The sequence below is a fragment of the Notolepis coatsorum genome, assembly GCF_963971535.1.
Source record: "Notolepis coatsorum genome assembly, chromosome: 3".
In the NCBI taxonomy this organism is placed as follows: Eukaryota; Metazoa; Chordata; class Actinopteri; order Aulopiformes; family Paralepididae; genus Notolepis; species Notolepis coatsorum.
In genome coordinates this window covers 172,696,137-172,984,494 of record NC_140167.1, presented here as the reverse complement: position 1 = coordinate 172,984,494, position 288,358 = coordinate 172,696,137, and the positions used below count along the sequence as shown (strand labels likewise).

General features: G+C 43.3%; 5 protein-coding genes and 1 pseudogene across 8 annotated transcripts in view; 1 reads left to right on the top strand and 5 right to left on the bottom strand.

Moving 5' to 3' along the window:
• Window positions 1-13,737: 13,737 nt before the first annotated feature.
• LOC311226059 (meiotic recombination protein DMC1/LIM15 homolog) lies at window positions 13,738-29,745 on the bottom strand (annotated as a pseudogene). Its single transcript has 8 exons — window positions 29,623-29,745; window positions 28,367-28,443; window positions 28,128-28,183; window positions 27,036-27,126; window positions 26,027-26,118; window positions 24,542-24,615; window positions 15,417-15,531; window positions 13,738-13,796 (listed from the first exon to the last, which is right to left on the bottom strand). The product of its transcript is annotated as a meiotic recombination protein DMC1/LIM15 homolog (transcript).
• Window positions 29,746-38,319: 8,574 nt separating this feature from the next.
• Window positions 38,320-39,912, bottom strand: LOC311226057 (E3 ubiquitin-protein ligase TRIM39-like; the record flags this gene model as incomplete). The annotated part of the gene is made up of 1 exon (XM_084311436.1): window positions 38,320-39,912. The coding sequence occupies one exon, from the start codon at window positions 39,910-39,912 to the stop codon at window positions 38,320-38,322; it is 1,593 nt and encodes a 530-aa protein (XP_084167562.1).
• Window positions 39,913-73,967: 34,055 nt separating this feature from the next.
• Window positions 73,968-88,092, bottom strand: LOC311224440 (lariat debranching enzyme-like). 2 transcript variants are annotated; one of them, XM_084309429.1, is made up of 9 exons: window positions 88,055-88,092; window positions 86,392-86,753; window positions 86,174-86,298; window positions 85,706-85,786; window positions 85,516-85,601; window positions 81,893-82,117; window positions 78,211-78,288; window positions 77,583-77,728; window positions 73,968-76,171 (listed from the first exon to the last, which is right to left on the bottom strand). In XM_084309429.1, the coding sequence occupies exons 2-9, from the start codon at window positions 86,586-86,588 to the stop codon at window positions 75,364-75,366; spliced, it is 1,746 nt and encodes a 581-aa protein (XP_084165555.1). In that variant the 5' UTR covers window positions 86,589-86,753; window positions 88,055-88,092; the 3' UTR covers window positions 73,968-75,363. The 2 variants fall into 2 exon arrangements, with proteins under 2 accessions (XP_084165555.1, XP_084165554.1); XM_084309428.1 differs by lacking the exon at window positions 88,055-88,092 and adding an exon at window positions 87,911-88,050.
• Window positions 88,093-129,199: 41,107 nt separating this feature from the next.
• On the top strand, window positions 129,200-273,257 carry armc8 (armadillo repeat containing 8). Of its 2 annotated transcripts, none has more exons than XM_084310008.1 (22): window positions 129,200-129,322; window positions 131,429-131,505; window positions 151,539-151,610; window positions 182,544-182,686; window positions 185,411-185,508; window positions 185,743-185,835; window positions 185,970-186,050; window positions 186,167-186,242; window positions 187,147-187,237; window positions 187,758-187,818; window positions 187,977-188,177; window positions 231,971-232,066; window positions 232,879-232,961; window positions 233,642-233,723; window positions 233,826-233,912; window positions 237,512-237,604; window positions 253,559-253,708; window positions 256,130-256,225; window positions 256,795-256,890; window positions 267,853-267,925; window positions 272,329-272,422; window positions 272,874-273,257. In XM_084310008.1, the coding sequence occupies exons 1-22, from the start codon at window positions 129,278-129,280 to the stop codon at window positions 272,905-272,907; spliced, it is 2,022 nt and encodes a 673-aa protein (XP_084166134.1). In that variant the 5' UTR covers window positions 129,200-129,277; the 3' UTR covers window positions 272,908-273,257. The 2 variants fall into 2 exon arrangements, with proteins under 2 accessions (XP_084166134.1, XP_084166133.1); XM_084310007.1 differs by having other exon boundaries at window positions 267,853-267,946.
• Window positions 216,178-218,261, bottom strand: LOC311225092 (uncharacterized protein; the record flags this gene model as incomplete). Its single annotated transcript, XM_084310297.1, has 4 exons — window positions 218,203-218,261; window positions 217,404-217,569; window positions 217,103-217,218; window positions 216,178-216,984 (listed from the first exon to the last, which is right to left on the bottom strand). The coding sequence occupies exons 1-4, from the start codon at window positions 218,227-218,229 to the stop codon at window positions 216,178-216,180; spliced, it is 1,116 nt and encodes a 371-aa protein (XP_084166423.1). The 5' UTR covers window positions 218,230-218,261.
• Window positions 273,258-280,382: 7,125 nt separating the features above from the next.
• Window positions 280,383-288,358, bottom strand: part of kcnh3 (potassium voltage-gated channel, subfamily H (eag-related), member 3) — a gene marked incomplete at both ends in the record, with an annotated part of 760,365 nt that continues 752,389 nt past the window's right edge. Inside the window, 4 exons of the mRNA XM_084311435.1 lie at window positions 280,383-281,375; window positions 284,031-284,083; window positions 284,606-284,706; window positions 287,160-287,419. Of these exons, the coding sequence (XP_084167561.1) occupies window positions 280,383-281,375; window positions 284,031-284,083; window positions 284,606-284,706; window positions 287,160-287,419 (1,407 nt within the window). The remainder of the gene's footprint in view (window positions 281,376-284,030; window positions 284,084-284,605; window positions 284,707-287,159; window positions 287,420-288,358) is intronic.

Genomic DNA, 288,358 nt, shown 5'->3' with positions numbered 1-288,358 from the left:
TTTATTTACATGTGGAGTCAGCCAGCCGCTTCTTTTCACCTGACAGCAAGGACTCTCACTGGGGGAATGTAACGCATGCGGAGGTTCACCCTATTTCCCCGATCCCCTCCCTGCTGAACAGGCGCCCCGACCGACCAGTAGGAACCGCAGTTTACAACGACCAGGACACATACCCTGCCGGCTTCCCACCCGCTAACACTGCCAATTGTGTTAGTAGGGACGACTGACCAAGCCGGAGGTACCGCTGACAGCTGGATTCGATCCCAGAGTCTCTGCGGTGGTAGGCGAGTGCATTCTCCACTGCGCTACCCAGCCGCCCAAACTTTTTTTTTTTTTTACTTGACCTCACTGTATACAATTACCTATTGTGATCTCTAGGATAATCATAGCCTTGTGAAACTGTACAGCCACAAACTAGAGGCATAGGGCATTCAGAATGAATGAATGAATGAATGAATGAATGAATGAATGAATGAATGAATGAATGAATGAATGAATGAATGAAAACTTTATTTAACAGATTACAGAATGGGTACAAAGACCAGGCTGCAGAAACAAATTAGTGGGGGGGCATAAAATGTTCTCGGGGGGGCACAATGGTTTTTCAACACAGGTTCCCTTTTATACATTTCAGCTGGGACAGCGGCGCTGTGGCTTGCTTGGCGCTGCCCACGGTGCTGAACTAAACAGCAGAGAGGCAATTGAAAAATCTAATTTCTCTCTATCTTAAGAACTTTCACTTATACAAAAACAGACTGAACGGATATATATAACAGACCTGCTGGGGCAGCGGACTGAGAGCAGGGGACACAAACAGGCTGGATAAGATGGTCAAGAAGGCCAGTAGCGTGGGTTGGGGTGGAGGAACCTTGCTAAGCTCCAGGCCATCAGGGAAAACCCCTCCCACCCACTATACACAGACTTGGCTGACAGGAGGAGCATGTTATAGGCTCACACTACCTAAATGCAGCACTGAACGGCACAGGAAGTCCTTCATTCCGACAGCCATCAGACTATACAATGCATCACTGTGCCTCACTGCATCACTGAGCACAGAGTGACAATTACCATCTTCCTGGACTCTTACTTTTTAAACAGCACTGTGCATTATTACACCTACTGTAGACTTCAGTATATTTTTACTGTATTTATTTACTGTATCTTTTATTCAATTTTTATTCTATTTCATTTTATTCTATTCTTAGGCCATTTGTTTTGTTATTCTTATTTGTGACTTGTTCTGTCTAAATGTTTAATGTTGAGTGATTTGCAGTGTCAAATTTCCCTCAGGATAATACATTTCTATTCTATTCTATATCTATGAAAAGTCTCCATTTATTCAACACTTCTGAATTCACTGACAAACTGAACTGAACTGACAAAAATAAGGTGCATAAAAAAGCAAACAAAATTCCTCCACAGGCTACTCACCATCATAAGTAGAGAGGCAAGCGGTGTTTGGGGCAGGCATGCGTTGCTCTTGGGACGGGGTTGCACTCCGTGCAGGGTAAGATTTGAGCCAAAGCGCGTGCATGCACACAGGAATGCGCGGCACTCGCCAACTCGCTATAAGTACCCACCTGGGCTATTTTGCATATCAATAGTGCCGGTCGTCAGGTGTGTTAAATACATTCTCAGATGCATTCACACGTAACTTGTTGTGAATGATATGTGTTACATTCCATTCGTAGAGGCAATTAGGCACTGTCTGTAGTCTGTGCTCAAGCGAGGCGACATTTATGCGCATGCGTGGGAGCGCGCGAGCACGTGGCGCCATTAGGTGCGTGCAACCCCAGTTGATATCAGGAACGCACGCCTGGTTTGGGGACAGAGTGAAATCTTCTTAAAACACTGCCCCTCCACTCATTTGAACTTTTTTGTTAAGTCCTTCTCAAATGCCAACTGAATTAAATTGGCCTTAGTTGCGTCGATGAAGCATACTAAGGCGATGTTCTGTAAAGACGTTCTTGAGGGTAGAAAACGAATTCTCACAGAGTGCCGTGCTAGCTTCAGTAGTGTTGTTGTTGACATCAGTGCCCACTAGGGCTGTCCCCGACTAAGGATTTGGATAGTTGACTTTGATTGACAAAAAAAATAAATAAAAAATAATTTCTTTTTTTCTTTTTTACCAGGGTAGGCACAGCTGACTCAGTGGGCGGGCCCGGCCCCCTAATGCCTGCCCATGGCGCCGGGACTGGGTACAATACAGTACGGCTCAATACACACAATTGTTAAGGGGATGCAGCCCAGAGAAAGACGTTTGTCTTGTTTACATCAGGGTCCCCCATTTTCAATTCATAGTGACATTTATGACATACACAACATACATGACATCATGACATTTATGGCATAGGGACATACATGACATACAGGTATATAGTACTTTTACATTTGCGACATATATGATATGCAAATATACAGTACTGTTACCCATATATCCTGACAGAGAGTATATACATATGATGGGGAGGAGACTGTACATTAACAGGGGGTGGGTAGGTGGGAGAGAAATATACATACGGTGGGGAGAGAATATATACATACGGCGGGGAGGAGACTGTACATTAGGAGGGGGTGGGTGGGTGGGAGAGAAATATACATACGGTGGGGAGAGAATATATACATACGGTGGGGAGGAGACTGTCTATTAGGAGGGGGTGGGGGGGTTTGGACATTTACGGTGGCCAGTTTCGAATTGCAGCCTCCCGTAAGTGCTCTTTTAGAGCGGTTTTGAATGTGGGTAGGGATTCACATTCCTTTACAGCTTTGGGTAGGGCATTCCACATTGATGTGGCATAATTGCGAAACGTGTTTAGTCCCTTGTTTGAGCCGAATCTGGGTTTAACATGATTTGTTGAGCTTCCTCTGGTGTTGTGGTTGTGGTATTCACTGACCTTTGGGAAGTATTTTGACATGTACATGGGTACCTTAGTCGTATAGTGTATCTTGTAGACCAGGCCCATTGCAAGTTGCTGTACTCTGTCGTCTACTCTAAGCCATCCTAGGTAGTCAAAGTGGGCAGGGGTGAGGTGGGTTCTAGGAGTAAGGTCAAGTAGTAGTCTGACCAGTTTGTTTTGTGATGTTTGTAATCTTGTTTTTAGCGCCTTTGAGGTGCTTTGGTACCATGAGGTGCAAGCATAGTCGTAGTATTGAATGAGTGCTCCTGCCAGAGTCTTCAGGGTATTCTTGTTTACCAGAGAGGAGATCCGGTACAAGAATCTAGTTCGTTGGTTGACTTTTTTTTATTACCTTGGATGCCATTTTGTCACAGGAAAGATTTGCCTCTAGGATGGAACCTAGGTATGTAATTTCATCTTTCCTTTCCTTCCTATTGTCACCCACTGTAACTGAGAAGCCGTCGGTCTTGCTGAGTTTGTTATTTGATCCGAAGAGAATGGACTCTGTTTTACCCAGGTGTAATGATAGTTTGTTATCAGCGAGCCAGGTGCAGATTCTGCCGAGTTCTGAGCTGAGGGTTTTTTCAACCTGTAACTTGTTCTTGTCAGAGACCAGCAGGGCTGAGTCGTTCGCGAACAAGAACAAGTTGCAGTCACAAGCTGACGACATATCATTTGCATAAATTAGGAACAGTAGCGGTCCTAGTATGCTTCCTTGTGGAACACCACAGCTCACTGTGAGGGGGGGGGGGGGGGGTAGAGTACCGTTTACCTCCACCATCTGTTCTCTCCCCTCAAGGTAGGATTGCATCCAGCTCACTGATCAAAACCAATTGCTTTTAGCTTGTCAATCAGAATGGAGTGATTAACAGTGTCGAATGCCTTTTGTAGGTCCAGCATAGCCCCAGAGGATATATGGCTTTCCTATTGTGGTAACATTGACTGTGTATTTCATAATCCATATGTCTGAAAATAGAAAATATATGCAAAAAAGCCAGGTGTACCTTTTCAACAGCAGAGTGGTTTTGCAGTGCTAAATAGAGAACCATTCTAGAAGACAGTTGCATCAGCAGACAGTTGCATCAGATAAACAGCAGAACAAAGGAACTGAAAAGTCACACTCAACTGTTAGAAACAGTCATTTCGGCGGTTAGGTGGCCGAGCGGAGATTGCGTTCGTCACCAGCCCCGGAGCTGAGCTGGATTTGCCTGTTCGAATCCAGCTCACAGCTCCGGGGTTGTCACCAGCTTGGCTGGCCGTCTGCACTGATACAATTGGCTGTATCAGAGGGTGGGAGAAGCTGGCGGGGTGGGTCCGGGTCGTTGTAAACAGCGACTCCTACAGTTCGGTCGGGGCGCCTGCTAAGCGCGGATTGGACGTGAGGGGGATAGTGTGGTCCTCCCACACGCTACGCCCTCTCAATGAGAATCCGCGCTGCCAGGTGAAAAGAAGCGGTGATTGGCTGGACGTGTGTCGGAGGAAGCACGTGGTAGCCTCCACTCTCCCAGATGATCTGACTGTGGGGGGTAAGTGCGCAGCGACCAGGAAGGGACTGGGAATTGGCATACGACTAACATTGGGATGGGAGAAAAATCGGAGGAAAAATGGAGGGGGAAAAAGACCAAAAAAAAAAAAAAAAAAAACCCACTAACAGACGTACTCAACACTAGCAGATTTCAGCAGCGATAGCAGAGACCAGATAACTGGCTCTGACAGAATGTTAGACTGAAACTAATTCAAAACAATATCATATTAAAAGGTAACTGACTTATTGAATAAAATAATATTTGAATGTCATTTAGAATGTCATCTGATTATGAAAGTAATAGTGTTATTTCACTCTTGTTGTAAACCATGTATAGAAAATAAGTCTCAATTACAAAGGTTTAGTCTGGTGAAATACACGTATCAAGTTATTCTTAATCACTGTTTGGTATCAAAATGTAAGCAAATAATGCTGAATGTATATGTAACTCATTACATTAAAGGTACAAATTTAGAAAAGGTTTTAGTGTTACTCATCAAGAAGCCACAGATCCCCTGGACTGAGAAGACCACAGCCCAAAGGAGGGGGCCATGGCCCCCCTCGGTTGCTGTAGGAGACCACACGAGGAGGAAGACAGGGGGCGGACCGCCCCCCAGAAGACAAACCTGATTGGATCAAACATAATATTAGACTGTGATATTATTGGTTGAGGCGAGAGTATAAAGATGAGAACGCATTGTTAAGGCCGGAGGCCAGACAGATACCCAAACCACAGGGGTTCTGGCCTCCCTGCTCCCCCAGAGAATGCTGTTTGCCGTTTCATGTGAGTAAAATCATGGATCATGGCCTCCTTCACGGTCTTCTTCCAGCTCTGCCAAAGAATGTGAGGTGTGCATAATGGGGTAGTTCACTCAATTGAGAAACAGAAGTCCCACAGAAAAAGTAAAGGTACCACTTGCGCTAGTTAACACAGATCTAGCCGGTCCAGTAAGCAACAAGTCCATAGGTGGCTTTAGATATGTACAGTCTTTTACAGATGTGTGTACAGGGGCAGTGTTTGTTTACTTTCTCAAAGCAAAGAGTGACAACTCCAGGCCACGGAGAAATTCCTGGCAGACGTAGCCCCTTATGGTAACGTAAGATGCTTGAGGTCCGACAACGGAACCGAGTTCACAAATAGAGAGTTCCAATCACTGTTGAGAAAGAACAAGATAAGACACGAGACGTCATGTCCGTACTCCCCACACCAGAACGGGGTGGCAGAGAGGGAAGGACGTACTCTTTTCAAAATGGCTCGGTGTAAGCTAATAGCTGGTAACTTACCTAAGAGTCTATGGCATTATGCGGTACAAGAAGCCGCTTACACCAGAAACAGGTGTTTTAATAAGCAAGTTTCAAGTTTCAAGTTTCTTTAATAGTTGTCATACAGAAGTACAGAATACTTTTATACAAAATGCTTCTTACTGTTACGCTCCAGAGACTGTGCTAGACAAGATAAGTATGAAATAAAATAGTATAGCATGTAAAATAGAAGTAAAAATAGAAGTCACAGTGTTCAGTATAGACATATGTACAATGTTCGATGCAGAATAGAGGTAACTGAGTTACCATACAATATACAATATACTATGCAATGTACTAATATACAATACTATATAGTGCAAAACAGAAATGGGATGAGGTACAATTTAGGTACAATTTACAGTAAGGTGTACAAGTTGTAGTGCAAATCCTTTACCAATAAATATAAAGTGTGTTTAGGTGTTCTAAAGTGTGGAGAGTGGGTGCTGCAGTGTGTTGTTTGTTTAAAGTGAGTGTGTGCGTGTGGATGTGTGTGCTGTGTGCATTTGATGGTTGTTGCATAGTGTTTATTGTTCGTTGAGCAGCCTGATGGCCTGGGGATAGGCACCACCCTGTATACAGCACTGACAGGAAAGAAATGTAATCTAGCTAGAATGCATGAATTTGGGTCAGTGTGTTATGCTTACCAGCGGGACAGAGGGGAAAAAAAACTCGAGTCCAGATGTGAAAAAGGACTCTTTGTATGGCACGACAAAGGAAGCCCCGCTTTCCTAGTCTATTATCCCGGAAAGGGAAAGTGCAAAAACACAGGCTAGTCAAATTTGTCACAAAGACAACATGTGAGAACGAGACTCAGACAGAGGAGCCAGAGCTGGACTCCAGAGAAAGGTGTGAAGAAACAGAGACACCTCAGCCTAGTGTACTTAGCACAGTCGTGCAGACAGTCAGCAACCCCCAGAGGACGATGACGAGGAGCACCCGAGGGTGACGTCACGTGCCCCATGCAGTGAAAGGTATCCCACACGGGAACACAAACCCCCAAAGTATTTGAAAGACTATGCCCGGAGAGAAAGTGACGAGGATGACAGTACACTTACCAGCATTGATTACTGCTACAGGGTAGTGAGTGGAGTACCTCAGACCTTTAAAGAGGCCATAGTGTCCCCTGAATCAAGTAAATGGGAGAGAGCAATGGATGAGGAGATGAGGTCCCTAGAGGACAACCACACCTTTACTCTAACCAAGTTACCAGAGGGCAGACAGACAGTGGGAGGAAAATGGGTGTACTCAATCAAGGAGGGTATTGAAGGCCAAGACAAGTACAAAGCCAGGTTTGTAGCTAAATGTTTAAATACAGGAGGGTACTCCATGTTTAAATACAGAAGGAGGGTAGCTACATGTTTAAATACAGAAGGAGGGTACTCCATGTTTAAATACAGAAGGAGTGGATTCCATGTTTAAATACAGGAGTGGATTCCATGTTTAAATACAGAAGTGGATGATTTGATCATCGCAGGAGACAACACTAGAAACCTAGAGCAGGAGAAAAGTATGCTCTCCACCAGATTCAAAATGAAAGACCTAGGCAGGTTAAAGCATTTTCTAGACATGGACTTCGAACAGTCTGCCAGTTGTGTAAAAATATCCCAGAAGAGATATGTGGAAAAGATCCTGAAACGTTTTGACATGCAAGAATGTAGAACAAGGGAAACACCATGTGATCAAAAGCTAGACTACCAAGAGGATGCTCAGAAATTGACAGATGTAAAAATTTACAGAGAAGCTGTAGGTAGCCTCATTTATTTGACAACATGTACTCGCCCTGACCTATGTTTTGTAGTGAGTCAATTGTCACAGCATTTTGCTGATCCCACAGAGGAGCACTGGATTACAGCAAAACATGTTTTTCGTTATCTCAAAGGTACAGCAGATAAACAGCTTTGTTTCAGAAAGAGCAGCGAGGGCTTAGGGCTTAATGCCTACAGTGATGCAGATTGGGCGGCAGACACCACAGACAGAAGAAGTACCACAGGGTATTGTGTGAGTTTGAACACAAACAGCTCACTGGTTTCGTGGAAAACAAAGAAGCAGCCCACAGTGGCACTATCAACTTGTGAAGCCGAATACATGGCTCTAGCTATGACAATACAGGAATGTATTTATCTAGAACAACTGCTCGAAGGAATGGATACCTATGTATATAAGAAAACTGTTGTTTATGAAGACAACCAGGGAACCATTGCAATTGCGAGAAACCCTGTGTGCCGACAGAGGTGTAAACATGTGGATATAAAATATAATTTCATTGACATGACATCATTATAGTCATCAGGGAAGAAAGAATGACACTTGTTTATTGTCCAACAGACGACATGGTTGCAGACGCTATGACGAAGCCTGTTTCCAAACTTAAATTGAGAAGATTTGCAGAGGTCATGTTTGGTGTGTAAATATTGCCTGTTATGTAGTATTGACTGCCATATTCTTTTTGATGCTCTGAGCTGTACTATTTTCTTTGAAGATTGTTTTTGAAAAAGTTGTACAGTATACAAGACAGCCGTAAGTGGGAGTGTTAAAGTTATGTGATGTATACGATTGCAGGGCTGACGAGGAGGACTGGAGCTGGGGAGGATGGAGGGTAGAGGCGATGGCTCCGGAGTGGGACCTGGGGCTGGGGTCTCCTCGGTGGCGAGACCCACCGCCGAACCCCGAACCGGAGGCTCCCTGACGGCAGGACCTGGTGCAGGACCCCCGACTGGGGGCCCTCCGGCAGTGGAATCCGGCGTCGTTCTCCAGGTCTGCCATGGTGGCGGCTCGTCCTCCGGAACCTCCCAGAGATGAGGAGACCTCGACCCTGGCAGAATACTTTGGACACGACAATAGTAGTAGTTATAAGGTGTTTGAGCAGGATGGACGCTGATGTTGATACGATAGCCCCTTTAGCTGCACTAACGCTGTTGTTAGCTTACATGCTAACGTGAATGGGATCGACCATAGCATTGCGGCTAGGCTAGCTACCTAGTACCGCTAGTTGAATGGATAAACGTTATTTAACATTGCAGAATGTTATTACTTATTACTATTGTCGTGTCCATAAGTTCCCTGCCAGAATACTTGTGAGGACAAAGGTATACAAAGAAGAGAGAACCAGTTTAGATCGGGCATTGTTAGGTTTCAGAACGGCGGCTATCGCGCTAACAGCTGTTCGATTTCAGCGTCCGTCCTCCTGCTACGCTCATAGCGAGGGGGGCGTACTAGCGTAGGTCAGCGGCCAATCAGAGCGCAAAACGGGAACCCGGAAACACGGACTCGTTGGAAAAAGGCTACACGCGGCCCGGCACTCCCTCCCCGGGGGAAGAGGATTCAGAAGCCTCCCCGAACCTCCAAACCTCTTTGAGTAATGGAACATTCTCCCCCTCCCTCCAGGACCAGCCTCCCCTGGCCTCCCACTCTCCCTCTCTCTCCTACCTCCTCTCTCTCTCCTCCTCCCCCTCCCTCTCTCCCTGCCAGGGCCCTCGCTGTGCGGGAGCTTAGAGGACTGTATATACATTTCACCTTAGGGGGTTTGGTAGGATGCCTTAACTAGTTAAACTAATTGTACCAAATTACACAACTGAGTGAATAACTTAAAATGGAGTCACCTAAACTAGAAAGAGTGAGGAAACTGTTTGAATCATAATGCCATTTTTATATAGGCAAAAGGGGGAAAAAACATACATACAAATATTATTATCACTTTACACAATGCCTAATTAAATACTATAACTAAATTTAGATGGGCGCCCAAATGGTTCTATTAAAGTGTTCTGGCCAAACGTTGCCGCGGTTACCACTGCAGCAGAGAAACAATTCCCTCTGCAGTACGAGAGAGGTGGAGAGAGTTAGTAATCCTGGTGGTGAGAAAGAACCCGGATGGGTTCTGTAACGAGGAGTAGTCGACCGCTGCGCGGTGATGAGGGCGGGAAGACGCTGCCCGGTCCGATTGGCGCCACCAGTCTGCTCCTGCAGACCAGATGCTCCGCTGTGGTGGATCCAAATGTCTCGCTCCGCTCCGTAGTGCTGCACGCCGACAGCTACTGAAGACATGCTGGTCCCTCTGTACAACAGGCTACTGCTAGTGGCTACTACTTAGGACTGGTTGTGTCCCTTTTCAGAGTCCCTTCGGCACAGACCTAAATGTCTGTGCTATATATCGACTGATATGTCCAGTATAGAGCAGCTATCACCGCATGAGCTGGAGCTACGTTAGGTATTAGCTCCGAGCTAGCTAGCTTCGGCTAACTGCTAACGATAAATGGGGAATACTATAGTCCGCTGTAATGTGCTAATCCCAGACGTTTACTAAACATCGAATTAGTTGGTTACTAAAAACTCACTCTCTCTTGGTGGAATAATGTCCGCTTGGTAAGCAACTTTACATCCTTGGTCACCATCAAACTATAACGTTACGTGACCAACGCTGGATGCATTTCTCCCGTCTGGTTCTCTAACAAGTCTGGGCAAGTTCAACGTCAGTTCAACGTCTCCTAGAGGAAGTGACGCACTTGCGCTAAACACTACCACCTCTGGCCCTCTAGATGGCAGCACTGTCATATAACCTGAGATGCCAGCAGTAGGCAGACAGTGTAACATTATGTGGTAAATAATAACTTAACTCCCACATATTAAACAGGTTGGTGAACTTAAAGGGGGATAATCTTAGGTCTAATTTTACCTAATTGCAGACCCTTCAGCACACTCGCCACTCGCGCTCCGTCAGTCACGCCAGCAGACCTCCCTGGCCTATACAGAAGGAGAGCGTGTGGTACTTTTTCTTCCCGTCTTGTGATTCATGTGTCCCACCTCATCTGTCCAGTGTCTTAAGACAAAAATGATAACATTGCAATCTTGAATGCTTTTAACGATAATTACGATGATGACAAACAGCATTCATGCTCTGGAAGCGGAGATGCGCGAGGCTTTGCCGAAAAAGAAAATATGGAAAGGTTTGATGAAAATACAAAAAAAACAGAAGTGCCTATTCCCTGTTTGTTTTCCTCTCCTGTGAACCTTGTTTTGGGCTTTCTTTTGGTGTCTGTGTTTTAATAGGCAGAGCGTGAGAAAAGCTTTTCCCTCGACGTTGACCATATTCACACTGATGTCACGCTCCGGTTGGGTACGAAGCGATCCCAACCTGAGCGTGACCTAAGAGCAAAATGGCCGCCGTGTGAATATGCCCAATTGGTTTATACCATTAACCAGTAACTCGGCACCCTTGTCATCAGGCTACATTTGGCTCTTTGTATGACTGTATGGAGCTCTTGTCAAATACACTGTATGTTATGTATTATGTCTAATTTTAATGAAAATGTAACCTACGTTGATTTTACAAGAGCACACCTGTAAACCTGGAATGACTTCTTTTAAGGACTCTCATCTGATCTATCTGAATACATTTTAAACAAATACTTGGTGTCCTGGTGAACCCTTCATCACAACCATCATTCGCTCTCATTTGGTTAATTTTCAAACTCACAGCCCTGAACACTGGGACATTATACAATGTTATAAATGTGTTTGATTGACTTCCGGTTTAGCACCAGTATGTGACGGTCGCATTGGTTACAGCTCCTCACCCGTTTTTTTTTTTTTTTTGCTTCAAATACCACTTTTTACTACACCAATGTGTTTAAACCTCGACGTATATATAAACTGAGATCTTCAACTAACTATATCGACTGAAAGAATCTGAAAGAATCAAGATGGCAACAAGGAATCAAGGAAAGAAACGCGCAGCCGAACTCTCTCCAGAGGATCCGCCGTTGGATACGAGCTCCGTGCGGGAAAGGGCTGGAGAGATTGAGAGAAAAACAGCTGATATTGCCACTTCTTCCGTCGTCCCAGCCACCTCATCCGATATAGAGTCTCTTGCTAAGCTAATAAAGATCTTAACCGATAAGGTTGATATGATCGGCGCTAAGGTTGAGAAGGTGGATGCTAAGGTTGAGAAGGTGGATGCTAAGGTTGATGCTATCAAAGAATCTATCGAATCCAAAATCGAAGATTTGAAAACGGCAGCTGCAGTACAAACCGAACGTATTACTGTAGTTGAAACCACCTTGATCGAACACACACAGAGATTCATTACGGGCGATGAGGCTTTACATGACAGCGTCGGGGAACTAACAGAGAAGATAGATGAGGTCAACGAGAAGCTAACAGCTAAGATACTTGAAATGGAACGGCATTCCCGTAGATTTAATATCCGTATAGTAGGTCTGGATGAATCAGTTGACTACACATACGATTCGTTCGCGACAGTGTTAGCTCAAATTCTAGGACCAGATATCCTCTCTACATTACCGATAGTGGATCAACGCTACAGAATTGGCACCCGAGACAACATCAACAATAAAGCGAGAGTGATTATTGTTAGCCTACGTCAAACTGGAATAAGAGATACGATGATCCGGGCGTCACGAAAGAAGAGGGGAAATCTGCAATACAACGAGAAACCAGTGTACTTCTACGAGGATCTCTGCCGCGAGGTTGTGTCCCTACGAGCCAGATACAAGAAAGTGATGTCTAGTCTTTTTGAGAAGGGGTTCCCACCTACACTACGTTACCCTGCGATTCTTACCATCATGGATAAAAATGGAATAAGGGTAAAGCTTTCCTCGCCTGAAGAAGCGGAGGACTACATGAGGGACCCGCTATGTGGAGGAGGCTAAGTCTTATTCTTCTTTTAAATTTTTTGATTACTTCGTTATAACTTAGACACCAAAAGTGGCATCAAACAAGCTTTGATAGGTTCATATGTGACGCTAGATTCTATATTATTGTAAAGGTTCGCTGTTTGGGCCAGCTAGATTTATGGGTTTTATGCAAGTCATGCTATGTTGTTGACATTTTGGAATATTCTGGACTTTTTCAACGCTCGGTGTCATATCGGAATATTCTGGAATATTATTACCCTATCAGATGGATATGGATATTAATATATGCAGTACTGTAAATATAAATGTCTGTGTATATACAGCATTATTGTACATGCTATCATACAGATTTATATGGGTAGACTAGTATGAGGTAGGTAGTTATGATTATTATGGAAGAGCGACACACAAGATTTTGGCAACATCTCTAACGTGTTAGGGTGTGTAAAGAGTTAATAATGTGCCACACCTAAAAACTCCAGTGATGCATTTCAAGGAACAGAGTCATTGTATGTAGAAGTAGATGAAAGTCTTATTGAGGTCTCACACACACACGCGCACACACACGCACACACGCACACACACACACACACACACACACACACACACACACACACACACACACACACACACACACACACACACACACACACACACACACAAACTAATTACCTGTAAATCTTGACACTTATCAAATCTCCCCGCCTCAGGGCTCTCAAGCTGACTCTGGTGTAGACGTAGTCCACTGCGTTCGGGGGGCTAGGATCAGCTCGACCCCTGAAAGGTAAAGGGGGGGGGGCATCCAATCAAAGATCAGCACTATACTATATCACCATATAACTCTGTATGATAGCATGTACAATAGTGCTGTACATACCGTATATATACATTTACCGCATTATCTGTCTGAATATACCTGCATATATACCTACTTATACACCTGCACATAACTCTGTATGATGTACAATAATGCTGTATATATATATATATATCCATCTCTACATAATCCTTTTTACATATCTGTAGATACTATATCTACATCTGTACATATAACTTACCTACTCTTACTAGTTACACCGCTGGCCACTATAGTGTATTTATACCTGTATCACTGTACATATTAATACAACTCTGTACATGCATCTGATTAGCACTATACTCTGTAGTATTAATTTATATATTGTATACCCAGTTTAATCACATGTACATTGTATATTGCTATTGGGCTTTGCTGTTACATTTTCACTCCGGTTGGATGCCAAACGTCTTTGCGTTGTACTGTACTTGTGCTGTATAATGACAATATATTTTCTTCTAATCTAATGTCGAGTAGAAATGACCCCCTCAACTCTTCTACTTACGTCATTTCTACACCATGGTTACGATGGGTGGTGATGAACACAGCCACGTTGTAATCTAGGAGCAAAACACATGAGTCAATGAGATATGCCAGACTTTGTGTATCTAAGGGGGTCGTATGATTAAAGACAGATATCTATGATAATATCTGTAGCTCTGAAGGATCACACACATACAGTACATGGTCATCATCAACATACTGTTCCGATTCATCAATATCGGAGATAAATGCAGAATCAGTCCAGTTTGAATGACACAAGCCGTCCATTCAGAGCAGCAGGGTTCATTGAGTGACTCAGACTTCAGAGGAACAATGTTTTCAAACTTTATTATCTAAAAATAATATTGTGTATACCGTTTACTTTTACTCTTACTCATAGTATATATTCAGATTCAAATTTCTTTATTGCCTATATTTATTGTTAACATAATATAAACGATGGGGCATCTGCATCTTTGTTTACACTGTTTATTTTTTTCATATTTTTATATTCAGATCTAATTGTATTGCCTATACTGCATTTATGTCTTTCTACTATTACCCTGCCCATACCTGTACTCCCCCTCCCCCCATGCTGCTATGACACCAGAATTTCCCCCAAGGGGATCAATAAAGAAATATCTTAAAAATGTTAGTGTTGTGTTGAGAGCTCTTTCACATATAGTTTTGGTGGACTCTGTGCGGTTCTGGTGGTGAAGTTGCAACATTGTTGCATTCGTCATTTGGTTCGTCTGCGTTCACACAGCAATTTGTCAGGCGCACCGAACTTTCTGAACATTGTCACGCGGTCGAAAAGGGCGCTCGTCTATTGGACACAACGGAGAGTGGAAATCCCTCCCCTTCAGGAAGTGAAATCCGAGAAAACACAAACAGCCGCAAGAAGCGTGATAGTAGAAGAGACGTGGCATTGTGATACATCGTTCGATTATAACCCATTACCGCCATCCTCTCGCTAAACAACTTGTACACCTCGTTGTTTTTGTGAGTGCTCACAAGCAGCTGTTTTATTTGGTCTTCTGCCCGCATATGTCGATCAGGGCTTTCACTTCATCATTCGCCCAAGTCTGTCCACGAGACATGTTTACACTACAGTGTGCTTGTTTTGCAGTGAATGCCGGGCGCTGCAGTGTTTTTTTCTTCCTTCTACAGTATCGGTGTATCGGCGCACAGCAGCAGCGTCTTGGCTGGTCGGTAGTTCTACCCAAGATGCACAGTTTATCAGACTTCCTATATTTGGTCCGCGTTTGGTCCGATGAAGCGAACCGAGACCTATGTTTTTTGGCGAACCAGAGTTTGCGTGTTTTGGTCCGCACCAGAGTTCAACTGCGCATTCACACCACCCCAAAAAAAGCGGACTATCGAATTCTGGTCCGATAGTCCGGACCAAACAGCTCTGGTGTGAAAGCACCCTTAGTTATTCGTTGAAGACAGTCAAGATTGAGTAGTTTTCTTGTGATATCTCACATTCACATAAATTATTTAGATTAACTTCACAGTAACAAATACATGGGCCGTCCAAAAGGTTTCAAAACACACTACCGTATGTAGTGTGATAGTAAAGGGTTAACCTTCTGTAGTGTGGTAGTGAAAGGGTTAAGGGACCTCAAAGACTTATATTAACTTGTTAAAAATTACAAAAAATATGTGCTCTTTAAAAACCAAGTTGTGGCTCAGACCTTGGGAGATCTTATGTAGCCTGGAGAGCATCTGGGCCAGTTTCAGCCGCCTCTCGTCCAGCTCGCCTCGGCCAGGGAAGTCCACTTAAAACAGAGCCATGATGGAGTCAATGATCTGACGGAGAACAGAGGTGGTGAACAGCGACGTCTGGGCTGGATCCCTTTTTTATATGTAGAAAATATTACCTTAATGCCAAGAGAGACCATTAGTGAATATAAGGAGGTGGACCCAGAGCAGTTTCAGTATTTTTTTTGCCATATATGTATACAGTATAAAAAATGGTTGTACTCATCTAGCAGGCTGTATTCTTATATTTTGTAATAAAACAAATGTTATAACATTGAACTTGCAGCGCAAAATGTGTAGTAGTTAGTTAGTAGTATTCGTTTTATTCAGTCATCACACACAATACAATATTCACAATCATTCAAGACTGTCTTTGATTTTGGCAGTGACTGAAAAGGTACAGGCTGAAGCATAATGCTTATACGTGCCTATCCTATATTCTTATCAAATTAAGCCTCCAAAACGGAAACGGTGTGTGCTTTTGTGTTCAACGTCAAACAATTGTGCAACTTTATACACAATTTCTTTTAAATAAATCACTTATTTGGAACTTACCCTTGTGTTTGCTATTGTATTGCAATTATGTTTTTAAGTTGCAGGAAATGACAGCAAATGGCTTTCTTTTCTTTATTGCAAATTCTTTGGACCACCCCCTTGCTCCTCGGCGCCACCTTGTTTGAAAGCCCTGTGACTACAACCATTTCAAGCATCTTTATTATTTATTTTTCCAAACTACGTCTAAATGTCATTGGACTGAGACTGGTCCACGTGCTGATATTCAGTCTCTATCACACTTTTACAAGAAACATATAGGAATGTAAATTTAAATCGTATTTTGACTGAGTGATTCTAATAATTGTGGGAGATTTTGCATTTCAAAATTACTGTGATAAGCGTCAACTAACATGTCCCTTAGTCAATTAACGTTAGGTTATGACTATAACCAAGTTCTGTTAATTAGGGGTGACGCTTGGCATCACTCTGCACTCTCTCGCGTACGTGCACGCGCACTGAATAAATTCCACAAATGTACCTTTAATACCAGTATTAGTCTGACCACACCCCTCATCAGCTTAGCTTCATAAGCAGGTGTGTGGTCACCTGCTCTCCTCCTTCCCAAGCTTTCACCACAAGGTGAGGTCAAGGGCTGCAGCGGCCGTCGGATGCCAAGCGCCACCCCTAATTAACAGAACTTGGTTATAGTCATAACCTAACGTTCTGTATCATTAGGGGCTCTGCTTGGCATCACTCTGCACAAAGGGAGGCCAAGCGGAGCCACTGGCCGACAAATACACCCCGCTGAAGGCCCCCCACAACCAACAGAACAGGGAGGGCCGAGCCCCCCCGACCCCCCCTAATGGAGGGCACCCCCCCTATTAGAGGTTTACCGGGAGGGCGACGGACCCGACCGTGCGAAGAGGCACTCAAGCAACTCAACGCACAGGGTGAGCAGACCGTGGCTTGACCCCACGACTACACACACGCACAACCCGCATGCCACCCGGGAACGAACGGAGGGAAACAACCTCGTTACTGCCCCCAGAATCACGGGATCAAGGGCAAACCCAACCCCGTGGCAAGGCCGTAGCAGCGGAGCGCGAAGGAAGACCCAGACCCACCAAAAGGACTGGACTCCCTGGAATGGGGGCCCGGAGAAGTCCATGATGCCAGCATCAAGACCCCACCAGGCGGGCACTTAGTGACCCCGCCCCCCACATCGCCATCGTATTCGGACAAAGGCCCCTCAGCCGAGCGGGCCCTGTCCTCCCCAATAGTACACCGTCTGGCACACTGGCCCTGCAACAGGCAGACAGCATGGCCGTAAACACACAAGAGTTAACCAACGGAAGCAGGCAGTGCACCGGGAAAAAAGACCAGGCAACAGGCTGTTAACCCTAGCCTGGAGACTGCGGACGAGACAGGCGCCAGAAAGGACAGCTGAACACAACCGCCCCGGCGGAAGGGGCGTATGCTGGCGTTGTCGCATAACCAAGCCTCCACAGAGAAGGCTGACACGATTGGCAGACGTCATGAACGTGCAGGGGCACCCTCAACCGGTGAACCCGGGAGTTGACACTGCAGCAACACACCAGAGAACCAACCACCCAGGCGTTACCCTATGCAATGGTTGGTCCCATAACCCCTCAGGAAAAAAAACCCAAAACACACCTGCGGCACTGCCGCAGCCCGTGTTCCAGTTTCCAACAGGGTTATCCCGGGCCTACGGGTCAACGAAACATTACCCCGGACCGGGCCCGGTGATACGGGGAGCACAGGGTCCCCCGATGAGGCCAAAACCACCCCAACAGGCCCCTCTTCGCCATGCGTAAGAGAAGAGCGTAAAAAATGGAAGACCAGCCCCAGCACCCCGCACTCGGTAGTCCCAGGAGGTACCAACCAAGTACCAACCAAGACCAACCTGCATGGCGGCCGAGATCCGACGAGATCGGGCGCGTACAGGTTGGCACGGCCGTAAGCCATTACGACAGTGTAGAATACAACGTACCCAACAAGGGTTCCATAACGCTCAACCCTGTGACACCCGGACCGACCTAGCATTTTTTCCCCCTGAAAAAAGCCCAAGTCCCTCAGGGTACCAGAACAGCAGATCTGCATCCCCGGCGGACAACGGGTGTAACTGATCTGGACCAGCGCGACCAGAACCAGTCCCGTGCCCTAACCACGCCGACCTGCCAACCCCAGGAGAAGGGGCAGATATGCGTGTTGATCCTAAAACATAAAAAGAAGGCGCCACCCAGACGTTTCGGTACGAACCGCGCCTGGCAGCCCACCCCCAGGGCGTGAGACCCTTCCCCATATGTTCAGATCCATTCCGTTATCATCCCCTGATATGAACGGGAACCCATCGACAACCACACAGGGTGTCGGAAGAGGAAAAAAACCCCATCCCAATTGCTTCATAAAAACGCTGTTTTAACCCCAAGCAATCAAGGCGTGCCAGTCAGCCAATGTCCAACAGAACATCCTGAGCTAGCACTATGTGTGCGTTTTGACATACCCACATCAACAATAGGCTGTTTAGACCATCTTATTGAATCCCCAAGACGCCCAGGGGAACGACAAGAGGGGCGAGATGCAATCAACTCCATGAATGAATGAATGAAAACTTTACCCAACAGATTGCAGAAAGGGTACAACCCAGTACGGCGCAATACACATAATTGGTTAAGGGGAGGCAGACCTGAGAAAGACGTTAGTCTTGTTTCCATCAGGGACCCTCATTTCCAATCCATATAGACACATCCAACTCTTTATAATAATAAAGAAAAAGCATCACCCGTATGAACCAACTGCACAGCTGGGAGTAAAAAACCTGTTTTCACATGATTTTAATCCAGTCACTCTTTTTAATCAGAGTGTAAGACCAGACCCTCCCAGAAAACACCTTCCCACATGAGTTTATAGTCATGAAAAAGATATGCCAACTGTGAGTCACGTGACCAACCGACTCAAGTTTACACATAAATCGGGCGCAGCAGAACTGTGAGCCCTACGCCCTAACTCGACACCTTTAAGACACCGTAACTCATGGAAGGCGTCGCCATAGCAACACCGCTACAACGGGCGGGGAATCCTGCCGGCTCCTGTCTTGTAAATAGGAGTTGGCAGAATAACCCTCCCCCCCCCCCCCCCCCCCCCTGCCAAGACGTCCCACCGGCTTGGCCCTGACTGGCTCAGCAGAAGAGATCAAAAATCCCCTAAACCAATCAAGTGGGAAAGGAGGGGTTTATTCGACACCCCCTCACGAAAACACACTTCGTTCCCTACACACAGAAAAAACAACCATAGCCATTTTGAAAACCTCCGGTAGAATGCAATGCATAGCATAAGCTAATACAATGCCCGCTACCCACAAAATGTGAACAGGATTTTACAACAAAACACAAGTAGCATGTGTGTGAATCCTACACCCGTTGACTATGTCGTGCAAAAAACGCTGACCGAGAGTAACGGCTAGGCCGTGGAATGTGCGTGTACGAGTATTACTGCAACTAAACAACACAGCATTGTGAGACACATATACTTAGTTCAAGCAATGGAATAACACCAGTTTCTACCTGCATGTGGAGCATCAAGCTAATAGAACCTATTACTGAGTGTATGTTGCAGACCTTGCTTAACCTCGTAACACAACACGACTCATCTCACAACGTAAAAGTGCAGATTCATATATACACAACCCCACCATATGAATTGTTGAAGAAACACACAGTTTGTTCGGCCAAAACACAGTCCCCCTTATATCGGGGAACTTTTTTATTTATAATGTGTTCTAAGGCACAAAAACATAGAGGGGCCGGGGAGGGTGTAAAAGAGAGGGGATACAGAGGGGAAAAGTTACTCAGCGGCGTCTGCCACCTCGCGCCGCTCGAGTCTTGCCACCCCGAGGAGCCCCGGAGGGACGGTAGGTTACTGTCTGCTGGACACGACGTTCCCTACCGTCTCCTCCGGTCATGGATGGGCCGGCGGTGGCAGAAGCGCTGTCTCTTCCCCTGGCCCTCTTGGAAGGGCCAGCAGCGGCGGCGGAGGCAGTGGTAGCGGCGACGGAGACAGCTCGACGTCGCGGAAGCCTTCTGACTCCACCGGCAAAGACGGGAGGCGGAAAATGGGGTTGGAGGATGGATCTCTCCTCTGCCATCTCTCTGCATGTTGAGGTCATCAACCGCAGGGCCTTCCCGAACAGACCAGCGTCGGAGAGGGCGGCCGTCAGAAGAGGAGCTCTCTTCTTCTCTGGCACACGGACCTGCTCCAGCCAAAGATGACGCTGGCCCAGGGTGGCCAGGGCGCGCACTTTCCCCATGGCTATGGCCAGCACCTGGGAAAGGTGCAGGACAGCTCCCGCAGCCTGGGTGATCTGATCGCATTTTACCTCGTTCAGATCCGTGCCGCCCGTCATGATCCCCGATACAAATCTAGCCAGGTGGGCGATGTTAGACGCCGCAGCCAGCGATTGTGTACCAGCGATGAATGACTGGTCACCCCAATAAGCCAATCGCCTAGCCGATTTCCCCTGGAGGACCGGCTTGCATAGGGGTTCCCACACCATATCCGGACAGAGGAGAGCGGCCATCGGACTGTCAAGCCGAGGCACGCCCTCCCCCATACCTTTGACTAACCCCGACACCCGCGTAACTGGTACGTAGGCGGGAGTTAGTCCCATGATGTTGGACACCGCCTGACCCCGACGAACATAGGCCCCCATCGAGGGGAAAAATGGGTAGACAGCGTCCACCCCTCTCACTGGGGGACGCTGCCAGGGATGACCTATGAGATCATCAGGGACAGGTGCAGGCAATGGCAGCGGCAGCGGCACGCCGTTTGCGGCGGCGGCTACCGCCATGAGCTCGGGAAACAAAGCCCGCAGTTCCCCCTGCGGACCTTCCTCCACCGACCCCGCATCCCTCACATGCAGCAGGCTGCGACTGGTTAAGGAGCCACAGTCTGATGTGGCCGACAGTAGGGCATCCTGCTGATGAGGCCAAGGTGGTTCCTCGACATCCTCGAACAGGGAGCCCCATGGAGCCATTTCCCCCCCCTCCGGGGTCTCCTGAGGAGGGATACTCTCCTCCACGGGACCATCATACAAGAATCCGTCCGCCTCTTCCATGAAGTCCTCAGTTTCCATCGGAAATCCAGAGCCGGACGCATCCTCGCTGGTCTCCAGCAGTTCCCCAAACCCAGGCCGTTCGCGTCTGCACGCTACCATCTTGCGACGTGAACGGGCAGACGCGAAAAGTTTGCGTCGCAAATCCTCTGGCTCCAAGACAACCCCCCGTTCACCAACGGGCGATTCCCCGGAACCAGAAGAACCAGAGTCGAGATCAGGCCATCGCCGGAGCGACGGCACCGACTCCTCTGCTCTTCGGAGAGGCAAACTATCCATCGGCTGTCTCCTGGGCTGGGTCGGCAACCACGAAAGTGGCAACAGCCCAGCACCAAGGCGCACGACGGAGGCGGGAATGGAGAACCGCTGGTGAAGAGTAGGTCTAGCGGGTCTACTCTCCGCGGAATACATTATGACCCAAACTTTTTCTTTACAACAGATGTGAGAGAAGAAAAAATTAAGCACAATGTAAACTCGTCACAACTCTTTTCAACTAACAACACGTCAAGTGGGGTACTACCAGGCACTTCCTTGTGGTGAAAGCGAGAAGGAGGAGAGCAGGTGACCACACACCTGCTTATGAAGGTAAGCTGATGAGGGGTGTGGTCAGACTAATACTGGTATTAAAGGTACATTTGTGGAATTTATTCAGTGCGCGTGCACGTACGCGAGAGAGTGCAGAGTGATGCCAAGCAGAGCCCCTAATGATACAGAACTTGGCGTACCCTGGGAAGCAACCGTTGTGATTGGAGGATCAAGAAAAGAGAGCAGGTTTGAGATGGGTCAATTTAGCTGTTTTGGGGCTATACTTTAAATTGAGTCCTAGAGCCAAATACTACATGGCTTTTCTTTTAATGAAATAATAGATATTATCGTAGCATGCCTATAAATTACACCACTGCTTCAACAACTCTCTTCCTACTATCATATACACTTAACAAAAATATAAACGCAACACTTTTGTTTTTGCTCCGATTTTTCATGAGTTGAAATCACTTCTCCTTTGCTGAGATAATCCATCCACCTGACAGGTGTGGCATATCAAGATGCTGATTAGACAGCATGATTATTGCACAGGTGTGCCTTAGGCTGGTCACAATAAAAGGCCACTCTAAAATGTGCAGTTTTCCTCCCTCAAAACTTGCAACATCTGTGGCATTGTGCTGTGTGATAAAACTGCACATCTTTTTTTTTATCCACTTTTTCTCCTCTTTTTCTATTTTTCTCCCCTCCCAATTTAGCCGTGCCAATTCTCCCCTCCCCTGTCAAGTCAAGAGTTTTATTTGTCACGGCATACGAGTATACAATGAAATGCGGGTGGTCTTGCCCGCAACGATGTGCAATACAGTGGTACAACATATAATAGAATCCAATACAAAAAACATTGTGCAATAACAGGTAACAGGTAACATGGTGTGACATCTCGGTATTTGTACATAGTTATTTACAGAGCATATAGGACATGCTAGGTAGCTTTGGTAGTGCAATACACTGTTACTGTTGCTAATACTAATTTAAAGTGGCCTTTCCTTTTGGCAATAAGTGTGGGTGTGTGCGGCATGAGTGTGTGCCCGCTCATGTTAAAGTGTTAAAGTGGCTGCTAGTGTGTGAGCGTGCACAGCGTGCGTGTCGTGTGTGTGCTCATGTGTGCTAATGTGTGGATAGTTCAGTGTTCTGTGGTACTCAATGTTCATTGTTCAAGACTCTGATGGCCTGGGGGAAGAAGCTGAGCCTAAGCCTCTCTGTCCTATTAGCTGGGGTTCGCAGGCGTCTGCCTGACCTCAGCAGCTGAAACAGGCTGTTATTGGGGTGGTGGGGGTCTTTCATTATTCTGCAGGCTCTGGATTTGCACCTCTTGTTGTATAGAACCTGCATGGAAGGTAGTGCAATACCCGTGGTACGCTCGGCTGAGCGCACCACTCTCTGTAGGGCCTTCTTGTCCTGTGCCGTGCTGTTTCCATACCAGGCAGTGATGTTTCCGGTCAAGATGCTCTCTACAGCTCCTGAGTAGAAGGACTGGAGTATCTTCCCCGATACTCTGAACTTCCTTAACTGTCTCAGGTGGTAGAGGCGCTGTTTCGCCTTCTTTACTACTGTGTCTATGTGTGTTGACCATGTCAGATCCTCTGAGATGTGGACCCCCAGGTACTTAAAGCTGCTCACCCTGTCCACGGTAGCCCCGTTAATCATCAGTGGTGTGTGTGTCTCCTGCTGTCCTCTGTGTGTCACTGTGTAGAGTGAGTACAGCAGGGGGCTCAGAACACAGCCCTGGGGGGACCCGATGCTCAGGGTGATGGTGTTGGAGGTCTGACCCCCCACCCTGACCGCCTGGGGTCTTTCACTCAGAAAGTCCAGTACCCAGGCGCTCAGGGCGGAGCTCAGACCCAGCTCGATCAGCTTGTCCACCAGTCTGGTGGGGACTATGGTGTTGAACGCTGAGCTGTAGTCAATGAACAACAGTCTCACATAGCCCCCCTTCTGACGGTCAAGGTGAGAGAGGGTGCTGTGCAGTACCTGGGAGACCGCGTCGTCAGTGGACCTGTTTGTCCTGTATGCAAATTGCATAGGGTCCATATCACTGGGGAGGGAGGCACAAATGTGGTCCTTGACCAGCCTCTCGAAACATTTCATGACCACAGAGGTGAGTGCCACCGGTCTGTAGACATGTTGGGGAGGGTTTCTTCGGTACAGGGATGATGGTAGACATCTTGAAGCAGGCAGGGACCACTGACTCCGCCAGGGATTGATTAAATATGGCGGTGAACACCGGGGCCAGCTGGTTGGCACAGGACTTAAGTATGCGTCCTGTTATACCATCTGGGCCAGCAGCCTTCCTGGTGTTCACCTGCATAAATGCTCTTCTCACACTGTGTTGTCTTGAACGTTGCTCGCATATGCCCCCCACTGGCCGGTTGTAGGGAGGATAGAAGCCTTGCATCACGTGTCCCCTCTGATACATGTGGAGGCAGCCTGTCACATCTTTTCACCAGACAGCACGGACTCTCATTGGCGAGGTGTAACGTGTGGGAGGCTCACACTGCCCTCGCCATTTCCTGTCTCTGCTGTGCAGGCGTCCGCCAACCGACCTGTAGGAGTCGCTGTCCACAACGTCCAATCCCCATCCATCGACTTCCACCCGCTAACTCTGCCAATTGAGTTAGTATGACGGCTGGCCCAAGCCGGAGGCAACGCTGACACCCGGATTCGAGACCGGAGTCTCTTGCATTGGTGAGGAGCGCAATCTCCGCTGCGCCACCCAGCCGCCCACAAGCTATGGTTATTTCAATAGTACATGCACCATAGACATTCATGTTATGAGTGGGTGTGCTGCCTGTGGAAAGATGGCCGCCATGTGGCAACGTCGGTCTCCATTGGCCAGCAGCGCGGGTGAGTCATCTAGCCTTTATGTCTATGGAGATAACAGTTCCATACCAGAAGTTTGTAGACCCCTCTTTCTTTATGGAACTTGGCTTCAACTTGGTCCAACAGCTCCATCAGGTGTTCACCTGGGGGCAGAGCAGTAGTAGAGCATGGCTTCATATCCGGAACTACAGGTGTAACTATACACACATTTTCAGATTTCACACACGTTTCGATATTTGGCTCAGAATTTCTTTTTTTTATTCATTTTATTTAAAAGTTGTAAATAATGAAAATGAGCTTTAAACATTATGCTAATAGCAGTAATCATACCATAACACCAGTTAAACTGAGGTTTTTGATTCTGTATCGAGATTGAGATTGTTACAAGCCAAATTAAAAAGATAATTCTCACTCTGGGACCCAGGCTCATTGAATGATATCACAAACTACTAGTGTTGTCATGTTTTTAGATTCAGAGTTAATTATATTGTTTACACTGTTTATTATTATTATTTTCCTCTCATATTTTTATACCATACCTGTACCTCCCCTCCCCCCTCCCCCATGCTGCTATGACGCCCGAGTTAAACCTTTCCTGCCTCGCGTCTCTACAATTCGTAGCCGCATTTCTGCAGACCCCTCTCTGATTGGTTGAGCTCCATTTCTGCAGACCCCTCTCTGATTGGTTGAGCGAAGCCCCTCTCTGATTGGAAATGTACTACCAGATTCACGTATAACGTTATTTCGCGTGACTTCGCGGTTTATTCATAATGTTATGCACATTTCAGAACACAGCCAGCTGTCAGAAACTGTAAACGTTGTTATTTCGCGGCCTGCCCATTTGATGTTCCCAAATCATATTCAGAAAGTATCACAGAGACTTCTATTGACCAAGGAATTCGTTATTATTAGTAAGACACAACATTTCAGTAGCAATTGACCACCAGACTCTTTCTCTTAAGGCATTAACTGGGTTAATTAATATAAATGTTATATTGTAACTGTCTAGTTACACATTGGTTCCGAAACATGTATGTTCTGAGAGAGCTCTGGTCAGCGAAGCCGCAAGCGATTATTATTGGTTTTTAATGACAAACCAATTACATAATCCTATCCAACATATGTGTAAATGCACACACAACATATTCCAGTTAACGGTATATTTTTTTAATGATTCGTTATGGCGTAATCAATACTTCCATGCGTATAAATTGCGTTCGCGACCTCCATGTTTTGGGGCTATTCATCAGAAAACTCGGATCCGGGATTCGGCTCCCATCCGTCGGGCAACAACTGTGGGTTTTCAGCCTCTCTCTCTGGAGCTTAACGGAGTTTCGACTCCTGGCTAGAGGAGCTTGTCGCGGCTCATGCGCATGCGCGCGCTCGGCCAATCAGAGAGGGGTCTGCAGAAATGGCCTCAACCAATCAGAGAGGGGTCTGCAGAAATGCGGCTATGAATTGTAGAGACGCTCATGCCTCTGTACCCTTCAACTGAGCCAAGACTCAGACCATCTCTCTTCAAACTGGTCTAAATGAGCGGCTGTGTATTCGTACTTGTATAGGCTTGAGCAACCACCAGGTTGTCCAGGACGTCGCCGTGGTCCATACCAAACCTCTCCGCGATGTCTTTCAGCCTGTCTGGGCAACTGGTGAGGACAGGGGCCAGTTAAGGACAGCAACATGGGATGCAAAAAGGCTTTACACATTTCACATACATTAGAATTCTGGATTCCATCAAACTCTCTTAAATGCCTTGCTTATGCTTAAGGTTGCTTACCTGTTAAGCCCTAGCCCTATTTTCTGAAAATCTGCCTAGAAATACATACCTAAGTAAATGGAAGATTGCTCCACTTCTACAAGGTCCATTAGCATGTTCTTGGTATCTAGGAACATCTATGGACCTCAGGGAATGTATTCCCAGTGTCAGAAATATTTTGTCTGTTACTAGGCTTGAGTAAATTGTGATGAAACAAAGGAGAATATAAATTATGATTTCTTCTTTGCATCTTTGCCGTTGAATAACACCATGTTAAAATTGTGCCACCTCCGACCTCGCTCACTGAGCTCGTTCAGCACCTTCTTGAGATCATGAATTATACATAATACATTTATTTATGAACTATAAATGACATTATTATGATCATACATCTATGGATAGGGAAAAAGCTCCCCTTTCCAATGGCAGTGTTAAATCTGGATTCAGTCATTTCCTCACGGTTTTACGGTAAAAGAGATAGAATTCGCATTATTCCAATAAATTCTTATTTTCTGAACATTTTAAAAACATCGTTAAACAAACGTAGTGCTGAAAATATACACTTTGACTGCTGTTTTGATAGGGTTAGGGTCTTTACTCTTGGCTACATTTGAAAAAGAAACAACATTAATTAATACGTCTGTATTGATCGATTTATGATAAAACAGCAGGGTCCGCCAATTGTATACTCTACGTCACTGTAAATGAGGGAAACCTTGGTGTTATATGAATGATTTTTCAGAGCAAATACTGTGCAAAGTTGTAGGTATGCGTCCACGGTGGAGCAGTGTGACTTGAGGAGGATACAAAGTGTGGTTCGCGTCGAGGAAGATGACCTTCCCTCCCTTGTAGCCGTCCTCGCCTGGGCGCTGAGCTGTGTCTGGGAGCTGAGCTGTGACTGGACGACAGACACACGGAGACTCGGTGTGAACACGGACAAAGAAACTATAAAAGGAAGGGTCATCCGGAAAAAAAATTGCCGAAAGGTCTGGATTCTTACATATCTCGATGTGATTTATCTAGAAATATCTACAGCAAGAATTTTGGGTCTCAATGAATCCAAATTGACAATGTGGTTAGAAGTGGTGGAGAGAATAAAGGCTAGCATATAATGGTAGTGTCTGGTTAGGAGCGAATGATAATGGATGGATTATCCATTGGGGGGTCCAGGGTGGGGGGTGCGAGCAAGAGCATATGTGTGTAGGGGAATAGATAGCAGGTATTAGGGGTATATCTTGTATAAGAAATGTATCTAAACGGTGATTTAATTGATGTGCTCTGTTAACAATGCTTGTATATCTAATCGTGTGTTGTCATGTTTGTTTATGTGTTTGTTTAAAAAATAATAAAAAAAATAAAATACAAAAGGAAGGGTCATCACGTCAGAATACTCTGCTTGGTGCCAGTTCAAAATAGACCAGCTATCTGAGGAAATATACATCAATCAATATATGAAACGTTATGCCACAAACTGACAATGATTCTGACATTGGTTTAACCTGATAATTGAGGAGATGGCGATCCCGTTCAACGCAATGTCGACCGAACTGAACGTTTCCACACTTGTGCGTTCACGTGCTACACAGTGACGCGATGACCCTTCCTTCTTTTATAGTTTCCGTGACAGACGGGAAGCCACGTTCGTGATTGGAGGATCAAGAAAAGGTTTGAGCTAGGTCAGGGTTTGAGCTAGGACAATTAATTTTCCACGGGGTGTGTGTGTGTGTGTGTCTGTGTGTGGAGGTGGGCTTTCCTAAATCACTTACCACAAAGGGTGTGAGAGAGGCAGAGCTGGGTCGTCCCTGTCCGAAACCCTGTAGAATAACATATTGTGCTTGAAACCACAGGAGGATATCAGGGTCAGAGGAACGTAGTATACACTGTAGCAGGAAGACTTACCTCCAAACGCCTCTGTGATTTCCATACTCTGTATACCTCCACCCTCCATAAGTTTACTGTAGAGAGGAAGAATTTCGGGATTATGAAGACTTTGTTATGATTATATGTTCAGTAGTGGTAGATACTGATCAAGTTAGGTTAAGACTTGTTTAAAAAAGATTACGGTGATCTAAGAATTCCCTACACCTAATTTGTGTATGAGTATTTGTGCATGTTGGGGGACAAATCTTAACTCTAACTCTTGGCTCCCGGTGGTGATGTGGAACACTTTCCTCTGCCTCTCCGTGCTGCACTCTGCGGCTGTTTGAACTCTGGTCTACAATGGGACAACAAGCAAATGTGCATAAGACATTATCCAAGATATTAAACTGTCATTTCCTTGTTCTCTATGTCAATTTTCACCTCAAGTCTCATCTAAAGCCAGATACGGTATAGTGCTCAGAACTGGTGATGTAGTTTAGACCGTTGGTTTTTAAAGTGGGATCCGGTCGATTTCACTAATATTCCATTCCACATGTAAATGGTATAATGGACTGCATTTATTTATCTCTTTTATCCAAAGTGCTTTACAACTCGCGCCTCACATTCACCCGTTCACTCACACACCGACGGCGGAGGCGACCAAGCAAGGACCTGTGCCGACCTGCTCATCAGGAGCAGTTAGGGGTTAAGTGTCTTGCTCAAGGACACTTTGACACGCTGCAGAGAGGAGCCGCAATTTTACCAGGAACCTTCCAATTACCTCCTGAGTCACTATGGCCCCATGTACATAGATTGAAATTACAGTACAATGTAAAGAAGTTCGGCATCCAACCAGAGTGCAAATGTACAGTAATATACAAGTGCAATAGTAATATACAATATACAGGTGATTAAACTGGGTATAAAATATATAAATGAGTGTAGTGCTAATCAGATGTATGTACAGAGTTGTAATATGATATGTACAGTGATACAGGTATAAAGACAGTACGGTAGTAGTCATACTGGCCAGCAGTAAATATAGGTAAGGGATATGTACAGATATAGATATAGTATCTACAGATATGTAAAAGGTTTATGTGCAGGTAAGTACAGACGGGTGTGAATAAATATATACGGTATATACAGCATTATTGTACACGCTAATCATACAGAGCTATGGGTTATATGCAGATGTATAAGTAAGTATATTATATGCAGGTATATTCAGACAAATGTGTATATATATATATATATATATATATATATATATATATATATATATATATATATATATATATATATATATATATATATATATATATATATATGCTGTATATACACTGTTGTACAAGCTATCATACAGAGTATATAGTATGTACCCCATGCCGGCCTGGGATTAAATTCCACCAGAGCATTCTCTCCTGTGTCACCCCTATTCTGTCTCCCTCTCTGCATTCCAACTGTCTCAATAATAAAAGTTAATAAAAAAACACAACAGAATGACTTTAAGTTCCCAACGCTCTCCTCTCACCAGCATTTCCCCAGCAGCCTCCTTGATCTTTTCCACCTTGATGTTACACAGAGCGCTCCGAGTCATCTGGATCCCCTTCACCTTGCGGATGCCCACCAACTTCAACTTTTTGATGTCTGCCATGTTCTATGGATGTGGCGGAGAGAGAGAAGTGGACAATTCAAGCGTCAAGTCAAGTGTTCCTTGATTAATCCCTTTGGGGAAATACATAGTGACATAGCAGCTTGGGGGGGGGGGGGGTACAGGTAGGATAGGTAGTAATAATAATAGTACATAGAACAAAGTAATAATAATGATAGTGATAACATTAGTAGTGATTAGTGAATGAGAGATTAGTTCAATTCCTGATGAACTATTGAATTGAAAATGCATGGGACCCCGATGTAAACAAGACAAAAGTCTTTCTCTGGTCTGCATCCCCTTAACAATTGTGTGTATTGAGCCGTACTGTATTGTACCCATTCTGCAATCTGTTAAATAAAGTTTTCAATCAATCAATCAATTTGAGTTTTCAACCCCCTGTGTTCTGGAAATACTTTGCCATCAATGACTGTCAATGTTATTATTATTACATACTGTATGTATATATATATACACATGAGTGTGTGTGTATAATATAATGTATAATACACACACACAGGTGTAGGTTTGGTTTCAACATTAAGCGCAGGATCTGGGGGTCCTCCCCCATGAAGTTTTGGGCCTCAAACACTGCATTCTAGTCTACTTTTATGTATCAATTTGTCTTTATTTATTTAAAGGAAAAGACATCATTCAGGTACCCGCTGACACAAATATAATGGAATATAATGCAGTAACAAAGCTCTGAGGCGTTCTGTATTGCTTTCAAATATTTATTCTATAGTTACAAGTAAGAAGAATACATTTTTTGACCCCCTTATCTTTCCAGCTATATTTTTTGAGGGGGACACATTTACCTCTTCACAATATTGAGGGGGACGTGTCCCCTGCAACTCCCCCTACATCTACACTTATGTATATTATATATATTATACACACATGAACATTTTATGTCTTGCATTTTATTTTATTTCATTCAATTTTGACGTCTGTCCACTAGATGGTGTAGAGGCCTAGTAGCCACGTTACACACACTCACATACATAACACTGCTATTAGACACCCCGTATGGCAGGGGGCGCCATTTATTTGAGCGGAACCAGCAAATGACCCTTGTTCCCATCATCATCATCCGACGCACAAGCACGCTTCCCTTCCCGGTGACCTCGGATTGTCGCAACCAGGACCAATGCAGCACGCCTCTTCGGATTAACATTTGTGCAGAACAAATCACTATATCACCCTAATTTGACAAATCAATTAGTCTAAATCTAAACCGGTGACCTAGACGCTCGGTGTGTGTCGCTGATCTAACGCTATAGTCTCCATGGCTACCATAGAAGAGCTAGTGTCCCCCGCCTCGGGCCCTTTAGAACCCCACCGGCCCCCCGAGGACGAGATAGACGAGGATGACGACGAGGAGGTATGGATGGATGGATGGAGTTATGAATGGAAAAGTTAACAAACAGAGCGAATAGGTCACAGAGGCAGAGACTGTAGCGGTGTTCTCCCTCTTAGCTAATAATCACTAATGTTAGCTTGCTTGCGCTATAGCTAACTGGCTAATGTTCGGTAGCTGTGAGAGGACAACCTCTGGTCCTCCTTTTAATTCCTGCCAGTAGTGATTTTTTTGGATTTTTGGTTACTTACATATTGCAATGCCGACAGTCATATAAACACCATGTCAGTGTTGCCATGCTCAGTGGCCCTTGCGTTCGAGAGAGAGAGAGAGAGAGAGAGGGAGAGAAAGAGAGGGAGAGAGAGAGAGATAGAGGAAGTGTCGGGTTGAGCGGCTAAGTGGCGCAGTGGGCAAGGTGCTCGCCACTAACGCAGGAGATGCTGGGTTCGAGCCCAGCTCTCGGCGTTGCTACCAGCTTTGCTGGTCGTTCATACTAATACAATTGGCAGTGTTAGGGGGTGGGAAAGCCGGTGGGTGGGGATCGGACGTTGTGGACAGCGACTCCTACAGGTCGGTTGGTGCGCCTGTACAGCAGAATCAGGAAGCAACGGGGGCGGCGTGACCAGGGGCGGATTTAGGATTGTAGGAGATCCGGGGCTTAGCCCAGATGGGCCCCCCCCCCTTTTTTTTTTTTTTTTTGCAGGCAAGGGGTGGTTTGGAGGGGCTCAGGCACGACCCCCTCCACGACAGATTTCTTTTGAATTTAATGAACCTGTACGTGCAATTTCCTGCAATATAGAGCCTTCAATCTTGACCAATAAAGCTGCTCTTTTCACTATAAAACTCAGTTATATTGGGGGGGGATATATCATATTTTCCATATAATCAAAAAGTGGTGGAGCAAGATTATACCTTTGCTCCCCCAAGTTCAATAGTGGGAGAGCAGAGATGCTCCGAATGCTCTTATGGCCAGGCGTCTATGATTCACTGATACAAAGTAAAATAGTGCAGTGCAATAAAATAGTTAGTAAAATAGAATAAAATAATGCAATAGTGCATTGCAATAAAATAGTTATCATCATATTTTTTCGGGAGGCCGGTAAGGAGTGCATTACAGTAGTCGAGTTGGCTTGAGATAAAGGCATGGATCTGGTTTTCAGCGTCCTTTTGATTTATAAATGGCCGTACTTTAGCTATGTTTCTAAGGTGGAAGAATTAAGTTTTTGTCAACTTGTTGATTGTGATTTAAAGCTTAGGTCTGAGTCTACCATAACACCAAGACTTAACTCACTCAAATACAGTTAGCAGCTGGATAGACCACAGATGGAAATTAGCTTCTGCTAAATCTGGTGCAAACATATTTTCATGTAACAATGATGAATTGTAAAAAAAAAAAAAAAAAAAAAAAAAAATTTATTTTTATTTATTTTTAAATAGATTCGGGGCTTTTCAGAATACATCCGGGGCTTGAGCCCAGGTAGCCACCCCCTAGCTCCGCCCCTGGGCGTGACCCTCCCACGCGTTACGCCTCGCCGCTGAGAGATCGCGCTGTGCAGGTGAAAAGATGCGACAGCTGCCTCCTTGTGTACCGGAGGGGACACGTGATGCAAGGCTTGGTCCACATTGCAGCCGACTAGTGGGAGGCATGGTCGAACAACGTTCGAGACAGGGGAGGGTAGAATTGGATAATACAAAATTGGGATGGGAGAAAAATAGAAAATGGGGAGAAAATGTAGCTTAAAAAAAAGGAAGTGTCGGGTTACACTGCACTACAACCATAGAGGGGGCGTTACTGCAGATCAATGCTATGTTCTAGAATGTCCTATTATGACATCATACTGTGACATCACAAATGTTCTAGAATGTTCTATTATGACATCACAACGGAACATGTTTGAGATCTATTTGAATAATATAAATAATAAGGTAAGGCTGTAACATTTAGTATTCAATATTGTCTGATTCAATATTAACATTCAGTATTAAAGTAGAACAGCTAGCTAGCCGTTGTGGACACTCACCTTTCCACAGCAAACCGGTCTGCAAGGCACCTTGGTTGAGAAATGCAGGCTTCAATCTATGTTGTTTAGTCTATCTGTTCAGTCCTGTTCAGTACTGTTTCAAGATGCACAATGAGATCTTCTTCTTCTTCTTCTTATTTGAATTTCCGGCAGTGTAGACGCATCGTGGCGTATTACTGCCCTCCGCAATTCTTTTTATGGGCTCTTCTTCTTCTTCTTCTTCTTCTTCACCTTCTTCTTCTTCTTCTACTGGACCCCGTCAAGAATTGTTGAATATATATAGAACACTATCCCTGTAAAAACCAGATTGTCTTGCATAGACCTACACTGTACATCCAGAAGAGATTCCTTCAACTTCCTGTTGTCTATCTCAATTATGTCTACTTTGTTTCCCATGTATTCCACCTTTCCTTTCAGCTCAGCATTATCCTTGACCAGCTCATCAATTTGTCTCTGACTGAACTCCAAGCTTTATTTGAGGCTCTTAATTTCCTGCATCATCAAGTCCAACATATCCAGTTTATCAAGTCTCTTATTGATGGCCTGTAATGTTAGATTCATGTCAACCTCTCTTATTGTCAGCGCTTCCTCCAATGAAGCTTCCTCTGCATCTTCAATGTCAGAACGTGATCTTTTACTCAGTTTGGGCTTAATACAGTCTGTAATCTTCTGTGACTTTGTCTGAATGTTAAGTTTCACAGGCGCAATTTCTGGGGAGCTCCCACAGACCGTAGTACAATATATACATACATGAACAACACATATAACACTGTACATAACAGAATATTTTAAATAAAGTGCATGATGAGTGGTAACAGTGATTATCAAGTCCAGGTAAGTGCATGGTGCACGTGAGGGGACAGTCAATGAGTGTTTAACAGTCTGACTGCTTGGGGGAAAAAGCTGTTCTTAAATCTTGAACTCTTGGCATGTATGGACCGGTATCTCCTCCCTGGGGGAAGGAGCTGAAAGAGGTGATGTGCTGGGTGAGACTGGTCCTTGATGATACACTTGGAGCGGTGGAGGCAGCGGGAGGTGAAGACGGAGGTGATGTTTGGTAGAGGAGTCCCGACGATCCTGCCTGCCGCCTTCACCACCCTCTGTAGAGCCTCTTGCTCTGCCTTTGTGCAGCTGGAGAATCACACAGACACACCGTAGGTCAGCACACTCTCTATAGTTACTGTCTGTACAATACTGCTGTAGGCCTATAATACTTATGTAAATAAGTAAGGCAATTGAAATATATCTGCAGTACAGCTCAATACACACAATTGTTAAGGGGATGCAGACCAGAGAAAGACTTCCGTCTTGTTTACATCAGGGTCCCCCATTTTCAATTCATCATAAATGTACAGTTCCCTCCCCCTTGTATATATTTACTGTATGTCACAAATGTAACAGTACTGCATGGTCTGCATCCCCTTAACAATTGTGTGTATTGAGCTGTACTGCATTCTGCAATCTGTTAATAAAGTTTTCAATCAATCAATCAATCAATCCGGGCCTGTGACTAGGGTGACCAGGTGTCCCCCTTTTTGTACTGTTATTTATTGTTTTAAATATTCAAACTTTATCACTTGACAGTAATTCTTGTGTTCGATTTTTATTTTTTTGCTTCGAAAAGAGGGACATCCTCTCAATATGTGGGACGCGGTCTCAAATGGTGGGACAGTACAACCAAAAGGGGGACACCTGGTCACCCTACCTGTGACGGTCACTGTATCACACCTATCACACCTATCACACCTCTCACACCTATCACACCTATCACACCGATCCCACCTATCACACCGATCCCACCTATCACACCTATCACACCGATCCCACCTATCACACCTATCACACCGATCCCACCTATCACACCTATCACACCTCTCACACCTATCACACCTATCACACCTATCACACCGATCCCACCTATCACACCTATCACACCTCTCACACCGATCCCACCTATCACACCTATCACACCTATCACACCGATCCCACCTATCACACCTATCACACCGATCCCACCTATCACACCTATCACACCTCTCACACCGATCCCACCTATCACACCGATCCCACCTATCACACCTATCACACCTCTCACACCTATCACACCTATCACACCTCTGACACCTATCACACCTCACACCTATCCCACCTATCACACCTATTACACTTATCACACCGATCCCACCTATCACACCTATCACACCGATCCCACCTATCACACCTCTCACACCTATCACACCTCTCACACCGATCCCACCTATCACACCTATCACACCGATCCCACCTATCACACCTATCACACCTATCACACCGATCCCACCTATCACACCGATCCCACCTATCACACCTATCACACCTCTCACACCTATCACACCTATCACACCTCTCACACCTATCACACCTCTCACACCTATCACACCTATCACACCTGCACCTATACCCATTCTGCAATCTGTTAATAAAGTTTTCAATCAATCAATCAATCAATCCGGGCCTGTGACGTCACTGTACCCATTCTACAATCTGTTAATAAAGTTTTCAATCAATCAATCAATCAATCAATCGGTCACTGTACCCATTCTACAATCTGTTAATAAAGTTTTCAATCAATCAATCAATCAATCAATCGGTCACTGTACCCATTCTACAATCTGTTAATAAAGTTTTCAATCAATCAATCAATCAATCGGTCACTGTACCCATTCTACAATCTGTTAATAAAGTTTTCAATCAATCAATCAATCAACCAATCAATCAATCGGTCACTGTACCCATTCTGCAATCTGTTAATAAAGTTTTCAATCAATCAATCAATCGGTCACTGTACCCATTCTACAATCTGTTAATAAAGTTTTCAATCAATCAATCAGGGCCTGTGGCGGTCACGTGTACCCATTCTGCAATCTGTTAATAAAGTTTTCAATCAATCAATCAATCAATCAATCCCGCAGTGCAACGTGACCCAAATCAGCCAATGCCCGCAGTGCAACACTCCAATTCAGCCATTGGGTGGGACGGTCACGTGACCCAAATCAGCCAATGGAAGCGAGGGGTCTCAACCTGCCGGGGTCTCAGCTCGCCGGGGCCTCAACCCGCCGCTACTGTGGTGGTTCTGACGTTCTGCAGCTGCATACTATTGTGCAGATTGGGTACAATGGGTCTTCTCTTCCTGGTTTTAGTTTTAGAGGACCATACCAGTCTTTTTTGACATGTTATTCTTGCCTTGATACAAAAATGAAGTTATACGGTCCCCCCCACATAACCATTTACCGTTAATGAAATGTTGGTAGTTGTTTTTTGCAGATTCATAATTGCCATGGGCTTCCACTGTATACGAAAATAAAAGGGCACCTTGATTTTTGTTATCAAGGCAAAAATTACTTTGAAGCCACATGTCAAAAAGATTGGTATGGCCCTTTAATCTTCTACCATACCTTCTTAATGATTGTCTTCCATTTCCCTCAGCTGTCATCTCCCTGAACTCTGTACCACAATAAAAAACACCATATAAACTGACTCCATTGCCTACAACCTAGGCTCCTTTACCCATACTGTACGAACTTTGAACTCTGTTACCTATACTTAACGTATACCTACAGTACCTACTGCTTTCACTGTCTTCAACTGCCCTACACTGTAATCATAGTAACTACATGCCTCATACACTATAGTCCACCCATATAACTCTGTATGATAGCATGTACAATATATTGCTGTATACTTACTGTATTTCTCCATCATCATGGTCACTTCTCCAAGTCCCCAGCAGGTGGCACTAGTGCATCAGAATGGCTGTACTTGGGATTCTTCACTCAAACTTCTGGGCAGCCAGAGTAAACCATGTATGAATGTTAGCCATTTTATGGGACCAAAATAATCAATTATAAATAAACTTGTTAACATAAACTTAAATAAAGTCATCCCATTTAATATTTGGTTGCAAATCATTTGCAATCAATGACTGCCTGAACTCTGTGACCCTTATTAAAGTAGTCATTCAGGAAATTATTCGTTCCTATTATTTTGCCAATAATCTCACACATCCAATAACAGTTTTGCACGCATTCATTTAGTTCGACAGTTATTTGAGAGTATATGAGTTTGAATATGGCCACAAGTGATGTCATCGGGGACATTGAATCCTTGTGTAGTGTTAATTAGAGCTCAATTAAATGATAAGGTAGCAGTCCCTATAAGACAAGGTGTTGTGTTAATTAGAGCTCAATTAAATGATAAGGTAGCAGTCCCTATAAGACAAGGTGTTGTGTTAATTACAGCTCAATTAAATGATAAGGTAGCAGTCCCTATAAGACAAGGTGTTGTGTTAATTAGAGCTCAATTAAATGATAAGGTAGCAGTCCCTATAAGACAAGGTGTTGTGTTAATTACAGCTCAATTAAATGATAAGGTAGCAGTCCCTATAAGACAAGGTGTTGTGTTAATTAGAGCTCAATTAAATGATAAGGTAGCAGTCCCTATAAGACAAGGTGTTGTGTTAATTACAGCTCAATTAAATGATAAGGTAGCAGTCCCTATAAGACAAGGTGTTGTGTTAATTACAGCTCAATTAAATGATATGGTAGCAGTCCCTATAAGACAAGGTGTTGTGTTAATTACAGCTCAATTAAATGATAAGGTAGCAGTCCCTATAAGACAAGGTGTTGTGTTAATTACAGCTCAATTAAATGATAAGGTAGCAGTCCCTATAAGACAAGGTGTTGTGTTAATTACAGCTCAATTAAATGATACGGTAGCAGTCCCTATAAGACAAGGTGTTGTGTTAATTACAGCTCAATTAAATGATAAGGTAGCAGTGCCTATAAGACAAGGTGTTGTGTTAATTACAGCTCAGTGATAAGGTAGCAGTCCATAAGACAAGGTGTTGTGTCAATTACAGCTCAATGGAATGATAATTTAGCGTCAGCTAAATTAATACAATGTAAATGTAGGTCATTTGATTTTTAGAAAAGACACCATAATAGACTTAATATTATTTTATTCAAAAAGAAAATATTATGCCTTACATTACGTACCAGAAAGTGATAAAAAAAAACGGTTACAGGCTTTGTGATTTAGCCACAAAAATGTCAGTCTAGGGGTGCAAGGTCCTGGGTTCAAATCCCAGCTGATCTCCCAACGGGCAACTATATTGGAAGATGTCTGCCGCCATGTTTGGTCATTCTGATGTTGATGGTGTTAAATGTTGCTGATCACTCTTGGTGTTTGATAGGGGTGGTGTTGATCATAGGGGCAGATTCTCAAGTATGGATACATCTTCTCAGTGAAGGTACAATCGCTGAAAGAGAAGAGAAGATGCTTGGCCTCCACGTCATAGAAGGATATCAGGCCCTCCTCATAATCCACAAACACCCCAATCTTTTCCGGACTGCCCCTTAGGAGAGGAATGGAGCGATGGCCGACAGCGCTGCATCTTCCATCTCTCAACCGTATGATCCAGTATCCAGTCTCAGGGTTTTGTCTGGTAATCCACTTCCTGGTGATGGACTGTCTGACCAGTCCTACCTCCCACTGAGTCTTCCCTCCAACCTGAACCTGGTAGTAGAATCTCCCCGCAGAAAAGCCCTCCTTTGCCAAGACGGAGTAACGCTCCTCAAATCGGTCTGGGTATGTAGGCAATGGGTGGCCCTCTGCATTCCTCACCCGTTTCCTGTTGTCAGAGAGGAAGAGCCGGCGGTGAGCCGTGCCCGGGTCGAGGGTCACGTCCACAGCGTACCTCTGCTGGATCCTCTTCAGCTTCACGTCTTCAGGCAGATCAGGCAGGTCAACCATGTCTTCCATGCGTTTCAGCAGCATCTTCGTCTCTTTACAGAGTGTCTCCTCTAGCTGCTCTAGAGCTCTACTAACTGGCCCCCCACACAGGTGACTGCTGACACTGACCTCAGACCAGTCCTTGGTAATCATAGGGGTGAAGAAGTGGAGGTGGTCCTTGTTGTGCGAGAGCTTCTCCATTTCAACCCTGCTCTTCTGCAACTCCGTGATCTCCTGTTCCAGCGCCGAGATGAAGCCCTCAGCCTGTTTCTTTACTGCCCTCCGCTCTGCCTCCATCAGGTCAATGAGCTCAGCCTGGCTCTTTTGAATGGAAGCTACCAGAGCTGTGACGATTTCAATGCAGTCTACCATCTCCTGCTCCGTGAGCACAGCCGAGCACTTGATCTCCTGAATCTTCTGCAGTCGCACCTGGATCATCTGCTCCACTTCTGTCTTTTTCGTCTCCAGCTGAGCATTTGTCTTCTCATACCCTTCCTTCCGATCGTGGGTCTTGTGCTCAGTACACGTGACACAAGCGGAGGGTTGGTCAGTTCTACGGAAGAGCTCCAACAGCCCGGGGTGGATCAGCTTGTGTCGCTGCAAGGCTGCGACTCTTCGATGAGGCTCCAGGTGGGTCTCACAGTATGAGGTGAGACAGACCAGGCAGGACTTCAGGGCCTGGAGTTGGATCCCAGCTGGGCAGACGTCACAGGGCACTTCTTTCAGCGGAGCGGCTCCTTGGTTGGGACCGTCTGTGTTGGTCGACAAGTCAACTTTCAATGCAGCCTTCTTCCTGAGCTGCATAGACATCTCTGAGATCAAAGTATTGACGAGGAGGTCTGGTCTGAGCACAAAATACTTTTTACACAGTGGACAACAGCACTGGTCATGGGTGTCCCAGTATCTGGTGATGCACGACTTGCAGTAGTTGTGTCCACATGGAGTAGAGACCGGCTCTTTGAAGACATCCAGACAGATAGAACACTGGGACATGGCCAGGAGACTGCTGGCTGAGGCCATGTCTGGAGGAGAGGAGAGAAGAGAAGAGAGAGGAGAGAGTAGAAGAGAGGTGAAGAGAGGAGAGAAGAGAGGCGAGATGAAGAGAAGAGGAGAAGATAGGTGAAGACAAGAGAAGAGCGGTGAAGAGAGGAGAGAAGAGAGAGGAGAGTAGAAGAGAGGTGAAGAGAGGAGAGAAGAGAGGAGAGATGAAGAGAGAAGAGAAGAGGAAGAGAAGAGAGGGGAGGGGAGAAGAGAAGATAGGAGAGGTGAGAAGAGGAGAAGAGACAAGGAGAGAAAATAAGAGAGGAGGGGAGAGAAGAGGAGAAGAGATGAAGAGAGAAGAGAGGAGAGAAGAGAGGTGAAGAGAGAAGAGAAGATATGAGAAGAGGAGAGAAGAGGTGAAGAGAGGAGAAGTGAAGAGAGGAGAGATGAAGAGAGAAGAGAAGATAGGAGAGGAGAAGAGAGGTGAAGAGAGGAGAGAAGAGGTGAAGAGAAGAGAGGAGATTGTGAAGAGCAGAGAGTGGGGGTGAAGAGAGAGAGGAGACGAGAAGATAAGAGAGATGAGGGGAGAAGAGAAGAAGAGAGAAGAGGGGGAGGAGAGGAGAGAAGAAGAGGGGAGGGGAGAGAACTTTGATTTAGAAACCATCTATGACACAGACCCAAAACTATTGTAAAGTAGTTTAGTAATCAAATTTAATCAAATAAATGCCATGGTCAGGCAAGGGAGGGTGCGGGGGGGTAAATGGGTGGATTTCTTTTGTCAAGTCAGTTGTGCAATAGTCAATTTTGGTGAGTTGTTTCTATATAATTCACTTATGACATTTAGGTAACATTAATGAACAACTACAGTATTAAGGAGACAACTAACAGTATGTAAGTAGTAAACCTATTATTATTATTTTTTATTCCAGTCGATCATAATGATCATGATCATATTACGGAGCGCTCACTGCGTTCGAGAGAGAGGGAGAGAAAGAGAGGGAGAGAGACTCACATTTTTGTGACATTACACACACTTCTGCAGTACCTCCCGCCGTCCCTCTCTCTCTCTCTCTCTCCCTCCCTCTCCCTCCCTCTCCTCGCTAGTTCTCTGCCTGTCAAACCCTGTTTGAGGAAGTGTCCGGTTACACTATGCCTACGTCCCCGACACACGCAGTCAAGTTTGTGTATGACAAGGGAGAGAGATGGCGCACACACATTACACACACTTCTGCAGTCCCTCCCACCGTCCCTCTCTCTCTCTCTCTCTCTCTTTCTCTCTCTCTCTCTCCCTCTCACTCGTTCTCTGCCTGTGAAAACCCGCTTGAGGAAGTGTCGGGTTACACTGCACTGTCTACAACCATAGAGGGGGCGTTACTGCAGATCAATGCTATGTCGACGTCACAGAAACCATCAAATCAGAACAGTTTAGTTGAGTGAGGGAAGATCTTGTGAACTCGAGACTAGAGTGATGAGTCAATATGGTAATTAGAGACACAGACCCATTGATACTAACCTGTATTACTATAAAACCATGCTAAACACAGAAAAAAGGCATTTATAATGCATGTCCCCTTTAAATCAACTTTCCAGCCCCCTGTCAACTGTCAAATGATGTCAACTGTCAACCTGAATTAACATTCAGTATTCAATATTGTCTGATTCAATATTAACATTCAGTATTCAAGTAGGACAGCTAGCTAGCCGTTGTGGACACTCACCTTTCCACAGCAAAACGGTAGGCAAGGCACCTTGGTTGAGAAATGCAGGTTTCAGTCTATGTGTTGTAGGATAGAGAGTCAATCTATCCTGTCTCAATATGCACAATGAGATCTTCTTCTTCTTCTTATTTGAATTTCCGGCAGTGTAGACGCATCGTGGCGTATTACTGCCCTCCGTAATTTTTTTTTTTTAATGGGTAAACAATGAGATCTTCTTCTTCTTCTTCTTCTTTAGAATTTCCGGCAGTGTAGACGCATCGTGGCGTATAACTGCCCTCCGCACTTCTTTTGATGGTCTCTTCTTCTTCTTCTTCTTCTTTCTTGGCGTATTTCTTCCCTCCTCAGTTCTTATACTACACTAGTGGTGTGCCATCTTTAGGCCTCTTCAACACACACTTTCTCCTTCTTCTCTGCTCCTCTTGCCTGTCCAATACTAATAAATACACTAACGCTATATCCTCTGGTACAACTCTGAAGCATGCAGAAATTTCAGCACTGCCTCTGTGATCAGCTGGTGGTTCTCATTATCCATGCCAAAGAATGATTTAAGAGAGAAGGAAGAGACTCCCAACTCTACCAGACTTTTATAAAAGATTTCCCTCTCTTTCCTATACCTTTCACATTTTAGGAAGACATGTCCGACAGTTTCAGTCTCTCCACATTCACACACCCTTGAGAGAAATGTTGAATATATATAGAACACAAATGTTCTAGAATGTTCTATTATGACATCATACTCATCACAAATGTTCTAGAGTGTTCTATTATGACATCATACTGTGACATCACAAATGTTCTAGAATGTTCTATTATGACATCATACTGTGACAGCAATGTTCTAGAACATAGGTGTCAAACTCACGGCCCGCGGGCCAAATCCGGCCCGCCACGTCATTTGATGTGGCCCCCCAAGAGCTCAGGTAAAAAAAAAAAAATGTTATTTTTTTTACATTAATATTGGGTTAAAAAATAGCAGTGTTAAAATAATTGTGGGTTAATGCGTTAATAAAGCTTTAACTTTGACAGCCTTAGTTATTACACATTCTTACACATACATGTATGTTGAACATCTGAGGTAACAAAGGAAAAAAGCCAAAAGCACTTACTCCTCAGACATTCTTTGACAATTTTACAGCCCAAAATACAAAAAAGATCCAGGCGGAATAGGTAACAAAGGGTTGAAGAAATATTGTCTGAACTGTCAGATGCAAACTGGCTGTGTGACATAACCGAGCATCTCGCTCAATTGAATAAGAAGCTGTAGGGACGCAAACAAGTCCCACCCAAAACTTGACCAATATAGTTGTGAACTGAGACAACCCTTATTTTGTTATTTTTGAGTACAGTTACAGTTGTGTGTTCATGCAGACACATAATAGCAATTTCATTACGAATTGAAAATGGGGGACCCTGATGTAAACAAGTCGAAAGTCTTTCTCTGGTCTGCATCCCCTTAACAATTGTGTGTATTGAGCTGTACTGTACTGTACCCATTCTGCAATCTGTTAATCAAAGTTAATTAAACTATCTTCCATTAGTTGGATGTATGGCCTCTGCAAGGTTGTGTGCAGCCATTTGTTTTTGTAACATCTGCTACATCTGTCCCACGTGTTCTTTGCAGCTCACAGTTGTTAGTTCTGCCCCTCTTGACTGTGACAAAAAGGTTTTGAACAAACTTAATGTCATAGCTTGTATTTGATGATATTCTTCTTTGTTATTTACTTGAATGGTTTGATCATTGATTGGTGGAGTAATATGGGGTTCTGATAAACTAAAATTATTTGTTAAAATAACATAAGCTAACATATATTTTTACATTTATGCAAATGAATATGCAATATGTATAACTTGAATAAGTAATAAATACAGAAACACCATGTCTAACAATATGTAAATGTGTAGCTACATTTATTTTACATTACATTAACATTTATACGGTCTTTGGCCCTTTGAGGGCAACCATAATGCTGATGTGGCCCTCTGTGAAAATGAGTTTGACACCCCTGTTCTAGAATGTTATTGTGAGGATTCGCCAGTCCCTGGACCCTTTTTCCCTGTTTACTCTCCTCAACAGCCCCCACCCTTGCAGGAACTTTTCCCTGCCTCCTACTCTCCTCAACAGCCCCCACCTTTGGACATTCTTATACTCTTGGCGTTTTTATTGTCTCCTGTGTTTTTTAACTGTGTTCTGTCTTTAGTCTCGTTCCCTTTGTAATTAATTATTAGTTCCTTTTATGGTTGTTATGTTTACTCTTGTCTAGTGTTCAGTCTTTTCTTGTGTAGTTAGTTCTGTTGTGCTTCCCTGTTTATTTTCCCCATTGTGTTTGGTCTGGTGTTTTCCTGTAGCCCTGTTAGTTCTGCCTTTCCCGCATGTGTGTCTCATTTTGCTAATTGCCCTGCTGTCTCTAGTGTTAATTGTTTCCCCTATATCTGGTGTGTGTTCCCTACTATTGTTGTCGGTTCATTGTTTCGGTTACATGTTGAGATTCCTGTTTGCTGTTGCTCTGCTCTCTGTCTCACGTGATCCTGTTTTTGCCTCATAGTAAGTGTTCCCAAGTATTAGTGTTTGTTTTGTGACCTTCCTTGTTTTTTGCATTTACAGTTCGAGTTTTTGGTTAGTGTTTATTTTGTAGTTAGATTTTGCAATCATTTTCTTGCCAGCTTTTCTGAGTTTGTTTTTGTCCTTTGGAGATTCCTTGTTTGTTGCTATTTGCTCCTTTTTTGAAGTAAAGCTGTTTTTGTTACACTTCACCCCTGGCTCCAAGTGATTCGAATTAAAGGAGCAGTGCTCATATTTGACAATCTACCTTTACCTCTCCCTCGTATCTGTTTGCGCCTGGGCCCTCTGCTAACAATCCCTAACAGTTATATTATGACATCATACTGTGACATCACAAATGTTCTAGATTAAATGGTCTATTTGACATCATACTGTGACATGACAACGTAACATGTTTGAGTTCCATTTGAATAATATAAATAATGTTTGGTAAGGCTGGCCCTGAAGCCTGTTTTTGGGATTCAAACTTCGTCAGGGTTCTTCGAACGGATGTTCGAACCTTCGTTTTTTAATTAAAAAAATGTAATTAAAAAATGTTTTATCCTCAAACTAATCCTTAATTTGAATAAAGTGATTCAAAGTTTGTCAGGGTTTTTCAAATGGACGTTCGAACCTTCGTTTTTAATTAAAAAAATTAAATAAAAAAAAGTATTCACATATATATTTCTTTTGTATCCTCAAACTAAATCCTCAATTTGAATAAAGTGATTAATCCGATTAAATGTGTTGTGAGTGTTTATACAGAGTTGTCTTTTGGGGGCCCAGGGCAAAAATCATTTGGGGGCCATTCCATTTTATTCTCAATCAGATCTCTGCACCGGATGGGTCGGACTGGAAAGTTTAAATTGTGTTTGACATTTCAAGGGGCCCTCTGATTGGCTGATTGACCTCCCCTATGACCAATTAAATAACTAAGAGAGAAATTTTTTTTGGCCATTTTTTTATTGATGAAAACGCATAATATGGTTTTTACCTATACATTCGGATCAGCAGTTCAGCACCTGCACTGTTGGTGGGTGAGCCTAGTAAAGGATGTCGCATTGCGTTCATCTTCAATGAATGGACCAATGCAATAGTCTACCAAAGCCCCCCCTCTCTCTATATATATCTCACACACACACACACACACACTTCAGAAACAAACATAGTATCAATGAGAGCATCAATAATACACCTGAGTGATGTCTAGTAAAAAAAAAAAAAAAAAAAAAAAAAAAACATTTTGGGGCCCCCCCTCAGTGCTGGGCCCTTGGAATCATCCTAAGCTACCCCCCCCCCAGCTACGCCCCTGACCCTATGGCATGCAGAAAGACCTGGAACATAAAGAACAATCTGTGACTATACACAAGAATCATATCTGGAAGAACAACAACCTTCACAACGGAATACTGCCCACCCCTGTTTGGGGGACGAACTGCATACACATATTTAAAACCTTTATTTTCATCAAAATTTGGCAAAGTTAGATTAAGATTTAAACAAATGTTTCTATTTTTGAGGTTTCTATAATTTAGTTCTATACATCTTCCCTGTTCTTCGGTGTGTTTTAACTTATACATGTTAGTATAAGGTTTAAGTAAATATACTATGATATTTGAGGCATATTTATTATTTTAATTTTAATTTTATTATTTTAACAGGAGAGTTCCCAAACTTTTCAGGCCGGGACCCAGAAAATAAGGCGTCAGAGAGCCGCGGCCCAATGCACATCGTCAGGCTTTTTTTTTTTTTTTTTTTTTGCCATGCGGCTGATTTTTTAAGCCAAATATCACTTCAATCCTATTAAGTTAGTTCAAGTTAGTTATTCATTTATATGTGCTATTTATGAGAGGGTTAACTTGTTGCAAAATAATAATGATAATAATAATAGCCTCATTAAAATACTATTGTTGCTTCGGTTGTTTTCAGCGTTTTATGTGCATAATCTGTTATTTAGTTTGAAATGTTCGTTGAAATAAGTAGATTTTCCGTTTTTGTTTATTTATTAAGTTAATATAAAACCATATAGTCACATTTTAGAATACAATAGAATAGAATTTTAGAATACAACTAGAAACACTGTCCTGGCCTGCTTCTAAGTTCAGTGGCCTGACAAAAAAAAAAAAAAACGCGACCCCGACTTTGGGAACCACTGGTGTAAGGGAGGGGGGGATTATATGATTGGGTTTATATGTATGTTTTCAGGCTCAGCTCTCAACAGGACCTCAATAATTGGATATATATCTATTGTGAAGTTTTACTCCAGACGAATTACACACAAGAATACAACAACATGTTTAGATTATGGCTAGTTTGAATATAATGATTTGGAATACTGGGGGACTAAATAAACAACACAAACGCAAAAGCGTGCTTACACTGATGAAAAACAAACAGGTTGATGTGGCTCTTTTAAGCGAAACGCACTTTTTAGTGAAGGATAATGTTATGCTAGCGGACAAAATATATCATAACATTAGCTGCTCATCTTTTGGAACGAGATCCCGTGGGGTTGCTATAGTCGCGAAACGGAAGTTGAATATCAAATTGTTGGACGTATGGTCTGATGCGGATGGCCGAGTAATCATAGCTAAAGTAGAATATAGTAATAGGAAAATCGCGTTGGTAGCGGCATATGCCCCAAATCTTTACGACGCTAACTTTTACGCTACACTCACTAGAGCAATGTTGAACCTTCCTGAGTATTCATTTATAATTGGTGCGGATTTTAATGCTAATTGGGATTCCGTGATGGATAAATCTAATCCCACCATTTCCAATGATCAGAAACATGCATCTAATGCACTAAAGGATTGGGCCAAGAATACAGGTGTAAATGACCTATGGCGATTACTCAACCCAACGACCCGAGAGTACTCGTTTCGCTCTGCAAGACACAAGACATTTTCCAGAATAGATTATGTTTTTGCATCACCTAGACTATTTGATAGCTATGACGTGGAAATGGTGCCTAATGCACTGTCAGATCACAGCTATTTACTCCTGAAAGGTTAATTTGGTATACTATCATCCCGAGCCCCAAGATGGCGATTTAACTCGATACTGCTGAAAAACAATGAATACATAATACAATTCAAAGTTGAACTTATTAAATTCCTGCGGAGTAATGCGAATTCAGTACAGGATCCCAGAATGTTATGGATGTCGGTAAAGGGTTTTATCAAGGATTACACTACGGTCTTTGCCTCCAACCTACGCAAGAATCGTTGTTCCAAATTGGCAGAGCTGGAAACGCTTTACTCCTCGTTGTTCTCCTCTTTACAACACAACTACTCGGTTCAAGTTTCAAGTTTCAAGTTTCTTTAATAGTTGTCATACAGAAGTACAGAATACTTTCATACAAAATGCTTCTTACTGTTACGCTCCAGAGACTGTGCTAGACAAGATAGTATCAAATAACATAGTATAGCATGTAATTTAGAAGAAGAAAATGAGGTCACAGTGTTCGGTATAGACATATGTACAATGTTCTGAGTTACCATATAATATACAATACTATGCAGTGTACTAATGTACAGTACTATATAGTGCAAAGCAGAAATGGGATGAGGTACAATTTAGGTACAATTTACAGTAAGGTGTATGAGTTGTAGTGCAATCCTTCATCAATAAATATAAAGTGTGGGGAGTGGGTGCTACAGTGTGTTTGTTTAAAGTGGGTGTGTGCTATAAAGTGTGTGGAGTGGGTGCTACAGTGTGTTTGTTTAAAGTGAGTGTGTGCGTGTGGATGTGTGTGCTATGTGCGTTTGGTGGTTGTTGTTGTGTAGTGTTCATTGTTCGTTTAGCAGCCTGATGGCCTGGGGATAGAAGCTTCTTCTGAGTCTTTCTGTGCTCGCCTTGAGACTCCGGTATCGCTTGCCTGACCGCAGCAGTTCAAAGAGGCAGTTGTTCGGGTGACTGGAGTCTTTAATGATTCTCTTAGCCTTGCCCTTGCAACGCTTGTTGTAAATGTTCTGGAGGGTGGGGAGCCCCCCTCCAATTGTGCGTTCGGCTGAACGTGTCACTCTTTGTAGTCTGCTTCGGTCTTGTGCAGTGCTATTCCCAAACCAGGAGGTGATGTTGCCGGTCAAGATGCTCTCTATTGTACATGAGTAGAAGTTCTTAAGGATCTTCTGACTGACTTGGAACTTCCTTAGGCGCCTGAGGAAGTAGAGGCGTTGTCGTGCCTTCTTCACAACACTGTCAATGTGTGTGGTCCATGTCAAGTCCTCGGATATGTAGGCTCTGAGGTACTTAAAGCTGTTGACTCTCTCAACCGGTGCCCCGTCGATGCTGAGGGGGCTGTAGTCCTTGACCCCCGACCTCCTGAAGTCCACAATCATCTCCTTTGTTTTGCTGACGTTCAGGGAGAGGCTGTTTTCCTGGCACCATCCCGCCAGGACCTTGACCTCTTCCAGGTAGGCCCTCTCGTCGTTGGCAGAGATCAGGCCCACCACCACTGTGTCGTCAGCAAATTTGATGATTGTATTGCTACTCCGCTGAGCCACACAAGTCGTGTGTGTACAGGGAGTAGAGGAGGGGACTCAGAACACAGCCCTGGGGGGCCCCTATGTTGAGGGTGATGGATGAGGAGGTGCAGTTGCCTGCTCTCACCACCTGGGGTCTGCCAGTCAGGAAGTCCAAGACCCACTGGCAGAGGTCATAGTTCAAGCCCAGGTCCCTGAGCTTGGCTATGAGTATGGAGGGGACTATGGTATTGAATGCCGAGCTGTAGTCGATGAATAGCATTCTCACATAGTTCCCCTGCCTCTTGTCCAGGTGTGATGCTGCTGTGTGCAGCACATGGGCTATGGCGTCCTCCGTGGACCTGTTGGGGCGGTATGCAAATTGCAGGGGGTCCATGTTGATGGGGAGGGAGGAGCAGATGTAGCCCTTTACTAGCTTCTCAAAGCACTTCATGGCTATGGAGGTGAGAGCTACAGGGCGGTAGTCGTTGAGGCAAGCAGGCTTGGATTTTTTGGGTACAGGGATAATAGTGGACTTCTTCAGGCAGGTGGGGATGACAGCCTGTTCTAAGGACAGGTTAAATATGTCAGTGAATACTGGGGACAGTTGGTCGGCACAGACTTTTAGGACGCGGCCGGGGATGCCGTACGGACCTGCTGCCTTCCTGATATTCACTTTTTTATTCGATTGGAGACTCAAATTAATGTGTTAAAAAAGGAGATTAACTCCATTTTAAGACAACAATCTGAATTTCAAATACATAGCACAAGACAACATTACTTTCATGGTTCTAAACCAAGTCACCTACTAGCTATGAAGATACGTTCTAACGCAAAATTTGCAGATATCCCTACTATTAAGAACCAACAAGGACTTGTTACAGATCCCGAAAAAATTAACGATACCTTCAAAGAGTTTTACTCCAACTTGTACAAATCAGAAATGGTTTTCGATCAAAATAAACTGGATACATTTCTTAATCAAATTAATCTACCTAAACTCTCAGAGGAAGACGCCAAACAGTTAGACACACCTATTACACTAGAGGAACTTAGGGAGGCTATATCTGAAATGCAAATTGGTAAGGCTCCTGGATGGGATGGTATACCTCCAGAACTGTACCTATCATGTTGGGATGTAATTGGACCCATATTACTTGATATGATTTTATACTCGATCAAAGAGGGGAATTTCCATAAGAACGGCAATATTGCACTCATAACTGTCCTCCTTAAAAAAGACAAAGACCCTACCGATTGTGGTAGTTATAGACCCTTAAGCCTCCTCGGAACCGATATTAAGCTGTATGTTAAGGTACTAGCCATCAGACTTCAAAAGCATATGACGTATTTAGTTCATCCTGATCAGACTGGATTTATAAAAGGCCGCCTTATCACCAGTGGTGCAGTGGCAAATTGACAGTAGGTCAAACGCTCCACGCGCGTGCGCGCGCATGCACAGTTTTTTTTGGCTGCTCTCGTCCTGCAGCTGGATACTATTGCCTCACAGCGCGGCCGTCAGCGCGCGGCCCAGAGAGCGCCGCTGGCTCTGCGGCTCTGCAGCTGCATGCTTCTCCGGGAGTCCGGTTGGATAATGCCATGTAAAAAGCGATTGCGCGTACTTCAGCCTCAGTGAGCGAGGTATAACGCCGTTATACCGAGTTATATCAGCACTGCAACACTGCTTATCACGGATAACATAAGACGGTTACTACATATGTTAGACGCCAGTAAGGATGCTATTGCACCTACAGCTGTATTATCCTTGGATGCGATGAAAGCCTTTGATAGATTGGAATGGTCTTATTTATGGGCAGTACTCGGAAGGATGGGGTTAGGAAACGGATTTATTAATATGATAAAAGTGTTATACAAAGACCCATCGGCCATGATAATAACAGGTAAATTCATCTCCACACTCTTTCCGGTGTCGCGCTCGTCCAGACAGGGTTGCCCTCTTAGTCCCGGACTATTTGCTCTATCTTTAGAGCCGTTAGCACAGTATATAAGACAATCCCAATCCATAGAGTCAATCTCAATTAAGGGCACACAACATCATATTAGTTTATATGTGGACAACGTAATATTGTTCATGCAAAACCCTACCACGTCACTACCTCATCTTCTCAAGTTGATCGATGATTTTGGCAATCTATCGGGATTTAGGATAAACTGGCCAAAATCGGCCTTCCTCCCACTTAATGTCTCTGCGAAGGCAACATTCCTTCCAGGAAATATACCAATGGTAGAACATTTTAGATGTCTTGGAGTTGAAATATTCCCTACTATAAGCCAAACGGTGAAGTATAATTATACAAGACTTCTAGATAGGATCACAAATGACTTTGACAGGTGGTCAAAACTTAAAAACTCAGTACAGGCCCGAGTATCAATAGTTAAGATGGATGTTTTACCTAGAATCAACTTCTTTAGCTCAATGTTACCGTTACCCCCTCCTGCTGATTACTGGAAAAAATTACACTCCACCGCATATAAATTTATTTGGAATAACAAACCTCCATGAATAAAAAGATCCACTGCACAGAGAAACAAAGCCTATGGAGGTTTAGCATTTCAAGACTTCTACCACTATTTTAAAGCATACTCTTTAAGACCACTGAGCACCTGGTTTGATCCTCAAGCATCTGTATTCTGGAGAACATTAGAAGAAAACATAGTGGCACCACATAGATTGCAGGATATAGTATACATCAAATGATCAATTAAGCTATGCGACTTGAAATTTGGCCCTCTTATAACACGTGATTCGGATATGGCGTGACACACAGACATTTTTTACTAACCAACACAAATGGCATAGCCATTCTCCCATATTTAATAACAATGCACTCCTTATTGCACAACGACCTATCAGATATCCCAAATGGGAAAATCAAGGCATACATACATTGGGAGATATATTCAACAAACGGGGTTTCTGTAGCTATCGTGAAATTCAGAACAAATTTAACCTCACCAGCTCCACTTATTATTTCTATATACAGTTATTAGCAACTTTGAAGGCTCATGGAGTCCCATTAAAGATACCACTTGAGCACCGTCCACAGATATCACAAATTCTTCTATGAAAGGGAGACATCGAGAGGCTTCGTATCTGACTTTTATCATCACTTACTAACGTCTTCGTATGGAATCCTTCCCCTAGACTCAGTTTGGAGGAGGGATATACCAGACTTGAAAGTAGATTTTGATTGGCAAGAAGTCTGGGCAAATGTTCGACTAGCGTCACGCAACCCGGACCATCAACAGATTAATCTTAATTATATTCATAGGACTTACCTGACACCTATAAGATTGAACCAAATGGGGCTTAAACAAGACTCTCTATGCTCCTTGTGTTTAATTGATTGATTGATTGAAAAGTTTATTAACAGATTGCAGAATGGGTACAGTACAGTACAGCTCAATACATACAATTGTTAAGGGGATGCAGACCAGAGAAAGACTTTCGTCTTGTTTACATCAGGGTCCCCCATTTTCAATTCATCATAACATATATGACATACATGACATACAGATTGACAGTACTGCTACATCTATACATTTATGACATATCAGATTTGCAAATACAATACTGTTTGTGATACAAAGTGTCCAGAAAAAGAGTGTATATACATTTGACGTAGAAACTGTACATTGGAGGAGGTTGGGTGGGTGGGGTGGGGTTGGTGGGTGGGGGCTGTACATTGGAGGGGGGGGGGGGGGGGGCACTTACTCTGTACATTGGAATACTGACAAAGCCATACTTGGTAATTTACTGTACAACTGGGTTAAGACATTTGTAGGGGCCAGTTTCGAATTGCAGTCTCCCGTAGGTGTTCTTTGAGAGTGTTTTTGAAAGTGGGTAGTGATTCACATTCCTTTACAGCTTTGGGTAGGGCGTTCCACATTGATGTGGCATAATTGCGAAACGTGTTTAGTCCCTTGTTTGAGCCGAATCTGGGTTTAACATGATTTGTGGAGCTCCCTCTGGTGTTGTGATCGTGGTATTCACTGACCTTTGGGAAGTATTTTGACATGTACATGGGTACCTTGGTCGCGTAGTGTATCTTGTAGACCAGGCCCATTGCAAGTTGCTGTACTCTGTCGTCTACTCTAAGCTATCCTAGGTTGTCAAAGTGGGCCGGGGTGAGGTGGGTTCTAGGAGTCAGGTCAAGCAGTAGTCTGACTAGCTTGTTTTGAGATGTTTGTAATTTGTTTTTTAGTGCCTTTGAGGTGCTTTGGTACCATGAGGTACAAGCATAGTCGTAGTACCCTTGAATGAGTGCTCCTGCCAGAGTCTTCAGGGTATTCTTGTTTACCAGAGAGGAGATCCGGTACAAGAATCGAGTTCGTTGGTTGACTTTTTTTTATTACATTGGATGCCATTTTGTCACAGGAAAGATTAGCCTCTAGGATGGAACCTAGGTAGGTAATTTCATCTTTCCTTGTGACAATATTGTCACCCACTGTAACCGAGAAGCCGTCGGTCTTGCTGAGTTTGTTATTTGAACCGAAGAGTATGGACTCTGTTTTGCCCATGTGTAATGATAGTTTGTTGTCAGCGAGCCATATGCAGATTTTGCCTAGTTCCGAGCTGAGGGCTTTTTCAACCTGTAACTTGTTCTTGTCAGAGACCAGCAGGGCTGAGTCGTCCGCAAACAGGAACAAGTTGCAGTCACAAGCTGACGACATGTCATTTGCATAAATTAGGAATAGTAGCGGTCCTAGTATGCTTCCTTGTGGAACACCACAGCTCACTGTGAGGGGGGGGATAGGGTACCGTTTACCTCCACCATCTGTTCTCTCCCCTCCAGGTAGGATTGTATCCAGCTCACTGATAAACTATCAAAACTAGGGATGCTCGATATTGGCTTTTTTACCGATACCGATATTCCGATATTGTCCAACTCTTAATTTCCGATACCGATATCAACCGATATCAACCGATACCGATATATGCAGGGTTTCCCCGTCCAAAAAACTGAATAATTTCAGGTAACTAATAATGTCACTGGATATATATATAACAAATATTGTTATTGTTTTTTTTTGTTTTTAAACCGATACCGATATTTTCCGATATCACATTTTACTGCCGATATCGGCCGATAATATCGGTCGGCCGATAATATCGGACATCCCTAATCAAAACCTATTGCTTTTAGCTTGTCAATCAGAATGGTGTGATTGACAGTGTCGAAGGCCTTTTGTAGGTCCAGCATGACCATGCCGCAGTATTTGCCCGCGTCCACCTCTTGTTTGATGTGGTCGTTCAAATAGAGAAGGCATGTGTCAGTGGAGTGGGATGTTCTGAAGCCAGATTGGAATTCGTAGATTAGATTTTTTTCCACAAGGTACTTTTCGATCTGTTCGTATACTATTTTTTCCATGACTTTCGAGATGGATGTAAGGATATAAACAGGGCGGTAGTTGCCTGGGTCTAGTTTGCTGCCCTTTTTGTGCAGGGGTGTTACTCTCGCAATTTTGAAGTCCTTGGGGACGTGTCCCTGTTTTATGGAGAGGTTTATTATGTGTGTGATGACTGGGGTGATGGCGGCTGCTGAGTCTCTGAGGAATTTGGAGGGGATGTTGTCATGGCCAGTGGCCTTGTTCGGTTGGAGGGCGCTCAGTTTTTTGAGTACCTCATATGTAGTTACCATTTCCAGTTTGAAGTCGTCTTTGTGGACGCCTAGGTTCTTGTAGTATGCTACTATGTGTTCTACCCCATACTGCCCTGAGTGGGAGGGTAGTTTGTTTACCAGTGTTGTGGCTATGTTTGTGAAGTGTGAGGTTCGCCTGTTCCCTGGACCTTTAATTCCTGTTCCCTGGACCTTTTATTCCCTGTCTCCTCACCTCACCAGCCCCCACCCTCGCATTGTCGTTACTGTGAGGTTCGCCTCTTCCCTGGACCTTTAATTCCTGTTTCCCTGGACCTTTAATTCCCTGTCTCCTCACCTCTCCAGCCCCCACCCTCGCGTTCGTTTACTCTCGTCTGCTCTTCAGCAGCCCACACCCTTGGACTACCTTTCATTATGTGTTTGATTGGTCCGTGCCGAACACACACACTTCTAGTCAAGTATCAATTACCATCACGCACCTGATGTGTGTTCTAATTAGCGCCCCAGTGGGCTTTAAATACTTGGATCTCCCCCCCAGTCCTTGTCGGGTCGTTCTCTATCTGTAAGCTCCTACGGGAGATTCCCTATCTGTATCTGTTTCTGTATTCTGTATGCTGTTTCATCTCCGGCGTGAGACGAGGTGCAAGCCTTCGCCACCTGTCGCCGTTTGCCTGGAGTGGGACACACAGCCTGCGCTCTCTAATTCTCTACGGGAGGTATTCCAGTGTTCCACTCCAGACCCCGCGCCAGACGCGCTCCTACAGCAGACGCGCTCCACTCCAGACCCCGCGCAGACGCGCTCCTACAGCAGACGCGCTCCTACAGCAGATGCGCTCCTACAGCGGACGCGCTCCTACAGCAGACGCGCTCCACTCCAGACCCCGCGCAGATGCGCTCCTACAGCAGACGCGCTCCACTCCAGACGTGCATCGCTCTCTAATTCTCTACGGGAGGATGTGTCTCTCCGAGCCGGCGCGCTCTCCGAACCGGCGCGTTCTCCAAGCCGACGCGCACCTCTCCAGACCCCGCGCCAGACGCGCTCCTACAGCAGACACGCTCCACTCCAGACCCCGCGCCAGACGCGCTCCTACAGCAGACGCGCTCCTACAGCAGACGCGCTCCACTCCAGACGCGCATCGCTCTCTATTTCTCTACGGGAGGATGTGTCTCTCCGAGCCGGCGCGCTCTCCGAACTGGCGCGTTCTCCAAGCCGACGCGCCCCACTCCAGACGTCTAGCCTGCGCGCTCCTACTCCATCCCTGTAAGCAGCTCTGACCCTCGCCCTGTCCAAGGCCTTAACCCTGTTCTCTCTGTCCCTGTCTCCAGCCCGCCTCCGCGGGCCTCTGTCCCTGTTCCCCTCTCCAGTGCCCCTGTCCCTCGCCCTGTCCAAGGCCTTAACCCTGTTCTCTCTGTCCCTGTCTCCAGCCCGCCTCCGCGGGCCTCTGTCCCTGTTCCCGTCTCCGTTGCCCCTGTTCCTGCCCTGTCCTTGCCCTGGCCCTGTCCTTTAGCCTTAGCCCCTTAGCCTGCTCGCCTCTTAAAGGCACAGTGCCTATTTTCCCTAGTTCTTGTTTTCCAGTATTTTGTGTTCTCCCTTAAAAGCACAGTGCCTATTTTCCCTAGTTCTTGTTTTCCAGTATTTTGTGTTCTCCCTTAAAGGGACAGTGCCGCTTTTCTGTTGTATTCAATAAATGCCCAGTTCTTGGCTTACTCTCATACCTGTCTTGTGTTGTGCGATTGGGGTCGGTTACAAACCATAACAGTACGACCCGACCAGTCGACGACCCCAGCCAGCACAGACAGTGTATGTTGAGTTTGTCCTTTGTTAGCTCCCCTGTTAGCTTCCCTGTTGGCTCCCCTGTTAGCTTCCCTGTTAGCTCAGTTTCAGTTCAGTTTCTTTAATAGTTGTCATACAGAAGTACAGAATACTTTCATACAAAATGCTTCTTACTGTTACGCTCCAGAGACTGTGCTAGACAAGATAGTATCAAACAACATAGTATAGCATGTAATTTAGAAGAAGAAAATGAGGTCACAGTGTTCGGTATAGACATATGTACAATGTTCTGAGTTACCATATAATATACAATACTATGCAGTGTACTAATGTACAGTACTATATAGTGCAAAGCAGAAATGGGATGAGGTACAATTTAGGTACAATTTACAGTAAGGTGTATGAGTTGTAGTGCAATCCTTCATCAATAAATATAAAGTGTGGGGAGTGGGTGCTACAGTGTGTTTGTTTAAAGTGGGTGTGTGCTATAAAGTGTGTGGAGTGGGTGCTACAGTGTGTTTGTTTAAAGTGAGTGTGTGCGTGTGGATGTGTGTGCTATGTGCGTTTGGTGGTTGTTGTTGTGTAGTGTTCATTGTTCGTTTAGCAGCCTGATGGCCTGGGGATAGAAGCTTCTTCTGAGTCTTTCTGTGCTCGCCTTGAGACTCCGGTATCACTTGCCTGACCGCAGCAGTTCAAAGAGGCAGTTGTTCGGGTGACTGGAGTCTTTAATGATTCTCTTAGCCTTGCCCTTGCAACGCTTGTTGTAAATGTTCTGGGGGGAGCCCCCCTCCAATTGTGCGTTCGGCTGAACGTGTCACTCTTTGTAGTCTGCTTCGGTCTTGTGCAGTGCTATTCCCAAACCAGGAGGTGATGTTGCCAGTCAAGATGCTCTCTATTGTACATGAGTAGAAGTTCTTAAGGATCTTCTGACTGACTTGGAACTTCCTTAGGCGCCTGAGGAAGTAGAGGCGTTGTCGTGCCTTCTTCACAACACTGTCAATGTTTGTGGTCCCTCACTCTCAGACTCTGTGGCGGAGACCCTGATCCACTCATTTGTCACCTCCCGGTTGGACTACTGTAATGGAGTCCTGTTCGGGGTACCCAGCAAAGCCCTGGACAGGCTCCAGTATGTCCAGAACTCAGCTGCCAGGGTTCTCACTCACACCAAGCCCTGGCAGCACATCACCCCCACCCTCATCCATCTCCACTGGCTTCCAGTCAGGTTCCGCATCACCTTCAAACTCCTGCTCCTCACCTACAAATCCCTCCATGCCCTCGCCCCCCGGTACCTGTCTGATCTCCTCCACCAGTACACTCCATCCCGGAACCTACGATCCTCTGATCTAGGTCTCCTCTCCATCCCTCGCACCAGGTTACGGACTTTTGGGGACAGAGCCTTCAGCGTGGCGTCCCCTACCCTCTGGAACTCTCTCCCCCCCGAAATCCGCAACGCCCCAACCCTGGACACCTTCAAATCCGCTCTAAAAACACACCTCTTCACCAAGGCTTTCCCCATCAGTTAGTTTTAGATTAAATTAGGTCCATTATCCCCTACTTTCCCTCATCCCCTCTTCCCCCTCCCCCCCTACTTTCCTTGCCCTATTTTTTGTCCTGATTGTAAAGCGACCTTGGGTTCTATGAAAGGCGCTATATAAATTTGATTTATTATTATTATTATTATTATTATTATGTCAAGTCCTCGGATATGTAGGCTCCGAGGTACTTAAAGCTGTTGACTCTCTCAACCGGTGCCCCGTCGATGCTGAGGGGGCTGTAGTCCTTGACCCCCGACCTCCTGAAGTCCACAATCATCTCCTTTGTTTTGCTGACGTTCAGGGAGAGGCTGTTTTCCTGGCACCATCCCGCCAGGACCTTGACCTCTTCCAGGTAGGCCCTCTCGTCGTTGGCAGAGATCAGGCCCACCACCACTGTGTCGTCAGCAAATTTGATGATTGTATTGCTACTCCGCTGAGCCACACAGTCGTGTGTGTACAGGGAGTAGAGGAGGGGACTCAGAACACAGCCCTGGGGGGCCCCTATGTTGAGGGTGATGGATGAGGAGGTGCAGTTGCCTGCTCTCACCACCTGGGGTCTGCCAGTCAGGAAGTCCAAGACCCACTGGCAGAGGTCATAGTTCAAGCCCAGGTCCCTGAGCTTGGCTATGAGTATGGAGGGGACTATGGTATTGAATGCCGAGCTGTAGTCGATGAATAGCATTCTCACATAGTTCCCCTGCCTCTTGTCCAGGTGTGATGCTGCTGTGTGCAGCACATGGGCTATGGCGTCCTCCGTGGACCTGTTGGGGCGGTATGCAAATTGCAGGGGGTCCATGTTGATGGGAAGGGAGGAGCAGATGTAGCCCTTTACTAGCTTCTCAAAGCACTTCATGGCTATGGAGGTGAGAGCTACAGGGCGGTAGTCGTTGAGGCAAGCAGGCTTGGATTTTTTGGGTACAGGGATAATAGTGGACTTCTTCAGGCAGGTGGGGATGACAGCCTGTTCTAAGGACAGGTTAAATATGTCAGTGAATACTGGGGCCAGTTGGTCGGCACAGACTTTTAGGACGCGGCCGGGGATGCCGTCCGGACCTGCTGCCTTCCTGATATTCACTTTTTTAAAGGTCCGCCTCACCTCATGCTCTGTTACCCTGAACACTGCGTCTCCATCAGCAGCCGACCCCCCCCCCCCCCCCATTGCCGTGGCTTGTGGGCTGGTGTTGTTATTACCAGCATCAAACCTCGCATAGAAGGTATTGAGGTCATTTGCTAAGGAGATGTCACTGTTCAGTTTGAGGGAGGCGCCTTTGTAGTCTGTCATCGTTTTGAGCCCCTGCCACATAGCTCTAGAGTCAGCTTGTTCAAACTGGAGTTCAATTTTATCCCTGTAGCGCCGTTTGGCCTCTGTCACTGTCCTCCTTATCGCGCCACCTTGTGGTCATTCATGTTGCCTGCCACTAGGCCGTCGTTGTATGCTTTGGTGCGCTCTCTCAGAGCTTCACGGACGGATTTGTCTACCCAGGGTTTTTGATTTGGGTAAACAATCATTTTGGTAGTGGGGATTGTTTCTTCCACCAAAGTACAAACATAGTCCAGCACTGTCTCCGTGTAGACATTAATGTTATCTGTGTCGCGGAACACGTTCCAGTCTGTGCAGTCAAACGCAGCCTGGAGCGTCTCCTCTGACGTCAAATCCCATTTCTGCACCTCTCGCGAGACTACAGGAGTACTTTTGATTCTCTGTTTGTACTTTGGTGAAAGAAAAATGGACGCGTGATCTGATTTACCAAAGCCACTATCAGAATGAGCCTTGTAGCCACCTTTAAATTGCGTGTAACAGTGATCTAGGATGTTACCGCCTCTGGTGTTGCAAGTCACATGCTGATAGAAGTCAGGTAATACCTTTCTCAGATTGGCGCTATTGAAATCACCCAGCACTAAAATGGCGGCGTTAACGTTCGCCGCTTGTATTCTATTTACCTCATCGTGGAGTCTGGAGAGCGCGACGTTGTTACTGGCTTGCGGTGGAATATACACTCCGATCAGGACGATCGCCGTTAACTCCCTCGGGAGGAAGAAAGGACGACACTTGATGGTTATATATTCCAGGTCTGGGCAGCAGTGGTTGGATAATTCCTTCACGTTAGTTGGATCGCTCCAATTGTTGTTAAACATGAAGGCTATTCCACCTCCCCGCTGTTTACCGGACTCTGCTGTACGATCCTTGCGGTGGATAAAGAAGTGTTCGGCCGGTTGGATTGCGTGGTCTGGTACGTCCGGCGTGAGCCACGTTTCGGTGAAGCAGAGAACGTTGCAGTCCCTAACGTCTCTTTGGTATTGAATCCTTGCTCGGATATCGTCCAGTTTATTGTCAATTGATTGTACATTGGCTAGCAATATACCCGGTAATGGCGTTCGGTGGCGTCTGGATCTCAGCCTGTTACGGATCCCAGCTCTCTTCCCACGCCGTCTGGTTCCTTTGTTCCTGGGAGGATCTGGTCCCATTTTCCTGAGAATCTCCTCAGGCCATTGTTGCGGTTCGGAAAGCTGGTCCAGTGAGTAATCCAATCGGTAAGTTTCCCGTAATCCGATGTCTATAAGTGACTGACGGTCATACACATTAAATGCACCTACTGTTGGTACAGACAAAACTCTTAAAACTATAAATATTAACAAAAGTAAGCACAGTCTCGACGGAGCGAACAGAAAGGCAGCCGGTCGGAGCAGCGCCATTCTCATTCTCACTCCCCTGTTAACCTGTTAGTCTCCCCTGTTAGCTCCCCTGTTAGCCTTGTTAGTTCCCCTGTTTGACTCCCCTGTTAGCTTCCCTGTTAGCCTCGTTAGCTCCCCTGCAGCTTGCCAGGCCTCTACTACCGGCTTGGCCCCAGTCTGCTAGCTTAGCCCCGGCTGTTAGCACAGCCTCTATGTTAATGCAGCCCTTGCAGCTAGCATAGGCCCTGTAGCTAGCCATGCCCAGGCAGCTAACCCGGTCCCTCTGCATGGCCTCCACTTTTTGTGTAGCCTTCCCACTGCTAGGACTGCCCCTTCAGCTAGCAAGGTCAGTTTCCCCACTGCTAGGACTGCCCCTTCAGCTAGCAAGGTCAGTTTCCCCACTGCTAGGACTGCCCCTTCAGCTAGCAAGGTCAGTTTTCTCCCACTGCTAAGACTGCCCCTTCAGCTAGCAAGGTCAGTTTCCCCACTGCTAGGACTGCCCCTTCAGCTAGCAAGGTCAGTTTTCTCCCACTGCTAGGACTGCCCCTTCAGCTAGCAAGGTCAGTTTTCTCCCACTGCTAGGACTGCCCCTTCAGCTAGCAAGGTCAGTTTCCCCACTGCTAGGACTGCCCCTTCAGCTAGCAAGGTCAGTTTTCTCCCACTGCTAGGACTGCCCCTTCAGCTAGCAAGGTCAGTTTCCCCACTGCTAGGACTGCCCCTTCAGCTAGCAAGGTCAGTTTTCTCCCACTGCTAAGACTGCCCCTTCAGCTAGCAAGGTCAGTTTTCCCCACTGCTAGGACTGCCCCTTCAGCTAGCAAGGTCAGTTTCCCCACAGCTAGGACTGTCCTTCCAGCTAGCTTGTTCTCTCATGCTGGTCCAGCCCTGTCTGCTAGCCTAGCTCCGGCAGCTAGCGCAGCCTCTATGTTAATGTAGCTTTACAGCTAGCATAGGCCCTGTAGCTATCAGTGCCCTGGCTGTTACCCCTCAGCTCCTCTAGTTACCCCTCAGCTCCTCTAGTTACCCCTCAGCTCCTCTAGTTACCCCTCAGCTCCTCTAGTTACCCCTCAGCTCCTCTAGTTACCCCTCAGCTCCTCTAGTTACCCCTCAGCTCATCTAGTTACCCCTCAGCTCCTCTAGTTACCCCTCAGCTCCTCTGGTTACCCCTCAGCTCCTCTAGTTACCCCTCAGCTCCTCTAGTTACCCCTCAGCTACCCTAGTTACCCCTCAGCTACCATTGTTACCCCTCAGCTACCCTGTCCCTCTGCTAGCCCCACTTTTGGTGTAGCTTCCCCGCTAGCATGGCCCAATTTTTGTTTGTTTGTTGCCTTGTTTATGTCCCCTGCCCCTCTGTCTGTATTTTTGGGTCGCCCGGTGGCTCCCGTGGAGGGGGGAGTACTGTGAGGTTCGCCTGTTCCCTGGACCTTTAATTCCTGTTCCCTGGACCTTTTATTCCCTGTCTCCTCACCTCACCAGCCCCCACCCTCGCGTTGTCGTTACTGTGAGGTTCGCCTCTTCCCTGGACCTTTAATTCCTGTTTCCCTGGACCTTTAATTCCCTGTCTCCTCACCTCTCCAGCCCCCACCCTCGCGTTCGTTTACTCTCGTCTGCTCTTCAGCAGCCCACACCCTTGGACTACCTTTCATTATGTGTTTGATTGGTCCGTGCCGAACACACACTTCTAGTCAAGTATCAATTACCATCACGCACCTGATGTGTGTTCTAATTAGCGCCCCAGTGGGCTTTAAATACCTGGATCTCCCCCCCAGTCCTTGTCGGGTCGTTCTCTATCTGTAAGCTCCTATGGGAGATTCCCTATCTGTATCTGTTTCTGTATTCTGTATGCTGTTTCATCTCCGGCGTGAGACGAGGTGCAAGCCTTCGCCACCTGTCGCCGTTTGCCTGGAGTGGGACACACAGCCTGCGCTCTCTAATTCTCTACGGGAGGTATTCCAGTGTTCCACTCCAGACCCCGCGCCAGACGCGCTCCTACAGCAGACGCGCTCCACTCCAGACCCCGCGCAGACGCGCTCCTACAGCAGACGCGCTCCTACAGCGGATGCGCTCCTACAGCAGACGCGCTCCACTCCAGACGCGCATCGCTCTCTAATTCTCTACGGGAGGATGTGTCTCTCCGAGCCGGCGCGCTCTCCGAACCGGCGCGTTCTCCAAGCCGACGCGCACCTCTCCAGACCCCGCGCCAGACGCGCTCCTACAGCAGACGCGCTCCACTCCAGACCCCGCGCCAGACGCGCTCCTACAGCAGACGCACTCCTACAGCAGACGCGCTCCACTCCAGACGCGCATCGCTCTCTATTTCTCTACGGGAGGATGTGTCTCTCCGAGCCGGCGCGCTCTCCGAACTGGCGCGTTCTCCAAGCCGACGCGCCCCACTCCAGACGTCTAGCCTGCGCGCTCCTACTCCATCCCTGTAAGCAGCTCTGACCCTCGCCCTGTCCAAGGCCTTAACCCTGTTCTCTCTGTCCCTGTCTCCAGCCCGCCTCCGCCGGCCTCTGTCCCTGTTCCCCTCTCCGTTGCCCCTGTTCCTGCCCTGTCCTTGCCCTGGCCCTGTCCTTTAGCCTTAGCCCCTTAGCCTGCTCGCCTCTTAAAGGCACAGTGCCTATTTTCCCTAGTTCTTGTCTTCCAGTATTTTGTGTTCTCCCTTAAAAGCACAGTGCCTATTTTCCCTAGTTCTTGTTTTCCAGTATTTTGTGTTCTCCCTTAAAGGGACAGTGCCGCTTTTCTGTTGTATTCAATAAATGCCCAGTTCTTGGCTTACTCTCATACCTGTCTTGTGTTGTGCGATTGGGGTCGGTTACAAACCATAACATGAAGAAAGTGTTTAAGTAATTGGCTACATCCAGCTTGTCTGTGATGAGCGTGTTGTCCGTCTTTATGTTTATGTTTGAGAACCTGGTTTTAAGTTTTTTACTGCAGCCTAGTTGATTGTTGAGTAATTTCCAAAGTTCACATGGTTTATTTTTGTTTTCCTCAGTTTTGTCATTGATGAAATTTTTTTTAGCAGTTTTGATCATGGAGTTTACGTAATTTCTTAGTCTGTTTCTTTCTAGTTTGAGTTCAGTCACGTAGTCTTGGAGTTCACTGCTTGTGCTTTTGGCAAGCTTTGACTGACTTTTACGAAACTCAGAGCATTTTTTGTCTCTGGCTCTCATAGCGGTCAGTATTTCAGTGTGCATCCATGGCTCAGCGCGATTTTTTACCCTGGTGGTTCTTAGGGGGGCCATGTTGTTTAGTATTGATGAAAATTTGGATTTGAAGCCAAGCCAGATTTCTTCAACCAGTGTACCATTGAGTTCATCTGACCAGTCCACTCCAGTTCAAGGTTAAAGGCCTCGCTAGAGTAGGTTTTGAGGTCTCTAGATGTGACTGTTTTGTGACAGCCAGCCTTTTGTTTTAGCTTTTTGCAGGTACAGAATATCATATAATGATCACTTAACCCGCATGCTATAACCCCTTTATTAGAGATATTGGACTTGGACTTATGAGGTGATATAGGTACATTTATGCATATGTATTGGGAATGCCCCCCTGTTAAGATATTCTGGGAAGAAGTCACTACGCAATTATCAGAATTTTTATTTCTGAACATACCTGTAATGCCTTCTGTATTGTTGTTGAATGATGTTTCGCAGTTAGCAGCCTCTATACAGCTAAAGAGACTAATTTTGTCCGGTCTTACGGCTGCTAAAAGTTGATAGCATCACGATGGATTCAACCGGATAAAATGTGTCGGAAGGTATGGGTTCTTACCTATCTCAATGTGATTTATTTAGAGATATCTACAGCAAGAATTTTAGGTGTCAATGAAGCCAGCATTGCAATCTGGCTAGAAGTGGTGGAGAGAATAAAGGTTAGCATATGAATAGTAATCTCTGGTTAGAAACGAATAATGGATGGTTTATCCAAGGGGGGTCCTGAGGGGTGGGGATGGGTACCGAATTCGGTACTTTTGAGGTACCGAACCGAAACACGTCGGTACTACCGAGTATCGATTCAAGTGAGATACCAAAAAAAAATAAAAATAAAAAATAAACTTTTATTTTTTACCTTTTTTCTTTTCATGTCAACGTTCACACGCACAATATATGCTTACCTAGGATTTGACTTGATTCAACAACAAAGCAGTCGGAGCAATGGCAAGCCGAAAACTGTCGAAATTGTAGTTATTTGAAGTTTAGATTTTTATTTTTCACGACTGAGGTAGGTAAATTAAATTTCTTGAGACTAAAGTACCGAAAAAAGGTACCGTTGGGTACCGGTATCGGTTCAAATGTGAAAGGTACCCATCCCTACTGAGGGGGGGGGGGGGGAAGAACGAGCAAGAGCATATGTATGTACTGTATTGTATAATGGGGATTAGGTATACATCTCGTAACCTACATTTATTATTTCAAATACAGGAATGTATATTACTGTGATTTATTGAGATATTTACTGTTAATGTTTGTCCGTCAAAAAATAATAAAGAAAATTGTTAAAAAAAAAAAAATTGTTTGATTGGTTTTAGCAGTGGTGTAGTCTAGCTTTTTGCTGGGGGTACATTGGGGAGGGGGGGTGCGGCCCAAGCAACATTGGGGCCTACGGGGTGTGGCCTACGCCCGGTAGAGCGGTACTATTTCTGACAGAAAGCCAGGGAGACTTATCCCTTGTGTCTAATAATAATAATAATGATAATAATAATAATATATGCATCCACACATAACAGAGCATTCAGTAATGGGTATATGAACGACTATTACTTTTACAGCTGGGGATATTTAAATGCTTTGGACTGATCAAAAAGATAAAATCATTTTCAAGATTTTGCGAGCAGTACACTCAGTGTACCCCTAGACTACACTACTGGGTCTTGGGTAACAGAACATGACTTAAGAACAACGCCCAGCGTGGGAATGATAACACCTAGCTACACCTCTAGGACACACCTCTAGGACACCAACAATTGGCTCACCATGAAAAGTCGTTTAGAATAATAAATAGGATTCACTCATTAACACTCTTCAATGATCACATGTTAGTTCAGTGTCATGTAAAGATGAGGAAGTTCATTCAGTGGAAATGGACTGTTTTCTCCATCAGCACCTGTAAAGTGCTATTGGCGCCCCCGAGCGCAGAATGCTAAACCTCTTCCTCCTTCTGTGTTAAAGAATGCAACATGCTGGCTGCCAGGTGCCAACAGTCTCGTCAGAAAACGTGAAGTACTTAATCGACCACAGGGGGGAAAAGTATTACATGATTGGGAGTCAAACTAACAATGCTTGTGGTGGGGGGGGTGTGTGTTCTATAACCACTAGATCAAGCCACCCACTCTGGTACTAAGAACACTATAACTGTGATACTATACTATGATGATAAAAGGTTATGGTCAGTTCGAGGTAACAGTGAGTGTGGTTATATATATTAGGGTTAGTTTGAGGTAATCGTGTGGTTAAGGTTAGGGTTCATTTAAGATAACAGTGTGGTTAAGGTTAGGGTTCATTTACAGTTTTTTTTACGATTGCTTTGACTCATTTTGCACATCAGTTTCAATGTGCAAAACTCTTAACACAGAATATTATACTGCTCATCTTGGGTTCAAAATGTAATAGCATGTCAAATCAGAATAGTATATGCAGAATCACAGCACCAGAACAGTGGATATGTTCATCATTGAAGTTTGATTATTGGTGCATTTTCAAATACAACGGCCATTATCAAATAATGCGGTCGAACACAAAATACTTGTTACCGCGAGACTATGCAATGGTAATTTCCTCATAACCCCTGTGATAGACTGCAGTATTGTGCTTGTGTTTCTATGAAAAACAAACAAATTATTTGATTATTTGAAGTGTAATTACAGTAAAGAGAAATACATACAGTATCTGTATTGTACAGTAAAAACAAAGTTACAGTACTGTAAACAAACTTGTAAAGTAAAAAAAAGAAAGAAAAGGGAAAAAAGAAAAAGCTTTATGGTGCTCAAGCAGCATCATGCCTCTCCGCGGCATTTGGCCAAAGAATTTAGTCGAGGGGGCGGTCGGGTGGCGTAGCGGAGATTGCGCTCGTCACCAATGCAAGAGGCTGCGGTCTCGACTCCCGGAGTCTGCATTGCCCTGCGGCTTGGGCCGGTCGTCATACTAACTCTTTTGGCTGAGTTAGGGGGAGGGAAGTCGTGGGTGGTAATCTGGCGTTGTGGACAGCGACGCCTACAGGTCAGGTCTGAGCGCCTGCTCAGCGAAAGGCAGGAAATGGTGAAGGCAGCGTGACCTCCCACGCGTTACGCTTCACCAATGAGTCCTCGCTGCCAGGTGAGAAGAGAGCCACTGGCTGTCTCCACATGTGTCGGAAGAAGCATGTGGTGGACTTCAGGGTTCCCTTGTACCGACCAGTAGGAGGAACATGCGCACAACAACCAGGTAGGGGAGGGGGGTAAATTGGCATAACGACAAAAAAAATTGGGATGGGGAGAAAAATCTAAATTCTCCGTCTGAAAATCAGACGGAGAAAAAGATTAAAAAATTATTGAAATATCATTTATTATTGTAGCAAAAGGTGTGTAATCGAATTGGCATAAATATGTTTTATAATAGCCTTAAATGGAGATTCATGTTAAATTGTTTATCATATTGTTTAGAATAAACTTGCATTATAGGCAGTGGTGCGTTCCTGAAATCAACTGGGATTGCACGCACCTAATGGCGCCACGTGCACGCACGCTCCCGCGAATGCGCATAAATGTCCCCTCGCTTGAGCACAGACTACAGACAGTGCCTAATTGCCTCTACGAATGGAATGTAACACATGTCATTCACAACAAGTTAGGTGTGAATGTATCTGAGAACGTATTTAACACACCTGACCGGCGCTATTGATATGCAAATAGCGAGTACTTATCTGGGCTTGCACATAGTGCACCCCCGTCCCATGAAGAACGCATGCCTGATTATAGGCTATATTCTGTAACGCACCATTTTTGCCCCTAGTGGTAAGTCAGCTGAGCGCAGGCATAGGCCCCACGCTCCAACGCTAATTAGAGGCGCGTGCCACCTGTAAAAGGGTGTGTTTGATCCTTCGGGAGAAGTGACAGTTTTGTTTGTTAGAATAGAAGCCATGCCTCGCTGCTGCTCTGCTAGAGAACCTGTAAAGGGAAAAACAAATTAAATGAAATGGAATTGAGAACTACATTTCTGCCTCCTGGTCGTGAATGAAACATGAAGAACAAAAACTGTGAAATATGAATAATCATATGTGTTTTAATAAGAAGAGGATCTTGAACAGTTTATTGTGCAAACAAAGTCGTGCCGAAACCAGGGAGAATTTAAGTATATTCTACACGGACGGACTAATTGGATAAAGAAGAAGAATGACTGAACTAACAAGATTGAAGGCTATCCGAGGAGCAGTAAGGACGTCTGTAACCAAGTTGCTGAACAAGATAGACGAGCAGAGGCCCCATGTCTGCCCGACTTGGAGGAAAGGAAAGAAATATTAGTCGTCAAGGAGACGACTCTAAATGAACATGATCGGGACATTGCAGCAGCGACGGAGGAGAAGGACTTGGTTGAAGAAGTGACCACGGCTCTGGACTATATGGACCGAATAATCAAAAGGAAAACTCGGATCAACAGGTTGGTGCGCGACTCGCTCATAAAGACAGAAGAGGAGCGACAGAGAAGAGTGAGCGAAGGGAGCTCACACTCACACTCAAGTAGATCAGATCATATCAGACTTCCGAAATTGATAATCGGAAAATTCAGTGGTGATATAAGCCGATGGCAAGACTTTTGGAATCAATTTAAAGTGTCGATTCACAATAACACCACCCTGAGTTCAGCTGACAAGTTCAGCTATTTGAAGTCATTATTGACAGACACGGCCACAAACGTAGTCGCAGGATTATCTTTATCCGACGAGAACTACGACAAAAGATTTGATCATAAACACACACATGAACAAGCTCCTTAATCTAACCCCTGTAAAGAGTGCCACGAACATTAACGCACTAAGAAGATTGTATGATGACTGTGAAATACAAGTGAGGAGTTTAGACACACAGGGCATTGTATCGGACTCATATGGTAGTCTACTGTGCCCGATTCTCATGAAAATGATTCCCGAAAAGATAACCCTGGAGTTTACGCGTGTCCAGGCTACAGGGTCTGTATTGAAAGTCAAAGACCTAATGACATTCTTGCAAAGGGAACTGGAGAGTCGGGAAAGGACAATGAACTTGACACAGAGAAAGGAGACTCCACCTCCACCCAAAGACAGTGTCTGGGAAAGGAGGAGTCGGCGGCCCCAGAGCGCGGGCGCAGCATCAACATCTACATTTTACGCAGCTGATAATGAAGATGGAAAAGCATGTGTATTCTGTAACAAAAGCAATCACAGATCAAAGGACTGTTCAGAATTCACTGCTGAGATCAGGAAAGAGGGCAGATGCTACAGATGTCTAGGTGCCAGGCACACTTCTAGTAAATGCAAAGTGCAGGGAATGTACTGCGAGGAGTGTAATAGTGTATGGCATCATAGAACAGTGTGTACCAGACAGAAGGACACACAGAGTAACGTTAGGGAAACCCCCTCAGATGCTGTAGTGTCAATTGTCCCAACATCAGAAAAAGGCACAGTTCTGCTGCAGACAGCGACTGTATGGATTGAAACACCCACACGCAGCCAGATAGTGAGGTGTGTAATGGATGGGGGTAGCCAACGCAGTTTTATAAGAGAATATATCTCAAAGGCTCTAAATCTACCAGTAGTAGGGGAGGAGGTATTGAACCTGCACACATTTGGCTCGCTAGTACCCAAACGAATAACCTGTAGGAAGGTTAGAGTGTATCTGAGAAATATTCGAACCAACCAAGCAGTGGAACTAGAACTGCTGGAGACGCCACTCGTGAGCACGTCATCAAACCTGACAACAGCCAGTGAGAAACTGAGAGGAACGCTGCACAAAAGAGGAATGCAACTTGCTGAAACCCCAGTGAGGGGAATGGATTCAGAAAAGCTTGGAATCCTGATCGGAGGTGATCACTATACTGGAAAATCGTCACTGGACGAATGGAGAGACTGGGTGACGCACTAGTTGCGCTCGAAAGCAAGTTTGGATGGTTAGTGCAAGGAACTGTCGCAACGGCAATGCTGTGTGTCACAGAGACGCCAGACGTGGACGTGCTGCTCGTGAGCCTGGGAGAGGAGCAATCGCTTTCAAAACAGTTGTGCAGCTTCTGGGAAACTGAGTCCCTCGGAATTGACATGTCAAAAGAAGGCCGCGCTGAGAGCACAGACGCTGCAGACGTGCTACTGGAATTCGAGGAGTCAATCAAATACACGAACGGGAGATATGAGGTTCGGTTGCCATGGCGAGAGGAACAGGTGATCATCGCTGATAACTACGCCACAGCTGAGAGTAGATTTGCTCACCTGGTAAGAAAATTCCATAGCAACCCCGTACTGTACCATAAATATAATGACGTCATCCAAGAGTATCTAGCCGAGGGAATAGTAGAAATAGTAGAACAGGTGCAGTCCAAACAATCAGAGAACCCTATTTACTATTTACCCCATCATGCTGTAATTGAAGATCAAAGAGAAACTACAAAATTAAGAGTAGTATTTGATGCGTCTTCACATGGAAGAGATTGTCGGTCTCTTAACGAGTGTCTCCAAACCGGCCCCAATTTAAATCCAGACCGGTTAGGCATTCTAGTCAGATTTAGACAGTATAAAGTGGCCCTCATGTCAGACATTACGAAGGCCTTCCTTCAGATCTCTCTAAACGAACAGGACAGAGATGCATTGAGATTTCTCTGGACCACCGGAGAAACATTGTCAATGGACCAAATTAGCATTCTGAGAATGACACGAGTTCCATTCGGAGTGTCCTCGAGTCCATTTCTATTAGCAGCCACAATTCGTCATCATCTAAAGAAATACGAGAATAAATATCCAGAGGTCGCAAAAACCCTAGATGAGGGTCTCTACGTAGATGACTATATCTGCGGTGCTCACACAGTAGAAGCGGCTTTAAAATCACTCAAACAGCCAAGGAGATCATGTCTGAAGCTGGAATGGATTTGTGCAAGTGGAAAACGAATTCAAATGAGCTGCAAAGAGAATGGACACAACAAGTGAAAAATGAACAGGTGGAAGTCAAAAGCCAAACGCCAATGAAAGTGTTAGGATTGACATGGAGAACTGAAACAGACGACTTTGTGTTTGAAATTAAGGATTTTATTGAAAATTTAAAAGACAAAAAAGACACGAAGAGAGGAGTTCTCCAATCCGCAGCACGAATCTTTGTACCAATAGGTTTTTTATCCCCATTTAGCATTAGGGTAAAATGCCTGTTCCAAAAGATGTGGGAACGGGGTCTCGACTGGGACGCACAGCTCCCAGATGACCTCTCCGACAAATGGCATCAGTGGTGCGCTGAAATTCCTGATTTAGGCTCTATAGCCATAAGCAGAAGTTACACTTCAGAACTGCAGAATAGTGACGACACGCTTTTAGATAAAGAGATCCACATATTCTGTGATGAGAGTGAAAAGGCTTATTGTGCAGTAGCCTATTTGCGCACGACAGATATAGATGGAAAATGCGCCACTAGTCTAATAACGGCCAAAACTAAAGTTGCTCCATTAAAGAAAATCACCCTACCTCGACTGGAACTGATGGGAGCTTTGATAGGGTCTAGACTAGGAAAGTTTGTATGTGAAAAATTAAAAATGCCTGAAATCAAGACACACTATTGGACAGACTCAATGATCGCTCTCCATTGGATCAAAGGTACGGCTAAACAATGGAAGCCGTTCGTTCAGAACAGAGTGATAGAGATTCAGAACCTGACCCTCCCAGAGAACTGGGGGCACTGCCGTGGAGCAGAGAACCCGGCCGATCGCGGCACACGGGGCTCCAGCGTAAAAGCCACTAAAGGATGACTCTCTGTGGTGGCACGGGCCACAGTGGTTAAGAGACCCAACCGGAGGGGAGCTCCAGTAGCTCACCGTGTACCTCGAGCGCTATTTCGGCGCCGGGGACAACCGTGCTCGTCACGGATCTGGGGTTTAGCGAGTTCGATTCCCGGACTGCAGCCGTGCCTTTCTCAGAGTGTCTTCCCCCCATCTGTACCCCCATTCAACCTGTTTCTGTCTGTCGGTCATTCTTGACCAGAGAAAATGCGATAAACGCAAAAAAGAGCCGGCGGGATGGCCAAAGTTTTAAAAAAAGAGACCCAACCGGAAAAAGTATGTCAAAAGAAGATATTGATGAAGGAGTGAATTTGGAGGAGTGTGTGGTGCAAAGCCAGATAGTGAAAGAGGAGAAAACAAGTATGTGTTTGGGCCCGCTATTTGACCTGGGAAAACACAGCAAACTCAACCGAGTCCTGCGCGTCATGGCGTGGATGCTGCGTTTTACAAACAATACACAGAAGAAAAAAAATAGAACTGGTCCGCTGTGCGCAGAGGAAATCAGAGAGGCGGAGAAATACTGGACAAAACTCTCCCAAACAGAAAGCTTCCCAAAAGAACAAAAAAAGAACTTGTTAAATGGAAGAGAATTGCATAGAGGCTCAAAGTTAATGAGCCTAAAACCGTTCATGGATAATGAAGGGCTTCTGCGCGTCGGAGGACGGCTTCAGGAAACCAACTGGGATTACGCACAAAAACACCCTCTCATACTTTCCGGGACTAACCCCTTCTCACTGCTGGCCATAAAGAGAGCGCACAATGATGTATTCCACTCTGGTTTACAAGACACCTCGACACAGGTGAGAGAACAGTTTTGGATAATAAGAGGACGCCAGTTGGTGAAGAAAATGATAAAACAGTGTCTCATCTGTCGAAAAAGTAAATTAAAAGCAGGCCAACAATGTACTGCGCCCTTGCCCAAAGATAGGGTGACAGAGGCCCAGCCGTTAGAAGTAACGGGTGTAGATTTTGCAGGGCCATTATATGTAAAGCCCCAGAATAAAAAGGCATATGTAGCTTTATTTACTTGTGCAGTGACGAGAGCTGTGCATTTAGAAATAGTATCAGACCTCAGCAGATTCATTTCTTTTGGCCTATATACGATTTGTAGCCCGACGAGGAATCTGTACCACGATATATTCAGACAATGCAAAAACATTCAAGCGTGCAGACAAAGATCTGAGAGCTATGTATAATTTAATAAAAGATAAGAAGATACAGGAGTTCTTTGCAGGGAAAATGATCACCTGGAAATACATAGTAGAACGGGCAGCTTGGTGGGGTGGGATGTGGGAACGCATGGTGAGGTCAGTGAAGGTGTGCTTGAGAAAAGTATTAGGAAAAGCGTTTTTAACATTTGAAGAGCTTCAAACGTTGCTTACTGAAGTGGAGGCGGTTGTCAACTCAAGACCCCTCACCTTCACACACGCAGAGTGCGGAGAGCCTGCTCTGCTAACCCCAGCCCACTTCTTGGTGGGACAAGAGACTCACAACCCTACCTCCACTGCCCACTCCCCCCAATTACCCCGCTAATGCTGACGCAGCTAAGCTCAACAAACGGTTACAATACCGTCAGAGACTGATCAACGGATACTGGATTCACTGGAAGGATTATTTAATGGAGCTGAGATCAGCACACACAGCATCTGCGACCAAGCCCAGCACATTCAAGGTGGGCGACCTGGCTTTGCTGCACGAAGACAAGCAGCCAAAGCATATGTGGAAAATGGGTCGCATTGAACAGGTGTTCATAGGACGGGACGGAAAGGTTCGTTCATGTTCGTTAAAACTCCCCAAGAATCTGGTCCTGAAGAGACCGGTACAGCTGCTGTACCCTTTGGAACTAGGAGAATGATGACGCTTGGGAGCTCATCGGGGGGGGAGTTTGTTGTGACTTTTTGATAGTAATTATAATTTGAACAGCTTGAAATATCATTTATTATTACATGGCGTTTTCACATTCGCCGAAATGCTTGCTTGTGATTGGTCAATAGCGCGCGTCAGAGGTCAGTTATCAGACAATAATGACCGCTGTGGGACAATAATGACCGCTGTGCGCAGCTGTTCGCAATCAAGCCCACTGACAAACACTGTTTCAGTGCAGCCAATCAGACACACCTGCCGGGCTGCCTGCGATAATAATAATCACTTTATTTGGGCTGACAGAGCCACAGAACAACTGCGATTTGTCAAATGAATTAGGTATATTGTTAGTAAGTTAGCCATGTAATAAGCGGGATAATGTATAGCTTTACTCGGTCATTGTCGCAAAATAATTGACCTTCACTGACGTTTAAAACAGCTCGCCGAGGCGGCTCGGTATTTTAAACTACGTGTCGGTCAATTATTTTGCGACAATGACCTCGTAGCTATACATTATCCCTTACTTATTGTAGCAAAAGGTGTGTAATCAAATTGGCATAAATATGTTTTATAATAGCCTTAAATGGAGATTCACGTTAAATTGTTCATCATATTGTTTAGAATAAACTTGCATTATAGGCTATATTCTGTAACGCACCATTTTTGCCCCCAGTGGTAAGTCAGCTGAGCGCAGGCATAGGCCCCACGCTCCAACGCTAATTAGAGACGCATGCCACCTGTAAAAGGGTGTGTTTGATCCTTCGGGAGAAGTGACAGTTTTGTTTGTTAGAATAGAAGCCATGCCTCGCTGCTGCTCTGCTAGAGAACCTGTAAAAGGAAAAACAAATTAAATTAAATGGAATTGAGAACTACATTTCTGCCTCCTGGTCGTGAATGAAACATGAAGAACAAAAACTGTGAAATATGAATAATCATGTGATTTAATAAGAAGAGGATCTTGAACAGTTTATTGTGCAAACATACTGTGACAGCTATATCAATTTTACAATTACTGTAATTTCAATATAGTTACTGTACAGTAAATTACACATTGACTTACCGATCATCTCTCGTAAAAATACTTATGGATGCCACAGTTGACCTGTTCAGGTTTGGCTGCACCACCCTGCCAGCTTCAACTATTATAACGGTGTGGTTAACCCTTTCACTGCCACAACACCAAACGGTTAACCCTTTCACTGTGACAATACACAGAAGGTTAACCCTTTCACTGCCACACTAGAGGTTAGTGTGATAGTAAAGGGTTAACCTTCTGTAGTGGGGCAGTGAAAGGGTTATGGTAGCAGGGTTGGCGCGAGGCTGTCGGAAAAGTGAGTCTAGTCTTGAGCAGCACGATATGGCTTAAAACTAACTTTCTATCTTAACGTTAAAACAAAGCATCATCGTAGTATTGCTGTGTTTGTATCAAGGTGGGTGGCTTGGGTGACTTTTGCAGATAAAACGTAATATATTACTTATACAATACATAAATATGTTACTTATGACTATAACATATAACGTACATTTTGTACCTTTTTCCTGTGGTTCATACATACTTTATTTACATGTTTTAAGCGAGATCGAGCTGTTCACAGCCGTCTCTTCTCTCAGGTAGCAATGATGACACAGCAGAAGTTGGAACGTTGACATTATTTTACTGGACAGATATGTTTCTCAGTCTTTACATTCTTCACCCAGGAACTGTAAAATCATCTTTGTCATTTAAGTGGAGAACTCCACTCTCCCAATCAGTTAAAAGTGGGACATTTATACAGAAATCCAAATTGCTTATTTAAAAAATAATTTGAGAAATTACTTATTTACAAAAATAAAATAAAAAAGGTCAAATCATTACTTAAAAAATACATTATTTCCTAAAACAAATGGTTATCCGTGTTGGCTTGCACTGACCAACAGGATTGCACGTTTATAAAATGAAAAAATCATGACAATCTAGCATAGTGACGACACTGTTGTACTGCAACAACTGCGCTCCCTATGGCAAGATGGTCAAGACTAAAATTATTTAACTCTCTAGACGGCCTATACAGCATTTTATACAGCAGGCCTTCCCTCAGACATGAACAGCTATTTCTTGAAATAGTCTTGGTCTACATACCATTTCCTCCCTTACCACCTTTACCTCCACTTTATATTCACCATGTATATACTCATCTCTCACCGATTTCAGTACCGGATTATATACACAAGGCGGTCCATATGTGAACCGGTCCTACATCTTCTAATCCGTATAGAAATCTAGTGACCCAAGTCGTCACTGCAGGAGAAGCGACACAGAACAGGTAAAGCAGCTGCACCGGCCGTCTCCTAGTCCTCGCTCTCCTCGCCGTCAGCCGCCGTGTAGATCACCTGGTTCCTGCGCTTGATCCTGGGCTTGGTGCCCGCACCGCCGCCGGAGTCCCCGCTCTCGTCGCTGGTGCGTTTGGGGATGCGGACCGCGGGGGCCTCCCCTTCCTCCTCCCCGACGTCACCCAACTCCTCCCCCTCCGAGGAGAAGTGGAGCTGGAGCGGGGCCGGGGTCGGGGTGGAGTGGCAGGGGGGAGGCAGGCTCATGGGGACAGGGAGGGGAGACAGAGACAGAGACGGGGAGGACTTGGGCTCCGGCAGGACCATGCGGGTGGGACTGAGGATCCCTCCGGAGGGTACGTCGGCGCCCGCGTCGCTCATCCCCTTTGGAGCCGCGGAATCGGAGCCACTTTTAGCCTCCAACTTGACTTTTCGTTCCTCCTCCCCCCCCTCCTCTTCCTCCCACTCCTCCTCGATCGTGATCTCGTCGGGGTTGTACGAGATCGACAGTCCCGAGGTGTCCGTGGGATACTCGCTGGGCTCCTCCACACTACCCGTGCTGTCTCCGTCGTCCTCGCCGTCCTCCGCGTACGTGCCGCCCGGCCCGTCTCCCCCCTGCGTGACCTGGGCGTAGATGTCTGTGAGGCCCAGCGTGGCGCAGAGCTCCGTGGTCTGGGCGTTGGTGTTGTAGCTGGGGCTGGCGTGGGGCTGGGGCTTGGCGGGGTCGTAGGCCGGCACGGTGCGGCTGAAGTTGTCTGGCACGGCCAGCTCGCCGCTCAGGTCCTCCACCACCTTCATCATGGCCGCTTCCGTGGCACTGAAGTCCCACCTGAGAGAAGTGACGGTACACAAGGTCAAGCACAGGTCAAGTGCAGATGACATGATGAGTATGAATCAAATTGATCATCGCCCCAGCAAGAGTCTAACAGAATGAGTGGGTGAAATAGAGGTACAGTACACGTGATTGAATTTAAATGCGTATGTAAGCACGTTTAAAAGGAACACGCCAACATTTGGGGAAAGATAGATAAGTTTCCTCTCTGCGTCAGCATTTCCGTTAGCCGGTAATTACCGGTATTTGACCGGCAAAATCTGTTGAAGTCCGACATATTTAATCTCTCCGGTCTTAATGTCCGGTGAAAATAATTCCCTGAGTCTAAGCACAATTTGATTATTTGAATTGTATTAAAATAGGCTAAAATTAAATAGCCTATGCGATGAACGAAACGATCATTACATTTGTTTCCTCGTTGCTTCTAATAATGACAACGACGTTGTCAGCGAGAGCTTAGTGCTGGGTGTGCGAACTTTTGTGAAGCTGCAGAGCCGGAGCAGCAGCAGCACAATGCAGTATTCCAGCAGTACTCCAATTCAGCCATTTTCAATTCAATGTTGGGTGGGGGGCGCTGCTGTGCGGTCCCCAGAAAAGAGCCAATAACAGCTGAATCAGCTGCTCTGGAGCGCCATACTCTTTGCAAATAAGTCGTTGCGAGGTGGAGAGAGTCGTCACGCTAATGTTGCCGTCTCTCTCTGCCAAATTTCTCAGTTCTTCGCTTGATATAATTAATACAAATGTCCAATATAACGGAATTCGTTAGCTCATAAAAATGTGATTATAACAGACTGTTGTTTATTAATGTCGGGCGACTGCCCACAGACACCTATTTGATTTAAAGTCGGCAGCAGCACGAGTCTCGGGACTTATTTTATTTGGAATATAATGACTTTATACGCAAAAGTAGCCTAGTTTTAAGTAAAAATATTATAAATCTACATGCATTGATGATGTCATTCTTTTGTTTTGTTGTCATTCTTTTGCCTATCAATTGTTTTTAAGCTCAATAAACTCTGACCGGAATCTCTCTCATTTGACCGGTAGATTGAAATCTACCGGACACTGAGGCCGGCAACAATTTTTTCTAACGGAAACCCTGCTCTGCGTTCAGTAGAAAGCTATCTGGCTGCACGTTAGCCTAGCTTAGCACAATGAATGGAAGCGGACAGTGCCGTTAGCCTTCGGGAGAGGTGTTAGTTGGACAATGCCTAGGCTAACCGGCACTGTCCGCTTCCATTCATTGTGCTAAGCTAGGCTAACGTGCAGCCAGATAGCTTTCTACTGAACGCAGAGAGGAAACTGTTATCCATCTTCTTGTCTCTCTCTGGAGAAGACCGTAAGCTAATTTCCCAAAATGTTGGCATGTTCCTTTAAGTTGGTTTTGTATGCCTGTGTGTGCGCGTACCGGTCATGCAGGCCGTTGTTCATTGGGGGGTTCCAGGGATGAGGCGTGGTCCTCTGCAGGCTGTTGGTGGCCTTCAGAATAGCCAGCCACTCTGGGTCGTACTCCAGACCTTCTGATGAACCTGGTCTGTCTGGAACCTCCACAATCTGCAAAACACAAGCACATGCTTAGTTCATCTGATCTGTCACACAATATAGATATTTATCATAATGTCTATCTGTCATCGTATTGCGTTTATTTTTGTTTTTTATTTAATTGATTTATTCATTCATTTTAAATTTGGTTTGGTTTATTTGAAAGTAAAAAGAAACTTACTAAAAAAATACTTCCTACAGTGCCCAACGGGCAAATGGACACAAGAAAGGAACCACAATATAACTATCAAGGATAAATACACAAGCCTTCCATTGTGATTAATATTGCTGTTCTGTGTCTGTCACCCAAGGACACACCACAGTTTTTGTAACACTGTTCTATATTTGATCCTTTTTTGTTTCCCATTTGTACCTGTGAAGCCCTTTGTATCATACTGTGTGAAAGCGCACAACAGATGCATAAATGTTAATTAATTCATTAATAAAACATCATTGATATGAGGTGATGTGAATATGCATCGCTGGTCACTCACCTGGAGGAAGTCCCTGTAGGGGAGACACTTATCCAGAGAGAGGAACTTGGTGATGCGCGGGGCAGCGTTACCTTTCGGCTGCAAGGGAGAGACAAAAAAACATATTTTCACTTTTGCATTATAATTGTGTGTAGTTTCATGGCACAAAATAAATGTAATAATCTAATCCTTTTTAAATCATAGCTGCAAACTCATGGAGAATGAAAAAGGTGACAGACACAACACACCACACCACTATTACACCATAATTCACTTAAGAGCCCTAATTTGGAATCCTAAAGGTGACTACCGTAGTTTACAGGTATGTTAACCCCACAACACAACTTGTGGAAAGTGAAGGGGGCCGAATACTTTCTGAAGGCTCTGTACAGAAGAATACAATACCGTGAGCAGCGGCACTTAACACTTTGGTTGCCACTTGTTAACATGGTAAAACGTGGTTGAATGCCAGCACCCACTTCAATGATAGCGTTGTGAATGCATAATCTCTGTCTTAAATTATGGCTATGTGTCTAATCTGCCCGTCGTTTATCAATGACTTGTTTGCAGTCAACAGTTTGCATTTTTTTTTTTTTTTAATAATAATCGGTTCATTTCCGTTTTATAGCATTTTGAAAAGCCCTCGTTTTTCAGGAAAATATATAGATTCCGTGATAAACGGCATTTACTGGAATACACAAAAAACGTTGTAATTTTTCAGCCTATTTATGAATCGTTTTCAAATAAACGCTAGATTATCGATAGTATATATGTGTACTTATGCACGCTAAGCGATCTGAAAAATATATTCTCTCATTTCCTGATCAGCGCACACACACACACACAGGGCACACGCTGATATATAGGTCAAAACAGATCCGATTACCCCAAGACTGGTAAAATAAATTTCTTACCTCAGATCAGATGTTCTCCAAAAAGATTATTCCAATTCCTGATCGCCATTCCAAATATCGATTGCGTTTATTGATTCAGAGTTGGGTACTGTAAATATGCATTCCACGTTGTTTTGCGGCTCGGCGATCACTTGGATCCTTCAGTTGGCTTGACGGAAAAGTAAAATGAGGAAACTGCCCACCCCCCCCTTCATCAGTCTAATCCAATGGGGTGCAGTTACACAGGGAGCGACGATAGGGGGCGGTATTTTCCCAATGGAGCTCAGAGAGAGTCTGCAGCACTAACGTGATTCTCGATTGATGAAATATGAATTCAAATCGCTAATAAAAAAAATATGACAAACAAACGCTATATAGAGTTGCTGGCATTCAACTGGCGGCATGAACTAACGACAAAACGCGTCCGTGGCACTCAAAGTGTTAAAAAGCAAAGTACACCACAGTAGGGCTGAGCCCAAACGTTCGAACCTTCGTTCGTTATGTTGGCGTTCGAATTCTAAATCAAGTCTATTCATTCTGTTTAAACCAATGGGGTTTTTCTTCACAGTTGCAGATAAAGAATAGGCTACACTAATATTATACTATTATAGTATATGACGTCATAAAAATTTAAATAAAACATTTATCGTAAATGATGTAGCCTAATGCCTATCTGCATCCACTTGGCACTCGGCGCTCCATCAAGACGTCACCATCACTTTCGTACCAACCGTGCCCTTATTGGATTATTTATGTCTACAAAACTGATGAGTTATATTCATTAACACATTCTCTGCCATTGGTTATATCCATCAATATAGCCAGTCTGCCACCACTCTAAGCCTATGGAGATGTTCACCTTCTTTGCAGGGCTATAACTTTTTTTATTGTATTGCTAAATTGACATTACTATGGCCGATTCAACATCGATTAACTATCGTTCAGGATGTAGGAACGTTATACTTTTTCATTCAAACATTCATACAAAAATACCTTCTAGAATATAAGTATGTTTTTATCGTTTTCTGCAGTAATTCATAGAACGTGAGTTATAGGCATAAACGCATACCGGTATATAGATTATCGATTGCCGCTTATTCCCAATACACGCTATATTAAAAAATTCAACTGTATGTGCGGCTAGGTGGTGTAGTGGGCAAGGCGCTCGCTACCAATGCAGGAGACGCTGGGTTCGAGCCCAGCTCTCCGCATTGCTATCAGCTTGGCTGGTCGTTCATACTAACACAATTGGCAGTGTTAGGGGTGGGAAAGCTGATGGGTGGGGATCGGACGTTGTGGCCAGCGACTCCTACAGGTCGGATGGTGCGCCTGCGCAGCAGAATCAGGAAGCGACGGGGGCGGCGTGTCCCTCCCACGCAGACCCCCGCCGCTGAGAGATCGCGCTGTGCAGGTGAAAAGATGCGACGGCTGCTTCCTCGAGTACCGGAGGGGACACGTGATGTAAGGCTTCGTCCACATTGCAGCCGGCTTGTGGGAGGCATGGCCTAACAGCGTTCGAGACAGGGGAGGGTAGAGTTGGACAATACGAAATTGGGATGGGAGAAAAATAGAAAATGGGAGAAAAAGGTAGATAAAAAAAAAAAAATCAACTGTATATGATCCTATACGTTACGAGTCATCATGCACGGAGGAATGGGGGGGGGGGGGGGGGGGGGGTCGTTTATAATTCCGTGATAGTCAGTAAATGCTTTATGTAGTATGGGTGATATATTGATCAGATCGGTTTGCAGTGAAATGAATAAACAATTGGGCTGAAAATAACGTCAGCGTCCTCTTACCGTTTGCCAATAAGACTGGCGGTGAAAGATCCCAGGTATAGGACGTCAATCACCTAGGTCCATTTCCGGTTTGTATGTCGCAATAAACGCCGAAATCATATCGATTATTAAGTTTATAAAGCGATCCATTATGTACAGTGTCTGTCGGGAGCCTTGCGACAATATCTGATGGCCGGATGAATTTAATCGACGCACAGCAGCCATATCCTGTTTACCAGTGTAACTCGCCCGACCATCCACCAGGCGGCGGTATTGAGCCGTCGTTGTATTGAGCCGTAGGGTCCAGCTGCAGCGCCGGAGGTGTATATATGAATTATGAATACCATGGCGAACAAATTTAATATTGATCTCAATATCGCTGTACAGCGTGGTGTGGCAGACAACGCATGGCGGGCAATAACGCTGTACAGCGTGAACGGCGGTGGATGTGTTAAAGAAAGTTGAAAAAATAAATAAAATGTATTACCGGTAATTAAAAAAAGGAGGTTCGAACGTCCGTTCAAAAAACCCTGACGAAGTTCGAAGCCCAAAAACAGGCTTCGGGGAAACAGCTCTACAGCAATATATATATTTAGTGTGTATTGTTTTTATTGACCTATAGTCCCTTCATGCTGAGTGAATCAGTTCCCCCAGCCACATTTGTGTATTCAAATTTTTTTGGGGAATTAACTGATAGAAAATGTATCGAATCTAATCGAATCGAGGTCAAATGAAGAGATTTCATGATGCATTGAATCGTTGCCTGAATAATCCTAATCGAAATTAATCGTTGTGAGGTCGCATCGTTACACCCCTAGTAAAAACCCATCACTGCGACAATACACAGGTCTTTCACTGCCACACAACAGCAGGTTAACCCTTTCACTGCCACACTACAGAAGGTTAACCCTTTACTATCACACTACCGACATGATAGTAAAGGGTTAACCTTCTGTAGTGTGGCAGTGAAAGGGTTAAAAAGCAAAGTACACCACAGTAAAAAACCATCACAGTACGACGACGGGCACTCACCGGATGCTGCATGACGGCGGCGAACTTGACGTGGAGGTGAGCGGAGAACCAGTAGCTGGGCTGGAGGTCGGCCAGCAGCTCCTCCGCGGCAGGGCTCCCCAGCGTGTTGGACTCCACCTCCTGACGCAGGAACTTCTTCTTGCGCAGCAGCTCCCCCGTGCTGCCGTAGTGGTAGATCCCGCGAGGCCAGTCGTGGCTCATGAAGATGTCGATGGGCATCTGGATCTATTGGGAAAGGAGGGGAGAATGGGGGTACATACATTATCTGAATATATACCTGCAGATAATTCTTCTATATACACCTTATAACTCTGTATGATAGCATGTACAATAATGCTATATATCTATCTATATATATATATATATATATATATATATATATATATATTATATATATGATGACTTTATTCTAGACTCAAGGTCCATATTACACATATGCAAAACAACAATATATATACACACACCAGGGTTTCCGTTAGAAAAAATTGTTGCCGGTCTCCGTGACCTGCAAGATTTCAACTACCGGACAAATGAGATTAATTCCGGTCATAGTTTATTGAGCTTTAAAAAAATTGATAGGCAGGCTATATAAAGAATGTCATCCTCAAGGCATGTAGATTTATAATATTATTACTTAAAACTAGGCTACTTTTGCGTATACAGTCATTAATATTATTCCAAATAAAATAAGTCCCTCGATACTCCGTCTCCGTGCTGCTGCTGACTTGAAATAAAATAGACCGCGTATGTGGCAGTCGGGACACTAAACAGCAGTCTGTTATAATCACATTTTTATGAGCTAACGAATTCCGTTATATTGGACATTTGTATTAATTATATCAAGCGAAGAACTGAGAAAGCAGAGAGACTGCAACATTATCGTGGTTTGCGTGACTACTCTCTCCACCTCAATGTCACGCGGTCGAAAAGGGCGCTTGTCTATTGGACAGTGGAAATGTGTGTGTGGCTGCGATCCTGTGTGTGCGCGCGCGCGTGTGTGTGTGTCTGTGTGTGTAATGCGGAGCCCAGATCAGCGGAGCCGAGTTTTGACATGGCATTGATCCATTGTTCTATTGAAGCACATTACCACCATCCTCTCTCGCTAAACAACTTGTAGACCACGGTGTTTTTATGAGTGCCCACAAGTAGCCGTTTTAATAATATAATAAGCCGCGCGCCTCGGTAATAATAATAAGCCGCGTTTTTTCTTCCTTCTTCCCAAGATGCACAGACATAGATAGATAGATAGATAGATAGATAGATAGAGAGATAGAGAGATAGATAGATAGATAGATAGAGAGAGAGATAGATAGATAGAGAGATTAGATGCAGTGTGCTTGTTTTGCAGTGAGTGCTGCGAGCAGTGGTAATAATAATCACTTCCTATATTTGGTTCGCGTTTGGTCCGATGAAGCGAACCGAGACCTATGTTTTTAAAGCTCTCGCTGACAACGTCGTTGTCATTATTAGAAGCAACGAGGAAACAAATGTAATGATCGTTTCGTTCATCGCATAGGCTATTTAATTTTAGCCTATTTTAATACAATTCAAATAATCAAATTGTGCTTAGACTCAGGGAATTATTTTCACCGGACATTAAGACCGGAGAAATTAAATATGTCGGACTTCAAGAGATTTTGCCGGACAAATACCGGTAATTACCGGCTAACGGAAACGCTGACACACACACATCACATCACACACACATTATCTACATATCTGTAGATCACTCTATATCTGTACATATCCCTTATCTACTCTTACTGGTTACGCTGCTGGCCAGTATGACTTACTACCATAGTGTCTTTATACCTGTATCACTGTACATATTAATACTACAACTCTGTACATACATCCGATTAGCACTATTACACAGTAGTACTAATTTATATATTGTATACCCAGTTTAATCACCTGTACATCGTATATTACTATTGTGCTTTACTGTTACATTTGCACTCTGGTTGGATTCCAAACTTATTTTTGTTGTACTGTACTTGTGCTGTATAATGACAATACATTTTAATCTAATCTAAACATGTAACAAGGTTGTAACTGGACAAAAGACAGGTGCCGCGTGCCAAGCGCCTGCCAGTAGCTAGTGACCACCTGTTATAGCGGTGCCAGTCAACAATATGGCTGGAGGAGCGAGTGGAACCTCGCAGTAGGGGCCCCTCGCTGTAAACCCCTACGTTAAATACCCCTGCTTCACTACCTGAACTGGATCGCATTTAGGTGGCAGAATGGCTAAGCAAGGCTCCAGACTAACTTTTTCATTTAGGTGCACCAGCACATAATTTAGGTGCACCCTAAGATTTTCACCGCGCCTTTTGCCGCTGCAATAATACATTTTAAGCATTACCTTTACCGTTACCTTTTTTGTCAGTTCCCATACACATTAGTAATTTCTTAAGATGTTATGTAAATTATTGTAAAAAATAACATTGTATTACAGTTAACTCACAAAGTCCAATCCTTCACTTTTTATGTCTATTTTAACACATTCAGCTCAGCTCCAGTTAGAGCTGTCCCCAAGCCTGTTTTTGGGATTCGAACATTCGCCAGGGTTTTTCGAACGGATGGTCGAACCATCGTTTTTAATCATGCAAACAATTTGCTCCTAAATAGGGAGGTGTAGTCTGACGTCACTTTGTGTACAGTCTCCTAATGTACAGTCTCCTCCCCATCATATGTATATATTCTCTGTTAGGATCTCTGTGTAACAGTACTGTATATTTGCATATCGTATATGTCACAAATGTAACAGTACTATATACCTGTATGTCATGTATGTCCCCATCCTATGCCATAAATGTCATGATGTCATGTATGTTGTGTATGTCATAAATGTCACTATGAATTGAAAATGGGGGACCCTGATGTAAAGACAAACGTCTTTCTCTGGTCTGCATCCCCTTAACAACTTTATTTAACAGATTGCAGAATGGGTACAATACAGTACGGCTCAATACACACAATTGTTAAGGGGATGCAGACCAGAGAAAGACGTTTGTCTTGTTTACATCAGGGTCCCCCATTTTCAATTCATAGTGAACATTGCTGCGGTTGAGTAGTAGTACCTACTTACTGGTCACAGGAGGCTTGAATAACGTTTGAATGATAATCCATTTTGTGAATCCATTTGTTGAAACAACTTTGTTGGCCGACGGCTCCTGCTATCTTAACGTTAGCTGCGCTCCAACGTTACATAGCTTAATTAACATGCATGATGATGACGACGCATACCTGTGTAACGTTAAGCAGCTTGTGTTCCGCTGGGAAAGCATCACTGCATACACTTTGTTTAATCCAAACGTCCATTCAGAAACGTTGTATTATGAAACCAGTATGAGACGATGTGCTTATTTATCGTTTCAATTCGAAAAGTTGATGCTCACATGCTAAGACGCCACACACACACACACACAGACAGACAGACAGACCTGCTGGGAGCACCAGTGCGACAAGGGAAAACATTAAGTCGCACTGAACTGAATTTCGGTCGCACTCTAGAGCCCTGCTAAGACTGTGGTATTTAACTTTTGTGGTTATGTTACTGATCACTTGGTATATATGTACTGTATATGATATAGCAGATGGAGCGCAAGTAGTAACTGTGATACCTGTTTTAATTTGAAGACCTCGATGTTTCTGATGTGGTAAACGCTTCTCAGAGTGTCTGGGCTGTATGGTGGGAACTCGTGGTGACCTAGGGAAACGAAACATCAATAGTGTGTCTCCAGAGTGGTTACATCTGGTTATATCTGCACCAATTATTTAGACACACGGTAGCAATAAGCTAACTAAACGAACCTTTCCTGTAGTCATGGGACTTGAAGATTCCAGACAAGCCACCAATTCGAATCCCTTTGTAGCGCACGACACCGGCATAACCTGGAGACATGTTGGCACAGAGAGTGAGCAAGAGGGTCTAGGAATGGATGGATAGAATTAGATGGATGAAGCATCCACATGGTAAATGGACTGCATTTATATAGTGCTTTTATTCAAAGTGTTTTACAACTTAAGCTTCTCATTCACCCATTGACTCACACATTCACACACCGACGGCGGAGGCAACCATGCGAGGTGCTGACCTGCTCATCGGTAGCAGTTAGGGGTTAAGTGTCTCACTCAAGGACACCTCGACACACTGCCCGGGAGGAGCCGGAATCTAACCCAGGAATCTTCCGATTACCAGATGACAGCTCTACCTCCGAGCCACTGTTGCCCCCGAAGATGGATGAAGCATCCCCACATCCACCGTGTTTTCCCACCTACCCAGATAGTAGATGTTGGGAGCCACCCAGCCTCCGTAAGGCAGCTCCTGCATGTGGTTGGAGGCCTCATGGTTTCCTCCGATGAAGATAGTCAGGACCGGAGCCTTCTTCTCCCCGGAGTAATACCTGCAGAAGAGAGAGCGATCAGACGTGGAGGACTTAAAAAACTACCTCTACACGTCTTAAATAAAAACAGGAGAGATGAGAGGAGCGACTGACTTGTAGAAGGTCTGCATGGTCCGGTACTTGACGGGGACGGCCATGCACTTCATGTCCCCCTCGTTCCGGACCGCTTGGAAGTCCCCGCAGCACAGCAGCAGGTCCACCTTCACCCCCTCCTTGTTCTCCAGGTAGCCAATCGTCTCGTAGATCTTGTCGAGCTCGCCATGGCAACAGCCTTCGACGGCGATCTTCATGGTGGATCTTCAGTTCTGAATTCTCAAGAGGATGTGGCAGCGTGTCTAATAAGTCACCCTCTCCTGTAGGTTAGGTTTTGATATATCAGTCAGCCTCCGCACGGTACTTCAGGGCGACAGGTGTTCTGTTCCTCGCTGTGCCTGAAGGCGTTGAGCTGTGGTGATCTGCGTGGGAATAAACAACCGGGACACCGTTAGCTGGAGAGTCGGCGTGAGGCCGTTTTTCTTTTTCGGTCGAAATAGCAGCGATGACAAAAGGCAGATCAGCACCGGTCAAGTAAGACATCCTCAATTTACAGTCGTATTACACGTATACAATGTGAAGTGATGTTAGCCGACAAGCTTAAGGTAAACTGTACAGTGCAGGACATAGGACGACGTGGCCATAGAATGGCTGATATTCCAGATACAGACATAGATCACTCAATCTCCTTGGAGGGATTCCCTCGAGGGCATTCTGATTGGTTGCGCTGTTTACTCACCCAATGAATTGTGGCGCCCGGCGGTCAGCTCTTGTCATATAGTATCAAGTTTCAAAATGTCTTTGAAATTTGTGGCAGAAAAGGTATATTATTCAGTCAAATATCCACAACATTCACACGGACCACATTCTGTTGACACGATGGGGACAGCAAACGCAGCAGCATGAAACATGAAAACTTCAGTTAATCAAGAATATGGTGAGAGCAATAGAGGCCTTGCAGGCATGTGTGTTTGTGTAGTTATCTTCCAGTATGGCTGCCTGTAACCATTGGTAACCACTTTTAAAAGAAAATGCCTAGTTGCAGTGCAGTGGTCTAGAGTAGGTAAAACATCATCATATTAGCTGTGACTTGTTTACAAGATCCAGTAATAGACACCAAATTGTGTTTTTGTTGCTCCATTTGTCCCCTCCATTGCCAATGCCACGTACAAAACAATGGTTTCTATGTTACAGGCAGACATGCTGGAAGAAAGAACACCACAAACATTCTGTGCACCTGGCTCGTCAAGTTGGCATGCGTTTCGTGCTGCTGTTTGCATCGCGTTCACAGAATGTGGTCCGTGTGAATCTCGTGGAGAAATATGAATACATATAGGTTTTCGAAGGAATGTGATACTATAGGACAAGCTGATCACCAGACGCAGCTATATTAATTATTGGGTGAGCATACACAAAGCGCGAAATACATGCAATGCAAATATATGAGCCATTCGATGGTCAAGGTCGACAAATAGATCATGATTATGGTAACGGTTAGAGCTCATCACACGAGCTGAACTAACACACGTAACGTATACATTTATCAAACGTTAATACGAGAACAGAACAAAACAGCTACCTGCTGATTACTCAGAATAACATTAATAACCGAAGATAGCGTTTTAGTATTTATCCAGGTTTTCGCGCTATTAGGTCAGAGACTATTTCTTAAAATCATGATTATTTTGAAGTCTGTAGGACCAAAACAGACGAATTTTCCCACCTCGCGTTGAGCAAAAGCGACGCATGCGTAGCGCTTCTTCATTTAAGTAAACATAGCTTTCGATTGAGCGCAGCATATTCCAAAATAAGAGCTACATAATTGATGGATGCAATTTTCATATAAACATGATATACAATATGCATCTAAAAGGTGATTTACGCGAGGCATATAATCGCTCTCTCTAACGTCTTTGTGTGCGTACTATTATTCTTTTTTTTTTAAGCTCCTGTCCGTTTGTCGAATCAGTCGCATTCAGTTCACAGGTACGTCACGCTTATTGCTTAATAACAGCGGAGCAGGGCTGCCGTTGCTTCCGCGTTTTCCCTGATTGGCTGCGACACGCCCCGCGGCAGGCGCGGCAACCGGAGCGGAGCGGCAGAGCTTGCGGCATTATGTAACCGCCCTAATCCGCCATGATTTTCATTCGGCGCTCAGCTCACCTGGCAACGCAGCGGTCCTGCGGTCCTGCGGTCCGTTGTTGACAAGTTCAAATCCCATAATTTTTTTTTTTTTTAACATGATTTTTTTTTAACGTGTATTCTTTCGCCGGTTAAGGTTAGGCATGGTTAAGGTTAAGGTTAAGGTTAGGCATTGTTTCGGAGTTGGTTAAGGTTAGAACGGTTTAGTTTAGGCGCTGTTAAGGAGCTGGTTAAGGTTAGAGTTTGTCTTAGAGAATGGCAATATTCTTTCTATGGTTAAGGTTAAGGTTAGGCATGAATGAATGAATGAAAACTTTATTTAACAGATTGCAGAATGGGTACAATACAGTACGGCTCAATACATACAATTGTTAAGGGGATGCAGACCTGAGAAAGACGTTTGTCTTGTTTCCATCAGGGTCCCCCATTTTCAATTCATATAGACATATATGACATACATGACATACAGATAGTCAGTACTGCTACATCTATACATTTATGACATACCAGATTTGCAAATACAGTACTGTTTGTGATACAGAAGGAGTCAAGAAAAGGGAGTATATACATTTGACGTAGAAACTGTACATTGGAGGTTGGGTGGGGGGGGTTGGGTACATTGGGATATTGACAACCATACTGGGTAATTTACATTGGAGGTGGTTGGGGGGGGGGGGGGGCGGGGGGCACACTGTATAAACAAGTAACACTGTACATTGAGGGGGGGGGGGAGGAGACACTGTACAAACAAACACAATTGTACATTGACCTATTGACAAAACCATACTAGGTAAATGACTGTACATTGGAGGGGGTTGGAATGATTGGGTTAGGATATTTACAGGGGCCAGTGTTGAATTGCAGTCTCCCGTAGGTGTCCCTTGAGAGAGGTTTTGAAAGTGGGTAGTGATCCACATTCCTTTACAGCTTTGGGTAGGGCGTTCCACATTGATGTGGCATAATTGCGAAACGTGTTTAGTCCCTTATTTGAGCCGAATCTGGGTTTGACATGATTTGTGGAGCTCCCTCTGGTGTTGTGATCGTGGTATTCACTGACCTTTGGGAAGTATTTTGACATGTACATGGGTACCTTGGTCGTGTAGTGTATCTTGTAGACCAGGCCCATTGCAAGTTGTTGTACTCTGTCGTCTACTCTAAGCCATCCTAGGTTGTCGAAGTGGGCAGGGGTGAGGTGGGTTCTAGGAGTAAGGTTGCATGGTTATGGTTAAGGTTAAGGTTAGGCATTGTTTCGGAGTTGGTTAAGGTTAGAACGGTTAAGTTTAGGCGCTGTTAAGGAGCTTAGAGAATGGCAATAGACAGCCTATTTCCGCACTGCCGCTCTCCTGCGTTGCCGCGGTCACATGGTCAAATTGTCACATTCTTGCACTGCTCCGCTGTTAAAAAGTAACACGCGTACGTCACGCTTCTAAACAAAATCTACTGGTTTCTTGACAAATCCACTGGTAGGCGAGTCAATATATGGTTTAACCCCAAAAAAATCGATACAAAAGGTTTTACAATGGATTCTGGTAGTATTGGGCGTGCTAAATAACATACTAAAAGTCGACCAAAATCGACCCCTCCGAAAGCCGTCATTTCCAAGATGGCGTCCCAGATGGCGCCGGGGCGATTAAAATGGCTATATCTCAAATTAAGAAAATGGTGCAAAGGATTTCTCAACTGATTCTGGTACCTCTGGGCATGCTCACTAACATACTAAAAATCTAGGAAAATACACCTTCCAGAAAGGCTTCATTTTCAAGATGGCGTCCAAAATTGCGGCTGGCCAAGCTTAAAATGGCTATATATATGTCAATATAAAAATTATATAAATGATTTTGTCATTTGATTCTGGTACCCCAAGTACCCCTAGACATACTTAGGAACATACTAAAGTTTTAGGGAAATACACCTTCCGAAGAGGCTTAATTTTCAAAATGGTGTCCAAAATGACGACTGGGAGCTTAGAATGCCTGTATCTCAAATGGGAAAACATTTCTAAAGGATTTATAAACTGATTCTGGCACCTCTATACATTAATAACGAGCAAAATATCTAGCTAAATATATCTGCTAGGAATGCATCATTTGCATCATCAAAATGGCTGCCTGTAGCTTATTTTGGCTAAAATTTAAATTGGTTCTTATATTTAACCTAGAAAGCTGGCTTTGGTGTTGAACACAAAATAAATGACCCACTTATTGTGGTCTTTAGGCCTACTCATCATCATCTTCAGGATCCTCTGGGAGAAACTTGTTATGTGGATTGTCACATTCATGAAGTTGACATGGTCCACAGACAGTAGTACAAGGTAGTCCATATTTTCTGCATGAGCAGCGAAGTGTCTTGCAGGCAGTGGTACAGTTACAATGAATGACCTTCAAGAGACTGTCTGGAGCAGCATTCATTGTTGACATGAGTGGGACAAATCTATTGTCCTGCAGGTTCCAGCCCCAGTCTAGAGCATCTATACCATCATCTGTTCCCATCCAGACCATGACCTGGTAGTATGCTCTACGACAGTGGAATTTGGTAGCAGATTCAGTTGGTGGTAGACGTTCAGGCGTTACCGTTGATGAAGCTGAGACAACCTTCTTGCTGAAAATGTTATATCTCATTTTTGCAAGCTAATCTGTGCACTTTCCACCAAAAAAGACAGCCATTGCTTGGCACCCAAGGTCATCGATCACATCTGTTGTCTGGTTTGGTACAGTGAATGCATTGGCACAAGCCTGAAGGACAGGATCCCCTTTTACAAGTTTTTGGAATGCTGTCTTTTTGCCAACTCCGAAGATCCGGGAAGTTGTGTCACAGCCAGTCACAGCATGGATGAACAGCAACTGAGAACACACATCCTGTCCGAGTACTTCTTTCAAATGGTTTATGGCGTACACTTTAAAACTGCCATCAGCTTTCGACTTGTCTGATCTGAAATAAAGGCCCTTGCTATCTCTCTGTGCATAGTAAAGAAGTAAGACGAGGAGATCAGTATCTTCTCCAATCAGCGTCGTGGTGTGAAGAAGAGATGATCCCACTGCGGCCCTTACTATGTGTTACAAAGGGTCAGATTAAACCGAATATATATATTTATTACTTGAGATATATTGTATAATATTTGTATATCGTCTGATATCCCTTGTATATTCTTTGTATATATACACGGAATATCCCTTTACCTAGGTACAGGCCAGACCATAATATTCGTTCTCCTATTGGACAGCGACCCCTAGGCGCCAACGGCCATACCCCCAATGGCAAGTTCAAAGCTACCGCTAAGACATGTCTCAACATGTCCAGGTTTGCGCAGTAATACGAGACAGAACTGAGGTTGGCACTAGATTATTCACCTTACGTATAAATACGTCGCAGGTGGATACAGCAGCACTTAGTAACTTAGCCTAAAACCTGGTTGACCCAAAACGTTGAAGCCTTCACCACGATACAACGTGCCGTGAAGTGGGCCCCTTTTGCCCCTAAATAGAGCCTTGAGAACCGCGTGCGAATAGATAGCTAAAGTGTCAGAGTTTAACGCTGTATCGTCGAGTTCGACTTATTCTATTGTAAAGTAATAGTCTATTATTTATAGTGTATCGTGCGGCTACCGTTCTACAGTGACCAGCATTACCACCGGTTCGTCGTACCGAGCTAGTGCACTTATCCAGGCTGGGCGGCCTAAACTCGTGCCGCCATCCGAGGAGTCCTAGACGAGAACCGTTGGATATGTACACCGGAGAACCTACACCGGCGAATGCAGAGCCTTTTCCGGCTGGATTATATTGCTTTGGTACTGTGGCTGCTGGAGCAGAGAACCGTCTACCCCACTGCTGTGTGGGATCTACCCTGTGAGGAGCACCATCGAGCCCGCCTCTAGGACCCACAGAGGCTGGCTAGCTTTCCTCCATGCTGTCTTGCATACCGGAGTATAGCTGTTGCTTTGTCTACGGACCAAGGGATTATTGCACTGTCTCCTGTATCTGGAGTCTCTTTATTCCTCGTTGATCCAGACTTTGCTCCCGACCATTCCTCTCCCCTGCTGGCTTACAACCAGAGGGAACCCCCTTAGTATCTCCAGCTGACTACGAGTGTGCCTTATGTAATTCTTATGCTACAGGTGGTGTCAGTTATACCCATCTTATGATGCTCATGGACTTACGCTCTTGACCTACTTAAGTGTTCATCGCCATATAAGCGCAATTCATAATTCTCAATATTGTAACCTATTGTTGCTGCTCTAATAATAAATACTTCCAAATAGAACTTTCTTTGTTAAGCCGTATTCTTGTGTGGGTGTTCACCAGATATACCGTGTACTGTATGGCCAGTAATTAAAGTACATAACTAAGTAGTGGTTTAATGATACCATACTCTCAATACAGTCAGGGAATTGTACCCCTCAGTTACAATTGGTCCTTCGAGCCGGATGAATATCAGTGTAATATCTAAATATAATATTGATATTAACCATGGCCAGCGGTGAACACTCCACAAACGGCTCTCCTAAGCTAGAACGCCCGCAGCGCAGACGTCAGCCACCTCCTTACCTAGAGGACTACGCTGCCAGTCTAATACCTAGCTTTATACAGACGTTAAATGCGGAAAAAGCGGATAGTAAAAGCATGTCAAACACTACCGACCAGGCGACCTTGCCAGTAGAGACCCTAGTGGGTTCTAACGTAACTGACCAAGCTCACGGGGGGGACCAGGAGGGACATGACATGACTATACCCCCCGACAACGGCAACGGGACGGTCCCCGGAGAGCTCCAGGATAAAGAAAGCGCTCCAGGGACGGAACCCGACCCACTACCAGAAGAGAAGCGCGCCCAGGAGATAGACCTCCTCGGAGCGCGCCAGGAGAACGGATCTCCAACGAGCACTGTCAGAAGCCGATCACCTCCATCAGTGTCTTCCCCCAGCGAGGCGGACAAGATGCTGGCGCAGGCATTCATCGCCACCCTGGCAGCCTCCACTGAACGCGATCGACTCCAAGCACAGACGCTTAGCGAGCGCGAACATTCTTCCATGGAACAAGAGCGCCTCCGGGCGCAACAGCTAAGTGAGCGCGAACACTCTACCATGGAAAGAGAACGCCTGCAGGCTCAACAACTGAGTGAGCGCGAACAATCTGCAGACCAAAGAGAGCGCCTTCACGCGCAACTCCAAGCGCAAGCCCTTAGTGAACGCGAACACTCTGCAACCCAGCGAGAGCGCTTCCAGGCGCAGCAAAGGAGTGATGACGACCGCATACGCCTGGAGACCAGACGCCTCCAGACGGAAGAGAATATTGAAAGAGACCGCGCCGATGCCCAGCGCGCCGCCGCCGATGCACAGCGTGACGCCGCCAATGCACAGCGCGACGCAGCCCAAGCCCAGCGCGAAGCAGAGCGCGACCTCGCTCACATCAAGCGCGAAGCAGAGCGCGACCGGCTACAAGCGCAGATAATGGAGCAATTGATTGCCAGGGCGACACCCCCTCTCGCCGCACGGAGCTCCAGGGCATCGTCACGACAAGGGTCTAGGGCACCTTCCCCTACCCGACCAAGTGACCCGGAGCCCGGCCAACAGAAAGAGCCTATCCACGTCTCCGAACCCCCTCCCCGACCGGTCCATGCGAGACCCAGCAACCGGGAAAAACCGGCCTATGCCGCCGAGAGACTGAATAGACGACTCCAAGATCTAGAAGACCTAGGAGAGGAAGAGGAAGAGGAGGAAGGTCAAGCCCACCAGCAGCATCGTACTCCACAGGACCAGGAGGTCCAGTACAGCCCAGACTTTACCCCCGAGGCCCTGCGTTACAGACCCCCGACTCAACTCAAGGGTGAGTTTGACGCACAGCCAGCCCCGAGGAACAGCACCTGGGTACCCAGGCTTTGGTACCCACCAAGTACCAGCCCACGACGACACGTACGGGGAGACTCGCCCAGGAGGCCTCTCCCCCAACGCTCACCGATGTGCCAGCCATCCATGGCATCGTACCTTGGCACACCGACGTTCCCGGATTTTACGCACGAGGACAGAGCACAGTACACGGAATTACGGATGTGCTTAGAGACTATGATGTCCGACGTCCCTGATGAGTCGTACAAATATGCTATCCTCCTCAAGCACCTGAAGGTGCCCAGAGCGCATAATATAGCGCTGGCATATTCCAACTCAAGTACCCCATACACCGCGGCTCTAGTAGCCCTCGACCAGCGTTATGGACGCATATGGGACTACGTGATACAAGAGATAAGGAATATTGACCGTCTCCCCCCAGCCACAGACAATCGCTCATTGGATGACCTCTCTATCAAGGTACAATCCCTGGTAGGGATGCTGGGGTCCCAAAAGGAAAAGGGTAGAAACGAACTGTACGCTAACTCTAATGTAGAAAGGATATTAGAGAAGCTCCCTCCCGCCCGACAAGAGCGCTTCAGGCGGCAAAGAGACCACCGTGATCCCGACGGTCCCGAGCCATCCCTCCTAGACCTGGCCGACTTCCTCGCGAGAGAAGTCAGCAGCCTACGACTGGATACGTTCGTGCGGAGTGGACCAAGCCCCAGAGATGGACCTCGGAGATCCAACGATAACCGCAGGCTGGTGACCGTCATGCACCAAGCCGAATCAGTACCGAGGAACAAGAACCACAACACCCCCTCGACGAAAGAGAAGTGGAAGATTGTATGCCAGTACTGCGAGAAAGAACATTGGCTGTCACAATGTGACACTTTCAAGAAGATGACCGCCGACGAGGTGAGTCAATGGATAAAGTCCAACCGCCGCTGTTACCGCTGTGCGCGCAGCCATATGGCAGCCGAGTGCCGCTTGAAGAAGAGGTGCAGCCGGTGTGACGGCGCCCACTTGGACGTCTTGCATGACAGCAACAGGAAGAAACTCGCACCCCCAAGCAGCACCAGAGTAAGCGTCATGTATATTGACCCCGCCAGCAGCGGGAGCTCCCGAGTGCTCTTGAAAGTGGTCCGGGTGACATTAAGCTACGAGGACAAGGTCATGGACACTTACGCAGTCCTTGACGACGGGTCAGAGAAGACTCTCCTCCTCGCATCCGCTGCAGCCCAGCTGGGTCTGTGGGGGAGCGAATAAACGATAACAATTCGTACTATAAGAAGAGACCTGAAGACAATAAAGGGTGAGAACGTCTCCTTCACTATCGCAGCAAGCGGGCAGCCAGAGAGGCGGTATAGGATCACTAACGCTTTCACCAGCCAAGACATAGGCCTGTCGCGGTACACCTACCCCATCCCCAAGCTGATGGAAAAATACGTGCACCTGCGTCAACTACCTATACCGCTCATCGACGACGCCACCCCGACCCTGCTCATAGGATCCGACCACGCACACCTCATCGTCTCAACGGACCGGGTCCACATTGGGCCCAGAGGCTGTCCAGCAGCAGTCGAGACCCACCTAGGATGGACACTACAAGGCCCCCTCTCCAGGTCTCCCAACCGACCAGCAGCCACTCGCTGCCTCCACTCCAGAGTGACAGAAGAAGACACCACCCTCTTACAGCACGTCGAGAGGCTATGGACACTAGAGACAATGCCCTTTAAGAACGAAAAGAAACACATTCGTTCCAAGGAAGACATTTATGCCATAGCCCTCCTCGAGCAGAGGACAAAGAGAGTCGAGGTCAATGGAGTGATGAGATACGCAACTCCACTCTTGAGGCGAGAGGGTATGCCCACCTTCCACGCCTCAAAAGAAGCGACGGAGCGATATCTACTGAACACCGAGCGGCGTCTAGCCAGAGACCCCGCTCAAGCCACTGTGTACCGCGCTGAGATTGACAAGCTAATCACAGCGGGACACATAAAGAAAATTGACATTCAAGAGGCCGATCAGACGACCGAATCATGGTACGTGCCCCACCACAAGGTCCACCACAACGGCAAGGATCGTATTGTGTTTAACTGCAGCTACCAGATCGGATTACAAAATCTGAATAAAGAACTCTTGCCCGGTCCAACACTCGGCCCCTCTCTACTAGGCGTGTTGCTACGTTTCCGCCAGAACAAGGTGGCCATCAGCGGCGACATCAAAGGGATGTTCCTGCAGGTGCGACTAGTGGAAGAGGACAAGCCCCTGCTGCGGTTCTTATGGAGAGAGAGGATCGGGGATGAGCAACCATCCATCTATCAATGGGAAGTCCTCCCTTTCGGAACCACATGCAGCCCATGCTGTGCTACGTTCGCACTGCAAAAACACGTCGCAGAGGACCCAGCAGCCGACAAGGAGGTCCGACAAAGTGTAGAGAGGAGTTTCTACGTGGACAACTGTCTGCAAAGCGTCTCGACGCCAGAAGAGGCCGAGGCCCTCCTACTCAAGCTCCGTGCCTCCCTGATCAAAGGCGGCTTTGATCTCCGGCAGTGGGCCAGCAGCGACCCTCAAGTACTGCGCAGCCTCTCCCCAGAGAACAAGGCAGCAAGCAGCGAGACCTAGATGGCGACCATCCCAGGTGAAGCCCAAGAAATGACATTAGGACTAGTCTGGCGCTTCAAAACAGACTCGCTCCATTATAGACACACACCCCTGACCAAGGAGCAGGGAAGGTCGATTTCACTACCGACCACCAGACGGAGCGTATACAGAACACTCGCCAGACAATATGACCCGTTGGGATGTATTCTACCTTACACCACCAGGGCAAAAATGATTGTGCGAGAGCTGTGGGACAAGGACCAGGGCTGGGACGACCCCATACCCGACCACCTTGCTTCCACATGGAGAGAGTGGGAAACAGAACTCAACTCGCTCCCAGGTGTCAACATACGCCGCAGCTACTTCCCACCCACAGTGCGGCTGGAGACGTGCCAGATGGACCTGCACGTCTTCAGCGACGCCTCCGAAGTAGCCTACGGTTCGGTGGCCTACTTGCGGGCCCGAGAGGAGGGAGGAGAAATACATACCGCCTTCATCCTGGCTCGTTCAAGGATAGCCCCCCGCAAGCAACAATCGATCCCGCGTCTAGAGCTCTGCGCAGCCCTAGTAGGAGCGCAACTCGCCACGTTAATCCAACGTGAACTCACCATCCCGGTGCAGGGAACAGTCCTGTGGTCAGACTCCATGACCGTACTCACATGGATCCAGTCCGATTCGTGTAGATACAAGGTCTTCGTGGGAGTCAGAATCACAGAGATCCAAGAGTTAACAGAATCAGCATGCTGGAGGTACGTGGACACAAAACAGAACCCAGCAGACGTCATCACACGGGGAATGTCCCTGGATGACCTCACACGTCACAATATCTACAGTGACGGTCCCGAGTTCCTCAAGCTCCCGGAAGAAGAGTGGCCTAACCCCACCCCACGGGAGGCTAGTCAAGAGGAGGCAGAGATGAAGAAATCTATGTTCTGTGGGTTGACGCACACACCAGTCCCCACAGACCCCAACATAGACGACTGCCCCACCCTTGAGAGTGCGCAGTTAAAGACATTCCTGTGGCACCACCCTGAGGTTCCCTCCACTACCGACATTAATGCAGCTAATTACGAAGAAGCAGAACTCCTTCTGCTACAGCGAGCCCAAAGAGACTCGTTCCCCGACGAGCTAGACTGTCTGCAGGGATCAAAGCCAGTCCCGTCAGACAGCAGACTGCTCCACTTGGCCCCTGAGCACGACGCCCATGATCTCATCAGAGTGGGTGGTCGTCTGAGAAGGGCCCCGGACTTAACGGATGACGTCAAGTTCCCTATAGTCCTCAACAGCCGACACAAGGTCACAGAGCTCATCCTAAAGAAATACGACGAGGACGTGCACCACGCTGGGGCAGAGAGAGTCTTTGCTGAGATCAGACGTCGCTAATAATAATAATAATAATAATAATAATGCAGGACCTGTTGCAGAGGTCTTTATTCGGCATGCAACGACACTCAATGTTTTAGTGGTACACACAGCGGTTAGTTTAGCACACACACCGGAACACACACGCATGCATTGTCTCTTTAGGATCGCAGATGCGATTTGTCTCTGCGATTAACCCATCCCGTCGTCCTTCCCCCCCAAGGGCAGCCGGGAGCAGACAGGCGTCAACGTGAGCCGCGCCAGGGGACCAATCCAAGTGCTCCTGTCCGTCTTCGTCAAGGACGCCACAGCGTTAGCGATCTGTTGTTGTGCATGTTTTTCCATTGGGTTTATCTTATCGGGGGGGAAACCCTTGCGAGCACGGGGAGAACATGCAAACTCCACACAGAAAGGCCTGGGAGATACCCCACCTGAGTACCTGGCATCATGGAAACCTGGTCCCCAAGCGGGAATCGAACCCTGGACCTTCTTGCTGTGAGGCGACAGTGTTAACCACGCTATTGGATACTGCAAGGAAGAGAAGCAGTACGACGCTTCCAGCGGACCTGTCTAGGCTGTCGCAAGTGGCGAGCACAGCCCAGTATACCCAGGATGGCTGACCTACCCCCCTGTCACCTCCGACTCGGCCCTTTCACTCCACCGGTATTGACTGCTTCGGCCCGCTGTATGTGAAGAAAGGAAGAGGGACGGAGAAGAGGTGGGGTATTGTATTCAAATGCATGACCACCCGAGCGATACACATAGAACTCCTTCCAACCATGAGTACGGACTCATTCCTTATGGCCTTCCGGAGATTCACAGCGCGGAAAGGAAAACCGTCTATATTATTGTCTGATCACGGGACAAACTTCAAAGGCGGAGAAAGAGAGCTGAGAGAGAGCTTCCAAGCTATGGGCCCAGAACTTAAGACCCACCTCGCTCCCTCTCAGATTGATTTCCAGTTTAACCCCCCGAACGCCCCTCACTTCGGGGGAACCTGGGAACGAGAAGTACGTTCAATAAAGACAGCCCTGTACGCCGTGCTTGGGGCCCAGACCGTGGCGGAAGAAGTCCTCACGACAGTCCTCACAGAAATCGAGGGAGTATTGAACTCAAAGCCCCTCGGTTACGTCTCAAGTGATGTAGCAGATGTCGACCCAGTCACCCCCAACACTCTCTTTTTTTTTTTTTAAACTTTGGCCATTTCCCTGGCTCTTTTATACGTTTATCGCATTTATACCTGGTCAAGTTCGACCGACAGAAGCAGGCTGAAAGGGTTCAGATGGGGGGGAAGACACTCTGGGAAAGGCACGGCTGCAGTCCGGGATTCGAACTCGCTCAGCCCCAGATCCGTGACGAGCACGGTTGTCCACGGCGCTAAAATAGCACTCGCGGTACGTGGTGAGCTACTGGAGCTCCCCCCCAACACTCTCTTGATGGGGCGGCTGGACCCCGCGCTCCCACAGACAGTGTACAGACCTGAGGAAGCGAACGGCCGAAGAATGTGGAGGTACAGTCAAGTATTGGCTGACAAGTTTTGGAACAGTTTCCTCCTCCACTATCTACCGTCTCTACAGACCCGCCAGAAATGGGTAAAAGAAAGAGACAATTTGACGGAGGGCACAGTCGTCATGATCATAGACCAGTCACTACCCCGAGCTATGTGGCTGGCCGGCCGCGTAAGCAAAGTGATCACTGGTGCCGACGGAAAGGTCAGAGCGGCAGAAGTGCTCGTCCAGGGACGGACATACACCCGACCCGTGGCGAGGCTGATAGAGTTGCCAAGGCTACCTGACTCCCTTGCTGACGACCATGACCCACTGACTTTGTGAATTGCCCTACTCCTCACAACGGACATTGAGTAGTGGACAAGACGGTTAATCTGTCTCTGCTTATCTAATTAGGTGCGGACTAATTAGGAGGCGGCTGTTACAAAGGGTCGGATTAAACCGAATATATATATTTATTACTTGAGATATATTGTATAATATTTGTATATCGTCTGATATCCCTTGTATATTCTTTGTATATATACACGGAATATCCCTTTACCTAGATACAGGCCAGACCATAATATTCGTTCTCCTATTGGACAGCGACCCCTAGGCGCCAACGGCCATACCCCCAATGGCAAGTTCAAAGCTACCGCTAAGACATGTCTCAACATGTCCAGGTTTGCGCAGTAATACGAGACAGAACTGAGGTTGGCACTAGATTATTCACCTTACGTATAAATACGTCGCAGGTGGATACAGCAGCACTTAGTAACTTAGCCTAAAACCTGGTTGACCCAAAACGTTGAAGCCTTCACCACGATACAACGTGCCGTGAAGTGGGCCCCTTTTGCCCCTAAATAGAGCCTTGAGAACCGCGTGCGAATAGATAGCTAAAGTGTCAGAGTTTAACGCTGTATCGTCGAGTTCGACTTAGGGCTGGGCGATATGACCAAAAACGTTATCGCGATAAAATTATAAAATTATTTTCATATAACTCGATATCGATAATTATCGTCGATATAATGTCTGTCAAGTTTAATTAACTTATTATGCCCGGCGCCGATACGCGGGCTGACTTGTTTTGCTGCTGTGAATGTCTCGAGAGTCGAATTGATGTCGTCATCAGTCCGCGCACGTTAGCAGAGTGGAGTATCTCAAGCGGAGTATCTCATGACTCAAAAATGACCCTAAAATACTCTGTTCCGCCCAATTCATTGCAACGACGTCCACCGTATACCCCACACTACTATAACAGTTACCCTCAGAATTCAAAACACACACCAACTCGGCAGGTAACCTGTGAAATAGCGGCGTGCAAGCTAATTAGCCATAGCCAGCCCCGTTTCCAAGCGGAGTATTTCATGACAATGTACAAAAAAATGACCCTAAAATACTCTGTTCCGCCCAATTCATTGCAACGACGTCCACCGTATACCCCACACTACTATAACAGTTACCCTCAGAATTCAAAACACACACCAACTCGGCAGGTAACCTGTGAAATAGCGGCGTGCAAGCTAATTAGCCATAGCCAGCCTTGTTTACCGAGTCCTACCTCCTTCCGGGTCTCCTTCCTCTATCGGCCATCTCCTTCACCGATTGGTTGTTAGTGCGTGTGCTCATATCCAAGCTTGGAAAATCGATATATCGAAACTTTGCGACCACGTTTCATGTTTATTTCGAGGAAATAATTTATCGCGATAGTTATCGTTATCGTTTTATCGCCCAGCCCTAGTTCGACTTATTCTATTGTACAGTAATAGTCTATTATTTATAGTGTATCGTGCGGCTACCGTTCTACAGTGACCAGCATTACCACCGGTTCGTCGTACCGAGCTAGTGCACTTATCCAGGCTGGGCGGCCTAAACTCGTGCCGCCATCTGAGGAGTCCTAGACGAGAACCGTTGGATATGTACACCGGAGAACCTACACCGGCGAATGCAGAGCCTTTTCCGGCTGGATTATATTGCTTTGGTACTGTGGCTGCTGGAGCAGAGAACCGTCTACCCCACTGTGGGATCTACCCTGTGAGGAGCACCATCGAGCCCGCCTCTAGGACCCACAGAGGCTGGCTAGCTTTCCTCCGTGCTGTCTTGCATACCGGAGTATAGCTGTTGCTTTGTCTACGGACCAAGGGATTATTGCACTGTCTCCTGTATCTGGAGTCTCTTTATTCCTCGTTGATCCAGACTTTGCTCCCGACCATTCCTCTCCCCTGCTGGCTTACAACCGGAGGGAACCCCCTTAGTATCTCCAGCTGACTACGAGTGTGCCTTATGTAATTCTTATGCTACAGGTGGTGTCAGTTATACCCATCTTATGATGCTCATGGACTTACGCTCTTGACCTACTTAAGTGTTCTTCGCCATATAAGCGCAATTCATAATTCTCAATATTGTAACCTATTGTTGCTGCTCTAATAATAAATACTTCCAAATAGAACTTTCTTTGTTAAGCCGTATTCTTGTGTGGGTGTTCACCAGATATACCGTGTACTGTATGGCCAGTAATTAAAGTACATAACTAAGTAGTGGTTTAATGATACCATACTCTCAATACAGTCAGGGAATTGTACCCCTCAGTTACACTATGTCTACATCAGCATCTCCAAGTGAATTGACCACAGTGCAATCCCGTTCTTTCAGTTCATCACTTATCATGTGGATCAGTTTCTGTTTATTCAGATCTCTTGACAGGAACTCCTCCTTCTTACCTGAGAACTCTGTCTCAGCAGTGAAGTTGACAATGGGATGAATATTGTTTCCTCTTCTTTGATGTGTGTTGTCTTTAATGGATGGCCCATCCTCATAGCCATCAAACACAATGGTTGTAGCTGAGCCATAATGTTGGATGGTGAAGTCTGCATATGACTGTGCAATTTTACCATAGCTTTGTCCGTGCTTCCATTGTATTCGGTGAAGGAGTGAACCACCATCAAGAACATAATGCTCCGTTTCTGGTACAGAATCTAGGATTGCATCACTTGCATGTTCACAGATCGCGTGCGCTAGTTGTGGTTTATCAGCTTTGCGGAAGACGTTTCCGGCTTCAAAGAGGGCAGGAGGGAAAGGACTGAGTTCGTAACGCATAACCTCCTCCAATGACAGCTCTCCAGTTTGGGAGACAATAAGGAAACGTTGAAAAAGAAGTGCAGAATCAATGATTCGATCAGGAGCAACCTTGATAGACGATTTTTGTCAAAGGGTTATGGCTTTATCCTTTCTACTAAATGAAAATGTGAATGCCGGCTGTCCGATCATTTTGTGCATTTCGTCCAACAGAGTCATAATCATGCACGTTCACTCCATCCTCAGCAACAACACCTGTAACAACATTCCTTAAAGAAGAGTCTGGAGAGAAAGGTGAACATATAGCAAGCTTTGAAGTGATCTTCTCCAGGTCAGCAGCATCCCTTTTCATCCTTGCCTCTGTTGAATCCTTGTGCTGTTCTGATGTTGTGTATGTCTGGTTTGAGAACTCCTGCATTGCGGTGTTATACTCTGATGTTATGCCCTTTGACATTGTCCAAAGGGATCTCTGATTGTCGGTCATTCCACTTCCATGTGTCATCCCTCCTGTAGTCTTCAATGACCTCATCAATGTTGTTTCGATTACAAGATCTGAGCTGAGGCCTGCCCATGATTGGCTGCTGCGACGGATAACATGAAAACCCTTTTCAAATTGTCTGAAGACATCTGGGTGGTTGATGTGAAGCTGACTCATCTCTTGGACATAAAAGTGTGCCGATTTCAAGTAATTGTAATGCCCAGCCACAGCGAATATCGGCATGCATTCAGAAACAGCGCGTAGGTGCAAAAGCCAGGAACCTGTGCGATCTGCTGTTATCAGTGACCTAGCAACTTCTAACATGTGTTGGTAATTTAGCCACAACTGACTAGTTTTGGATCTAGCACACAGTTCCATCTTCCTTTTTCCCAGCTCTTCATTTATTGTAATGAGGGTCTCTGATGTGAACACTGTTTCCAATGGCATTTCACCCTTAACTATTGAGGTATACATTGCTTCAGACTGTTCAACCATTGCTGCAAATTCATGACTATCATCTACCATTTCTGATATTATCATGCGGTTAAGACATTTGTCAACCAGAAGATGGCCACGGAATGCTCTCTGAACTGATTTGCCTGTCATCATATGGGCTACTGAGTTCTCCCCATAGACTACCCCTAGAATGTCCTTAAGTCCTGTACCGTCCATCAGTGTACCAATTGCTCCTAGCAAATTCATAAATGTGTGAAATCCTCCTAGGAGCAGGACAAAGGACTTGAGGTGACTGCACTGTGGTGAATCTAGGATTATCTCTGCTGCTTTCCAATATAGGGGTTGGTCAAATGTAACTACTGGGGCAAGGTGGTGTTTGGATGCCAGACCACAAATGAACTCCAGTGTTGACAGAATGCATGTTTTGTCTCCGGAGTACATGTCTATCATTGGTAAGTATCTCACTGAAGACTGCCCTGGATGTTCATCTCCCTTATGAATAATGTGCATCATCCCCTGCCAACCAGGTGCAGGCTGTTTGAAATTGAACGATAACTCCCAAAGCAGATCAACCATCTTGTTACATTCTGAGAGTCTTGGAAGTTCTTTAAATGTGGTGTCTCTGCAAAAGTGTTTGGCAAAGTGATAATCTATTATCACAACTTTTGACCTCTGCACAAGATTCAGTTCATTAATTCTGAACCTCGGAATCCTTTGGTCTGTCTTCTGTCCTGGTGTCAAGGCAGCTATCATGCCCATCCCATGAAATGTCCCTTTCCCATCAATTGTTAGAATATTATGATCTACATTGATCTACATGATCAACGATAACTCCCAAAGCAGATCAACCATCTTGTTACATTCTGAGAGTCTTGGAAGTTCTTTAAATGTGGTGTCTCTGCAAAAGTGTTTGGCAAAGTGATAATCTATTATCACAACTTTTGACCTCTGCACAAGATTCAGTTCATTAATTCTGAACCTCGGAATCCTTTGGTCTGTCTTCTGTCCTGGTGTCAAGGCAGCTATCATGCCCATCCCATGAAATGTCCCTTTCCCATCAATTGTTAGAATATTATGATCTACATTGATCTACATGATCAACGATAACTCCCAAAGCAGATCAACCATCTTGTTACATTCTGCGAGTCTTGGAAGTTCTTTAAATGTGGTGTCTCTGCAAAAGTGTTTGGCAAAGTGATAATCTATTATCACAACTTTTGACCTCTGCACAAGATTCAGTTCATTAATTCTGAACCTCGGAATCCTTTGGTCTGTCTTCTGTCCTGGTGTCAAGGCAGCTATCATGCCCATCCCATGAAATGTCCCTTTCCCATCAATTGTTAGAATATTATGATCTACATTGTCTGCAGCAAATAAGACGGTCGTGTTCAACACATCAATATCCTTACCAAGCATGTTTGGTGCAGTACAATTTGCAGCATTCATTTCAAACCTCTGCAGTTCAGAATATGAAGGTGTATTTTCCTAGATTTTTAGTATGTTCACAAGCATGTCTAGAGGTACCAGAATCAAGTGAAAAATCATAGTTATATATTTTTTTCTATTGAGATATATAGCCATTTTAAGCTTGGTCTGCCGCCATTTTGGACGCCATCTTGAAAATTAAGCCTTTCTGGAAGGTGTATTTTCCTAGATTTTTAGTATGTTAGTGAACATGCCCAGAGGTACCAGAATCAGTTGAGAAATCCTTTGCACCATATTCTCAATTTGAGATATAGCCATTTTAATATCTCCACCGCCATCTGGGACGCCATCTTGGAAATGGCGGCTTTCGGGGGGGGTCGATTTTGGTCGACTTTTAGTATGTTATTTATCACGCCCAATACTATCGGAATCCATCGAAAAACCTTTTGTATAATTTTTTTTTGGGTTAAGTGCTTTTTTTTCATAGATTGACTCGCCTATGGGGAGTTTGAATTGATTGATTGATTGATTGATTGATTGATTGAATTGATTGATTGATTGATTGATTGATTGAAACGTTTATTAACAGATTGCAGAATGGGTACAGTACAGTACAGCTCAATACATACAATTGTTAAGAGGATGCAGACCTGAGAAAGACTTTCGTCTTGTTTCCATCAGGGTCCCCCATTTTCAATTCATCATATGACACACACGACATACAGATAGACAGTACTGCTACATCTATACATTTATGACATACCAGATTTTCAAATACAGTACTGTTTGTGATACTAAAAAAAATCCAGAAAAAGAGTGTATATACATTTGACATAGAAACTGTGCATTGGGGGAGGTTGGGTAGGTGGGGTGGGGCTGTACATTGGGGGGGGGGTTGGGTAGGGGGGGGACACACTGTACATTGGAATACTGACATACATTTGACATAGAAACTGTACATTGGAGGAGGTTGGGTAGGTGGGGTGGGGTTGGGTGGGGCTGTACATTGGAATACTGACAAAGCCATGCTTGGTCTTTATTGTACAACTGGGTTAGGACATTTGTAGGGGCCAGTTTTGAATTGCAGTCTCCCGTAGGTGTTCTTTGAGAGTGTTTTTGAAGGTGGGTAGTGATTCACATTCCTTTACAGCTTTGGGTAGGGCGTTCCACATTGTTGTGGCATAATTGCGAAACGTGTTTAGTCCCTTGTTTGAGCCGAATCTGGGTTTTACATGATTTGTGGAGCTCCCTCTGGTGTTGTGATCGTGGTATTCACTGACCTTTGGGAAGTATTTTGACATGTACATGGGTACCTTGGTCGTGTAGTGTATCTTGTAGACCAGGCCCATTGCAAGTTGCTGTACTCTGTCGTCTACTCTAAGCCATCCTAGGTTGGCAAATGGCAAAGTGTGCAGGGGTGAGGTGGGTTCTAGGAGTCAGGTCACGTGATAATTATAAGACCTGCCTGGTTCCTATCTTGATCCTGCTATCATCAATGCTGACAAAATGTACTTTTGTTTTAATATCCTAATCCAGAGAGTTTGAAAACGATGTGTATCATAGATGCATGCCGTATTAAATGAATTCCACAATATCTGTGTTGCTTTGTGTCAGTGTGTAACAGTCACAAGTGCTAGACTGCTTGACACACCATGCATTGCGATTCCATCTGCTGTTTTCCCCCCAATTCCAACTGAACCTTGACATGATGTGAACCAGACTTGGGAGAGAAGGTTGGTTGTGAGAACTTTATCATCCACAGACCAGGGTCTCAGCAAGGCTCACCTCTATCACTAGATGGTGCTATAGTGCAAACTACAGTTTTACACAGTTTAAGTGAAGTGATGGCTTTATTAATTACATAACACTCATCATAGGCAAATGACTGGGACAAATACATCCAGGCAGCAATATTTTGACCCAGGAACAAGGTTCAACTAACAACAAAATAATAGTCCATCATGTTTGGTCGTCGTTTCACAGGCAAGAAGTGCAAGGAATGTTAACTTTCTGATGTATGTGCCTTGAACAATCATCAACAATCAGTTAAACCAGAACAGAAATGATGACCTTTTTAATATCATTTACCAACTTGATTATAACAATGATCTGAACAATGAGCCTGTGTGCTCGCTTAGTTGTCAAGGCAGAATGTCTTAGTTATTAGATTAGATTCAAATTACAGATTCAGATTCAGACAACTTTATTGATCCCGCGTGGGGCAATTCATATTTGCAGCTTCACCAACAAGCAACAAAGACAAACAAACAACAAAACATCTCAACGACAGCACAGCAAAAAAATTAAAGAGAAACACTCCATGTGATACACAATCCAGCAAAGTAAAAGTAAAAACAGACAACCAAGTGCAAAAGGCTACTTAAAATGACTACTGTCTGTGTTTAAAAGTCTGATAGCCGAGGGGGCAAAAGATTTGGCGTAGCGGTTGGTCCTACTTTGTGGGACGTCATAACGGCGGCCAGAAGGCAACAGTGAAAACCGCTGAGACAGAGCATGGAGGGGTTGATTAGTGATGCTCGTCCCCTTCTTGACCACCTGGTCCGTCCAGAGAGAACATAGGTCTCTCTGTTTTACTCCAATTATTTTGGAGCACACTTTCACTATGTACTGTAGGCTGTTCCTATCTTTAATAGACAGGCCACTGAACCAGCAGATAAAAGAAAAAGTTAGGAGGCTTTCAATAAAAGAACTATAAAAAGTGCTCAGGATCTTCGCACTAACATTAAAAGAGTTCAGCTTTCTCAGCAGGTAGATCCTCTGCTGACCTTTTTTAATAATATACTCTGTATTTAAGTTGAACTTCAGTTTACAGTCAAACACAGTTCCCAGGTATTTGTACGATTCAACAATCTGGACGTCCTCATCGTGAATTACACTAGCTACACGTCTTACATACAAATGACTGGCTTGATGATCGGGGTTGTGTCTGAAGTCAATTATCATGTCCTTAGTCTTAGAGACATTGAGGTCCAAGTAATTCTCATCACACCAATTCACAAAGTCGTGAAGTACAGGTCCATGATCAGTTTCGGAGCGCTGCAGTAGGGATACCACTAGGACAGTGTCATCTGAAAACTTAACCAGATGCCTTTGGTCATGAAGCGATCTGCAGCTGTCCGTGTACATAATAAATAAAAGGGGAGACAAAACGCAACCTTGGGGGGAGCCAGTGTTGGAAATCGACATGTTGGACATCTGCCCATTGACAAAGACCTGCTGGACCCTCTCAGTGAGGACATTTTAAATCAGCATGAGAAGCTGGTGTGGGAGACTAAAATAAGAGTCAAGCCTCTCAATTAAAATGTGGGGCTGCATTTTATTAAAAGCAGAGGAGAAATCTGCAAATAAAAGTCTAGCATGAGCTCCAGGTGTTTCCAGGTGTTTATACACAATGTCCAAGATGAAGAGCATAGCATCCTCCACCCCTTTACCTGGCTGATATGCGAATTGAAGGGGATCTAAATTACCCTCAATAAAAGACATAGTAGTGTTTTTTTTAAACTTCTCAAAAACCTTCATTGCTAATGAGGTAAGCGCCACTGGTCTAAAGTCCTTCAATTCTTTTGACTCTTTTGACTATGGGTATGATGGTTGACGTCTTCCATAATGTGGGGATCTGACCTAGATCTACACACATCTGGAAGAGTCTAGAAAACACCCAACCAAGCTGATCAGCACAGTGGTGCAGGGTGCGCCCGCATATCGAGTCTGGGCCAGCAGCTTTTCTTGGTTTAACCTTTTTAAATGATGCTGTGACCCAATCTTGGGAAATAACCATTTCGTTTTGGGGTTCCAGGGAATCCATGCATGCAGAGATATTCTCTAAAAAGTCAGAACTTTCAAAGCGGGAGAAGAAGGAATTAGAAGTGTTTGGCAAGTCAGTGCTATTTACTCCTCTAATAGTAGTGGATTTATTCCTCCCAGTATTAGTATTTGTGTTTATGGAAGCCATGTTCTTTATACCTTGCCATGCAGCTCTGAGGTCTCCACTGCTATATTGAGCTTCTATCTTGTCCTTATACATTTGTTTGGCCTTCTTAATAGCAATACAAACTTCTCTAGAAGCAGCCTTTTTCTCTAGGGCATTACCCATACAATAGGCCAGTTTATTTTTATGAAAGGAAGTTTGGCATCCAACCAGAGTGCAAATGTAGCAGTAAAGTGCAACAGCAATATACAATGTACTGGTGATTAACCTGTTACCTATCCACTTCGTGCCTAGTGGCACATAAGGCCTTCACAGAGCGTTTCCACTTCTCCTGGTCAGCTGCCGTTCTTGCTTCAGGGCATGAGCTCCACCCTGCCTCTTTTATTTCTTTCTCTACTGTGCGTCTCCAGGTAGTCTGTGGTCTTCCTTTTCTTCTTTTCCCTTCTGGTGCCCAAGTCATTGCTATGTTGCAGTCGTTGTTGTGGTCTTGCCTCAGTATGTGTCCTATCATCTTCCATCTTCGCCACTTCACTTCCTTGCAGACCAATTCACATACTTGGGAGCCACCGTCTGTAAAGAGGGAGAAGGTATGAAAGACCTAAAGAACTTCCTCTAGTAGCTCTACGGTGCTGATGCGGTCTTGCCACTGGATTCTGAGGATTATTCAGTTCTGAGGCATCTGTTATGGAACACGTCGACTGATTTGTTGTCTCCCTTATTCATCTTCCATGTTTCACATCCATACAGTAGGACTGGCACCACCAGTGTTTTGTACAATCTCAGATTTGTTCTTCTTGAGATGCTGTTGGAGTACCAGATCTTTTTGAGTTTGATGAATGCACCTCTTGCTTTGGAGAGTCTGTTCTTTAGGTCTTTCATACCTTCTCCCTCTTTACAGACGGTGGCTCCCAAGTATGTGAATTGGTCTACATCCTCAATTGCTTGGTCGTTGATGTTGATTTTGTCATGGTTTCTTGCATTAATTCTCATGGTTTTTGTCTTTCCGGTGTTAATCTTGAGTCCACTCGTCTGGCTTCTCTCTCCATTCTTGTCGTTTTTTCCTGGATTTGGTGTTTGGTAGAGGAGAGTAATGCTACATCATCTGCAAAATCCAGATCGTCGAGTTCTGATGTCAACTTCCATCTGATTCCATTCTCGCCTTGTCCAACTGTTCTTCTCATATCCAATCCATGATCATTAAGAATAAAAAACCTGACATGTTGCATCCTTGTTTGACACCGCTGTTGATGTTAAGCCACTCACATATTTCTCCTTGGTCTTCTACTGCACACTGGAAGTCTTCATAGAATATTTTCACTATCTGGACAATCTTCTCTGGGATTCCATATTTCTTCATAATTAGCCATAGGCTTTCATGGTGGACTGAGTCGAAAGCCTTTTCAAAATCCACAAAGTTCAGGTGGAGTGTTGCTTGCCACTCGTTTACTTGCTCAATGATGTTCTGCAGTATGAAGACTTGTTCTGTTGTTCCTCTTCCTCTTCTGTAACCGGCTTGTTCTTTTCTTAGCCGTGAGTCGATTCCAATTCTGATTCGGTCAATGATGATCCTGCCAAGTATCTTCCCTACGACTGGAAGTAGGGTGATTGTAGCTAAGGGGCTACACAACCCTGACTGTATTTAGATGTTTAGATTAGACCACTACTAGAATATTAATTAGCCAGACAATATAGTTACACAAAATGGCGGACACTCCATTAACTGCGAGGGGACAGTGAAACCGAGTTAAACAATCACTTTAATATTAATAGAAAACATACATAGCATATGAACACAGATCTCCTGTTATTACTTTAATATCAATGCCACAATGTCCGCGGTAACGATAGTTCCTATGCTACGGGTACCCGACCGTTGGAGCTCTGAATGGAGTGGATTCGGACGAAGCACGCAGAACTGGGAAAAGCAAGATGATGGATGGAGACGGTGGTCCTCTGGAGTTCCTACTTCCAGAGGGCTGCAGACACACTTAGGATAATCCGGTCGTCGCTGGGGAGGAAAGGGTCTCGTACGGACCGGTCCTTGTATTCCTAGCGCCTGATGGCAGAATTAATAGCTATTAGTCCAAACGGCCGTTGGCATGGTTGATAGCTAGTTAGCCCTTGTTGCTAGGCTAACCCGCATGAAGTCTTCAATAAGTAGTTATATCCCGAACGTTGCTGGGTTCAACTATAAGTCTCTCCACGTTACTTCGCTTACACAAGTCACTATACTGTGCCAATAATGGCTCGACAATATTATAGTTGTATCTAATTAGCCGTGCGGCTCTCTATAACAATACGTTGCCTTGCCGTCCTGTTTACAACTGCGCCAAACATTACTTCTCTCTCACTCTCACTCTGTGTTACCTGTGGGCTGAGCCTATTCACCCCCACAGATCAATGCGCTCTCTCTGGGCTTGCCTGGGCATGTTCTGAAACATGTCTACAGGGGGCGTGCGCTGGCGCCTATGGCGTTAAGAATGGGACATATACAAAAGGCGAATGATAAATACTGGCACGTAAAAACAGATGACGTGAAGATATATATCTTATATATATAAACAATATATACGTTATACAAAATAATAACGCAGACTTTCAGTGTTAATCTGGACCTTCAGAACAGCCGCCCCATAATTAGTCCGAACCTAATTAGCAAATAAAATTTGGGGCACAGATTAATATCCAGGGTCAAGTCAATTTCTCCATAATGGGCTATGGGGAGTTGGAAGTAACCTATAAAGTCTATGGGTTATCGTCGTCGTCAGGGGGGTCAGGGAACGCAGGAAGCTCTATCAACTTAGCTACTGGTCTGGTATAAGTCCGCCCTTGTACGATGACCTCTGCCGCTCTGACCTTCCCATCCGAACCATTGATCACTCTGCTCACACGGCCGGCTGGCCACGTAGCTCGGGGTAGTGACTGGTCTATGATCATCACGACGGTCCCCACGGTCAGGTTGTCCCTGTCTTTCACCCATTTCTGGCGGGCTTGAAGGGAGGGTAAGTAATGTAGGAGGAAGCGGGCCCAAAACTGGTCGGCCAGTACTTGGCTGTGTCTCCACATCCTCCGTCCGTTCATCTCGTCCTGTCTGTACACCGTCTGAGGAAGGGCAGGATCCAGCCGCCCCATCAAGAGGTAGTTTGGGGTGATGGGGTCGATGTCAGCGACGTCGCTTGAAACATAGCCGAGGGGCTTGGAGTTCAGAACTCCCTCTTCTCGAGCTCTCAGGTAGGCCACTGATCCATACGCCACTTCAGAGGCGTCGCTGAAGACGTGCAAGTCTATCTGACACGTCTCCAGTCGCACGGTAGGGGGGAAGTAACTCCGCGGGATGGCCACCTCGCGGAGTAAGACAAGTTCATCCTCCCACTCTCTCCGTGTGGTGGCTAGGTGCTCGGGTATGGGGTCGTCCCAGCCCTGCTCCTTGGCCCACAGTTCTCTCACCAGCATCTTCGCCCCGGGTGGTGTAGGGGAGAATACACCCCATTGGGTCGTACTGGCTGGCGAGTGTTCGGTACACACTCCGCCGAGTGGTCAGTCTAGTCGTGGACGTCTCCTGATTCGTCCTCAGAGGTGTGTGTCGGTAGTGAAGCGAGTCCGTCTTGAAGCGCCAGACGAGGCCCAGAGTCATCTCTTGCGCTTCGCCTGGGGTGTGCGCCATCCAGGTCTCGCTGCTAGCGGCCTTAGTTCCGGAGGGAGGTGCTGGAGAACTTGAGGGTCGCTACTGGCCCACTGTCGTAGGTCGAATCCACCTTTGGCTAACGAAGCCCGTAGCTTCATTAGGATGCTCTCTGCTTCTTCTGGCGTGGATACGCTCTGTAGGCAGTGGTGCGTCGCTCCCTTAGGCACATGCAGAGTGGGCATCCCGTCCCGCCTCAAGAGTGGGGTTGCGTGTCTTAGCACTCCGTCGACCTCGACTCTCGTAGTCTTCTGCTCTAGTAGAGCGATGGCATACTTGTCCTCCTTGGACCGAACCATCTTGCGTTCGTTCTTGAATGGCAGCGCATCTAGTGTCCATAGCCTCTCAACGTGCTGTAGGAGAGTGTTGTCTGTGTCGCTCGCCTTGGTGTAAAGGCAGCGTGTGGACGTTGGTTGGCTGGAAGGCCCGGAGAGGGGGCCCTGGTGCGTCCACACCAGTCGGGTCTTAACCGCGGCTGGGCATCCTCTGGGTCCGATGTGGACCACATCAGTTGGGACAATGAGGTCCGCGTGGTCGGAGCCAATGAGTAGGGTCGGTGTAGCGCCGCTGATAGGCGGTATGGGCGGTTGGCGTAGGTGGTCGTACTTTTCCCTCAGCTGTGGGATGGGGTAATCATAGCGTGACAAACCTATGTCGTAGCTCGTGAACGCCTTGCTGATGGCGTACCGCTTCTCAGGCTGGTCGATCGCTGCAATGGTGAACGAGACGTTTTCACCTTTGATTGTCTTTAAGTCTCAACGAATGGTCCGGAGGGTCATGGTCTCCTCTGGGCCCCGCAGGTCCAACTGGGTCGCGGCGGAGGCGAGGAGGAGTGTCTTCTCCGACCCGTCGTCGAGGACGGCGTAGGTGTCGAGTACCTTGTCCCCATGACTGAGGAGTACTGGTACTACCTTGAGGAGCACTCTAGAGCTCCCACTCTTCGCGGGGTCGATGTAGAGTACTTATGTTCTCGAGTTGCTTTGTGGAGCTGAGTTTCGCTTGTTGCTCTCGTGCAGTGCTTCGAAGTGAGCGCCGTCACACTTGTTAGCCTTAATCCACTGACTTACTTCGGCGGTGGTCAGTTTCTTGAATGCGTCGCACTGTGACAGCCAGTGTTCGTTGTCGCAGTATTGACATGCGATCTTCCATTTCTCCTTGGCGGGGGGGTTGTGACTCTTCTGCCGTGACACCGACTCGGCCTGGTGCATCACTGTGATGGGCCTGCTTTGGTCTTTAAACCTCCTCGGTCCCTCTTTAATGTTCGAGCCACCCCATGCAAAGGTGTCAATTCTTAGGCTGCTAACCTCCCTGGCTAGGAAGTCAGCGAGATCTAGCAGTGACTGTTCTGGGCCATTCGGGTCACGGTAGTTTCGTTGCCGCCGAAAGCGTTCTTGGCAGGATGGGGGGAGCTTCTCCAATATGCGCTCCACGTTGGAGTTGGCGTACAACTCGTACATCCCCTTCTCTCGTTGGGACCCGAGCATCCCTACTAGGGACTGTACTTTGACGGATAAGTCGTCCAGGGCTCGGTTGTCTTTAGCCAGGGGGAGACGTTCGATCTCACGTATCTCCTGAATGACATAATCCCACGTACGTCCGTAACGTGCGCCGAGGGCAGCCAGGGCGTCAGAATAGGGAGTTGGTGAATTGGAGTATGCCAGCGCTATGTTGTGCGCTCTAGTTACCTTGAGGTGCTTGAGGAGAATGGCATACTTGTATGGCTCGTCCTGTACTCCTGACATGATTGTCTCTAGGAACATACGCAGCTCGGTATACTGCGCTCGGTCTTCTCTTGTGAAGTCTGGGAATGTGTGGGACCCAATGTAGGGTGTCATAGAGGGCTGTGACACTGACACACGTGGGGGGAGGGGCGTTCTCGGCGAGTCTCCCGGTGCGTTGGGTCGTTGGTTCGTGCTGGGCGGGAACCAGGGGCTGGGTTGCCAGGTACTAGTCCTCAGTGCTGTCTGGTGCTCGAACTCCCCACTGGGACGTGTTGGGGGTTCATGACGCAGCTTGTCGGGACTGAGACCGGGGCCGCGCTGTGCCTCCTGGTCTGAGATGGAGTAGTGCGGGTGGGCCCTCTGTCCTCCCTCGTCCTCAGTCAGGCTTTGTAGTCGCTCGGCTAGCTGCTCTGCAACGTAAGCAGGTTCTTCCCTGAGGGGGGTTCCCATGTAGCTTCGTCGGGGAGGGGAGGGTGCCCTCGACCCTTGGCGTGATGATCTCCGGGAGCTCCGGGTGGAAGAGTGGGGAGTCCCATTCTGGAGCGCTTGCGCCATCATTTGTGCTTGTAGACGGTCTGCTCCGCCTCGCGCTGCGCATTGGCTGCGTCGCGCTGCGCATTGACGCGGTCTCGCTCCATGGTTTCTTGAGCCTGGAGGCGCCTCTCTTCCAGTCTGAGATGTTCGCGCTCACTATCTCGTTGCGCCTGGAGGCGGTCCCTTTCAGCCGAGGCGGTTATCGTGGCGATCAGGACTTGCGCTAGCCTCCTATTGGCCCCGCTTGGGGATGACGCTGATGATGGTGATTTGGAGCCGACTGGGCTTGGCGGTGACCTGGTCTTCTCACGCGCTCCAAGGTCCATCTCGGGGGCGCGGTACTCTTTCCTTTCATGCGCTTCGAGGTCCATCTCGGGGGCACGGTGCTCTGTGGGTATAGTCAAGTCATGCCCCGCTTGTCCCCCCCTGTAAGCTAAGTTAGTTTCACTTAAACTAGCTTGGGTCTCTACATCTGGGGTTGACAGGTCGATAAGGTTGGGCATGCTTGAGCTACCAATGTTATCCTTGCTTAGCGTCCTCGTGGATAAGCTATGAGGTAAATCTACAGCGTAGCCCTCCAAGTAGGGAGGGGGCTGACGCTGGCGCCTAGGGCGCGGTAATGGGGGAGAGCTGGTTGGAGAGTGTCCGCCGCTGGCCATCTTATCACTAATATTATTACTGATACCATCCGGTTCGAAGGACCAATTGTAGCTAAGGGGCTACACAACCCTGACTGTATTTAGATGTTTAGATTAGACCACTACTAGAATATTAATTAGCCAGACAATATAGTTACACAAAATGGCGGACACTCCATTAACAGCGAGGGGACAGTGAAACCGAGTTAAACAATCACTTTAATATTAATAGAAAACATACATAGCATATGAACACAGATCTCCTGTTATTACTTTAATATCAATGCCACAATGTCCGCGGTAACGATAGTTCCTATGCTACGGGTACCCGACCGTTGGAGCTCTGAATGGAGTGGATTGGGACGAAGCACGCAGAACAGGGAAAAGCAAGATGATGGATGGAGACGGTGGTCCTCTGGAGTTCCTACTTCCAGAGGGCTGCAGACAAACTTAGGATAATCCGGTCGTCGCTGGGGAGGAAAGGGTCTCGTACGGACCGGTCCTTGTATTCCTAGCGCCCGATGGCAGAATTAATAGCTATTAGTCCAAACGCCCGTTGGCATGGTTGATAGCTAGTTAGCCCTTGTTGCTAGGCTAACCCGCATGAAGTCTTCAATAAGTCTCTCCACGTTACTTCGCTTACACAAGTCACTATACTGTGCCAATAATGGCTCGACAATATTATAGTTGTATCTAATTAGCCGTGCGGCTCTCTATAACGATACGTTGCCTTGCCGTCCTGTTTACAACTGCGCCAAACGTTACTTCTCTCTCACTCTCACTCTGTGTTACCTGTGGGCTGAGCCTATTCACCCCCACAGATCAATGCGCTCTCTCTGGGCTTGCCTGGGCATGTTCTGAAACATGTCTACATGGGGCGCGCGCTGGCGCCTATGGCGTTAAGAATGGGACATGTAATGTATGGAGTTAATACAGGGACTACTTAACGTTAGTCTACATACGCCCCTCTGGTCATGCGTGCTTACGTTACGCACAGGTCGTATAAGTGTACTGCCGGGTTGGGGTACGTCATTAAAGCCATGGGTTCAACGCTATCAACATCTCCGTGTTTATTGGATTATGTAGTTGTGTAAACAGACAACATACACGACAAATTGGCGACGAGATTGAAAGCCTACGTTACCTACGTTTTTTTCGTTCATGGAACCACCGGAGGATGCCACCAGTCGGAGAAAGAATAACTTGAGGTTCACGTGAGTCGGGTGGAAAAGTTTGACAGGCGTAATCTTGGACTGAATGGATAAGAAGATGTCGTTGATTGGCACTTTGGCTGCATTTGATAGCAGTATTGAAGACTGGACATGTTATGTTGAAAGAGTGGAGCTTTATTGCCAGGCGAATCTTATCGGCGATGAACAAAAAGCTGTTGTTCTGTTGAGTGTGATGGGCGCAAAGACTTACGGACTGCTGCGCAATTTGCTAGCACCTGTGAAGCCCGCGGAGATGACATTCAAAGAAATTCAGGATACTCTTCAAAACCACTTGAGCCCCAAACCATTGGTAATTGCCGAGAGATTCAAATTTCACAAGCGAAATCAGGACAAAGGGGAAAGCATATCTGAATATGTTGCCGTGCTACGCAGATTGTCAGAACACTGTGATTTCAGACTAGGCCTAAATGATGCGTTGAGGGACAGACTAGTTTGTGGTATGCATAATGAAGCCACACAAAGGAAACTACTGTCAGAGAAAGACCTTGATTATAAGAAGGCGCTCAACATAGCAATATCTATGGAAACTGCAGCAAGGGGAGCATCAGAAATACAACAAAAGGGGTTAGAGTATGAAACCAATAAAATGTCACTGAAACCAGGAAAGCAATGTTATCGTTGTGGCAAGACATCACACGATCCAGATGAATGTTGGTTCAAAGACAAAGAGTGTAGAAAATGTCAAAAGCAAGGCCACATTGAGAGAGTGTGCAAATCAGAGAAAAAACAGTACTCTGACAAAACACAAGGTGGCAGGAAAGCAGCACCCAAAGGGAAATACAAAAAGCTGCATAGAGTGACTGAAGAGAGTTCAGATGAACATGAAAGTGATGCAGAGAGCAGTGACTTAGGATGTCTAGAGCTGCATCGCATGAAAGAGACAAATGCACAGAAAATAATATGGATCACTCCAGAAGTGGCAGGAGCGAGACTCAAAATGGAGTTGGACACAGGCTCCGCCTTATCAGTAATTTCTGAGAATGACTACAAAAGACTGTATCCACAGATAGCTCTGAAAATTACAAAGGTGTTGCTGAAGACTTACACCGGAGAAAGTGTGGCTCCAAAAGGGAAAATACGGGTCACAGTGAAATACAAAGACAAAACTAAGGAGCTAGACATGTATGTTATACCAAATGGGGGTGCTCCGCTGTTTGGCCGTGAGTGGCTCAGAAAAATTTAACTGGACTGGCATGCTGTTAGATCTTTGTGTGTGTCAGCAGGAGATGAGAAGAACGCCACGTCTGGGAGACTGTCAAGGATACTCGCAGAGGCACATGAAGTGTTCGGGAAGGAACTGGGAACACTAAAAGGTATAAAGGCAAAGATTGAGATAGAGGAGAATGCAAGCCCGAAATTTCATAAAGCCCGGCCCGTGCCTTATGCAATCCGCCCCGCAGTAGAAGCGGAGTTGAAAAGCTTGGAACAGACAGGAGTGCTGTCCAAGGTGGAGTGGAGTGAATGGGCAACGCCCATAGTCCCAGTAATGAAGAAAAACATAGACACAAAGCCAGGAAGTCAAAGTAAAGTGCGCATTTGTGGGGACTTTAAAGTAACTGTAAATGCAGTGCTCCACACCGTACAGTATCCTCTGCCCCGTATAGAGGACATCTTTGCCTCCCTGTCAGGAGGGGAACGTTTCACTAAAATTGACCTGGCTCAAGCATACCTGCAGATGGAGGTTGAGGATTCATCAAAGCCGTATCTGACTATCAACACACACAAAGGCCTTTACCAATACAACCGCCTTGTGTTTGGTATAGCTTCAGCCCCAGCTATCTGGCAGAGGACAATGGACCAGGTACTACAAGGAGTCCCAGGTACACAGTGTTACCTTGACGACATTCTTGTTACCGGCAAGGATGATCAGGAGCATCTATCAAACCTGGAACAGGTGCTCACAAGGCTGCGGGAATATGGACTGCGAGCTAACCAACCAAAATGTGAGTTTTTCAAAAAGGAAATATCCTACTGCGGACATGTGATCAACAAGAACGGCCTACACAAATCTCAGGACAAGATTGAAGCTGTGCTTAAAGCACCACCACCAGAGAATGTGTCTCAGCTCCGTTCTTACCTTGGACTTGTAAACTACTACCACAAGTTTTTACCCAATCTATCAACTGTGCTGCACCCTCTGAACACACTGCTGCAGGCAGGAACACACTGGAAGTGGACTGACAGCTGCAAGAAGGCTTTTCAGGAGTCTAAGAGTCTCATCACGTCAGAACAGGTGCTTGCTCACTTCAATCCATCTTTACCCATTAAATTAGCATGTGATGCCTCACCTTATGGCATTGGAGCGGTGTTGTCACATACATTTCCAGATGGCTCAGAGAAGCCAATAGCCTTCGCCTCAAGATCATTAACTAAAGCTGAGCGCAACTACGCTCAAATTGACAGAGAGGCCCTCAGTCTCGTATGGGGGGTCAAGAAGTTTAACCACTACCTGTATGGTCAAAAGTTCACGCTTCTGACAGACCATCAGCCTCTCATATCTATCTTCAATCCCCGGAAAGGCGTTCCGATAATGACGGCGCAGCGGCTGCAGCGGTGGTCACTCTTCCTGGGGGCACATCAGTATGACATCGAGTTCAAGGGGACGAAACAGCATGGGAATGCTGACGGACTGTCACGTCTACCCCTGCAAACCGCAGAGACAGCCGCAGCTGTCGACCCAGCAGAGGTGTTTCACACCACAATCGTCAACCAGCTGCCAGTGACCAACGCTCTCATCCAAAGAGAGACACGCAACGACCCCACACTGTCACAGATCTATGACATCACTGTGAAGGGGTGGCCACGACACGGTAACTCAATATATCCAGCATTCTCAGCGAGGAGAGAGCAACTGTCAGTGTGCCAGGGAACGCTGATGTGTGGTTCACGAGTAGTGATTCCGTCCAAGCTGCGCTCCAGAGTGTTAGAAGCATTACATGAAGGACACCTGGGAACCGTAAAGATGAAGAGCCTGGGCCGCAGTTATATGTGGTGGCCAGGAATCGATAAGCAAATTGAGGACATGGCAAAGAGCTGCCCCGGATGTCAGAAGATGCAGAATGCACCACCACAGGCTGCTCTACATCCATGGGAATGGCCATCATCACCGTGGCAGCGAGTACACATTGATTTTGCAGGACCATTCAAAGACTCGATGTTCTTGATCGCTGTAGATGCGCATTCAAAATGGCCGGAAGTGATAAAAATGAAGTCAACTACATCTGAGAAGACCATTTCTGTGCTGAGGACTGTGTTCGCCAGGAATGGTTTAGCACAACAGATATGCACAGATAATGGACGCCAGTTCGTTTCGGATGAATTCCAGATGTTTGTAAAGAAAAATGGAATCAAGCACTTCACATCGGCACCATACCATCCAGCCACGAATGGCTTAGCAGAAAGGTTTGTACAGACATTCAAGAAAGCAATCAAAGCGATGGATAATGAAGATCTACCGATCCAGCACAAAATCGACAAATTCCTCTTTGCATATCGTAATGCCACACACGCCACTACCAACCAGACGCCAGCTATGCTGTTTCTCAAAAGAAACCTAAGGTCTCACATGGACCTTCTCAAACCAGATGTGCGACGTGATGTGGAGGACAAACAGTTCAAACATCTTAATGACAAACCAACAAGGAGCTTCAAAGTAGGACAGGCGGTTCTCGCTCGTGATTATCGGAAGGACAAGTGGAACACTGGAACAATCACTTCACGTGATGGACCACTGATGTATACTGTGGACATGGGAGATGATTTATGGAGACGTCATGTTGACCAAATCCTGGACACTCAGGTACAGAGCAGTGTGTCACCTGGCCTGGCCTCACCTGAGCAGGAAATAGACAATCCAGTTCGCTCAGACAATCCAGTTTACTCAGCACCACCCACCGTAGCTCCGTCCGAAACTGAGAGCTCTAGTGCTGATACCTCACCACCTGCGATGTCTCCACAGCCTGGTTCCCCGCTCTCAAGCGAGCCAGTGAGGCGCTACCCAGAGAGGCAGCGTAAACCGCCTCAGAGACTTGATCTGTAGCCCAAAGGCCATGTTGTTGTGTATTCAGACATGTTTGAAAACATAATATCATAATTATTTTGTTTATTTTTTGTTATTATATATAGGCCTACCGTTAAGCTAAAGGGGGAGGATGTGTAATGTATGGAGTTAATACAGGGACTACTTAACGTTAGTCTACATACGCCCCTCTGGTCATGCATGCTTACGTTACGCACAGGTCGTATAAGTGTACTGCCGGGTTGGGGTACGTCATTAAAGCCATGGGTTCAACGCTATCAACATCTCCGTGTTTATTGGATTATGTAGTTGTGTAAACAGACAACATACACGACAGGACATATACAAAAGGCGAATGATAAATACTGGCACGTAAAAACAGATGACGTGAAGATATATATCTTATATATATAAACAATATATAAGTTATACAAAATAATAACGCAGACTTTCAGTGTTAATCTGGACCTTCAGAACAGTGATGCCTCTTGAGTTCTTGCATTATTTGAGGTTTCCTTTCTTTGCTAGTTTGATGATAAGCCCCCTCTTCCAGTTCTTCGGGATCTTCTCCTGCCTCCATATTTTTTCCAACAATTGATGTACCTTCTTTGCTGAAAACTTGATGTCTGCTTTTAATAACTCGGCTGTGATGTTGTCGATTCCTGGTGCTTTCCCATTCTGAAGTCCTTTAATAACTTCCTTTACTTCACTTAGTGTTGGTTCATGTACAGGAATCTCTTCAATCATGTTAGTGAGTTCACATTCTTCCTCATCAGTTATTGGGTTTTCTGGTGGTTCCCTATTCAGTACTTCCTTGAAGTGTTCTGTCCACCTTGCCTGCACTGCATTTTTCCGCTGATGAGGTTGCCATTCTTGTCCAGCACTGCTGTGCTCTGTCTAGGTCTCTCGTTGCACAGTGCCTTCGTAAGACCGTACAGTGTCTTCATTTGTTGTTTCCTTGCAGCTTCTTCTGCTTCACTTGCAATGTTCTCCATCCATTTCTTTTTGTCTGTCTTTATACTTCTCTTTGTTTCTCTATCTTTCTCTGTGTACTTTGCTTTGAGCTGTTTCTTGATTCTTTGTGAGTGTGTGCCAAGGATTCTCTTGTTTATTGTTTCCCGCTGGTCTACAAGGTTCCATGATTTTTTACTGGTCCATGGCTTCTTATTCTTCCGTGGTCTACCCAGGATTGCTTCAGCGACTTCTGTGTAGGCTTTCTCCAGAACCTGAGAGTCACGCTCCACCTCTTCATTGTCTTCTATTCCTCGCCCTTCATCTTCCAGCACCTGAAACCTGTTTCTCAGGTTGATGGTAAAAGTCTTCAGGATGGCTTCATCTTTCAGCTTATTTGCGTTGTACTTGACTCTGGTGCTTTTCTTTTCCTTCTGCTTCGTCTTAACTTGACCGTTGTGCACACGAGGTAGTGGTTGCTTCCAATGTCTGCAGATCTGCATACTCGTGTCTTTCACTGAGTTCCTGAATCATTTGTTAATTAGCACATGGTCTATCTGGTTCTTGGTCTTCCCGTCCGGGATACCCACGTGGCCTTGTGTATATTCTTATGTGGGAATAGTGTTCCAGTAATGACTAGTAATGTATCCGCAACAGTGGAAAACTGCCAAAGTAATACCACTGCCAAAAATTTTGAAATTGCCATTCTCAGGATCTAATAGTCGTCCCATAAGTTTACTGCCAGTTTTAAGTAAACTGATGGAAAGAATAGTAAGTGAACAGATTAAATGCTACTTTTCTTTTAACACATTGACCACTGATTTTCAACATGCATATCGTGAAGGACATTCAACAGCGACTGCTTTAACCCAAATGACGGATGATTGGCTGAAAGAGATGGATAAAAAGAAAATGGTTGGAGCTGTCTTGCTTGATTTTACTGCAGCATTCGACATCATAGATCACAAATTCTTACTTAAAAAACTTGAATGTTACGGTTTCTCCTCATCTGCACTATCTTGGATGCAAACTTATTTAGCAAACCGGAAACAAATCGTTTTTTTTAATGGGAGTTACTCAGACGTTAAAACGGTAAGGTGTGGAATACCCCAAGGAAGTTGCCTTGGGCCTTTGCTCTACACCATATTTACAAATGACATGCCTCTTGTCATAAATAAGTCATATATTTCTATGGATGCGGATGATTCAACGATTTACACATCAGCCTCAACAGCCAATGAATTAAATACGGTCCTAAAGGCAGAGTTGCAATCAGTGATGGAATGGATAAAGAATAACAAACTAGATCTAAACATATCAAAGACAAGTAGCATCATTTTCGGTTCAAACCATACTCTAAGAACGAACCCAGTCTTGAAACTTTTGATAAGTGATGTGGTAATTAATCAAGTCCAGGAGACTAAACTCCTAGGGGTAACATTAGACATTAAATTGTCATGGTCACACCATATAAACAATATAGTAGTGAAAATGGGAAGAGGGATTTCTGTTGTTAAAAGATGTGCTCATTTGTTACCACTAAATTCTATCAAACAGGTCATTCAAGCTCTGGTTTTGTCAAATCTTGACTATTGTCCTGCAGTATGGTCGAATGTAACGACGAATAAACTGAAAAAATTACAAATGGTACAAAACAAAGCAGCACGTATAGCGCTTCGCTGTGAGTACAGAACTAATGTTGCAGCGATGCACAGTTGTTTAACTTGGTTACTTGTCAAACATAAATTACTCTGCTCACTCCTTGTATTCACTAGGAATATTCTTGTTACAAAGATCCCCTCAATTCTATATAACAATTTATCTATAAGTCTTGACAGACACAACCATTCCACCAGACATGCTTCTGCACAAGGTTTTACACTTCCAAAAGTGAGGTCGAATGCAATGAAGCGAACTGTCATGTTCCGTGGTATGCAGGAATGGAACTCTCTTCCCAGACATGTTAAGCAGGAGAATAGTAAATGTCGTTTCAAAATCGTGGTAAAACAACATTTTCAACCAAAGAAATTGACATTCCCTAATAGATAGTGTGTACGTAAATGAAAATGTATGTGTCTGATAAAGAGATAGGTATATATGGATGAAAAGGCATGTGTCTGATAGGGATATATTATTAAAATATTGTATAATTGGCTGATATGGACATAGATAATGTATGTAAAAGCTAAATAGTATATTATGCTGTATTGTATTATGAATTAATTATGAGTAGGTATTATTGTATTGTATTATGAATTCATAAGGCGTATATATTGTTGTATTGTATTATGAATTTGATTAGGGTTTTTATTGTTGTTTTAATTGTCTGTATGACATGTAAATGTTGTGAGTGTATAAGTCTGTAACTGTATTTTATGTGTTATGGACCCCAGGAAGAATAGCCCCAGCACTGCTGTGGCTAATGGGGATCCAAATAAACGTATAAACTTATAAACTAGCTCGTTCATGTCAGACATTTCATACAGTCTTTCTTCGTTACGCTTTCCGATCCCGTGCTTGCCCATCACTCTTTCGTAGCCCTGGTTTTCAATTCCCACTTTGACGTTCAGATCCCCGGTGATTATCAGCATGTCGTGTATGTTCCTGCTGTCTAGGACGTCTTGCAGTCTCCTGTAGAACTCATTTTTTACTTGATCCTCTGCATCTTCTGTGGGTGCATAGATGTGGACAACTGTGAGCTTGATGTGTTGGGAATGGTACCTAGCTTGAATGATCCTTTCACTGACTGGTGTCCAATCTATCAGTGCTCTTGCTGCTTTTTTAGACATCACTATGCCCACCCCTTGTCTGTGGTTGTCATCATCTCTTCCTGAGTAATTTATGGATTCTCCGGTTGCAAGCTCCACTTTTCCTTGCCCCGTCCAGTGTGTTTAGCTGATTCCTATGATGTCGATTCCTCTGGTTGTCATCTCTCTTGCTACTATGGCAATGTTGCCGCTCCTGTACAGTGTTCGTACGTTCCAATTCCCAATTTTCATGGTTTCCTTCGGATGCACTAGTGGCCTATTCGGCCCAAAGGCATCCTCTCAGCTTTGGCCCTTGGGTGTCATGGTGTCTCTCCTGTCCTTTTTTTTAATCTGTTATTATTTATAGTTTTATCTTTCTTTTATCATGTAATGTGAAGCACTTTGGGCTGCATCTTGTATGAAAAGTGCTATATAAATAAAGTTATTATTATTATTATTGTTAGGACACTGAAAGCATCTACCCAAGTAGGAACTAAAGTGCTGTAACACGTAATAGACGGAACGGAAGTAACGGCGGAATATCACCACCACCTGAAGCTATTTCACTCGAGAAATGTGAGATATCTTATGACACCTGTCTGTCTGTCGGAGCCTGGTCGCATTGGCAGCCAAGTGGCGCCTGTTACTTTCGGATAGGCTAAATAAATGTTTTGCTATCTATCTGACCACTGACCATTTCCCCAACATAGCAGCCTAAATAAGAAAGGTTGAGATCCAAGGCAGCTCTACAGTTTTTAAAAGGCCTTTAATAAGTAGCTTACATTATTTAGAAAAATCTTTTAAAAGTCCAACATGTTTCGGCCTACATGGCCTTATTCAGGGTGTTGCTGTGACAAAAACAATACTGTGACTAAATAGAGGAAAAAAGGAAAAAACACACAACTCAGGGAGACACTACTCGCGACTCCCTCTTAAAAAGAAAGACACTGAAAGAGAAAACCGATAGGGTGTTTTTCTCTACCACTTATAGTACTAAAGCCCTTGCTGTTCGCAATATAATTAAAAAGAATTGGAGCTTGATCCAATGTGATGAGTCCCTGTCTAACATTTTCCCTGACCCGCCCCTCTGTACTTTTAGGAGAGCTCCCAATCTCGGAGATAAATTAGTACGAAGCCATCTACAGGCAGATGTCAAATCTACATGGCTACCTAAGCCTCCTATAGGAACGTATAGATGTGGTCACTGCAAACAATGTGATGTGGTGATAAGATCAAAAGCTTTTACCCACCCAGTTACAAAACAGACATATACTTCTAACAGCTTTATTAATTGTCAAACGACACATGTTATTTATATACTGTCTTGTTCCAAATGTGACTCTTTTTATGTTGGTCGTACGAAACGCCGTCTACTTGATCGACTGGCAGATCATAAATATGCTATTAAAACTAACAACATGGATTATGCAATGGCTAAACATATTCATGAAGTTCACCATAGTACCTCTGCTTTATTTACAGCTATCGGAATTGACAGTGTTCCACTCACGTCTAGAGGAGGTAATAGACAAAGAATTCTAAACCAGAAAGAAAGTCGCTGGATCGATAGACTACAGGCCACCTCACTCCCAGGTTTAAATGATTCCATAGACATAGATTTTTATAGGCCAGTAGATCACTTTATTTATTTATTGTATTTATACATTGTTATTTATTGTATTTTGATAGACTACAGGCCACCTATTTACAGGTTTAAATGACTCTACGGACATACTGTCACTTTTATAGGCTAAGTAGATTACATTATAGTATTATTATTCTTTGTCATGCATTACTCAATGCTCTTACATTGTTGTTTTTTGATAATTGTTTTTTGATTATTGTTTTTTGATAATTGTTGGTAATTGTTTATATTATTATTGATCTATTCTATTTTTGACTCATTTCTTTATGTTGTTATAATATTTTGAGCGTGTGTGTATATATACTTATATAATATACAAATTTGTTTTTCTATTTAGTATTATTGTATATTTACTTCAACTCAAGTTGAGAATGTTGCTTTGCCATCATTTAATTGGGACCAGCTGTCCCCCATTGTAATTAGTGTCTCCCTGAGTTGTGTTTTTTCCTTTTTTCCTCTATTTAGTCACAGTATTGTTTTTGTCACAGCAACACCCTGAAGAAGGCCATGTAGGCCAAAACATGTTGGACTTTTAAAAGATTTTTCTAAATAATGTAAGCTAAAGGCTTTTTAAAAACTGTAGAGCTGCCTTGGATCTCAACCTTTCTTATATAAGCGAATCCTACCCCGGATTTAATCCAAAGAGCACCTACCTGAAACAAAATAAGAACGCTGAAGCCCTCTCCATATCCTTTGTTCTATAGCAGCCTAAATATTCCACCTAGAAACACAAAACTGCTCAGCCTTCTTGTAACCAATTATTCGCTGAAACTCCATTTAACGTTACTTCATACAAGGTCAGGATTCGTCCGGTGAGGTCTGTACTTAATTGAACGAAGGCTAACCTTAAACCTAGCATGCATGAATTGAAAATGGGGGACCCTGATGTAAACAAGACGAAAGTCTTTCTCTGGTCTACATGAATGAATGAATGAATGAATGAAAACTTTATTTAACAGATTGCAGAATGGGTACAATACAGTACGGCTCAATACATACAATTGTTAAGGGGATGCAGACCTGAGAAAGACGTTTGTCTTGTTTCCATCAGGGTCCCCCATTTTCAATTCATATAGACATTTATGACATACAACATACATGACATTTATGGCATAGGGACATATAGGTATTTAGTACTGATACATTTGTGACATAAACGGTATTCAAATATACAGTACTGTTACCCCTAGATCCTGACAGAGTATATATGATGGGGAGGGGACTGTACATTAGGAGGGGGTGGGTGGGTGGGAGAGAAATATACATACGGCGGGGAGGGAATATATACATGCGGTGGGGAAGAGACTGTCTATTAGGAGGTGGTGGGGGTTTTGGGCATTTACGGTGGCCAGTTTCGAATTGCAGCCTGCCGTAGGTGCTCTTTAAGAGCGGTTTTGAATGTGGGTAGTGATTCACATTTCTTTACAGCTTTGGGTAGGGCGTTCCACATTGTTGTGGCATAATTGCGAAACGTGTTTAGTCCCTTGTTTGAGTCGAATCTGGGTTTTACATGATTTGTTGAGCTTCCTCTGGTGTAGTGGTTGTGGTATTCACTGACCTTTGGGAAGTATTTTGACATGTACATGGGTACCCCGGTCGTATAGTGTATCTTGTAGACCAGGCCCATTGCAAGTTGCTGTACTCTGTCGTCTACTCTAAGCCATCCTAGGTTGTCAAAGTGGGCAGGGGTGAGGTGGGTTCTGGGGTTCAGGTCAAGTAGTAGTCTGACCAGTTTGTTTTGTGATGTTTGTAATTTTGTTTTAAGCGCCTTTGAGGTGCTTTGGTACCATGAGGTGCACGCATAGTCATAGTACCCTTGAATGAGTGCTCCTGCCAGAGTCTTCAGGGTATTCTTGTTTACCAGAGAGGAGATCCGGTACAAGAATCTAGTTCGTTGGTTGACTTTTTTTTATTACATTGGATGCCATTTTGTCACAGGAAAGATTTGCCTCTAGGATGGAACCCAGGTAGGTAATTTCGTCTTTCCTTGTGACAATATTGTCACCCACTGTAACTGAGAAGCCGTCGGTCTTGCATCCCCTTAACAATTGTGTGTATTGAGCCGTACTGTACCCATTCTGCAATCTGTTAAGTTTTCAATCAATCAATCAATCATGCTTTGGCTCACCCGTCTAGTCTGCACGGTCTTCTAGTCTGAACTCCGAAGCACACATTGATAAGTAGCTAAACAATGAAGCCTCCCAGCGAAAGCGGTAGCTTTGACTTACCATGGTGATGTGTTGGTCACGTCTCTCATCATGCAATGAATTCCTGACAATGTCATTCAAATAACGTTGGGGGAAAAGGGTCGATTTTGTCTTGACCAGCCAACAGCTCCCCTGCAGTTTTGTGTGTGTGCACTGTGCAGTTTTGTGTGTGTGCACTGTGCAGTTTTGTGTGCACTGTGCAGTTTTGTGTGTGTGCACTGTGCAGTTTTGTGTGTGTGCACTGCAGTTTTGTGTGTGCACTGGTTTTGTGTGTGCACTGTGCAGTTTTGTGTGTGTGCACTGTGCAGTTTTGTGTGTATGCAGTGCACTGCAGTTTTGTGTGTGTGCACTGTGCAGTTTTGTGTGTGTGCACTTTGTGTGTGTGCCGGGGGCTTCTTTGGTGTTTCTGTCTGTTCATACACATGATATCACACATTCAACAGAGGACCAGTAGCAAAGTGGGGGGTTAGCTCGCTGATGTGTAGCGTCCAGCATTGTTATGGTAACGTCACGCCCACTTTCCAATGATCAAATCAAATCCTTCCTGATACCAGGTCCCGCCTGTCTATCCCGTTTCACTCGGAAATGCGTAACGAGCTCGATGGCTCTAAAATGCCATTTCATTGTGACTTTAAGGGTTGGGTGGTGATTTAGCTATCGCTATATTTACTTTTTTTTTTTTTTTTTTTTTAATCCACTCACAGCTGCTCTGGGGGGCGGAGTGTCTGGAAAGTGCAGCTCCGATTGGGGCGCTCGATCGGGGGAAGAGAGATGGCGTGTTTGTTGGAGGCCCCGCTCCGCATCAGCGTGCTGTCTGTGAGTGTCAAACCCATACTTTGCTATGTATTCTTAAGAACGCCAGTGCATTCACTCTGACATTGAACGGGGATTCTGCTTCGGTGTGTCGCATGCAGCTAGCAATAGGCTAAGTCAGTGAACCGCTCCAAGTTGCTTGTTAGCTTTCGAGCTAGTCAGGGCTTTGCAACATGTAGCGCAAGGGCGGTCCTCTACGTTAGCTGTCATTGGGCACTTATTTTTGTTTCTCGGGGTTTACCAGACGGGCGGGGCATTTCTGGCTGCACTTCCGCGTTACATGGAGCGTGATTTTTTCCCCCATAGCCTTTGTTTGCGAAGACGCTCTCTGATTGGCTAGCCCCTGTACATCGAAGACCCTCTCTGATTGGTTTCGCTCCGAAGGGTCTTTTCCGCCTTGTACATAATAATATTCTCTGCTTCGAAGTGGTTATGCTTAGAGTTAGGGTTAATTGATTAGAGCCTTGTGACGTAGCTACAACCACTTACGTCAAGGCTCTAATCAACACTCATTCATTTGTATCCCCACCGCTCCCCGCTCTCTCCCACCCACGAGCTTAGAATACAGGAAGTGTTGCGGGTCTGTTGTTGCGTCTGGAATGTGCGCGCAGGCGCAATGGGGTACTGTGACGACTCTACGCGCTCGGTGGACTTTGGTAAACAAAACAAACGTACCCCATAGCTGTCAGTGTCACCCGGAATGAGTTAGCAGCTAGCCAGCTTTCAATGAACGTGAAGTCACTGGCTCGTTTTCAACATAATCAACCACGTTAAACGGGGTATACTGTGAAAAACAAGTTACAGTGATGCCTTAGATCCAGTTAATTCGGACTAATGACAGTTTAATGATGATAGCTTCCCCATAAAGTGCCCCCGTTGTAGCTAATAATAGCTTCACTAACGTTAGCTGATGTATGCTAACGCCAGGTTGTTATAGAATAGCATGATCCTTACAGCGTTAGTTAAGAAATTAGCTGGCTAGTGAGTAGTAGTCAACAGTGAACACAGTTGAGACGTTTGCCAAGAGTTGAACAGTAGGAAGACAAGTCTGGAACAATTAAAAATGTAATTAAAAAAATCACTTCAGTTTGTATGTTTTCAAAGTTAAGCATCCCAAGTGTCAAGGCAAGCATCCTCAAGTCTAGTAGAGGAAACGCCCCCACGTCGTTATGCTGCTCTAACAGTGATGTTTTGTATCATCTCACATGCTACATAGAATTATGAGAAGTGAACATAATGCCTACAGGTCATTGAAAGGATGGAGTTCTACCTTTTACATTTACATTTGGCTGATGCTTTTATCCAAAGCGATTTACAAGTTATGTACAACAAGTCAGCAGGAAGGGTACAACTCTGGCAGCTAAGGGTCAGTAAGATTGTTCGTCAAACAGTGTTGATTGTGTGCTACGGTCGTGAGTGCATAGTAGTATAGACATATTAGCATAGTAGTAGGTAGGTAGTTACAGTAGGGTAGATTCCTTAGTAGCAAAGTGTATACTAGTAAAATTGTTCTAGAGTTCAAAGATAGAATTGTGAGAGAAAAACTTACATCTGAAAGGGTTAATAGTACCGGTAGCCGGTAGGTATCTTGCGTTTATCTTTTCACAATAATAGGTATTCACCCATGTACCCAAGACTTCAACTATGCCGGGCACTAGGTGTTGAGATATATCAAATTGCAACGGCCAATGTTGTATTGATAGATTTTAACCCACACATCTTCCCAGATTCCCCTGATGTCCTTGCAGCAGCATGTAAACTCTCACTTGGCATGTAAACTAAACAATTTACCAAGCCATTGCAGTCCAGCACCAGAGGCTAACAACAACAGCTAGCAGGTTGAGAGCATTCAACCAAACGTTTGCTCATCCGTGTCAGTGACTATGAGGAACGTTCCGGATAGGATACTGCTGATGATATGAACATCAGGTGACATACATACAGTTACCCCGTGCCATGTGACGACTTTTCAAGAGTCACCATCATGGTGTGTGTGTGTGTGTTTTGCAAGTGACAAGCCTAGGTGCAGCGTTACTGGCTTGTAGCTACTAGGTAAGCTATGTTAAGTCACTGTTTGTTTACGCTGTGTTGTATCTCCTTCCAATACAGGAGGTCACTGCCACCAGTCGCCACTATGTTGACCGCTTGTTCGACCCCGACCCACAGAAAGTGCTGCAGGGAGTCATGTAAGTTAATGGTGTTTACATGAGGATGTAGTGTCTGTGGGCCTGCTTGTTTACATGAGGATGTAGTGTCTGTGGGCCTGCTTGTTTACATGAGGATGTAGTGTCTGTGTACCTGCTTGTTTACATGAGGATGTAGTGTCTGTGTACCTGCTTGTTTACATGATGATGTAGCGTCTGGGCCTGCTTGTTTACATGATGATGTAGCGTCTGGGCCTGCTTGTTTACATGATGATGTAGCGTCTGCGCCTGCTTGTTTACATGATGATGTAGTGTCTGTGTACCTGCTTGTTTACATGATGATGTAGCATCTGTACCTGCTTGTTTACATGATGATGTAGTGTCTGTACCTGCTTGCTTACATGATGATGTAGCGTCTGTATCTGCTTGTTTACATGATGATGTAGTGTCTGTACCTGCTTGTTTACATGATGATGTAGTGTCTGTGTACCTGCTTGTTTACATGATGATGTAGTGTCTGTGTACCTGCTTGATTACATGATGTAGCGTCTGTACCTGCTTGTTTACATGATGATGTAGTGTCTGTGTACCTGCTTGTTTACATGATGATGTAGTGTCTGTGTTAGGGCTGCAACTAATGACTAATTTGGTAGTCGACTAATCTGTCGATTATTTTTTCGATTAGTCGACTAATCGAAAACCAATGTAAACAAAAAAAAAAAAAAAAAAAAAAGGATATATATATATATATATATATATATATTTTTTTTTTTTTTTTTTTTTAATAAACTACCTATCTTTGTGAAAGTGGCTTCTCAGCTCTGGTCCAGCTGAAGACAGAGCAGAGGAACAGATTGGACATTGAGCATGACCTCAGAGTTGCTTGTCTACCATCACCCCAGACTTTGAGACTCTTGTCAGGACCAAACAACAACATCATAACATGATGATCCCATAGCAAATTAAAATAATGACTCATGAATAGGGTTGGGCATCGTTTGGATTTGAACGATTCCGGTTCCGATTCCGATTCTCCATATCGATTCCTGTTCTAAACGATTCTCGATTCCGATTCTTTGAGGTGCAGGTCAAAACAGGTCACAGCTTATTTCGAAGGAGATTTTTATTTTATTTTTTTTTTCAAAAAGAAAATCATACTATTCACATTTTCAGTTGACTTGATACAGTTTAATTTGGTTGCTGTACTGTAACTAGGGTACCAAAAAAAAAAAAAAAAAAAATCGAAATTTAGAATCGAAATTGAACTATATTCACAGGACATACTTGACTCCTATAAGGCTGTGCAAAATGGGGCTTAAACAAGACTCCAAATGCTCCCAATGTACAAATGGGGACGAAGGAACATTTATGCACATGTATTGGGACTGCCCACCAGTTAAGGCATTCTGGAAAGATGTGTCCCAACAATTATCAATACTCGTATCTTGGAATATACCTGTACACCCCTCGGTATTACTATTGAATGATGTTTTTGAGTTTGCAGTGAATCCACAACTAAAGAGATTGGTTTTATCGGGTATCACAGTAGCTAAAAAACTGATCGCATCACGTTGGTTTCAACCGGGAAAAAATGTGCCGAAAAGTGTGGTTTCTTACATATCTCGATGTGATATATCAAGAAATATCTACAGCAAGAATTCTGGGTCTCAATGAATCCAAAATGTCAATGTGGTTAGAAGTGGTGGAGAGAATAAAAGCTAGCTTATAATGGTAGTGTCTGGTTAGGAGTGAGGGATAATGGAGGTACTATCCAAGAGGGGGTCCGGGAGGGGGGGGTTCGAGCTGGAGCATATGTGTGTAGGGTTTTAGAAAATAGGTATTAGGGGTATATTATATACTAACATTTATATAATTGTAATTTCGCTGGATATACACTGTATACGGTTAAAATGTTATTATAGACTATTTTTGTTTTATCTTGTTTCTGTACTTGCATATATTTTAACCACCTTTACTGAAAGTTTCATTATGCATTGTGTGTTGAGTACTGACTTTTAATAATTTTTGTTTTGCAATAATAAAAAAAAAATATATAAAAAAAAAAAAATAAAATCGAAATTTAGAATCGAAATTCAAATATGTTACTTCCGGTTCCAGAACCGGAAGTTAGGAACCGGTTCCTATTAGAACCGGTTTTCGGTGCCCAACCCTACTCATGAAACATTTGAATTTGGATCTTAAGCCACTTTAAATGAAAATGTATTTGAAGAACAATACAGCAATCACTCATAACAAGATAAATAAATTAAATAATACAAATTAAAGTGGAAGTGTACTTTAAATAACTAAAAAGATAATAATAAAAAAGAAATAACTAGCAGCATCTGCCCCCAGCACCGCGGCTGATGGGGCTGTAACTTGGTCCAGGACCAGGAGGGTGACGTGGAACAGCTGTAAGGGTTCAGATCAGACAGACTTCTAGGTCTTTTGTTTGCTGTGTGTGAGAGGAGTCCGTGTGTGTATGTGTGTATGTGTGTGTGTCTTACTCTGATCGCTGTGTGAGTGAGAGGAGTGTGTGTACTGTGTAATTTGTGTGTGTCTTACTCTGATCGCTGTGTGAGTGAGAGGTGTGTACTGTGTAATTTGTGTATGTGTGTGTGTCTTACTCTGATCGCTGTGTGTGAGTGAGAGGAGTGTGAATGTGTGTGTGTCTTACTCTGATCGCTGTGTGTGAGAGAGAGGAGTGTGAATGTGTGTGTGTCTTACTCTGATCGCTGTGTGTGAGTGAGAGGAGTGTGTATGTGTGTGTGTCTTACTCTGATCGCTGTGTGTGAGTGAGAGGAGTGTGTATGTGTGTGTGTCTTACTCTGATCGCTGTGTGTGAGTGAGAGGAGTGCGTGTGTAATGTATTGTGTGTCTAGTCTGATCATCATCTCCTGCAGGGGAACAATGTTTTCAATGTCCAAAATTTGCTATGGGATCATCATGTTATGATGTTGTCTGGAACCCTGAGAAGCCACTTTCACAAAGATAGGTAGTGCAAAATTTTTTTTTTTGTTTTTTTTTTTTTTTTTTTTTTTAATGACTAATCGACGCAACAATTTCTCGTCGACGATTTTTTATAATCGACGTCGGCGATTATGTCGACTAATCGTTGCAGCCCTAGTCTGTGTACCTGCTTGTTTACACGATGATATAGTGTCTGTACCTGCTTGTTTACATGATGATGTAGTGTCTGTGTACCTGCTTGTTTACATAATGATGTAGCGTCTGTACCTGCTTGTTTACATGATGATGTAGTGTCTGTATCTGCTTGTTTACATGATGATGTAGTAGTGTCTGTGGGCCTGCTTGTTTACATGATGATGTAGTGTCTGTGTACCTGCTTGTTTACATGATGATGTAATGTCTGTGTACCTGCTTGTTTACATGATGATGTAGTGTCTGTGGGCCTGCTTGTTTACATGATGATGTAGTGTCTGTGTACCTGCTTGTTTACATGATGATGTAGTGTCTGTGTACCTGCTTGTTTACATGATGATGTAATGTCGGTGTACCTGCTTGTTTACATGATGATGTAGATGTAGTGTCTGTTAGGGCTGGGCGATATGGCCAAAAACGTTATCGCGATAAAATTATAAAATTATTTTCATATAACTCGATATCGATAATTATCGTCGATATAATGTCTGTCAAGTTTAATAAACTTTTTATGCCCGGCGCCGATGGACGGGCTATTAACACTTTGGTTGCCATGGGTTAAATTCATGATATACCATAGGTTGCCGGCTCTATTTGTCTATGGAGAAGTACCCCTTCTTTGCATGGCTATAACTTTTTAAATTCTATTGCTACATTGCCATTATTAGGGCCCATTCAAAGTCCTATATGTATTGTTCATTGTGTAGCAACGTTAAACTTTTTCATTCACATATTCATAGTAAAGTATGGTCTAATGTATAAGTATGTTTTCATCTCTTTCTGCAGCTTTCTCCAGAACGTGATCTATAGCCCCAAATGCATTATATTGATGATGCAATACAGTTTTATGGCAATCAGCGCGATATAAAAAATTCCAACTAGATGTACTTCTAGAAGTTACTACACATCATCTGATGTTGACCGGATGGGCTAGGGGGCGTTTATAATTCCGTGGGCAGAGTTATACCAATCATCTAATGTGGGTCAAATGTTGATCATAGCAGTTAGTATCGAAGACGGTAATTTTACACGCTAAAACTCACCCCAGTCTCCGCGCGCCGTTGGGCGATCATCGTAGAGTAGAAATTTTATCATTATGGGATGTAGATTTACCCGGTCCATTTCCAGCTTGTATAATGGTATATACGTCCAAATCATGTTGTTTATCGAGTTATTGGCAATCGATCGCTATGTATTGTGTCGAGATCGAGTCCCGGAAGTAATACGGCCGACCAGCACAACCTCCATAGCACTTCCTGTTTGGCGATTGCGCCGATCGGCCACCAGATGGCGCTCCTGAACCGCCAGAGAGCTCAGTGGGTCCTCCTGGTGGATCTCAGGCCAGCGGAGGGGAAATATGAATCCGATCGCAGATTTTTGAAATATTGATATAAGGACGCTGTAAAGCGTCCTCCGGCAACTTGAGCATGGCCGGGAATGACGCTTTTAAGCGTTTTCCGGCAGTCAAAGTGTTAATAGACTTGTTTTGCTGCTGCGAATGTCTCGAGAGTCGAGTTGATGTCGTCATCAGTCCGCGCACGTTAGCAGTTAGCCATAGCAAGCGGAGTATCTCATGACAATGTACTAAATATGACCATAAAATACTCTGTTCCGCCCCAATACATTGCAACGACGTCCACCGTATACCCCACACTACTATAACAGTTACCCTCAGAATTCAAAACACACACCAACTCGGCAGGTAAACTGTAAAATAGCGCCGTGCAAGCTAAATATCCTAGCCAGCCTCGTTTCCCCAAGCGGTGTATTCCATGACAATGTACTAAATATGATCAGAAAATACTCTGTTCCGCCCCAATACATTGCAACGACGTCCACCGTATACCCCACACTACTATACCAGTTACCCTCAGAATTCAAAACACACACCAACTCGGCAGGTAAACTGTAAAATAGCGCCGTGCAAGCTAATTATCCTAGCCAGCCTGTTGACTACTGGAGTCCTAGATTCCGGGTCTCCTTCCGCTGTCGGCCATCTCCTTCACTGATTGGTTGTTAGTGCGTGTGCTTATATCCAAGCTTGGAAAATCGATATATCGAAACTTTGCGACCACGTTTCATGTTTATTTCGAGGAAATAATTTATCGCGATAGTTATCGTTTTATCGCCCAGCCCTAGTGTCTGTGTACCTGCTTGTTTACATGATGATGTAGTGTCTGTACCTGCTTGTTTACATGATGATGTAATGTCGGTGTAGCGGCTTGTTTACATGATGATGTAGTGTCTGTACCTGCTTGTTTACATGATGTAGCGTCTGTACCTGCTTGTTTACATGATGATGTAGTGTCTGTACCTGCTTGTTTACATGATGTAGTGTCTGTGTACCTGCTTGTTTACATGATGATGTAGTGTCTGTACCTGCTTGTTTACATGATGATGTAGTGTCTGTGTACCTGCTTCTTTACATGATGATGTAGCGTCTGTGTACCTGCTTGTTTACATGATGATGTAGTGTCTGTGTACCTGCTTGTTTACATGATGTAGCGTCTGTACCTGCTTGTTTACATGATGATGTAGTGTCTGTGTACCTGCTTGTTTACATGATGATGTAGTGTCTGTACCTGCTTGTTTACATGATGATGTAGTGTCTGTACCTGCTTGTTTACATGATGATGTAATGTCTGTGTACCTGCTTGTTTACATGATGATGTAGCGTCTGTACCTGCTTGTTTACATGATGATGTAGCGTCTGTGTACCTGCTTGTTTACATGATTATGTAGTGTCTGTACCTGCTTGTTTACATGATGATGTAGCGTCTGTACCTGCTTGTTTACATGATGATGTAGCGTCTGTGTACCTGCTTGTTTACATGATGATGTAGTGTCTGTACCTGCTTGTTTACATGATGATGTAGGGTCTGTGTACCTGCTTGTTTACATGATGATGTAGTGCAGGGCTATTCAACTGGCGGCCCGCGGGCCAGATCCGGCCCGCGGGATGATTCTGACCGGCCCGCCAAAGATTACATGATAATAAAAAAAAAATAAAAAAAATATATTTTTTTTTCTTTTATTTTTTTTACTTTTTTTTTCATGTCAACGTTAACACGCACAATTGAGCCAAAAGTCACTCAATTAATGACAGATTTCATTGATAAATTGAGGGAAAACTTTGCAAGTCGATTTGATGAATTTGACATGTCCAGAGAATTGATGCATTTTGTGAGCAACCCATTTGCCAATGTAGCTGCTATTTCCACAAAAGGACAAGAGTTCCTTGCATCACTTCACATTGATGAAGGTCTCCTGCAACTTGAAATAATTGACATGCAAGCATCATCTGCTCTGAAGCAGGCACTTGAGAATGAATCCACCACAACATTTTGGATAAAGTGTATTCATGTCAAGACATTCCCCAAAATAAAAACGCTGGCAATATCTGTGCTAACAATGTTTGGCTCAACATACACCTGTGAATCCAGTTTCTCTCACATGAATGCCATTAAAACAAGCAATGTGACTCCTTGACAAATGAGCATTTGCATCACTGTTTGCGGGTAGCCCTCACTTCCTATGAACCCTCTTTTTCTGCCATTGCCCAGTCAAAGAAGTGCAATCGCTCTCATTAGATGTGTGTATGTAGGCTAGGCCTGTCTGCCCCCCACCCCCCTGATGTTTGAGAGTTAAGAGTGGACAATAAGTGCTAATAAGATGCTGTGATTTGCTGTTGTTGCACAGACATGAAGCACTTTTTCATAAGCTCAGCTGCACTATAAATGTGTTTTTTTGTTCAAGTGTTGATGTTAGAATGTTCAGATGCACATCATGCACTTGTTTGTTTTTTATTTTATTTTTATATTGAAATGTTGAAGAGGAGATGTTGCAGTTGTTGCACAGTCATAAATGAAGCACTTTCTGCAGGAGATGTTGCAGATGTGGCACATAAATGAAGCACTTTTTTTGAAAAGTATACTACTTTTGCAATGTAGTTAAATAAAAGTTGTGAAAATGTGGTTGCGTGTTGTGTCAAGTGTACATATATTTATAGCACGGGGAGGCGCCGTGGCAGTCCGGCCCCTGGCCCCTTGGGTTTCTGACAATGTGGCCCCCTGAACAATTTAGTTGAATAGCCCTGATGTAGTGTCTGTACCTGCTTGTTTACATGATGATGTAGCGTCTGTACCTGCTTGTTTACATGATGATGTAGTGTCTGTGTACCTGCTTGTTTATATGATGATGTAGTGTCTGTGTACCTGCTTGTTTACATGATGGTGTAGTGTCTGTGTACCTGCTTGTTTACATGATGATGTAGTGTACCTGCTTGTTTACATGATGATGTAGTGTCTGTACCTGCTTGTTTACATGATGATGCAGCGTCTGTAACTGCTTGTTTACATGATGATGTAGTGTCTGTACCTGCTTGTTTACATGATGATGCAGCGTCTGTAACTGCTTGTTTACATTATGATGTAGTGTCTGTGTACCTGCTTGTTTACATGATGATGTAGTGTCTGTACCTGCTTGTTTACATGATGATGTAGTGTCTGTGTACCTGCTTGTTTACATGATGATGTAGTGTCTGTACCTGCTTCTTTACATGATGATGTAATGTCTGTGTACCTGCTTGTTTACATGATGATGTAATGTCTGTGGGCCTGCTTGTTTACATGATGATGTAGTGTCTGTGGGCCTGCTTGTTTACATGATGATGTAGTGTCTGTGGGCCTGCTTGTTTACATGATGATGTAGTGTCTGTGTACTTGCTTGTTTACATGATGATGTAGTGTCTGTATCTGCTTGTTTACATGATGATGTAGTGTCTGTACCTCAAGTCAAGTCAAGAGTTTTATTTGTCACGGCATACGAGTATACAATGAAATGCGGGTGGTCTTGCCCGCAACGATGTGCAATACAGTGGGTACAACATATAATAGAATCCAATACAAAAAAAAAATTGTGCAATAACAGGTAACAGGTAACATGGTGTGACATCAAAATCGGTATCTGTACATAGTTATTTACAGAGCATATAGGACATGCTAGGTAGCTTTGGTAGTGCAATACACTGTAGTGTTGTCACGATACTGGAATTTCGACTTCGATACGATACCTTGAAAAGTATCGATACTTCGATACCATTTCGATACCAAAAAAAAAAAATAAAAAATTATATTATATATATATATATATATATATTTTTTTAAACAAATTTAGCTTTTGTTGCTGGTTGATTCTCCTCAGCTTCTCTCTGGTACTATAAGATAAGATAAATATAACACTTTTAAAACCCTTTGTTTATCTTTAGATCACACATTTAAAAAGAACTGTTCATCTCACTTCAATCATTTTTATTGCAGATGCAGAAGTTAGAACATAGTATTTTCTCAAGCAGACAGATGTAAACACTCACTGTAATCTGTGTTGCATGTACCTGACAAACTGAACTGTTTGTATTACAGTTGGTAACAGTTTTGATAAAGATAACAGGGCGAGGGCTATATGTGTAACATATATAACTTCACAACAGCAAAATTACTAGTACTAGTAGTAGTAAACAATAATTAAAACTTTTTTTGCATTAGTGAAAACAATAAGGACACATTCAAAAGGCAGGGTAAGAAAAAAGTGCAATCTTATGCATTTTTAAGTCAAGTTCTTCTTAGGTAGTGCATTACCTTCTCATACCATTACACCTACTAATACCACCTTTTCATACCTTCTCATACAACCTTCTAATACCTTCTCATACCACCTTCTCATACCACCTTCTAATACCTTCTCATACCACCTTCTAATACCTTCTCATACCACCTTCTAATACCTTCTCATTACACCTACTAATACCTTCTCATACCACCTACTAATACCTTCTCATACCACCTTCTAATACCTTCTCATACCACCTTCTAATACCTTCTCATTACACCTACTAATACCTTCTCATACCACCTACTAATACCTTCTCATACCACCTACTAATACCTTCTCATACCACCTTCTAATACCTTCTCATACCTTCTCATACCACCTTCTCATACCTTCTCATACCACCTACTAATACCTTCTCATACCAACTTCTAATACCTTCTCATACCACCTTCTCATACCACCTACTAATACCTTCTCATACCACCTTCTAATACCTTCTCATACCACCTTCTCATACCACTTCTAATACCTTCTAATACCACCTTCTCATACCTTCTAATACATTACCTACTTATACCTTATCATACCTTATATAAAGGCCTCAAGTAAAAAAAAAAAACTGCAATCTTATGCATTTTCAAGTAGCAGCCAGCAACTAGCAAATTAAACAATATTCTTCTTGAGGTAGGGCAAGTCAGTGGTGCATGAAAATAAGGGTTTCCCCCTAAGGCTCTCCATGATTTTGTCTTTTGTTTCATTATATAGAGCAGGGATTTCAGTTGACATGAAGTGGTTCCGTGAAGGAAGGGAATACTTGTTATTTAACTGTCCAAGCAGTTGTCTGAACCCATGTTTCTCAACAGTATAGACAGGGACCTGATCCATGCATATGTACTCTGCTACAGCCCTGTTAAGTTTCTTGGCTTCCTTTGAGTTTGCATGATACTTCCTTTGTTGTTCAAGTAATGCTGGTAGGGTAGGCTGCTGTGCTGTTGCTGGTCGAGGTCGATTCTCCTCAGCTTCTCTCTGGTACTATAAGAAAAGAGAAATATAAGACTTTTAAAACCCGTTGTTTCTCTCTAAAGAAAGAAATACATAGCAAACATGACTTAGTTATGCAATAGTGCTGCTGCTTTTTATTTGGTTAAAATATTTTATTTAATAAGACTAAAATATATGACTACAACAATTTTCATGAGAGAGAGAGATTTCTCCGGGGCTGGTAACGTTAACCTCATGGAGAGAGAGAGAGAGAGAGAGAGAGAGAGAGATTTCTCCGGGGCTGGTAACGTTAACCAACCTCGTGTCGAGTGTAGTATTGTATGACCTCGACATAACGTTTAAACGTAATGTTACTCCGTTTCCATGCAGTAATTATAAAGGTAGCCGGCTAGCTAGCATAAGCTAACAGAAGAACGACTAGCAGTAGCTATCTAAGGTTAGCTAATAGCTGTAACGTACAACGAATCAGCTGTTGATATCATGCGCCATCAGTAGACAACGTATCTTGTATTAAACTAGAGTTAGTGGTTTAATGCTTCAGTCACAAACCTCTTTCATTTCTTTGTGGAGATCCGTGTGCCGGTCCTTCAGGTGTTTTGCCATATTTGAGGTGTTAGCACCTTTCGTTGGCACTGCCCTGTAACACCGCTTGCAAATGGGCATCGTGACATCTTTAACTTTCCCTTCTGTGTTTACTTCAAAACCGAAGTACCTCCAAACAGCACTTCTGCTGTTTTCTTTATCTTTAAGGACAAGTTGTGGAGGCGCTGCATCTGCCATCTTAGTTCACTCAGCTAAAATGTTTACTGAAGACGCCGACGGCTCGCTCTGTGAGGGGGAGGGCTGGAGGGGGAAGCATGCTCTGAACAGCTGGAGGGGCAAGCGTGCTCTGAACAGCGTGTCAACAACTTCCGGTAGAACACTCGCCAGCTGGTACCGATACTACAGAAAGTATCGGTATTTCGGGAAATGAGTATCGTAACTGTTTTAAATATTCAGTATCGATATGTATCGATACTTCGATATTTTTGACAACACTAATACACTGTACCTGCTTGTTTACATGATGATGTAGTGTCTGTACCTGCTTGTTTACATGATGATGTAGCATCTGTCAGGGCTCGAGACTAACGATGTCCCGTCGTCCCGGGGACGATCAAATATTGATTTGGGACGAACAGAAATCTTTTTTGGGACGCAAACGGGACGGAGAGGATTTAATTTTTTTCACAGGAAATGTCAATTAGCCGACTGTCAGTGCGCCCATATATATATATATGAATTATTCTACGTTAATAAAACATACCTGGTGATCAACTACAGTTTGCTGTAAACATTATGATATGTGTGTAGCGTTCTGATAACGACGGCTGCAGCGGGAGCTGGCTCATGCTGGATTTGCGAATAGCATGCAGCTGCAGAGCCGCAGAGCCAGGGGCGCTTTCAGGTCCGGTCACAGACCCGCTCAACAGCGCCCCCCACCCAACGGCTGAATTGCCAATGGCTGAATTGGAGTATTGCACAGTGCAATACTCCAATTCAGCCATTGGCAATTCAGCCGCTGGGTGGGGGGCGCTGTTGAGCGGGCCTGTGACCGGACCTGAAAGCGCCCCTGGCTCTGCGGCTCTGCAGTTGCATACTATTGGGATTTGTTGGAAGCAGCACAGAGTCTCGACTCGGGACTTATTTTATTTTATTTTAGCAGCAGTTATCAATATCGACCAGGAGGACAGCGCGATCTAAGGGACATGTTTCATTACTAGTCAAGTGTCATTACTTTAGTTATCAAAGGTGGAATCTCTGGACGCAATGACATTATATAGTTTAAAGCTAAACTACGTTTTTCTTTCTTGTTAGAAGAGCGATAACTTATTCAGTTAGATTTGATTTGATCTTTATTTATCTCTAACATTTTCAACCATAAACACACACATTTGTAATAACAAAAAAAACTAAAACGAAATAAAATACAAATACATTTAAATATATTTTCCTATGGAAGGAATAATCAACATGGCTCCAATTGGTTGACTATAACAGCACCGTGACCAAATATCCCTAGCACCTTGTTAAACACTTTTTTTTAATATATATATATATATATATATATATATATATATATATATATATATATATATATATATATATTTATTTATTTTTAATCATAATTATTCTTGTGAAATCTTTCCACCTGCGAGCCTTTTAACTAAATCAATTTATTCTCCCCTTCTCTGAATGGTGTTTCTTATGGCAATAACAACTATAGACGACAAAACCAAAGTAAAGAAACGACATTTGATTTTTGGGACGGTTACATTCACTTTGGGACGGTTAAAATTGTATTTCGAGACGGTTCTGGGATGGTGGTGAAAAAAGTTAGTCTGGAGCCCTGGCGTCTGTACCTGCTTGTTTACATGATGATGTAGTGTCTGTACCTGCTTGTTTACATGATGATGTAGTGTCTGTACCTGCTTGTTTACATGATGATGTAGTGTCTGTGTACCTGCTTGTTTACATGATGATGTAGCGTCTGTGTACCTGCTTGTTTACATGATGATGTAGTGTCTGTGTACCTGCTTGTTTACATGATGATGTAGCGTCTGTGTACCTGCTTGTTTACATGATGATGTAGTGTCTGTACCTGCTTGTTTACATGATGATGTAATGTCTGTGTACCTGCTTGTTTACATGATGATGTAGTGTCTGTACCTGCTTGTTTACATGATTATGTAGTGTCTGTGTACCTGCTTGTTTACATGATGATGTAGTGTCTGTACCTGCTTGTTTACATGATGATGTAGTGTCTGTACCTGCTTGTTTACATGATGATGTAGTGTCTGTACCTGCTTGTTTACATGATGATGTAGTGTCTGTACCTGCTTGTTTACATGATTATGTAGTGTCTGTGGGCCTGCTTGTTTACATGATGTAGTGTCTGTACCTGCTTGTTTACATGATGATGTAGTGTCTGTACCTGCTTGTTTACATGATGATGTAGTGTCTGTACCTGCTTGTTTACATGATGATGTAGTGTCTGTACCTGCTTGTTTACATGATGATGTAGTGTCTGTGTACCTGCTTGTTTACATGATGATGTAGTGTCTGTACCTGCTTGTTTACATGATGTAGTGTCTGTGTACCTGCTTGTTTACATGATGATGTAGTGTCTGTGTACCTGCTTGTTTACATGATGATGTAGCGTCTGTGTACCTGCTTGTTTACATGATGATGTAGCGTCTGTGTACGGTGTACCTGCTTGTTTACATGATGATGTAGCGTCTGTGTACCTGCTTGTTTACATGATGATGTAGCGTCTGTGTACCTGCTTGTTTACATGATGATGTAGCGTCTGTGTACAGTGTACCTGCTTGTTTACATGATGATGTAGCGTCTGTGTACCTGCTTGTTTACATGATGATGTAGCGTCTGTGTACCTGCTTGTTTACATGATGATGTAGTGTCTGTACCTGCTTGTTTACATGATGATGTAGTGTCTGTACCTGATTGTTTACATGATGATGTAGTGTCTGTGTACCTGGGCCCTATTCCCCGTACCTGGTTCAACTAAGTCGATCAAGAGTCCCATTATCCAGATTCAGTTAACCCGATGTTTGAAGCCGGGATTTTCCTGTTCCTCGAACGCTGATTCAGTCTCGTTAACTCGAACCAGACTTGAGACTCTGGATAATTGCGCGCGGCCGCTTCAGTTGAAAAGACAGCAGTGTCGATAGCAGAAATCCTGATCTTCTAACGGCATTGATTGATTGATTGTTTTAAAACTTTATTAACAGATTGCAGGCGGCTCAATAGCCTCGCCGACAAGTTAAATGCATAATCTATAGGCTAATTTTAAATCCCTCATTACCCCAATCAATCAGATTATATTTCTTTAAACGTTCCTGCTGGCAGTAGGTTTATGGATTGAATAATCAAATGAGATCTTGCTAGCGAAAATAATTAGTTCAACTGTTTCAGAATAAGGATACGGCTCTCTTATCCATTGATTGATGTATGGTGGATGTTTTATTTATCTGCACTGTGGTGTGACGGTTTGTCCTTTTGCCTTTCACGCAGACGACCCGCGTTCGAATCCCCCTTCTTCTAGTAATTTTCTTCTTTTTGCAATGTAAATACATCAATTTGGTGCACATTGAGAGCTATATAAAGAATGACATCCTCAATGCATGTAGATTTATAATATTTTAACTTAAAACTAGGCTACTTTCGCGTATAATCATTAATATTATATTCCAAAAAAATTATATTGGAAACGCGGGGTTTCGAACTCGGGTCGCCCGGTTGACAGGATTAAGCACTAGCCGTTGGACCACTGTGCCAGACGGGATATATTCATTGTGTATCCATCAATGGACAAGAAACCCGTGTTTCTAATATTTTTCTTTTGAATGAAGTTTTATCTCTTTATTCTCAAATGCATTAATGTGACGTCAACGGCTCATTCAATTTCTCAAATCCGTCAAACAGTGCATCTCATCAGACATTTTAATCCCAGTTACAATATCACACAAAAACCACAATCCACGCATAGACACTTCAATTTTATGCTTGAATGAAACACAATCCGGGCGCTCCGTTAAGCAAATCTACAGCGGAGAATATATGAAACTAATCAGAGCCAAACGGCCGATAGGTTTCATTCATTAAAAATATCCCCGCAGGATTCACATTTGCAATGCGCCGTTATTAAAATAACCACATGCAGTGTGTATCGCGACTCCGAGCGCCGTATATGACGTGCATTATTTTATTTAGGACAAAGTAAATCTATAGGCTCAATATGATTTATTATCAGCATTTAGTTCTATTATTATACATTTCAAAAGCCCCCTCTAGGAAAACGAAGCACAAAAACATAATTCAGAATGGTATAATGGTTCTAGACTGTGAGAAATATTTCAGGAAGCGAGCTGGCATTTCTTTGCGGGGGCGTGGCCATGGTTCATCCAGCTAACTGAACTTAACCCTGCTCCCGACCAGGCTCAAACTTTTTGATCTGTTGTCATGGTGATTTAGACAATCGAGCGTCGGGGAATGGAAAGGTCTCGCTTAAGTCAAGCTATGCTGGAGATTATCCGGCTAACTCAGTTAGCCGGATAATTTTCAGCATAGCTTGACTTAAGCCAGACCTTTCTGTTCCCCGAAGTCGGATTTTCTAAATCACCATGGTAACAGATCAGAAAGTTTGAACCTGGTCCGGAGCAGGGTTAAGTTCAGTTAGCTGGATGAACCATGGCCACGCCCTCGCAAAGAAATGCCAGCTCGCATCCTGAAATATTTCTCACAGTCTAGATCCCATTATACCATTCTGAATTACGTTTTTGTGCTTCGTTTTCCTAGAGGGGGCCTTTGAAATGTATAATAATAGAACTAAATGCTGATAATAAATTATATTCAGCCTATAGATTTACTTTGTCCTAAATAAAATAATGCATGTCATATACGGCGCTCGGAGTCGCGATACACGCTGCATGTGGTTATTTTAATAACGGCGCATTGCAAATGTGAATCCCGCGGGGATATTTTTAATGAATGAAACCTATCGGCCGTTTGGCTCTGATTAGTTTCATATATTCTCCGCTGTAGATTTGCTTAACGGAGCGCCCGGATTGTGTTTCATTCAAGCATAAAATTGAAGTGTCTATGCGTGGATTGTGGTCTTTGTGGATTATGAATTACGAGGAATCTGAGGCTTGTTGAATTGTATCATCACTCACACGTTATTGTGATATTGTAACTGGGATTAAAATGTCTGAGATGCGCTGTTTGACGGATTTGAGCAATTGAATGAGCTGTTGACGTCACATTAATGCATTTGAGAATAAAGAGATAAAACTTCATTCAAAAGAAGAATATTCGAAACACTTGCACCACTGTGCCAGACGGGATATATTCATTGTGTATCCATCAACGTCCATTGATGGATACACAATGAATATATCCCGTCTGGCACAGTGGTGCAACGGCTAGTGCTCACTCCTGTCAAGCGGACGACCCGAGTTCGAAACCCCGCGTTTCCAATATAATTTTTTTGGAATATAATATTAATGACTATACGCAAAAGTAGCCTAGTTTTAAGTAAAAATATTATAAATCTACATGCATTGAGGATGTCATTCTTTATATAGCTCTCAACGTGCACCAAATTGAAGTATTTACATTGCAAAAAGAAAAAGAAAAACTAGAAGAAGGGGGATTCGAACGTGGGTCGTCCGCGTGAGAGGCATAAGGACCATCCATCACACCACGGTGCCAGACAAATAAAACATCCACCATACATCCATCAATGGATAAGAGAGCCGTATCCTTATTCTGAAGGAGTTGAACTAATTATTTTCGCTAGCAAGATCTCATTTGATTATCCATTCCATAAACCTACTGCCAGCAGGCACGTTTAAAGAAATATAATCTGATTGATTGGGGTAATGAGGGACTTAAAATTAGCCTATAGATTATGCATTTAACTTGTCGGTGAGGCTATTGAGCCGTACTGCATTGTACCCATTCTGCAATCTGTTAATAAAGTTTTAAATCAATCAATCAATCAATGCCGTTAGAAAATCAGGATTTCTGCGATCGACACCTGCTGTCTTTTCAGCTGAGGCGGGCGCGCGCAATTATCCTGAGTCTCAAGTCTGGTTCGAATGAATGAGACTGAATCAGCGTTCGAGGAACAGGAAAATCCCGGATTCAAACATTGGGTTAATTGAATCTGGATAATGGGACTCTTGATCGACTTAGTTGAACCAGGTACGGGGAATAGGGCCCTGCTTGTTTACATGAGGATGTAGTGTCTGTGTACCTGCTTGTTTACATGATGATGTAGTGTCTGTGGGCCTGCTTGTTTACATGATGATGTAGTGTCTGTGTACCTGCTTGTTTACATGATGATGTAGTGTCTGTGGGCCTGCTTGTTTACATGATGATGTAGTGTCTGTGTACCTGCTTGTTTACATGATGATGTAGTGTCTGTCTGTGTACCTGCTTGTTTACATGATGATGTAGTGTCTGTGGGCCTGCTTGTTTACATGATGATGTAGTGTCTGTGGGCCTGCTTGTTTACATGATGATGTAGTGTCTGTGTACCTGCTTGTTTACATGATGATGTAGTGTCTGTGGGCCTGCTTGTTTACATGAGGATGTAGCGTCTGGGCCTGCTTGTTTACATGATGATGTAGCGTCTGGGCCTGCTTGTTTACATGATGATGTAGCGTCTGGGCCTGCTTGTTTACATGTGCACGGCAGGCCTGCATGTGATTGTCTATGTGAAAGCGCACGCCTGTGTGACCAGCGCGTCTCTGTCCCTCTGTTCACCGCGGTGGGTTACGGTCTGACCAGCTTTATTTTTAACCCTGGCCTGCTCTGGTTACGCTTTGAGCAGCAGCTACCTGACCTGACTAGCTACTATGGTACACGTATCCGTACCGAACCGGTTCAGTACTGGACCTTCGGTTCAGTATGCGCTGTGTACCGAACGAATGCAACGGTACGTTAACCACTAACGGAATGCACATGCAAAACCTTTTTTTGCATGCAGAATTTCATTCAAAACTCCAAATTCACCCCTTCCAAAAATATATGTTTGTAACACAGCAGGGTAATTATTGAACGTTTTCTTTTTTTTTTATCCACTTTTTCTCTCTTTTTCTATTTTTCTCCCATCCCAATTCCACTGTGCCAATTCTCCCCTCCCCTGTCTTGAACGTTGCTTGCATATGCCCCCCACTGGCCGGTTGTAGGGAGGATAGAAGCCTTGCATCACGTGTCCCCTCCGATACACGAGGAGGCAGCCTGTCGCATCTTTTCACCTGCCAGCGCGGACTCTCATTGGCGAGGTGTAACGTGTGGGAGGCTCACACTACCCCCGCCATTTTCCTGTCTCTGCTGTGCAGGCGTCCCCCAACCGACCTGTATGAGTCGCTGTCCACAACGTCCAGATTACCACCCATCGACTTCCACCCGCTAACTCTGCCAATTGAGTTAGTATGACGGCTGGCCCAAGCCGGAGGCAACGCTGACAGCCGGAGTCGAACCCGGTGTCTCTTGCGTTGGTGATGAGCGCAATGTCCGCTGCGCCGCCCAATTATTACTGAACATTTTCATAATTTTCTTGTTTGCCAAATAACACAAACTTTCTTCCGCACGACTTTCACTCGCAGCTGATCCAAAAAAACTAAAACTAAAAAACACACAACATACTTTTGCTGATCTCCTCTCCAGTCGAGCTGCTGCGTTGTTTAAATCCAAAATATTGATAAATCCTCTGCCATTGTTGTGTAACATGTCATCTCTTTAGAGTCTTCTTTCTCTGCTTCACGTGAAGTTAAATCTACTCTAGAAGTGAAACTTAAAAAGCTTACGCTGGTGGGGGTGGGTGCGGTAGGCAATTAATTTACTCAGTGGATGCCTGAACACTGAATGACACCGGTATCACTGACTGACTACCGCGGCAGGCCTAGGTGGAACTAAGTATAACTTAATAAAAGATAATTATATTTAATAATAATAATAAATATAAATATATAATAATTATTAAATATATATTTTCCTGTTGTACCGAACTGTGACCCCAAAACCGAGGTACGTACCGAACCGTGGCTTCCGTGTACCGTTACACCCCTACTGGCTACTACTGTTATTTTTTTCCCCATGAGCCTCCGCTACTTGCTATATGATACCACCTGGCCGAGGTCCATTCAAGACAATGCAGCCTCTGGAAAAGTTCAGGTAGAACTGTAACGTATAGAACCGGACGGCCTTTAGTTTACACTGTAGAGGAATATAACCGGATCAATGAATGTACTTAGTCAAATATAGACTTGGTTAAACACAGGTTTATTATACCCAACCAGGTACAAGTAAATCAAGAGTTACGGTGGATTACTTTCAATGGAGACATTGGCCTGATCTGTCCCCAGAGAGCTCCTAGAATCCAGTAAGACGTAGGTCTTTATAGTGGAGAGAAAGGGATTGTGGGTAGGATGGCCCAGGTATTAGATTGGGGGGGGCTGGGAGGGGTGAGTTACAAAGGGGGTGGTATCAGGTGAGAGACAAAAGGTGAATGGGAGGGGGTTTGGAACATGACTGGGAGATTGTTTGAGGGGGGAGGGGATCATTATTCCACAACACCTACAAGGGAGCGAGGCATTTGAATGCAATAGGCCCGCTCTGCGGATTTCTAGGGGAAACCTTGAAAGCGTTTTTGCTTGCTGAACGCAGCCCTCCTGGTCTCTTTTGACGTGTGTCGAGATGATCTCGGCCAGGATGTCTCCTCCTCCTAGTGTGACTCCACTCAGAGGAGCCAGGAGCTGTCTGCGCTCGGCAGCCTGAGAGCCATTAGCCTTGGCGAAGGCTCCCTTATTATCACAATTATCACCTATAAGAGTCCCTGCCAAGCATGTTGCGTGTCACGCAGAGTGTGGTGACTGTGGTCAGGCTGCACATGGAATCACAGCACTTCTCCCCCCCAGAAGAACATCTTCTGACATACAAGCGCAACACCTGCCTCTCTCCTCTCCTGGTTTTGGCATGAGCGATGTGTTAAAGGTGCTGTAAGCAGTATTTTGTTGTTAAAATAAGTGTTTTAAATAGCTCTACATTCTGACAACCATCACTGATATAGTGTCTGGTCAGTAACATGGATCTCCCAGTCCCTCCTGCTCTGCAGTAAACACAAAATACATTTCCTGCTATCCCGTTCCCACTTTATCCAATTCAGGTGAAAGAACTCCACACTGCAAAAATGAGGAATAAGAACTAGTTTTAAGCAAATAATGTGCTTTAAACACGTAAAATAATCTGCCAGTGCAGTAAGCAAATCTGACTCGGCAAGACTTCTTGAAATAAGTCAAACAAATATCTAGGGTTCTCTCTCCTGATTGGATAAAGTTGGAACGGGATACCAGGAAATGTATTTTCTGTTTTTCTGCAGAACGGAGGGACTGGGAGACTCATGTTACTGACCAGACACTCTATATATCAGTGATGTCTGTCAGAATGTAGAGCCATTTAACACTTATTCTAACTTAACTTAACTTACTATCACTTTAACACAGCACCCCCTTGCACACCTTGTTGATTTCTATGATTGATGATGACTGTCATGGTGAGGTGTGTGTGTGGTGACACCCATGTTGTTATTGTAGTTACTAATGTGTAGCTAAGGCAGGGCCACGTGGTTGTCTTCTGATGGTGTGTGATGATGACACGTTGTTATTGTAGTTACTAATGTGTAGCTAAGGCAGGGCCATGTGGCTGTCTTCTAACTGTGTGTGTTTTCACAGTGACATGAAGAATGCTGTCATTGGAAACAACAAGCAGAAAGCAAACCTGATTGTCCTGGGAGCTGTGCCCAGGTATGTCCCTCACACACCCTCCCTCCTCTGTTTCTCTCTCTCTTTTATAGACACTGAACAAAAAATATAACATTTTTTTTATATATATATATATATATATATATATATATATAAAAAAAAATATATATATATATATTTAGCTCTAATTCTTCACAAGTTTAAATATTTCTCTCAAATTCTGCCCACAAACATCTTTTAGATTAGATTGGAGAAACAAAAGATCTGTCGCAACTTTATTTATACAATTAATTGTATTGATTTTAATTGTATTAATAAAGAACATTATTTTTATTTTTATCTGCCTCCAAGAGTTGCTGAATTCTTCTCCTTCTATTAGATTCAAATGTATTGTAATACAGCACAAGTACAGTACAATGAAAAGAAGTTTGGCATCCAACCAGAGTGCAAATGTAACAGTAAAGTGCAACAGTAATGTAGAGGTGATTTAAACGGGATATTAAATATATAAATGAGTACTACTGAGTATAGTGCTAATCAGTTGTATCTACAGAGTTGTAGTATTAATATGTACAGTGATACAGGTATAAAGACACTATGGTAGTAAGTCATACTGGCCAGCAGCGTAACTAGTAAGTGTAGGTAAGGGATATGTACAGATATAGATATATAGTAACTAGTAAGAGTAGGTAAGGGATATGTACAGATATAGATATATAGTAACTAGTAAGAGTAGGTAAGGGATATGTACAGATATAGATATATAGTAACTAGTAAGAGTAGGTAAGGGATATGTACAGATATAGATATATAGTAACTAGTAAGAGTAGGTAAGGGATATGTATAGATATAGTAACTAGTAAGCGGAGGTAAGGGATATGTACAGATAATAATAATAATAATAATAATAGATTCAATTTGTACCGCACTTTATATTCGCGAGAATCTCAGAGTGCTACAGGAGATATAGACAAAAAGTTAAATGAATAAAACAATAAAAATTAATAAAAACAATTAAAAAGAATAAAACAACCAATGAAATGGAAGAACATAAAAGTAAAATAAAATAATAATAAAATGAATAGAACTAACAGATAAAAGTAAAAGAAAAATTCAGGCAAAAGCCTTGTTAAAAAGAAATGTTTTTAGGCCCCTTTTAAAAGCCACGACGGATTGTGGTGCTCTCGGGTGGATGGGGAGAGCATTCCATAGTCTGGGTGCGGCAGAGCAGAAGGCTCGATCGCCCATGGTGTGCAGCTTAGTCCTGGGGGCTTTGAGGAGGTAGGCTGTGCCGGAGTGGAGGGAGTGTGAGGAGGACTGGGGGGTGAGGAGTTCCTTGAGATAGGCAGGGGCACCACCGTGTACGCACTGGTGAGTGAGGAGGGAGACCTTGTACTCAATCCTGTGTTCCACAGGGAGCCAGTGAAGGGATCTGAGGGTTACTATAATTAGATATAGTAACTCGTAAGAGTAGGTAAGGGATATGTACAGATATAGTATTAATATGTACAGTGATACAGGTATAAAGACACTATGTAGGGGTGGACGGTATAAACGGTATAAACGGTATGAATTTGCTCTACGGTATGGATTTTGACTATACCTTGTAACCGGTAGAGCAGCTCTAAAATAGCAATGACGTCATGTAACTACAGCGCGACTATTTCACTCGCATTTGCCCCTAAAAATAGATAGAATTAGTCATAGATAATAGATATGTGCAAACTGGAAAAAGTTATTTAGGAGGCTTCGCGCAGTGGGCGTGTCAACACGCAATTGTCATTTCATAATAAACACATATCACCACGGCGCACAGCAAGTTTCAATTTCAGTTCCTAGCATTTTTAACCAGTGGAGAAAGGTAAGAGATTTCCCTATCGTTTTTCTTATATGAATTATTCTACGTTAATAAAACATACCTGGTGATCAACTACAGTTTGCTGTGAACATTATGATATGTGTAGTGTTCTGACGGCTGGGCAGCGGGAGCTGGATGCTGGATTTTGCAAGAAGCATGCAGCTGCAGAGCCGCAGAGCGGGGCCGCTGTGCCTGCACAGTGCAATACTCCAATTCAGCCATTGGCAATTCAGCCGTTGGGTGGGGGGCGCTGTTGAGCGGGCCTGTGACCAGACCTGAAAGCGCCCCTGCTCTCCGGCTCTGCAGTTGCATACTATTGGGATTCGTTGGGAGCAGCACGGAGTCTCGACTCGGGACTTATTTTATTTGGAATATAATGACTGTATACGCAAAAGTAGCCTAGTTTTAAGTTAAAATATTATAAATCTACATGCCTTGAGGATGTCATTCTTTATATAGCCTGCCTATCAGGCAAAAAAAATAATTCTAACGGAAACACTGATACCGTGATATATACCGTTACCGTCTATGCTTCAAATTATACCGTGATATACATTTTAGACCATACCGTCCACCCCTACACTATGGTATTAAGTCATACTGGCCAGCAGCGTAACTAGTGAGAGTAGGTAAGGGATATGTACAGATATAGATATAGTATCTACAGATATGTAAAAACGATTATATGCAGGTATGTACAGACTGAGCAAAGTCGGTGAGCATTTCTCCTTTTGCCAAGTGACTCCGTCTACTGGACAGGCATGGCGTATCGAGGTGCTACTGGTTAACCCTTTCACTAGCACACTACAGAAGGTTAACCCTTTCACTACCACACTACAGTCGGTTAGTGTGGTAGTGAAAGGGTTAACCTGTATTGTTGCAGTGAAGGGGTTAACCCTTTGGTAGTGTGGTAGTGAAAGGGGTTAAACGGCATGATCGGCACACCGGTGTTCCTTGTGATGGGGACTAACATGCTCAGTTCCTGTCCTATGACACTAGGCCCACAGACGCCTGTTCTGTTATCGTTCTGAGGGATCATGCGGTTGACACGCTGACTGTAGGAATGCCCACTAAAGCCGTTATGTCTTTGTTCAGTTTATGTTAATGTCATATTCTGGCCTTTTTTTAGAATCAAATCCCTTCACTTTGTACAAATCTAATGTACAAGGAAAGGAATTGAAACTAGCCCTTGCATGCTAGTAAACGACAATTATTTAAGTAACATGGTTTTTGCTTAGTAATTCATTTACATTTCATTTAGCTGACTCGTTCATCCAAAGCGATTTACAAGTTCTGTACAACAAGTCAGCAGGAAGGCTACAACTCTGGCAGCTAAGGGGAAGTGATATTGTTCGTCAAACAGTGTCGAACGTGAGTGCATAGTAGTAAAGACATATTGGCATAGTAGGTAGTAATATAGGCAAGGTAGATTCCTTAGTAGCAAAGTGCATACTGGTAAAATACAGTATGAAGGTTAGTTCAAAAGTAATACAAAAGTAATAAGATGGAATAGATGATGTTAGACTTTACAAGCTTTTTCTGTTCTGTTCACTACCGGTTAACCCTTTCACTACCACACGACAAAGTGTTAACCCTTTCACAACCACACTACAGAAGGTTAACCCTTTCACTACCACACTACAGACTGTTAACCTGTATTTTTAATAATTAAAAAAAAAGTTTAATCAATTTCTTTTTTATATATTCATTCTGTTTAAAGGGGAACTCCAACATTTTGGGAAATTAGCTTATTTAACATCTTCCCTGGAGTTAGACAAGAAGATACATACCTTTTTTGTCTCTGTGCGTGCATTTTAGCTTTGGGAATAGACGCTCCGTTAGCATAGCTTAGCTTCATCACTGGAAGTGGGGGAGGGTTAGAGCCTTACAGTGCCTTACAGTGTATTGCAAGGTCTGACATTGACCAAACTTGATATGCATGACATTGGTGGGCTCTAGGTCAACTCCTGAAAAGGGGGTCAATGTCAGACCTTGCAATCAAAAGTTAGGGGGCGCACTGAAATTATGGCAAGGGTTATTAGCCCCCTAACTTTTGATTGCAAAGTCTGACATTGACCCCCTTTTCAGGAGTTGACCTAGAGCCCACCAAGGTCATGCATATCAAGTTTGGTCAATGTCAGACCTTGCAATACACTGTAAGGCACTGTAAGGCTCTAACCCTCCCCCACTTCCAGTGATGAAGCTAAGCTATGCTAACGGAGCGTCTATTCCCAAAGCTAAAATGCACGCACAGAGACAAAAAAGGTATGTATCTTCTTGTCTAACTCCAGGGAAGATGTTAAATAAGCTAATTTCCCAAAATGTTGGAGTTCCCCTTTAAACCAATGGGGTTTTTCTTCACGGTTGCAGATAAGTTTCAAGTTCAAGTTTCAAGTTTCTTTAATAGTTGTCATACAGAAGTACAGAATACTTTTGTACAAAATGCTTCTTACTGTTGCGCTCCAGAGACTGTGCAAGACAAGATAAGTATGAAATAAAAACATAGTAAAATTAGAAGTAAAAAAAAGAGGTCACAGTGTTCAGTTTAGACATATGTACAATGTTCGATGCAGAATAGACGTAGTTACCATACAATATACAATACTGTGCAGTGTACTAATATACAATACTATATAGTGCAAGGCAGAAATGGAGAAATGGGACGAGGTGCAATTTAGGTACAATTCACAGTAGGTGTACGAGTTGTAGTGCAAATCCTTTATCAATAAATATAAAGTGTAAGTGTGTTTGTGTGATCTAAAGTGTGGAGAGTGGGTGCTGCAGTGTGTTGTTTGAGTGAGTGAGTGTGTGCGTGTGGGTGTGTGTGCTGTGTGCATTTGATGGTTGTTGCATAGTGATTATTGTTCGTTTAGCGATTATTGTTCGTTTAGCAGCCTGATGGCCTGGGGATAGAAGCTTCTTCTGAGTCTTTCTGTGCTCGCCTTAAGACTCCGGTATCGCTTGCCTGACCGCAGCAGTTCAAAGAGGCAGTTGTTCGGGTGGCTCGAGTCCTTAATAATTCTCTTAGCCTTCCCCTTGCACCGCTTGATGTAAATGTTCTGGAGGGTGGGAAGCCCCCCTCCAATTGTGCGTTCGGCTGAACGTGTCACTCTTTGTAGTCTGCTACGGTCTTGTGCAGTGCTATTCCCAAACCAGGAGGTGATGTTGCCGGTCAGGATGCTCTCTATTGTACATGAGTAGAAGTTCCTAAGGATCTTCTGACTGACTTGGAACTTCCTTAGGCGCCTGAGGAAGTAGAGGCGTTGTCGTGCCTTCTTCACAACACTGTCAATGTGTGTGGTCCATGTCAAGTCCTCGGATATGTGGGCTCCGAGGTACTTGAAACTGTTCACTCTCTCAACCGGTGCCCCGTCGATGCTGAGGGGGCTGTAGTCTTTGACCCCCGACCTCCTGAAGTCCACAATCATCTCTTTTGTTTTGCTGACGTTCAGGGAGAGGCAGATAAAGATTAGGCTACACTAATATTATAGTATTATACTATTATAGTATATGACTCGTCATAAAAATTTAAATAAAACATTTATCATAAATGATGTAGCCTATCTGCATCCGCTTGGCACTCGGCGCTCCATCAAGACGTCACCATGACTTTCGTACCAACCGTGCCCTTATTGGATTATTTATGTTGACGAAACTGATGAGTTATATTCATTAAAGAAAATTGATTTAATAAAAAAAAATACTAATTTAATCAGATTAATCACTTTATTGAAATTGACGATTTAGTTTGAGGATATTTTATATATAAAAAAAATAGATTATCTTCTTTTGATTATTTCTTTTGATTATTATTATTATTTTTTTATTAAAAACGAAGTTTCGAACGTCCGTTTGAAAAACCCTGACGATGTTCGAAGCCCAAAAACAGGCTTCGGGGACAGCTCTAGTCTGTAGTGTGGTAGTGAAAGGTTAACCCGTCTGTAGTGTGGTAGTGAAAGGGTTAAGCCGTCTGTAGTGTGGTAGTGAAAGGGTTAAGCCGGGATATGTTGGGACACACTGCACAGCGTTGCCTGCAGCTTCTCAGGGTTCTATGTGGTGGGAGGAGGAGGCTGGGGTAGGTAAGCTACACGTAACCTGCAGTGGAAAAGTCTGTACGTGCAACACAAGAAGCGCTGTTAAAATGTTACTGTGCCACTTTGGGAGATCTATTTGCGGTTGGTCTGACGGTGTGTTATTGTCCACGAATACATCTGTACATAGGAAACACTGCGTCATCCAGCAACATCCCGCCCGCTTTTTTACCCCCAGTGACATGTCAACGGACCTCATGCAACTACCGCATATGGCCTTAAAGATTATGTACAGTGAAAATCGTGTTTTTCAATCTTGTTGCATTTTTCTATGTACATATGTTGGTATATTGTTGTAAAATTATTACCCAATATGTTAGAACTCTTATGAGTAAAGCCATTTCTTCTTTATCCCCCTGGATATCGAACAGAATCAAAACATTTCAGATATCGAATCTGCAGGCGGCTAAGTGGCGCAGTGGGCAAGGCGCTCGCCACTAATGCAGGAGATGCTGGGTTCGAGCCCAGCTCTCGGCATTGCTACCAGCTTGGCTGGTCGTTCATACTAACGCAATTGGCAGTGTTAGGGGTGGGAAGCTGGTGGGTGGGGATCGGACGTTGTGGACAGCGACTCCTACAGGTCGGTTGGTGCGCCTGCGCAGCAGAATCAGGAAGCAACGGGGGCGGCGTGACCCTCCCACGCAGACCCTCGCCGCTGAGAGATCGCGCTGTGCAGGTGAAAAGATGCGACGGCTGCCTCCTCGTGTACCGGAGGGGACACGTGATGCAAGGCTTCGTCTACATTGCAGCCGGCTTGTGGGAGGCATGGCCTAACAGCGTTTGAGACAGGGGAGGGTAGAATTGGACAATATGAAATTGGGTAGGGAGAAAAATACAAAATGGGAGAAAAAGTAGATAAAAAAAAAAAAGATATCGAATCTGCTTCGCTGAAGAGAGTGCATGATCTACTCTGATAACCCTGATTGGTCCGGCAGTTGTCAGTCGTTGTAAAGGATATCGATTAGCTAGTCCACCAACAAGTAATGGAACTAGTTTGCTACAATTTTGTCCAAAAACACCCACAACAACTGTGACAATTTGTTTATCGCATGCTAACACAGTTAGCTAATGTTAATCTCCCATAGCCACCGATCACACTGGTCCCATACACTTTATTTTTTATGTTTTGAAAGCCTGTTATGTTATGATGCTAACATGACATTTCTTTTCAATTACCAACATGCTGAGAGTTGGCTGTGCTCAGATGCTGCACTAAGTAAAGGATACTATACAACAAGGTGGTTATTGACAACAAGGTGGCTCTCAAGGTGCTGGACCGAAAACCTTATACTTACCACCACTGTCACATCCTCAGCAAGTACAGAATCCTCAGCTGGGAAAACCTGACAAAATACACTGATGCCTGCCTAGTACTGTTCAAGATTTTAAATGACAAGGCCCCTCCACCTCAGTACTTTTGTCAAACAAAAAACATCTCATAATGGATCCACAAGATCTACCCAGAGAGGGGACTGTACTGTGCCGTTTAGGTCCAGCTCCTTCAGTCAGTCTTGTTTTGCAGTCGGAGCCACTCAGTTTTGGAACATCCTACCAACTTAAAAAAGATACTGTGCTACCTACCACACCTTTACAAAAAAACTCGAGACCTGGCTATTAACAAATCAAACATGTGATCACTTTTAATCAGTTCATTGTGTATTTTGTTATTGCTTTTACTATTATATTGGATTGTGTTGTAAATATTGTGTTTTACTTTTAATGCTTTTGTTTTAGGTGTATGGTTTTATAACATCTTAAACTCTATAACTACAGTCACGAATTAGCCAGCTGGCTAAAACTGGCACATTTACAGTAATGTTGATTGTCTTTTTAAAATAAACTGAAACACGTTTGCCTCCACAAAGTGCGTTATTTTTTGATAACCACACACCTGTGTATTATGTATCATCCCACTTATACCAAAGAATATGTGCCATTTTCTACATTAAAATATAAAGAAATATGTTATTTACGGCTGACTTTCATTATAATCCCTCTGCGTTACCATAGCAACTGCTTGACAACCACCTGATTGACAATCACTTGACCGATGCCGGTGACAATGACTCAGAAAGCTAACTTTATGCTAGCAAGCCTTTCTGTCAACTTTTCTTATCGTTAAAAAACAGTGAATATGATCTGACGGCATGTTTGACAGAAAGGCTGGCTTGCTTGCCAGACATCTCATTGTCCCCAAATCAATAACTTTTTTTCGTAGCCTCGAGTACAGTCCTTGTTGCGAGTTGAATTGTGAGGACGGGATGCGCTGTGATAAAAAGGGATTATGCAAATCCAGGAATAAATTGCCTCTAGTCTCCACACACCAAACAGCTTTGCTGGCTCTGTCTTGGAAAAAGAATAATACTGTGTACATAATCGCAGAATAACTATACGTGTGTAACACAGCAGTGTGAAACAATTCATGGTGTTTGATGCCAGAGTGCAAATCAAATCAAATTTATTTGTAAGGCCCGACAACACACGTTAATGTCCCCATGGGCCGGACATGTCTTCTTTAAACAAGTCAAGAAGAAACATAACAATAAGTCAAGAATAAAACATGAACACCATAAGGTCCAACAAATTTAAAATAAATGCAAATAAATGAATGAATGCAAGCACTCCCAGACATACCCCACACGAAGGTAAGGAAAAACTCACTAAAACCTAACAATAGGGGAAAATGCACCACAGGCAGTGTGGAGGAGAGAAACCTTAGAAGGGCCATTCAAGGGGCGATCTCCCTTCTTGGATGTCGGTGATAGTAGTGTTGCAGACTAACAGTTGGTAAGCATGCACTCATGTGTGTAGTGAAACACAGATGAGTGCATGCAATAGCAACTGAACATTTTGAAAAAAGCTGATAGCGATAGCAACTGAACATTTTGAAAGATTAAAGATAGAGCTGATAGTGAATCTATTTGAGGCACAGGGGCGGCGCAAAGAGGATCGCGTCCTCCCCGTTTTTATCACGGGACGTTCAACACTCCGGTCATCGCTCCGAGACAGCCGGAGACAGGGGGATAGAGGGCGGCGCAGAGAGGGTTGCAACCTCCCCGACATCATTGCGGGACGTCCAGCACTCCGGTCACCACTACGAGACCGCCGGAGACAGGGAGACAGGAGGGCACGCAGAGAGGGTCGCATCCTCCCGGCCTTCATCACGGGACGTCCGACACTCCGGTCAGCACTCCGGGACAGCAACTCACAGGGAGACAGGGAGACGGGACAGGCGTTAGACAGCTCGTGTGATTGTAGTGGGAGGACATAGCAATAGATACAAGTGGTAAGCATATATGTGAATAGAATAGATATATGAAGTAAGCATATTATGTGAATAGAATAGAAGTACTTAACCCAGCAATGAAACCATGTTGACAGACCACAGACCATGTTGACAGACCACGGACAGAAGACGGTAAGGAGCTGATCCGTGGCCTCGGTGGTGCATGTAGAGCAATCTCTGCAATCTTGGCCAAGACCCCGAGACATCCATCACCTTGGTCAGCACTACGAGACAGCAGGCACTTAGAGAGATGGGGGGGGGGGGGGGGGGGCAGGGGTTTATATACACAGTTTTTGTTTATTTTCCCTTTTCAACATGAAACAAGACAACACAATACAATAACAATACTAATAAACAAGACATCACAGGACAATAACAGTAATAATAATAATAACGACAATGACAAGACCATCAGTTAAATCAGAATAATGAAAAGTAAAATAGTCATGTATAAATTAAATATATAAATTAATACGAATATATATATATATATACATATATATACACACTGTGCAGCTTTACTCCCGCTGCTGGGGTGAAGGTATGGACAGGATGCCACTCAGTTGTAAAACGGTTTTAATTCTTTTCTCCAACAGGTTACAAACCTTGAAACAAAACACACATTCAATCAATAACTACCACAATACTACCATCATTCTTAAAACAAATCGCTTACACACATTCACCCACCAGTCCTCACTCGTTTCCCTTCGCTGCTGTCAAATTCCCCGCAACTTCTTGTTTACTGTTTCACTGACACCACGTGACGTATCTCGACCAATTACAGCCCACTCCTCGCTACGTCCCTGGATCACATGTGAATGAATACACCTCCATTCACAACTTTAACCAAGCATACAGTGCCTCCATACATCCGAAATGACAATATAATTATAACCATAGCTCACTAATCAACATTCACATAAACGCACAGCATAAAAAACAACACAAAAAAAAAAAACATTACTTATTTACAAACACAGACTAAAGTGCACCTAACCTCCACCACCACAATAGAAAGCTGCACACCTCCCACTTGGTATCCTGGTCTTTAGACCCAAGGAGACCACAACAGATAAACACTCTCCCTTGGTGGTGGACACTAGTCTGTTCAGAGTTGACTCAGGGAATGCTACTCCCTTTTTAGCTGCCAAACAAAGTTCTCGGAAGCGGCCCCAAGCTCCCATGCTTCGAGGACAGACCCTCTTTTTGAAGATGAAAAATGCCCCTTCAAGGACAAAAATGTCACATATTTATTTTGTTACAGCTTGAGTTTGAGATGTAATGTCTTCCATTTATTCTGTGAAACTGAAATCTCAGTTCCATTGCTAACAGGCTGTTGTAGTTTCCAGCTGCTCATAGAGCTTCTGTGCTCATATTCCATTCTTCCCAACTGTGCTATTAGACCATTGTTCTCTTCAGCATGTTTCAGCCTTTCAATTGAGGCAGAATCCATGACATGGGCAATGGCTGCATCATTCTCCTTCAGCTGTTGACCGAGTCCAGCAAGTAATTCCTTTCTTTGACTTATTTGAACGTTGATGCAGTTGATTTGCTCATCTTTGGCTTGCAATTCATTGTGTAGACAATGATGTTTGTTAACTGCCTCTCTCACTTTATCTGACTCTTTATGGAACTGTACGTGGAGATGCTCCACTTTCCCCTTCAGGGCAGAGGCCCCTCCACACTCATCATGGTTGATCTTCTCTCTCTCCTCAAGACTGTACTCAGTCATTTGCAACTGTGCTGATACTTTATCCAATTCACTTTTTAAAGAATTAATCTCAGACTGATGACTTTCTTGTGACCGTTTCATCATAGTATGTAAAGAGGCCTTTTCTTCCTCTAATGCAACACATTTCTCAGCCATGGTTAGCGACAAAATTGACAAATCTTTATCAGCACACTCTTTGCTTGCATCAAGTGCTTGGCCTCCCACTCTGCTCTCTCTATGGCTCCACCTCGGATTCGCCACTTGTTCACCGCTCGGCGGACCCAGCTGATGGCCCCCCCACAGAGCTTGGCCAAGCTGCTGAACCTTACACACAGCCTCTCTGGCATTGGGCAACACCAGGGTTTCGAGCGCCAGACTCGAAACCTCACCAGATTGCTTGGGCTGACTTCTTTCACGCCTCCCACTTTGACCGGACTGAACCCATGGCTTGAGAGAGAAGCCTCCAGCGGGGAGGATCTCTTCCACTCCTCTCGTGACCTTGTCCAGTTTCTGAGCCCTTTTTCTTTTGGTGTTTACCAGCTCGCAGGAGATCTCCTCCACCGTGATCGCTTTTGCTCTCATAGAGTGTGCAAAATGAGTCTTAGAGTTGTGGATTGACATCTCCATCTCCTCAAACAGATCAGGGTGCGTTCCCCCCACAGTCTTCCCTAGCGGGCCGTCCCACAGCACCAGATCTCCCACTCTCTTCATCCGCTGTGGAGCAAGCCGACCCTCCCGGTGGCTGATCAAGAGCTCGATCTTCTCTGGCCGGACCAGCTCCTCCGTTTTGACTTCTGGGAAGAATCTTTTAAGCTGCTTCGGGCTGACGACTCTGCCTGCTCGGGCGATTTCATCCAGGCCATAACAGACTATCTGGTGGGGACTCCATGTGTCCTCTGAAATACGCATCCTGACCTTGAGCAGGTACCTTTCTGTCTTGACTCTCACTTTCATCCCACCAACTCCATGCACAACCAACGTTATCTTCTCCCCTCTCAGTCTGAGTCTTTTGGCAGCTTGGTGGGTTATGTAGTTGGTGTCGGACGCAAGGTCTACTAGGGTCCCAATAGTTTGCCCTCCGTTTGTCATGACCTCCATGATCATCATAAGCACAGGATGCTCCCTCAGGCCATTTTTTCCACGGAGACTACCACCCTTACTGCTTGTGCTCATTGACACTGTTGTTTGGTTGGTGAATGCCCTTAAAATCTGGTCCGCTGCTTCGGGGGAGACGTTAGCAAGTGCCTTCTGTTGCTCTTCTGAGAGTGTTCCTGTGTTTACGCCGCTTGTTTCCACCCTTTGCCTTCCCATTCTCCTCTCCTCTCCTTTTTGCCCTCCTTCTGCAGAGCACATGAGGTAGTGGTGGTCGGAGGTCTCTCCCTTTTGGCAGCACTTCCTGCAAAGGAACCTGTCACTGCATTCTCCATCCCTCTGATGGGATGTCAAACATCTCTGGCAGGCTTCATTCCTTTCGACGACGTCTCTCTTCTCAGCCAGACTGAGCGCTTTGAACCTTTTGCAGAAGAACATTTTGCCTCCGTGCTCCTCATCTCCACACACGCTGCATTCTTCTCCAGTCGCAACCATTCCTGTTGCTCGTGTGAACGTCTTCCACTCTGGCTTGCTTGGCTTCTCGAACACTTCTGAGGGTCTTAGCTGCACCAACGCCTCAAGGACTACTTCTTCATTTTTTAAGAATTTTAGGAGAGCGTCAAAGTGGCCTTCAGGGGTGACATTGTTCACAGGTGCAGCTTTAAAGGTGAGCCAGCTCCTCAGCTCACATTCAGGCAGTTTGCTTTCAATAGCTTTGATAACAAGTGGATTCTTTATAGCTCCAATATTTCCTAAGTCTGACAGGTCAGTAAGGGCCTTCTCAACGGCTTGGATGAGCTCTATTGTTTTTCTCGGCTGGTTACCTTTTGCCACCGGCAACTTCTCCAACTCTTCAATTATCTGAATGGCGATGGTGGTCTTATTCCCAAACCGGTTTTCAAGGACCCTAAACATATCATGAGCTGTGTCGTAGCTTGAGAGCCTAACGCCATTGATGATTCTCTCCTCCACACTGTCTAGGAGCTGGAATTTCTTTACTTCGGCTGACCCAGATGGATCTCCCTGTCGCTGGAGGTTTTCCCAGTCTCTTCGCCAACGGTGAAAGTCTCTCATGCAACCATTGAACTTTGGTAGCTGTATTGGGTGAAGGCGAACTCTCGGTATGGCTGCTGCTTGTGAGCCTCCCGCTTCCAGGCTTGCTATGCTAGCGCTGTGTGCTACCTCCCATGCTTTCCGCTGCGCCTTAGCCAGCTCGGCACGCTCTTCTGCGGCGGCCTCTGCCATTACCAACTGGATCTCAGCTGCCTTTTCTCTGGCATCTGCGGCCCTCTCCTCAGACCCAGCGCTAACTTCGGCTGCCTTTAGCCTGGTCTCGGCGGCTCTTCTTTCAGCCTCAGCGGCTCCTTTTTCAGCTTCTGCAATGTCGGAGGCGGCCTTTAGCCTGATTTCAATGGCTCTATCAGCCTGCTCTTTCTGGACCCTGCCGAATTCAACCACCCACCTTCGCCAGAGGTCAATTCTCTTGTCCTCCAGTACTTGCAGCTTTTTTCTAACCTCGCACGCAGCGCCTTCAGGGATCCACCCTTCCCAGACAGCTAGCAGACTTTCTGCCTTGGTGATGAGAGATTCCAAGAGTGTGACTTGTTCTTTACCATTTTCGTAGGTGATTGTTTCCAGGTTAACTTCTCCCGCACCTTCATAGCTTCTTTCTGCCCGTCCAATGGCTGCTTTTAGCTCGGTCTCTGCATATTTTGACCAAAGGTTGGAATGGATTGCCTGCTTCACCTCTTTTAATGTTGTATCACACTCTATGGTTACCCTCTCCAAGTCTGCTTTGGCTTTATCATCCACAGCCTCCATGTCGCCTGCTTCATCAATCAGACAGGCCTCACACACATAATTAGCTGCATGAAGCCTTTCTGCGTCCTCAGAAAGGGATTTCCACTCACTTTTCAATTCCTCTCGCAGCATAGTTGGCGCCATTCGCAAAATGCTGTTGGCCTTTCTTGTGAAAGCTGCCTTCACTTTGGCCCTCTCTTTCTTTAATTGATCAATTTTTATTTATTTATTATTTATTTGACCATAAAATAAATAATTGTAATAATAAATAACCTAATAAATAATAACCTAATTGAGCGTACCCGTAACTCCTTATCTACCTTGTGTCTTCCGCCCTCTCTAGCTGCCTAAACTAGCTCAGAAGCTACTTCCCTAACTATCCTAGCCTAACTAGTCTTCAGCGGCGTTACCAGGCTCACCAGAGGTCCCCCCAGGGATACCGCCCAAAAATGGAAAACAATACAAATAAACAAAGTGGAGTAGGTTTCACCTTCTCCCGCCGGCTTGCCACCCAGGTACACTCAAACTAAGCTAAAGGTCTTGAAATTAGAGGGCTACTAATCAGCATACACCTATATAATATGATTGGCACCATCGCAGGGCTAGTAAACAAACTATAGCTTTTATCCTCAACTGGATGGGGGACCCTGATGTAAACAAGACGAAAGTCCTCTCTGGTCTACATCCCCCCAGCAACCGTGCGCACTGAGCTGCACTGTATTGCACCCACTCTCCAATCTGTTAATAAAATGCTCAAACAAACAATCAACTGCCTTCATTGTTTGTCCACGTTAGCTTTGGTATGCTATTTGATAGCCAGTTTCAGTAGCTTGGCATTACTCCTGATCGCATTTGAAGTTGGCACTGACATCTGTCAAACCAAGTTTTCATTCATTCACTCATTCAGCTGCGTTAGCTTCCTTAGCTGTGTTAGATGCTTGTATCAGCATTTGAACCAGGTGAAAGTTCCTGCTCGCTGACCCGTATGGTCTGATGCGCGAGTTATTCCATTTACAACGACACAGGAGTACCTCATATCCCTCGGTTATTTTGTCCTTGTCTGACGGCGCGTTTCAGCCACTCTTCTGCCGCCGCCCGTGGTTTGTAACTGTGCAGCTTTACTCCCGCTGCTGGGGTGAAGGTATGGACAGGATGCCACTCAGTTGTAAAACGGTTTTAATTCTTTTCTCCAACAGGTTACAAACCTTGAAACAAAACACACATTCAATCAATAACTACCACAATACTACCATCATTCTTAAAACGAATCGCTTACACACATTCACTCACCAGTCCTCACTCGTTTCCCTTCGCTGCTGTCAAATTCCCCGCAACTTCTTGTTTACTGTTTCACTGACACCACGTGACGTATCTCGACCAATTACAGCCCACTCCTCGCTACGTCCCTGGATCACATGTGAATGAATACACCTCCATTCACAACTTTAACCAAGCATACAGTGCCTCCATACATCCGAAATGACAATATAATTATAACCATAGCTCAACTACCACTAATCAACATTCACATAAATGCACAGCATAAAAAACAACACAAAAAAAAAACATTACTTATTTACAAACACAGACTAAAGTGCACCTAACCTCCACCACCACAATAGAAAGCATATATATATGCATATACCCACATGTATGTACCATAAGGCGAGATTACCTGAGCACCCGTCATCTCCAGTATCGACAACCCCTTGAGGATCCCAAATCCGGCGCCCCAGCGAACCAGAGCATCATGCCTCTTTAACACTCCGACTCACCAAGACCTCGAATCAGGGGCCCCCACCAGTCCGAGACCGCGTCTTGTTTGCTTTTCTCATATTTTTATATTCAGAGTTAATGATATTGTTTACACTGTTCATTTTTTCTCATACGTATTTTTAAATAAACAATAATAAATAATAACAATGACAACAACAACATCATTGTTATACAACAGACAGGCCTCTTACGCGTCTGTTGTACAACTTCTTCCACTAGGGAAACCCACCTCCAAAAAATACACAACCGGGGATAGACATCCCAAGACCCCCGGCCCCCACCCCTCCCCCAACCAAACAGCAAAACCACCAATCGACAGGGCCAGCGACAGCATGCAGATATATTCACATACCGCCACTAGCCGTATCAATCAACAGCCCCCCTGCTCAATCGAGAAAACAGAGGAGACCAAAGGTCCCGGAACTTCCACCCCCGGCCGCGCTCCTCCAAGGTCAATCTCTCCAATGGAAGAAGCTGGGATATCTGATCTTGAAACATCTCAAAAGTGGGCGAAGAGTCATTTTTCCAAAACAGGAGAATACATTTCTTGGCAAAGTATGTTATACCAATCAGCAGTCTATATTTTTTTGGATCCATCTGGATCTCTGGTAATTCATTTAGTAAGTAGGCACATGGAGACAAGTCAAATTCCGTTTCTAATACAGATTTTGTAAATGAATGAATACAATTCCAGAATCGTTTTAGTTTATCACAGTGCCAAAACATGTGTAGAAATGTTCCTTCGTTAGTTTTACATCTAGGACAGTTTATTGAATTATCTCTAGACATTTTATGCATTTTTATTAGAGTTAGATACAATTTATGGATACATTTAAAATTAGCTTCTTTGATTTTGTTACTTGTAAATGGAAAATGTATTCTATCACAAATATTTAGCCATGTATTTTCTTCAAATTTCATGGTTAGGTCTGTCTCCCAGATCCTCAACAAAGGCAAAAAATATGAGTGACATTCTTTGGAGAAGATGTCATAAAATTCACAAATTTTACCTTTAATTGTGGTCGATGACATTAGTATTTCTTCTATTTCATGTAATTCTAGTCTTAGTTTATTTTCTCTTCTCAGTATGTGTATAATGTTTCTCATTTGTAAATATTTAAAGAAATCAGTATTTGGGATGGCATATTCTGTTCTTAAATCCATAAATGATTTTAACTGCATATTTGTATGAAACAGGTCTTTGAATTGACTTATCCCCAACTGAGCCCATTTGAGTATATTAATTGATCTTAGATGTTTATCTAGATCAGGATTGTGATAGATAGGAGAGTATATGGAGGTACAATTGGTGATACCCATTTTTTTTTAGCAGTCCTTCCAAGCACATAGTGTGTTAAAAACAGTGAAGCAATTACCTATGTTTCTTATCTTTTTAAATTGTTTTATAAATATGAGAGAGTCCAATGGTAACGGGTCAACAAATTTAGCTTCTAACTGTGAGTCCCGTCTTCCCAACGACCATGACAGTACATTTCTTAATTGGGCTGACCAAAAATAATGTTGGAGGTTGGGGAGACCGAGACCTCTCATGGATTCTGGCTTCATAAGTGTCAATAACTTTATCCTAGGCATTTTGTTGCACCAAATACATTTTGAGATGGGTCTATTCATAGATTTGAAAAATTCTGTAGATAAGTAACATGGTAACATTTGAAAAAGGAAATTTAGTCTTGGAAGGACGTTCATTCTTATTACATTTATTCTTCCCAGCAGAGATAATGGGAGCGTGGACCATTTACACAAATAATTTTTTATCTTTTCTATAAGAGGACAATCGTTTTCCCTGTACAAGTTCTCTAGTTGCGGTGTAATGTTTATTCCCAAATATTTAAACCCTTCTGGAGACCAATTAAAAGGATATGTTTTATACATCGTTTCGGTTGGGGTCATATGCAGGAGACAAGCATTTGATTTATTAAAGTTTAACTTATATCCAGAGTATTTTCCAAATTGTTCTATTTCGTTATATAAGTGTGATAAGGACTGTTCTGGGTCTTTTATGTATAAAATAATGTCATCTGCGTATAAGGATATTTTATGTTCCTCCTTATTCATTTTCAGTCCTTTAATGTTAGTATTGTCTCGTACACATGACGCCAGCAATTCAATCACCATCGCGAAGAGTGAACTTGACAGTGGGCATCCTTGTCTTGTCCCTCTCGTTAGTGCAAAAAAATCAGAGGAAGCTCCATTGGTAATGACAGCTGCCTTAGGATTTTTATAGATTGCTTTAATCCAAGCAATAAAGTTTGGTCCCATATTAAGCTTGTCAAGTATAGAAAAAAGAAAGTTCCATTCAACCCTATCGAAGGCCTTCTCTGCGTCCAGTGATAGGAGCAGAGAAGGGCTCCGACTGGTGTCCAAATGATTTATTACATTTAAAAGTCTCCTTATATTGTCAGCAGAATATCTCCCTTTTATGAAACCTGATTGGTCTGGATTAATCAATTTAGGCTAAATATCTTCTAGTCTTTTTGCTAATAATTTGGTTATAATCTTGTAATCGTGATCTAAAAGACTAATAGGTCTATATGATGAACAATTTAAAGGATCTTTGCCACTTTTGTGCAATACTGTGATATGTGCTAGGTTCATTGATTGAGGGAGTATTCTGTTGTGACAGAAATTATTAGAGCTGGGCCGTTAACGGCGTTAACGTGCTGCGTTAACGCTATACTAGTATCGCGCGATAATATAATTAACGCATTAATCTAAAAAAAAAAAAATTAAAATGTTTTTTTTGTTTTTTTTTTTTTTTACCTTTATTTACCCAGGGTAGGTTCGCTGAGCACAGATGCTCTTTTTCAGGAACGCCCTGCTTCACATTCACACAGTTCCATTCACACCTGGGAGCTGCCCAGTACAACCACAGTTGACACCATTGGCCACTGAGCAACTCCACTGGAGCAGTTGATTCAAGCCATGTCACATAGTTCAAGTTTGAAATGATTCTTTCTGTTTTGCTCCTGAGAGTGTGCTAGATACTGTACTGTACTGGTAATATTATTTATTTGTGTTAACTTCTGAATAAAACAACTTATTAAACACAAGTACATCTTATTGAACATTATTTTGATATTTCATTACCAATTATCATAGCAAAACAGCTTTTTCAAACAGTCTGTAATGCATTTTGGAAACGGGAGATGGGCTCATGGTGTAATGGGCCACCTGGCCTGAGAAACATAAGGAGGAAAGAAAAAGTAAGGACTTACTTCTGGTCATTATTTGGGTAGAACACACATATTTTGAATGCCTTCGGCAGGTTTTTTTTTTTTTTTTTTTAGCCATTTTAATCTAGATTAATCTAGATTAAATCCAGGATTGCAGATAGATTCATCTAGATTAAAAAAATTAATCTATGCCCACCTCTAGAAATTATACATCATTGCCATAAAAATGGGATGAAATTCAGTCCAAAATTCTTTATAAAATTCAGCAGAAAAACCATCTGGTCCTGGGCTTTTATTTATGGGCATTAACTTAATTGTGGCCAGAACCTCTTCTTTTGTAAATGATGAGTTAAGGTATTGCTGGTCTAATTCAGACAATTTTGACAATTTCTTATTTTGTAAGTACTGGTCCAGTTGTTCTTGTGAATGAGAACTTTGAGATTTGTAAAGTGTATTGTAGAATTCAAAGAAAGCTTGATTAATCTCTTTAGGTTGATATGTTATATTATCATTGAGATGAATTGCTTTAATAGTTCTTTCAGTTTGTTCTTTCTTTAATTGATGGGCCAGTAATTTACTTGGTTTATTGCCAAATTCGTAATGCTTTTGTCTAACGTAATTCATTTTTGTTGTAATTTCGTTTGAAATATTAAGGTTTAATTTGGCCCTGGCCACAATTAATTGTCTCCAATTGTCCTCTGTAGACGCTGTCTTATGAAGTGCTTCACATCTTATTACTTCTCTCTCAAGTTCTTGTGCTTGTGCTCTTTTTACTCTCTTTTTAAATGAACCATATGAAATTATTAGTCCTCTTAAAGTGGCTTTTGCAGCCTCCCAGATAATGTTAGGGTCAATGAGGGGGTCATTATTTTCCTTTATGTAGTTTGTAATCCATGTTCGCGTTTTTACTTTAAATTCTTCATCTTGGAGTAATGAATTATCAAATTTCCATTGTTTGGTGAACGAGTTGTTCCTATTAAACTGAATAGTCATGCATATTCTGGCATGATCTGATAAAATGATTGGGCTAATTTCACATTCCTTTATCATGTATATATATTTTGAGTAAATAAAGGCATAGTCTATTCTACTATATGAGTTATGTACATTTGAGAAGAAGCTGTAGTCTTTAATGCCTGGATGTAATTCACGCCAGACATCAATTAGGCCACTTTCTGCACATAACCCTTGAAGAACTTTTGAGGATTTGGAGCTATGGTTAGTTTGACTAGACTTATCCAATGCTGGCATTGTCAGATTAAAATCTCCCGCCATCACTCCAAAACCTTTACAGTTTTCATTGAACAGCAACACCATGTCAGACATAAATGTGGGTTTGTCGGCATTGGGGGCATAAATGTTCAAAAAAGTTATGGATGTTCCCCAAATGCAGCCTGAAACCGTTTGGGTCTGTAATTGTTTTTTCTACTGTAAATGGTATTGTTTTGTTAATCAAAATAGCCGTTCCCCTGCTATGACTTTTATATGATGAGAAATAGACCTGACCTACCCATTCTCTTTTTAACTTTGCGTGTTCAGTGTCTGACAAATATGGTTCTTGTAAAAAAGCCACATCTACTTTGTTTTCTTTTAGAAGGGATAACATTTTTTTCCTTTTAATAGGATTTCCCAAGCCTTTAATGTTCCACGAATTTATTATTATATCTGACATGGTAGTTGGTGCAATCTTTGAGGATTATCTGTGACTGTATACATTTGCCTCGAAAATATTGCTGTTGCTTTTATTAATAAACATGACCAAAAAACAAACATACAACACAAAACATACATAGAATACACATACATAGAATAAAAAACATACATGAAATACATCAACCCACCCCAGCCATGGTTTTCTGAACCACAACATTTACCCCCTTACTCATAGTAGGCCATAGAGAAACAATAATGGAAAAAACAAAATAACTGAAAAAGAATTAAATCTTTCTTATATTGGCCCCTGGAGCTCTTGTCTTCAGTGTAATAACTTCCTTTTATTTATTTGTATTTCTCTTTACACCCCCTCCCCTCTTCACTTCCCCCCATGTTGTTAAATATGAGTTGGTCACCTGATATTACTGAATGGTGAGGGGTGTTTCTTATTAGGCAGACTTTTTTCTTCTTCTTTTTATTATACTGCTGAGAGTTCTCCTCTCCACATACTTTTTAACATTCAGTCATTGTGACCTAATGTTTGAGAGAAAAATATCAGTGCAAAACAGATGCATGTTAAATTCGTGCCATTCCTTGTACCCCCCTCCCTTCCTTTAGTCATGGTATCGTCCGTATGACGTCACACGTTGTTGCAGGAAGTACCGCTGCCAGACAGTAAATATACACGTTGAGGAGAAAAGAAAGAAAACAGCCGATCGCGACTGTATTGGCAAATCAATACCCCTTCCTCTGGGGTTTCAAAGTCAAGTGATTTGTCCGTATTATAACAGTCATAATGAGGGGGTGCAAACAAACAAAAAAAACGTAAATGTCATCTTCTTACCTCCACCATGGGTAACGGTTTACGAGGCAAACCTCAGTCCAGCTCGTCGGCGAATGATTCTGCCTCTTTTGGATCGTCAAACAGGACAATTTTGCTTTTATGGAGGATTCGAAGCCGGTGAGGGTATGCAAATCCTCGAAACATGCCCTTTTCGATGAATATCTTGGTCATCCGGTCGAATTCTCTGCATCTTCGACGTACCTCTGCGGGCAGGTCCTGGCGAATGGTGAGTTTGGCTTCCCCCTCTGTGATTGTAGATTTCTTTGCTGCTTGTAGGATCAGCTCTTTGTCCCCGATTCGTAAAAAGCGGATTAGAACTGGTCTGGGATATTTCCCAGCGTGTAGTTGTGATTGTGGTCGCGCTGGGCGAAACACTTGTTCCAGGTCGAGTGTTTTTTCCAATGAAAGCTTGAGCCAGTTGGGTAGTTTGTGCTGAATGTACTCGGGTAGAGTTTGGTCACCCTCCGATTTCTCTGGAAGCCCCAGCAAAACCAGATTTTTCCTCCTCCCTCTGTTTTCTAATTCAGGGGTTCCCAAACTTTTCAGGCCAGGACCCAGAAAATAAGGCGTCAGAGAGCCGCGGCCCAATGCACATCGTCAGTCTTTTTTTTTTTCTTTTTTTTTGTCAGATGACCAATTTTTTAAGGCAAATATCACTTCAATCCTATTAAGTTAGTTCAAGTTAGTTATTCATTTATATGTGCTATTTATGAGAGGGATAACTTGTTGCAAAATAATAATGATAATAATAATAGCCTCATTAACACTTTGGGTGCCGGGAAACGCTTAAACACGTCATTCCCGGCCATGCTCAAGTTGCCGAAGACGCTTTACAGCGTCTTTAATATCAATATTTCAAAAATCTGGGATCGGATTCATATGTCCCCTCCGCTGGCCTGAGATCCACCAGGAGGACCCACTGAGCTCTCTGGCGGTTCAGGAGCGCCATCTGGTGGCCGATCGGCGCAATCGCTTAACAGGAAGTGCCGTAGAGATTGTGCTGGACGGCCGTATTACTTCCGGGCACTCGGTACATGTCCCGGGACTCTGGCTCGTCACACTACATAGCGATCGATTGCCAATAACTCGATAAACAACATGATTTGGACGTATATACCATTATACAAGCTGGAGATGGACCGGGTAAATCTACATCCCATAATGATAAAATTTCTACTCTACGATGATCGCCCAACGGCGCGCGGAGACTGGGGTGAGTTTTAGCGTGTAAAGTTACCGTCTTCGATACTAACTGCTATTATCAACATTTGACCCACATTAGATGATTGGTATAACGCTGCCCACGGAATTATAAACGCCCCCTAGCCCATCCGGTCAACATCAGATGACGTGTAGTAACTTCTAGAAGTACGTCTAGTTGGAATTTTTTATATCGCGCTGATTGCCATAAAACTGTATTGCATCATCAATATAATGTATTTGGGGCTATAGATCACGTTCTGGAGAAAGCTGCAGAAAGAGATGAAAACATACTTATACATTAGACCATACTTTACTATGAATATGTGAATGAAAAAGTTTAACGTTGCTACACAATGAACAATACATATAGGACTTTGAATGGGCCCTAATAATGGCAATGTAGCAATAGAATTTAAAAAGTTATAGCCCTGCAAAGAAGGGGACTTTCTCTATAGACAAATAGAGCCGGCAACCTACGGTTGATAATGAATTTAACCCATGGCAGCCAAAGTGTTAAAATACTATTGTTGCTTCGGTTGTTTTCAGCTTTTTTTGTGCATAATCTGTTATTTAGTTTGAAATGTTCGTTGAAATAAGTAGATTTTTCGTTTTTTTGTTTATTTATTAAGTTAATATAAAACCATATAGTCACATTTTAGAATACAATAGAATAGAATTTTAGAATACAACTAGGAACACTGTCCTGGCCTGCTTCTAAGTTCAGTGGCCTGACAAAAAAAAGATTTATTTTTTTGTTTTTTGTTTGTTTTTTTAATCATCTCGCGGCCCACCCATGGCTGCTCACGGCCCACCTTTGGGTCGCGCCCCCGACTTTGGGAAACACTGTTCTAATTCATCCGTTTTCATCTCCATTGTTTTTAATGTCTTTTCGGCTCTGTGTAACTCTCGCTGGGTTGTTTGCAGGGTGTCTTCTAGTGTAGAAATCCTCTCTTCTGCTTCATCCAGGCGCTGCTTGCGTTTGTCGACTGCTTTGTTTGTTTTAGTCAGTCCTTCTTTAATCGCCGATACTTGGTTTGTCACCTTTTCCAGACGAGTATCGATACCGTCTAATCGGCCCAATATTGCAATGCGTTGAGATTTTAACTCTGACATAATTTCGACCAGAGTGGGGTCGTTGTCTGTTTCAATTGTTTGGTCGTCGACATCTGGTTTGTTTCGCTGGCCTTTCCTTGTTGTTGCCATCTTGCAAATCACCACGTTTTATCAAAAGCCTTTACTTAATTTAAGTTGAAACAAAATTATTGAAATTGTCCTTGAGTGGAGGTAAGAATTGCAAATTTAATCACTGAGACAGTGTAGAGCTCTTAGTTCAGGCAGCCATCTTGTTTCCCAGCAGCCTCTGGGATTTCTTTTTAACCCTAGGAATCGATAGAAGCCCCGCATTTTGTGAGCGCAGAGCATGAGCGGGCGAGTATCGGGAGATGAGATCGGATAGATAGAGCGGTGCAAGCCCATTAAAACATTTTTAGGTGAGGAGTAGCACTTTAAAGTCAGATCGGGCTTGAATAGGAAGCCAGTGTAGGGCGGACAAAACTGGTGTGATGTGATCAAATTGTCTAGTTCTAGTTAGTATCCGTGCAGCCGCATTTTGCACAAGTTGAAGATTTTTTTATGCTTTAATTAGGTAGGCCTGAAAAAAGTGCATTACAGTAGTCCAGACGTGATGAGACAAAAGCATGAATCAGGGTTTCAGCATCAGCCAGAGTTAAAATGGGGCGAATTTTTTTCGATATTACGAAGATGGAAGAAGGCAATTTTGGTGAAATTTTTTATATGTGCATTAACACTTTGACTGCCTAAAAACGATTTACAACGTCTTTGCTGGCGATGCTAAAGTTGCCGGGGGACGCTGTACGTCGTCTTTATATCAATATTTCAAAAATCTGCGATCTGATCCATAATGTCCCTCCGCTGGCCTGAGAACCACCAGCAGGACCCACTGAGCTCTCTGGCGATTCAGGAGCGCCATCTGGTGGCCGATCGCGCAACCGCTTAACAGGAAGCACAGTGGAGGTTGTGCTAGATGTCCGTATTGCTTCCGGCCACTCGGGATAGGTTCCGGCATTCTAGCTCGTCACTCTACATAGCGATCGATTGCCAATAACTCGATAAACAACATGATTTGGACGTATATACCATTATACAAGCTGGAGATGGACCGGGTAATAATATATCCCATAATGATAAAATTTCTACTCGACGATGATCGCCCAACGGCGCGCGGAGACTGGGGTGAGTTTCAGCGTGTAACGTTACCATCTTCGATACTAACTGCTTTTATCAACATTTGACCCACATTAGATGATTGGTATAACGCTGCCCACGGAATTATAAACGCCCCCTCGCCCATCCGGTCAACATCAGATGACGTGTAGTAACTTCTAGAAGTACGTCTAGTTGGAATTTTTTATATCGCGCTGATTGCCATCAAACTGTATTTCATCATCAATATAATGCATTTGGGGCTATATATCACGTTCTGGAGAAAGTTGCAGAAAGAGATGAAAACATACTTATACATTAGACCATACTTTACTATGAATATGTGAATGAAAAAGTTTAACGTTGCTACACAATGAACAATACATATAGGACTTTGAATGGGCCCTAATAATGGCAATGTAGCAATAGAATTTAAAAAGTTATAGCCCTGCAAAGAAGGGGACTTTCTCCATAGACAAATAGCGCTGGCAATCTATGGTATATCATTAATTTAACCCATGGCAGCCAAAGTGTTAAATGAGAGGGAGGAATAAAAAATGACTTAGAGGTTTTTGCACTGATGCCAAGAGTGCACTGATGCCAAGAGTGCACTGATGCCAAGAGTGCACTGATGGCAGAGTGCACTGATTGATGGCAGAGTGCACTGATGGTAGAGTGTACTGAGCTTGCGTTGTATGTAGTGAGATGTAGCACGTCTATCTTCTGGTCTCCCTCAGTTTTCCTATGCCTTTTCTTATTTTTTTATAAAAAAAATTTAGCTCTATTATTTTTTAATGTTCTTATGTACCTTAGATACTACTGCTACCATGTATGTATATATGCGTTTCATTACATGTGTATATATACATTCATACCAATTATTCGCCAGTTCTATTCTCCATCTATCATCCACAGCAACACTATTATCACCGACATCCTGTTGGGGGATCTCCTTTGAACAGCCCATCTGAGGTTTCTCGTTTTTGATTTATTATCTTTCTTCTTTGACTTGTACTAGGGTTGGGCATCGTTTGGATTTGAACGATTCCGGTTCCGATTCCGATTCTCCATATCGATTCCTGGTCTAAACGATTCTCGATTCCGATTCTTTGAGGTGCAGGTCAAAACAGGTCACAGCTTATTTCGAAGGAGATTTTTATTTTATTTTATTTTTCAAAAAGAAAATCATACTATTCACATTTTCAGTTGACTTGATACAGTTTAATTTGGTTGCTGTACTGTAACTAGGGTATTAATAAAAAAAAAAAAAAAAAAAAAAAATCGAAATTTAGAATCGAAATTCAAATATGTTACTTCCGGTTCCAGAACCGGAAGTTAGGAACCGGTTCCTATTAGAACCGGTTTTCGGTGCCCAACCCTAACAATGACAGCCCATGGGAGCTTTTCCATGTGATCCTGGACTAACAAATACATTTGATTTAATGATTTGATTAGTCTGAAACATTGTTGCAAAGGTAACCTTGTCCCACAGATATTTGAACACTCTAAAGACAGACTTTGACTAACAGGCTAGGATACTACATATATTCAGTGGCTCAGGAGGTAGTGCAGTCGTCTGGTAATCCGGAGGTTTCCAGTTCGATTCTCTCTCCTCCCAGGCAGCGCTCTCGATGAGCAGCTTGGCACCTTTGGCATGGTTGCCTCCGCCGTCGGTGTGTGATGTTCATCCTGTCCTTGCAATTCAACTCGCAACATATCATAACACATCTTAACAAAAGAAGCAGGGAGAACCCACATGTGTTGGGAATAAGCTGGTAATAATAATAATAATAACTTTATTTGTATAGCACTTTTCATACAGAGGTTGCAGTTCAAAGTGCTTCACAACAGCAAAAAATACAGGCATAAGCGAGCATAAAAAGATAGACAGGTAGAATCACAGTGTTTCACATTAGGATCTAGCATCCCAATAGGCTCTCCGCTTACAGTTTTCAGTAACACAAATAGTCAAAATAGTTTAAAATGATTCAGTTTAAAAATAGTCAAAAAATTATAAAATAGAACGGACATAAAAAATACAGGCATGAGCGAGCATAGCAAGATATGGCAAATCACAGTGTTTCACATTAGGATCTAGCATCCTAATAGGCTCTCTATTCAGTAATACTCCTGTTATTCATGAACAAATAATCACAGTGTTTCACATTTGGATCTAGCAAATAATAAGAATAAAATGATTCAGTTTAAAAATAGTCATCAGTAAGAAGTAAAAAGTGCTCTATTCAGTAATACTCCTGTAATTCATGAACAAATAATCAGTGTTTCACATTTGGATCTAGCAAATAATAAGAATAGTTTAAAATGATTCAGTTTAAAAATAGTCATCAGTAAGAAGTAAAAAGTGCAATAACCGACACATGAATTTGATAGGCAGTGTAAAAGAGTAGGCAGGGTAAGAATAAATACAAGTTGTGTCAGAATATCCCTGATGTTTCCTCTTGCCACTAGGTGGTAGCAGATATCTATCAGTGAAATGCCTGAGCAAAGAGAGAGGTTTTAAGCTGTCTTTTAAAGATGTCTAGCGAGTTGGCTTCCCTGATGTTTTGGGGTAGTTTGTTCCATAGTTTTGGGGCATAGTTGATAAAGGCTGCATTACCGATCCTCTTTTGACTGCTTCTGGGAGCCTCTAGTAGTCCAGCAGCTGATGATCGCAGTGTTCTTGCTGGTGTGTAATTTATTAGAGTGTTGGCGATGTAGCTAGGTCCCTGTCCATTTAGAGCTTTGTATGTAAGGAGAAGGACCTTAAAGTCATTTCTAAATGTTACAGGAAGCCAGTGTAAAGCGGCTAGGACTGGACTAATGTGCTCTCTCCTTTTGGTTCTAGTTAGCAGTCGGGCTGCAGAGTTTTGGATTAGCTGAAGCCTCTCTGTGGTTTTCTTAGGGAGACCTGTGAAAAGTGCATTACAGTAGTCTAACCGGCTAGATATGAATGCATGAATTAGCTTCTCAGCATCGTTCTGATTACCGTACTTTTCGGACTATAAGCCGCGGCTTTCCCCCCCATTTTTCGACCCTGCGGCTTATATAACGGTGCGGCTTATATGTGACTCAACGTGACCAAACCCGAAAATGTAAAAATCAAACTATTGCTTTTTTGACTGCATTGAAATGTTATTTATCTGTTCCCTTATTTGCTAAACTTAATACAACTTGTAAATGAGTTAATTCTTGTTATTTGTCCGACAGTATTGTGTCCCAATGCTAATTACATATGGTAATTAAACATTAAAACACCTGCGGCTTATAGTCCAGTGCGGCTTATATATGTACACATCATTCAATTTAGCTGCTGCGGCTTATAGTCAGGTGCGGCTTATAGTGCGAAAAGTACGGTAATAAATGGTCGTACTTTTGCTATATTTCTGAGATGGAAGAACGATGTTTTCGTCACTTTGCTAATATGAGAATTGAAATTCAGTTCTGAATCTATGATAACCCCAAGACTAGTGACCTCAGATTTGATCCAAGGGGTTAGTCCCCCCAGGTTCTTTATTAATGTTTCTTTTTTAGTTTTGGAGCCGATAATTAGAATTTCAGTTTTGTTCTCGTTTAGTTTCAGGAAGTTCTTACTCATCCATTTATTTATTGCCAGTAAGCAGTCTGTAATGGAGCTAATCGCTGTATCATTTGGTTCAGCAGATATGTACAGTTGTGTATCATCCGCATAGCTATGGAAATCTACATTATGTTCTCTGATGATATCACCCAGCGGTAACATGTAAAGGGAGAAGAGTAAAGGACCTAAGCAACTCCCTTGTGCAACTCCATAGTTGTTGTCGTATATATCAGACATGTGATCTCCTAGTTTAACATAGAATTTCCTCCCTCTGATGTATGTTTTAAACCAGCCCAGCACATGGTCTGAGAAACCGACATGGTTTTCAAGACGATCGATTAGAATATCGTGATCGATTGTATCAAATGCTGCACTGAGATCTAACAGTAGGCTGTTTCATGTAGCCTTTACCTTAGTCGGTAACAATGCCCCTGTTACGGTGATAGGGACACCGTATAGCTGCGAGTGCCGTCCTTCGGATGTGACGCTAAACAGAGGTCCTGACTGAATCTCGGTCGCTAAAGAACCCATGGCGCCTATCGCAAAGAGAAGGGGGTTTCCTGACGTTCCTGGCCAAATTCCCAATCAGGTCTCTGACATCAAGGCCACCTAATCATCCCTCCCCTTAATAGGCTGCTATCAATCCCTGTCTCCTGAGCCGAACGGTTCAGCCATTGTGTAGTGTGATGTGTGCCTGGTGCCAGTGTATGGCAGCCATTGAGCCTGCGTAGCCCAAGGTTGGGTGCTACCAGTGGTGGTGAAGGAGGCAATTTCCACCCTACATTGTGGGGAGCGCTTTGAGTGTCTAGAAAAGTGCTATATAAATGTAATGAATTATTATTATTAATTAGAGGAATAATGTAGACTACAAAAGGATGGTTGTTATCAGAATATATTGCCATCAGTGCTGCGGGTGGAGCTGTAGGTCTGTTCGTCTCACCGTCAAGACGGCACCACTTCTCTTACAGCCTGTTGCCAACTCTTCAAGCCTCCCTGTGAGTAGATGAAAAAATATTATTAAAAATATATATAATAACACACTTTATTTCTATAGCACCTTTCATACAAGAATTGCAGCTCCAAGTGCTTCACAGCAGAAATAAGACGGGCACATAAAGTGCAGATATATAAAATCAGTTTTTCACATTAGGATCTAACATCCCACTAGGCCACCTTGTTTATGGTTTGATTATATGGCAATAATAAAGAGTGAAATAGAATAGATGGTAAAATATTGCAATAGTGCAGTGCAATAAAATAGTAGAAGAGAATAGACTGAGTAAAATTATGCAATCGTGCTATAAAATAGTTCTGAATGACTGTTCAACAGTTTAAACCCGTCTTTACCTTCCCTGTTTGGTATCCACAGTTTAGAACCCGACAGTCTTCCTTCCTGTTTGATACCCACTTTGACCCTTCGAACCTCCCTCTCAGGGCGCAGTTCCCTCTCTCATGCCGCAGCTCTAGGCCGTCTTTCTTCCTCCTTGATACCCACACAGTTCAATACCTGACAGTTTAGAACCTGTAATAAAAGAGTAAAATAGTGCAATCTAGTGGCACAATGTAATCTTTCTATTGTTTGTTTAGTTTTTTACATTTAAATCACTCCTATCCACATTACATAAGAAAGGACGAAGTAGTCACAAATTAACACATGAAGCGTAATGCACATCCAATTTGGTTGCTTTAGTGATCTATTGATCACAGGACTTTAAACCACTGTTGCTTTAGGAGTCGGACTCTAAACCATTTATTGTGTTGCTTTAGTGATCTATTGATCACGGGACTCGAAACCTCCTATGTTGCTTTAGGACTCGAAACCAAACACTATATGAAATGTTTTTAGTCGTTGTTTTTTGCGGGGCTACCGGGAGCTTGGTACGGTCTGGCGAGGCCTTGAATGGAACATGCGAGAATTTGAATCGGCAAGTGCAGCCGCCTGTTCAGTGTCGCTATGTGCGTTTGTTGTTTTTTCAAGTTAAAGTTCAAGTTTCTTTATTAGTTGTTCTATAGAAATACAGAATACTTTTATATGAAATGGTTCTTTCCGTTTTGCTCCTGAGAGTGCTATATAAAAGGATAAGTATAGAATAGAAAGTCAAGTACGTAAACAAGTGTAAACAAAACAAAAATGTTCTATATAGAATATACAGTGCAGAGTAGAGAATGGTAACTGAGTTCCCATATACAGTACAATGCAGGAATGTGATGAGGTACAACTTAGCTTGTGGTGCCACCTTGTGGTGGTGAGGTGCAATGAGGTATGAGTTGAGTTGTGCAAATCTCAACAAAAACATATACAAATATACCAATACATATAAAGTGGGTAAAGTGGGTGCTACAGTGAGTTGTTTATTAAGTGAGTGTGGATGTGTGTGCTGTTGTTAAATAGTGTTATTTTCATTGATTGTCATTGAGCATCCTGATGGCCTGGGGATAGAAGCTCCTTCTGAGTCTCTCTGTGCTTGCCATGAGACTCCGGTATCGCTTGCCTGACCGCAGCAGTTCAAAGAGGCAGTTGTTTGGGTGTTTTTGCTAGTATGGCAGTGAAATTGGTATTACATTTTTCTCTAAGTGGTATTAAAAGGTCTTAAATGTAACTTGAACCTGTTGAAACCCGAAGACACCCTGTATAAGGAGCATCTGTGTGCTTGTTGCTTCCAGGCTGCTGTACCTGCTGCAGCAGAGCTCGTCCAGCGCGGAGCTGCAGACAGAGTGTGCCGTGGTGCTGGGCAGCCTGGCCATGGGCACCGAGAACAACATCAAGTCCCTAGTGGACTGTCACATCATCCCTGCCCTGCTGCAAGGTACACACACACACACACACACACACACACACACACACACACACACACACACACACACACACACACACACACACACACACACACACACACACACACACACACAGGTACATAAACACACACTGCAAGGTACACACAGGCACACATAAACACACACTGCAAGGTACACACAAACACAGGCACACATAAATATAAACACTACAAGGTACACAAACAGGCACACACAAACACACACATTGCAAGCTACACACACACACACAGCCACACATAAACACACACACTACAAGGCACACATAAACGCACACACACACACACACACACACACACACACACACACACACACACACACACACACACACACACAGGCACACATAAACACACACACTACAAGGTACACAGGCACACATAAACGCACACACAATGTTTTATCAGCCGAGTTAAATATGGTGTTTGATTGGATAAAACGGAATAAGTTGGTACTAAACATCTCAAAAACCAAATCAATTATCTTGGGTTCGAGTCATAAATTGTCATCAATACCAAAAATGAGTTTGAACGTGTCTGACGAACCCATAGAACAGGTAAATAAAGTAAAATTACTGGGCATAATAATTGATAGCCAGCTGTCATGGGCAGAACACATTGATACCATAGTGAAGAAGATGGGGAGTGGTATCTCCATGGTGAGGAAATGTATTTCTTATGTCCCTACATATATTGTGGGACAGGTGGCGAAATCTTTAATTTTATGTCACCTAGATTATTGTGCACCAGTATGGTCCTCTGCATCCAAAGGTCAACTAAAGAAATTGCAAACTGCCCAGAACAGAGCTGCAAGGTTAGTTTTACATTGTTCCATGAGAACAAACACCATCACTATGCACCGGCAACTAGGGATGGGTACCGAATTCGATACTTTTGAGGTACCGAACCGAAACACGTCGGTACTACCGAGTATCGAATCAAGTGAGAAACCGAAAAAAAAATAAAAAAAGAAATTATTAATTTTTTTTTTTTTTTTTTACTTTTCTCTTTTCATGTCAACGTTCACACGCACAATATATGCTTACCTAGGATTTGACTTGATTCAACAACAAAGCAGTCGGAGCAATGACAAGCCGAAAACTGTCGAAATTGTAGTTATTTGAAGTTTGGATTTTTTTTTACGACTGAGGTAGGTAAATTAAATTTCGACAGTTTTCGGCTCGTCATTGCTCCGACTGCTTTGTTGTTGAATCAAGTCGAATCCTAGGTAAGCATATATTGTGCGTGTGAACGTTGACATGAAAAGAAAAAAGTAAAAAAAAAATAAAAAATAAAAAAAAGTAAAAAAAAAAATTAATAATTTTTTCTTTTTTTAAAGTACCGAAAAAAGGTACCGTTGGGTACCGGTATCGATTCACAGGTACCGGTACCGGTACCGGTATCGGTTCAAATGTGAAAGGTACCCATCCCTACCGGCAACTCTCATGGTTAACGGTAGAGAATAGGCTGGTTTTCAACACAGTTAAATTTTTCAGGAACAGTCTTTTCGTCTCAACCTGTTTTCTTATACAAACAAATTGTCAGATGCAGTCAGGTTCATTCTTATTTTACTAGGTCAGCTGATGATGGACAGATTATGTCCAAAATCAAATGCTTTAAAGAGGACTGTTGTTTATCGTACCATCAATCATTGGAATAACTGCCCACTGAACATAAGTAAATTGAATAGTAAAGTGTCTTTCAAATACCACCTGAGAATGCACTACTTAAATATGTGAGCAAAATATTCTGATGTTGATAATGATGTCTACAATGTTTTACTGTTTTTAGACAATGTTACAATGTTTTTAGATAATGATGTCTACAATGTTTTACTGTTTTTAGATTATCATTGTTAATTGTGATTGTCATATGTATCTCATGTTGTTATGTTTTGTGTTTTCTGTTGTCTTTCTATGTGGACCCCAGGAAGACTAGCTCGGCACTTAGGTGACAGCTAATGGGGATCCTTTTAAACAATAAACAATAAACACACCCACACATAAACACACATGCGCACGCACACATAGACATAAACACACTGGTCTCGCATGACTTTGAACGGAGCTGACCAAAGCAACGCCTGTGTTATTATCATTATGTAGATGAGTGGAGAGGCACCGTGTCTCATCTCTGAAAGGATAAACACCACTCAGATTTAAACATGGGAATATGCTATTTCCATGGCCTGAGACTGTTCAATCAATATGTGTGAACATGAGCTACGCTCCCAAAGCCAGAAACCAGAGAATCAAACTTGTGATGTAATCAGGTATAAAGTCTGGAGCTGCTCCATCGACAATAAATTATGTATAATAGTTTTATAATATAACCAATTGGCCCCTCATCTGCACCTTTTGTTTATGCTGTTTATCTTTCTCATATTTTTATATACAGAGTTAATTATATTGTTTACACTGTTTATTCTTTCTCATATTCTTCTATTCAGATAAAATTGTATTGCCTACATTATATTTATGTCTTTCTACTATTGCCCTGTACCTCCTCTTCCCCTCCCCTGAATTTCCCCAAGGATCTTAGACAGATTTTGTGGACCCACAAATATTTTGTTTTCTTTTGTATATCCAAATGAGCTTTATTCTATTGTAGTGTTCTCTGTTCTTTTTTAAATATACACATATATATATATTTATTTGATTTTCAGTTTTCTAATTTGCTAAGGTTTTTTACTTGTGTGTCCAGGTCTCCTGTGTCTAGATCTAATCTTCATCGAGGCGTGTCTCCGATGTCTCAGAACAGTCTTCATCAGCCCTGTCACCCCTGTGCAGCTGCTCTATACAGTACGTGGCCTTCTACCCACTCAGTCCATGAAGACAAGATGCAGTATTTCAGTGTTGGGTTATTAGTATTATTCTGACTGTGTGTGTGAGAGTGAGTTTGAACAAAAGCTAATTGAGGAGTCACGGAGTCTGATATGCTTTATTATTTAATTCCTGTGTGATATTTCACTTTTTTAATCACAGTGCTGCAGCAGAGACGTTCCTTCATTAATTTTAGTGTGTGTGTGTTTCCAGGACCCCACTGTGATCCCCCACCTCATGTCCCTGTTGAGCCGATCACAACGAACACAGGAGTACATCACACAGATCTTCTCCCACTGCTGCAAGGTAGATACACACACGCACGCATGCACGCACACACGCACGCACGCGCACACACACGCACACAAGCAAACCCGTTCACACAGTGCATCATACATGCTAGACAGAGGCTCATGGTTGTGTTTGTGTTCTCTGTCCAGACTCCTGAGCATCAGACGGTTCTTTTCAACCATGGTGCCATCCAGAACATCGCTCCTCTGCTCATCTCTCCATCCTACAAGGTAAAGAATGTGTGCTTGTGTTCCCATTTCATCCCCCTCTGTGTCATGAGGGCATACTTACCATAACTTCTCTCTCTCCGTCTGTCTCTCTCTCTCTGTCTCTCTCTCTCTCTCAGGTACGGATGCAGGCGTTAAAGTGTTTCTCAGTCCTGGCTTATGAGAACACTCAGGTCTCCATGACACTAGTCAATGGTGAGAAGACTCTTCTCTTTCTTTTCGTCTCTCTTCTCTCTCTCTCCCTCTGCCCCCTCTCTATTTCCCTCCCTCTCTCTCTTTCTTTCCCTCCCTCTCTCTCTCTCTCTCTCTCTCTCTCATCACATCTCTCTTTATCTCTTCATCATATCTCTATTCTTCATCATATCTATCTCCATGTCTCTCTATCTCTTCATCCTATCTCTATCTCTTAGGGATGCTCGATATTGGCTTTTTTACCGATACCGATATTCCGATATTGTCCAACTCCAATTTCCGATACCGATACCGATACCGATATCAACCGATACCGATATATGCAGGGTTTCCCCCCCAAAAAACGGAATAATTTCAGGTAACTAATAATTTCACTGGATGCATTCAAAAGGCTTTCTAAATGTAAGCATTATCTGTGCAAAATATGATCATTAAAAAAGTAAAAATGAACATTTTAAACCAACATGCATACTTTTGACAATAAATAAAATAAGAATTGGTTCTTACTTGCTTGCCTGGGTAAATAAAGGTTAAATAAATGTTAAAAAAAAAAAAAAATTGTTTTTTTTTTTTTTTTTTTTTTTACCGATACCGATATTTTCCGATATCACATTTTACTGCCGATATCGGCCGATAATATCGGTCGGCCGATAATATCGGACATCCCTACTATCTCTTCATCATATCCCTATCTCTTCATCATATCTATCTCTTCATCATATCTATCTCTTCATCATATCTCCCACTTCCTCCTCTTCATCATATCTCTCTTCATCCTCTCTCTCTCTCTCTCTTTCTCTCTCTCTCTTCTCTCTCTCTCTCTCTCTCTCTCTCTCTCTCTCTCTCTCTCTCTCTCTCTCTCTGTATGAATGTCACATTGTAACAGTTGTTTGCTGTGTGTTGACAGTGCTGGTGGATGGAGAGCTGCTGTCTCAGGTATTTGTGAGAATGATGCAGAGGGACCAGCCTATTGAAATGCAGCTAACGGCATCCAAATGGTGAGTGGCTGCCTGTGCATCATGGCCTCGATGTGCTGTTTCGCTTGTCTGAGATCAGTAAGCATCAATGTGATTTGTTTGATTCTCTTTCTCTCTCCCCCTCTCCCTCTCTCTCACTCTGTCCTCTCCCTCTCTGCCCCCCACCCTGTCTACCCGCTCTCTCTCTCTCTCTCTCTCTCTCTCTCTCTCTCTCTCTCTCTCTCTCTCTCTCTCTCTCTCTCTCTCTCTCTCTGTCCCCTCCCTCTCTCTCTCTGTCCCCCCTCTCTGTCCCCCTCTCTCTCTCTCTCTCTCTCCCTCTATGTCCTCTCTCTCTCTCTCTCTCTCTCTCTCTCTCTCTCTCTCTCTCTCTCTTCTCTCTCTCTCTCTGCCCCCCACTCTCTACCCGCTCTCTCTCTCTCTCTCTCTCTCTCTCTCTCTCTCTCTCTCTCTCTCTCTCTCTCTCTCTCTCTCTCTCTCTCTTCTGTCCCCTCTCTCTCCCTCTCGGTCTGCTTTCTCTCTCCCTTCTCCCTCTCTCTCCCAGTCTAACGTACATGTGTAGAGCGGGTGCCATCAGGACAGATGACAGCTGCATCGTTCTAAAAGTAACAGAATAACTTAATCCGTCATCGTTGTCATTCAGGTGAGGCTCAGGTTATTATCCTGGGTCTTTGTTTTAGGAGTTGTGTATCTCACCCTGGCGTGTTGTGTGTGTCTGCGTGTATGTATGTGTCGCTGTGTCTCTGTGTGTGTGTGTCTCCAGACCCTGCCCTGTCTGGTACGGATGTGCAGTAAGGAGCGGCTGCTGGAGGAGCGGGTGGAGGGGGCGGAGACGCTGGCCTACCTGATGGAGCCCGACGTGGAGCTGCAGAGGATCGCCAGCACCACCGACCACCTGGTGGCCATGCTGGCCGACTACTTCAAGTACCCCAGCTCCGTCTCCGCCATCACGGACATCAAGAGGGTGAGGAGGGGTGCGGGTGTGTGGTGGTGTATATGGGAGGTTGAGTTGGGGGTTGCCATGGTGATGTGAAATTTTCCATGATAACACTGGTGTTACCGGCGCCACCCGACATTTTACGAAATGGCGCTCAAGTATCTGTAGAACGCTTACTTTGACCTTTAACGTTATGCAGCTACATTGAGCCACTGTGTCTGTCCATCTATGTCTGTTTTTAATTCATTTTCAATGACTAGTATCCATTTGTTGGACAGACAGAGTTGACGTTATGTTCCGATTAAAAAATAAGCCAACAGACTGTAATACCTTCCATCAATCTGTTAATTGACTGATCAACGACTACAATCAATGTAGCCTTAAGTTTAGTGCATCGTGCAAACATACTGTTGCTGGTCTGGACTGGTCCTCTGAGCTTCTCTCCAGTCAAACATACTGTTGCTGGTCTGGACTGATCCTCTGAGCTCCTCTCCAGTCAAACATACTGTTGCTGGTCTGGACTGGTTCTCTGAGCTCCTCTCCAGTCAAACATACTGTTGCTGGTCTGGACGCGTGTATCACTTCCGCAACGGATTTAGTCGGAATTCGGTTTCCGGGTTCCTCTGATTGGCCACTGACCCCACATGACCCTACCCTATTACACGCCCCCTTATCGACGCGCGTTACGCGACGCTCTACAGCTCTTTCGCTGACTTCCTGACTTCCTCGCAGAACAGCTGTTTCCGTATTTATAATATTGGAAACGCCGCGCTGTGAGCGCTGTGAAGCACCTCTGTATTAAATGCAGACAGCACCTCTGTATTAAATGCCGCCAGCACCTCTGTATTAAATGCCGACTCATCAATCAATAACAACATTAACGATAACGTTAACGTTAGCATTAGGCTAACGCCAAGCTGTAATGTTACCAGTCTCGCGTCTATCTGCTAACGTTAGCATTAGGTAATAACCGGTTTAAAATGGATGGTGATTACCTCACGTTGTGTCTATTCTGCTAGCATTAACGTTACTAGTACAAACAATCAAACCAAAACATTGACATCTAACTTATCTTTAGATATTTACTCAACCTCTAATGTCTAACTATGAATGAACACAACACTCTAACTTAACATCTTTAGCTAATAAAGTACTCAACCTCTACTGTCTTTAACTATGAACAAACACAACACTCTAACTTACCATCTTTAGATAATAAAGTACTCAACCTCTACTGTCTTTAACTATGAACAAACACAACACTCTAACTTACCATCTTTAGATAATAAAGTACTCAACCTCTACTGTCTTTAACTATGAACAAACACAACACTCTAACTTACCATCTTTAGATAATAAAGTACTCAACCTCTACTGTCTGTCTATGAACAAACACAACACTCTAACTTACCATCTTTAGATAATAAAGTACTCAACCGAGTAGAGTGTAGACAAGTACACTCAGTCCTACTGTGGAGCATTGTCCGTCTGTGATCTGAAAAAACGTTCCGTAGTGTTGAGAACGAGTTCTCGCACATTGCGGTGGAGGCGCCGAAAGTTAATGCGTGCTTGAACGCAATCAATACACTGGGCATTGCCACAAGAGTTTTGTGGTAGTGTGACAAAATGTACTTTGTGGTCCAGATCCCCCCCTCGATTGGCTGTGATTCCTTTTCAGTCTTGAAAAACTCTTTTGCTACTACAAACTCTGCCTCAATTATAGGTGATCGTGACAGGTCCATGATATGCTTCACAGCTGTAGCATCTAGAAATGTGTCACTTTTTGGATCGAGTGCAGCAAGTGCCCTAGCCAGTTGAGTGTTGCGTTCACTAAACCTCTGATCCATTTCTCCAACAACTGACTCGATAATGCTAATGTACATTCTCTTGAGTTCTGTTTTGCAGTCAGCATTCCTCTGGCCTGTTGTTCCCTCAACCACATACCCATCCATGTTCGTGTTTGTTGTGTGTTTTCTTTTAGGGGTTTCTGTTTGTCTCAGTGATGCACTGGTATCTGTGGTCATGTCCCACACCTTGTCAAACTCCTCATCACAACGTAGTTTTCGTACGCATTCTTTTGAACTAGCCACAACACGCAGACCTGTCAACAAGTCAGCATCCTCTCTTTGTAGCATTTGGTTTGCTGGGTCAAGCAGGGCAAGCACTCTGTGCACTACGTTTGCAGTGAATGCAAATCTGGGCTCTGTCATCTCTCGCAGCAGGCCCACAGCTTCCATTCGTAGCTCTGCGCCATGAGCCCGCACAGCGTCGATCTCAGTCAGAAGAGATGTGATGTTGTCAAATGATTTTAGAATGACAGACACGGTGGCAAGGTGCCCTGTCCACCTCTGTTCTAGAAGGCGTTTAAGACGCTCACCCTTGTAATGCACAGCAACTGTGGGCTTCTTGCAGAATTTGTACAACGTGCTACACACATTAAAAAAGTCCACTACAGCTGGCTCGGCTGACATCGCATGTACTATGACCAAATGTAGCTGGTGGTTCAGGCAGTTTACGTAAGGTATCTCGCGATCCAGTGTCTGTTGCATTAGCTTCTGCATGCCACCGTGCCTCCCTGACATCACTGAAGCCCCGTCATACACCTGGCTGAGAATCTTTGACGAGTCCAAACCAGCATTCTTTAGCTCAGCTAAGACTGTGTCTGTCAATGTCCGTGCATCACCTGCGTCAGCTGTCGCTATGGTTACCAGGCGCTCTGTCACTTCAAATGATTGGTCTACAAAACGAATGACAACAGATATATTTTCACATCCCGTGGGATCGCGTGTTCTGTCCACTTTTAATGTGTAATGCGAGTCGCCTACTTCTTCCACTATAGCCTCAGTCACCACACTGCTAAGTGTACTTATAAGTTCATTTTGCATGTCATGACAAGTGTATGTGGCGTTTCGAGGGATAGTTTTCACTATGTCAGCCAATTCTGGGTCCTTTTTAATTGTGTAGTCCAATAAGGACAGGAAAAGACCACTTCCCCCCTCAGACATGTCACCAAAAGCATCTAGCTTTCCACGTAAAGGCAACTGGTTTTCTACCAGAAACCCGACAACATCCACGAGAGCCGAGAAGTAGTACCTGTTCCTTCGTAGCTGGTCTGTGTTGACAAGTGTCGAAATCTCCTTGCCGGTATTGACACGTCTCACTCGCTCCTTCCACATTGTGTAGCTAGAGAGATGCTCCTTTGATGTTTCATGTTTATTAAATCCCCTGTCCCTCTCTGTGGCATTTTTCCAATTACGGTATCCAAGATTCACAAAACCATCCACTCTCCGATTGGTGCTACTGCCAATAGAACAAAATTCCGGTAGCAGAAACAAAAAGCTGCATCAGCATGTTCACTGTACTCGAGCCAGTCTCTGTTTTGGAACCACGTCACTACAAATGACCGTTTCCTACCGCTAAAAATGCTGGCAGGGTATGGTTGTAAAACCATTTGTTTGCGATGCTCAGTCCCAAGATCATTTACCGTTACCGCCAACGGTTGTGGATCTGGATCATCATCATGATGGCCTATAACCACCACGTTAGCTTCTGCTGTAACAGATGCAGCACCTCCAAGTGCAGCACCGGGGGGGCCTGGGCCTTGCGCTTCTTGGCAGACTTCTTCAACCACGTTAGATGTTGGAAGGCCTTCACCAGGAGGAGGCATTATTGGAGGAGGCCATGAAGAAGCCTTAGGTGCGCCTGCCCCAGCCAACCATTTTCGTATATCCATTTTATTTGTATGTCCGTCTCCAAGAAGTGATTATTATATTTTACCTGACTATCTTTCGCGCACACTGACCTCACTCAAGTCACGCCCTACCCATATCAAAATCAAGTCAAATGCAGTCACGCCTACCCGTCAACTCAACGTGACCAATAATAACGCAATAGCAAATTCAAACAGACACACCAATCAGCGTGCGTGAGCCGTGGCGTGAGATCAAACACTTCCTTTAAGACTTTTTTTGTTTAATTTCGTTTAATAATAGGCTAAATAGCCTATTTATAAAGGAAAACATCTGACTTTTACTATAATAAAAAAAATTAAATGTTTAATTATTTTATTTTTTTATAATAATTGACCATGCCGGTTGGAGGGGCACAGTGCCTCATCTGGGGGGGCATGGCCCGTGAATGCCCCCCCATGGCGCCGACACTGACTGGTCCTCTGAGCTCCTCTCCAGTCAAACATACTGTTGCTGGTCTGGACTCGTTCTCTGAGCTCCTCTCCAGTCGAACATACTGTTGCTGCTCTGGACTGGTCCTCTGAGCTCCTCTCCAGTCAAACATACTGTTGCTGCTCTGGACTGGTCCTCTGAGCTCCTCTCCAGTCAAACATACTGTTGCTGCTCTGGACTGGTCCTCCGCTCCTCTCCAGTCGAGCTGCTGCAGGGTTTAATGTCCATAGTTACAGACACGTTCACTTTATAATGTTGTGTGACTAAGTACTGATAACACGCTTAGTGTTTTACAAATTTGCATGTTTTATTTGAATGTGGGCACTGATATGCAAAAATGAACTAAAAAGGGTTTTATACATCAGTGGGGGCAGTGGGTAAGTAATGTACCTGGAGGAACTCGCCTCCTCACTACATTTAACTTCTAGCCTAGTGACAATGCCCCCAAAATGTTGAGATACCCCTACCGGAGGTAGAACAAAACACAACAATGTTTTTCCTCATCTCTAAGGTCTCCCATATATGAAATGGATTCTTGTATAAACATATTTTACTGCAAAAATGGTTAAATTGATAGATATTGTTATACACCCCCAAAGGAAAAAACAACCAAAATATAGCCTGGCCGTATGGGAGTTGAGACATATAAACTCATGTAGATTAATAATACAAGCTCCAAGAGCTTTCAAACTTGACACGCTAAGAGTCAGACAGTTGCTTAACCCAATAGAAAAACCTGGATGTGAATATCTTTATGCATGTAGGAAATATATACCTATGTACACATACTTAAAATAAGCTGAAATGTAAAACATTTATATCTATGCAGAATGTTCTCATTTACTTTGTAGTAGCTCCTCCATGGATTGTCATAGAAACACAGATGGGGGCTTTTTCGGAAAGGTGTGGTTGTGCTGAATCCAGCAATACCACATGTGTAAATATAGCATGCATGGTCAGGGAGTTACATCAGTAAATGTATGAGGTGTCCTAAATGAAAGAAAATTAAACATTGACATAATGAAGTCTTCAGTCCAAAGCCCATTATCAGTGGTGAGAAGCATGTTGACAAATTCAATGTTACTGCAAAGTAAAGTCACTTGAGGTTAGGCCTGTTGCAATAAGCAATAAATCAATTTATCGCGCAATAATGAAAATGAATGCAATGATTTTGATGGGCGCAATTAATTGCTATTTGCGTGTTTGTTTTAATGAGGCGGGAACCAGTACCTCTCCGTGTGGGGAGGCGGGCCGCTGGCGTTACTACAGAGTACAGCACGGGAGCTCCTGTGAGCACCATGCGTATGTTGGGCAGTAGCAACGCTACATAGCTTAACTACATTTCTCAGTAGCGTGATGGTAGCGTCGCTCCTTTTGAACCAAGTAGCGTTCTTTGTAGTGTAGCTATTTTTAGACCCAAGTAGTGATGTAGCGTGAACAAACGCTATACGCTACTGCCCGGAGAAACTGGACTGCTAAATAAAGATTAAAGATCTAGTGTTGATGCTATGACGCTTCCTCCTCATCGTTGATTGCCTGTAGTAGCTGCATCTAACGTTAGTAGCTAACGTTAAAACTAACCTAAAGTTAGTTGTTCACCAACAATCTCAACATTTGTTTTATCATTAGCTCAAAAACACAGAACCGGACGACACAAGTTGTCCGCTCATAGGTTCTGCTAGGATAATAATAACAATACTTCCGGTCGGTGGGTTTCAAAATAAAAGAGCAAAGTCTAAAACACCGGAAAAGACGTTTATTTTGTACAGCGTTTTCCTCCACGAGTACTCAAGTACATCATGTGATCAATCTATCTGTTTTTTTTTGCCCATCCCTAGTTTATCCTGTGCTGAAAAGTCTCCATTCCAATAGAGATAGTATATATTTGTGTTTATTTGATTATTGTTGAGCTATATTTTAATCGAGAGTAACTGGTAGTGTAGCTTACAACATTTTCCAAGTAGCTTGCCCATCACATAATCCGCGAGCCACAGTAAACAAACGCGAGCCACAGTTAGGGTGACCAGGTGTCCCGCTTTTGGTTGTATACTGCACAGCCATTTTACCTAATGTCCCACGTCCCGCATATTGAGAGGATGTCCCTCTTTTCGAAGCAAAAAATAAAAACATGGGTCTAAAAGCCCCTTCCTACAGTAAACGTAGCAACCCGCCTCTTGTCCACACACATTGCTCTGCTCGTTTTATCATTGCTTTCACGGAGATAAAACTGGGAACGAGGTTACTCTGCTTCTGACGCTACCTCATATCTGATTGGTTAGGTAGTAATTTAGGATATTTAAAATGTCGTCCAATGTTAAATAAAGGTTTATTGCACTTTGAAACGGTTTCCTTGCATTATTATGCTATTATCATTATATTAGTAAAAAAAAAAAGTTGATTGAAAACTTTTGGGAAATACATTTATCAAAAAAATTATTTCTCTCAAAACCGCAATAATATCACTTATCGCAATAATTTCTGGGACAATTAATCGCCCAGCAAAATGTGTTATCGTGACAGGCCTACTTGAGGTAATGTTCTGGTCTATAATGTTAATATATTTATGATACATTTAATAATTAATATATTTTATATGATACATTTTATGATACTTCATATGGAAACAAAGATCCAATTGAATCAGGTTGAAATTGAAATAGAACACCTTTATTTCAATCGTCAATCGCGTTCTGAGCCCCCTGCTGTATTCACTGTACACACATGATTGTGTGGCCAGGTTCAGCTCCAACTCCATAGTGAAGTTTGCGGACGACACATGGTGGTGGGGCTGATCTCTAACAATGACGAGAAGGCCATTATCACACATCAGAACACTGAACTCTACACACACACACACACCACACACCACACACACCACACACCACACGGAAAGAACAGATGTGGTTCTTGTATAGTTTAGATACAGTATACAGTATAGTAGTGTACATAGGAACCAGTACCTTCTCAGGAATTTAGCATGTCTATTTTTATCATGCACATCTTATGTCTTACCTGTTTTTTTTCTATGTCTATTTTATTATTGTATTATTTTTCACAATCGATGCAGGCATGACCACCCACATTTCACTGTATGCCCTGGTATGTATGTGACAAATAAACCTCTTGATTCTTGATTCTAGCAACACATCACCGTCACTCATCCACATTATCATCAGTGACTAAATGGATCATATTTGGGCAGTTAGGGAAAGAGCAAGAGCAAAACTCAGTGCAAGTCAAGCCCACTGAAAGACATTGGCATTTGCTGGCATCATTGCAGTTACCATCTTTACAGTACAGGTGGGTGATGTCTCAAACTTCCTTAGGTGCCGGTGCTTTCTGGAACATCACAGGTTCAATGGACCCATCTTCTCTGAGCCTCCACCCTCTAACTGGGTTCCAGAGAAGAGGCTTGGCCAGATGGCTGTGACGCCACACTGCTGTTTGGTACAAGGCTCTCAACACATGTTGCTGGAAGGCATCTTCTGTTGGGGGTAGATTTGCAGCTGATGAATCTGTGGTAGAGGCTAGTGTGTACCTCAGCTCATCCAGGTTGGTGCAAGGACGTCCATTCTCCATTTTCTTTTGGCCATACAGGAGGAGGGCATACTGTGTTCTTTGAAGCGATTCTCTGTGGCCCTGTATTGGTTATGTAGTTGCTGACAAAGCTCCATAGAGCAGCCTTGTTCCCACTGATCCTCAGGTATTTCCTGTAGTTAGGAACAGTTGATTGTCCTGTGATAATATGTGTTGGTCTGCTGGTTTGGATGGTGCCTCTTCTTTGCCTTTCAAGATCTTTGATTGAGTGTTGATGGTCAGATCTGTCAAACACTATGACAACGCAGTTGATGCCTTCCTTTCCCATTAACGTTGCGATCCTTTTCCAGACACACTCACCCAGATCATTGTATGTCTGAAAGGGCCACAGAGAATATCTTCAGAGAACACAGTCATCTTGGCAGGTGGCTTTGAAAATGGTGAGGAGGTTAAGACGATTAGCAAGTCAGGCGTTGACTGCTTGGCAGATCTTTAGTGACCAGGAGGAGGCTGACACAAGATTGGTGTTTACATGCAATACACCTTGCACAGTCACATTCTCGTATCATTGTCAAATGTGATGATACAGATGTACTGGTTTTGCTTGTGTACTATTCAAGCAAAGGGATGTTTGGATCCTCAAGTGTTCATGCACTGTGGACATGGCCCAAAGGAAAGATCCATCGATCAATGATGCCAGCAAATGCCAATGTCTTTCAGTGGGCTTGACTTGCACTGTTTTGCTCTTGCTCTTTCCCTGACTGCCCAAATATGATCTATTTTGTCACTGATGATAATGTGGATGAGTGACAGTGATGTGTTGCTAGAATCAAGAATCAAGGTTTATTTGTCACATACATACCAGGGCATACAGTGAAATGCGGGTGGTCATGCAATAATTTGCACTAATACAATAATAATATAGACATAGAAAAAAAACAGGTAAGATGTGCATGATAAAAATAGACATGCTAAATTCCTGAGAAGGCACTGGTTCCTATGTACACTACTATACAATATAAAATTTTAACTCTGTCATTATGTTTTACTTACTATAACTATACTATACAAGAACCACATCTGTTAAATGGTAAATGGCTGCTTTTTTATATAGCGTTTTTATCCAAAGCGCTTTACAATTTGTTACTCACATTTTACCGATTCACTCACACACCGACGGCGGAGGCAACCATGCAAGGTGCCAACCTGCTCATCGGGAGCAATTAGGGGTTAAGTGTCTTGCTCACGGACACATCGACACGCTGCCTGCGAGGAGCGGGAATCGAACCGGGAATCTCTGGATTGCCAGACAACTGCCCTACCTCCCGAGCCACTGTCACCCATCTGTTTTTTCCTTAAAGTGACTTTTATATTCTTCATTCCTTTAAAGTGACTTTTCCATTTTGTTTAAAGTGATTGTTTAAAGCGGTGTGCGTGTGTGTGCTCATGCTCATGCTCATGCTCATGTGTACTTGTGAGTGGAGAGTTCTGATGGCCTGGGGGGAGGAGCTGAGCCGGAGTCTCTCTGTGCTCATAGCGTGTGTACGTAGGCACTTGCCTGACCGCAGCAGCTTGAACAGTCTGCTGTTGGGGTGGTGGGGGTCTTTCATTATTCTGCAGGCTCTGGATTTGTACCTCCTGTTATATAAGTCCTGCAGGGGTGGTAGTGCAATACCCGTAGTACGCTCTGCTGAGCGCACCACTCTCTGGAGGGCCTTCCTGTACTGTGCCGTGCTGTTTCCAAACCAGGCAGTGATGTTTCCAGTCAGAATGCTCTCTACAGCCCCGGAATAGAAGGAGTGGAGTATCTTCCCCAATACTCTGAACTTCCTTAACTGTCTCAGGTGATAGAGGCGCTGTTTCGCCTTTTTCACCACAGAATCTGTGTGTTGACCATGTCAGGTTCTCTGTGATGTGGACTCCCAGGTACTTGAAACTGCTCACCCTGTCCACAATATCCTATTTATCCGCAGTGACGTGTCCCCCCTGCTGTATTCTCCTAAAATCACGATCAGCTCTTTGGTTTTACCAATGTTCAGGAGTAGACTGTTATCCCGGCACCAGCGTGCCAGTTCATCAACCTCCTCCTGATAGGCCTTCTCGTCATTGTTAGAGATCAGCCCCACCACCACGTGTCGTCCGCAAACTTCACTATGGAGTTAGAGCTGAACCTGGCCACACAGTCATGTGTGTACAGTGAATACAGCAGGGGGCTCAGAACGCAGTAGATTGAAATAAAGGTGTTCTATTTCAATTTCAACGTGATTCAATTGGATCTTTGTTTCCATATGAAGTGTCATAAAATGTATCATATGAAATGTATAATTTATTAAATGTAAATAATCATAAATATATTAACATTATAGACCAGAACATTACCTCAAGTGACTTTACTTTGCAGTAACATTGAATTTGTCAACATGCTTCTCACCACTGATAATGGGCTTTGGACTGAAGACTTCATTATGTCAATGTTTAATTTTCTTTCATTTAGGACACGTCATACATTTACTGATGTAACTCCCTGACCATTTTCTTACGCTGTGGCGCTGGCAGTGAGCCATCTAGAACAGGGTTCGTCTATGTCTGTGCACTAAAGTAGACCAATTCAGTGTTACTAGTGTTTCCTGACAGAATGTCTCCAGGCAGGTACACATCGGGTGTTGTTGTTTGGCTGTGCACAGTGTCACCGTCTGTCACTCTCTCCCCAACCCGCTGCGACTCGGTGTGTGCCCTGAATCAAGATCAAGTATGTAGTGGAATTTTAGATAAGACGGCTATGGTTTCTATTTACAGATGGCCTTATTTCAGTTCCACATACGTATTTGTGTCAGCGCTCACTTATTCATAAGGAGTTATATATCGCTCATGCCTATTGTGTCCTCTGTTTCATATTCTCACATCCATCTTTGGCATCAGGAGGGGGGCAGTCGGGACTCTTATAACAAGCTGCTAGCTACATCTGACAAATGACTCATCTATTTTGTCATTCCACAACGGACAGGTTTCTTGCACAGAGACTCACCCTAGTTTCTCCAGGTCACTCATTCTAACCTGATTATACTGTAGCTACATGATGCATTAGCTAGTGTAAACTGAAATAAAAATTCTACCTAAAGCCATGAAAGATTAGGGCTGTGTGATTGCCTTTCTCTTTCTCTCTGTCTCTCCTTTTCTCCCTTTCTCCCTGTCTCTTTCTCTCTCCTTTTTCTCTTTTTATCTGTCTCTTTCTCCCCGTCTCTTTTCTTTTTTTCTCCTCTTTCTCCATCTGTCTCTTCCTTGATCTGTCTCTTTCTCTCAGTCTCTCTCCTTGTCTGTCTCTTTCTCTCTGTCTGTTTCTTTCTGTCTGTCTGTCTCTCTTACTGTTCTTATTTAATCTGAATAATAACGTGTCACACTTGTCTTTCTTCGCTCTTGTACTGATTATATAAATATTCCTATATATGTTTGATTAGTCGTGTCATTGCTGCCTGTTGGATGTAATACTTGGTTGTCTGTAACGTATACAGTAGGAGGAATATCTCTAATGACAATATAATCACTACCATCTGAGACAATCTGCATCATTGATTACTGTGACTATAAGTTGGTGTGCCTTGACATTCTGGGTAGGGCTGGGCGATATGGCCTCTAAATGATATCGCAATATTTTGATATTTATATGATGATTATAATAAGTCCCTGCAAAATATGTTTCAGAGAGAGAGAGAGAGAGAGAGAGAGAGAGACTCTGTTGTCAAGCATCGTCAATATAACCCACCCCCTTTTCTCACTAATGGAACTAGTGTCGTGGAGTCTGCTTTGAGCTAACGCTAGTTGGCTTAGCCTATTATGGTTTAACTTAGCAGCTAACGTTAGCCCATTGCATGTCATTGAAGGTCCGCGCTGGTCTGTGTAATGAAATTACAATTGCATGTCATTTAAGGTCCGCGCTGGTCTGTCTAATGAAATGAGAGGAACGCTCTGAACTAAAGCAAGTCTCATATCAGCCGCGACTTGACAACATATACGTACTCGATGTTCACGATATAGTAATTTACTACATCTCACGTAGAACAAGCCCTAATTCTCTGTTGACCTTTGGTGTTCCTTGAAATTCTGGGTTGACCTTTGGTGTTCCTTGAGATTCTGGGTTGTCCTTTGGTGTGCCTTGAGATTCTGGTTTGACCTTTGGTGTGCCTTGAGATTCTGGGTTGACCTTTATCCAACAGGCCCACCAAAAGTAGATTCCCCCAAATAAATGCTCATTGCATTTCATAATTTCTGAGATAACCAAGATGTGCTGGACAATTAATCATAAAAATTACATTTAGACATTTATTTTTAATGTATCTCCTTTTTAAAAGGATCAGACCAGTCTTTTTGACATGTGGGTTCCAAGTCATTCTTGCCTTGATAGAAAAATCACTACAGTAAAAAAACTAAAATAAACGTATTTGGCTTCTATTAACTTATATTATTTTCATTAATGGTAAAAGATTATGGAAAAAAGAACGGCACAGGGATTTTTACATCAATGCAATAATATATTCTCCATATTATATGCAATGAATCTGGAACATGTTTGTGACTAGGGATGCTCGATATTGGCTTTTTTACCGATACCGATATTGTCCAACTCTTAATTTCCAATACCGATATCAACCGATACAGATATATGCAGGGTTTCCCCCCCCAAAAAATTTAATAATTTCAGGTAATTAACATTACATATCTCTTGTTGTGGAATTAACACAACATTATGCATACTTTTGACAATAAATAAAATCTGAATTTGTTCTTACTTGCTTGCCTGGGTAAATAAAGGTTATAGAAATGTAAAAAAAAAAAGAAAGCCAGCTCACAGAACGATAGCCAGTTAGCCAGCACCTGCTAAATCGAATGCCAAACTGATGATATCAGGAGCCATCAGTAGCTAGATAACATTAGACAATGCCTCATGCATTAATAAACTAAAGTGAATACTTCGTTGACTGGGTCATTTTGTTTAATGCTTCAGTTATGTTGAAAGAGGAGCTCTGAGCTGCTCATACATCTCTTGCTGTAATGGTTTGTTGACGTGGGTCTGTGAGGGGGAGGAGGAGAGGGGCAAGGCGTGCACTGCTGCAGCAGATTTAGGAGTCTGATCTGACGGTCACAGAGCTGAGGGAGTGCGCCCAGTTAGCTGTAAAAATCCATAGATTAGCCACACCGTTATATAAGCCGCAGGGTCGAAAAATGGGGACAAAAGCCGCGGCTTATAGTCCAAAAATTACGGTATATATATATATTTTTTTTGTTAGCTTTAATCACAGTAACGTTGGCGAACTAGCTAAATTATATAAAAACGAACTGGATAGTATAAGTTGATATATGAACTGGATAGTTCATATAAGCCATTCTCCCTTTCTGTGTGTGTATGCGCACGTCCCCGTCCCAACTCTGGTATTTGGAAAGTTTGATATTTACTGAGGATGGCCAGATAATGTTGATATTAAAATTTTACTGTGCGCGTCTATGACGACACTGTTTATAATATTTTATTTTCAGCTTTTATAGTTTCACAAACACACATCAAGACAAATCACAAACAAAGAAAATAAAAAATAAATAAAAAGAACACAAACAGTATGTTGCCAGACACTGTCACATCAATGAACAAACATACACCATGTCATAATTTATACACTAAGGACGCAAGGGGCTGATTCTCTGACATATACACACATTACATATATACACATACATATATATATATACACACATACATAGTAGTGTTGTCAAAAATATCAAAAGATCGACATATATCGATTCTGAATACCCAAAACTGTTTCAATACTCATTTCCCGAAATATCGACACCTAATCATTCATAAAAAAAAGGGAAGTTGCATTGTTCACATCAATACCCGCAATAGTACAGCAGTCCACACACACACATGTGCATTCAGTTAAGTCGGAACATGACTGCAATACAAACAGTTCAGCCCGTCAGGCACATGCAACACAGACCAGTGTTTACATCTGTCTGCCTGAGAAAACACCATGCTCTGCAACAAAAACGATTGAAGTGAGATGAACAGTTATTTCCAAATGTATGATCTAAAGATAAACAAAGGGTTTCAAAAGTGCCATATCTATCCTCTCCTACAGTACCAGAGAGAAGCTGATGAGAACCAACCAGCAACAGAAGCAAAACCTATCAAAAAAAATTATAATTTAAGATTGAACCTTTTTCCCTGTGGTATCGAAAATGGTATCGAACATCGATACCCCCCAAGGTATCGCATCGACGCTCGAAATTCCACTATCTTGACAATACCAATACGCAAAAAGAAATTTCATCAACGACAAAACTGAGGAAAACAAAAACAAACCCTGCGAACTTTGGAAATTACTCAATAATCAACTAGGCTGCAGTAAAAAACTTAAAACCAGATTCTCAAACATAAACATAAAGACGGACAACACGCTCATCACAGACAAGCTGGATGTAGCCAATTACTTAAACATCTTCTTCACAAACATAGCCACAACACTGGTAAACAAACTACCCTCCCACTCAGGGCATTATGGGGTAGAACACATAGTAGCATACTACAAAAACCTAGGGGTCCACAAAGACGACTTCAAACTTGAAATGGTAACAACCGATGAGGTACTCAAAAAATTGAGCGCCCTCCAACCTAACAAGGCCACTGGCCATGACAACATCCCCTCCAAATTCCTCAGAGACGCAGCAGCCGCCATCACCCCAGTCATCACACACATAATAAACCTCTCTATAAAACAGGGGCACGTCCCCAAGGACTTCAAAATTGCGAGAGTGACCCCTCTACACAAAAAGGGCAGCAAATTAGACCCAGGCAACTACCGCCCTGTTTCTATTCTTACCTCCATCTCGAAAGTCATGGAGAAAATAGTCTACGAACAGGTCGAAAAGTACCTGGCGGAAAAAAACCTAATCTACGAATTCCAATCTGGCTTCAGAACGTCCCACTCCACTGACACATGCCTCCTCTATTTGAACGACCACATCAAACAAGAGGTGGACGCTGGCAAATACTGCGGCATGGTCATGCTGGACCTACAAAAGGCCTTCGACACTGTCAATCACTCCATTCTAATGGACAAGCTAAAAGCAATTGGTTTTGATAGCCTATCAGTGAGCTGGATGCAATCCTACCTGGAGGGGAGAGAACAGATGGTAGAGGTAAACGGTACTCTATCCCCCCCCCTCACAGTGAGCTGTGGTGTTCCACAAGGAAGCATACTAGGACCGCTACTCTTCCTAATTTATGCAAATGACATGTCGTCAGCCTGTGACTGCAACTTGTTCCTGTTTGCGGACGACTCAGCCCTGCTGGTCTCTGACAAGAACAAATTGCAGGTTGAAAAAACCCTCAGCACGGAACTAGGCAAAATCTGCATATGGCTCGCTGATAACAAACTATCATTACACATGGGCAAAACAGAGTCCATTCTCTTCGGTTCAAATAACAAACTCAGCAAGACCGACGGCTTCTCAGTTACAGTGGGTGACAATATTGTCACAAGGAAAGACGAAATTACCTACCTGGGTTCCATCCTAGAGGCAAATCTTTCCTGTGACAAAATGGCATCCAATGTAATAAAAAAAGTCAACCAACGAACTAGATTCTTGTACCGGATCTCCTCTCTGGTAAACAAGAATACCCTGAGGACTCTGGCAGGAGCACTCATTCAAGGGTACTATGACTATGCGTGCACCTCATGGTACCAAAGCACCTCAAAGGCGCTTAAAACAAAATTACAAACATCACAAAACAAACTGGTCAGACTACTACTTGACCTGAACCCCAGAACCCACCTCACCCCTGCCCACTTTGCCAACCTAGGATGGCTTAGAGTAGACGACAGAGTACAGCAACTTGCAATGGGCCTGGTCTACAAGATACACTATACGACCGGGGTGCCCATGTACATGTCAAAATACTTCCCAAAGGTCAGTGAATACCACAACCACTACACCAGAGGAAGCTCAACAAATCATGTTAAACCCAGATTCGGCTCAAACAAGGGACTAAACACGTTTCGCAATTATGCCACAACAATGTGGAACGCCCTACCCAAAGCTGTAAAGGAATGTGAATCCCTGCCCACATTCAAAACCGCCCTTAAAGAGCACCTACGGGAGGCTGCAATTCGAAACTGGCCACCGTAAATGCCCAAAACCCCCACCACCTCCTAATAGACAGTCTCCTCCCCACCGCATGTATATATTCCCTCCCCGCCGTATGTATATTCCCCTCCCACCCACCCACCCCCTCCTAATGTACAGTCCCCTCCCCATCATATGTATATACTCTGTCAGGATCTAGGGGTAACAGTACTGTATATTTGAATACCGCCTATGTCACAAATGTATCAGTACTAAATACCTATATGTCCCTATGCCATAAATGTCATGTATGTTATGTATGTCATAAATGTCTATATGAATTGAAAATGGGGGACCCTGATGGAAACAAGACAAACGTCTTTCTCAGGTCTGCATCCCCTTAACAATTGTGTGTATTGAGCCGTACTGTATTGTACCCATTCTGCAATCTGTTAAATAAAGTTTTCATTCATTCATTCATTCATTCATTCATTCATAGTACAGAAAATACACAGGAGGACATTGAGAAGCACTTATGTTCTAGCTAAGCATTCCAAAAAGGGACCCCATATCATTTCAAATTTGTTCAAGGTCTCAGACCTACTGTGACGGATGCTTTCCAGCTGCAGAGAGGAGACCATCTCAGTGAGCAATTTTTTTTTTTTTTTTTTATTATTGCAAAACAAAAATTATTAAAAGTCAGTACTCAACACACAATGCATAATGAAACTTTCAGTCAAGGTGGTTAAAATACATGCAAGTACAGAAACAAGATAAAACAAAAATAGTCTATAATAACATTTTAACCGTATACAGTGTATATCCCGCGAAATTACTATTATATAAATGTTAGTATAGAATATACCCCTAATACCTATTTTCTAAAACCCTACACACATATGCTCCAGCTCGAACCCCCCCCTCCCGGACCCCCTCTTGGATAGTACCTCCATTATCCCTCACTCCTAACCAGACACTACCACTATAAGCTAGCTTTTATTCTCTCCACCACTTCTACCCACATTGACATTTTGGATTCATTGAGACCCAGAATTCTTGCTGTAGATATTTCTTGATATATCACATCGAGATATGTAAGGAACCAAACTCTCCGGCACATTTTTTCCGGTTGAAACCAGCGTGATGCGATCAGCTTTTTAGCTACTGTGATACCCGATAAAACCAATCTCTTTAGCTGTGGATTCACTGCAAACTCAAAAACATCATTCAATAGTAATACCGAGGGGTGTACAGGTATATTCCAAGATACGAGTATTGATAATTGTTGGGACACATCTTTCCAGAATGCCTTAACTGGTGGGCAGTCCCAATACATGTGCATAAATGTTCCTTCGTCCCCATTTGTACATTGGGAGCATTTGGAGTCTTGTTTAAGCCCCATTTTGCACAGCCTTATAGGAGTCAAGTATGTCCTGTGAATATAGTTCAGATTGATTTGTTGATGATCCGGGTTCCTTGATGTAAGTCGGACATTTGCCCAGGCTCCTTGCCAATCAAAGTCATTTTCCAGGTCTGGTATATCCCTCCTCCAGACAGTGTCTAGTTGAAGGGTTTCATACGAGGACGTTAGTAATTGATAATAAAAACCTGATACAAAACCTCCCAATGTTTCTCTTTCATAGAAAAATTTGTGGTATCTGTGGTGTTCGATTGGTATGAGTAATGGAACACCGTGAGACCTCAGACATAGCTTTAACTGTATGTAAAAAAGCCATGTGGACTCGGTGAGGTTAAACTTTGTGCATATTTCGACATAACTGCAGAAGCCCTGGTTATTAAAAATATCCCCTAATGAGTGTATGCCTTGCTCTTCCCATATAGGGAATATTATAGGGCGTTTTCCCATTAAGAGTGCATTGTTATTGAATATGGGAGTGTGATTATGCCATTTTTGAGGGTTAGGATATTTCTTTTGTGTTTCCCGCCATGTTCTGATTGCATGGGTAATTATGGGGCCAAATTCCCGCTCACAATGCTTGATTGAAAGTTTAGTGTGTGCTATGTCTTTCAGTCTCTGTGGGGCTACTATGTTTTCTTCTAATTCTCTCCAAGATACCAAAGCCTGGGGATCAAACCATATTTTCAATGGTCTTAATGTGAAAGCCTTAAAATATTGTAAAAAATCTGGAACTGCCATGCCACCGTCTGCTTTATTTCTCTGTGCGGTGGATCTTTTTATGCGAGGTGGTTTGTTATTCCAAATAAATTTGTATGTGGAGGATTGTAATCTTTTCCAGTAGCCCTCTGGAGGAGGTAACGGTAGCATTGAGCTGATGAAATTGATTCTTGGTAATACATCCATCTTAACTATTGATACCCTTGCCTGTACTGAGTTTTTAAGTTTTGCCCACCTGTCCAGGTCGTCTTTGATTTTGTTCTGTATTTTTGTGTAATTGTGCTTCACCGTTTGTCTTATGGTGGGAAATATTTCCACACCCAAGCATCTAAAATGTTTAACCATGGGTATCGCACCTGGGAGGGTTGTGTCTTTTTTTGCACGGATGTTAAGAGGAAGAAAAGCCGACTTCGGCCAATTTATTTTAAATCCCGATAAATCACCAAAGTTCTCTATCAACTTGAGTAGATGCGGCAATGTGGTGTTGGGGTTTTGCATGAACAATATTACGTCGTCCGCATATAAACTAATTTTATGTTGTGTGCCCTTGATTACTATTGGTTCTATGTGTTGGGATTGTCTTATAAATTGTGCTAAAGGTTCTAATGATAGATCGAATAGTCCGGGACTAAGAGGGCAACCCTGTCTGGCTGAGCGTGATACCGGAAAGATTTCGGAGATGAATGTGCCTGTTGTAATCACGGCCGATGGGTCCTTGTATAGTACTTTAATCATATCAATGAATCCTTTTCCTAACCCCATCCTTTCTAATACTGCCCATAGAAACGACCATTCCAACCTGTAAAATGCTTTCATAGCATCGCCTTAGGTGTGGTGTCCTCTTTGTCTGCATCTAGTACGTGCAGTATTCGCCTTATGTTATCATTGATCAGGCGACCTTTTATGAAGCCTGTTTGGTCCGGATGAACTAAAGACGTCATATGCTTTTGCAATCTGATGGCTAATATCTTAGAGTACAGTTTGACATCGGTTCCGAGGAGGCTTAAAGGTCGGTAACTACCGCACTCAGTGGGGTCTTTGTCTTTTTTGAGAAGAACTGAAATTAGTGCGATATTGTGGTGTTTATGGAAGCTCCCCTCCTTGACTGAGTATAAGATCATATTTAGTAATAAGGGTCCAAATATGTCCCAGCAAGAAAGGTACATTTCTGATGGGATACCGTCCTTTCCCGGAGCCTTACCGTTTTTCATTCCGGATATGGCCTTCTTGAGTTCTTCTAATGTGATCGGTGCTTCTAACTGTTTAGCGTCGTCCTCCGAAAGTTTAGGTAATTTGATTAAGATATGTGTCTAATTTGTTTTGATCAAAGGTCGTTTCTGAATTATACAAGTCGGAGTAGAATTCTTTGAATGTATCATTTATTATTTTGGGGTCTGTTACAAGAACTTGTTGTTTTCTAATGGCAGTTATATCTGCAAATTTTGCATTAATTCTTAATCGCATGGCTAATAGGTGACTAGGTTTAGAACCTTGGAAATACTGCTGTTGTCTTGTGCTGCGTATTTGCATTTCCGATTTTTGTCTGTATATTGCTTTGATCTCTGTCTTTAGAATGTTAACTTGGTTTTCTAGTCTAGTAGAGTTGTTGTATTTTAAAGAATTAAAAAGCGTTGAGTAAAGCGTTTCCATTTCAGACAGTTTTGTGCATTGATTTTTGCGCAATATGGAGGAAAATCTATCCGTGAAATCCTTGATCATACCCTTTACCGACATCCATAATATTCTGGGGTCTTGCTCCGCGTTTGCATTATCCCGTAGGAATACTGTGAGTGCTTCTTTAATTTGTGTAATGAATTCCTTGTTGTTAAGCAGCATAGTATTAAAACGCCATCTTGGGGCCCGGGAAGATAGTGTACCAAATGTTGCTTTCAGGATTAAGTAACAGTGATCTGATAGCGCATTGGGTATCATTTCCACTTCATATTTATCAAATATTCTCGGGGATGCAAAGACGTAATCAATTCTGGATAATGTGTTGTGTCTCGCCGAACGACAGGAGTACTTACGGGTCATGGGATTAAGTGAACGCCATAAATCAATTACCCCTGTAGACTTTGACCAATCTTTTAATGCTTTAGATGAATTTTTTTGTTCGCTGGAAAAGGCAAGGTAAGATTTGTCCATCCTTGGATTCCAAATGGCATTAAAATCCGCACCTATTATATATGAGTACTCGGGATGGTTTAACATTTCTCCGGTTAGTGAAGTGAAGAAACCCACTTCGTACAAATTTGGGGCATATACCGCTGCCAACGCAATTTTCCTGTTATTATGTACAATCCTAGCTATAGTTATACGCCCCTCAGCATCCGACCATACCCCTTTCAATTCGATATTTAATTTACGTCTGACGACTATGGCTACACCTCTAGTTCTCGTACCAAAAGAAGAGTGACTAATATTATGGTATATGTTATCCGCTAACGTATTTATGTCTTCCTCTAAAATGTGCGTTTCGCTTAATAGAGCCACGTCCACATGTTCTTTTTTCATCAGTGTGAGCACGCTTTTGCGTTTGTGTTGTTTGTTTATCCCACCGGTGTTCCATACCATTATATTCAAACTAGCCATAATCTATGCATGTTTTTGTGTAGTTTTTGGTAATGCTTCTGGAGTGCGAAGCTACAATAGATGTACATCCAATTAATGAGGTCCCGTTGAGAGCCGAGCTTAAAGACATATATATATACAAATAAAAATCCCCTATTTTCCCCTCGCCCAGAAAGTCGTACAGGCCTGTGTTCCAAAAACACATCCTCCGCGAATGACTCTCTCCCTTAGTCCACCGGATTGCCCAAACTGAGCATTGTAATCCTAATCTTCCTATGCTAATTGCCATAGGATCTAACATTTTCATTCTATTGCAATAGAATGTCGCTTTTGGTCTTGCACCTTCCCTTACTGTAATGAAATATTGTGATAAATGACAAAAAATTTAAAAAAGAGAATAAACTTTCATCGACATATTCATTTGAACCCTCTACTAACATGTAGGAAAGTCAGGAAAAAGGAAAAGATTGTAGAGAAATATTGACACCTTAATGTGAAGAACAGTGGAAAAGAACAATGTAAGTTAAAAGATAGATAAAAAATAGAATAATGAGAAGAGAAAAAAATAAAAAATAAAAGAAAGATATAGATAAGGAATGAGAGATAGAATAATAATCAACGTGGAGAAGCCACTAGAACCGAATTCTGATTAGCAAAGAAACATCGGGCCAAGAGTCATCATTGTTACTCTGCGGAAGACTACAATAAGGGATGACATCATCAAAATTGCTCGCATCCAACGTGGGAATCTGAAATATGGTGATAAATCAATATTTATCTACGAAGATCTGAGCAGAGACGCCATCGCTCGACGTCTACCATACAAGGAGGTGATGCAAAAAAAATTCAAATCTGGTCACAAGCCAAGGCTATCATACCCGGCGCTGTTATCGATCGTGGGCAGTGACGGCCACAGGTTTGGTTTATTGACGGCCACAGGTTTGGTTTATACACACCTAAAGATGCTGAGGATTTTTTGAATCGACATGGAGCAGATACCCCAAGGCAGGACGACAATGCCTGAAAACAGATAAGCCTCTTTCTCAGTGTATACCAGTATTGGAATGACTTTATTGTGTTCATCAAGGTAGCAGATGATATGCAGGCCGTCTATAACAATGTGTACTGTGTATAATACGATCCGTAATACATTATAATTTCAGACTCTGGTCTCCGGGGAGACAAATACATATCATTGCAAAAAGATCAATCTGGAATATTCTGGGTTTATCGCTCGAATGCCCTGGGTCTCTTAGATCATTCTGGAACATAACAACAGTCTATTGCACTAGTATATTCTACAACCCTCTAGAATATAATGCACCATGACAACGAAGGCCTACAACTCTAACATTAAACATCCGGTGTGTATATACATAGCAGATAATCAATTGAATGAAGTTCAATCAGTCCTTAATAATACTTAAAAAATTAACCACACCTAAACGTATGAACACTACAAGGTTATTCTAACAATTTAAGTAATCACTCCATTGATGAAGTGACTGGCACATTGAAGCTCTAAAAGGCTCTGCTTTTCTATTTTATCTAATCAGTGAGCCATCTTTTAAAACTCGGAGACGACGTGTCTTTCCATTCCTTCAGGATAATTCTTTTGGCCACAGCCATACCAAACATCAGGGCCTCCTGCTCATTGTAAGGTAATTCCGCAGTGTTAGCTGAACAGCCGAGTAAAGCTAGAAGGCAGTCTGGGGCAATCTCTCTTTTGTACGCCTTGGTATACCAGTCAAAAATGTCTACCCAGTACTTAAATAGCTTGGGACAAAACCAAAACATGTGAAAGATTACCCTCTGCGAACATGCAACGATCACAGATAGGCGATACAGAGGGATAGATTCTATGCAGTTTGGTTTTAGAGTAATGTAGTCTGTGAATGACCTTAAACTGTATAAATTGGACTCTGGCATTAATAGAACATTTATGTATCCTGCTAAGTCCCTCCTCCCACATCTCATCAGAGATTTCCATACTAAGCTCTGTGGACCATACATCTTTAATGTGGTCGGAGGAAGCCATAGATTGGACAGAGAAATATGAAACAAAATCAGAGATCAGGTGTTTTGAAACTGGTGATCGGCTCATGAGATTATAAAACTGGTAATCAGCAGGACATGTCTCAAAGTCTGGGATATTACTGCGGACATAATTTCTAACCTGCAGGTAACGAAAGAAGTGTGAGCTTGTAAGATTAAACTTAGACTTAAGTTCGTTAAATGAGGCAAAGTGACGATCAACATATAGATCTTTGATAGTGGCCAGTCCCTTTCCATAATGAAAAAACTATCAGATTGACCAGGGGGAAAATTATGGTTATCACATATTGGAGCATATGCCGAGGTTGAGGGTACTTTGAAAACCTTTTTGATTTGACTCAGTATTCTCAGTGAGTTCCGAAGGATAAAATTGTTGAGAGCCATATTATTAATCGTATCACACTTAGAAAATAACATTGCAGGAATAGAGCTTTTTAGGTTCACATGCGCCTCCATGTCTAGCCACCTGGGGGCGTCCATGGCTACTGTAGCATCACCTATGAAGTAATCTTGCCAGAAGGTCATGGCCCTTGCATTAGCAGCCCAGTAGTAGTGCTGGAATACCGGCAGGGCCAGCCCCCCCATATGCTTTGGCTTCTGCAAGTGTGCTTTTGAAATACGGTGTGCTTTATAGCCCCAGACAAATGGCAGAAGTATAGTGTCTATCTGTTTAAAGAAAGAGGCAGTCAAAAAAATAGGCACGCTCCTTGGGAGAACCACCATTTTTATGACATTCACACCCACCAAAGACACTGGCAAAATTCTCCAACTCTCCATATCTTTCTTCAATTTTGAGACCATTTCACCAAAGTTCAGTTTAAATAGGAGTTTGGGATCCTTTGGTATAACTACTCCCAGATAGGTGAAGTGGTCATATTCTATTTTAAAGGGTAAGCTGACAGTAAAGGAAGAGTCTAGGCTCCCTGAGATGGGCATGAACACACTTTTCTCACAGTTAATGGAGTAACCAGAGAAAGTACCAAACTGCCTGATTAAATCTAGGAGGCATGGGACGGAGGAGGCAGGATCAGCAAGATACAGGACCACATCATCCGCATATAGCGAAATACGGCTCTCATACTTTCCCAACTTTATTCCTGTGATGTTGGGATGACTCCTGATACTGATAGCCAGGGGTTCGAGGGCTAAATTGAACAGTAAGGGACTAATACAACATCCTTGTCGGGTGCCGCGATGGAGTGGGAAGGAGTCAGATCTATCAGAATTGTTAAGAATGGAAGCTCTCGGATGAGCATACAACATTTCAATAAGAGAACGAAACCTGTCACCGAAACCAAAGCGCTGGAGGACACTGAACATATATTTCCATTCGATCTGGTCGAATGCCTTTTCAGCGTCAAGTGATATGACGACACTGTTGACACCACGTATCCGTGACACACGTGCCCCGCGACAACACTAGTAGTTTTGGGAGGCCTACCACCCCGTGAAAAAAATCCTAGGGGAAACACTGCATTCTAATAGAGTTGAACTCATTAAAATTCCTTGAGGTGAAAGGTCAAAGGTCCCCTTTGAAAATGGCCATTGCCAATTCTTCACCTCAACATTTTGCCTTTAACCTTTGAGCAATATTTAGCGTCTTTATAGGGAAGCAATTATGGTTGTTGTCTGAGGATTCCTCAAGGTCTCTTGTTTCATATACCAAGTTTAAACCTGAGCCTGCTACAGTCTCTGAAATACAGCACTGCGTTTGTGTGTAAGATACTGACAATCATCCAGACATCTGATGGAAGAGGGATCTAACATATTCCTTTATTGATCTCCTTGGGGAAATTCAGGCATCATAGCAGGGGAGGGGAGGTGTAAGAGCCAAAGCTATGTGTTTAGGTTATTGTATTATATGAATGTTTAATATTGATGGGATTTATGCCCGCTCTTAACTGGGCGATTTTCGGCCGTCCCAGACGAAAGATGACCAATCGTGGCATAATCTGTGGTCGTGGGCGAAATCGTGGCTCCAAGACGCAGGTCGTACGTCGCACAGTGAGAGAGGTTCAAAGATGACCGACGTGCAAGTCTTGCGATCAAAGATGCCTGCGACACATATCTGACAGTGCTTGATATTCTACGACCAGCGTCAGCTACCAACCAATAGAAATGCAGCATGATGACGTGTGATCAGTGCGACCGCATGATGACGTGTGATCAGTGCGACACATGTGCGTTTATGTGGGACAGTGACTGTACAATCCAATAATGCCGCCCCGCAAACGGACGCCAATTGTGTGGAGTCGTATCAAAGAGGAGAGGCTTGTCGAGTTGTGGCAACAGAAGCCATGCCTGTATGATGTGTCCTCCAGCTGTTACCATGACCGTGTACAGAAGGACAAAGAATGGAAGGAAATGGCGGAGGAATTGCAGCTCCCGGGTGAGTTTAACGTTAGTGGCTAGCTAGCTAGCTAGCGGCTGGCTAGCTAGCGGCTGGCTAGCTAGCTAGCACACACACACACACTATGCAAGTACAGTCTTGTTTCTGTCAGCCCACTTTCAGTGTACATTAACTAACGTAATGTTGTTATTGCACTTCACAGCCGAAGAGGTGGTAACGCATGCAGAGTCCCTGCGCACCCAATACGGGAAGCTATTACATCCCAAACCCAGTGGAAGTGGGACTAAAGACCCAACCCAGCGACAGACATGGATACTGAAGTACCTGGACTTCCTAAAGCATCATGTATTGCCTCGTCAGTCCTACAGCACCCTGGAGGTATGTGTATATTTGGAAATTGACAATAATAACGTACTTACTGTACATACTTGATTGATTGATTGAAAACTTTATTAACAGATTGCAGAATGGGTACAATACAGTACAGCTCAATACACACAATTGTTAAGGGGATGCAGACCAGAGAAAGACTTTCGTCTTGTTTACATCAGGGTCCCCCATTTTCAATTCATCAGGATTGAACCACTAAAGTTGTCAGACCGTTTATTTCTTAATAATGAATACTATAGTCTGTGGTGGCCTTGACTTCTTAAATTTCTCTTTTAATTACACGTTTAAAATCAACTGGATGAACGTTTCTCTGTAACCCATTCTATTTGGAATTTTATACCAAACTATATATTTTCCATATATCTACAAACTATATACTGTAGTAGCCTTTGTAAAATACCCTGTAACCCACTGCCTCTCGTGGTTTATTGCTTAATTATCACCTTGTACTGTGTCCTACAGTTCACAAATGGTGTCACCTGCATAATCATTGTGTGTATACTTGGTCAATAAAGATTATTCTGATCCTATGTCCTTCATCCAGCTAGATGATTCAGTGACGGACAGCTGTGCTGACACTGCTGAACAAGATCCAGAGAGTGATGACCTTGGGGAATCAGCGGTGTCAGAATCATCAGCACAGGACCCACCAACCCGTACATCCACACCCGCACCCACACCCACACCGGGTGGTCAGGCAAAAGTGGTCCGGAGCAAGCCATGGGAGAGAGGGCTGAACCTTGAGAGAGAGAAGATTGACCTCCTCAAGCAAGTAGTTTCAGACAACAGAGATGATGATGATGAAGATGTAATTTTTGGTAAACAGGTGGGCAGTGAGATGCGTCACGTAACGGATCCTGTTGAAAAAATGCGAGCAAGGCGGTCCATCATGAGGATGATTTATGAATCTCAGGACAGAAGCATGTCAATACGTCAACAGGTGCAGGGTCCTGCATCACAGCCGAATCAGCCGATGTATCGCACCTTCCCACACAACACACCACACCAGCGGCAAACGCAAACCTTTCAACCCTACCACCAGCCTCCTCCCACTCCCAGTTCTCAACCGTCTAGTAGCTACATGGGGATGCTCAGTGAAAATTCAGATACGCAGGCTGAATATGATTACTGATAATCAGTACAACTGGTAGTGTGGTAGTGCCATTGTCCACTTGTTTTTTTTCTTGTAATTTTAATGATGTATATTTTCTGGGTCTGGCGGCCGTGGGCTCTGACTGGGGGGGGGGCGTGGTTCGGTGTCTCTGCGGGTCGAGGCATTAAAGAGGCGTGATGCTTTGGCCCGCGGGGGTGCCGGACACCGGGTCCTCCGTGGTTGGGGTTCGTGGCTGCCTGCCTCAGGAATCTTTTTTTTTTTATAGTACGTTTTATTTTCCTTATACTTTGCACTTTATTTGAAGTTTTCTAGCCCCTGTTGAGCAGTGAACAGTAAGTTCATATACTGTAATTTCTAATTTTTTTTGATATCTTGAAGCACCTTCTTACATTCTTTTTTTGTGATCAAAAGGGGGAGCAGAGCGTATATATACTGTATTTGTATATACTGTATAGAAATACTGTAATTTCTTAATTTTTTTGATATCTTGAAGCACTTGCTAATCTTGAAGCACTTGCTATTCAAATAAAAAAATAATTACTTTGATAAACCATTCCAGTTTCATTTATTTACATTTCTCAGACAAACAAGGAAATAGAATGAAATAAATAATAAAGCAGTTATAATAAAGACAAAGAAAATGATTAATTACCACTTGTATCGGGGTTATCAATGACCCGTGTTAGATTGATATTTCAATTTTGTAGAACTTCAGGGTCAAGGTCCAGCAGTCTTACTTCCATCCAAGTAAATCTACAAGTAAGCTAGTGACCACTGTCCCTGTTGTTGGTGAGCTGTTGTTTTTGTTTACTCTAACTCTATGTGTGTTGTTTGTTCCCTTGCATTCTCCCCTCTTAATTCTCCCCAACGTTGTACTAATCGGAGACAATGCCCTTCGGCTGGGCGATGAGGTGACCCCCCCCCCCCCCCTTGATTGGTGCACACGTCTGGTCAGCCCTGAATCAAAAGCTGTAACTTCATACTGAATATGCATTTCAATGGACAATGATGGAAATTAATTAACTTATATGCTTGTCATAAAACTGCCCTGTAGTTTGTGAGGTTAGCTGCCGACAGAGAGACAGGTGGACAGAACCAACCTGATAGGAGATAATTATTATATTATATATAGTGTAGAGGCAAAAACCAACATTCGTCTCTATGTGGGGGAATGGTATCCAACAAACAGTAAAGTAGCAACGGAGAATGAGACACTAGTCTATTAACATTATATCATATCATCAACGGTGTATATTTGCATATCGTATATGTCACAAATGTAACAGTACTATATACCTGTATGTCATGCATGTCCCTATGTGCCTTTAAATAAAACAGAATAACAAGGTTAGCCTGTAGGCCTACCTATATGGTTATCGTATTTAACGTGTGGATATTTACGTAGCTTAACATGTAGGCCTACATTTGAACTCGATAGGCCCTACAAGTAGGCCTAGGCATATGTTATTTTCTTTTAGGACATGTATAATGATTTTAGGCCCAACAGTTAGGCTATGGTGTATAGGCCTAGTGTTCAAACACCATCTTTATAACCAAAAAAGTACAAAAGGACATTACAACATGTCTTCCTGCCAATGCACAGAACCTGATGGTGAGACAAAGTATTGTTTCAGTGTGTCGCGCTGCTCCTTTGCAGTTCTGTTGGCATTCCGATCCCTGCTAGCAGGCACTGATGCCAGGGCGGCATCACTGCGCCAGCTCCCAGGGATGATGTGGTGGTCCTCATCCTCCGTGTCGACCAGAGCAGGGGGGATGTAGGTGTCTGTGGCCTGGGCTCGTAGGTAGTTGTGCAGGGAGAGAGCAGCCAGGGTTATCTGGGACACTGTATCTGGTTCTAGGGGAATGATGGTGAGAAAGACTCGCCATTTGTTGGCAAGTATGCCAAACACATTCTCTACAACACGCCTCGCTCTTGACAGTCTGTAGTTGTAGACACGCTGGTCATGGTCAAGCTGTCTGAAGGGGTATGGCTTCATCAGGTGTGTGTGGAGCGGAAAAGCCTCGTCTGCAATGAACATGAAAGGGGTGACTACATCTGTACCTGGCAGACTTTGGGCTGGCGGGACATTTAACTGGTTGCTGTCCAATGCCTTTTTCAGGTCACAGTGGGCATAAACACCTCCATCAGACACTCTGCCCTGGGTTCCAATATTCGCATAGAGGAAACGATAATTGGCGTCTACAACAGCCATCAGGACCACAGAGAAACGAGACTTGTAGTTCCTGAAGGTGCTCCCACTGTTGCCTGGTGGGCGGATGGTGATGTGTTTTCCATCTATGGCTCCGAGACAGTGAGGGAATTGCCAATTCTCCTGGAAGCCACTGGCCACTGCTCTCCACTCAGCCTCTGTAGTCGGTGTCTACACAAACAGACAGACAGACTGCATCAGAACAGTGACATGAATCTATCAATATTTATCTGATCTAGGTATGATTGTCCCATATGTTACATTCTAGCTGCTTCTAAATGGATCTTACCGTCAGGTGATCCTTCTTCAGGACCTGGTGCAACACCTTGCATGTCTCCTTGACAATCACACCAACAGTGCTCTGTCCAATACGGTACTGGAAGCTCAGGGAAGTGAACGACTCTCCTGTCAGCATGGAGAATGATTGTAGAATATCATTTATGTATGCGCGTCGACAAATAAATGTGCCAAACTGCAGCATATCAGAACTATTAGACTGACACATTCTATAGTTACATTCTGGTCACCGCGGATACACTGTAGCCTGAGTTCACTTGGGTTTACCCTCCACTACAACCCCTGATTATTACCTGTTGCTAAGTATCGCAGTGTGATGGACAGTCTCTCTCTGGCAGTGATCGCTCTCCTCATCTGGGTGTCTGCTTTGGAGATATAAGGAGCCACCAGCTGTAGCAGATGATCGAACTGTTCCACATCCATGCGGAGTAGACTTCTGAATCCACTTCGATCATCTGTCTAGAAGTACAACAGGCAGACTTTAATGAGTGCATTGAGAACAACACAAGCTAGCAGTGAGGTAAACAAGCTCAACATTCATTAGGAGGGTACGACACATGTAGCGTTAGCATGCTGACGTTAGTATCTAGAAGTACAACAGGCAGACATTAATGAGTGCATTGGGAACAACACAAGCTAGCAGTGATAACAAGCTCAACATTCATTAGGAGGGTACGACACATGTAGCGTTAGCATGCTGACGTTAGTATCTAGAAGTACAACAGGCAGACATTAATGAGTGCATTGGGAACAACACAAGCTAGCAGTGATAACAAGCTCAACATTCATTAGGAGGGTACGACACATGTAGCGTTAGCATGCTGACGTTAGTATCTAGAAGTACAACAGGCAGACATTAATGAGTGCATTGGGAACAACACAAGCTAGCAGTGATAACAAGCTCAACATTCATTAGGAGGGTACGACACATGTAGCGTTAGCATGCTGACGTTAGTATCTAGAAGTACAACAGGCAGACATTAATGAGTGCATTGGGAACAACACAAGCTAGCAGTGATAACAAGCTCAACATTCATTAGGAGGCTACGACACATGTAGCGTTAGCATGCTGACGTTAATAACGTTACTTACCTCAAGTTCCATTTGCAGGACTGGCATTCCCAGTTGGCCTCTTTTCCCTAGCCACGACTTTGTTCTCGTTCTCTTTTTTTTAAATATAGCCGGCCTCTCTAGGCACATAAAAGCCACTATGGCAAGTGTTCGCTTCCTGGACATTGGCATGTTCACAGTCTGCTTCTTCTTCGTATCACGACCGTCTTGTTTACAACTCGTCAGGTTGACGCACACTGATGACACACAGGATAACGCTTTATGATGATGCTACGCTTTATTATGACGCTACGTAGTCTGCGTCGTAGCCTACGACTCTCATCGCACAGTGTACATGCATCAGATTGATGGTCGTACCCAAGATTATTCAATTTGTGTCGCACAGTGTGGCTTGCAAGGAACTTATAAGATGCAAAATATCTCCCAGTTAAGAGCGGGCATTAGAGAGTCATTGAACCGTCGTATTTGTCATAATAGAGCATTCTAGAACATAGAACCTTCTAGAACGTTTATGGTGATGTCATAATAGGACTTCCTAGAACATAAAACAGTCCGGAACGTTTGGGGTGATGTCATAGTAGGAGACTGGGAAAATACAGTTTTCTTACCCTGTAGTAGTACTGGTAGCTTGTATTAGTACTTGTAGCTAGTAGGAGCCACTTGTAGTAATATTTGTAGTAGTGACAGGAATATTTAGGAAAGTAGATTTAGGACCACTTCTGTAAAGAGAGACTTTGCAAATAAACCATTTGGATATCTTTACTTTGCACTGGAGCGGCTGTGGACATTGCTTTTCTTTATCAACGGATGTACTACTCACGAGTAAGTAATTTGACCAGTGGAGTGGATCGTCTGCCCTCACAGGAGGTATGGGCAGGGTAATAGTAGAAAGACATAAATATAGGCAATAAAATTACATCCGCATATAAAAATATGAGATGCATCATGGAAGATCCCTCTGCACGTGTGATGGGAGAATGCATTGTGCAGGCAGAGGGTTGTAATTCTACTGAATTCCCATGAACTGGGATGCTGACAATTATCTGGAGTGCACTTCGAATGCACAGTGCAGGGTTGCAGTTCAACTGAATTTCCATTAAAAGTGTATATTTTAACAAAAGTATTACATGTTTAAGTTCACTATTATAAGCTAAGATTTTCATTTGTAATTGGGCAAAACCTCCCAAATTCCAGAGCTTAACTTCCCATGGAAAATTGCGAGAAGATTTCCAGAACTTGTCTGGAACCCTTTGCAACCCGAGACAGAACCCATTTAGCATAATATGTCCCCTTTAAACGCAATTGTGCTAGTCGAAGAACAGTTACCATATGGTTATATTATGACCATCTGTCACATAGACTATAATGAAACACACACATACATCAGGGAACCTCAGTGTTCTTCTGGTTTGGTCCAGAGCTAGCTTGGCTACAGCAGAGAAACTCGGTGTTCTTCAGTGACGAAGTGGTTTGGGCCAGAGAACGTTCTGGTCTGTCAACTTCTCTAGTGACCTCAGGGCGTTTAGTCAGAATTTTTTGCTCTACAAACAAATTAAAACCCAGGGAGTCTATATTCAAAGTGCTTTGTAAGTTATTCCAAAATCCGGAGTACAAACTTTCCAAGTTGGGAATTAAATGTAATCTTGAGGGACACCTTTTTTATTATTGATAATAAAGATGCATGTCCTGCTTTTTATACACCACTGTCTATCGGATGCCATTGATTGAATTAAGTGTGGTGACACCTTCCTTTTAGTATTCCTTAAAATATTTAGGGGTCTCTGTCTATCCTGCTCATGGTACATGAACCATTAACAACTCCAATAAAGTCCTAAACGACATTGATTTAAAGAGATGGGCTTCTCTCCCCGCCTCCTTTATAGTCTAGACTAGAGTGACGTTCAATCATTAAGATGAATGTATCACCAGAATGTTCATCAATGTTCTCGGCTCAATAACACCTCTAGCTCCACTGGACGGCTACTGGAAGAAGTTACATTCTGGTATCAGCCCTTTTTTTGTGGAACAAAAAAAACAAAACCTAGAATCAAAGTTTCTACTGTGCAAATACATAATTGATCAGGAGATGTTAAACCTTTCACTACCACACTACCAAATGGTTAACCCTTTCACTGCGACACTACAGAAGGTTAACCCTTTCACTGCCACATTACAAAGGGTTAATCATCTGTAGTGTGGCAGTGAAAGGTTAACCTTCTGTAGTGTGGTAGTGAAAGGGTTAAAGGATCACGCCAACATTATGGGAAATGCACTTACAGTCTTCTCAAGTGTCAGACAAGAAGATAAGATACCAATTTCCTCTCTCTGCGTTCAGTAGAAAGCTATCTCACTGCAAGCTAGCCTAGCTTAGCACAAATTAATGGCGGATATGGACCACTAGGCTAGCTTAAAGTGGAGATGAAGCAGTGAGCAATGTGATCCTAGTTTGTTTGTTGTGTACCTTGTGTAAGACAGGGTTCTATAATCAAATGTGAAATCTATCTTATTTGTCTGAAAAATATAATATAATATCCCTGTTTTCAACATGGGCGCCGCCATTTTGTTGCTGACGTCATGGCTGACGTCATGCCGGGGGTTGGGTGTATACACTCTGGTTAGCTGCCTATATTGAATGGGTCAGTCAGCAAATAAAATGTTGCCTACAAAACAACGGGACCGCGGTGGTTCTGTTTGTATTGCTCCTGGCTGTTCAAACTAATTTTACCATGCGAGAGAGAGGAAAGTTGGTTAATTTCCACAAACTACCAGTGAAAAAAACAGTGTTGTTGACATGTTGGCTCGGGCTGTCTGCACTCAGGCGGCGCGACCAGCCTGTTGGACAGGGAAGGAGGATCTGCAGCGAACACTTCATTGCCTCGGATTATGTTGTTGGGGTGGGATGTTTGTCCAGAAGACCACTAATCAGCTGAAGCCGGACGCGGTTCCCTCGGTCTTCGACAGACAGACCGGCGTTGGCTCTCGGGAGCGATCGCTAGCTAGTTGGCACCAGCCGGGGCCCGGCGTTAGCTCTCGCTAGCTAGTTAGCGTTAGCAACCGGAGCGTCGCGGAGCATTCAGCCTGCTGGCTACCTAGACCCACTTCAACCAGCGTCGCGGAGCATTCAGCCTGCTGGCTACACAAGCTGTGTAGCCAGCAGGCTGAATGCTCCGCGACGCTCCGGTTGCTAACGCTAGCTAGCGAGAGCTAACGCTGGCTACACAAGCTGTGTAGCCAGCAGGCTGAATGCTCCGCGACGCTCCGGTTGCTAACGCTAGCTAGCGAGAGCTAACGCCGGGCCCCGGCTGGTGCCAACTAGCTAGCGATCGCTCCGTCCGGCTTCAGCTTCAGCTGATTAGCACTAGGACCACACACAGAAAATTGCTGATTGTCTCTGAGCTGATTGTCTGACTACCTGTCCTATTATTATGCAAAGAGCAGTAGATGGGGGTCGCATTCTTGCCCTGCACGGGCCAAGTACCCACTCGCTACAGTACTCGACTTTGCATAATAATAGCTCGGGTCGTCAGCCGAGCCGAGGTGTGTGTTAAAATACGTCATCACATACGGTATAAAGAGAGATAAATAAGACATTCGACAGTGCTATGTCCGACTCCTACCTGCGTTGGTGATAGATAAAGGTGCTATGTCCGACTCCTACCTGCGTTGGTGATAGATAAAGGTGATAGATACATTAAGAGCTAAAATTGTATATTGTATAGTAGTGTTTCTCAGGAACTTAGCATGTCTTTTTTTTTATCATGCATATCTTGTGTCTTACCTATTTAAAAAAAATTTCTGCCTATTTTATTATTGTATTTTGCACAATCAATGCGGGCATGACCACTCTAGGTATTACTGTGTTCATAATTGCTAATTGAAGCACCATATAATAAATGCAAGCAGGAGAAAAAACAACCAGGTGCTCAAAAGGGAGAACTTGGTTAGCTCAGTTCAATATAGGTTAAGGTGCTCTTGGATCACCGGGAATGCAGAGTTCAGAGAAGAGAGTCGATCCAGGCACTCAAAAAGATGTAAAATCCAGAGGGAAGATGGTTAAAAGGCCTTTATTAAAGGTGGCTAAGTCATTTAAAATCTAATCAACATGTTTCGACCATAGCGGTCTTCATCAGGATTAGAGTAAAATGTACAAACACATCACCCCCTTACATACCCACAGGTGAGTGTCAGGTGAAACAATCAAGCAATAAACACCAAATGATTGAACCGAGTGATGATTGGAAGGCACACGCAAGGGCGGTGCCATCAATCAGTGACGGTGTAGAAAAATAAAAAATATATATCAAACAGGCTATAAGTATAAGCATAGATAAATAATCAGTAAGCAATATACAGAAAAATATAATAGCCTATGTAGCCTATGTAAGGTACAAAGAATACACACAATACAATGGCAATAAACATATAGGATAGAAATCAAAGATAACACATGAAGTCAATATCCTCATTTAGCCCAGGGGCATTAAGAGCATCAAGGCTATGAATCCAGAATGTTTCCCTCTGATTGAGTTTGCGGATGCGGTCTCAAGTTTCAAGTTTCTTCAAGTTTCTTTAATAGTTGTCATACAGAAGTACAGAATACTTTCATACAAAATGCTTCTTACTGTTACGCTCCAGAGACTGTGCTAGACAAGATAGTATCAAATAACATAGTATAGCATGTAATTTTAGAAGAAGAAATGAGGTCACAGTGTTCGGTATAGACATATGTACAATGTTCTGAGTTACCATATAATATACAATACTATGCAGTGTACTAATGTACAGTACTATATAGTGCAAAGCAGAAATGGGATGAGGTACAATTTAGGTACAATTTACAGTAAGGTGTACGAGTTGTAGTGCAATCCTTCATCAATAAATATAAAGTGTGGGGAGTGGGTGCTACACTGCTACAGTGTGTTTGTTTAAAGTGGGTGTGTGCTATAAAGTGTGTGGAGTGGGTGCTACAGTGTGTTTGTTTAAAGTGAGTGTGTGCGTGTGGATGTGTGTGCTATGTGCGTTTGGTGGTTGTTGTTGTGTAGTGTTCATTCATTGTTCGTTTAGCAGCCTGATGGCCTGGGGATAGAAGCTTCTTCTGAGTCTTTCTGTGCTCGCCTTGAGACTCCGGTATCGCTTGCCTGACCGCAGCAGTTCAAAGAGGCAGTTGTTCGGGTGACTGGAGTCTTTAATGATTCTCTTCGCCTTGCCCTTACAACGCTTGTTGTAAATGTTCTGGAGGGTGGGGAGCCCCCCTCCAATTGTGCGTTCGGCTGAACGTGTCACTCTTTGTAGTCTGCTTCGGTCTTGTGCAGTGCTATTCCCAAACCAGGAGGTGATGTTGCCGGTCAAATTGCTCTCTATTGTACATGAGTAGAAGTTCTTAAGGATCTTCTGACTGACTTGGAACTTCCTTAGGCGCCTGAGGAAGTAGAGGCGTTGTCGTGCCTTCTTCACAACACTGTCAATGTGTGTGGTCCATGTCAAATCCTCGGATATGTAGGCTCCGAGGTACTTAAAGCTGTTGACTCTCTCAACCGGTGCCCCGTCGATGCTGAGGGGGCTGTAGTCCTTGACCCCCGACCTCCTGAAGTCCACAATCATCTCCTTTGTTTTGCTGACGTTCAGGGAGAGGCTGTTTTCCTGGCACCATCCCGCCAGGACCTTGACCTCTTCCAGGTAGGCCCTCTCGTCGTTGGCAGAGATCAGGCCCACCACCACTGTGTCGTCAGCAAATTTGATGATTGTATTGCTACTCCGCTGAGCCACACAGTCGTGTGTGTACAGGGAGTAGAGGAGGGGACTCAGAACACAGCCCTGGGGGGCCCCTATGTTGAGGGTGATGGATGAGGAGGTGCAGTTGCCTGCTCTCCGCCCCTAATAAGAGGTTTGATATGTTCAATGCCCACAATTTTCAGTATAGAATCGTTATTGTTGTGTACTTCTGTGAAATGTCTGGCTATGGGATAAACATGATTTTTGGTTCTGATGGCGTATTTGTGTTCAGCTAAACAATCCCGCAGACGCCGCTTGGTACTACCTACATAGAAGATGCCAGGACAAGTACATGACAAGCGATAAATGACATGAGTGGTATTACAGTTAATAAAGTCATTAATCTTGTATGATCGCTGAGATTTAAAGTCAGTGAATGTCTTGGTTTGTATGACGTTGACACAGTGTGGACAATTCATACATTTGTAGGTTCCAATAGGTCTCCTAAGCCAAGACTCCTTAGTCGTGGGAGGAAGGTAGCTATGAACTAATTTGTCTCTTAATGTTGGAGCACGTCTGAAAGAAAAAACTGGAGGCTGAGGGAACACTGAGAGTCTGAGAGTGGGGTCACTATCAATAATGGGCCAGTTCGCATTAATGATGCGCTTAACGTGTCCCGCTGCTGTGCTATATTGGGTCACAAAGAAGGGGCGGGACTGAGACTCGTTCCGTCGTCTACTTTTCTTGAGCAAATCAGACCTATTAAGTGTCTGTGCCTTATTACGTGCCCTTGCCACTACATCTGGATTATACGATCGATTTTCAAATCTCTTTCTACACTGTCACTGATTGATGGCTCCGCCCTTGCGTGTGCCTTCCAATCATCACTCGGTTCAATCATTTGGTGTTTATTGCTTGATTGTTTCACCTGACACTCACCTGTGGGTATGTAAGGGGGTGATGTGTTTGTACATTTTACTCTAATCCTGATGAAGACCGCTATGGTCGAAACATGTTGATTAGATTTTAAATGACTTAGCCACCTTTAATAAAGGCCTTTTAACCATCTTCCCTCTGGATTTTACATCTTTTTGAGTGCCTGGATCGACTCGCTTCTCTGAACCATATAATAAATGTTCTTTCACCATAAACCTTTCAAATTTGTTTATTATTTGTCACAACAAAATACAGAATACTTTGAAAGGTCTGCATCCCCTTAACAATTGTGTGTATTGAGCCATACTGTATTGTACCCATTCTGCAATCTGTTAAATAAAGTTTTCATTCATTCATTCATTGTTTCTGTATGAGCTCAGTGTGTCGTTTACATGGAGAAATGGCGCCACCGCCTAGGAAAATGCGGTATTGCACACCTGGTATTTTTGGTTGTATAGTTTATATTTAAGATTTTAGAATGTATATACATACCAGAATGTATATCCCGGACCATATTTTATTCTTATTTTTCTTTTATATTATTATATTCTTATTTTAGTCTTATTGACTACCTAAATGTTTACTGTGAGCGATCTGTAGTGCCGGATTTCCTTCTGGATAAATAAAGGATTTATTTTCTATTTTATTCATAACTGCTCTCTTTTGATGGATGGGAAGCCGATTTCCTTTCCCCAGTGGGGTGACAATGGTGGTCACACTCCAAGACATTGATTTACAAGATTTACAAAAGTTATCTAACCTCCGTGACCTTCTTTCTACCTTTTAATGTACAGTTGTGTGCAGCAGTTCTGCTCAACGTGTCCCACGAGGCACTGGTTGGGAATTTCACCCTTTTCATTTGATACTTGAGAAAAGTACCAATGATAAAAACAATGCTATCGTCTCTGACCTCCTATAAATGTATAATTGAGGCCTCATATTATCACGATAGCCCTCTTGGTTATTGGAGGACCAATCAAGGCCACTTTCCAGCTGGCACAGATCGCACACAGGTAGGGCTGTACCGAATGCTTCGAAGCTTTGAAGCTTCGATCATAATGTTGACATTCGAATTCTAAATCAACATTCGAATTTTTTTTTAATTTCTTTTTTTTTAATATTTTTTTTGTGTGTCTATTCAATCTGTTTAAACCAATGGGGGGTTTCTTCACAGTTGCAGTTAAAGATTAGGCTACACTAATATTATAATATTATACTATAAGACGTCACCATCACTTTCATACCAACCGTGCCCTTATTGGATTATTTATGTTGACGAAACTGATGAGTTATATTCATTAAAGAAAGTTGATTTAATAAAAGAAAAATACTAATTTAATCAGATTAATCACTTTATTCAAATTGAGGATTTAGTTTATAAAAAAAAGAAATATATATATATATATTTTTAGTAAATCTTTTTTTTATATACATTCGAAGCTTTGTTCGAATACTTCAATCAACGCTTCGAATGTTAAAAAATGACATTCAGTACAGCCCTACACACAGGTACTTGTCTGCCCCATCCACAAGCACCGTGACTAATTTATTTTTCAGTTATTGTGCTTTTTTTCTTTTGCTATAATATCTGGTGGAAAGGACAATGGTCAATAATACAAGGTAGTTTTTTTTCAACACCTTGTTGTTTTGTAATTTAATTGTAATAAATCAAAAGCTAATTTAATTTATGCAATTGTACAAATTGGCAAATAAATAAAAAATACCAGTATTCGTTTCGGTGCATCCCTAATATATACTATACACACACACACCCTTTGGTCACTTCATATATATATATACCTTATGTATACCTATTTCTGTGGATATCATCATGGATAAGGGAGGACATTAGCATAACTATCTAATTTCTTTGTCTGAATGCTGTTGGTTTATATCTATTATGATCATGTGATTCCTGGGTAGCAGGGGGGTGGGAGGATTGGAGAGGTTGTATTGGAGGTTTCTGGGGGACTCTTTTGGTCTGTTATATATATGGTCTTAATATGCAGTATTCTCTTTAATAATGATATCCAGTATACAAGCCTACCTATGGGAAGCTAATTGCTCTTTCTCCTGGCCATCCAGGTTATATAGTTGTAATGGGAATAGAGGAGAAGGATGCAGGTTATTTAGACTTTTCTTAGAAGATGAAACCATTATGACAATTGTATATGTCTAAGTTCTCTTGGGACCTTAAGTTAGGGGAGTGTTGGGACGAGAGACCAGTCCTGTCTATTACGTGACGTGTCAACATTCTCTACTGAATCACGCCAAGTGTAAACATTTTACTTAGGGGCGACAGTGGCTCAGGAGGTAGAGCAGTCGTCTGGTAATCCATAGGTTCCCGGTTTGATTCCCGCTCCTCCCGGGCAGCGTGTTGAAGTGTCCTTGAGCAAGACACTTAACCTCCAATTGCTCCCGATGAGCAGGTTATGCACCTTGCATGGTCGCCTCCGCCGTCGGTGTGTGAATGTGTGAGTGAATGGGTGATTGAATAAGATAAGATAAGATAAGATATTCCTTTATTAATCCCCTTGGGGAAATTCGTGACACACACATACAGCTCAACGTCTCATAAATGATATTAACAACAACACAATCATTACATTTTTACAGTAACAATGGCACAGCATAAATTCAACAGACATGTACATTTGTTGACACATGTCATCATTACAGTAGGCCTGAGACACTGGGTGAATGAGGAACAAATTGTAAAGTGCTTTGGATAAAAGCTGTTATATAAATGCACCATTTACCATAGACTGAATAGGTATCCGGGTAGCATCCCTCGCAGAGGGAACGAATCAAGGAGGTCAATGGTTGGGTTGAACTTTAGGAACTTTAGAAAAGAGATAGCTCATGGGAGGTACACCAGAGGCCAGCTCTCATGGGAGGGGGTGATAACGGGAGGAGTATCAGGCCAGGAAAAGAGAGGACAGTTGCTCCTCTATAAGGTCAGCTCACAGAGAAAGGATCCAGAGAGAACCTGAGAGTAATCTGTTATATTTGTAACCATTTAGCCGCTTATGCCGATAAACCTTTGTTACGAAGAGAATACCGGAGATCGTCTGCCGTGTATTACCTCAAGAAGAGATTTCATTCGAGTGATCCCTCCCCCCCCCCCCCCCATCAACGAACAACCACATCATGGCATCAGGAATCATGGCAGCATGGGGGAGGGGAGGTACAGGTACATGGTAATAGTAGAAGACATAATACAGGTAATACAATTATAGTACAGTAGAAAAGTAATAATAGGCATTAGGCAGTGTTAACTTTAACAATATAACATCAGTTATATTATACATTACAATAAATATAGTTACAATGGACACTATCTAAATACATACTATGAGTAAGTAAGTATACCGTATACACAGGTGCAGTTACAGTATGCATAAGGTACGTGTGGCATGATAAATACGTCATACATTGTCCGTTTAGGTGGGAGTCAAGGCCTCTGCATGCTACAGAAACTTCAGAGCAACTGCAACACAACATCGGCGCGATTTCAGCGCGGTTGTTTTAGAGGGTCTTGTAGACTGTGTTGCTTGGACGTTGCGTACATGTCCCTCAAATCTAACCTAAACAACCGTTGCGTTGATATTGCGTAGCAGTGATTGGTTGGTTAGCGAATGGGGGCGGGGCTGTCATAGAATAATATTAGTCCCGCAGAGAATATCATCCTCCATTGTTGTTTCCAGCGTTGACGCTAAATAATTAGCGTCACATAGCTCGCCTTTTTCTGAAAACCCAAGCACATATTGTTCCATAGCATACGCCTTCAGTTGATCATGACAAATCCTCTCTTACCTTGACGATTAAAAAGCCTCCATAATTTAGTAAATAAAGCTGTAGCCAGCCAGCTAGCATTGTGTCTATTCAAAATGCTATCCACATTAGCTACATAGCTAACCAAGTAAATACAATGGTATCCGTCCTGAGGTAACGTTAAATACAACGTTTGCTAGTCGAAATGACTGGACACACACAGGGACAAGTTAAACATCAATCAATTAATTTATTCCAATAGGTAGTTTGAGCTGCATGTGAGCCGAGGTCCTCTCCATTGGAAACTAATGATGTTACGGTAACGTTAGCTCGAAAAGCACAGAAAGTTAAGCTGCTAGCAACAGACACTATAACACTTCCGGTCGGGGGTTTTCAAAATAAAAGAGCGACGTCTAAAATCACCGGAAATACGTTTATTTTGTACATTATCTAACGTTAACACGAACCTAAACTAACTTTAGTTAAACTAACTTTGCGCGTCGATGTTGCAGAAGCATAAAGGCAGAGTGTCTAAAACACTGTTGCTTTGTCGATGTTGTGTTGCAGTTGCTTTGAAGTTTCTGTAGCATGCAGAGGCCTTCAGACACGCTCTGTGATCAGACCTTCCTAGTAGTTCTCGTTAACACTGAGTGCCAGCTATTAGATGAAGCCGCCTGTTGCGACGCCACCAGTAGTAGATAGATAGGGATCCGTCACCTTGTTTGTAGAGCTATAACTATATTCTATAGTATAGCTATGGATACAATACCATGGTCATTTGACAGTAAGAACCTTCCGTTCAAGATGCAAAAAAGAAAAAAAAATTCCATACGTTCCCGTTTTATACCGTGGTGAATGAGTTTTGGAATGATCCGGGCTAATTCCTGGGAGGCTGGTTATAACCCGCAACGTGTATTATACTAAATCCATTGGCATTTCGTCCCTACACACTCTACAATTTAAAAATCAAAAATCGTTTTTTGGTTGCTTTGATCGCCATCAACGGCATACGTTGTGGACTAACGTTACACACACACACGGTCGGATCGCATTGAAAACATGCTTGGATCAACGCAAGAAAAAGAATATTCCAATTATCTGATCGCCATTCCAAGTATTGATGTCCATCGTGTTGCCAACATAATCCACCACACATCATGAATCGGGAGTATTTGATTCTTCTCAATCCGAGTGTTATAACCGCTCATCTTGCCCGGAGAAAAATAGCCGACCCGGACCCATATAATCGACGCACAGCCGAAGATACAAGTTTCAAAGGGTGCTCGATACCGCCGCCTGGGACGATCTGGCCGGTACTGCACCTTCGGAGTCCCAGTATGCCTTTTACAGGCAACATACAGCTCCCTGACATTGAATGAAAGGGTATTAAAATCGAAAAAAAGGAAAAACTACCCAGAAACTAGACTTAAGTCGTTTCTGGCACTGAACGACTTAGGCCCAGAAACGACTTAAGTAGTTTTTGGCACTCAAGCAGTTAAGTTAAGTAACATTAATTTTAAAGTTATCGAAATCTAACATTCTCGACCGGTGTGCCGTGAAGCGAGATCAAATGTACGTCTCATTTTAGGACGACGATTAATTCTTTACCAGGCTTAATAAAATAGCTCTGATTTGATGGTCACTACGTTGCCATAGAGTCTCCCTGATTCCTGGAGCGAGTGAGTTGGACAGACCGGCGGCTCCCTCTCCAGAGCCCCTCGCGGCCCAGCGGGCATGAGAATAATCACTTCTCCCACTTCTGCAACGTTGTTGAATTATTTAGTTAATCTATTTTAAATCACTTCATTTACAGATCCAATGAAAACCTCTTGAGAGAGGAAGATATTAGGCATGGATGTATGTGACATTTGGTTTTGTTCTAAGCTGTGCGTTAAAGGCATATTTAATTTTTTTTTTCATGTGGTTTCTTTGGGCGTGGGATTTGGTTTGGTTTTGTTTTTATTTAGACAGCAAAACATATACAGATCATTAATCACATATACATTTTTGTCAAGGATAGGAACGAAAAAGGCGCAATGACTTATTTACATTGTTGTCCTTGGAAGTCAAGGATGCTTGAAACAACACATACAACTCATTACAGGAAATCAATCACAATTATTACATTTGCATAGTAATAATGGCACAACCCTAAATTAATACAAACAAAGCACATTTGTTGATACAATGTTCTTCTAGCCGAGAGTCCGTGTGTCTCAGGAAGCACCCCAGGGGAAGGGGTTTGGGGGTTGGGAGGGAGGACGGAGAGTCGTGCCGGCCTAGACTAATTACAGTTGCCATTAGTTAGTACCAGAGGGGAGGGGCTTAGGCTACAGTTGCCGCCTAGTAGGGATAAGGGTATTGGCTTTGGAAATGGGCGAGGAGACAGTCATGGGTCCCTCCCCTCCAGCGCGCGCGTACATCGCCAGGCGTACCCACACGCAAAAGTACACACGCACATTATGTATTTTCTTTCTTCAGTTTTCTGGCCAAATTAGGATTTGGGCAGGTTTTTACTGGATCGGGCAGGTTTTGAACTCTGACTGGCCTGGAAACTGCAGGGACTGGACAGAAATTACTTTCATAAATCAGCCATGTATCCCGTACAGTACTTGAGTGTTGGAATCAACCCAACAGCGTTGAAGAGGATTATTTTCTTGGCAGTGAATGTACACAAGGCTATTTAAATAGTCTTTTTGCATATCCCTCCTAGTTACACATAGATTAGACACACTCCTCATATCCCTCCTAGTTACACACACACACTCCTCATATCCCTCCTAGTTACACATACACACACCTCATATCCCTCCTAGTTACACATACACACACCTCATATCCCTCCTAGTTACACATACACACACCTCATATCCCTCCTAGTTACACATACACACTCCTCATATCCCTCCTAGTTACACATACACACACTCCTTATATCCCTATAATTACACATAAACACAGTCCTCATATCCCTCCTAGTTACACACACACAGTCATCATATCCCTCCTAGTTGCACATAAACACAGTCCTCATATCCCTCCTAGTGACACATACACACTGTTGGAGCGCAGGGTTTGCCCCTGGAGCAGTTTTGGGGTTCAGTGCCTTACTCAAGGGCATTTAGGCATGATGTTGAATCCCATTTAAGCCTGATTAACATGTACGCTTCCAAGCTCCATAAACCTGCTCTCCTTCCTGAATCTGCCTAGCGACAAGAAGAACCAATCATTCGAGGGGCTTAGAAAATCTCCAGAGCAACTAAATGTCTAAATCAAATGTCAGCCGAGTCTCGGCTCCTCACTGGGCTTCTTTCTCGTCGCCGTAGTAACTGAGTGGATGCTGACTGACACGCTGTTTCCCTCGCAGCTGGACCACGACCTGAAGCACGCCCACGAGCTGAGACAAGCTGCCTTCAAACTCTACGCCTCGCTGGGCTCCAACGACGAGGACATCCGCAAGAAGGTCACTTTCACTCAAACGTAGTGTGTGTTAGGGCTGTCACTTTGACAAGAATCTCATTTGAAATTTGTTGCAGAATTGTAGACTAGTTCGAATTCGAATTTCAGTTAAAAAATTAAAAATAATAATTTAAAAACCGAAACCTAAAAAAAGTAAGCTATTTTCAAAGTTTTGGCAACTTTTTTTTACCATGGTATTTTGCTACCATTCTTTTAAGCACAGTATCACCTATATGACCCGACTGTTTAAAAAAAGATATATATATTATTATTATAATAAATAAAGTAATTTTTTTCAAATTCGAATTTCTCCCTTCAAGTTCAAATCTCGTTTTTTTATGTAAATTCGAAAATAATGTGACAGCCCTAGTGTGTGTACACTTTTGTGTGTGCATGTGTACTTTTGCGTGTGGGTATGTCACGGTGGTCGAGCTATGGCTGCGACTGAAGGCATGAGCGCTGTGTTTTTAAAGGGGAAGTTCCCCAATTTCTGACCCCTGGCCCCCGTTTTCCTACTTGTGCGCCGTGGAGTCTTTTCTCGGCGCGGTACATTCCGTTCTCCGTACTGGATACCCACGGCCCCGGCTATTAGGCCGCAAAACCAATGCTAGGTCAACAGGGTCACACACCAGTCTGTTCATGCCTCGAAATAAACACTTCACATGTACAAACGCATAAACACTAGTCTGAACACACACCTGTCGTCACTGCTGCAAGTTGTGTTTTGGACAAATAAATCATTACAATATATACGTGTGTGTGTGTTTGTGCGTGTGCTCATACAGTCTCATCACTCTTTGTCCAATCCCAATACAGATCACGGAGACGGAGAACATGATGGACAGGATAGTCAGCGGCCTATCAGAATCCAGCATCAAAGTCCGCCTAGCCGCCGTCAGGTATGACCTGCCCCCCCTCTTTTCTGTTCTCTTCCTCCACGCTGTTTTGACGTGGGTTATGACAGCTTGAGTACACGCTGTCACATCACATCACACACACACAGAGACACGCACACAGACACACCACACCACAGTGACTCTGTCATCAGCTTAAAGACAAATAGCGACGGTCCCTCCCCTCCTGTCTCTATTTGCATTCAAACCCATCTGTTTAAAAAAAAAAGGACAGTGACAAATAGGGGTGTAACGATTCGACCTCACAACGATTAGATTCGATTACGATTCTTCAGGCAACAATTCAATGCATCATGAAATCTCTTCATTTGACCACGATTCGATTCGATACATTTTCTATCAGTTAATTTCCCAAAACATTTTGAATACACAAATGTGGCTGGGGGAACTGATTCACTCAGCATGAATGGACTATAGGTCAATAAAAACAATACACCAAAAAAATTTAAACATAAAAAAAAATATATATTTTTAATTTCTTTTATTTCAATTCTAATCGATTCTAACAGTTTCAAATCGATGCAGTTGAATCGTCACATTAGGATCGATGCATCGTTACACCCCTAGTGACAAAATCTCTGCCGCGTGTCTCTGTGCTTACGTGGACATGTAGATTAAATGTAAATGTACATGTACATTTGCGCGTGTTACTTCTCTGTGTCCAGGTGTCTCCACAGTCTGTCTCGGTCGGTCCAGCAGCTGAGGACCAGCTTCCACGACCACGCAGTGTGGAAACCCCTCATGAAGGTCTGTGTGTCCTCTAGGAATCCCGTCCTGCTTTCCCCGTCCAGCGTGTGTTGTTTACAGTCGGAACACTATGTGTGCGTGACGCCTCCCTGTTGTGTGTAGTTGTTACAGAACGCCCCCGACGAGGTCCTGGTCATGGCCTCCTCCACACTATGCAACCTGCTGCTGGAGTTCTCCCCCAGCAAAGAGGTACAAACACATCACATACATACTATATAGGAATGCGCTGATATCGGTGTTATATATATCAGGGGCGACAGTGGTAGTGGAGGTAGAGCAGTCATCTGGTAATCGGAAAGTTTCTCTGTTCGATTCTCGGGAATCGGCTTGTCGAAGTGTGCTTGACTCATAACCCCAATGAGCAGCTCGCCTCATTACTTTTACCAAACGGTTCGTGCGTTTTGCTAATCTGATTGGCCACTGACGTTTCTGGTCATGTGACATGTGCGCCCAATCGTGTGACGGCAAGTTCTTTGGACGGTTAAGCTTAGGCGCTCTTTCGAAGTTGGTTAAGGTTAGAGTTTGTCTTAGAGCATGGCGATAGAATGCCAGCCCTGATTCCAAACTCTAACCTTAACCAACTGCGAAAGAGTCGCCTAAGCTTAACTAGTGATAAACTAGGCGTTAGGTCGTTTTGCAGGCTGTTCGACGCGGAAATGGGCTAAGACACTGCTCGTCATGCGATTGGGCGCACATGTCGCATGACCAGAAACGTGCGTGGCCAATCAGAGTGCAAAACGGGAATGCGGAAACACGAACCGCTTGGTAAAAGCATAGACGCGAGCAGGTCGGCACCTTGCATGGTTGCCTCCGCCATCGGTGTGTGAGTGAATGGGTGCATGTGAGGAACAAAATTGTAAAGCACTTTGCATAAAAGCTGCTATATAAATGCACCATTTAGCATTATATAATATATATACAGATTGACCCATACATATTGTACAGAACAGGTTGAAAGAACATACCAGTCTTGTTGATATTTGGGTTCCAAGTAATTCTTGCCTTCTTCATAACCTTTTACTGTTACTGGTGTTTGTTTTCTGCAGTGTATCTATAAATATGTCTTAAACACCAACATATAAACCGAGGAAAGTCTCCCCATTTGACTAGAACGCTATGTTGACATCTGGGTCACTTGTTTTCTGAAATGTTTTGCCGTTGTGATGTAAAAAAAAAAATGAGGAATGCTAATAAAGCTAATGGGCCGTTTCTGTAAAACTGAAGGAAATAATGTGTCAAGTCAAATGTATCTGTAGAGCCACAACAAGTTGCATCGATGGGCTTCACAGATCAACAAGTAACATCATAAAGTGTAAACCTTTTCCTCCAGTGAGACGAGTGTTAAGTGAAGAAAGATAATCAACTGAAATTCAAAATGTCAAAGTACTCCTTTTAAAGGAACACGCCAACATTTTGGGAAATTAGCTTACCGTCTTCTCCAGAGAGAGACGAACCTAGGCATTGTCCAACTAACACCTCTCCCGAAGGCTAACCGGCACTGTCCACTTCCTTTCATTGTGCTAAGCTAGGCTAACGTGCAGCTAGGCTAACGGGGCGCGCCAAACAGGAAGTGCCCATCCATATGTGCTCCGGGCACTCGCGATCGGTAGCCGGACTCCATCTCAACACACTGGATGATCAATCGCTCGCCCTAACTCAATAAACAACGTTATTTGGACGTATATAGTATTATACAACCTGGAAATGGTTCATCAGGATCAACATCCCATAATCGAAAACGGTCTACTCCACGCTGATCGTCCAACGGCGCGAGGAACATACGGTAAGATTCAGCGTTATTTTCTAACCTATTCCATATAAACTGCTATGATGAACATATGACCCACTCTGGATGAATCATCTAACGCTGCCCACGGAATTATAAACGATCCCCCGCCCATCCGGTCATCATCAGATCATACGTAGATCATTCTAGAAGTACGTCCAGTTGAAATTTTTCATCTCGCGCCGATCGCTAACTGTATTTCATCATCAATATAATGCATTTAGGGCTATAAATCACGTTCTGAAGAAAGCTGCAGAAAACGATAAAAACATACTTATACTTTAGACCATATTTTAGTATGAATATGTGAATGAAAAAGTTTAACGTTGCTACACCCTGAACAATACATATAGGACATTGAATGGGCCATAATAATGGCAATGTAGCAATAGAATTTAAAAAGTTATAGCCCTGCAAAGAAGGGGAACTTCTCCATAGACAAATAGAGCTGGCGAGGGATGGTAAATTATGAATTTAACCCATGGCGATCAAAGTGTTAAGGGTTTATGTTGTTGTTTAAGATGGATATTTTTCAGATACAATGGAGGCCTATGGTGAATCAGCAGAAAATAACTTCAAAATGTTTCAGTAACAGTAAAAGATTATGGAAAAACTAAGGGTGCCTTCATTTTTGCATCAAGACCGGTATGGTTTTCAGACGTGCCTGTCGTCGGCTAAGTGTTGTCATGAGAGCAGGAAGTTGCAACGATATATTAGAATGTACCCCTTGTTATTGTTATTCTGTTGTTCACTTGGTACTTATATGGTACTTCCTGGAAGAAAAAAACGAAAGTAACCAAAATATCAATTCTAGAGTCCATTGTTTCTTTAGTTTTGTTTTTTAGATTAGGTTAGTTTCAAATGTATGTATTGTCATTATAAAGCACAAGTACTGTACAACAAAAATAAGTTTGGCATCCAACATGTACAGAGTTGTAGTATTAATATACTACTATATACAGTATATTAATATAGCTTAGGTATAAAGACACTATGGTAGTAGTCGTACTGGCCAGCAGCATAACTAGTAAGACTAGGTAAGGGATATGTACAGACAGATGTGGATAGATATGTAGGATATATGATAGGTAGGAATATATATATATATATATATATATATATATATATATATATATATATATATATATATATATATACCGTAATTCCTCTAATAGTAACCGGTATTCAATTAAAAACCGGGTCTCTATTAATGACCGGGTGCGCTGTTGAGCTAAGCAATTATAAGCCGGCCTCCTAATACAAGCCGGGTTTCATGTATATTAGAGGAATTACGGTATTTCCCTCAACGGATTTACCATAGGCAATATATTTTGTTATTGTTGTTATATGCTGGCCTGGCTGTGCAGTAAATACCTAATGGTATGGTGTTAATGTTTACCAAGAGAGTAAGCCTACCTCAGAATTGTATAAAACGAAGTTATTATTATTATTATTATACCAGTATTGTGATTGCACTATTTTACTTTATTTGACATTTTTTGACCACCTGTATTTGCACTGTTTACTACCGTATTTCATACAGTACTTGGTTTCAATCAATGAAACCAGTACATTTTACTGGGTTCAAACTGACACAAATGTTGATTTATTCATTATGATCTGTTTGAAAATCAGAAATATAGGCCTCTCTCTTATACATGCCTCCTCCTAATACAAGCCTGGTATCCGCTACAGTTGAAACAAATACAAGCCGGGGTTACTATTAGAGGAATTACGGCATATATATATATATATATATATATATATATATATATATATATATATATATATATATATATATATATATATATATATATATATATATTTAAAGCATTATTGTACATGCTATCATACAGAACAATCTGACTGATTCTAATTTGCTGACCTGCCAATATGTATTGGTGCTTTGCTGCTCTCCCTATACTGTACATACTGAACAATGAGACCTTTGTACAAACGGTCATGTTTCAGTATTGAAAGCTTTGTCGATGTGTGTTTCCAGCCCATCCTAGAGTCGGGGGTGATAGAGTTACTATGCAGTCTGACCCAGAGTGACAGTCCAGCACTGAGGGTCAACGGGATCTGGGCGCTGATGGTGAGCATGTCTAGATCTGGAAACCTACCTGTTCATAAACCAATTTCTCATTGGAAAGGACTACTTAAAAGCTACTCACACTGTCACACTGTTAGATTAGGAATCTAGGGACCCTATCTTCATTTCCAGATAGTTTATAACGACACACTAGGACTAGACTATTTATAATGGCACACTAGGACTAGACTATGACACACTAGGACTAGACTATAATGACACACTGGGATTAGACTATAATAACACACTAGGACTAGACAATTTATAACGACACACTAGGACCAGACAATTTATAATGACACACTAGGACTAGACAATTTATAACGACACACTAGGACCAGACAATTTATAATGACACACTAGGACTAGACTATAACGACACACTAGAACTAGACAATTTATAATGACGCACTACGACTAGACCATTTATAATGACACACTAGGACTAGACTATAACGACACACTAGGACTAGACAATTTATAACGACACACTAGGACTAGATAGTTTATACCGACACACTAGGACTAGATAGTTTATAACGAGGCTGTGAATAAAACAATAATCACTATGCAACAACCATCAAATGCACACAGCACACACACCCACACGCACACACTCACTCAAACAAACAACACACTGCAGCACCCACTCCACACTTTAGATCACACAAACACACTTACACTTTATATTTATTGATAAAGGATTTGCACTACAACTCGTACACCTACTGTGAATTGTACCTAAATTGCACCTCGTCCCATTTCTCCATTTCTGCCTTGCACTATATAGTATTGTATATTAGTACACTGCACAGTATTGTATATTGTATGGTAACTACGTCTATTCTGCATCGAACATTGTACATATGTCTAAACTAAACACTGACCTCATTTTTTTTTACTTCTAATTTTACTATGTTATTTTATTTCATACTTATCTTGTCTTGCACAGTCTCTGGAGCGCAACAGTAAGAAGCATTTTGTATAAAAGTATTCTGTACTTCTGTATGACAACTATTAAAGAAACTTGAGAAACTTGAACTTGAAAAACACCAGCCTACAAACCACGGCAATGGGGGGGGGGGGGGGGGGGGGGGGTCTGCTGATGGAGACTCAGTGTTCAGGGTAACAGAGCATGAGGTGAGACGGATCTTTAAAAAAGTTAATATCAGGAAGGCAGCAGGACCGGACGGCATCCCCGGCCGCGTCCTAAAAGTCTGTGCCGACCAACTGGCCCCGGTATTCACTGACATCTTCAACCTGTCCTTGGAACAGGCTGTCATCCCCACCTGTCTGAAGAAGTCCACCATCATCCCTGTACCCAAAAAATCTACGCCCGCTTGCCTCAACGACTACCGCCCTGTAGCCCTCACCTCCATAGCCATGAAGTGCTTTGAGAAGCTAGTGAAGGGCTACATCTGTTCCTCCCTCCCCATCAACCTGGACCCTCTGCAATTTGCATATCGCCCCAACAGGTCCACGGAGGACGCCATAGCCCATGTGCTGCACACAGCAGCATCACACCTGGACAAGAGGCAGGGGAACTATGTGAGAATGCTGTTCATCGACTACAGCTCAGCATTCAACACCATAGTCCCCTCCAAACTCATAGCCAAGCTCAGGGACCTGGGCTTGAACTATGACCTCTGCCAGTGGGTCTTGGACTTCCTGACGGGCAGACCCCAGGTGGTAAGAGCAGGCAACTGCACCTCCTCATCCATCACGCTCAACATAGGGGCCCCCCAGGGCTGTGTTCTGAGCCCCCTCCTCTACTCCCTGTACACACATGACTGCGTAGCACAGCGGAACAACAACACCATCATCAAATTTGCTGATGACACAGTAGTGGTGGGCCTGATCTCTGCCAACGACGAAAGGGCCTACCTGGAAGAGGTAGAGAACCTGTCACAGTGGTGTCAGGAGAACTGCCTCTCCCTGAACGTCAGCAAAACAAAAGAGATGATTGTGGACTTCAGGAGGTCGGGGGTCAAGGACTACAGCCCCCTCAGCATCGACGGGGCACCGGTTGAGAGAGTGAACAGTTTCAAGTACCTCGGAGCCCACATATCCGAGGATTTGACATGGACCACACACATTGACAGTGTTGTGAAGAAGGCACGACAACGCCTCTACTTCCTCAGGCGCCTAAGGAAGTTTCAAGTCAGTCAGAAGATCCTTAGGAACTTCTACTCATGTACAATAGAGAGCATCCTGACTGGCAACATCACCTCCTGGTTTGGGAATAGCACTGCACAAGACCGTAGCAGACTACAAAGAGTGACACGTTCAGCCGAACGCACAATTGGAGGGGGGCTTCCCACCCTCCAGAACATTTACAACAAGCGGTGCAAGGGGAAGGCTAAGAGAATTATTAAGGACTCGAGCCACCCGAACAACTGCCTCTTTGAACTGCTGCGGTCAGGCAAGCGATACCGGAGTCTTAAGGCGAGCACAGAAAGACTCAGAAGAAGCTTCTATCCCCAGGCCATCAGGCTGCTAAACGAACAATAAACACTATGCAACAACCATCAAATGCACACAGCACACACACCCACACGCACACACTCACTTAAACAAACACACTGCAGCACCCACTCTCCACACTTTAGATCACACAAACACACTTTATATTTATTGATAAAGAATTTGCACTACAACTCGTACACCTACTGTAAATTGTACCTAAATTGCACCTCATCCTATTTCTGCCTTGCACTATAGTATTGTATATTAGTACACTACACAGTATTGTATATTATATGGTAACTCAGTTACGTCTACTCTGCATCGAACATTGTACATATGTCTATACTGAACACTGTGACCTCATTTCTTTACTTCTAATTTACATGCTATACTATGTTATTTTATTTCATACTTATCTTGTCTTGCACAGTCTCTGGAGCGTAACAGTAAGAAGCATTTTGTATAAAAGTATTCTGTACTTCTGTATGACAACTATTAAAGAAACTTGAACTTGAAACACATTAGGACTAGAGGGTTTATAATGACACACTAGGACTAGATAGTTTATAACGACACACTAGGACTAGATGGTTTATAACGACACACTAGGACTAGATAGTTTATAATGACACACTAGGACTAGATAGTTTATAACGACACATTAGGACTAGAGGGTTTATAATGACACACTAGGACTAGATAGTTTATAATGACACACTAGGACTAGATAGTTTATAATGACACACTAGGACTAGATAGTTTATAACAACACACTAGGACTAGATAGTTTATAACAACACACTAGGACTAGATGGTTTATAACAACACATTAGGACTAGATAGTTTATAACAACACACTAGGACTAGATAGTTTATAACAACACACTAGGACTAGATAGTTTATAACAACACACTAGGTCTAGATAGTTTATAACAACACATTAGGACTAGATAGTTTATAACAACACATTAGGACTAGATCGTTTATAACAACACATTAGGACTAGATAGTTTATAACAACACACTAGGACTAGATAGTTTATAATGACACACTAGGACTAGATAGTTTATAACGACACACTAGGACTAGATAGTTTATAACAACACATTAGGACTAGATAGTTTATGCCACACTAGGACTAGATAGTTTATAACAACACATTAGGACTATAGTTTATAATGACACACTAGGACTAGATAGTTTATAACAACACATTAGGACTAGATAGTTTATAATGACACATTAGGACTAGATAGTTTATAATGACACATTAGGACTAGATCGTTTATAATGACACACTAGGACTAGACTATGAAACACTAGGACTAGACAATTTATAACGACACACTAGGACCAGACAATTTATAATGATACACTAGGACTAGACTATAACGACACACTAGGACTAGACAATTTATAATGACACACTAGGACTAGACCATTTATAATGATACATTAGGACTACTAGACTATAACGACACACTAGGACTAGACAATTTATAACGACACACTAGGACTAGATAGTTTATAACGACACACTAGGACTAGATAGTTTATAACACTAGGACTAGATAGTTTATAACAACACACTAGGACTAGATCGTTTATAACGACACACTAGGACTAGATCATTTATAACAACACACTAGGACTAGATAGTTTATAACGACACACTAGGACTAGATCGTTTATAACACATTAGGACTAGATGGTTTATAACGACACACTAGGACTAGATAGTTTATAACAACACACTAGGACTAGATCGTTTATAACAACACATTAGGACTAGATGGTTTATAATGACACACTAGGACTAGATAGTTTATAATGACACACTAGGACTAGATAGTTTATAATGACACACTAGGACTAGATAGTTTATAACAACACATTAGGACTAGATAGTTTATAATGACACACTAGGACTAGATAGTTTATAACAACACACTAGGACTAGATAGTTTATAACAACACACTAGGACTAGATAGTTTATAACAACACATTAGGACTAGACGGTTTATAACGACACACTAGGACTAGACTGTTTATGATAACACACTAGGACTAGATAGTTTATAACGACACACTAGGACTAGATAGTTTATAACAACACACTAGGACTAGATAGTTTATAACACATTAGGACTAGAGGGTTTATAATGACACACTAGGACTAGATAGTTTATAATGACACACTAGGACTAGATAGTTTATAACGACATACTAGGACTAGATAGTTTATAACAACACACTAGGACTAGATGGTTTATAACAACACATTAGGACTAGATAGTTTATAACAACACACTAGGACTAGATCGTTTATAACAACACACTAGGACTAGATAGTTTATAACAACACATTAGGACTAGATAGTTTATAACAACACACTAGGACTAGATAGTTTATAACAACACATTCGGACTAGATCGTTTATAACAACACACTAGGACTAGATAGTTTATAACACATTAGGACTAGATGGTTTATAACGACACACTAGGACTAGATCGTTTATAACAACACATTAGAACTAGATGGTTTATAATGACACACTAGGACTAGATCGTTTATAATGACACACTAGGACTAGATAGTTTATAATGACACACTAGGACTAGATAGTTTATAACAACACATTAGGACTAGATAGTTTATAATGACACACTAGGACTAGATAGTTTATAACAACACACTAGGACTAGATAGTTTATAACAACACACTAGGACTAGATAGTTTATAACAACACATTAGGACTAGATAGTTTATAATGACACACTAGGACTAGATAGTTTATAACAACACACTAGGACTAGATAGTTTATAACAACACACTAGGACTAGATAGTTTATAACAACACATTAGGACTAGACGGTTTATAACGACACACTAGGACTAGATAGTTTATAACGACACACTAGGACTAGATAGTTTATAACAACACACTAGGACTAGATAGTTTATATAGATCGTTTATAACAACACACTAGGACTAGATAGTTTATAACAACACATTAGGACTAGATAGTTTATAACACATTAGGACTAGAGGGTTTATAATGACACACTAGGACTAGATAGTTTATAATGATACACTAGGACTAGATAGTTTATAACGACACACTAGGACTAGATAGTTTATAACAACACACTAGGACTAGATAGTTTATAACAACACACTAGGACTAGATGGTTTATAACAACACATTAGGACTAGATAGTTTATAACGACACACTAGGACTAGATAGTTTATAACAACACACGAGGACTAGATAGTTTATAACAACACACCAGGACTAGATAGTTTATAACAACACACTAGGACTAGATGGTTTATAATGACACACTAGGACTAGATAGTTTATAACAACACACTAGGACTATATAGTTTATAACAACACACTAGAACTAGATAGTTTATAACAACACACTAGGACTAGATAGTTTATAACAACACACTAGGACTAGATAGTTTATAACAACACATTAGGACTAGATAGTTTATAACAACACATTAGGACTAGATAGTTTATAACAACACACTAGGACTAGATGGTTTATAACAACACATTAGGACTAGATAGTTTATAACGACACACTAGGACTAGATAGTTTATAACAACACACCAGGACTAGATAGTTTATAACAACACACTAGGACTAGATGGTTTATAATGACACACTAGGACTAGATAGTTTATAACAACACACTAGGACTAGATAGTTTATAACAACACACTAGAACTAGATCGTTTATAACAACGCACTAGGACTAGATAGTTTATAACAACACACTAGGACTAGATAGTTTATAACAACACATTAGGACTAGATAGTTTATAACATCACATTAGGACTAGATAGTTTATAACAACACACTAGGACTAGATAGTTTATAACAACACATTAGCACTAGATAGTTTATAACAACACATTAGGACTAGATAGTTTATAACAACACACTAGGACTAGATAGTTTATAATGACACACTAGGACTAGATAGTTTATAACAACACACTAGGACTAGATAGTTTATGACACACTAGGACTAGATAGTTTATAACAACACATTAGGACTATAGTTTATAATGACACACTAGGACTAGATAGTTTATAACAACACACTAGGACTAGATAGTTTATAACAACACATTAGGACTAGATAGTTTATAACAACATATTAGGACTAGATAGTTTATAATGACACATTAGGACTAGATAGTTTATAATGACACATTAGGACTAGATAGTTTATAATGACACACTAGGACTAGACTATGAAACACTAGGACTAGACAATTTATAACGACACACTAGGACCAGACAATTTATAATGATACACTAGGACTAGACTATAACGACACACTAGGACTAGACAATTTATAATGACACACTAGGACTAGACCATTTATAATGATACACTAGGACTACTAGACTATAACGACACACTAGGACTAGACAATTTATAACACTAGGACTAGATAGTTTATAACACATTAGGACTAGATGGTTTATAACGACACACTAGGACTAGATCGCTTATAACAACACACTAGGACTAGATCGTTTATAACTACACATTAGGACTAGATGGTTTATAATGACACACTAGGACTAGATAGTTTATAATGACACACTAGGACTAGATAGTTTATAATGACACACTAGGACTAGATAGTTTATAACAACACATTAGGACTAGATAGTTTATAACAACACACTAGGACTAGATAGTTTATAACAACACACTAGGACTAGACGGTTTATAACGACACACTAGGACTAGATAGTTTATAACAACACACTAGGACTAGATGGTTTATAACAACACATTAGGACTAGATAGTTTATAACAACACACTAGGACTAGATAGTTTATAACAACACACTAGGACTAGATGGTTTATAACAACACATTAGGACTAGATAGTTTATAACAACACACTAGGACTAGATCGTTTATAACAACACATTCGGACTAGATCGTTTATAACAACACACTAGGACTAGATAGTTTATAACACATTAGCACTAGATGGTTTATAACGACACACTAGGACTAGATAGTTTATAACAACACACTAGGACTAGATAGTTTATAACACATTAGGACTAGATGGTTTATAACGACACACTAGGACTAGATCGTTTATAACAACACATTAGGACTAGATGGTTTATAATGACACACTAGGACTAGATCGTTTATAATGACACACTAGGACTAGATAGTTTATAATGACACACTAGGACTAGATAGTTTATAACAACACATTAGGACTAGATAGTTTATAATGACACACTAGGACTAGATAGTTTATAACAACACACTAGGACTAGATAGTTTATAACAACACACTAGGACTAGATAGTTTATAACAACACATTAGGACTAGATAGTTTATAATGACACACTAGGACTAGATAGTTTATAACAACACACTAGGACTAGATAGTTTATAACAACACACTAGGACTAGATAGTTTATAACAACACATTAGGACTAGACGGTTTATAACGACACACTAGGACTAGATAGTTTATAACGACACACTAGGACTAGATAGTTTATAACACACTAGGACTAGATAGTTTATATAGATCGTTTATAACAACACACTAGGACTAGATAGTTTATAACAACACATTAGGACTAGATAGTTTATAACACATTAGGACTAGAGGGTTTATAATGACACACTAGGACTAGATAGTTTATAATGATACACTAGGACTAGATAGTTTATAACGACACACTAGGACTAGATAGTTTATAACAACACACTAGGACTAGATAGTTTATAACAACACACTAGAACTAGATAGTTTATAACAACACACTAGGACTAGATAGTTTATAACAACACACTAGGACTAGATAGTTTATAACAACACATTAGGACTAGATAGTTTATAACAACACATTAGGACTAGATAGTTTATAACAACACACTAGGACTAGATGGTTTATAACAACACATTAGGACTAGATAGTTTATAACGACACACTAGGACTAGATAGTTTATAACAACACACCAGGACTAGATAGTTTATAACAACACACTAGGACTAGATGGTTTATAATGACACACTAGGACTAGATAGTTTATAACAACACACTAGGACTAGATAGTTTATAACAACACACTAGAACTAGATAGTTTATAACAACGCACTAGGACTAGATAGTTTATAACAACACACTAGGACTAGATAGTTTATAACAACACATTAGGACTAGATAGTTTATAACTACACATTAGGACTAGATGGTTTATAATGACACACTAGGACTAGATAGTTTATAATGACACACTAGGACTAGATAGTTTATAATGACACACTAGGACTAGATAGTTTACAACAACACATTAGGACTAGATAGTTTATAACAACACACTAGGACTAGATAGTTTATAACAACACACTAGGACTAGACGGTTTATAACGACACACTAGGACTAGACAGTTTATAACGACACACTAGGACTAGACTGTTTATGATAACACACTAGGACTAGATAGTTTATAATGACACACTAGGACTAGATAGTTTACAACAACACACTAGGACTAGATAGTTTATAACAACACATTAGGATTAGATAGTTTAACAACACACTAGGACTAGATAGTTTATAACAACACATTAGGACTAGATAGTTTATAACACATTAGGACTAGATAGTTTATAATGACACACTAGGACTAGATAGTTTATAACAACACACTAGGACTAGATAGTTTATAACAACACACTAGGACTAGATAGTTTATAACACATTAGGACTAGACGGTTTATAACGACACACTAGGACTAGATAGTTTATAACGACACACTAGGACTAGATAGTTTATAACAACACACTAGGACTAGATAGTTTATATAGATCGTTTATAACAACACATTAGGACTAGATAGTTTATAACACATTAGGACTAGAGGGTTTATAATGACACACTAGGACTAGATAGTTTATAATGATACACTAGGACTAGATAGTTTATAACGACACACTAGGACTAGATAGTTTATAACAACACACTAGGACTAGATAGTTTATAACAACACACTAGGACTAGATGGATTATAACAACACATTAGGACTAGATAGTTTATAACGACACACTAGGACTAGATAGTTTACAACAACACATTAGGACTAGATAGTTTATAACAACACACTAGGACTAGATCGTTTATAACTACACATTAGGACTAGATGGTTTATAATGACACACTAGGACTAGATAGTTTATAATGACACACTAGGACTAGATAGTTTATAATGACACACTAGGACTAGATAGTTTACAACAACACATTAGGACTAGATAGTTTATAACAACACACTAGGACTAGATAGTTTATAACAACACACTAGGACTAGACGGTTTATAACGACACACTAGGACTAGACAGTTTATAACGACACACTAGGACTAGACTGTTTATGATAACACACTAGGACTAGATAGTTTATAATGACACACTAGGACTAGATAGTTTACAACAACACACTAGGACTAGATAGTGTATAACAACACATTAGGATTAGATAGTTTAACAACACACTAGGACTAGATAGTTTATAACAACACATTAGGACTAGATAGTTTATAACACATTAGGACTAGATAGTTTATAATGACACACTAGGACTAGATAGTTTATAACAACACACTAGGACTAGATAGTTTATAACAACACACTAGGACTAGTTAGTTTATAACAACACATTAGGACTAGACGGTTTATAACGACACACTAGGACTAGATAGTTTATAACGACACACTAGGACTAGATCGTTTATAACAACACACTAGGACTAGATCGTTTATATAGATCGTTTATAACAACACACTAGGACTAGATAGTTTATAACAACACATTAGGACTAGATAGTTTATAACACATTAGGACTAGAGGGTTTATAATGACACACTAGGACTAGATAGTTTATAATGATACACTAGGACTAGATAGTTTATAACGACACACTAGGACTAGATAGTTTATAACAACACACTAGGACTAGATAGTTTATAACAACACACTAGGACTAGATGGTTTATAACAACACATTAGGACTAGATAGTTTATAACGACACACTAGGACTAGATAGTTTATAACAACACACCAGGACTAGATAGTTTATAACAACACACTAGGACTAGATAGTTTATAACGACACACTAGGACTAGATGGTTTATAATGACACACTAGGACTAGATAGTTTATAACAACACACTAGGACTAGATAGTTTATAACAACACACTAGAACTAGATAGTTTATAACAACACACTAGGACTAGATAGTTTATAACAACACACTAGGACTAGATAGTTTATAACAACACATTAGGACTAGATAGTTTATAACAACACATTAGGACTAGATAGTTTATAACAACACACTAGGACTAGATGGTTTATAACAACACATTAGGACAAGATAGTTTATAACGACACACTAGGACTAGATAGTTTATAACAACACACCAGGACTAGATAGTTTATAACAACACACTAGGACTAGATGGTTTATAATGACACACTAGGACTAGATAGTTTATAACAACACACTAGGACTAGATAGTTTATAACAACACACTAGAACTAGATAGTTTATAACAACGCACTAGGACTAGATAGTTTATAACAACACACTAGGACTAGATAGTTTATAACAACACATTAGGACTAGATAGTTTATAACATCACATTAGGACTAGATAGTTTATAACAACACACTAGGACTAGATAGTTTATAACAACACATTAGGACTAGATAGTTTATAACAACACATTAGGACTAGATAGTTTATAACAACACACTAGGACTAGATAGTTTATAACAACACATTAGGACTAGACGGTTTATAACGACACACTAGGACTAGATAGTTTATAACGACACACTAGGACTAGATGGTTTATAATGACACACTAGGACTAGATAGTTTATAATGACACACTAGGACTAGATAGTTTATAATGACACACTAGGACTAGATAGTTTACAACAACACATTAGGACTAGATAGTTTATAACAACACACTAGGACTAGATAGTTTATAACAACACACTAGGACTAGACGGTTTATAACGACACACTAGGACTAGACAGTTTATAACGACACACTAGGACTAGACTGTTTATGATAACACACTAGGACTAGATAGTTTATAATGACACACTAGGACTAGATAGTTTACAACAACACACTAGGACTAGATAGTGTATAACAACACATTAGGATTAGATAGTTTAACAACACACTAGGACTAGATAGTTTATAACAACACATTAGGACTAGATAGTTTATAACACATTAGGACTAGATAGTTTATAATGACACACTAGGACTAGATAGTTTATAACAACACACTAGGACTAGATAGTTTATAACAACACACTAGGACTAGTTAGTTTATAACAACACATTAGGACTAGACGGTTTATAACGACACACTAGGACTAGATAGTTTATAACGACACACTAGGACTAGATCGTTTATAACAACACACTAGGACTAGATCGTTTATATAGATCGTTTATAACAACACACTAGGACTAGATAGTTTATAACAACACATTAGGACTAGATAGTTTATAACACTAGGACTAGAGGGTTTATAATGACACACTAGGACTAGATAGTTTATAATGATACACTAGGACTAGATAGTTTATAACGACACACTAGGACTAGATAGTTTATAACAACACACTAGGACTAGATAGTTTATAACAACACACTAGGACTAGATGGTTTATAACAACACATTAGGACTAGATAGTTTATAACGACACACTAGGACTAGATAGTTTATAACAACACACCAGGACTAGATAGTTTATAACAACACACTAGGACTAGATAGTTTATAACGACACACTAGGACTAGATGGTTTATAATGACACACTAGGACTAGATAGTTTATAACAACACACTAGGACTAGATAGTTTATAACAACACACTAGAACTAGATAGTTTATAACAACACACTAGGACTAGATAGTTTATAACAACACACTAGGACTAGATAGTTTATAACAACACATTAGGACTAGATAGTTTATAACAACACATTAGGACTAGATAGTTTATAACAACACACTAGGACTAGATGGTTTATAACAACACATTAGGACAAGATAGTTTATAACGACACACTAGGACTAGATAGTTTATAACAACACACCAGGACTAGATAGTTTATAACAACACACTAGGACTAGATGGTTTATAATGACACACTAGGACTAGATAGTTTATAACAACACACTAGGACTAGATAGTTTATAACAACACACTAGAACTAGATAGTTTATAACAACGCACTAGGACTAGATAGTTTATAACAACACACTAGGACTAGATAGTTTATAACAACACATTAGGACTAGATAGTTTATAACATCACATTAGGACTAGATAGTTTATAACAACACACTAGGACTAGATAGTTTATAACAACACATTAGGACTAGATAGTTTATAACAACACATTAGGACTAGATAGTTTATAACAACACACTAGGACTAGATAGTTTATAACAACACATTAGGACTAGACGGTTTATAACGACACACTAGGACTAGATAGTTTATAACGACACACTAGGACTAGATCGTTTATAACAACACACTAGGACTAGATAGTTTATATAGATCGTTTATAACAACACACTAGGACTAGATAGTTTATAACAACACATTAGGACTAGATAGTTTATAACACATTAGGACTAGAGGGTTTATAATGACACACTAGGACTAGATAGTTTATAATGATACACTAGGACTAGATAGTTTATAACGACACACTAGGACTAGATAGTTTATAACAACACACTAGGACTAGATAGTTTATAACAACACACTAGGACTAGATGGTTTATAACAACACATTAGGACTAGATAGTTTATAACGACACACTAGGACTAGATAGTTTATAACAACACACCAGGACTAGATAGTTTATAACAACACACTAGGACTAGATAGTTTATAACGACACACTAGGACTAGATGGTTTATAATGACACACTAGGACTAGATAGTTTATAACAACACACTAGGACTAGATAGTTTATAACAACACACTAGGACTAGATAGTTTATAACAACACACTAGGACTAGATAGTTTATAACAACACATTAGGACTAGATAGTTTATAACACATTAGGACTAGATAGTTTATAACAACACACTAGGACTAGATGGTTTATAACAACACATTAGGACAAGATAGTTTATAACGACACACTAGGACTAGATAGTTTATAACAACACACCAGGACTAGATAGTTTATAACAACACACTAGGACTAGATGGTTTATAATGACACACTAGGACTAGATAGTTTATAACAACACACTAGGACTAGATAGTTTATAACAACACACTAGAACTAGATAGTTTATAACAACGCACTAGGACTAGATAGTTTATAACAACACACTAGGACTAGATAGTTTATAACAACACATTAGGACTAGATAGTTTATAACATCACATTAGGACTAGATAGTTTATAACAACACACTAGGACTAGATAGTTTATAACACATTAGGACTAGATAGTTTATAACAACACATTAGGACTAGATAGTTTATAACAACACACTAGGACTAGATAGTTTATAATGACACTAGGACTAGATAGTTTATAACAACACACTAGGACTAGATAGTTTATGACACACTAGGACTAGATAGTTTATAACAACACATTAGGACTATAGTTTATAATGACACACTAGGACTAGATAGTTTATAACAACACACTAGGACTAGATAGTTTATAACAACACATTAGGACTAGATAGTTTATAACAACACATTAGGACTAGATAGTTTATAATGACACATTAGGACTAGATAGTTTATAATGACACATTAGGACTAGATAGTTTATAATGACACATTAGGACTAGATCGTTTATAATGACACACTAGGACTAGACTATGAAACACTAGGACTAGACAATTTATAACGACACACTAGGACCAGACAATTTATAATGATACACTAGGACTAGACTATAACGACACACTAGGACTACTAGACTATAACGACACACTAGGACTAGACAATTTATAACACTAGGACTAGATAGTTTATAACACATTAGGACTAGATGGTTTATAACGACACACTAGGACTAGATCGCTTATAACAACACACTAGGACTAGATCGTTTATAACTACACATTAGGACTAGATGGTTTATAATGACACACTAGGACTAGATAGTTTATAATGACACACTAGGACTAGATAGTTTATAATGACACACTAGGACTAGATAGTTTATAACAACACATTAGGACTAGATCGTTTATAACAACACACTAGGACTAGATAGTTTATAACAACACACTAGGACTAGACGGTTTATAACGACACACTAGGACTAGACCGTTTATAACGACACACTAGGACTAGACTGTTTATGATAACACACTAGGACTAGATAGTTTATAATGACACACTAGGACTAGATAGTTTACAACAACACACTAGGACTAGATAGTGTATAACAACACATTAGGATTAGATAGTTTAACAACACACTAGGACTAGATAGTTTATAACAACACATTAGGACTAGATAGTTTATAACACATTAGGACTAGATAGTTTATAATGACACACTAGGACTAGATAGTTTATAACAACACACTAGGACTAGATAGTTTATAACAACACATTAGGACTAGATAGTTTATAACAACACATTAGGACTAGATAGTTTATAATGACACACTAGGACTAGACTATAACGACACACTAGGACTAGAAAATTTATAATGACACACTAGGACTAGACCATTTATAATGACACACTAGGACTAGACTATAACGACACACTAGGACTAGACAATTTATAACGACACACTAGGACTAGATGGTTTATAACGACACACTAGGACTAGATAGTTTATAACGACACACTAGGACTAGATGGTTTATAACGACACATTAGGACTAGATAGTATATAACGACACATTAGGACTAGATAGTTTATAATAACACACTAGGACTAGATGTTTTATGCTCCCTTTTCACACTAGGACTAGATAGTTTATAACGACACATTAGGATTAGACTGTTTATAATAACACACTAGGACTAGATAGTTTATAACGACACATTAGGACTAGATAGTTTATAATAACACACTAGGACTAGATGTTTTATGCTCCCTTTTTTGTTTTTGAATTTGGTGAATCTGATCCAGCATTAGAATTCCTCAGCACCCTCATTTGAAACGGGCCTCGGACCTACTTCAGATTCTCCAGTGTGATTTCCACCATAATGGATATGAGACGACCGTGAGGGGCAAACCCATTCATGGATTTGTTACAAGTGATTTCTGGGAAAACGTGATGACCCTAATGTATTCTGACTGGCGTGCGTGCGTGTTTGTGTGCGTGTGTGCGTGTGTAGAACATGGCGTTCCAGGCGGATCAGAAAGTGAAGGCGGAGATCGTACGGTCTCTGGGGGCAGAGCAGTTGTTCCGGCTGCTGTCGGACCCCGACACCAACGTGCTAATGAAGACCTTGGGCCTGCTACGGAATCTACTGTCGACACGCCCGGTGAGACGCACACACGCACACACACAGGGCCGTTGCTATATACAAGGTGTGAAGCCCCTTATTAATATCACACGTACAACACAAGCACCCACTTAATAACAGGAATATGCGCAGGCCTGTGTCTTGTGTTACTATACCTGTGTGGACCTTCCATTCACTACATACTCTTAAGCTCTAACCCTCAGCTGTATCTAAACTATATCTAACCCTAAGCCATTTCTGATTTTCAACATTTTCAAAGTTCCAAAACCCTCCTCAAAATGCTATAATTCCCCTCATTCACTCAAACCCACATCTTTATCTTCTTAGATTGCTACAGTATGATCACAGTGAGCAGATTACTAATAAGAAAAGATATTCCTTTATTGATTCCCATGGGGAAATTTCGGGCATCATAGCAGCATGGGGGAGGGGTGGTACAGGTATGCACAGGGTAATGGTAGAAAGACAAATACAGGCAACTAAATGAGATAAAAATTTGATAAATATACTGTACCTTTGATTACACTGTTTACTTTATCCTATTCTTATATTCAGAGTTGATTATATTGTTTACACTGTTTATTTGTATTTATTTGTTTCATATTTATTATATTCAGATCTAATTTGCCTATATTTATGTCTTTCTTCTATTACCCTACCCATACCTGTACCTCCCCCCATCCCCCATGCTGCTATAATGCCTGAATTTCCCCAAGGGTATCAATAAAGGAATATCTTATCTTATCTTATCTAGGCAATACAGAATTTGAAACTGAATATATATTATGAGGAGCGGCTGATTGGCGCAGTGGGCAAGGCGCTCGCCTCTAACGCAGGAGACGCTGGGTTCGAGCCCAGCTCTCGGCGTTGCTACCGGCTGGCCGGTCGTTCATACTAACACAATTGGCCAGTGTTAGAGGGTGGGAAAAGCCGTGGGTGGGGATTTGATGTTGTGGACAGCGACTCCTACAGGTCGGTTTGGTGACGCCGGTGCGACGGGAGCAGGAAGTGACTGGGGCAGCGTGAGCCTCCCACGCGTTACTCCTCGCCACAGAGTTCGAGCTGCTGCGGTGAAAAGATGCGACAGGCTGCCTTCTCGTGTACCGGAGGGGACACATGATGCAAGGCTTCTATCCTCACTACAACCGACCTGTGGGAGGCATAGTCTAGCAACGTTCAAGACAGGGGAGGGAAGAATTGGATACACGAAATTGGGATGGGAGAAAAATAGAAAATGGGGAGAAAAAGTGGATACAAAAAAAATAATGTATATTATGAGTAAGAGTCAAATTAAACTGTATAATTCACTTCAACACGAAAATTATAGCAGAGAAAAACAATGTTAAGTCAGGTGGCAAAGTGAATAAGGTGAAAACAGATACACACACACATACCCATCAGGGTTTCCGTTAGAAAAAATTGTTGCCGGCCTCAGTGTCCGGTAGATTTCAATCTACCGGTCAAATGAGAGAAATTCCGGTCAGAGTTTATTGAGCTTAAAAACAATTGATAGGCAAAATAATGACAACAAAACAAAAGAATGACATCATCAAGGCATGTAGATTTATAATATTTTTACTTAAAACTAGGCTACTTTTGCGTATAAAGTCATTATATTCCAAATAAAATAAGTCCCGAGACTCGTGCTGCTGCCGACTTTAAATCAAATAGGTGTCTGTGGGCAGTCGCCCGACATTAATAAACAGTCTGTTCTAATCACATTTTTATGAGCTAACGAATTCCGTTATATTGGACATTTGTATTAATTATATCAAGCGAAGAACTGAGAAATTTGGCAGAGAGAGACGGCAACATTATCGTGGGTTTGCGTGACAACTCTCTCTCCACCTCCCAATGACTTATTTGCGAGAGTATGTCGATGCAGAGCAGCAGATTCAGCTGTTATTGGCTCTTTTCTGGGGACCGCACAGCAGCGCCCCCCACCCAACATTGAATTGAAAATGGCTGAATTGGAGTACTGCTGGAGTACTGCATTGTGCTGCTGCTGCTCCGGCTCTGCAGCTTCACAAAAGTTCGCACACCCAGCACTAAGCTCTCGCTGACGACGTCGTTGTCATTATTAGAAGCAACGATGAAACAAATGTAATGATTGTTTCGTTCATCGCATAGGCTATTTAATTTTAGCCTATTTTAATACAATTCAAATAATCAAATTGTGCTTAGACTCAGGGAATAATTTTCACCGGACATTAAGACCGGAGAGATTAAATATGTCGGACTTCAACAGATTTTGCCGGTCAAATACCGGTAATTACCGGCTAACGGAAACGCTGATACCCATACACACACACACACACACACACACACACACACACACACACACACACACACACACACACACACACACACACACACACACACACACACATATTCCTCCACAAACCCTGGTCACTTAACAGTCTCCTCCTCTCCTCCCAGCACATAGACCAGATCATGAGTTCTCACGGGAAGCAGGTCATGCAGGCGGTCACCCTCATCCTGGAGGGAGACCACAGCATCGAGGTCAAGGAACAGGTGAGGCTCCTCCCTCCCCCCTCTAGAGAGTTGAACCTACAGAACTCGCATCGCACCCTGTTTGATATTCCGCAGACATAACATACTGCCAGAGGAGTAAGCAACTGCGTCTGGTTCACTCGGTGTCCGTTTAAATAGGATTATCCTGAGAATCCTGTTGTTGTGTTTCACGCACCAAGAAGAGTAGGTTCAGTTGCTCAGTGGCTACGTTCACACTGTAGATGAGAGTGGCCCAAATCGTATTTTTCTTTGCTCATAATGTGTGACTTTTTCATGACTGTGTGAACAGGACAAATCACATGGAATCTGATATTTTCTATTCTGATTTGGGCCGCTTTCATATGCGGTCCTAAATCCGATACAGGCTTGTTTTACCTCCATCTTCTTTATTGTTCATTTGTGCATGCGGGTCATTTCAGGAGCGCGACCAGTTCACACTGGAATCTGATAGTGGCCAGAAAACTAAAAAAACTAAATAAATCTCATCTGAGCAATGAATGAGAATTGAGCAGTACGGCCTGCAGTGTGAACGCAGCCTCAGTTTCACCCCCTCTCTCTCTGTGTTTCAGACTCTGTGTATCCTGGCCAACATCGCTGACGGCAACACGGCCAAGGAGCTCATCATGACCAACGACGACATGCTCCAGAAAATCAAATACTACATGGTACAGTCCTCCCGTTGATCCTTTAATCTATTGTCTTTTTATTATCCTTTTGTCTGAACCAGGGAACTGGCTACTAATGTCTTTTCAAATTCTGTGTGAAGACGAAACGTCAGTAAAAAGACATGCAAGGTCTTGTCTTTTTCGTTATTTATATATATATACAGGCAGTGGCGATTTTAGGAATTTTTAAACAAGGGGGCACAGGGGGGGGGCAAGAGCTAGTATGGAGGGGCAAAAAAATAAACTGAAGTAAAAGAAAATGTTTTTTTACATGCAATATATATATATATATATATATATATATATATATATATATATATATATATATATATATATATATTTTTTTTTTTTTATAGCTAAGTATGACCGGTAAGTATAAAGGAAGTTGGGTTTATTTAGACAGGTAGCCTAAGTGTAGCAGGTAAGGTATAAAGGTAAGTATATTAGGTTACATTATTTTACCAATAGCAGATCAGACAACTCTTTTCAGCCAAATATTTTATTGGCACCACTGCTGTACAAGTCTCTTTTTTCACAATCTTTTTTTTAAAACTGGAGTGGCACCTCAGGGGCACCTGAGATTTCAGCAGGGGCACGTGTCCCTGGTGCCCCAGTTGTTAAAACGCCCCTGTCCGCAGGTGCAGCTCAATGAATTAGAATATTGTGGAAAAGTAAATTTATTTCAGTGATTAAATTCAAAAAGCGAAACTCTCATAGATTATAGAAGTGAAATATTTCAAGCCTTTATTTGTTTTAGTTTTGATGAGTATGGCTTACAGCTCATGAAAACTCCAAATGCAGTGTCAGAAAATGTTTATATTACATAAGACCAATCAAAAATATATATATATATTTAATATAGAAATGTCAGCCTACTGAAAAGTTTGTTCACTCAGTACTTAGTTGGGGCTCCTTTTGCACAAATTACTGCATCAATGCGGCGAAATAAATGGGACTTTTCCACGATATTCTAATTTATTGAGCTGCACCTGTATATATAATCAGTTTATTCAAAATAAATTTATTTACAAACATTAAATTAAAAAATTTAATTAAAAAAGAATAATACAAATTATATATATATTAGAGCTGGGCTGTTTACACATTCCCTGCCACGGTTATATCCATCAATGTAGGCTCACTGCCACCACTCTAAGCTTATGGAGATGTTCACCTTCTTTGCAGGGCTATAACTTTTTAAATTGTATTGCTAATTCAACATCCATTATCTATCGTTCAGGATGTAGGAACGTTATACTTTTTCATTCATACATTCTTCCAAAAATACCTTCTAGAATATAAGTGTTTTTATCGTTTTCTGCAGTAATTCATAGAACGTGAGTTATAGGCATAAACACATATATAGATTATCAACTGCCGTTTATTCCCGATACACGCTATATTAAAAAATGCAACTGTATATGATCCTATACGTTATGATTCATCATGCGCGGATGAAAGGGGGGGGGTCGTTTATTATTCCGTGATCGTCAGTAAATGCTTTATGTAGTATGGGTTATGTAACTGAGGGGTACAATTCCCTGACTGTATTACTAGATATGATACTTACTACCACTACCTTTGTACTTAATATTCGGCCACCCAGTACACGGCATAAATATATTATCATGAACACTCTCACGTAGATGAAACGGATCCAACACAAATGTACGAATTAGAAACAGGTCTTTATTTCCTACACAGCGATGGTGTGTAGAATAAGCACTTAATCACTTAATTACATTTATGAATTGAAATAGTATGCACTTTTATGGCAAGGAGTATTCGTCGGTATATCAATAGATAATGTCCAATCTCTGAAGGCGCAGGTGGTAAATATACGACCTGGAATAGTTAAGGAATAACAGCAATGATACTTTAATGATTATAGGCTGGATACACTAGAGGGGGTTAATCCGGTCGCTTGTAAGCCGACAGGAGTAGGAGGGGGGGGGGGGTAGAATCCAGCTGCCTCGTCCGGCCAAGGGTATCCCAGGTGAACCCACTGTAGTGCCGTTCAATGCGCCGGCGATCCTTGGACCACAGATGAAAGCAGGTGGACTCTTTGTGGGCCGGCTCTCTCCGGTCCACGGGGGAGAGATGTGGAGAGACCTCGTCTTGCAGAGCGTCTCCTCACCTTGCGTCCTCTCCAGGGGGGGGGGGTTCCAACACACGGTAGTGTCGGGGGTCTTTATCCATAGAATAATCAAAGTATCCAAAGCATAATCCGTGCCTGGGAAGGCGGGCTGTCGTCGGTAGAATAATCCGGTATACAGGTCCACTCGCTCGTCGGCTCTGGGGCTCCTCGGGTGCAGCTTCACATAGGGTCAACCACCCTGGGTAAGCAGCCAGTTCTCTGCCCGAAACGATGGGGTACTGACTACGGTAGTATTCTCACCGCACGAAGCACTATATATTAACAGACTATTATTAGCTTAATAGACTACGTCCAACTCGACGATATAGTGCCAAATATGACTATTCAAATATTAATATACACGATGTCTCAATACCGATGGTAGGCCGAACTTGGCCTTACTCCCACACGTGGCATCGCGGGGAGGCTTTACGTCTGTGACTCTATTGGAGGGTAAGAAACTGGACTGAAAAGAAAGTCCTACTTTAGTAGCGCAGTATATATACGCACTATGAACAAATAGTCCCATTAGTGGTGCGGTAGCCAAATTCCTACGCGGAACTAGGACTTGTTCGTACATGTCGAGCGGTACGTTTGAACTGGGTCTGAGGGGTATGGCAGCCTGGCACCAAGGTCTCGACCAATAGTAGAATGGAGACTATTATGGGATGTTCAGTAGGCTAGAATGGATATTCAATGCATATTGTACAAGGAATATACAAGGGATATCAGGGAGTATTAGAGAATATACAAATACAATTAAATATATATATATAAATAAATATATATATTCGGTTTAATCTGGCCCTTCACAACAGGTTATATATTGATCAGATCGGTTTGCAGTGAAAAGAATAAACAATCAAGCTGAAAGTAACGTTACTGTCCTCTTACCGTTCGCCGATGAGACTGGAGGAAAAAGATCCCACTTATTTGACGTCTATCTACTACCATTTCCGGTTTGTATGGCGCAATAAACGCCCAAATCATATCGATTATTGAGTTATGGCAGCGATCCATATGCACGCCAGTGTTTGTCTGTAGTCCCGCAACGATATGTGACTGCCGGACGGATTTCCCAGATGCACCGATGGCCACTTCCGGTTGTAACGCGCCCGATCATCCACCAGGCGGCGGTATTGAGGCGTTGCACTAATGTGCAGGGTCCCACTGTATCACCAGAGGCTGGGTGGCGGAATTATGAATGCCATGGTGAAAAAATTAAATATGATCTCAATAACGCTGTACAGCGTGGTCTGGCAGAATTCGCATTGGCCAGCAAACACGCTGTACAACGGGATTGGCGGGGAATGTGTTAACGGTGTTAATGGGCTGCGTTAACGCGGGACTATTATCGCACGATAATACAATTGACGCCGTTAATCTACTTTACGAAAGTCAATGCTGACAACGCACGTTGCCACAAGTGCAATAAAACATTTGCAAGTATGGGTGGCAATACAAGCAATTTGTCAAAACATCTGTTGTCAAAACATAACATTAGTCTGCAGAAATGCTCCGTTTTCGACTGCTTTGCTGGCAGTGTTCCATCTCCATGCACGTCCACTGCAGGTAAGCCAAGATAATATGGAGTTAGCTAGGCTAATAACAAATTATTACGAATAGGCTAATAAATAAAATAGAATTGCTTAGCTAATTGTTTAGCTACAAATATATTTGAAAGATGACAACTTTTTATAGATCGTCATTCGTCAGGCCCACGCCTCCTCCCTCTCCCTCCACCACCGGTCCCAGCCAAGCCAAGTCCCTTCACCCTAGCAGCTAGGAAGGATGACAGAGGTAGGGGGACGAGTGTCACAGGGCTGTGACCCAGTTTGTTGTCAAAGGCCACCCTTTCTCTACAGTGGAGTCCAAGAGCTTTAGGTAATAACTAATCATTCAGTGTATATTGTTTTTTTTATCTTACATTTGTTGTTTATTATAAAAAGTCTATAATTCAGACACATTTAAAACATTGTTGCTGCTGTTGCTGAAGAAATAATATTTATTTATTATATTTATTTATAATTTATTTATAAAGTTATATAAAAGAACATTGCTGCTGCTGTTGCTGTAGAAATTATATTTATTTATAAAGTTATAAATAATAAAGCAATGTCGATAAAGTACCGAACCGTTAAGTAGTATCGATAAGAGTAGTAGTATCGATGAAATCCTAACGATACCCATCCCTAGGTAGAACACACATATTTTGAATGCCTTCGGCAGACTTCAAATGAGCCATTTTAATCTAGATTAACTCCAGGATTGCAGATAGATTAATCTAGATTAAAAAAATGTATCTATGCCCACCTCTAATATATATACACTACTAGGGGTGTAACGGTACACAGAAGCCACGGTTCGGTACGTACCTCGGTATTGGGGTCACGGTTCGGTACGAGTTCGGTACAACAGAAAAAAAATATTTATAATAATTATTATTAACACATCCTGCGCCAAAAACGAGTTACTCGTTATTGCCCGCCAATCTAATAACGCCAACAACGAGTTTACTCGTTTTTATGATCGTTATTTCCTTTATTCGCTATTGGCATTCATAATTCATCCAGGAAGGCTCCGGGAGCCAGCTGGACCCTGTCTGATATTGCAACGCCTCAATACCGCCGCCTGGTGGATTTCGGGCGAGTTGCACTCCACTCTAAACCGGATGTGGCGCTCTGTACATCGGGGGAAAAGTTCCGGCAGAGCTATCTTGTTATGTGGATCCAGACAAACACCTCGAGTGCATTGGATCGCTTTCGAGACGCAAGAATCAATATGCTTTCGGCGTTTATTGCGTCGTACAAACGGAAAATGGATCTAGCAGATCGAAATCAAATAATTGGAATTTCTTTTCTCCAGACTCAACGGCCACAGGTAAGAGGAATCTAACGTTAATTCCAGCTCGATTGTGCATTTATTTCATTGCAATCCATCTGATCAACGTATGATGTCATACTAAAGAAAGCCGTTACTGACAATCAAGGAATCATAAATGACCCCCCCCCCCCCCCTTTTCCTTCACGCATGATGGAGCATAATGTATAGCGATCATATGCATTTGAATTTCTTAATATAGCGTGTATAGGAACGGAACGCCATCGATTATGTATAATATGCGTCGGGGCCTATAACTCGCGTTCTAGGAGTTACTGCTCTACACTATAAAAACATACTTATATTCACGACGGTACTGACACGACAATGTATGAATGGAAAAATATAACGTTCCCACATCCGGAACGATAGATACCCGATGTTGAATGGGCCATAGTAATGTCGATATAGCTATAATATTTAAAAAGTTATAGCCCTGCAAAGAAGGTGAGCGACTCCATAGGGTTACAGCATTGGCAGAGAGTGGTATAAGATGGGCAAACTGCGTGGCAGACAATGTGTTAATATAATATTTATTATTATTATTATTATTATTATTATTATTATTATTATTATTATTATTATTATTATTATTATTATTATTTTTTTATATATTATTTTTATTATAATTATTATTAAATAGAATAATTGTCTATAGGAAAAGTATGTTTATTTTTTTTATTTGATCAGCTGTGCCTGTGAGTCCGGCAATGTATGGGGCTGCGGCACTGCAGATTTACCCTACTCGAGTCCGGCGGGGGAGAATGTTGGTGTGTTTGTTGGTGTGTTTCTTTCCATTGGTTTCATTTGGTTAACATTATTGGGCGAACAAGAAAACGAAAGAAAACTGTAAAATTGTAATGACCCTGCAGCTGTTCCAATGTAAATGTGCCTTTCTTCGTGCACTTTCGCCCGCTCTGAAGTCGGACTCGGTGTGCCCGGCCACGTGCGCTGTTCTCGCACGGACCTCGCAAGTGCCTGCATGTGCGACTGGTGTGTTTGCGCTGTGAGGCGGATTCTTCGTATGGCTGCACGTACCGCACCGTGACGGCCGTACCGTAAATTCGCGGGACGAATACACGTACCGTTACACCCCTATACACTACCGTTCAAAAGTTTGGGGTCACCCAGACAATTTCGTGTTTTCCATTAATTGAAATAATAATTTTTTCCTTCAAACTTTGCTTTCATTAAAGAATGCTCCCTTTGCAGCAATTACAGCAATGCAGACCTTTGGCATTCTAGCTGTTAATTTGTTGAGGGAATCTGAAGAAATATCACCCCACGGTTCCTGAAGCACCTCCCACAAGTTGGATTGGCTTGAAGTGCCTTCTTGCGTACCATACGGTCAAGCTGCTCCCACAACAGCTCAATGGGGTTGCGATCTGGTGACTGCGCTGGTCACTCTATTACAGACAGAATACCAGCTGCCTGCTTCTTCCCTAAATAGTTCTTGCATAATTTGGAGGTGTGCTTTGGGTCATTGTCCTGTTGTAGGGGGAAATTGGCTCCAACCAAGCACTGTCCACATGGGTATGGCATGGTGTTGCAAAATTGAGTGATAGCCTTCCTTATTCAAAATCCCTTTTATCTTGTACAAATCTCCCACTTTACCAGCACCGAAGCAGCCCCAGACCATCACATTACCTCCACCATGCTTGATGCAGATGGTGTCAGGCACTCTTCCAGCATCTTTTCACTTGTTCTGCGTCTCACAAATGTTCTTCTGTGTGATCCAAACACCTCAAACTTCGATTTGTCTGTCCATAACACTTTTTTCCAATCTTCATCTGTCCAATGTCTGTGTTCTTTTGCCCATATTAATCTTTTCCTTTTATTGGCCAGTCTCAGATATGGCTTTTTCTTTGCCACTCTGCCTAGAAGGCCAGCATCCCGGAGTCGCCTCTTCACTGTAGACGTTGACACTGGCGTTTTGCGGGTACCATTTAATGAAGCTGCCAGTTCAGGACCTGTGAGGCGTCTATTTCTCAAACTAGAAACTCTAATGTACTTGTCTTCTTGCTTAGAGCCTGTTTGTGCTGTTCTCTGAAGGGAGTAGTACACACTGTTGTAGGAAATGTTCAGTTTCTTGGCAATTTCTCACATGGAATAGCCTTCATTTCTAAGAACAAGAATTAGACTGTCGAGTTTCATATGAAAGTTCTCCCTTTCTGGCCATTTTGAGAGTATAATCGAACCCACAAATGGGATGCTCCAGATACTCAACTAGCTCAAAGGAAGGCCAGTTTTATAGCTTCTCTAACCAGCAAACCAGTTTTCAGCTGTGCTAACGTAATTGCTCAAGGTTTTTCTAATCATCCATTAGCTTTCCAATGCAATTAGCAAACACAATGTACCATTAGAACACTGGAGTGATGGTTGCTGGAAATGGGCCTCTATACACCTATGTGGATATTACATTAAAAACCAGACGTTTGCAGCTAGAATAGTAATTTACCACATTAACAATGTATAGTGTATTTCAGATTAATTTAATGTTATCTTCATTGGAAAAAAAACTGTGCTTTTCTTTAAAAAATAAGGACATTTCAAAGTGACCCCAAACTTTTGAACGGTAGTGTATATATAATATATATACTGTATATATATAATTAAACATAACCCACCCAGTCCCAGGACATCCACCTCCCCCACACCCTAAAGGTGCTCCCATAGTCAAGCGGACCGTACACGGAGCGGACTCCAAGTGCAAAGCTCCAAAGCTCCGCACCGCTCACTTAGGGTCACACAAAACGCTGCTCTGCGTTTTGTTTGACATCGACCTGCATTTAATGTGACGCCGATCTGCATTTTATTCTGAACACTTGCTCCGTGCCAAGTGAGATTAGGGCAGGATCATTATTAAATGGGTAGGATTCGTCCGGGAAAACGTTGGCAGGTAGATGACGCTAAATTTAGTTTTACTATCGTTAATCGTCACCCATTCCAATTCATATACATGAGATGTTTGAATGGCTTTTCTAAATGAAGTGTGTAAAACTGGCAGTTTTATTTCAAAATATTGGAAACGGAGATAACATAGACATTTATTTTGACATCGGATGACGACGACACAGAAGTTGAACAGCGTGGGAACATTTTTGTAAACTGGCGCGAGACATGTAGGAAATTGGTCTGCGGAAGTCCGCTCGACTATGAAAGCTCAAAGTGTCCGCGCGGACCTCCATGGAGTCCGCTCCGAGTACGGTCCGCTCGACTATGGGAGCACCTTAAGAGGTGTCATCTTCAGTCAGCTTTACACAAGGTTAGGCCTGCCGCGATAAGCAATAAATCGATTAATCGGCGCGATAATTAAAATGAATGCAATGATTTTGACGGGCGCGATTAATTGCTATTTGCGCGTTTGTTTTAATGAGGTGGAACCAGTACCCCTTGTCAGTCACTCTCCGTGTGGGGGGCCGCTGGCCTTACTACAGAGTACAGCACGGGAGCTCCATGGGGCACTAGCAACACCACATAGCTTAACTACATTTCTCAATAGTGTTGCTCCTTTTAACCAAGTAGCATTCTTTGTAGTGTAGCTATTTTTAGACCCAAGTAGTTACTCGCTACTGCCCGGAGAAATTGGACTGCTAAATAAAGATTAATAAATTAATAAATTTATTATAACAGGTAATTTCGAGTCGTGCCTATGCACCACAGGGCTACTATTCTATTATATACGGCTTTGACGCTTCCTCCTCATCGTTGATTGCCTGTAGTAGCTGCATCTAACGTTAGTAGCTAACGTTAAAACTAACCTAAAGTTAGTTGTTCACCAACAATCTATTTGTTTTATCATTAGCTCAAAAACACAGAACCGGACGAGACAAGTTGTCCGCTCATATGTTCTGCTAGGATAATAACAACAATACTTCCGCTCCGGTCGGTGGGTGGGTTTCAAAATAAAAGTCTAAAACACCGGAAAAGATGTTTATTTTGTACAGCGTTTTCCTCCACGAGTACTCGAGTACATCATGTGATCAATCGATCTGGATTATTTTTGCCCATCCCTAGTTTATCCTGTGCTGAAGTCTCCATTCCAATAGAGATAGTATATATTTTGGTGTTTATTTGATTATTGTTTCACTGCCTTTTTATTTATTACGTTTCCACAGTTTTTTCCTCATACTTTATTAACATTTTGTACATGGTACCGCAAGGTACATAAATAATACATGTACATGTTAAAAGGATGACACAAAAAGCCAGACAGAGGGCTTGTTTCCAGTTTCAGTTTGTTTTATAATAAACAATCAAACTGAGCATTTTTTTTATTTAGGATATTTAAAATGTCTTCCAATTTTAAATAAAGGTTTATTGCACTTTGAAACGGTTTCCTTGCATTATTATGCTATTATTATATTAGTAAAAAAAATAAAAAGGTTACCGGTAATTGAAAACTTTTGGGAAATACATTTCTCAAAAAAAAAATCTCTCAAAACCGCAATAATATCGCTTATCGCAATATTTTCTGGGACAATTAATCGCCCAGCAAAATGTGTTATCGTGACAGGCCTACACAAGGTGGTTGTCTGAATGGTCCAGACACGGAGGTCACTGGTCAGTATCACTCTAGGTCAGTGGTTCTCAACTGGTCTAGCCTCGGGACCCAACATTTTCCTTAGTCATTAAGTCGCGACCCAAAAATTTTAACCACTATGATTTATGTAAAAAAAAGAAAATTGCAATAATACGCAATCTTTCAAAACATGAAATAAACACAAAAAAGTGCAACAAAAGTGCAACTATTGCTAAAAACCCAATGAAATAAAATAATAATAAATAATATATGCTTCTTAGCAGATTTCTTAGCTTAACATACCAGACCTAAATTTGGGGGAACTAATGGGATAACTGGGGTTGCAACAAAAGTGCAATTAGGGCTAAAAACCCAATGAAATAAAATAATAATAAATAATATGCTTCTTAGCAGATTTCTTAGCTTAATATAACAGACCTAAGTTTGGGGGAACTAATGGGATAACTGGGGTTGCAACAAAAGTGCAACTAGGGCTAAAAACCCAATGAAATTAAATAATAATAATAATAATAATAATAATAATAATAATAATAATAATAATAATAATAATAATAATAATAATAATAATAATAATAATAATAATAATAATAATAAATAATTATGCTTCTTAGCAGACTTCTTAGCTTAACATAACAGACCTACAGTACGTTTGGGGGAACTAATAGGATAACTGGGGTTGCAACAAAAGTGCAACTAAGGGCTAAAAACACAATGAAATAAAATAATAATAATAATAATAATAATAATAATAATAATAATAATAATAATAATAATAATAATAATAATAATAATAATAATAATAATAATAATAATAATAATAATAATAATAAATAATATATCCTTTTTAGCAGACTTCTTAGCTTAACATGCAGGGAACTAATGGGATAACTGGGGATGTTGTTTGCTCCTGACAAGAGTCTCAAAGTCTGGGGTGATGGTAGACAAAGCAACTCTGAGGTCATGCTCAATGTCCAATCTGTTCCTCCGCTTTGTCTTCAGCTGGACCAGAGCTGAGAAGCCACTTTCACAAAGATAGGTAGTGAAAAAAAAAAAGTGAAAAAAAAAAAAATTACTTTTAACTTTTTTTTTTTTTTTTTTTTACACATACATCCGCGACCCACTCAAAATGGCTCCGCGACCCACCAGTTGAGAAACACTGCTCTAGGTTGTTTTTTTACACCTTGATCGGTCTCTCACTTCAACTTTATTTGATCTGTCTCTGTCTCCGTCTCTTCTCTCTCTCTGCGTGTCTCTCCTCTCGCTCTCTCTGCATGTCTCTCTCGCTCTCTCTTCTCTCTCGCTCTCTCTACATGTCTCTCGCTCTCCCTTTCTCTCCTCTCCGTCTCTCTCTCTCTCTCTCTCTCTCTCTCTCTCTCTCTCTCTCTCTCTCTCTCTCTCTCAGGGTCATGTGAATGTGAAGCTCCAGCTTGCCGCCACCTTCTGCATCTCCAACCTGATCTGGAACGAGGAGGACGGTGAGGGACACACCAGAGAGGGTAGGAGTAGAGACCTGGACTAAACACTGGTGGAGGCTGGTGTTTAGTGAGAGGAGGTGTTTAGTGAGGGGAGGAGGTGTTTAGTGAGAGGAGGAGGTGTTTAGTGAGAGGAGGAGGTGTTTAGTGAGGGGAGGAGGTGTTTAGTGAGAGGAGGAGGTGGTGTTTAGTGAGGAGGTGTTTAGTGAGTGGAGGAGGTGTTTAGTGAGAGGAGGAGGTGTTTAGTGAGGGGAGGAGGTGTTTAGTGAGAGGAGGAGGTGTTTAGTGAGAGGAGGAGGTGTTTAGTGAGGGGAGGAGGTGTTTAGTGAGAGGAGGAGGTGGTGTTTAGTGAGGAGGTGTTTAGTGAGAGGAGGTGTTTAGTGATGAGGTGGTGTTTAGTGAGGAGGAGGTGTCTAGTGAGAGGAGGAGGTGTTTAGTGAGAGGAGGAGGTGTTTAGTGAGGGGAGGAGGTGTTTAGTGAGGGGAGGACGTGTTTAGTGAGAGGAGGTGGTGTTTAGTGATAGGTGGTGTTTAGTGAGAGGTGGTGTTTAGTGATGATAGGTGGTGTTTAGTGATGAGGTGGTGTTTAGTGAGAGGAGGTGTTTAGTGATGAGGTGGTGTTTAGTGAGAGGAGGAGGTGTTTAGTGAGAGGTGTTTAGTGATGAGGTGGTGTTTAGTGAGAGGAGGTGTTTAGTGAGAGGAGGTGTTTAGTGATAGGGGGTAGAGGTGGGGGGAAAAATACGATACTTTGCGTGGCCATACTGTATCGATACAGGGACGCCAAGTATCGATATTTAATTATTCATAAATAAAATGTATAATAGTACAGTAGTCCACACACACAAATTTTTTAGTGAGAGGAGGAGGTGTTTAGTGAGAGGAGGAGGTGTTTAGTGAGAGGAGGAGGTGTTTAGTGAGAGGAGGAGGTGTTTAGTGAGAGGAGGAGGTGTTTAGTGAGAGCAGGAGGTGGTGTTTAGTGAGGGGAGGAGGTGTTTAGTGAGGGGAGGAGGTGTTTAGTGAGAGCAGGAGGTGGTGTTTAGTGAGGAGGTGTTTAGTGAGGGGAGGAGGTGTTTAGTGAGAGGAGGAGGTGTTTAGTGAGAGGAGGAGGTGTTTAGTGAGGGGAGGAGGTGTTTAGTGAGAGGAGGAGGTGGTGTTTAGTGAGGAGGTGTTTAGTGAGTGGAGGAGGTGTTTAGTGAGAGGAGGAGGTGTTTAGTGAGGGGAGGAGGTGTTTAGTGAGAGGAGGAGGTGTTTAGTGAGAGGAGGAGGTGTTTAGTGAGGGGAGGAGGTGTTTAGTGAGAGGAGGAGGTGGTGTTTAGTGAGGAGGTGTTTAGTGAGAGGAGGTGTTTAGTGATGAGGTGGTGTTTAGTGAGGAGGAGGTGTCTAGTGAGAGGAGGAGGTGTTTAGTGAGAGGAGGAGGTGTTTAGTGAGGGGAGGAGGTGTTTAGTGAGGGGAGGACGTGTTTAGTGAGAGGAGGTGGTGTTTAGTGATAGGTGGTGTTTAGTGAGAGGTGGTGTTTAGTGATGATAGGTGGTGTTTAGTGATGAGGTGGTGTTTAGTGAGAGGAGGTGTTTAGTGATGAGGTGGTGTTTAGTGAGAGGAGGAGGTGTTTAGTGAGAGGTGTTTAGTGATGAGGTGGTGTTTAGTGAGAGGAGGTGTTTAGTGAGAGGAGGTGTTTAGTGATAGGGGGTAGAGGTGGGGGGAAAAATACGATACTTTGCGTGGCCATACTGTATCGATACAGGGACGCCAAGTATCGATATTTAATTATTCATAAATAAAATGTATAATAGTACAGTAGTCCACACACACAAATTTTTTTGTGAGAGGAGGAGGTGTTTAGTGAGAGGAGGAGGTGTTTAGTGAGAGGAGGAGGTGTTTAGTGAGAGCAGGAGGTGGTGTTTAGTGAGGGGAGGAGGTGTTTAGTGAGGGGAGGAGGTGTTTAGTGAGAGGAGGAGGTGGTGTTTAGTGAGGAGGTGTTTAGTGAGAGGAGGAGGTGTTTAGTGAGGGGAGGAGGTGTTTAGTGAGAGCAGGAGGTGGTGTTTAGTGAGGAGGTGTTTAGTGAGGGGAGGAGGTGTTTAGTGAGGGGAGGAGGTGTTTAGTGAGGAGGTGTTTAGTGAGGGGAGGTGGTGTTTAGTGAGGGGAGGAGGTGTTTATTGAGGAGGAGGTGTTTAGTGAGGAGGTGTTTAGTGAGGGGAGGTGGTGTTTAGTGAGGGGAGGTGGTGTTTAGTGAGAGGAGGTGTTTAGTGAGGGGAGGAGGTGTTTAGTGAGAGGAGGTGGTGTTTAGTGAGAGGAGGAGGTGTTTAGTGATGATAGGTGGTGTTTAGTGATGAGGTGGTGTTTAGTGATGAGGTGGTGTTTAGTGAGAGGAGGTGTTTAGTGAGAGGAGGAGGTGTTTAGTGAGAGGAGGAGGTGTTTAGTGAGGGGAGGAGGTGTTTAGTGAGGGGAGGAGGTGTTTAGTGAGAGGAGGTGGTGTTTAGTGAGAGGAGGAGGTGTTTAGTGATGATAGGTGGTGTTTAGTGATGAGGTGGTGTTTAGTGATGAGGTGGTGTTTAGTGAGAGGAGGTGTTTAGTGAGAGGAGGAGGTGTTTAGTGAGAGGAGGAGGTGTTTAGTGAGGGGAGGAGGTGTTTAGTGAGAGGAGGTGGTGTTTAGTGATGATAGGTGGTGTTTAGTGATGAGGTGGTGTTTAGTGAGAGAAATAAAATGTATAATAGTACAGTAGTCCACACACACATTTTTTAGTGAGAGGAGGAGGTGTTTAGTGAGAGGAGGAGGTGTTTAGTGAGAGGAGGAGGTGTTTAGTGAGAGGAGGAGGTGTTTAGTGAGAGCAGGAGGTGGTGTTTAGTGAGGAGGTGTTTAGTGAGGGGAGGAGGTGTTTAGTGAGGGGAGGAGGTGTTTAGTGAGGGGAGGAGGTGTTTAGTGAGAGCAGGAGGTGGTGTTTAGTGAGGAGGTGTTTAGTGAGAGGAGGAGGTGTTTAGTGAGGGGAGGAGGTGTTTAGTGAGAGCAGGAGGTGGTGTTTAGTGAGGAGGTGTTTAGTGAGGGGAGGAGGTGTTTAGTGAGGGGAGGAGGTGTTTAGTGAGGGGAGGAGGTGTTTAGTGAGGAGGTGTTTAGTGAGGGGAGGTGGTGTTTAGTGAGAGGAGGAGGTGTTTAGTGAGAGGAGGAGGTGTTTAGTGAGAGGAGGTGGTGTTTAGTGATAGGGGGTGTTTAGTGATGGGTGGTGTTTAGTGATAGGGGGTGTTTAGTGATGGGTGGTGTTTAGTGAGAGGAGGTGTTTAGTGAGAGGAGGTGTTTAGTGATAGGGGGTAGAGGTGGGGGGAAAAATACGATACTTTGCGTGGCGATACTGTATCGATACAGGGACGCCAATTATCGATATTTAATTATTCATAAATAAAATGTATGTAATAGTACAGTAGTCCACACACGCACACATGTGCATTCAGTTAAGTTGGAATATGACTAATACAAACAGTTCAGTTTGTCAGGTACATGCAACACAGATTACAGTGTTTACATCTGTCTGCTTGTGAAAATACCATGTTCTGCAATAAAAATGATTGAAGTGAGATGAACAGACTGAACTTTATTTTATTAGATAAAACATGTTGACAAAGTTTTACTTTGCAGTTGAAAAAAGGTAATAAATTAAATGTGATAAAAAAAAAATGAAAAAAATTCCGCAATACTCAGCGTATCGCGATATATTTAGTATCGCGATACTATCGTATCGTGACGCAAGTATCGCGATAGTATCGTATTGTGAGGTCTCTGGCGATTCCCATAGGGGGTGTTTAGTGATAGGGGGTGTTTAGTGATGGGTGGTGTTTAGTGATGGGTGATGTTTAGTTATAGGGGGTGTTTAGTGATGGGTGGTGTTTAGTGATGGGTGATGTTTAGTTATAGGGTGTTTAGTGATGGGTGGTGTTTATTGATGGGTGGTGTTTAGTGATGGGTGATGTTTAGTGATAGGGGGTGTTTAGTGATGGGTGGTGTTTAGTGATGGGTGATGTTTAGTTATAGGGGGTGTTTAGTGATGATGCACCTATAGGTGTTTAGTGATAGGGGGTGTTTAGTGGGAGGATGTGGTGGTAAATGGACTGCATTTAAATAACAATTTTATCCAAAGTGCTACAATTAATGTCTCACATTCACCCATTCACTCACACATTCAGGGGAGGCAACCGTGCAAGGTGCCAACCTGCTCATCGGGAGCAGTTAGGGGGTTAAGTGTCTCGCTCAAGGACACTTCGACACGCTGCCGGGAGGAGCGGGAATCCAACTGGGAACCTTCCGTTTTACCAGACGACCGCTCTACCTCCTGAGCCATTGTTGTCCCCAGGTGGTGTTTAGTGAGAGCACGTGGTTGAGTGCCATAACATTGTCTTCCCACTGTGTGTGTATGTTCTCAGGTTCTCAGGAGCGTCAGGACAAGCTAAGGGAGATGGGCTTTGTGGACATCCTGCACAAACTCACCCAGGCCCCCGACCCCAACCTCTGTGACAGGTGAGCCAGGACACACAACACAACACAGCACAGGCTGTGTATCCAGGCACCAGGCCTGAGGCCTAGTAAGACTAGTGTGGATTCCCCCCCCCCCCATGGCTGACTGGTAGGTGTTTGGTTTGCCATGCAGGGTCACACATGCACTAGGGTTGGGTTCACATTTGAACCGATTCTGGTACCAGTTCCTGGAATTCGGTATCGGTACCCGGCCTGCACATGTCATTTGTATGAATTGTTTTTACTATTAAACCTATTTTGATCAGAATATCTGTCTACGATATAATCAATGAGTCTGGTTTCCACCACACTACCCAACCCTAACACAACACTCATCGTGCAGCCACGGAGGTACTGAGCACTGCCTGTTTCCACCACACTAGCCAACCCTAACACAACACTCATCGTGCAGCCACGGAGGTACTGAACACTGTGTTTTCTTGTCTCTTTGCAGGGCGAAGACCGCGATGCAGCAGTACTTAGCATGAGCAGAGAGAGGGAGGGATTCCCAGTTGCCAGCCTAACTAACAATCGATCGGGAGGACACCTGCCATCGTCTTTTTTTTCTTTTTGTTTCTTGTTATGTTTAATCTCAAGGGGTTTTCTTTTATTGCACAAAGACACCTTTTTGAACTTTTGGTGGGCCTCCCCTCGCCTCTCTCCCCCCTGCACCTCCTCCCCTCCCCCCCTCCCCTCCATCTGAATCCAGCCTCCTCCGTTCTCTTGAGATGGTGGTCGACGTTTCGGGGGAACCAGCGGTTAATGGGTTTGATGTCTGAGGTGGTTTCAGCTTCTGTATTTTCAATGCAAAGATGAGGTGAAGATAGTTTTTTTTTTTTTTTGGGGGGCGGGGGGGGGGGGGGGGGGGGGACACTTGTCGTGAAAAAACATTTTTTTTTTTTTTTTGGAGTGCAGCAGCCTGGCGACAGCGCCACCCTGTGGCCGGGAGGCCTTGGTGCTTTTGGACTCCCAGCGACGGAGGCTCAGCCTCTCCGGACTACAAGGTTCGACGTGAGAGTGCGGGGCTGTGGGAGAGCGACGCCCCCCCCCCCCCCCCCCCCGGTTTTATTTTGCTAATTAATTATTCAGTGATGACATTACTATTATTCTTAATATTATTGTTATTTTAAGAGACGTCATGAGAAAAGGACACGTTTGGAAGAAGAAGAAAAACTGACTGCTTATTTTGAACTTTTTGGTGTTTTCTTTTTTTTTGTGAATACATACCTCGTAAATATATAAATATAAACATATAAATATATTTTTTGGATTTTTATTTTCCCCTCCCAGCACCTCTTTTTTTCTTTGAATACGTCTGACCCCCCGGTTATTGGTGTAATAGGATTAATCCACTGCTTGGTGTTTGTGTTGGACTCTGAAGGCCCATAGAGGTGAATAAGGAAGCGTTCAGTTCTACCCACTCTTTACCGGGTTCTTAGTTCTTCTCATCCGAATGTCAGTAACTAACGAAGCGTCACGGTACGTTCAAATACAACGGCACATGACATTCAGAGACTGTTGCATCAAGAAACACTCAAACAGACGTGTCTTCGCTGTAGCCGGCGCTGAATTTGCTCAAAACGAAGCAAGTATAGGTACATCTTTAACGGCGAATAGGAAAACGGACTGTTAGGAATGCTCTGTAGCCAATAGATATCAAAACAGGTGACACTTTGAAACGGTTTCATCTTTGTAAATGTCCACAGCGCTACCGTTGAGACCGAACGCACCAGCGTGTCTTCACGGCAGTTTGTGTCAAACCGTTAAACCAACGCAAGACTGTTCTCCACCCCCCCTCCATTGTGTGGCGTCTGAGCGTACCGTTAGAAGAGTGTATCCTGACCCTATCGCTTCAGTCTCTTTTATCGTCCCAATGGGAACCGTGGTGATTTTGAGCTTGCAGTGCTTCCACGCCGACACCATCCGTTCAGAGGAGCGAGGTGGAATATACACACGGGACGGACGGGCGGTTGGGGATAAAGACGTGGCGTCCTCGTCTCCCTCTGGGGATCAGACCGACGTCTCTGAAGGTTTCCCTGTATTCCCCCGCATCCACTGCTCACGTTTCATTTGTCGGGGGAAAACATTAAAAACTATCTGAGGTGTCTTTCCTCTTGATCTATCGGGTGTCTTTTTTTAGAGGGGGGTGGATGTAAGGGGTGAAGGGAAACCATTAGAACGAGGCGCCCGAGCGGATCCACCACAACAGAGTACAGCGCCACAGTAAATACCCCCCCCTCTGCCATGACGTCAATCTTTCTAGACTGTTGTTCCCTGACATTTCAAAAACCTTGTCGAAGCTCTGATAGAATGAATGTTACCATTGAAATATATGCAGACCTGAAAGAAGGACTTTTCGACGTGTCGTGTGTCTTTATTGTTCGATTTTGACTCTTTTCGATGATGATTTCACTCTTTTCGTTTGAGACACGGTGACCAAGTGTAAATGAGGTTGTCTGTTGCCTATTATGAGGTTTGCCTACAGTGTTTTTCTTTTGCTTTCTCTTACGGTATTGTTTCCAGGGATGCATTGACACTGACACAGGCGTGGGATGTCCATGTCCAGGGCCGATACCAGGCTGAAATAGCGCATCGGTGTTGGTGAATCTTCCCAGATACAGAATTCGATGCTGATGTGGAATAAGTATTTTATTAAGGATAGTTTACTGACGGAATGGATACGAATAAAGTATACAGCAGTAGACTAAACAAGCGGAGCATTGATGTACATGTTATGAATTATAGATATGATGTAAAGATATATCTGGATGACGACGTATACTTACGAGAAGGCTGTTGGTTATTTGTAGAAAAGGTGAGCGGGGGGGGGGGGGGGGGGGGGTAGTGTGTTCGTGTATGTGTGTGTTGGAGAGAGTGAGGCCAAGATACCAAGAGCGACAATGTCAGAAAAACAAAGCAACTTGGATGTTCTGCAGGTTAGATCTCTCTAATGAAGAAACATTTATTTATGTATCAATCACATTTGTCCAATGGCCACAAACGTTAAAGGCAACATGTTATGTATCTTTTCAACAATTCTATACCGACTTCTTTGAATCTGTGGAACGGTTAGTTTTTTTAGCCTGGCTACCTCACACCCAGGAGTGAAAGACTTACCTGGTGAGTACAGGAGGTAAGCAGTGTTGCTGCCTCCAAAAAGCACAGCTAATACATAACTGCAATATGTCATCTGAATTCTGATCCGCACCCCTCTCTTGGGGGGGAAAACCACGGGAATTAGACTGCGTTCGTTCATAAACAAAACACTGATATGAATCACGCTGAAGACCATAGAGGCCCAGAAATATTCCCAGAATTTCCCCAAGGGGATCCATAAAGGAATATCTTATCTTATCTAATCATTACCTCTTAGCTTTAAGGTCACTTGGATACTCATAAGCAATTTAATATGAGTAATATTAAATGTCCAGGTATGGAAATTGGGAAATAAGATATTCCTTTATTGATCCCCTTGGGGAAATGTGGGAGTCAGAGCAGCATCGGGGAGGGGAGGTGCAGGGTAGAAAGACATAAATATAGGCAATAAAATTGGATCTGAATATGAATATAATATGAGGGAAGAATAAACGGTGTAACCTGCAGCTGACTGGGGAAATAGGCCTGAAAACTTCGAATGTAACTTCTCAACGGCACCAACGCTCAATGTTGGCCAGTGTTGGAAAGTAATTGCTTGAGTTAACGTGATGCGCTAACAAAACAAACTTTTCAAATAATGTACACGGTGAACAATGAACACAACAGTTTTCATACAAGCCAAATACAATGTTTGTGTTTTTCCACAAAACTAGGTGCAGCCGTGAAGAAGATGTGCCGATCTGATGTACTGATTCATTAACCCTTTCACTGCCGCATTACCAAACGGTTAACCCTTTCACTGCGACAGTACAGGTGGTTAACCCTTTCACTACCACACTACAGAATGTTAACCCTTTACTATCACACTACAGACTGTTAACCGTCTATAGTGTGATAGTAAAGGGTTAGCCTGTAGTGTGGCAGTGAAAGGGTTAAAGCTAATCTATTGCTTGTGACATCACAACAAGCAGTAACTCTGAACAGTTTGTTTAGGCTCGTTAATCTGAAAATGTCAAACCTTGGACACATGTCAAGTAGTAGATATACAGTATGTCATTCTTCACCAGCACCTAAATTGCATTTCAAACAGACTTATTTTCCATATTATGTCCTCTTTCAAAATCCCCAGTCAAATGGGATATACTGTAGTGTAGTAGGTTTAAGTGACCAGAGGAGAGAAAATAAGTTGCGCTTCACTAAGGCTACGTTCACACTCCAGGCAAAAGTGGCCCAAATCTAATTTATTTTGATCATGTGTGACTGGGATCAGATTTTCTGTGTGAACAACACAAATCACACAGAATCTGATATTTTCAATTGTGATTTGGGCCACTTTCATAATGTGGTCCTAAATCGGATACAGGTCTGATCTCAGTCTGAACAGTCATGTGACTTTTACGTCACTCTAGATTGACATTTGTCACAATATTTTACATCCATCTTCTTTGTCCATTTGCACATACGGGTCAGTTCAGGAGAGTAACCGGTTAACACAGGAATCTGATATTGGCCACATTTAATAACGATGTGAACGGACTAAGACCACACGCCCCTCCAAAGAAGCACAAGAGTCGGAGGACTTAAAAAACAACACTTTATTTCTTGTCGTACAGATTGTATTCCTGGTGAAGTTCCTGTAACAGTAGTTAATAATAAAATACATCTGGAAACCCCAGCGCCAGGTGCGGCTTGAGCATCTTCCCACCGACCCTCCTCCCTCTGGAGCTCAGCAGCAGGCACATTCCTCATGCAAATAGTTGTGACATGCGTTTGATTTAAAAACCCTTGCGTCCCCCTTACACCCGCCCCGTAGGAACCCAGAGGATCTGGGAGGTCTTTTTGAATCCGTAACTTCTCTCGATAAATAGCCTCAAACCCGCCCAACCGACCCCGGGTGCACCCCTTCACTCCATTACAGAAAATAGAGACCAGAAATCTGCCTTTATTATAAATATTATGGTGTGATGGCCCTAGGCTGCATACAGTACAAGGTTGCATGCTGCAGGTAATGCTAGGTAAGGAGTCCTTAGACCGGTGTGTCGCTGCCTGTGTGTTGTTTTAGTCTGTTGACTTTGTACCAGCGTTTAACTTCAATGTTTAGTCTGTTGACTTTGTACCAGCGTTTAACTTCATGGTTTAGTCTGTTGACTTTGTACCAGCGTTTAACTTCATGGTTTAGTCTGTTGACTTTGTACCAGCGTTTAACTTCAATGTTTAGTCTGTTGACTTTGTACCAGCGTTTAACTTCATGGTTTAGTCTGTTGACTTTGTACCAGCGTTTAACTTCAATGTTTAGTCTGTTGACTTTGTACCAGCGTTTAACTTCATGGTTTAGTCTGTTGACTTTGTACCAGCGTTTAACTTCATGGTTTAGTCTGTTGACTTTGTACCAGCGTTTAACTTCATGGTTGAGGAAAGGGTTGCAGACGGCGATGATGGTGTGTTATATGAGCGTGTTCATGATGAGGTTTATATTTATGTGTGTGTCTGTAGTTTATTATGTGTGAGGTTTATATTTATGTGTGTGTGTGATGTTTAAATTTATCTGTGTATGATTATATTTATGTGTGTGTGTAAGGTTTATATTTATGTGTCTGAGGTTTCTATTTGTGTGTGACTATGTGAGGTTTATATTTGTGTGTGACTGTTTATATTTATGTGTGAGGTTTATATTTATGCGTGTTAGGTTTATATGTGTGTGTGAGGTTTATATGCGTTTGTGTGTATGGTTTATATTTGTGTGTGACTGGTTATATTTATGTGTGTGAGGTTTTTGTGTAAGGTCTATATTTGTGTGTGACAGGTTTATATTTGTGTGTGAGGTTTCTATGCGTTTATTTGTAAGGTTTATATTTGTGTGGTTTATATTTATGTGTCTGAGGTTTATATTTATGTGTGTGACTGTTTATATTTATTTTTATGTGTGTGTGTGTGCGCGCTACATCAGATTGGCAAAGGCTACAACCAGTTTGAAACGCGTCCATTAATGAAGCTGGCATAGCTGAAAGGAAACGACCAGTGACTCTGACCTTCTAAAACACAAGCAGTGATATCTCCTGAACGCACTCTCCATTCATCAGCACAAATAAATATATAAATAAAAAAATAAATAACTTACTCGAACAAAGGTGGCGTAGAAACCGCGAGGCCGTTTGGCTCTTATGTAAAACCATGATGAAAATGATTTTTCGTTGATAAGTAAACGACTTACTGGAGTCTAGTTTTTCTTTTCTTTTTTGAATGGAGAAAAGGCACGCATGGTCGAATAGCTAAAGCTGGGGCTGATGTGGAGTTATTGTCTTTGCTGTACAATCTGCTAGGCTGGTAGTACGATATGTTGAGTTCTGTCCTCTATGACTTCAGTTTCGTGATGTCTCGCTCCACCGCTTCCCTACGTCTAGCCTTCATCTTTGGCACGTTGACTCACTCCGTCCCTACCACTGGTCTCCTGCTCCGTCCGCTGTAGCTCTATCTCTCTCTCTCTCTCCCTCTCTCTACTCAAACAGAAGCATGTCTGGCCCTTGACTTATTTATGTGTGTACTTGACTTGAGTAAGGTTAGTTCAGAGGGCCGTGTGTTGGAGAAGGGAGACAAAGTGTTCTGTGAGAGGACATGCGTATTAACAGAGTGAGACTGCAGTGTATATTTGTGTGCGAGTGCTTGCGTGTATGTGTGCGCTGTGTCTTTCTCCTTTGTCTCTGCAGAGATAATCTGCTGGAGAGTTAAAGGGGCACGTGGCTGATTTTCAACCTTCTGTTGTTGAGCAGGACATGTGACCGGCGGACATGTGACCCACCCGGCGAGTTCGGTGTCTCGAGAGCTTGGCTGCGTCGGCACCCTGACAGGCTCCTCTCCGGATGACGTCACAGAGAGGAGACCAGACCAGACCTCTAGTGAACTGCAGACACTATTTCCTCAACTGTTTTCAACTGCAGTAGAGGCCCACAACTCGAGGAAAGCTGAGGAAATAGTGTCCGCGGATCGATAGAGGTCTGCTCTCCTCTTGGTGACATCACCAAGGAGGAGTTTCTCTGGCTCTCTCCGAGCTCTAGCGATGCGGAACACGTCGGGTGAGTTCACGCGTCCCGCGCTCACCTGTCCTCCTCAACGACAGAGCGACGGGAGTGAGGTTGAAAATCGGCAAAGTGCCCCTTTATTAAACTACCTCCTAGAAACCTTGAACCGCGTTGAGTTGAACCCATGCTATGCCCCACTGTTAAAGCGATGAGGTGACTGATATCATAACCGGGACTGAATAAGGGTTTTACATTCCCAGTCTCAAGAGTGTCTAGGAGAGTCCGGCTCGGGAAAATACTTCGTTCTTCACGCTTGGCACCGCCCGTCCACGACCGGTGGACAGTGACATGTGTTCTGACGGAAGTTCCGTTATTTCCCCATAAGAGCTGGATCGGCTCGCAGCTTCCCAGATGAATGCGCCGCACCCTGTCTTGAGTTGGCCCCCCGTTAGGAGAGGGGGGAGGAAAAAAGATGACGTGCTACAGTCCCGCTTCAAGGAGGGTTAAGATGCCTTCGGGGGGTTGACTCTGTAAGACGACTTGTGCTGTTGTTGTTAATAAGTGACTCCAGGGCAGAAGACCAGGGGAGTCCCTGCTGTGTATAGACTCCCACTCCTCTTACTGTCCGTCCGTCTGTCCATCATGTAGGACTGTCTCTGTCTCAGCTGCCCAAAGTGTCACCCTGCAAATAGCACCTCCTCTCTGTTCCCTCACTGTTGCTCCTCCATTCTGACTGCTCTCCCTTCACACTCAATGGCTTAGTGTTCATTGTGCCTATCTGTCATTTTCTCTCGCTAGTTTTGTTTCTCTCTCTTTCTCTCTCATTCTCTCTCTCTCTCTCTTTAATTTCCTCATAGCGCAGGTCCCTCCTCGTCGATGAAGCTGATGTGCTCCGTGGAGGACCTGCCCTCCTCTGCGTCTCCGCCCTCCCCTCCCCACTCTTGCATCTCCAGCTCCTGGTGGCTCTCTCCGGGCCTGGCTCCGCCCCGGGGAGCTGGTGGCGGCAGCGGCGGGGGAGACCAGGGAGGAGACCGGGCGCCTCCCGCCCCCCACTTCTCCCTCACAGAGTCCAGAGAGAAGGGGAGGGAGACGGGGGAGGGATGCAGGCAGGAGGCGGGGGGGACGAACGGAGCGAACGCGGGGCAGGAGTCCCGCAGCCTGTGGTCGCCCGGAGAGGAGGCGAGCGACGGGGGGGCCGAGCAGTGGCAGGGCGGCTGGGGGGGCGGGGTGTCCTGGGAGCGGGGCGGGGGCAGCAGGCCCCTGCTGGCGTGACTGACGGAGCGCGAGTGGCGAGGGCCCTGGCAGGGAGAGAGGGAGGGGGAGGAGGAGAGAGAGAGGGAGTAGGACAGAGAGGGAGAGTGGAAGGCCAGGGGAGGCTGGTCCTGGAGGGAGGGGGAGAATGTTCCGTTACTCAAAGAGGTGTGGAGGTTCGGGGAGGCCTCTGAATCCTCTTCCCCCGGGGAGGGAGTGCCGGGCCGGGCGTGCTCCTTGGCGCTCCCTGCTGGGGAGTGCGGCTGGGGCTTTCCTGGAGGGGACGACGGAGGCCTCTGCGGAGAGTGAGGTGTAGGGAGAAGGCATCCGGGCAGGTCCACGCCCCCTGTGTCTCCAATGTCCAACAGAGAGCACGTCTCCGCCGTCGGAACGGAGCAGGGCGGGGACGGCGGCGGGACACCTTGGGAGGTATTCGTGGATGGCTGGCTGGCGCTGCTGGGAGGCGGGGTTAACGTCGGTGTCATGGTCATCAGGATTGGCTGCGGCGCCATCAGAAGGAGGGGCTTAAGCAGCCGTGTCATTTCCTGCAGCTCCTTGCTAAGTTGGGAGACTTGCTGGGAAAGGCTACTCATCTAGATATCAAAGAGACACATACATAAAAACATATTAGTAAACACATTATTTACAATAGTTACTAGTTATTAAAACGTCCAGTACTGTGCCCCCACTGTAGAGATGGCCTTTGCAACTCATCAATCAGCCCTGAGGTACATCACTAACTGTAGGGCGGCACAGTGGTACAGTGGTTAGCACTGCTGCCTCACAGCAAGAAGGTCCTGGGTTCGAACCCCAGCAGGGGGCCTTTCTGTGTGGAGTTTGCATGTTCTCCCTGTGTTCACGTGGGTTTCTTCTGGGTACTCCAGTTTCCTCCCACACCATAAAGACATGCATGGTAGGCAGGGACTACAGATGGAAACTAGCTAATTAGCTCAAATCTGGCACATTTACATTGATGTGGAAACTGAAGATGTTGAATGTGCACTGTCCCTGGGTAAAAATAAATAAATAACTTAACTTAACTGTAGCTTCAGGACCCATAATTCAGCCCTGAGGTACATCACTAACTCAGGACCCATCATTCAGCCCTGAGGTACATCACTAACTCAGGACCCATCATTCAGCCCTGAGGTACATCACTAACTCAGGACCCATCATTCAGCCCTGAGGTACATCACTAACTCAGGACCCATCATTCAGCCCTGAGGTACATCACTAACTCAGGACCCATCATTCAGCCCTGAGGTACATCACTAACTCAGGACCCATCATTCAGCCCTGAGGTACATCACTAACTCAGGACCCATCAGAAAGACTCAGAAGAAGCTTCTATCCCCAGGCCATCAGGCTGCTAAACGAACAATAAACACTATGCAACAACCATCAAATGCACAACAGCACACACACCCACACGCACACACTCACTCAAACAAACAACACACTGCAGCACCCACTCTCCACACTTTAGATCACACAAACACACTTTACACTTTATATTTATTGATAAAGGATTTGCACTACAACTCGTACACCTACTGTGAATTGTACCTAAATTGCACCTCGTCCCATTTCTGCCTTGCACTATATAGTATTGTATATTAGTACACTGCACAGTATTGTATATTGTATGGTAACTACGTCTATTCTGCATCGAACATGTCTAAACTGAACACTGTGACCTCATTTTTTTACTTCTAATTTTACTATGTTATTTTATTTCATACTTATCTTGTCTTGCACAGTCTCTGGAGCGTAACAGTAAGAAGCATTTTGTATAAAAGTATTCTGTACTTCTGTATGACAAATATTAAAGAAACTTGAGAAACTTGAAACTCATTCAGCCCATCATTGCACTTTTTACAGCGTGGTTGGCTAGTCATCCCTGGCTTTGCTTAGGCTACACACCACTGGTACATCTTGATTTATAACACAACCGCAACGTTTTTACTTGTGCAAAGCTGCCATAACCTTAGATCACACAAATGGCTTCAATTTAAAGCATCGTCTATCCGAATAATGTTCTTGCTGTTAGCTGCAGCTGCTTCAAGTAATACATCTGAGCTGTGAATAACTACTGCTGTCTTGTATTATGAACTATAATATGTAATTGAGTTGTATCTGTTGTTTTGATCTTTGTGATTGTGTTCTGATGCTATTATTGGACATTTATATATTCTATATCCGTCTGAATATACCTGCATATAATCCTTCTATATACCTACTTATACACCTGCATATAACCCACATAACTCTGTATGATGACATGTACAATAATGCTGTATATACCGTATATACATATTTAATCTTATATATATATATATATATCCGCATCTGTCTGTACATACCTGCATATAATCCTTTTTACATATCTGTAGATACTGTATATCTGTATATCCCTTACCTACTCTTACTAGTTACACTGCTGGCCAGTATGACTTACTACCATAGTGTCTATTTAAATTTTATTTTTATTATCTTTTTCCCCCTTTCTTTTTCCGTTTTTCTCCCATCCCAATGTTAGTCGTTATGCCAATTCCCAATCCCCTTCCTGGTCGCTGCGCACTCTACCCCCTACCGTCGGCCTGGGAGGGCGGAGACTATCACATGCTTCCTCCGACACATGTGTAGCCAGCCCACCGCTTCTTTTCACCTGGCAGTGCAGACTCTCACTGGGAGAGTAATGTGTGGAAGGTCACACTACCTCTCCCAGATCCTTCCCTTGCTGTGCAGGCGCCCCGACCGAACTGTAGGAGTCGCTGTTTACAACGACCAGGACCCACCCACGCCGGCTTCCCACCCGCTAACACTGCCAATTGTGTTAGTATGGACGGTCGGCCAAGCCGGAGGCACCACAGCCGGATTCGATCCCACTGGCTCTGTGGTGGTAGACAGCCGCTTAATCCGCTGCGCTACCCGGTCGCCCTACCATAGTGTCTTTATACCGGTATCACTGTACATATTAATACTAGAACTCTGTACATACATCTGACTGAGATGAGCACTATTACTCAGTAGTACTCATTTATATATTGTATACCCAGTTTAATCACCTGTACATTGTATATTACTATTGCACTTTACTGTTACATTTGCACTCTGGTTGGATGCAAAACTTCTTCTTTTTGTACTTTAAATTCAGCAGCAGACTAGGCTCCAGCACAGCATTATACTCCCAGGGCAGATGTATTTCAGGGTCTGTGAAACAGAACATCAACTCTGCTCTCACTCACCTCCTCCGTCAGTTTGGACACACTCTGCTTGATCTCTGACTGCTCCTGCATCCCTACACACACACACACACACACACACACACACACACACACTTATGAACCATTCGTATGTGTGCGTGTGTGTACACGTGTTTGTGTACACATGTTTGTGTGTGTGTGTGTAAGATAAGATAAGATATTCCTTTATTGATCCCCTTGGGGAAATTCCGTGTCTGTGTATTTATGTGTGTGTGTCTGTCTGTGTGTATTTGTCTCTTTGTGTGTTTGTGTCTCTGTCCGTCTGTGTGTGTGGAACCAAATAAAGTATTCAAATGTGTCTGTCTGTGAGTGAGCGAGAGAGTTTGTCTGTGTGTATTTGTGTGTGTGAGAGAGACAGAGAGTGTGTCTGTGTGAGAGATATTGTGAGTGAGAGTGTGTGAGAGAGAGTGTGTGTGTCTGTGTGTGTGTGTGAGAGAGAGAGTGTGTGTGTGTCTGTCTGTGTGTGAGAGAGAGAGTGTGTGTGTCTGTCTGTGTGAGATAGAGTGTGTGTGTCTGTCTGTGTGAGTGTTTGGGGGGGGGGGGGATCGCAGTGTTACCTGGATACGGGGAGGATGCACAGACGGGTGACAAGCTGGGGCTGAACTCAAATTTCTGTAATGAGTTGGAAGTGCACTCTGTCTCTATGCCATCCACAAACCTGGAGGAGGAGAGAGAGGAGGAGAGGACACATTGGATGGGAGAGGGAGAGAGAGACGCCGAGAAATTAATACAAGTCAGAGAGAGAAAAAGAGAGACAGAGAGAGAGAGGGCTATCTGTGGTACACAGAGAGCAGAACAGAGGGTTAAATGCCAGTCTTGAATAATGTCCACCGTCGGCGTCTTGGTAACATAAGTGAATCTCAGTATGCAGCAGCTGAGTTCAGACACAAAGCCAATTATCAAGCACACATTCTGCTCACACACAGCTGCATATAGAGCACCATTAAACCAGGGGCACAAATAAACACATACCCACACATGCTGGTGCAACGGGCTTCCCCTCCCCTCCTCGCCCATGCCCAGCAAATTCTACCTAGTTGCCATGACACCAAATTGTAGTGTTCTGTTTTATGTTCTGCAGTGTGTGCGTGCGTGCGTGCAAGAAACCAGTTTCAAAGGATTGAAAGCATTCCCTTGTAAGATTGTGGACACATTTTCTTTACAAATAAAATAAATAATTAACATGAAAGTAACAGAGTTTTTTTTACCGACTACACATTTTGTACAGCAATCGGCGATCTGTGACGGGAGTGATACTCGCGGCCTGTGAGGTCATCCATCATATCGCTTAACATTTCCGAAACCGTATTTTATCAGAGCCCTCTAAGAGACGAGTGTATCACCGTCTTTCAGAGGTTCTCATTCTCTAAGCGAAGATATTAGGTATAACATGAAACGTGAGACCTTTCAGCTGCTGTACAACCATATCCCATGTATGCTAGTTCCATGCAGTTAAATGGTAAATGGTGCATTTATATAACGGCTTTTATCCAAAGCGCTTTACAATTTGTTCCTCACATTTGACCCATTCACTCACACATTCACACACAGACGGCGGAGGCGACCATGCAAGGTGCCGACCTGCTCATCGGGAGCAGTTCGGGGTTAAGTGTCTTGCTCAAGAACACTTCGACACGCTACCCGGGAGGAGCGGGAATCGAACTGGGAACCTCCGGATTACTGGAGATCACTGCTCTTACTAGCTCTGACTAATACTATATGATATGTCAGTCTATAGTCTTTACTGTGTGAACAGCATGCAGTCAGTCTAGTCTTTACTGAGTGGACAGCATGCAGTCAGTTCAGTCTTTACTGAGTGGACAGCATGCAGTCAGTTCAGTCTTTACTGAGTGGACAGCATGCAGTCAGTCTTTACTGAGTGGACATCATGCAGTCAGTCTTTACTGTGTGGACAGCATGCAGTCAGTCTTTACTGTGTGGACAGCATGCAGTCAGTTCAGTCTTTACTGAGTGGACAGCATGCAGTCAGTCTAGTCTTTACTGAGTGGACAGCATGCAGTCAGTTCAGTCTTTACTGAGTGGACAGCATGCAGTCAGTCTTTACTGAGTGGACAGCATGCAGTCAGTTCAGTCTTTACTGAGTGGACAGCATGCAGTCAGTCCAGTCTTTACTGAGTGGACAGCATGCAGTCAGTCTTTACTGAGTGGACAGCATGCAGTCAGTTCAGTCTTTACTGAGTGGACAGCATGCAGTCAGTCTAGTCTTTACTGTGTGGACAGCATGCAGTCAGTTCAGTCTTTACTGAGTGGACAGCATGCAGTCAGTTCAGTCTTTACTGAGTGGACAGCATGCAGTCAGTTCAGTCTTTACTGAGTGGACAGCATGCAGTCAGTCTAGTCTTTACTGTGTGGACAGCATGCAGTCAGTCTAGTCTTTACTGTGTGGACATCATGCAGTCAGTTCAGTCTTTACTGAGTGGACAGCATGCAGTCAGTTCAGTCTTTACTGAGTGGACAGCATGCAGTCAGTCTAGTCTTTACTGAGTGGACAGCATGCAGTCAGTCTAGTCTTTACTGTGTGGACAGCATGCAGTCAGTTCAGTCTTTACTGAGTGGACAGCATGCAGTCAGTCTAGTCTTTACTGAGTGGACAGCATGCAGTCAGTTCAGTCTTTACTGAGTGGACAGCATGCAGTCAGTCTAGTCTTTACTGTGTGGACAGCATGCAGTCAGTCTAGTCTTTACTGTGTGGACAGCATGCAGTCAGTCTTTACTGTGTGGACAGCATGCAGTCAGTTCAGTCTTTACTGTGTGGACAGCATGCAGTCAGTTCAGTCTTTACTGAGTGGACAGCGTGGTCTCAGCAGACATCATAGTTACCGAGGTCTAGGCGGCTCAAAGAACAGAGTGTATGTTCTGTCACCATAGCGATAACAATCAGTGCAGGCCACAATTGTGTAATATTGCTGTTGATGCTATACACCCCACAGACTGCATGTATGACAATGTTGTGCGTGTCTGTTTGTGTGTGTGTTTGTATGTATGTATACATTTCTGTGTGTGTCTGTGTGTTTGTGTGTGTGTGTTTATGTGTGTATTTATGTGAATGTGTGTGTATTTATGTGAGGTGTGTGTGTGTGTGCACAGCACCTGGGGCTGAGTTCGGGGGGCACGCTGCTGAAGCTGACCACTGGTATCTGCAGGGTGGCGGGGCGGGTGTGGGGCTCAGAGGGGGCGCGAAACGGCCGGGGGGGCAGGAGGGGGGAGCGCAGCGGGGAGTTCAGACCCCTGCTGAGGCGCAGAGGGGAGCGAGGGACCCGGGACACGGAGATCTGGTCCTCATCCCCTTCCTCATCCTCCTGGATGGAGGGGAGCTTCTTCACAAACCCTCCGTTACTCTCCCAGTCCATCTGGAGGAGAGAGAGGGGGAGAGAGGGAGGAGAAAGAAGAGAGCGGGGGAGAGGGGGGGGAGAGGGAGGAGGGGAGGGGGGAGAGAGAGAGGAGAGATAGAGGGGAGGGGGGAGAGAGAGGAGGGGGAGGGTTAGAGAGAGAAAGAGAGAGGGGAGAGAGAAAGAGGGGGAGATAGAGAGAGGGAGGAGAGAGAAGAGAGAGGGGGAGAGGGAGGAGGGGAGGGGGGAGAGAGAGAGGAGAGATATAGGGGGGAGAGAGAGGAGGGGGAGGGGAGCGAGAAAGAGGGGGAGAGAGAAAGAGAGAGGGAGGGAGAGAAAGAGAGAAAGAGAGAGAGGGGGGATGAGGGAGAGAGAAAAAGAGAGAGAGAGACCCACAGAGAGAGAGAGTGGGGAAGGGAGAGAGAAAGAAAGTGAGAGAGAGAGGAGGGGGGAGTGATAGAGAGAGAAAGAGAGAGGGGAGGAGGGAGAGACAAAAAGAGAGAGAGAGAAAGAGAGAGAGAGTGGGGGGAGGAGGAATAGAGAGAAAGAGAGAGTGAGGGGGGAGAGAGAGAAAAAGAGAGGGTGGGTAGAAAGGGAGAGGGGGGGAGAGAGGGAGAAAAAAAAATTGAATTAGCAGCTGAATTTCTTGGTGTAGTGACATGAAGCCACCAGTGGGAGGCAGACAAACACAAGAGTTCACCTCAACTCCACAGAGGAGCTGCAGCTACAATAACACAACTAACTAACTGAAACAGCAGGGGGTCCAGAGCAGTGCTGGAGGTGGAGGTGGTGGAGGTAGGAATAGAAGAACGGCTTGAGAGATTCTCTCTCACTCCACCCTGAGAACGACAGTGGAGAGAAGGTGGGATGTTGATACTAACTAATCTCAGCATCTCCTTCTAGACCCGCGTGGGTCTACACCTCGCTGTAAAGGTCTGTCCCGCTGACTCTGCCTTTCTC

Excerpts from the sequence above, each read along its gene's own strand:
- armc8 (XM_084310007.1), top strand. The coding sequence starts at position 129,278 with ATGGCGTGTTTGTTGGAGGCCCCGCTCCGCATCAGCGTGCTGTCT. Across the intron at positions 237,605-253,558 it reads ACGGGATCTGGGCGCTGATG|AACATGGCGTTCCAGGCGGA; the intron begins GTGAGCATGTCT and ends GTGCGTGTGTAG. Across the intron at positions 253,709-256,129 it reads ATCTACTGTCGACACGCCCG|CACATAGACCAGATCATGAG; the intron begins GTGAGACGCACA and ends CTCTCCTCCCAG.
- LOC311224440 (XM_084309429.1), bottom strand. The coding sequence starts at position 86,588 with ATGAAGATCGCCGTCGAAGGCTGTTGCCATGGCGAGCTCGACAAGATC. Across the intron at positions 78,289-81,892 it reads CCGCCGTCATGCAGCATCCG|CCGAAAGGTAACGCTGCCCC; the intron begins GTGAGTGCCCGT and ends TCTCCCTTGCAG. Across the intron at positions 77,729-78,210 it reads CCTACAGGGACTTCCTCCAG|ATTGTGGAGGTTCCAGACAG; the intron begins GTGAGTGACCAG and ends TGTGTTTTGCAG.